The sequence below is a fragment of the Hirundo rustica genome, chromosome 4 (assembly GCF_015227805.2).
Source record: "Hirundo rustica isolate bHirRus1 chromosome 4, bHirRus1.pri.v3, whole genome shotgun sequence".
NCBI classification, from domain to species: domain Eukaryota; kingdom Metazoa; phylum Chordata; class Aves; order Passeriformes; family Hirundinidae; genus Hirundo; species Hirundo rustica.
The window spans coordinates 585,455-817,059 of record NC_053453.1 but is presented as its reverse complement, the minus strand read 5'-3'; the positions used below and the strand labels follow the sequence as shown (position 1 = coordinate 817,059).

The 231,605-nt window shown below is 51.7% G+C and overlaps 8 protein-coding genes across 12 annotated transcripts; 4 read left to right on the top strand and 4 right to left on the bottom strand.

Moving 5' to 3' along the window:
- Positions 1-3,241: 3,241 nt before the first annotated feature.
- Positions 3,242-11,363, bottom strand: LOC120751953 (carboxypeptidase A2-like). The gene is made up of 11 exons (XM_040062516.1): positions 11,299-11,363; positions 9,867-9,948; positions 8,868-9,002; positions 8,324-8,419; positions 7,734-7,832; positions 7,503-7,604; positions 6,573-6,683; positions 6,147-6,237; positions 5,489-5,688; positions 4,701-4,785; positions 3,242-3,429 (listed from the first exon to the last, which is right to left on the bottom strand). Exons 1-11 carry the CDS (start codon positions 11,361-11,363, stop codon positions 3,242-3,244), a joined length of 1,254 nt encoding a protein of 417 aa, XP_039918450.1.
- Positions 11,364-15,729: 4,366 nt separating this feature from the next.
- Positions 15,730-27,500, top strand: TMEM209 (transmembrane protein 209). The gene is made up of 15 exons (XM_040063408.2): positions 15,730-15,838; positions 16,555-16,694; positions 16,800-16,858; positions 17,478-17,609; positions 18,101-18,339; positions 18,448-18,652; positions 19,746-19,921; positions 20,130-20,201; positions 20,637-20,733; positions 23,889-24,014; positions 24,634-24,731; positions 25,609-25,723; positions 25,814-25,911; positions 26,159-26,232; positions 26,364-27,500. The coding sequence occupies exons 2-15, from the start codon at positions 16,558-16,560 to the stop codon at positions 26,416-26,418; spliced, it is 1,683 nt and encodes a 560-aa protein (XP_039919342.1). The 5' UTR covers positions 15,730-15,838; positions 16,555-16,557; the 3' UTR covers positions 26,419-27,500.
- A 3,561-nt stretch (positions 27,501-31,061) lies between these two features.
- Positions 31,062-36,488, top strand: LOC120751837 (uncharacterized). The gene is made up of 20 exons (XM_040062277.1): positions 31,062-31,192; positions 31,473-31,619; positions 31,695-31,816; positions 31,927-32,035; positions 32,100-32,216; positions 32,358-32,425; positions 32,503-32,616; positions 32,740-32,925; positions 33,016-33,118; positions 33,205-33,346; positions 33,424-33,607; positions 33,714-33,813; positions 33,898-34,016; positions 34,156-34,193; positions 34,362-34,474; positions 34,559-34,707; positions 34,817-34,911; positions 35,159-35,237; positions 35,501-35,609; positions 35,938-36,488. The coding sequence occupies exons 1-20, from the start codon at positions 31,138-31,140 to the stop codon at positions 36,009-36,011; spliced, it is 2,223 nt and encodes a 740-aa protein (XP_039918211.1). The 5' UTR covers positions 31,062-31,137; the 3' UTR covers positions 36,012-36,488.
- A 2,537-nt stretch (positions 36,489-39,025) lies between these two features.
- On the bottom strand, positions 39,026-61,321 carry KLHDC10 (kelch domain containing 10). The gene is made up of 9 exons (XM_040062804.2): positions 61,192-61,321; positions 51,443-51,664; positions 47,570-47,724; positions 45,676-45,824; positions 44,573-44,657; positions 43,902-43,968; positions 43,380-43,427; positions 41,604-41,743; positions 39,026-40,562 (listed from the first exon to the last, which is right to left on the bottom strand). The coding sequence occupies exons 1-9, from the start codon at positions 61,319-61,321 to the stop codon at positions 40,353-40,355; spliced, it is 1,206 nt and encodes a 401-aa protein (XP_039918738.1). The 3' UTR covers positions 39,026-40,352.
- A 421-nt stretch (positions 61,322-61,742) lies between these two features.
- On the top strand, positions 61,743-76,507 carry ZC3HC1 (zinc finger C3HC-type containing 1). Its single transcript, XM_058420453.1, has 10 exons — positions 61,743-61,879; positions 63,047-63,158; positions 64,627-64,777; positions 69,639-69,722; positions 70,431-70,558; positions 71,442-71,602; positions 72,979-73,189; positions 73,687-73,893; positions 74,972-75,181; positions 76,192-76,507. Exons 1-10 carry the CDS (start codon positions 61,743-61,745, stop codon positions 76,261-76,263), a joined length of 1,473 nt encoding a protein of 490 aa, XP_058276436.1. The 3' UTR covers positions 76,264-76,507.
- A 2,574-nt stretch (positions 76,508-79,081) lies between these two features.
- UBE2H (ubiquitin conjugating enzyme E2 H) lies at positions 79,082-127,209 on the top strand. Its single transcript, XM_040062508.2, has 7 exons — positions 79,082-79,190; positions 105,495-105,571; positions 106,126-106,200; positions 117,586-117,625; positions 118,004-118,056; positions 121,097-121,225; positions 124,434-127,209. The coding sequence occupies exons 1-7, from the start codon at positions 79,138-79,140 to the stop codon at positions 124,556-124,558; spliced, it is 552 nt and encodes a 183-aa protein (XP_039918442.1). The 5' UTR covers positions 79,082-79,137; the 3' UTR covers positions 124,559-127,209.
- A 21,496-nt stretch (positions 127,210-148,705) lies between these two features.
- On the bottom strand, positions 148,706-209,070 carry NRF1 (nuclear respiratory factor 1). 2 transcript variants are annotated; one of them, XM_040063406.2, is made up of 12 exons: positions 208,982-209,070; positions 192,952-193,183; positions 190,391-190,505; positions 187,748-187,874; positions 186,482-186,622; positions 181,760-181,918; positions 180,921-181,115; positions 178,724-178,825; positions 176,900-177,057; positions 174,131-174,255; positions 157,926-157,976; positions 148,706-149,444 (listed from the first exon to the last, which is right to left on the bottom strand). In XM_040063406.2, the coding sequence occupies exons 2-12, from the start codon at positions 193,172-193,174 to the stop codon at positions 149,281-149,283; spliced, it is 1,560 nt and encodes a 519-aa protein (XP_039919340.1). In that variant the 5' UTR covers positions 193,175-193,183; positions 208,982-209,070; the 3' UTR covers positions 148,706-149,280. The 2 variants fall into 2 exon arrangements, with proteins under 2 accessions (XP_039919340.1, XP_058276442.1); XM_058420459.1 differs by lacking the exon at positions 157,926-157,976 and having other exon boundaries at positions 208,982-209,066.
- An 18,028-nt stretch (positions 209,071-227,098) lies between these two features.
- On the bottom strand, positions 227,099-231,537 carry SMKR1 (small lysine rich protein 1). 4 transcript variants are annotated; one of them, XM_040063001.1, is made up of 3 exons: positions 231,510-231,537; positions 228,960-229,018; positions 227,099-227,372 (listed from the first exon to the last, which is right to left on the bottom strand). In XM_040063001.1, the coding sequence occupies exons 2-3, from the start codon at positions 228,960-228,962 to the stop codon at positions 227,169-227,171; spliced, it is 207 nt and encodes a 68-aa protein (XP_039918935.1). In that variant the 5' UTR covers positions 228,963-229,018; positions 231,510-231,537; the 3' UTR covers positions 227,099-227,168. The 4 variants fall into 4 exon arrangements, 3 of the variants coding, with proteins under 3 accessions (XP_039918935.1, XP_039918934.1, XP_039918936.1); XM_040063000.2 differs by lacking the exon at positions 231,510-231,537 and adding an exon at positions 229,618-229,681; XM_040063002.1 differs by lacking the exon at positions 231,510-231,537 and adding an exon at positions 229,162-229,446.
- Between the last annotated feature and the right edge of the window lie 68 nt (positions 231,538-231,605).

The window sequence follows — 231,605 nt, the reverse complement described above, 5'->3', positions numbered from 1 at the left end:
TGGCGTGTTATTCCCAGAAATCCTTGGCTATTCCCAGCAATCCTTGGGTTTTATTCCCGACAACCCTCGGATGGCTCCACAGCCGTCGTGTTTGAGCCACGCACATCATCCCTGGATCCTCTGGGATTCTACACCCCGGCAAAGCTCGGAGCGACGCCCTCAGGGTTCGGCATTCCCTAATTTCCACCTGCTGCACGCTCCAAACCTCCCTCCAAACCTGTGCCGAGACCAGATCTTTCCTAAGCTGGGAAAAAACAAAACCCCTGTCGGATTTCCATCCTTCGGGATGTCACCCTTCCGGCCGACCCCGAAGTGGTGGGGATGAGCCTCTCTCACCTGGATCCCCATCCCAGCCGTGGTGTCCCACCGCCCCCTGCTCCGGCAGGACTCACCCCACGAAGAGCTGCTCGGTGCTGGTGACCCCCAGGACGGCGAGGAAAACCAGGAAGCTCTCCATGATGGGTGGGAGAAGGACCACGGACCCCGAGGACGGACAGAACCCCTCCCGGAGCTCCTCAGCGGGGCCGCATCCGCCGTCCCCGCGGCGTCGGCGGTGACAAACAGAGCAGGCAGGAAGGGCTCCCGCGAGCCCAAATGTTTGCTTTATTTGGCAAAGTCAACACGAGAGCAGCCAAATTAGGGAGGATCTGATAACGTCTCCCTCGGTGAGCGCGTCCTGGGTGAAGCGTCCGTGCTCCCAGCTCGGAGCTGCCCTGGGCACGGGCGGCTCCCAACCCACGGGCGTGGGGATGCGGTCACAGGAGCCCCAAAACCACGAGGCAACAGCTCTTTGTTTCCGTGAATTTCTTCACGACGCCTTGCAATGAGTAAGTCAATCATAATTACGATTAGTAATGCCTGTGCAAGGGCAAGCCACCACGAAGTTAACTCGCAGAAAAAGCGAGCATTTAAGCGTGGGCTTATTCGTGATCAATCCGTTTATGCACGCACACACAGATATATTTAAAAAAAATGTAAAACACGTTATTCAAATTGTTCATCAGGCCATTCCCAGGAGCGGGGCCGCTTGGTGGATGAAATGAAATCCCGCTTCAAAGCCGATGGAAGTCGTGGAGCTCGGAGGCGCACAGGGACGTTCACCGGGGGCAATGCTCAGATAGAAAGGCTCATTTTTGGGTAGAAAATGAATTATTTTCATGTTTTCGGTGTAAGCAGTGGCTCTGGAGCAGCTGTCACCGACTGGGGCTATCCCAGGAGGTCAGTTTGTCAGAGGTGCCTTTGTTCCCCAGTTAAAGCAGCGCCTTTGTTCCGCAGGTTACAGCAGGGCCTTTGTTGGGCCTTATCTGCGCTGCCCCCGAGCTCCCACCGCGCTCGTCAGGGATGCTCCGAGTTCCTGGGCCGTGTTCCCAGGCTGGCAGGCACCTCCCAGGGCAGGTCTGTACAGCCGACGTCCTCTGTCTGCATTTTTCTCCATTAAATCCAGGGGATTCTGGCGGCACCAAGGGCAGGAGGTGCCGTGAGGAAGGTGCCGGGCTCTGCGGCGCAGAACGGTCGGTGAGGTGGTTCCAGGATCCTCCTCGAGGTGGGAAGGGACCGCGGGAGGTCTGTAGCGTGGTCAGCTCTGGGGACCCACCAGGTCCCTCCTCGTTGGATCTTGGAGTCCTCCAGAGGTGGAGGCTGCACGGCCCCACCAACACCAGGTCCTGCTGCTTCTCCTCCTGGTGAAAAGCATCTCCTGATGTCTCTCCTTGCTCTCCCTCCTCCCAGCTCTCGCTGTCTCTCCCATCACTCTCGTGGCTCTGTTCCCTCAGTAATCTCCTTCCTCGGGATGGGAAGGTCCCTGTTAGGTCACCCCACCCCACACCTGGTGATCTCCATCCCACGGCACACACCCTCTGTTCCTCTGGGTGATATCCATTGCTCCAGCTCCAGATCCCTCTGCAGTCGGGGTTCCAGACCCAGATGAGCTCTCCTCACACCAGGCACTTAAAGAGGAGGGGACAGGCGGCCTCAAGCCCTGGATGGCTGGAACGAGCCTCCAAGCCAGGAACAAGGCCACAGTTCCACATCCCCAGCCCAGGCTCCTCAGGCTCTGCAGTTCCTGCTCTGGAGACAAGAGCTCATCCAGGTCCAGCTGTGTGTCCTGTCCCTGGGATTTGCCATCAGTGGTTTTTAATCACTGGGCACGGGATGGGATTTTGGAAGGCTGGGTCGGTTTGGGAAGCAGATGCCACTGGATAAGGCTGTGAGCAGAGGGGCCAGGGCCACGCGGCTGCCCCAAACGTGGGTTTGCTCTCCAAAACAGCTGCTTTTAACCCAAATCCAGCCCCCTGGGGTACTTCCAGCTGCCTTCCCTGTTCCCTTCCAACAGCTCCGGGGTTTTATCGGCCGCAGCAGCGCTGTTTGCTCTCCTGCCAGGCTCCCGAGGGTGAGTAACTCACCAGCTGCTGGGGGGGTCACAAGACACCAAGATAAACCTGTCAGACTCGATAATCACCACAGCAGCAGCAGCAACCACCGCTAATCGCTGATCCTTCAGGGCCTCCTGAGCTCCCCGCTCTTAATCCCCAAGAAATCCGCAGGATGAACGAGGGAACGAGGGGCTGGGTGCTGTTCCAGGGGAGGTGTCCTCCCATCTCCATCTTCCATTCCAACCACATCCACTGGGAAGGTGTGGGAGGGAGCAGCCAAATATGCAGGGGTGTAGATTTGAGGACAGTGGTCAGGGGCCTGGAAGGGTCCTGAGGCTCGTTAAGGGAAATGAAATTCTTTTAATCTGTTCCATAACCTGGATTATGTTGGTTAACACCAGGCCCTCCGCACCAGCCCCTTCACCCTGGAGAGGAAGAGGCTCCAGGGAGAGCTTCCAGAACATTCCAGGGCCTGAAGGGGCTCCAGGAGAGCTGCAGAGGGGCTGGGGACAAGGCCTGGAGGGACAGGACACAGGGAATGGCTTCAGATTGGAAAAGGGGAGATTTGGGTGGGATCTTGGGAAGGAATTCCTGCCTGGGCCGGAATTGCCAGAGAATCCCTGGAATGTCCAAGGCCAGGTTGGACACTGGGGCTTGGAACACCCTGGGGTAGTGGGAGGTGTCCACCCAGGACAGGGTGTGTGGGCAGGGAGGGCTGTGTCCCCACATCTCCTCAGGGATGTGTCACACACAAGGAGCAGGACACGGATCAAACACCGCAGGGGGTTTTATTCAGCCATTTTCATCATTCCAGCCATCACAGCACACGGAGCGTTGGAGAGCTGCTGAGCTGACTCCCAGCCCAGCTCTCAGGCAGACTTGTCCCTCACGTGCTCCATGATTTTCTTCAGGCCCAGCCAGGTCTCCTTGGCAGCAGGGATGATCTGGTTGGCGGGCAGCAGGAAGCCGTAGCGCCCGGTGTCCCTCAGCTCGAAGGCGAAGGAATATTTGATCCCGTTGTCGTAGCTCCAGTCAATGCTGCCTCCACTGGCTTGGTCTGCAAGGGAAAGGGAGATGATCCAGAGGGGGGAGCAGAGGAATGGTGGAGTTGTGTTGTCCTGCCATTTGTATTTTTGGGGAGCAGAGGAATGGTGGAGTTGTGTTGTCCTGCCATTTGTATTTTTGGGGAGCAGAGGAATGGTGGAGTTGTGTCGTCCTGCCATTTGTATTTTTGGGGAGCAGAGGAATGGTGGAGTTGTGTCATCCTGCTGTATTTTGGGGAGCAGAGGAATGGTGGAGTTGTGTTTTCCTGCTGTTTGTATTTTGGGAAGAAGAGGAATGAGGAATGGTGGAGTTGTGTTGTCCTGCCATTTGTATTTTTGGGGAGCAGAGGAATGGTGGAGTTGTGTTGTCCTGCCGTTTGTATTTTTGGGGAGCAGAGGAATGGTGGAGTTGTGTTGTCCTGCCGTTTGTATTTTGGGAAGAAGAGGAATGGTGGAGTTGTGTCATCCTGCCATTTGTATTTTTGGGGAGCAGAGGAATGGTGGAGTTGTGTCATCCTGCCGTTTGTATTTTTGGGGAGTAGAGGAATGGTGGAGTTGTGTTGTCCTGCTGTTTGTATTTTTGGGGAGCAGAGGAATGGTGGAGTTGTGTTTTCCTGCTGTATTTTGGGGAGCAGAGGAATGGTGGAGTTGTGTTGTCCTGCTGTTTGTATTTTTGGGGAGCAGAGGAATGGTGGAGTTGTGTCATCCTGCCATTTGTATTTTTGGGGAGCAGAGGAATGGTGGAGTTGTGTCGTCCTGCTGTTTGTATTTTGGGAAGAAGAGGAATGGTGGAGTTGTGTTGTCCTGCCGTTTGTATTTTTGGGGAGCAGAGGAATGGTGGAGTTGTGTCGTCCTGCCATTTGTATTTTTGGGGAGCAGAGGAATGGTGGAGTTGTGTCGTCCTGCCATTTGTATTTCTGGGGAGCAGAGGAATGGTGGAGTTGTGTTGTCCTGCCATTTGTATTTTGGTGGAGTTGTCTTGTCCTGCTGTATTTTGGGGAGCAGAGGAATGGTTGAGTTGTGTCATCCTGCTCTTTGTATTTTGGTGGAGTTGTGTCATCCTGCTCTTTGTATTTTGGTGAGCAGAGTAACGGTGGAGTGCTGTTGTCCTGCCGTTTGTATTTTGGGGGACAAGGACAAGGTTTGGCTGGGAATGTTCCAGTGCAATGTGTGACCGGTGGTGTCACTGCACAGGGAGCAGCTTCCACGAGGGACAGACCCCGTGGGGAGGACAGGGATTGGTGTCCTGGGGCTAAAAAAGCTCTGAGAGCGGCCAAATACTCACAGATGGTTTTGCAAATGGTGCCCACTTGAAAGGTGGTGCCGTAGAGGGAGCGGATGGAACTGGCGGCAGCTCTTCCCAGAGATTCCTGGAGGGGAGAAGATGAAGGCAAAGTCAGCAAGCAGCCGCACTTCCTGAGATTAAACACCGGGATTTCACCAGAAATCTCCAAACTGCTTCGGGGATGATTCACACCAACGGCAGCCGCAGCTTCCACAGCATTTGTGGGAGGTGCCACTGCAGGTGAGTCAACCTCCAGCAGGGTCTGTAAGGGTTCGGCCAGTGTTTCTCTCACTGGCTCCTCAAGGGAAGGCTCAAGAGATACCAGGAATTCCCAAAGCAGCTGGGATCTTCCAATACTCCAAGGTCAACTCCGTGCTCACTTCAGCTGCGTAATGGGGGTCGGAGGGAAAACAGAGCTGGGTTCTTTGGGAATGAGGGGAAAAAGGCAACAAACTGCCACGGGGGAACTGCACTTAGGTATTAGGACAAAACAAAACCCCCATGAGATGTGGGAAACTTTGGGATGAGCTTGAAAAAGCTGTGGAATCCTTCTTTGGAAATATCAAAACTATTAATCCAAGCTCAGACTGAAAGTGGCTCCGACTCCAAAGCCCTTTCAGCACAGGGTTAGAGTAGAGGCTTTTCCCATTGGAATTATGGTTCTGAGATCCACATTGCCCCAGAGATTTTATTCCAGCTGCGATGCTGTGGTTAAGGAAGAGCATGGAAAGTACAGAAAGGCAGCTGGACGGAAGAGAAGAAGGTAAAGCCAAGTCCTTCTGTCTCACCAGCTCGGCATAATCGTCTGGCCTGGTGCACTTGTATCCATAGGGGTACATCAGGAGCTGGGAATAACTGTGGAGGGTCAGGAAGGCCTTGAAGTTTCCGTGATTCTTGATGAAGTCCACAACAGATTTCACTTCCACCTCGGAGTTGGCGCTGGGCCCGTGGTAGGAGTCGGAGCAGGGGTTTTTACTGGCTCCAGGACCTGGTGGTGCAAGGAGGGAACAAACCTGTGAGGAGTGGAATTCCTGGGAGGTCAGGGCAGACCCACACAAAGCTGAGCTTTCCTGAGGACAGGGCTGCAGCCAAAGCAAGGCCTTAAATGCTGATAAAAGCTCAAACAGCAGCGACAGAGTGTGAACGTTCAAGGGATGTACTTTCAGATGATGCAACCCGTTCCAGGTTGACCAGAAACGCAGGAATCCACATTCCTGGGGGTATTCTGTGGTTGGATGGGGCTTGGAACAACCTGGGATAGCACAAGGTGTCCTTGCCCGTGGCAGAGGGTGGAACTAAATAATATTTTGGGTCCTTCCAACCCAAGCCACTCTGTGATTCCATGACGCTGCCACATCCTGTGCTCCAGGTGATGAATCCCCTTTATAAAGGCAGCTGCTGGTTCTGTGTAACAGGATCCAAAACCCAGGAGCTTGATATCCCTACCTCCAAAACCTGCATCCCAGTTCCTGTTGGGATCAACTCCCACGCAGATGCTGCCGGGAATCCTGGAGCGGGTTTTCCTCCACATGCGATTCTGCAACAGAGAAGCTCCTCAAAAGGGGGCACATCTGGGTGCTGGCACCAAAACTGCTCCCAGGAAGAGCTGCCACCCACGAGGGATCGATCCTAGGCACGATCCCAAGAGTATTTCGGGCTGGCAGGATGGGCCAAGGGTCGAAAATCAAATGTATTTCCTAAAGCCGGGGTATTTACAGGGGGTTAGGATGGGTTAGACGAGCAATGAGGATTTTTGCCCAACTCTTTGGTAACTCCTCTCGCAGCATTGAGACTTTCAGAGCCCACTTCCCTCATGTTGATTACTTCCTTGGGAGAGCCAGGAATCTCACTGAGCTCAGAGAGCTGACCCACCGAGGTGTGAGTGTACACAAATCCATCGGGGTTGGCGACCGGCAGCAGGAAAAGATCCATCTTGTTCAGCAGGGAGGTGATGGAATCATCGGTCCCGTAGTCAGAGGCAATCTAGGCAGAGACATTTGTTACTTTTACTACAACGATGACTTAGCAGAGCAATTCCTTCCCAAATGTTCATTTCCCTCATTGTTTGGGACAGAGGAAAGGCTGGATTTTGGGGCAGGGAAATAAGGAACATCCAATATCTGCTGGCTGTAACTGTTCCTTGTTGTACACGGAGTGAGCAGTGAATCTCTTCTATTATTTTATTCTGAAGACAGGAGGTCTTTAGAATAAAATAGAAGAGGACAACAAATTTTTCTCCTCCCTGTCCCAGAAGACAGACCAAGGCTGGCACTGAGACCGAGGTGGAATATCCAGGTTGGGAATTCTCAGCTGAGCTGCACTGACAGAGCCCAAGGAGCTTTTGGACAACACACTCAAGCTCTCAGGGATGGATCTGCGCAGGGCCAGGAGCTGGACTCCATGATCCTCTGGGTCCCTTCCAGCTCAGCTTACTCTGTGATCCTGAGACTTCTCTGGTGGCTCAGTCATTTCCAGCAGGATTTAAATCATCATTTAGGGACAGCTATGAAGATCTGGGCATTTTGTGGAAGGAAACCAACCCCCCCCCCCCCCCCCCCCCGCAATTTTTCTGGGTGAGCAGAGCAAAGCAGCAAATAGTATTTCATTATTTGTGTAACAATTTCAGGCAAACCACGACATTTCGTCTGCCTGAACTCAGCCGTTCCAACAGAACAGAGTTTTCCAACTCCAGGTCGGGGCAGCCGCCACAACCTCAGGGAGCCAGCTGCTTTTGGGAGGTGAATCAACAGAACACACAGAGGGGCGTCATCCTCCGAAACGCCAGGAAAAAGCTGCAGGAACCTTGTTGGCGATCCACAGGGCGCTGGCCTGCGTGACCCACTCGCGGGAATGGATGCCGGCGTCGAGCCAGATGGCCGGGCGGTTGGAGCCTCCGGTGCTGAACTGGGAAATCAAACAGGAGCAGCTCAGACCCTGACACCTTCTCAGTCAAGGGCATCCCAGAACAGATTGGGGCGCTCTGGGCTGCGTTTTGACTCCCCGGGGGCACATTCCGTGATTTTTCTGTCGTACCTTCAGGACGTACATAGGACGCTTCTCGTAGGATTCCCCGATCTGGATCTTTTCCACAAAGCTGTACTCAGATGCAAGATGGTCCAGCTCTTTGTTGATCTGGAATGAAAGGTGGTGAGGACATTAGCATCATATTTGAGGACATTCATATCGTATTTATGTGCCCTACCATTCCTCCCAGAGAATCATGGGCTGATTCAGGTTGGAAAATCCATCCCGTTCCACCCCCCTGCCACAGGCAGGGACAACTTCCACTACCCCAGGTCGCTCCAGCCTGGCCTTGGACATTCCCAAAGATGGGGAAGCCACAGCTTTTCTGGGAAAAGAAAGTTCTTTATTTCCCAATTTCAAGATCCTTTTATTTCTCTTTCTTTTGAAGGATGGCTTTTGACAGAGTCTGCAGGAGAGTTTAAGTCGGGGACAGCGCTGGTGGATCGATCTGAGCACAGAATTAATGCTGCAAAAAACCAAACCCACGTGCCAGAAAAAGCTGCATGGACATCTTAGATCCTAATAGAGGATGTTGAACTGAAGACAGCGTGCAAAAAACCTGAAAAAAAATCAGAATACCCTTCCCCTGAGGTACTCACGTCATCCAGAGTGTGGTAAGCACCAAAGTCGAAGCTGCTGCTGCGCTGCCTTTGGGCGCTCTCGGCCATGTCTTGCTTTTCTTTATCCAGAATATCCTAAAATGACATTCAAATGGTGAGAAGTGTCTGCTTCACTTGCTAGAAGATAAATAAATGGAAAGGCAGTGAGCCAGCGATGGTTCAGGTGCCCTTTGGGGATTACTGCCCACGAGGAAATGTCAGATTAGTGCCCAGATGGGTGATTTTCATCCGTAACCGCTCTCAGCAGAGTTTAGTGAATGATGATTCCCAAATGTCCGGGGGCAAAAGTCCACGTGGAATTCCTCAGGGGTCATCAGAAGAGCCCTGTGGAGTTTACTGATGTCACTACTCAGGAGAAGACCGACAGCGATCCGTGGATTGTCTTTGAGGAATAACCCCCAACCCACCAAAACAAGGGGAGGATCCCGCGGAAAACAGAGCGTGGAAAAGCGGGAGCGAGGCCAAACCGCGAATCCGCGTCTCCAAAAGGCGTTAAGAAATAAGTGCCAGCGGCATTGCCCACCTGCAGGTCTTCGATCAGGATGGAATACTCAATCCCCTGGGATTCCAGGAAGGCTTTCACCGACTGGACACTGGCAGCAGGAATTCTCACATCCACGGGGAGGGCAGGGGCAGAGGGGTTGATCCAGAAATCCAGCTGGAGAGAAGAAAGGAGCACGGATTCGGGTTGGGGAAGGCGTCCTGCAAAGAGCTCTTGCGGAGTTTTAGAAACGCAGATTTCTCCCGAACGCAGCTGGAATGCTCCGTCCTCTGCGGCCTCACCGCAACCTTGTGTCGCTTCTTGTGATAAACTCGATAAAATAACAAACACCAAGGGGCCTGAGTCAGCTTTTTTCATTGATTTCTAGGCTTTGCTCACAAGAACACGAGGAGATTTTAGTTGTCTCTGATGGTTATTTTATTATTCTCACTTTTACTAGAAATAATTTCGGGAAAGCCTCCATATCCCAGTCTTAGGTTACAGGAAACCCATTGTTTTTGTTTCTCCTTTTAGCTCTCCTTTGGCAGGACTTTTCTAAATTTTAATTTCTAAATTGTTCTTATAATATTTTTTAAGCCAGTGATTTCAGAAAACGATGTTAACCATTCTCACCAGTAATAACCTGAAATTTTACAGCATGTTCTCCAGTTTCAATACAGCATAAACCAACTAATAAATTCCTCCCCTAACTCTGGGAGACAAAACATTGCCATTCCCACTGGAAAAACAAGTTTTTCAACACCGAGATCAAGATCTAAGAATTCAAAGATGATGTAAACCCAGCAAGGGGGGAAAAAAAAAAAAATCAATTCTGGCCCCCCTGAACACTGAGCTGGTACTCGAACTTGCAGGTCAAATTTGAAGCGTTTAGAGAGTAAATTTATTTACGGCAGCCGCCTCAGGGTGATGGGGACCTTCCAGAGGAGATGCAGATCCACAGCCTGAGCTGTCGTGAGCGAGGTGCAAATCCTGCCCCGTGCGAAATGCTCCAAAAACGCCCCTGTGGCCGTCACCACCCACCTCCAGGTGTTCCAGCGATTCCAAAAGCTGCAGCTGCTTGACCTCCTCCTCATTTTTGGTCTTGATCCGGAGCACCTGGTGCCTGCAATAAATCAGAACCAGTCCCAGAAGGTGCCGGGTGAACTGGTTCGTTCCTGGGCTCGCTAATTCCGTGTTAATTGCGCCTTAATGGTTCCTTTAATCGCTCGATTTGGTGTCACACCAGAGCTCGAGCAACAAAACCCGCACCTCCCTCCTGACCCTGACAACGCGGGTGAGTTTTAAACCACAAGGATCAACCCTGCATCCCTCGGTTACCTTTTGGCAGCAACTTGTGGGGGAAAAAAAAACCCCAAAATTTAAAAAGGTTGAGTTGGGGAAGCGAATGCTAAAGATGGGATTTCGTTTCAGCTTCCTGCGGTTCTGTCAGCGGCTGCTGACACCCTGCCGGTGTTGTCAGAGGCTGACAGGGCTCGCACCATTCCAGGAGGGATGAATCAGCCTCTGGAAGCGCTGCTGAGACTCGTTGAAACCGGGTTTACACCGGGTTTACACCGGGTTTACACCGGGTTTACACCAGGATCCTCTCCCCGGCCAGCGGGAGGGGAGGATTTTGTTGAACCGAGTTAAATCAGCTCTGAAGGCATTTTTCCACGTTAATAAATTATTCGCGCCTTCTCCATCGCCGTAAGCTTTAACTCAGGGTTGGATCCTGCCGTGAATTAACCACAGCTGCCGAGGAATGGGGTGGCAAGAATTCAGTTCAGGATCAAACGGTCAAAACAGCCCCTCGTGGCTTTACAAATCCCTGAGTTTTGGGACTTTTTTTTATGGTTTTGGGGTTTTTTTTATTCTTAAACCTTCATACACAGATTTACTCGCTGGAATTTAGTGCTCACTTAGTGCAGCTCAGGATTTAGCCCGTAGGATTTTACAATCTTTAATTATTAAGGCTCTTCCACGGTCAGTGAGGCTGGTGAGGAAATACCCCGCGGGATAATATCGGAATGCAACATAAAGACAGACCTTTGGAATGTAATGGCTGGAAATCAGGGTTTGAAACGCTTTGAAAGGCGGAAAGAAGAGGAAGAAAGAGAAATAAGAAACTTGGGGGGGAGAAAAAGGGAAAGTGGTGAACTTTCTGATCCGAGGGCAGGTCCTGGTCTTTCAGCTCTGCTTTCGCAGTGAGGTTCAGCTCAAGCTGAAATCAAGCCTTAGATGAACAGGAATTGAGGATCTCAACTCCACAGCCAGAGCCTTTTCCTTAGAAAAACCGAACAGAAGTAAAGAAAGGCTCCCTCGAACGCCAGAGCAGCGAAGCAACAAGAACAATCAGTCACGAAAAACCAAATTACGTGAAGAATCACAAAACCCAAGCGGATTTTGTGAAGCTGAGAAACAACGAGCGGAAGCCAGCCCTTAATGAAAGGTTTTGCACGGAAGCGTCACTCACCCAACAAAGGTTTCCAGGCACAGGGAAGCCCCGATGAGGGCGCCGAAAATCAAAATCAGCTTCATGGCTGCTGCAAGTTAGGCAGGGCAAAGCTGGCGAGGGGGGAATTTATAGAGAGCTTTATTTTTCAGATAAAACGCACCTGATAGAAGCTATCACTCCATGTGATGGAGTTCTCACGTTTATCAGAGCCTTCAAGGCAACCGGCAGGCAGGAGGCCGATTTCACCTCCAAAATTATATTTTCCACTGACACATCCAAACCGGGGAGGGGAGGAGTCGCTCCCAAAGCTCTGACCACAAAAATGTGCGCGTCCTTTCGCGCGTTTTCCAGGGCAGAGGAAAACAGGGACAGGCTGAACTCATCCCAGCTCTGGCTGGGGGGTCAGGAGCTCTGCCAGCCCACTCCTGGTGGCGGGGATTTCGAGTCGTCCCAAAGGATGTTTGGGGAGTTGTTATCCACGTGGGAAGGCAGGCTCCTGCCTGAGCTTTGGGAATAATCTCCCGTGGGAACACCCAGCTGTGGCTGTCCCACAGTTGCAGGTAGGGCCGCGGAGCTGCTGGATAAACTTTTATTTACTTTTTTTTTTTTTTTTAAATTTGTTTATCCAAATACAAAGGTTTCTGATGGACAGCCGGGAACTGAACCTGCTGTCACAGCTGGGGAGAAGTTCAGCTGCTCAGTTCGCCTCAGGAGAGGAAAGGAATTCCCTGACAATTCCCTGAAGAAACCTTTAATAAAGACCTCAGTTGTGTCACTCAGCACTTGTCAGCACCTCCCTGAGGTGTCTCCTCTCACCTCCATTCCCACCCTACTCCTCCACAGGTGACCTGTTGTGTTCTCACTTCCAAGGAAATCCTTTGTCTCATGGTTTTTGGGAACAAAGGGAGCCCCGGGCAGGGATTAATCCCGGGTTTGTTCTGTAGGATTGAGTCATTCTGTAACTGCTGTGTCTTGGGGGCACCAGGAGAACGTGCTCTGGCCTCTAAGGTTTTACCAAACCCACACCCTCAACTTAAACCGGATAACAGAAATGTATCCCAAGAGACAGGAACCATCACGGGAATTTCCTGCTCCTGGAATTCCGGTGGAAGTCAGATCCCACCTGCAGCTTCCGGACTCCAACATTTCATAAGGAACCAGCTGACTGTCCACACCACCTACCACGGGTCACTCTTTGAAAACAGGAAGGAGGGATTTAATCTAGGGCAAAATCACATCTCCCTTCATTACTCATGCTCCATCCCACATGGATTTAAGGGCTGCCAGGAGACCCTGCCAAACCTGACTTCAGGATCCAAAGTATCCCAACGAGCTCTGAGTGCCCGGATCAGCATCCTCTGGGGCCTCCACCCACTGCATTTCAGGAGCTGCACCTAAATCCAAACCTTGGGCTCGCTCCTCATCCCCTGGAGGGGCAGCAGTGACCTCCTGCTGGAGCCATGAGGTCCCGAAGGCTCTGGAGATAAGCCCTGAGCCACGGGCATCCATGGAATCGGAGAGAATCCAGAGGAGCCCCCAGAGCTGCTCCAGGGCTGGAGCCTCTCTGCTCTGGAGCTAGGCTGGGAGAGCTGGGAATGTTCTCCTGGAGAAGGGAAGGACGCAGGGAGAGCTTCCAGAACATTCCAGGGCTTGATAGGGGCTCCAGGAGAGCTGCAGAGGGGCTGGGGACAAGGCCTGGAGGGACAGGACACAGGGAATGGACTGGGATTGGAGAAGGGGAGATTGGGGTGGGATCTTGGGAAGGAATTCCTGCCTGGGCTGGAACTGCCAGAGCAGCTGTGGATCATTCCCTGGATCTCTGGAATGCCCAAGGCCACATTGGACATTGGGGCTTGGAGCAGCCTGGGATCATGGAATTATTCCTGGAAAGAGCTCTGAGCTCCCTTCCCACCCAAACCGCTTCAGGATTCTGGGATTTGGGACACTCAGAATCCATCCCGAGGGATTTTTCTGGAAAATGGGGAGAGGAAAGAGAGGGGAAGGGAAGGGAGACCCTTGATGGTGTCCTGAGATTCCAAGTGCAGCCCCTGGATGCATCAATTCCTTGGAGAGGAGATGGATCCAACCTCAGGCTCTGGAGCCGGTCTGGAAGAGCTGGGAATGTTCTGGAAAAGGGAAGGATCCGGGGAGAGCTTCCAGAACATTCCAGGGCCTGAAGGGGCTCCAGGAGAGCTGCAGAGGGGCTGGGGACAAGGCCTGGAGGGACAGGACACAGGGAATGGCTCCCAGTGCCAGAGGGCAGCGCTGGATGGGATCTTGGGAAGGAATTCCTGCCTGGGTTGGAACTGCCAGAGCAGCTGTGGATCATTCCCTGGATCCCTGGAAATGTCCAAGGAAGGATTGGAGCAGCCCGGGACAGCAGAAGGTTGGAACTGGGTGGGCTTTGAGGTCCCTTCCCACCCAAACCGTCCTGGGATTTTAAGAGGCCGGAAACATCCTCAGCGCTGATCCCAGGGTCCGAAAGAGGAGCAGCAGGAAGGCAGAGGTGACACAGCGAGGCAAAGGTGGGAGAAGGGACCTCACCACGAGCAGCAGAGCCCCACGGGATCCAGCCAAGAGGAGCAGAGCAGGTCTGGTGGCACCGACCAGGTTCCAGGTCCTCAGACAGCTCCCGGGGCAGCTCCGGAGCACCGAGCACAGCTCCAAGTCCCCCAAGGCTCAAACAAACGCCGCAAGGCCCGGGCTCGGCGGAATGCGGCTCGGGCAGCCCGGGGCGGGCGGAGGGTGTGTGGGTGAGCCCGGGGCGGGCAGGGCCGTCCTGGAGAGGCCGTGGTGTCACTGCGGGAGTCAGGAACACCCCGGTGACACCCACAGAGTGACAGCATAGACCAATCTCAGCCGAGCAAAGCCCTCTCCTCGCCTAAAACCGCTGTGCTGGGACAGATTTTCCCTGTGCTGTCGCTGAGAGAGGTCGGAACGGATACAACCCCCCCCAGCAACAACTAGAAAAGCCTCAAAAATCATTACATTTCAGTGGAGTCAGTCCGTTTTTGTAAAATCCAGACCCTTTGTTGTCGGTGCCTCAAAGGATGCAAAGCGAGATCCAGTGTTGTAGCCCCTCCTGTCATTTTTAGGAAAAAAAACAAACAAAAAACCCAGAAACTTTTCACCTTTGGAGAGAAATATTTCACTGACACGGCAAAGGGCTCCGCTGGCAACTCATTTCTTGGATAATCAGAGTTAATTGGCTATAACGCCGACCTATTTTGGATTACTGATGAGGGAATTATTATTTCTGTAAATAATGGACTGCCTCCCTGTCCCTAATCCACCTTGGAAATGCCCAGGATGAAGGATGAGCAGGGATTTCAGTATGTAGTCAACCACTTGTACACTCAGAATTAATTTTGGTCTTTTTCTTTATTATTACTTTTAGTTTGGGCTTTGGTTCGCACTTTTTACACCTGGCAGGTACAACATGTTAGCAGTAGGGTTTTTATTACACGTTTACGGAATGTTATTTTAACTAAGCAGACAGCCTAATTATAAGCACAACTATATACTAGTTACCTTAATATCGTTTTTAAGTTCTGCTAAAAAAACCCGTTACATTCATACAGTAATTTTAACATTACACACATAGCACTTATCGTAATATTTGAGAAAAGGCGATAACATAATAAGCATTTATAACAACAATAATTAAACAATTTAACTATAAAGACAAGTAAAAAAAAAAGAAGCCCCAAAACAAACTGTGAAAAGTGCATATTATATGGCTCTACGCTAGATATTTACTATATGTATCATGTTGTATTAATTGTTAATGTTGTATTAATAGTTTAATAGTATAGTAAATGTAGTTTTGTAGTTAAAATGTAGTTTTTAGGTACCAACCACAGGAAAACGTAAATCTTTCAGAGAAAAAGAATTTACTACTTCCTTATCAGAAGAGACCAGCTCCTCCTGCCTCGCTCGGCCTTGTGGATGCCATAGAGATTAAAGGAAAAAAGTGACACTAACCAGAGAGAATTCTTTGTTTGAATAGAATTTATGCATCATGTGTGAAATGTATAAATATTCAACAAGCTATTGCTTTTAAGAGATAATCCTTTGTTAACAAAGGTCCTTCTTCGGAGCTTTTTTGCTCAGAGAGGCACCCAGACGTCTGTAACTTTGTTTTTTATTGTCTCGTATTGTCCTAACTCTAATTGTTCAATTTTTTACTCTAATTCTATTTTTATAACCAACTTATTTACTATTCAACTTTTAAAATTTTAAAAACAAGTGATTGGCGTTTTTCACACAAACAAACAAACAAAAAAAAGACACAACGGAACGAAACGCGTCCCCGTGAAGGCTCCTTCGCCCCCCCCAACATGGCGGCGCCCTCACGCTCTTCCCGCCAAAACCCGCCCGCGAGCGCGCGCCCCCCTTCGCCCCGCCCCCCGGCGCTGCCCGTGACGCGGCGCGAGCGCCCGCGCAGGCGCAGGAAGCGCGAGGCCGCGGCGGCCTGAGGGGAGCCGGGAGCCCCGGCGGGAAAAGGGGAAAAAACCTGCCCGGCCTGAGGGGGAGAGCGGCACAGATCTGGGCAGAGGTGAGGGGAAATCTGCGGAGAGGGGGAGAGAGCCGAGATTTGGGAGGAGGGCGGTGAGGTTTGGGGAGGGGGAGCGGTGAAATTTGGGGAGGGAGGTTGTGGGGGGAGAAGGGGAACCGGAGAGGTTTGGGGAGAGGTTGGAGGAGGAGGACGGTGAGGTCTGGAGAGATGAAATGTGAGGAGGGGGAGAAGGGAGGTTTGCGGATTGGCAGGGGCAGAGGTTTGGGGTGGGGAAAGAGGGGAAGTTTGAGAAGCGGGAGAGGTTAAATTCGGGGAGGGGGATCAGAGGGGTTTGTAGTGAGGACCGAAGAGGCTTGCGGTAAGGGAGAGGAGAGGTTTGGCGTCGGGGAAAGGTGAGGTTTGGAGGAGGGGAGAGAAATTTGGGGAAGGAATTGAGGTCTGGGCGAAGATCTGAGGGCTGCCTGCCTGTGACAGTTATTTTCTTCACGTAGGTTATTACTGGCCATAAAGGTGGAAATAAAATCTGTGGGTTTCATATCACGGAAAGTACTCTGTTACCTACCGAAAGAAGCGAGAATTTTGGGTAAAAACACTGGGCTTGCCTCGAGGAGGCAGGAGCTTTCCCTCCTCCTTTTGAAGGACATTGTTATTCAAAAACGAGGGAGAAGATGGACACTGTTCCTCAGTAACCTGGCTGAGAATCTTCCTGCCGAGTTAAAATTCACAGGTTTTGCCTTTTCCCTGCGTCCTCACAGACAATGACGCCGAATAAGAGTCCGGACACTTCCCTCATCGACCTGGCTGTGAAGATGAGGAAACAGGCTGAGACCAGGAAGGTGGTGCTGGCCTGGGGACTCCTCAACATATCGGTAGCAGGCATGATCTACACCGAAATGTGAGTTAATTGTTCCTTCTGATTCAAATTCCACTGTGTGGAGCCCTGAATATCTCCCAGGAATGGAATTTCTGCTAAATTCTCCCTTCTTGTTTCGCTTTTCAGGACCGGGAAGCTCCTAAGCACATACTACAACATCAGCTGCTTTCCACTCTGGTACATTGGTGAGTTGTTGTAGCATTGAAGTCAAATTTCAGGATTTTTTTTTTTTCTTTAAGTTTTAAACCAAAACTTTGCCTTCTTCGATCTCCCTTGAAACCGCTGGAATTCTGTCTTTTTAGCGGCAGATAAAGGAGCGTTAACAGCTTTTTATCTGTGATAAAAGGGCAGGAAGGACTTACTCAATGCACGAAATCTTTTTTAATGTGTGGATTAAGGCTTTAGAGAGCCTTAGCTTTATTTTCCTGCTGTGTTGTGCTCTGGGTGTGGGTGGTCTTTTACAACAATTCGAGTTGGCTTCGGAGGAGGAGACTCTCAGCTCTATCAAACAGGTTGGAAAGAAGCAAAAATCGTGAGATTTCCTTCTTGGGAAATAAAAACCCCATTTTAATAATGGAATTCTAAACTGTATAAAATAATTTCAGCAGAGAGGTTAATTACCTCCAATGGTTCTTACCTAAGAAAGTGAAAAAATCTCAGGTACTTCCCCAAAACCGGCAGCACTAACAATGACCTTTTTTTAACAGACATAGCCTGGTTTTGCTATAATGTGATTTATAAATTTATTTATAAATGATGTGATTTTCGCTCAAACCGTGACAGAAGCTCGTGTGTTCCTTGCAGAATTTGCCCTGGCGGCCCTGTTCAGCCTCAATGCCCTGTTTGATTTCTGGAGGTACTTCACCTACACAGCAGCACCGACCAGCCTGGTCAGCAGTCCCAGCCAGCAGATCATGGGCTGGCTGCGCAAGGCAGGTGGGGAATAAACCCTCTTTTTAATCTTTCTCGTGGGGTTTTGTTGTTGTTGTTTTTCCAGTTCTGGGTTCTTTATTCTGAATTAATCTCCTCTGGCAAGAGCTGTAAATTCAGCCGGGTGTTTGGGGTTGTCCCGTGAGTTGGGCTCGATGTTGTTGCTCTTGCTGTGCTTTAGTTTGTGGCCGTTTGAGGTGGGGCTAATTGCGTTTTAGCTAATTGGGGCACAAATTAGCGCGGTAAAGATGAGGACAGCGGGCAGGTGGAGGAGCTGACGGAACATTATCCAAGACACCCCCCCCCCCCTTAGGATTTATTCCCAGCTGGGATCAGGGGTCTCACTTTTATCTGATCTCTAGACAGACCAGGTTTTCAGCTCCCCTTTCACCACCTCTAAAACCACCTTAAAACACCGCAGACGTGCGCTTAGGGCGAAAAAACCAGCTCGAGGCCGCCTCATCCCCGCCTGTAACCCCTGTGTGCTTCCCTTGCAGCTGTCCAAATCACCCCTCCCCGGGAGGCGGCCGCCAAGCGGGTGCTGTCCCTGCCGCCGTCGCCGCCCATCCAGGGCCAGTGCGTGCTCAGCTACAGCCCCTCGCGCTCGCCCAGCGCCAGCCCCAAGTTCTCCGGGGGCTGCCTGAGCGGCTACAGCCCCCAGCTGCAGGCTCTGGCAGGGGCCAGCCCCTCTCACAGCCCCTCCGTCGCTTACTCACCCAGCAGCAGCTACAGCAAGGTAACCGCCGCGACGGTTACAGGCACGCCTTGGGCTTTGTACCAAAAGAAAATTTAAAAAAAAAGAAAATTAAAATTGTCGTTGTTTTCTCCTCCCACCCCCACCCAGGTTTCCAGCTTCGGCCACTCTCCCAATGGATCTCCCTACTCCATGAGCGTGGGGCCTGTGGAGGGCGGTGGGGTGAGGGCTCACTACCGCTTCTCCCCCATCCGCTACAATAACTCCACCTACAAAGACGACTGCATAACGGACGTCAGATCCCTGGACACCTTCCTGAGGAGCGAGGAGGAGAAACAGCACCGCGTCCAGTTAGGTAAACTGGGGGAGCTGCTGGGAGGAGCCTGGCAGGGAAGAGGGGGTTCTATCCAAAAATAGCTTTTGTGATGGGAGAAGTACCAGTAAAAACCATTCATGGATCACCTGTGAGCTTGGCAAAGGACTGCTCCTAGTGAGGAAGAGCCCCCTTGTTTCTCCCTCAGGCAATTTTCCTCCAGTTATTCCTTGGAACAGGATCTAAGCCTGGGAATGCTGGTGGATTATCCCTGTAGCAGATGTTGGCTCTAATGGACTGAGATAAGATCACCTTGATAAGAGGGGGGTTTTGTCCAGGTGATTTCAGATAAAGGGGATGAGTCCAGTAGGTTTTTCTCTTGGACTGGGACAATCAAGATGAGGATAAAGGGGCTAAATCCAGTAGATTTTTCTCCTGGATTGGGACAATCAAGATGAGGATAAAGGGGATGAGTCCAGTAGATTTTTCTCCTGGATTGGGACAATCAAGATAAGGATAAAGGGGCTAAATCCAGTAGATTTTTCTCTTGGATTGGGACAATCAAGATGAGGATAAAGGGGATGAGTCCAGTAGGTTTTTCTCCTGGATTGGGATAATCAAGGATAAAGAGAATGAATTGCACCCAGTAGATTTTTCTCTTGGATTGGGACAATCAAGATAAGGATAAAGGGGATGAGTCCAGTAGGTTTTTCTCTTGGATTGGGACAATCAAGATAAGGATAAAGGGGATGAATTACATCCAGTAGGTTTTTTCTCCTGATTGGGATAATCAAGGATAAAGGGGCTGAACCCAGTAGATTTTTCTCCTGGATTGGGACAATCAAGATAAGGATAAAGGGGATGAGTCCAGTAGATTTTTCTCTTGGATTGGGACAATCAAGATAAAGATAAAGAGCATGAATTACATCCAGTAGGTTTTTCTCCTGGATTGGGATAATCAAGGATAAAGAGGATGAATCACGCCCAGTAGGTTTTTCTCGTGGATTGGGACACTCAAGAAAAGGCTGAATCCAGTGTTTCTGCAGAGTCACTGACCTGTTGTCCCCGTGCTGTTTGTTCCAGAATTACTTGGCAATAATGGAATTCAACTTTTCCACGAATTCACCTTTTTCAGGCAGCTCGGATTCCAGCTCTCCCTCCAGCAGCCCAACGTTTTGGAACTACAGCCGCTCTATGGCAGACCACGCGCAGATCCTGAGGAAGTTCCAGTATCAGCTGGCCTGCAGGTCCCAGGCTCCTTCTGCACACAAGGATGAAGCTGATCTGAGCTCCAAACAGGCTGCAGAGGAGGTAAAATTCACAGAAAAAAAAAAAAATGCTCAAGAGGGAGAAACGGGAGTTTGAGCAAAGGTTTGGATTTGAGCCGGGTCAGGAGTGTGGGGGGAAAAAAAAATCCTCCAGCGTTCAGCCAACTCCTTTCTTTTGCAAGCAACAGGAATTGTCACAGACAAAACTAAAAACTCTGGGTTCTCTGTGGATTTAATAAACCTTTCCACAGGTTTGGGCACGGGTGACAATGAACCGGCAGCTCCTGGATCACATGGATTCCTGGACAGCGAAATTCAGGAATGTGAGTCCCTCTCTGAGGAATCCCAGGTGGAGTGGGAAAATCCCTCCATGCCTGAGGTGGGAGGGGTTGGGCTTGGTCTGTCACACACAAACCCCACGGATTTATCGTCTCCCTGATATCCTGGCACAAACAGGAGAGGGATTGGATCCATCCGTGCTTGGAGAGCTGTGGTTCATAACTCCCTCTCCTCACTGTCCGCAAAACCTGATCCCAGTGGGTTTTCCCAGCTCCTGTGCATTCAATTTTCTGCCTTTTCAGAAGCTGTTAAAGAATCACTTAAATACTGCCTGGCTCAATAATTAAACTGAATTATTTCCCTCCTTGATTGGCTTCGGTGTTTCTGTTAAACTGCTTTGTGGTGGGGATGGTTGTAGGGTTTATTAAACATTCCTGATGCTTCTGAGCTCGAATTTTCCCCTTTTCCCCTTTTCCCAGTGGATCAATGACACCATCCTGGTGCCGCTGGTGGAAGAGATGGAATCTGTGAGCACTCAGCTGAGGAGGATGGGCTGTCCGGAGCTGCAGATTGGAGGTAGGAGCAGCAGCCTGGCAACTCCCTTGGAATGGGAATAAATTCGATCTGGGAAATCTTTTTGTTCCATTTGGTGTTGTCTTTGTTTCACCTCCTGCATTTCCTTAAGCTGGGAAGGTTTTCCGTAATATTTCTATAAATATCAATGCTTGGACACTTGGGGTAAATTCTTAAATGCCTCTTTTTTCCCTCCATAAATTTAATTTTACAGCTCAAATTATCACTAATAATCAAGTTCATTAATCAGTCAGAAAGCATTTCAAGGACAGATGAGCTGTAAATTCTCAGCATCTCCCAAAAGCCTCAGTGTCTCACAAATCACCCACTTCCTGAAAGAACTGGGTCTTTAAAATTCTGTCAAACTTTAAAAAATCCTGACTGACTTGGGATTCTGTTTTCCATGTCAGGTTGGGATTCTGTTTTCCATGTCAGGTTCGGATTCTGTAGCAGCTGCTCCTCCAGTTGTTTCAAATCAACTGAGAAGCTGATTCGCTGTGCTGCATTTAATTTTTGCCTCGCTCTTAAGAGTGTTTCTCTTTGTTCCACCTCCTCCATTTCCTTAAGCTGGGAAGGTTTTTCATAATATTTCTATAAATATCAACGCTTGCACACTTGGGGTAAATCCTTAAATGCCTCTTTTGTCCCTCTATAAATTTAATTTTACAGCTCAAGTTATCATTAATAATAATAGTTTATTAATCGGTCAGAAAGCATTTCAAGGACAGATGAGCTGTAAATTCTCAGCATCTCCCAAAAGCCTGAGTGTCTCACAAATCACCCACTTCCTGAAAGAACTGGGTCTTTAAAATTCTGTCAAACTTTAAAAAATCCTGACTGACTTGGGATTCTGTTTTCCATGTCAGGTTGGGATTCTGTTTTCCATGTCACGTTCAGATTCTGTAGCAGCTGCTCCTCCACTTGTTTCAGATTAACTGAGAAGCTGATCCGCTGTGCTGCATTTAATTTTTGCCTTGTTCTTAGAGTGTTTCTCTTTGTTCCACCTCTTGCATTTCCTTAATCTGGGAAGGTTTTCCATAATATTTCTATAAATATCAACGCTTGCACACTTGGGGTAAATCCTTAAATGCCTCTTTTTTCCTCCCATAAATTTAATTTTACGCTCAAATTATCACTAATAATCAAGTTTATTAATCGGTCAGAAAGCATTTCAAGGACAGATGAGCTGTAAATTCTCAGCGTCTCCCAAAAGCCTCAGTGTCTCACAAATCACCCACTTCCTCAAAGAACTGGGTCTTTAAAATTCTGTCAAACTTTAAAAAATCCTGACTGACTTGGGATTCTGTTTTCCATGTCAGGTTGGGATTCTGTTTTCCATGTCAGGTTGGGATTCTGTTTTCCATGTCAGGTTGGGATTCTGTTTTCCATGTCACGTTCAGATTCTGTAGCAGCTGCTCCTCCAGTTGTTTCAGATCAACTGAGAAGCTGATCCGCTGTGCTGCATTTAATTTTTGCCTTGTTCTTAGAGTGTTTCTCTTTGTTCCACCTCTTGCATTTCCTTAAGCTGGGAAGGTTTTCCATAATATTTCTATAAATATCAACGCTTGCACACTTGGGGTAAATTCTTAAATGCCTCTTTTTTCCCTCTATAAATTTAATTTTACAGCTCAAATTATCACTAATAATCAAGTTCATTAATCGGTCAGAAAGCATTTCAAGGACAGATGAGCTGTAAATTCTCAGCGTCTCCCAAAAGCCTCAGTGTCTCACAAAACATCCACTTCCTGAAAGAACTGGGTCTTGAAAATTCTGTCAAACTTTAAAAAATCCTGACTGACTTGGGATTCTGTTTTCCATGTCAGGTTCGGATTCTGTAGCAGCTGCTCCTCCAGTTGTTTCAAATCAACTGAGAAGCTGATTCGCTGTGCTGCATTTAATTTTTGCCTTGTTCTTAAGAGTGTTTTTCTTTGTTCCACCTCCTGCATTTCCTTAATCTGGGAAGGTTTTTCATAGTATTTCTATAAATATCAATTTTTGGACACTTGGGGTAAATCCTTAAATGCCTCTTTTTTCCCCTTCATAAATTTAATTTTACAGCTGAAATTATCATTAATAATAATAGTTTATTAATCGGTCAGAAAGCATTTCAAGGACAGATGAGCTGTAAATTCTCAGCGTCTCCCAAAAGCCTCAGTGTCTCACAAATCACCCACTTCCTGAAAGAACCGGGTCTTGAAAATTCTGTCAGAACTTTTTAAAATCCTGACTGACTTGGGATTCTGTTTTCCATGTCAGGTTGGGATTCTGTTTTCCATGTCAGGTTGGGATTCTGTTTTCCATGTCACGTTCAGATTCTGTAGCAGCTGCTCCTCCACTTGTTTCAGATTAACTGAGAAGCTGATCCGCTGTGCTGCATTTAATTTTTGCCTTGCTCTTAGAGTGTTTCTCTTTGTTCCACCTCCTGCATTTCCTTAATCTGGGAAGGTTTTCCATTGTATTTCTATAAATATCAACGCTTGGACACTTGGGGTAAATTCTTAAATGCCTCTTTTTTCCCTCTATAAATTTAATTTTACAGCTCAAATTATCACTAATAATCAAGTTTATTAATCGGTCAGAAAGCATTTCAAGGACAGATGAGCTGTAAATTCTCAGCGTCTCCCAAAAGCCTCAGTGTCTCACAAATCACCCACTTCCTGAAAGAACCGGGTCTTTAAAATTCTGTCAGAACTTTTTAAAATCCTGACTGACTTGGGATTCTGTTTTCCATGTCAGGTTGGGATTCTGTTTTCCATGTCAGGTTGGGATTCTGTTTTCCATGTCAGGTTGGGATTCTGTTTTCCATGTCAGGTTGGGATTCTGTTTTCCATGTCAGGTTCGGATTCTGTTTTCCATGTCAGGTTGGGATTCTGTTTTCCATGTCAGGTTGGGATTCTGTAGCAGCTGCTCCTCCAGTTGTTTCAGATTAACTGAGAAGCTGATTCGCTGTGCTGCATTTAATTTTTGCCTCGCTCTTAGAGTGTTTCCCCAAAAGCTGCCCTTGCGAGGTGCTTTAAAAACCAGGTGCTTTTACTCCCAGGCCGTTTCCCTCCCGCTGTAGCCGACGTGGGGGCGGTCTGTGCTCCTCTGTGGGGAGCCGGCCGCGTGCTGCGGCGCGGCGTTTCCATCCCGGCGCCGTTGCTCTCTCTGTGTTGCAGAAGCCAGCATCAGCAGCCTGAAGCAGGCGGCGCTGGTGAAAGCTCCGCTCATCCCCACGCTCAACGCTCTGGTGCAGTACTTGGATCTCACCCCGAACCAGGAGTACCTGGTGGAAAGGATCAGAGGTTCGTGCTGCTCCGATTGCTGTCGCCCTGCTTTCTCTGAGGTTTTTTTAAAGCTTTGTTCATGAGATGGAGTCAGTTTCTTTAGTTTCTGTGTGATAATAGGAGCGGTTTCTCACGCGTGGGAAACGTAAACCTTTTGTTTTCATTCCCTGTCCTTTGTTTACATATTTCTACCCTGAAAGTAATTGTAACAGAGCTGCTCTGGCCACTGGGGCGAGAGGTAGTAACCCCAGAAGCCAACCCACAACCAGAGCCACAAATGTGTAAAAATGTAAGAAATAAGCAGGCTGGGCTCTCTCGGAGAGCAACTCTGCAAATCTCTTTGACTTCCCAAAGCCTCCGTGCGATCGCTTTGTGTGCTGCCGTCGCAGATCTCCAGTGAGCTCGGTGGCTCTGGATCCCAGAGAACCCTTCGGTTTCCCTCCAATCCAAGCCATCCCAGAATTTCCTCCTTCCCGCTCAGGATCGAACCGTTTCCCACGAACAAAAACCCTCCTGTAACTTCACTCCTTCTATCCACCTCCTGAGCCCTTTCCCGTTCTCTGCACCGCGAACCCCCTCTGCTCAGCAGCACCTGCAGCCCTCAGGGGGTGAACGGCTGCTGCTGTTGTTGTTCCAGAACTTTCCCAGGGAGGATGCATGAGCTCCTTCCGATGGAACGGAGGAGGGGATTTCAAGGGCCGGAAATGGGACACGGATCTTCCCACCGACTCCTCGGTGAGTTCCCAGGGCTTCGAGCTGCTTGGATTTCGGGACAGGGAGCGGCCGAGGGAGTGTTTGGGGAACACGGGAAAAGGAGGAAACGGAGCTTTGCGGCTTTTTCTGCTGCGTAATTAAAGAGGTTCTGCCGCTGGAAGCAGAAAAATCGGCCTGGAAATAGGACTTGATTTTCCGGTTGGGAACGCGGTTAAATGTTTGGAATTTGTCCGGCCGTGGAGCAGCTCTGAGTGTCCTGATCAACGGGGACAGCTCAAAAGTGTTGGCTTTAAATAAAGAAGTTTTGATATTCCTTCAAGGCCATGAGCAAAAACCACCCCAAAGAGCCAATTTCACATTTTTGTTCATTGTGGGTAATACGATTCTCTCAGCTCCGGGGTGCATCTCCCAGCTTTTTTAAAGACTTGTGGCATTTTTTCCCAGCAAATCTCCCATTTTCCCTGTCCAACAGCTGCTGTTGGGCGTAAGGAGCACAGGAAGCACCAGCTCAGAGATCATCTGCTGATGTGACCCACGTGAAATACTGAGAACTCTCCAGAACAGGGCTGAAACAACCTCAGGCTGCCCCCTGCTCCTCTGGGGGCTCATCCTAAGATTTATTTCACAGCTCTGGAGTTCCTCCTAGGAGCTGTGGCCAGCTCAGACTTTTCCAGTGATTTCCCTGAGGGAAGGGGAGAAGTTTCCTTGCTGGGTTTGGGGTGGGCAGAGCTGTTTTGGATCTCCCACCAAACGTGAAATCGGTGATTTAGGCAGGAAGCTGCTCCTAAACCCGGGCTCAAGCCAGCATTGTAGGATATCCAAGACTGGGATTAACTCGTGGGGAGGAAGCTGCTGGGTTTTGGGGCCGTTCCGGTGAGATTTGGTTGTGTTTGCCCAGATCCTGATGCACGTGTTCTGCACTTACCTGGACTCCAGGCTCCCTCCTCACCCCAAATACCCCGACGGCAAAACCTTCACTTCCCAACACTTCATCCAGAGCCCGGATAAACCAGGTACGGGGCTGGCCTGGAGCTGCTCTTTTCCTCTGGGATCGCCTCTGAATTTGGTGGGGTTTTTTTTAAAAAAATTAATCTTTAATTCAGACACTTCAAACGAAAACGTCTTCTGCATCTACCAGAGCAGCATCAACCCCCCGCACTACGAGCTGATCTACGAGTGCAACGTCTACAGCTTGCCCAAGGTACCGGGGTTTGCTCTCCTCCTGCGCTCAGGAACCGTTCCCAGGGCTGAGCTGGGGTTTTATAAAATCCTGGACACTTTTTTTATCCGTTTACACAGAGCTTGGTCTCTGCCCTTGTGCTCTGTCACCTCCTGATGTCCCTCCAAACCCGAGGGGAAGTTCCAAACTAGGAAAATTCTGAGATTTTTTTTTTTTTAAAAATTGTTTTCGTTTCTAAATCCTTGTCTCTGTGTGTGGCTCGCTCCAGGGCAGGAACAACATGTTCCACACCTTGCTGATGTTCCTGTACATCATCAAGACGAAGGAATCTGGGATGCTGGGGTAGGTATCCCACGGGAACGGGGTGGGAACGGCATCAGGCCGCGGTGGGGGGATAATTAACGGCGTTAAAAACGAATTAACAGCAGCTTCTTAATGAAGATGGCTAATTCTGGTCCCTTTGGGGTTTGCAGGCGTGTAAATCTGGGTTTATCGGGAGTCAACGTCCTGTGGATCTTCGGGGAATAACGGGACACAGCTCCAGAGGGATGAGCTCTGGCTTAAACCCGGAATTGCTGCAAAAGCTGGGATTTAAGCCCAGCTTTGTGGACAGAGGGAGGAAGCGCCTGTGATTCCCGTACGGATTTTGTCGGCGCATCGCACAGAATATTTCACCGTGGAAACGCTCCCGTGGAATGAACTCCAGGCGGGAATTCCCTGCCCTGCCCCTCACCTCGACCTGTTTAAACTGAGCTTTACTGACCCCAGACTAAGCTGAGCCCAACCTCCTCCGAGGGTGCAGCTGGAGCAGCCTCCCTCCCCCAGGCTGAGCACAGCTGGCAGCGCCTGGAAGGACAAAACAACTCGGAAAACTTTCAGGACCCGAGGAATTCCAAATGCGGACGCCCAGATTCAGTTTGGCCTCGTTTTATTCCGCGTGATAAAAACCCGATCGATTTGACCCCGATCGTTGGCGTTGATTGTGATTTCTGACCCCTCGAGACGAAAAGGAAAGGACAAAACCACGTTTGTCTTGCCGAGTTCAGCAAATAAGAGCTTTACTTTTGTATTCCCCGTTTTTTATTTCCGTTGTCTTGTTCAGAACCAGCGCGGCCTCGCCCCTCGTGAGCTCTGAGCTCCCCGGGTTCCTTCACTGCCACCGACTCTCACCTTCCTTTGCTTTTAAATTTCATTTTCCCTCAGCTTTTTTTCACTGACCCCCACCGAGTTCGGGAGCTTTCTGCACCTTGGTGGGAAACCAGGCTCTGCACACGCCCAGGTTTTTAGGAATGAACCTTTTTGTTTTGGTAAAAAGCACTTGGATTTGCTTCAGATCAGTCAAAATTTGTCAGATTTCTCTGAAGGGGCGGGGGGATTTGTGGTAAATTGTGATTTTAGAAGCGTATTTAGATCATAAACTCACGGAATCCTTGTACTGTATTTTTTACTGAGGGGAGGGAAAGAGGGATTTTTTGGAATTTTGCTGGGTTTTTTTGGTGTGAACTGACTGGTTTTGGTGATTCTCTCTCTTCCCTGGGGGGAGCTGGGTTTGTAAGGAACCGCTTACAAAACGGCTCATTTGGTTCCTGCATTAAATTGGTTTTACCAAACGCTTTTTGGGGTTCTTCTTGCGCTCAGCGCCACCACATCCAGCCGTGTGTGCCAAAGAGGAATTTTCAAACCCCAGATTTACCCCAAAACTCGCCCTTCAAGGACAGCACAGCCCCAGGAGCTGAAATCTCTTCTTTCACCAGAAAGTGGGATCCTCAGGAAGAGCCCGTCCCACAGGGTGCCCCACCCTTGGGTGCCCCTGCAGGTTTTTGGGGTCCCCAGAACCCCGCGTCGCTCTGTGCTTCCAGGGTCCTGCACAGCCTCTTCCCACACGGCCCCCAGATGTGGAGCCTGGTGCACCCCAAATCGTCACACACCCCAAGAGATCACACATCGCAAATCATCACCCCAAGAGATCATAGACCCCAAATCATCACGCCCCAAATCATCACACCCCAAATCATCACCCCAAGAGATCATACACCCCAAATCATCACACCCCAAATCATCACACCCCAAATCATCACACCCCAAATCACACCCCCATAGATCACACATCGCAAATCATCGCACCCCAATTGATCACACACCCCAAATCATCACACCCCAAATCATCACCCCAATAGATCACACACCCCAAATCATCACCCCAAGAGATCACACATCCCAAATCATCGCGCCCCAATAGATCATACACCCCAAATCATCACCCCAAGAGATCACACACCCCAAATCATCACCCCAAGAGATCACACATCCCAAATCATCGCGCCCCAATAGATCATACACCCCAAATCATCACCCCAAGAGATCACACATCCCAAATCATCACACCCCAAATCATCACACCCCAAATCATCACCCCAAGAGATCACACATCGCAAATCATCACACCCCAATAGATCACACACCCCAAATCATCACACCCCAAATCATCACCCCAAGAGATCACACACCCCAAATCATCACACCCCAAATCATCACCCCAAGAGATCACACATCCCAAATCATCGCACCCCAAGAGATCACCCACCCCAAATCATCACACCCCAAATCATCACCCACCCCAAATCATCACTCCAAGAGATCACACATCGCAAATCATCGCACCCCAAATCATCACCCCAAGAGATCACACATCCCAAATCATCGCACCCCAATAGATCATACACCCCAAATCATCACACCCCAAATTATCACACCCCAAATCATCACCCCAAGAGATCACACATCCTAAGTCACACACCCCAAATCATCACACCCCAATTGATCACACACCCCAAATCATCACACCCCAACAGACCACACACCCTAAATCACACACCCCAATAGATCACACCCCGGTCACTCTGTACCCCAATAGATCACACACCCCAAATTATCACACCCCAATTGATCACACACCCTAAATCATCACACCCCAACAGATCACACACCCCAAATCATCACACACCAACAGATCACACACCCTAAATCATACACCCCAATAGATCACACCCCGGGCACTCTGTACCCCAATAGATCACACACCCCAAATCACACCCCAGTAGATCACACATCGCAAATCATCGCACCCCAATTGATCACACACCCCAATTGATCACACACCCCAACAGATCACACACCCCAACAGATCACACACCCCAATAGATCACACATCCCAAAGGATCACACCCCCAAATGATCACACCCCAGCCCCTCTGTACCCCAATAGATCACACACAAATCACACACCAACAGATCACACCCCAGTCACTCTGTACCCCAATAGATCACACCCCAGTCACTCTGTACCCCAATAGATCACACCCCCCAACTGATTACACATCCTAAATCACGCACCCCAAATCATCACATACCCCAAATCATCACACCCTAACAGATCACACCCCGGTCCCTCTGTACCCCAATAGATCACACCCCAAATCATCACACACCCCAAGAGATCACACCCCAGTCCCTCTGTACCCCAACAGATCACACATCCCAGACTTTGTGCACCCCAATGCATCACGCACCCCGATACCTCACACATCCCAGTCCCTGTGCACCCCAACACCCGGCACTCTCTGCTCCCTGTGCACCCCAATACATCACACCCCCCAGTCAGTCCCTGTGCACCCCAATACCCACTCCGTGCACCCCAATGCATCCCACAGCCCACTCAGTCCCTGTGCACCCCAATACATCACACACCCCACTCTCTGTGCACCCCAATACATCCCACCCCCCAGTCAGTCCCTGTGCACCCCAATACCCACTCCGTGCACCCCAATGCATCCCACACCCCGATAACTCACACACCCCAACACCTCACACATCCCAGTCCCTGTGTACCCCAATATATCACACCCCACTCTCTGTGCACCCCAATACATCCCACACCCCACTCTCTGTGCACCCCAATACATCCCACACCCCAGTCAGTCCCTGTGCACCCCAATACATCCCACACCCGATGCGCTCTGCACCCCACTGCCAGGACACACCCCAGGTTCCCATGTGCCCCAGTCCCGGTGCCCGTGTGCACCCCAGTTCATCGTGCACCCCATTTCTGCTCACGTTCTGCTCCCCATGCACCCCAACACTGTGCACCCCAACACTCCACACCCCATCGTGCACCCCCTTCCTGCTCACGTTCTGCACCGCAGACCCTGCTCACTGTGCACCCCAACACTCCACACCCCATCGTGCACCCCCTTCCTGCTCACGTTCTGCTCCCCGTGCACCCCAACAATCCACACCCCCCGCTGCCCGTGTACCCCGATATATCGCACACCCCTGTTCCTGCAGGCCCTAACTCTGCACCCCAATTCCCGTGCACCCCGATAACACGGGCACCCCACATCTTGTTCATCCCTATTCCTGTGTACACCCCATATCCCCGTGCCCCCTGGTCCCCGGGCACCCTCTCACCTGTGTATCCCCAAAACATCACGCACCCCGCTCTCTCTGCACCCCAAAAGTCCACGCACCCCGCTCTCTCTGCACCCCACTTTCTGCACCCTGCTCTCTCTGCACCCCAAAACACCGCGCACCCCGCTCTCTCTGCACCCCAAAACACCGCTCACCCCGTTCGTTCTGCATTCTAAAACACCGCGCACTTCGCCCTCTCTGCACCCCAAAACACCGCGCACCCCGCTCGTTCTGCACCCCAAAACACCGCGCACCCCGCTCGTTCTGCACCCCAAAACACCGCTCACCCCGTTCGTTCTGCACTCTAAAACATCGCGCACCCCGCTCTCTCTGCACCCCACTTTCTGCACCCTGCTCTCTCTGCACCCTAAAACACCGCGCACCCCTCTCTCTCTGCACCCCAAAACACCGCGCACCCCGCTCTCCCTCTGCACATAAACCACGCACCCCGCTCTTTCTGCACCCCGCTCTCTTTGCGCCCCGCTCTTTCTGCACCCCAAAACGCCCCGCACCGCGGTCCCCGCACCCCCCAATCTCAGCATCCTCACACCCGCGCACCCCGCACACGGCGCACCCCCATCCCCGCACCCCTATCCCCGCACCCCTATTCCCGCACCCCTATCCCCCCGCACCGTCCCCAGGTGCATCCCACCGGCGGCGGGGGCGGGATGGGGGCGGCTCCCGGGGGCGCGCATGTCCGGCCCCGCCCGTTAAATTCCGGCGGGCCGGACCGGACCGGACCGGACCGGGATCACCGCGCCCGGCCCCGCTGCTCTCGCCATGGCCACCGACAGCGAGCCCGGCCGCCGCCGCTGCTGCGGGCAGGACACGCCCGGTGAGCTCGGGGAGGGGTCACCGGGGCCGGGCGGGCACCGCCGGGGGTGTCCCCATCCCTGGGTCACCTCCCGAGCCGCGCAGCGGGCACCGAGCGGGGTTTTCCTGCCGTGCAGCGGGCATTGGTGGGGTCCCCGCATCTTGAGCATCCCCTGGGTGCCACCCCGGCAGCGCTGCGTCCTCCCCGCGGGGTTTGGGGACCAAGGCGAGGCCCCAGCGCGGCAGAGCCCGGGCGGGGTCCGGGGGATGTGGCCCCGGGGTGACTTCGGCGGCTCTCGCAGATGTCCCCAAGGTCCCGGATTCCTGCGGTGACAGCGACGGCGCCCGCCGGGGCTCCCTGTGCGAGCGGCACTGCGCTGCCATCAACAACGCGCAGGGCGACCTGGGGGACCTGGGCTGTCACCTGCACCGTCCCCGTGTCCCCCCAGGTAGGTTGAGGACGGGCCGGGTGGGGCCCTGGGGGGGTCCCACAGCCGCTGTGACCCCGTGTGCGTCGCCCACAGCCGCGTCCACCCCGTCCTGCTGCCAGCAGCACTCGGAGGAGGTGTGCGAGAGCTGCGTGGTGAAAACCACCCTGACGGCCGAGAACGCCGTGGAGGCCAACAAGCTCTCCAACAACTACAAGGTGCGTGGGGGCACCCGTGGGTGCTCCTGGAGGGCTGCGATGGGTTTTAATGTTCTGCCTCTTTGCTCATCCCAAAAAAAAAAAAAACCCCACCCCTCCTCTCTCTGCAGTTTGGCTTCAAGAAGTGGAAGAGCCACGTGACGGCGCGGCCCTGGGAGGACCGATCGGAGATTGTCAAGGAGCTCTACTCCGACCTCAACGTCATCCGAGGCTCTGGAGGTGGGTGGCCTTGGGGACGCCCCTGGGCGGTGGCGGCTGCAGGTGACAATGTCCCCTCCCGCAGGGTCCACGCTGACGTGTGGGAACGTCCTTTACCTGCTGCTCTTCGGCTGGTGGCTCTCGCTCCTCTACGTCCTCGTGGCTGCCGTGATGTTCGTCACCGTCATGGGGGCTCCTTACGGTGAGCTCCGAATCCGGGAGCCCCACGTGAGGGCTGGCTGAGCTCAGAGCTGCGCCCATGGGCGCTGTGGGGTCTCCCGGGTCCCTTCTCCGTGCAATGTCCCTGTAGCTGGAAGGGACACCGACGGCTGTGTCCCCACAGGGCAGCTCTGCTGGCACCTGGCCGGGTATTTCCTCTGGCCCTTCGGCAAAGTGATCCAGAAAGTGGAGGTAAGGGTGCCTCGGGAATGCCCTGGCGGGGTTTTTGGGGCGCCCTACGCGCACCCTGACGTCCCCTCTGTCCCCAGGTCCCCAAATCCCATCAGGCGTGCGAGGCCGGCGCCGGGGAGAGCTCAGCGCTGCTCGGGGGTCCCACGCCGCTCCGCTGGCGCCCGCGCTGCCGGGTGTGCGCCGGATACTGGGTGAGCCCCGCGCTGCACCCCGTGACGCCACCCCGGAGCCCCCGGCGCGGCGGGGAAGGCGCCCGCGGGCACCTTCCCTCCCTCGGGGTGGGCAGATCCCTGAAGGCGGCCTCCCGTTCACAGCGCGGCGCCCGCACCGCGGCCTGGCTGTGCCTGGGCTACCCGGTGCTGGCGCTGGCCCACGGGCTGGTGTGTGTCGCCGCGTGGCTCCTGGTCGTCCTCATCCCCGCGGCCAAGCTGAGCGCCCGCGCCGCCTCCCGCGTGCTGCTGCTGCCCCCCGAGCGGGTGCTCGTCCGGCGCCTGAGGATGGTGGGTGACTCCGGGCGGGGCGAGGGGGTCCGGCACGCCGCTCCGGGCGGGGTTTTTGGGCTGGGGGTGACGCTCGCGGTCCCTCCGCAGACGGAGGTGCCTCTGGAGGGAGAGGTGATCCTCTGCTGCTACCGCGCCGCCAACCCCTACTACTACAAATACGCCGTGGACGGCATCAACGTCTTTGCCGTCAGTATCCTTGTGGGGAGCCGGAGCGGGACGGGTGGGGAGGGACCCCAAATCCAGGCCCTCCGTTGCGTCCTTGACCCGGCGGCCCAGACCTGCTGCCGCTGGTGCTGGTGACGCTGGTGCTGGGCTACGTGGACAGCCCCAACCGCCTGACGGGCTCTGCCGTCAAGTTCACCCTGGCCCTGCTCTCCATCATGCCGCTCTCCTACTACATCGGCATGGCCATCGCCAGGTCAGCGGCGACGGGCGACGCTCGGGGGCGGAGCGGGGACGCCGCGGCCCCGCTGACGCCCTTCTCCTCCTCTCCAGCATCTCGGCCCAGAGCAACTTTGCGGTGGGGGCGGTGGTGAACGCCACGTTCGGCTCCATCACCGAGCTCACCTTCTACATCACCGCCCTCATCAAGGGCTCGCGTGAGGGCAACCGCTGCTACGCCGAGGTGGTCAAGTCGGCGTTGACGGGGACGCTGGTGGGCTGTGTCCTCTTCGTGCCGGTGAGACGGGCGGCGGCGAGAGCCGGGAGGGTGCTGTGAGCAAAGCACTGATGGATTTGGGTTTGCGTTTTTTTTCTTTTGGTGGGGTTTTTTCTCCGTCCCCAAGGGTCTGTGCATGGTGATCGGGGGCATCCGGCACCAGGAGCAGCGGTTCAACAGCCGCTCCGCGGGCGTCAGCTCGGCCCTGCTCTTCCTCTCTGTGGGAGGTGAGTTGGGGACGGCGGTGTCCCCGGGTTTGGGGGGTCCCCGCTCCGTGCGCGCTGTCCCCGCTCCGTGTGCTGTCCCCGCAGGTGTCTTTGCCCCAACGCTCTTCTCCAAGGTCTACGGGAAGCTGGTCTGCGGCGAGTGTCACAACGTCACCCAGAACCCGCTGGGCCACTACCTCTGCCACAACTGTCACTTTGACCTGGTGAGTGGGGACCTGGGCCCCCAGCAGGGGGAATTTGGGGTCGGGGGTGCTCCGAGCCCCCCTGGCTCTCGTGTTGGGTGGTGGCAGCAGGGCTGTCCCTTGTCCCCCGTACCCCTACTGACAGGTGCTCTCTCTGCAGATGGACAACAACGGCACCCTCTACTACAGCCACGTGCAGTGAGTGTCCGCCGCCGTGGGGACAGGGCTGTCCCCACACTGGGGTGGCACCTCCTGGCTTTGGTGGTGTTCCCTGCACCCCAGTGATCCATCACCCCGTTTCCTCTGTCCCCTGGGGTCTCCATGCCAGACCCTGGCGGCGCTGACGGCGTCACCTGTGTCCCACAGACCCCTGGTGTACACGGTGTCCATCCTGCTCCCTGCTGCCTACCTCATCGGGCTCTTCTTCACCCTCAAAACGCACACGCACATCTACGACATCCACGTCAGCGACTGTCACAGTGAGTGTCCGCGGCTGTCCCGGCTGCAGGGCCGGCTCTCGCCGCCGCTCCGGAGCGTCCCACGCGTCTCCGCTCTCTCCCCAGTGCCCGGCCACCACCACAGCGCCGTGGTCCACTGGTCCCGCTGGCGGGCCCTGGTCATCCTCCTGCTCTCCACGCTCTGCATGTCGGCCTGCGCCGACCTGGCCACGGAGCACATCAGCCCCATCCTCACCAACTCCACCATCTCACAGGTGAGCTGGGTCTGGGTGTCCCTCAGGACCAAGATGTGTCCCCCAGGGATGGGCCACCCGTCCTGGAGGTCCAAAAGCGGCCCAGGCTGATGTCACCTCTTCCCTGCAGTATTTCATCGGTGTCACCGTGCTGGCAATGGTGCCCGAGCTGCCGGAGATTGTCAACGGCATCCAGTTCGCCCTGCAGAACAACCTGAGCTTGAGGTGAGATGGCTCCAAGGATGAGTTTTGGGGTGGTTTCTGTGCGCTGTCCCAGTCCCATCACCGTGCCTCGGTGCCCACAATGGGCTGCCCAGCCACTGGTGGGTCAGGTTCTGTGTCACCTTGTCCTCAAGGAGACTTAACCACCCCCAAAAAAATGCTGTCAGAACTGGGCTGGGCTCTGCGGTTTGGGATTTTCTCACACAGGGTCCCGGTGCCTGCCAGCCCTTAAGTTGTCCTTCCTCCCCAGCATCGAGATCGGGAACTGCATTGCGGTGCAGGTCTGCATGCTCCAGATCCCCATCCTGGTGCTCTTCACCATCTTCTACGTGAGTAGGCCCAGGAGAGCCCTGGGGGGACCTCCTGCAGCAGGGCTGGAGGGGACACGGTGTCCGTGGGACGTGGAAAGGACACAGCCGCCCTTCCCAGTGTCTCCCCTCTGCTCAGGGCAGGGAAGTGGGGTGAGGCATCTCCTGGTGCTGTCCCCAGCTTGGGCACGTGTGGCAGAGGGGATTGAAGGGGTGGCACACAGGTCTCCAGGCAGAGTTCAGGGCCAGGGTTGGCCGTAAACCCCAAATCCTCTTCCTCGCAGCCGACCAACTTCACGCTCGTCTTCAGCGACCTCCACGTCTACGCCAGCATGTTCAGCGTGGTGCTCATGAACTACATCTTCATGGATGGCAAATGTGACTATTTCCAAGGTGACCGCCTCCCACGGGGCTGCTCTGGGATCTGGAGTACCCCCATATCCCCTGGGATGGGGGCTCGGGCTCCAACCCTGGGGTCACCTGCTTGGTGGGGCTCTCAGCCCGTGGCGACCTGAGCGCTCCTGGGGTCTTGGTTGACCACCTTGGAGCTGTCCCCACGCAGCAGCTCCAAGGGGGATCGCTCCCATTTCCCCCTTTAAAATGTTTTAAACTCCCTTTTAACGGACATTTCGTGGAGAATCCAGCCCACACCAAGTTTTAAAACCCGTGTCCCTCCTTGCTCCAGGGAGTAACTCCCTCCACCCCTCTCTGTCCGCCCCAGGCACGGTGCTGGTGATGGTTTACTTCATCCTCCTGGCTGTGTATTTCTTCGCCCCCTCGCCCAGCGGCTGCTGAGGTTGGGATTCTCCTTTCTCCAACCCCCTCGTTGGGATCAGCGCCCGTCAAGACCTTTTCCGGTGTCTCAGGGACTCGGCCGGGCTGGCTCCGGTCTGGAAGCGCCGTTTCCTGAAGCTCCTGCTGCTGCTGCTGGGTTCCCCCCCTGTGGGGCTTCAGGGATGGGAAGGGTGGTGGCAACAGAATCGCTCCCGAAAAATGAGGAGCCTCAAAGCCAGAGCACGTCACGGAGGAATCTCCAGCCCTCACTCTGGAAGGAAAACCGTCCTTAGTGGAGGGTGTGGAAGGGGATTTCTGCGTGTCTCGAGGTCAGAGCCCTCCCTGGGGATTGTGCTGCACTGAGGAGGTGCCTGACAAGTCCCTCATCCTCCCGGGCCTGGGAATTGCACACGGGATGTTTGAAGGCACCAGAAATTGCACCCAAAGGTATTTTCAGGTGTTTTGTCATTAAAGCAGTTTTGTACGAATCAGGAACAAGTTTGTTTCTCCTTTTGAATGAGCCTCAGGCGCCGGCCTGGGCCCCGCTGTGGCCACCATTCCCTGTCCTCTGTCACGGGGGCCTCCAGCTTGTGAGCCTCCCAAAATTCCAGCTCCTTTCCAGCCTGGTCCTGTCTGACTGTCCTCAGTCCTCCTGGCTTTGGGGTCTGCACCAGACTCCTGAGGGAAGGGTCAGGGATGCTCCTGGTGTTGTCCATAGGGTGGGACAGGCTGGAGACATCTCCCCCCACGCAGGGAAACGCTGGTGGATGTGGTGAGAGGACAGAGTTGGGGCTCGGATGGATTTCTTATCTTTAAAAACAAAAAAAGCCCAAAAGCAAAACCCTGACAGACCCATTAACACAGGCAAGGAGGCTCTGGTGCCTCTTCCCCCTCTCCTGCTCCATCAGAACCTGGGAGTCTGAAAGGATGGGCAGCCCTGAGCAAGGCAGGAAGCAGCCTGGGATTAATGAAGGCAGCAGCTCGTTAGGGATTAATGAAGCTGCTTTATGAAGCCTTTTTTGTGTCCCCAGTGAGGCATCAGCACAGACGATCCCGCTGTCCTCAGCCTGGGCCGTTTGGGAGCATTGCCCGGTGAGGACAGGGAGGGAGGGAAAAGGGAGGGGAGAGCAGAAGCTGTCGGAGCTCAGTGCCATCATCTTACTGAGGTTAAACAAAACGCCTCTCCTGGGGTGAGGGATGCTCGGGGACTCTGTTCTGAGCTGGATTTCCCTGTCTCCTTACAGCCTGTCCCCATCCCAGGCAGCACTGTGGATGCTCTCATCCAGCAGTTGCTGCAGGTGCTGGATCCTTTCCCTCTCCCTCAGGGAATTAGAATTAAAGCTTTGCCCCACAAGCAGTTCAAGCCCCCCTCAGCAGGAGCTGTGAGCTCAGTGCTTAAACAAAGCAATTTTTACAGGAAGAGCAGCTCCCAAGGGACCCTGTGTCCCTCATGCAGCAGCCAGTGGAGGTTATGGAATGGGAAAGAGCCCTGGAAATCCATCACTGGGTGAAGCTTGCATAGCTTTTATCAGCAAAAGGGGAAGTCCTTGGACCTTTGAGGTTTTCTCGGTGATGCTTTCCCAGCTCCTGTGGCCTGGAGGTGATCTGCAGGGATCCAATCCAACTGCTGGCCCTGCTCAGGACACCCCAACAATCCCACCCCGGCTCTGAGAGCGTCGTCCAAACGCTCCGGGAGCAGCAGCAGCCTTGGAGCGTTGCCGTATTATGGGAGCTTTTTGTGATGTTTACAGTCCTGTAGCTGAGATTCCTACGTTTGTACTGTAAACAATCAGTGTTTTCTACATTCCTTTCTGCTGAGGAACACTGACTGACTTCCAACCTGGCCAGTGGGATGGAGAGTGGTAACCTTGTTCTCCAACCCCTTGTTCAGGATCCGTGTAAGCGAGGTCTTGGTGAACAACAAACTCTTCTTTCCTTCAGCGTTCTTGGAGCCAGATTCTGTATCCATTCGTGTCCTCTAGCGACATTGGAGCTGTGCCTGTTCCCTGGGGAGCCTGGGCAGAGCAGGACAATGCCCTCCCTTGCTGCTGGCTGTCCCTGATGTCCCCAGGACAGAGATGTCCCTCCTGGCTCCAGGGCACTGCTGCCTTCCCACCACCCAGGACCCCCAGGTCTCTTCCCACAGCTGCTCCCCAGCCTGTCCTGGATGCACTTCGCTGAACATTTCCACCTCCTGGCTTCCCTGGATCATCCAGGTGGGTTGTGCTGTTCTAGCAGGAAATCTGGGTGGCCAAGCAGGAATTAATTCCCTCTCCTGGCTGTGATGTCCGTGTTGTTCACCGGAGGTTTTTTTTTCCCAATACTTCCCAGAATTATCTTTTCCAGGATTTTACCAGGCACTGAAGTGAGACTGACAGCCCTGTGGCTTCCAGGGTCGTCCCTTGAAAATTGGGACCAGCTCCCAGCCAGCTGAGCCCTCCCCAGAGTCCCAAGACTGCTCCAAAATCACTGAGAGAGGCTTCGTGACAACCTCAGAGAAAGCTCCAGAGTAAGGAAAACCCAAGAACCTCAGAGATCCAGCCTTGGATGGCTCCAGAATCACCTTGGGGATGAGGGGAGATGCTCTTGGAGGCGAGAGAAAATCCAGCACGGGGATGAGCAGGCTGCTCCAGCACTAAGATGGGGAAGGGCGGATATTCAGCCTCAGGGTTTGGGGTGGAAGAAGGAGCTGGAGAAATGGTCCTGCAGGTCACGGCAAGGTGGGGCAGGAGAGCAGCCCAGAGCTGCCAGGGAGGCTGGGAAGGCGCTGAAATGCGCAATTCCTGCGAAGGTGCAACGCAGGGAATGGAGGCACCAGAGCTCCAAGCAGCTCCCACCGCTTCCCGCGCTCCAAGCGCAGCCTCAGCCGTGAGGCCCAACCTTTGTTTTTCTGAGCCTTGAGGGGGAAAAAGGAAAACAGCAACTGAGGCTGGAGAAGGAGGAAAATCTATTCCCAAGGCCAGGGGAAGCTTAATTTTGGGACAAGAGGAGAGTTCCCTATGTGGGGGGCAGATGACTCCAGCAGAGGCAGCGCCTTTGGAGTAACAACATGAAGACAAAGCTATGGTTTATTTAAACACAAATGCAATCTCTTAAAAAGAAACTAAAACCCCAGAGTGTGACCTCTGCCTTTGATGAAGAGGAAAGCATCAAGGGAAAAGCTGATTTTTAAAAACAAAAGGCACTTAAAAATGGGCTCCAACTGAAAAGGATTTTGCACGAACCTCACGCCTGGAGCTGCTTAAAAGCTCAGTGGCCACTTAAATTCAGTGTAGAGAGCACAGGAGGACCAGAGCCACCCTTTCCTGTGCACAGACAATCCCTGCTCCCACCAGGAGGGAGAGATGTTCCCTCTCCTCTTTTTTGGACGCCGTATTTCCCGAGCTTGAGCGATCCACGAAGCCGCTCCCCCAACCCGGCTTTAAATCCCATCTCCCACCCTCAGGGGAACGCGAAACAAGAAGAAAAAGGCCAATTCGGGACGTGTGGGAGGAAGGCAAACCAAAAGCTGGGAGCTGCTGAGACCCAGGGCTTGGCTGAGCAGGTTCAAAGAGCTCTGAAATCTACGGGGAGGTGAGTTTTTACTGTCGCTCGTTCCGGGTGCAAAGCCAGCAGATAAAGGTTCAAAAAGCCTCACAGGCAAACCTCTTCCCTCCCCACCCCCAGCAAACAACACCGTAGCCCCCCCGCAAGTGGCAACTTTTTCCCGGTCTTCCAAGCAAACCTTTCAGGCAGGAAAAAGGGGAAGGAGAAAACACAGACACACAGCAGCAGGGAAAAAGCTGCAGGGCGACGTTCCAGCCGTCTCCGGAGGCTCGGGGATGGGGAGGCGCCCACGGAAACGCATGCAGGGCCGAAGGAAACGGGGCGGGTTTGGAGAGGGGGAGCTCAGCTGGGTGGCAGGGATGGGGTTCTCCAAAGCCAAAGAAGAGACCGGCGGCGGTTCCGCAGCGCACGGTTCCTCGCTGGATGCGGGGGTGGAAGCGGCGAGGAGGAGGCGGGCGTGTGTAAGCACAGGCTCGGACATTCGGCAGCTCCTTAAGCTCCCCAATTAATTTGCAAGCGTTGCGCTGACGGCTGGTTGGCTGCTTAGTCTCGGAAAACGCTTTTTTTTTGACTTAGAGCTCCATAAATAAAAAGGGGATTGTTGTGGGGTGGTTTTTTTTTTTTTTTCCTTTTTTTTTTTCCCCTCCAATGACTAAAAGTAACAACGTCTGGAAAGGCATCGATGTATTTTTGCTGAGTAAGGCCTTGAGCAGGTTCCTCCGTGTTCTTAGCGAGACCATCCGTGGAATCCATAAATAAGGGGGTGGGGAATTCTTCCAGGCGTGCCGAGTCTCGGACAGAAGCGGGAGGCGTTTCTCATTTTAGCCGCTCCACGAGTCCCTGCGTCAGTCCGAGGTGCAAAAGCTGGCATCTGGAGAGAGTTGCTAGGTGAGGGAAAGATTCCAGGAGCTTCTCCCAGCACAGTTCCAGCAGGCTGGGCACCACCAGCCACATTTTGAACAGGGAGCCAGTCCGTTTGTTTTCGTGGATGTTGACCACCCCTCCGTGGACGTACATGCAGCCAGCCTGGGTGGGGAAAGGGGGCACAGGAGTTACAGAGCTGGGAAAAGCAGCACTGGGCTGGCCCCAAATTCCACCTGACACCTTCAGCAGAGGTGGCACTGCCTCTGGGATCCTCTAACCAAGGCAGGAATCGCTGCTGGAGGGGCCCTGTCTCATCCCAAACCGCACATCCAGCACCTCAGCGTGCTGTGCTCCGAATTTTAGGGGATTTCTACCCCAAGAAATCCATTTTAGGAGCGTGGCAAACTGTTAATGAAAGCAGTACAGAGCCGTAGCCGTGTTTTCAGCTGCAAAGAATGTATTTTTAAACTACACCCACCTCACACAGACATCCTGCATTCCCCTGGCTCAGCACAACCCTGCTCCAGGGATGACAGGAACGCAGAGAGACGGGGAAAACTCAGCTGCTGAGTAGGATTTTTTTGGGTTTTTTTTTTTTTTTTTTCCAATAAGCTGGCAAAGAAAGGGCATTTCTGCTATCCAGGGAGTCACAGAGCTGCCTGGGAAACACCTTTATCAGGCTTCCCAGGAAAAGCTGCATTTGTAACGTTCCCCAAATGAAGTGACACCAAGGAATGTGATCTCTGCCCTGAGCAGCTGAAGGCACAGAAATTTCTTGCTGCCTGTTAATTATCAGTCCCAGCCTTCTACTTATGGCCAAAAGCTCTGGCAACACCAGCATTCCTCAGTGGTTTCCAAAGGATTGGAAACAGCTTCGTCTAATCTTTCACCTCAGGCTGCTCTCAGCAGGATAAAATCGCTTTACTCAGTGAGTATTTGTGCTTTTCCTTTTCCAAGCAGCAACTGCTGTTCCCACACAAAAGTTTAAAAGCTCAAAACTCTTTTATCGTTTCTTCCAGAAAGCAAAGCCCACGGCGTGGAGCCACTCTCTCAACCAGCAGCAGGAGGAAGAGCCTCCCAAAAGCTGCTGCATCCACTGGAGGTCACTTCCTTGGGAACATCAGCTCCATCCGCAGCCCACGCCAAGGCCGGAGCGCTTGGGTGGAGGATCCCAGCTCCAGAGGGACAAAAGGAGTCACTCACCGGCGTGACAGCGGCGCAGTGGAAGTACACGGGCTCCGGCATCGCAGCTGGGAGCTTGGCCCACTGGAAAGTTTGGAGATTCAGCTTCCAAACGTCTCCCAGAATCACCTCCCCGTTGTAGCCCCCGCACACGAACACATCTGCAAAGGGAGGAGAGCTGAGGAGGCGCCAGGAACCACGGGATCACCTTCCCCACACAGCTTTGGGGTCAGTAATTGTTTTACCTCAACAAACGCTCTCAGGATCAACCAAATCGGGCCCACCACGAGGTAGAGGTCACTTAAAGGTTCCCAGAGTGGTTTGGGAATTTTCCCAGAGTGGGAAAGGAATTTAAGGATCACCCAGTGGCACCCCTGACACCTCCCACTGGCCCAGGCTGCTCCAACGTTTCCTTGGACATTCCAGGGATCCAGGGAATGATCCACAGCTGCTCTGGCAATTCCAGCCCAGGCAGGAATTCCTTCCCAAGATCCCATCCAGCGCTGCCCTCTGGCACTGGGAGCCATTCCCCATGTCCTGTCCCTCCAGGCCTTGTCCCCAGCCCCTCTGCAGCTCTCCTGGAGCCCCTTCAGGCCCTGGAATGTTCTGGAAGCTCTCCCTGGATCCTTCCCTTCTCCAGGAGAACATTCCCAGCTCTCCCAGCCCGGCTCCAGAGCCTGAGGTTGGATCCATCTCCTCTCCAAGAAATTGATGCATCCAGGGGCTGCACTTGGAATCTCAGGACACCATCAAGGGTCTCCCTTCCCTTCCCCTCTCTTTCCTCTCCCCGTTTTCCAGAAAAATCCCTCGGGATGGATTCTGAGGGTCCCAAATCCCAGAATCCTGAAGCGGTTTGGGTGCGAAGGGATCTCAGGGCTCATTCCAGGGATAATTCCATGATCCCAGGCTGCTCCAATCCTTCCTTGGACATTCCAGGGATCCCGGGGCAGCCACAGCTGCTCTGGCAATCCCAGCCCAGGCAGGAATTCCTTCCCAAGATCCCATCCAGCGCTGCCCTCTGGCACTGGGAGCCATTCCCTGTGTCCTGTCCCTCCAGGCCTTGTCCCCAGCCCCTCTGCAGCTCTCCTGGAGCCCCTTTGGGCCCTGGAATGTGCTGGAAGCTCTCCCTGGAGCCTTCTCCTCTCCAGGTGAGCACCCCCAGCTCAGATCTCTGGGAACTGAGGGGCTCCAGCCCTGGAGCAGCTCCATAGCTGGGGTCTCACCTGAGAGGGGCAGAATTCCTCCCTGCCCACGATCCCAACCCCACCAGACTCAGGGCTCAACGCCCCTGGAAGCAGGAGAGCATTCCCTCTTTTCCTAACCAAGCTCAGTTCTCAGAACTCTGGGTTTGAGCAGATTCCAGGGATTTTAAACCCATAAGGAACAGCCCCAGCTCCCAGTTGTTGCTCCCAGCTTTGCCCAAACTCTCAACTCAGAGGCTGCCAAACCCTGCTGGTGGAACTGGAAGCAGCTCCCAGCTCCTGCTTTACTTTTTTTTTTTTTTCTTTTGGCACAATCAACACTCCTAGAAAATACAATCCAGCATTTCCCTCCACCCCTCAACAGAGAGCACTCAGCCACTGCCCTGAAGGGTTTGGAAAAGAGGGATCAAGATTGTGACAGGTTTTTTTCAGTGCAGAAGAAAAGAGTGGTGCCAGCTGGGCAGCTTAAATCCTGTTAGGGAGGAAAAGAAAAAAAAATCCTCTTCCAGAAAAGCCACGAGTTCCCTGCAGCTCCCTCCAGCTCTCCCCTGCTTGGTTGTACAAGATACATCCATTTTCCAGAGGTAAATCTTACCATTTTTTATCTGGACACAGCTGTGGCATCTTCTGGCTGCTGGGAAGCCTGGAGAGAATAAATTTACATTTATGGATCAGCAATAATTGTTCTAAAGTGTTTGTGCAAGCGGTGATTTTGTCTCAACATTTAATCACGGAGTTTAACCTTTAAGGGGTTCTGCTTTCCTGCTATCCCAGGTGTAAGAGGTATAATTTTAAGCCCAATTTTATAATTATGTTTGATTCCTAATTCCTCTCCAGGGAAGGAAGAAAACTGCTGGAATTTAGTTCCCCAGAGCCTCAAAGGGAGCAGGGATGATCTGGATCCTCTGGGAGCAGATCCAGGCACTGTCACCTTTCCCAAGCAAGGAGGGAGGGAAGCCAGGCTGCCAAATTCCCTTGGATGGGTTAATCCTCAGCGCTGAAGCACCAGAAGCATCTCAAACTCAGCGTTAAATCACACACTGAACAAGAAAACTTCCTTTTCAAGCACCTTGGCCGCTCTGGTTTCACAGGGAAAGAAGGGAAATTCCAAGCTCACCGACTTTCTCGTGAGGTTTTGTGGTGATCTCCTCCCAGGTGTTGGTTTCCAGGTTGTAGGCGTGGATCTGGAGGGGAAAAGAGGAGCCATGAGATGCTCCGGCAGCACCAGGGTGATGCAGCCACGGGCTCTGACCCATTAGAAAGAAATCCCATTTCTCCATTAAGAGTAAAGCCAAAAATAGCTGATCCCAGGCAGTGACTAAGCAGGTCTAAAAATCACCTTCCAAGCTCCATCCCAGCTCTGCTATTTCAGCCCTAGGGCTGAGGAAAAAAAAAAAAAAAAACCTGAAGAGAATATTTAATTGGTGCAGGTCTTTTTCAAAGAGCTGGACCAATTAAAATCCACACCCTCGAGTTCTCAGAAGGACTTAGAAATACTTTTCTCCTGCTGCACGTCGGGAGAAAAATGGGACAAGGGAGAGATAAAATGTCACATTAAGTGCTGCAGACTCCACTTTTTTGGAAGCAGAGCACTATTTAAAGTGACCACAGATTCATCACCAGGACATTCTGTGGCAAATCCAGGTTTTACAGAAACAGGAGAACAATCTGCTCCCAATTATCTTTTTTTTTAATCTTTTATTTATTTTTTTTTTAAACCAGGTTCTCCAGGCAAAGCCAGATGAAGAAGCGTGGAAAATCTCCTGTCCAGAGCTCCAAATGCCTCACCTTATCCAAGGAATAAGCTGTCCAGGAAGTTCCACCTCCCAGGATGTAAATCCGTTGACCATCGTGAGCAATTTCGTGTCTGTACCTGAAAGTGCAAAGCAGCACAATTAGCAACAACAACAACAACAAACCTTCTGGAACTCACCACCAAATTCCAGGGATTTGAGCAGAAACTCCCAAGCCTGGCTCTGCTCCATCACCCCCTCAGGCTGGGAGCATTCAGGAGATGTGGAAGTTTTCCTGAGCCCTCTAAGCAGCACCCCAGAAGTCTGAAAGGCGTTTTCTGATTGCAGGGCAATCATTAAATAATTAAGTGCAAAGGATTCTTGATTACCAGGACAACCATCAATATTCCAGCCCCTGGAAGTGTCCAAGGCCAGGCTGGACAGGGCTTGGAGCAACCTGGCATAGCGGAAAGCGTGGAATTGGGGAGGTGGAACTGGATTTATTTTAAGATTCCTGTGAATCCAAACCATTCAGGGATTCTTGTTTTGGACAACAAACCCTTCCTCCCAACACCACAACAACTCCCAGGCAAAGAAAGGCTGGGAAAGCCAACCAGAGCAAGGGATCCCGACGCTTCCCATTCTCCTGCCTCCCAAAAAAAAATCTCCCTGGGGCCGTGACTCCCCCTGTCTCTGGGCTGTCCTTATCTTTTATACTAATTGCTACGTATTCTTTATTTACTATTTATTACCAATGTCTATCACTATTACTAAAAAGGTCATCTTTACTCTGACCCAATCCTCACTAACTACTTTGTGCCAACGTCACTGCAGAAATGGAGTGAGGGAACAAGAAGGAAGAAGAAAGGGACAACGCCCCAAATTCTCCACCTTGCCCCATTCACTTCAATGCCAAGAATCCCAAACCCACTGTTTTTTCACCCTGTGATCTACTAAACTACCATTTTTCACACTCTTGTGGCCTGCAATGCTTCCTGCAGTGCAAGAAGCCTCTCCCATGGACTGAAATCAAATCCAGTGTCTCTCTGAGCTCTGGGCTCTGGGCTGGGGTCCCAGACCCCCCCTGCCCAGGTCCCTGACCCTCCAGGGCAACCAAAGGAATGCCCTGGACTCCAACAGGGCCGCCCAGGTGCTCACCTCTCCTCTGGCATGTCACAGGACATATTGTTCGGCTTCAGCTGGATCCATTCGCGGGTGTTGAGGTCCAGCTTGTGGAGGTCAGTGCTGTAAATGTACCCGGTCGTGCCCCCAAACACGTAGAGAGAGCCGTTGATGATGGCCATGGCCTGGCAGAGAAACCAGTTAGGAAGGAGCTGGGGGACACCCGGGGCTGGAAAAGAGGGAATTCCCGCTCTTCCGAAGCAGAGGCGCGCCAGCAAAAGAGGGTGTCCTAGGGTAACTTTATGGTGTTTGTATCCCCAATCGTCTGTTCTGTTTGTGCTGTATATTGAGTCCTGTGCCTTTAAGACTGGTTCTAAGAGCAAGGAGAAGCGCGGAGTTTGTTTTGAGAAAACTGCCTGACTCCTCCACATTCTGCTGCGGACGGAGTGTTCGGCGGAGGCTTGGAGAGACTGCAGGACAGATTTTTTTCCTTTGCTTTTAGTTAGTTTCAGCTAGCTAGGGCAGAGAAGTCCCCTGGACTGTTTTTTTCCCTTTTTCTTGGAACTGTTTAAACCTGCTCTGGACTGAAAACCCAGGGGAGCACTGGGGGCTGCACCTGCGGCCCACCGGGGCCTGGACCTTGGCATTTTCCAGCAGCGCCGGAGGGACTGGGACTGAGGAGACGCTGAGAGAGAGCCGAGCTCCACCCACGGCAAGGACCTTCTCAATTTGCCATCTCACTTCAGAAGGAGAGGTTTTATTGTTTCATATTATTCATTCTTTATACTTGTATGCACTTCATTTGTTTAGTAAAATAGTTTTTTCCACTTTTCTCCAAAGAGGGTTTTGGTTTTTTTTTCCGGACCGGTTGGAGGGAGGGGCCACGTGGGTTTGCTTCCTTAGAGGGATCCTATACAGGGGTTTTCTCCCAAATTTGTCCCAAACCAAGACAGAGGGTCAGTCCTGCTGTGAGGGTGAATCCATCTCTTTGTCCACCCTGTTCATCCATTTCATGGAAAATCTTGAAAGGTGTAATTCTAATATAAAGGAACCCCATTTTATTTTAGAGTTTTAGGTTTTGACAGCTTCGGCTACGAACCACTCCTTAAATCACTTCTTTTCACTTTCATTTAGAGTTTTAGGTTTTGAAAGTTTTGGCTATGAAACACTCCTTAAATCACTTCTTTTCACTTTCATTTAGAGTTTTAGGTTTTGAAAGTTTCGGCTACGAACCACTCCTTAAATCACTTTTTTTCACTTTTGTTACCTTGGTTTTTCTAAGTTTTTTGTAGCCTTTTGGTTTGCACAAATGGAGTCAGATTTTTGGTTGCTGCACGATATTAAGAGCAGTTTTCTACCTTTTCCCACAGATGTAACATAAACAAATCCTTTGTTTTTCGTTCTCTGCCCTTTGTTTGCGTATTTCTAACCTGAAAACAATTGTAACTAACAATCGGTCTGCCCACTGAGGCTGAGGGGTGGAAACCCCAAAAAGCCAATCTTCGGCCAGACCCACAAATGTATAAAAAGTAAGAAATAAACAAAGAGGCTCTCTCCGCCCTGAACTCAGCTTTGAGTCGGGACTGAGGAAGCTCTGCCTGGAAAAAAATCTTTCTCCGTGTGACTGCTTTTGGTGTCTCGCTGAAACACGTTCATTTAGAGTTTTGGGTTTCGAAAGCTTTTCGGGCTACTCCTTACGTCAGATGGTTTTTTTTTCCCCGTTCAGCTGCGCCAGGCGTTTAGCGAACAAATCCTGACCTTCCCAACCAGGAGAAAACCTCCTCCCCTCCGAAACCTCCAAGAACCGAGGCCGCTTTGTCTCTTTACGGAGGACGCCCGCTTTTCCTCGCGCTTCGACGCTGGGACAACAACCCTGGTGAGGGGCAGGGGAGAGCTTTTGGTGCTCTCGGGGCGCCCTCGTGCTCCCTACCTGGCCGTAGATGCGGTTGGGTTTCTTGCCGCGGCAGCTGAGCAGAGCCCATCTCTTGTACTTGACGTTGCACACGTGGACGTCGTTCCCGTTGCTCTCTCCAAAGGGGATCCCGGTGCCCCCAAAAACCAGGAGGTTGTTGCCGTGTAAAACGACTGGGAGAGAGAAAGAGAGAGGGAGAAGAGGGATGCTCTGAGGGCAGCGGAACAGAATGGTCTTTCCAGGTTGGACTGGGCTTGGAGCAAGCTGCTCTAGGTGTCCACGGCATGGAATTGGATGATCTTCAAGATCCCTTCCAACCCAAACCATTCCACGTTTCCTTGCTCTGGAGACACCAAACCATTCCGTGTTTCCCTGCTCTGGAGACACCAAACCATTCCGTGTTTCCTTACTCTGGAGACACCAAACCATTCCACCTTTATATGCTCTGGAGACACCAAACCATTCCACCTTTATATGCTCTGGAGACACCAAACCATTCCACCTTTATATGCTCTGGAGACACCAAACCATTCCGTGTTTCCCTGCTCTGGAGACACCAAACCATTCCGTGTTTCCCTGCTCTGGAGACACCAAACCATTCCATATTTCCCTGCTCTGGAGACACCAAACCATTCTGTGTTTCCTTACTCTGGAGACACCAAACCATTCCGTGTTTCCCTGCTCTGGAGACACCAAACCATTCCACGTTTCCTTGCTCTGGAGACACCAAACCATTCCGTGTTTCCCTGCTCTGGAGACACCAAACCATTCCGTGTTTCCCTGCTCTGGAGACACCAAACCATTCCGTGTTTCCCTGCTCTGGAGACATCAAACCATTCCACCTTTCCCTGCTCTGGAGACACCAAACCATTCCGTGTTTCCTTACTCTGGAGACACCAAACCATTCTGTGTTTCCCTGCTCTGGAGACACCAAACCATTCCGTGTTTCCCTGCTCTGGAGACACCAAACCATTCCGTGTTTCCTTGCTCTGGAGACACCAAACCATTCCGTGTTTCCATGCTCTGGAGACACCAAACCATTCCACCTTTCCCTGCTCTGGAGACACCAAACCATTCCGTGTTTCCTTGCTCTGGAGACACCAAACCATTCCGTGTTTCCATGCTCTGGAGACACCAAACCATTCCACCTTTCCCTGCTCTGGAGACACCAAACCATTCCACCTTTCCCTGCTCTGGAGACACCAAACCATTCCACCTTTCCCTGCTCTGGAGACACCAAACCATTCCATGTTTCCTTATTCTGGAGACACCAAACCATTCTGTGTTTCCTTGCTCTGGAGACACCAAACCATTCCGTGTTTCCTTACTCTGGAGACACCAAACCATTCCACGTTTCCCTGCTCTGGAGACACCAAACCATTCCACCTTTCCCTGCTCTGGAGACACCAAACCATTCCACCTTTATATGCTCTGGAGACACCAAACCATTCCACCTTTCCCTGCTCTGGAGACACCAAACCATTCCGTGTTTCCTTGCTCTGGAGACACCAAACCATTCCGTGTTTCCTTACTCTGGAGACACCAAACCATTCTGTGTTTCCATGCTCTGGAGACACCAAACCATTCCACCTTTCCCTGCTCTGGAGACACCAAACCATTCCGTGTTTCCTTGCTCTGGAGACACCAAACCATTCCACGTTTCCTTACTCTGGAGACACCAAACCATTCCGTGTTTCCTTACTCTGGAGACACCAAACCATTCCGTGTTTCCATGCTCTGTAGACACCAAACCATTCCACCTTTCCCTGCTCTGGAGACACCAAACCATTCCGTGTTTCCATGCTCTGGAGACACCAAACCATTCCACCTTTCCCTGCTCTGGAGACACCAAACCATTCCGTGTTTCCTTGCTCTGGAGACACCAAACCATTCCGTGTTTCCATGCTCTGGAGACACCAAACCATTCCACCTTTCCCTGCTCTGGAGACACCAAACCATTCCATGTTTCCTTATTCTGGAGACACCAAACCATTCTGTGTTTCCTTGCTCTGGAGACACCAAACCATTCCGTGTTTCCTTACTCTGGAGACACCAAACCATTCCACGTTTCCCTGCTCTGGAGACACCAAACCATTCCACGTTTCCCTGCTCTGGAGACACCAAACCATTCCACCTTTCCCTGCTCTGGAGACACCAAACCATTCCACGTTTCCCTGCTCTGGAGACACCAAACCATTCCACCTTTCCCTGCTCTGGAGACACCAAACCATTCCACCTTTCCCTGCTCTGGAGACACCAAACCATTCCGTGTTTCCTTACTCTGGAGACACCAAACCATTCCCTGTTTCCTTACTCTGGAGACACCAAACCATTCCGTGTTTCCCTGCTCTGGAGACACCAAACCATTCCACGTTTCCTTGCTCTGGAGACACCAAACCATTCCGTGTTTCCCTGCTCTGGAGACACCAAACCATTCCACCTTTCCCTGCTCTGGAGACACCAAACCATTCCACCTTTATATGCTCTGGAGACACCAAACCATTCCATATTTCCCTGCTCTGGAGACACCAAACCATTCTGTGTTTCCCTGCTCTGGAGACACCAAACCATTCCACGTTTCCTTACTCTGGAGACACCAAACCATTCCGTGTTTCCCTGCTCTGGAGACACCAAACCATTCCGTGTTTCCTTGCTCTAGAGACACCAAACCATTCCACGTTTATATGCTCTGGAGACACCAAACCATTCCATGTTTCCTTACTCTGGAGACACCAAACCATTCCATGTTTCCCTGCTCTGGAGACACCAAACCATTCCGTGTTTCCCTGTTCTGAAGACACCAAACCATTCCGTGTTTCCCTGCTCTGGAGACACCAAACCATTCCGTGTTTCCCTGCTCTGGAGACACCAAACCATTCCGTGTTTTCTTGCTCTGGAGACACCAAACCATTCCATATTTCCCTGCTCTGGAGACACCAAACCATTCCGTGTTTCCTTGCTCTGGAGACACCAAACCATTCCGTGTTTCCTTACTCTGGAGACACCAAACCATTCCGTGTTTCCCTCCTCTGGAGACACCAAACCATTCCGTGTTTCCCTCCTCTGGAGACACCAAACCATTCCGTGTTTCCCTGCTCTGGAGACACCAAACCATTCCATATTTCCTTGCTCTGGAGACACCAAACCATTCCGTGTTTCCTTACTCTGGAGACACCAAACCATTCCGTGTTTCCTTGCTCTGGAGACACCAAACCATTCCGTGTTTCCCTGCTCTGGAGACACCAAACCATTCCGTGTTTCCCTCCTCTGGAGACACCAAACCATTCCATATTTCCCTGCTCTGGAGACACCAAACCATTCCCTGCTTCCTTGCTCTGGAGACAACAAACCATTCCACCTTTCCCTGCTCTGGAGACACCAAACCATTCCACCTTTCCCTGTTCTGAAGACACCAAACCATTCCACGTTCCCATGCTCTGGAGACACCAAACCATTCCACGTTTCCATTCCACAGCAGCGCTCGGCGCTGTTCGCGTTCCCTACAATCCACCCCGTGCACTGACAGCTTTGGAGAGACTCTAAAAGAGAAAGGATCTCAACGAAAACCATGGTAACCGAAGGCCTGCTTTGAGAAGCGAACAAAACCAGCTATTTTTGGATGCTTCGAGATGTCTGCACGAAGCCCCTTCCTGCGGAGAGCACAGCGAGGTAAACACCTGGAAAACACCTCCCGCTTTCCCCGTCTTTTTTTTTTCCTTTCCTTTCACTCAACCGAGCGAGAAGGGAAAAGAAAACTCACAAGCCCAACCTAACCTCGGGGGCCTGCTTGGAAAAACAGAATTTCCTTGCTCTCTCTTGGATTAAAACAGCCAGGATTAAATAAAACGGCTCCGGGAGCAGGCGGACGAGGAGACGCGTCCCCATACGTACGTGACATGGAGGCCAGCTCCCGGGGCATGTAGCCTTCGGTGCCCATCTGGTGCCAGGTGTCTGTGGCGAAGTTGTACCTCCAGAGCTCCCTGAAGAGGGGGTAGTCCTCGTTCTCCGGCCCTCCGGACTCATCGTAGTCGGGGTTGTAGCCCCCAAAGACGTAGAGGTTGGAACTGTCGGCCACGCAGCGATGGCCGCTCCTGGCCGGGGGGCACCTGTGGCCTGCGAGGGGAGGAGAAAAAGCTCCACTGATGCAACCTTAGGTGAGGCCAGCGTGGAACCGGCCCCACCGTCACAGCCACCGTTTGGTTTTTAGTTAGGGAGGAACGTGGAGCGTTTGCGCCGTCAAGACGTTGGAATCGTTTTGGAAAGGACCTGCTCTGGAGGGCTCGTTTTGGATACTGGGGTCTGCTTTGGGAAGTGCTCGGATAAATCCTGATTTCGTTCAGGTTGGTCTTTTTCTTCTTAGCCAGGAAACATGGAGTGGGGATGTCCTGTCGGCCACCTGGGCCTGTCGCTCCCCTTCTTTGGGGGGAGCTGGCCCCGAGTTCCATCAGCTCCACAGAGGCTGCAGCTTAACTCCAACCACTTTCAAAACCTCCCCAGAGCCCTGGTAAAAGATCTCAGCCTTGGAGACAAAGAGGATTTTAAAAAGTGATTTGAAGCCCAGGGATTCATTTGAATCTGCAAATTAATCCCTGCAGTCATAGTCTTGCCAGGTAAAAGCCTGAATTCAGAGTCTCCAAAACAATCCCTGCAGTCACAGTCTAGACAGGTAAAAGCCTGAATTCAGAGTCTCCAAACTAATACTTACAGCCACAGTCTAGCTAGGTAAAACCCTGCAGTCAGAGTCTGCAAATTTACACCTGCAGTCACAGTCTGCAAACTAATCCCTTCAGTCAAGAGTTTAGCAGGAAATACCCAGCAGTCAGAGTCTGCAAATTAATCCCTGCAATCACAGTCTAGCTGGGTAAAAGCCTGAATTTGGAGTCTCCAAACTAACCCCTGCATAGTCTAGCCAGGTAAAAGCCTGAATTCAAAGTTTCCAATTTAACCCCTGCAGTCACGGTCTAGCCAGGTAAAAGCCTGAATTCAAAGTTTCCAATTTAATCCCTGCAGCCGTAGTCTAGCCGGGTAAAAACCTGAATTCAGAGTCTCCAAACTAATCCCTGCAGTCACAGTCTAGCCAGGTAAAAGCCTGAATTCAAAGTTTCCAATTTAATCCCTGCAGTCACAGTCTAGCTGGGTAAAAGCCTGAATTTGGAATCTCCAAACTAATCCCTGCATAGTCTAGCTAGGTAAAAGCCTGAATTCAAAGTTTCCAATTTAATCCCTGCAGCGGTAGTCTAGCTAGGTAAAAGCCTGAATTCAGAGTCTCTAAACTAATCCCCACAGTCATGGTCTAGCTGGGTAAAAGCCTGAATTCAAAGTTTCCAATTTAATCCCTGCAGTCACGGTCTAGCCAGGTAAAAGCCTGAATTCAGAGTCTCCAAACCAATCCCTGCAGTCACAGTCTAGCCAGGTAAAAGCCTGAATTCAAAGTTTCCAATTTAATCCCTGCAGCGGTAGTCTAGCCAGGTAAAAGCCTGAATTCAGAGTCTCTAAACTAATCCCCACAGTCATGGTCTAGCTGGGTAAAAGCCTGAATTCAAAGTTGCCAATTTAATCCCTGCAGTCACGGTCTAGCTGGGTAAAAGCCTGAATTCAAAGTTGCCAATTTAATCCCTGCAGTCACGGTCTAGCTGGGTAAAAGCCTGAATTTGGAATCTCCAAACTAATCCCTGCAGTCACAGTCTAGCCAGGTAAAAGCCTGAATTCAAAGTTTCCAATTTACTCCCTGCAGTCACAGTCAAGCCAGGTAAAAGCCTGAATTCAGAGTCTCCAAACTAATACTTACAGCCACGGTCTAGCTGGGTGTCCTAGGGTGACTTTATGATGCCTGTATCTCTGATTGTCTGTTCTGTCTGTGTTGGATTTGGGGTTTTTTTCCTCCCAAATTTGCCCCAAACCAAGACATTAGGTAAAAGCCTGCATTCAGAGTCTGTTCAATAATCCCTGCAGAGAGAGGCTGGAAGGGAAACCCACAGCAGGAGCTTGCTGCAGGCAGAGTCAAGGACTGGTTGGGGTCAGGGTGGCTGAGCTGCGAAGAGGAATAATCCAGGACCCTTCTCATGCTGTGATGAACGAGAAGTCTCATTTCTACCCTCTAACTGCTGGAGCACCACAAGAGAGGATTCCAAAGGGAATCCATAGGGAAGCGCCTCTGCGGCAGGAGGAAATGCTGGGAAAGGGACGAGCTGTGTCACCATCTCAAGCCTGGGCAGCGTGGCAATCCCTCCACAACAGCCGTTTCTGAGGTATTCGATAAAATCCCTCTTTTTTCATTCTGTTTGGTAAATTTCGCTCAGGGGAAAAAAAAAAAAAAAATAAAATCCCGAATGTTTGTATTTAAAGCTGGCCAATAGAGAGGAGAAAAAAAAAAAAAAAGAAGGATTTGCTTTCCCTCCTACAAAAGCCTCTCAGTGAGTTCCCCTTTTGTTCCTTGGATCTCAAGAAGATTTTGTCTTTAAGTCACTTTAAGTGACACAGGTCTGACAGAACAGGGAAAATCTGCTCCTAAATAAAGGTGTTTGCACTGAGCAGGAGCAGGGAATGCAGCTGGGGTCCTACAGGCAGATGCAGCCATTCCCAAAAGGAATCCCTCCGCCTGCCCACCCCAAAAACCCGATGGAAATAAAAGCAGGGAGGACAATTCCAGCTCAGGTCTCAACTGGAATAGACAAAATGATGGATTCAGCCAAGGAAAACCTAACCAGGAATATTCTTGGACAACAGAAATCAAAGTCTTGGCTGACAAGTGACCGAAGCAAACCCAAACAAATCTGTGACCTTCACCTCCCACCTGTTCCCACAGACTTTTTATGCATTTTGGGATGGAAAAGGAGCCAGGGGAACATCTAATTAGGACTCAGCACATTTTCTTCTCATTCCCAGCAGTGAATCTGACACTGCAAAAAAAAACCCCAAAAAACCCAAAACCAAAAAACCACCCCCGAGGTATGAAACGTTTTTCCTACAGGAAAAGTGAAAGAAATGATTTGCCCAGACCAAATAATGAGCTGAGCACAAGCAGCTTTGCTTAATCACGTCTAACTCTGGCCCCAAAATTAAGCTGCTCTCCAGGGTTCAGGCAAAGTTTTGACAGATTTGGGGTGTTTCCAGGAATAATTGTGTCTCGCAGCAAATCCCACTTAGAAAACGAATAAACCCTGGCTGAAAAAAAAGAGGGGAGGAAAGTTAAGGAATTAAAGGGAAAAATCTGTAGTGGGGACACAGATTGGGGCACAGGAGAGGGGGATTTCCCACGTCCTAATTTAAAAGGTGTTAAGGAATCCGGAGTTCCGATGTTGTATTAAATATAGATTTTATTTCCCTCTAGTTCTAACACTTGCTGTGAGAATTTTCCAGAGGGAAGAGAAGAGAATAAGGCTGAGTTTTATATAAAGCAAATAAATGAAAGATAAGAGGAGGAATTCCAAGAAAATAAATTAAAAAGCACCACCCAGGAGGCCTTCACTGCCATCCACTTCCCAAAATTAAACAGGGAAGGCACCCGACTCTGGCAGAAATCCCAATTTTCAACAGGAAAAGGGATCACACATCCCTGGAAGCGTCCAAGGCCAGGCTGGACAGGGCTTGGAGCACCCTGGGATAGTGGAAAGTGTCCCTGTTCATGGCAGGGGGTGGCACTGGATGATCTTCCAGAGCCTTTCCAACTCCTGCCCATCACCGTCTTCAAAGATTCCTCCAACTGTGTCTTTTTTAAGGAAAAGAGCCGTAAAAGCTGGATCTGTTCGAGGGTTAATCCCGACGAGTTCCTCCAGCGGCCGAATTCCACGGCCCCAGTAGAGAGCTGGGTTTCCATTTCATGAGGACTCACTGGATGATTCACAGCTCCTGCCGAAATTCGGGAGAGGTTTGCAGCTGGTCTTGCTCCGGCCACGAGCCCGTCCCACAGGTGTAACTTTTAGACGGGAAAATCCCGGGATTTGCTGAGCATCCGCTGCGTCGTGAGCAAAGGCCCCCCAAAACACCCAGAGCTCAGGGAAGCACAGCAAGGCCCCATCCCTGTGAAAAGCTGGAATTCACCGGGTCCTGCCGTGAGTTCTTTGATGCTGGACATGGAAAGCAGCAGGATGTACGAGGTTTGTGCGGAAGAAGTTGTAAAGTTATGGGAAAATGGCTTTAAAATGGAGGGATGGATGGATATAATCCGGGAAGCAGCTGTTTTCCCAGATTAACACCCCAGAGAGAAGCAGGAAGGAGGGATGGGAAGGTGCATTTCCAAGGAGGCTCCTTCTCCTTAGTCCTGAGGGCAAAAATGGCAGCAGTAAAATGTTCAAGGAAGAAGTTCCACAATCAGAATGAAATTTAACAACAGGATGAGAGGGAACGGCCACAGGCTGGGCCAGGGGAGGCTCAGGTCGGGCATCAGCGGGAATTTCCTCATGGAAAGGGTTGTTAAACATTGGGAAGGGGCTGCTCAAGGAGGTTTGGAGTCCCCATCTCTGGAGGTGCCCAAGGAATTGCTGGATGTGGCACCCAGGGCTCTGGGCCGGGGACAAGGTGGGGATTGGTCACGGATTGGATGGGACTGGATGGTCTGGGAAGGTTTTTCCAACCCAGTGGATTCAGTGATTCCAGGCTGAAACAGCACCACGGGGACATAATTAAGGAAAGTCTTAATTAAGGGCTGAGCCATCAGACAGAAACTGGCTGGGCACTGACCTGCCAACACCCTGCGAAATTCCCTTGGAGCAGTGATTCACTCCACGAGCTCTGAGGAGCTGCTGGATTGACAATTCCAAGCTATTCCTGCCTGAACCCCTTTCCTGCAGGAGCTGTAATTAGGACAGGGGATGAAAACAAGGAGGTGTTTCCAGATGAGACACTGGAGAAAAGGGGGATCAGGGGGGAGCTGGTGGCTCTGCACGGTCCCTGACAGTAGGGGATAGCCGGGGGGGGTCGGGCTCTGCTCCCAAGGAACAGGGACAGGAGCAGAGGGAACGGCCAGGGGAGGTTTGGGTTGGATTTTAGGGAAAATTCCTCCATGGCAAAGGTTGGTCAGGCACTGGCAGAGCTGCCCAGGGAGGTTTGGAGTGCCCATCCCTGCAGGGATTTCCAAGTGGATGTGGCACCTGGGGACATGGGCGGCCTTGGCAGAGCTGGGGATGGTTGGACTCAGTGTCTGAGAGATCTTCTCCAACTGATTCCAGGAATATGAAGTTGTTTTGAGCCTACTGAAACCATCCTTTTTCTTCTGACTGCCAGAAACCCCCCAAAAATGCATTTATATCTCAAAGGTGGGTGTGGAGGGGAACGGGGCCGGCCTGCTCAGTGACAGGAGAAAGGACAACGGGCACAGACTGAAACACAGGGAATTCCAGCTGGACACGAGGAAAAACTTCTACTTTGAGAATGGTGGAGCACTGATCAGGCTTCCCAGAGCAGCTGTGGCTGCCCCTGGATCCCTGGAAGTGTCCAAGGCCAGGCTGGATGGGGTTGGAGCAGCTTGGGACAGCGGTGGCACTGGATGGGCTTTGAGACCCCTTCCCACCCAAACATTCCACATTCCTTTATCAGTTCCCTTTTTTTTTTTTTTTTTTTCCCCTTAAATTAATTTAATCCCAATATCCACCCCAGGATCATCTGCAGCACTTTGAGTATCTCAAAGTTCTTCCTGTCAGGATAACAGGAAAAGGAAGAGCACCAGCCAACAGCCTGAGCCGTTATCAGGGTGTCCCAAACAATGCCGCCTCTTTGTGAATGTCCCAGGGCTGTGTCCTTTTCTCTGCTCTTTAAAACTTCCTAAAGATGGTTTTGGTATTGTTTTCCCTCCTGCCTGGTTTTTCAACATCCACAACAGCAGGATTCAACCTCTCCCTTTCCATTTCTGATCCCTGCAGGAATCCTGAAGGATGTTTAGGCTGAACCAGAACAAGACAAGCCAATATTGACTTTGACTCCCATCTTCAAGGTTTTGTCTTTTCCACAACAGCCGGACAAAATACGTTTGGAACTCGTGTAATTGGAGCCCCCCCCCCTTAGGAATGTTTGGATAAGCAGGATCAGGAATGCATCGCTCAGAGCGAGGTTTAAAACGTATTTGTTCATCCAGCCTCTGCAGATCCCACACTTCCTTTCCTCTGCAGGCTGCCCACAGCCTGAGAAATTCCCAGGAGGAAAAATTCCCAACAGGAAAAATTCCCAGGTGTAGCTGGGTCCCTGAACAACAGCTCCCAGGGGCTGAGAGGGAAATGGGAGGAGCAGAGGATCCAGCCAAGGATGCCAAACACAAGCTGCAGCTCAGCCAAGGGATTTCCTGATGTTACTGAGACCTCCAGAGCGGCGTTTCCAGAACGGATCATCCTGGGAGAGCTCCTGGGTTTGCATCAATGTCTGGTTCTCCCAGGCTTTGTTTCCAAAATCTTTGGGGCGATCACATTTTCAAGGATTTTACACCGCTGAAACGGAGTGATCCCTGGGTGGTTTGTTTCCAAAAAAGCATGAAGGAAAAGAAAGGAATTCTGGGGAATGAAAAACCACAGAACTGGGAAGAACATCTGGTCCAGTGGGAAAAGGACCTGGGATGAGGCTGTTCAGCACCTAGAGCAGCCACATCTTGAAACCCTCCAGGGACTCCACCACATCCTGGGGGAGGCTGTTCCAAGGAATCTCACTGGAAAAAGGAGTTTTTTTCCATTGGGATGAACCTTCCCAGCACACCCTGTCCCTTCCACGTGAAGGGAAACCCTCCATCCTCTTCGTATCCACCCTTTAAGGACTGGAAAACCCCCAGGAGGTTCCAACCTGAGCCTCCTCTCTTCTCATGGAATCATGGAACGGAATCCCAGGATGGTTTGGGTTGGAAAGGACCTCAAGGATCATCCCATTCCAAGTCCTGCCACGGGCAGGGACATTTTCCCCTATCCCAGGGTGCTCCAACGTGGCCTTGGACACTTCCAGGGATCCAAGGGCAACCACAGCTTCTCTGGTTTTCCAAGGAGAAGAAACTTGAATCCTTCATCCCTTCCTTCTTTGGACCATCTCCTTTGGATCCTCTCCAATCTGGCTGTGAATTTCTCGACTTGTGGAGACCAGAAGAGGACACAGAACTCCAGGGGCACCGGGCAGAGCGGGATGATCCCACCTGTCCCTCCCAAGGTCCCTGTGGATGCAGCCCAGGCCCTGATTTGCCTTCCCTCAGTTCCCTCTCGGTGAAGCTGCTCCCAAACCTCACAGATCCCAGCCTGTGCTGGACTCTTGGGACATCATTCCAGCTGCTGCACTTGGAATTTTGTTGTTTTTCCACTTCACATTTGTTTGGAGACCCAATCCCCCAGCCTGAGCGAGTCCCTGGAACACTATCCCGTTAATTAAGGAATCACAGGAAGACAAAATTCCCCACGACACGAAGGGGTTTGGGATATTTATAATTCCTGCTCTTTTTTTAATATATATTAAAAACTGAACTTCTCCATAAAAAAAAAAGAATCCCAAACCCTTCTGTGACTGGGAAAATTACAGCTGAAGGCAAGAGGGGCAAAAATCCATTTAAGTGTCCAGATTGTTGCCATTCCCTTGATCCCTGATGAAATCACCGAAAAACGTGGACAGAAAAAAAAAGAACAAAGCACAAACCACCTGTACCTCACTTTTTTTTTTTTTTTCCCCCACCTTTCCAAACCTTACAAACACCAGGGCGTGGAATAACATGGGGAAAAAGGAGGAACGACCCCCGAAAACTCCGGAAGAGAATTGGGAGGAAAGAAAAGAAAACCTGAAAAGTTTGGAAGAAGAATTTAGGAGGTGACTGAAAGAGAAGAGAATTGGGAGGAAAGAAAACAAAACCTGGAAATTCTGCAGGAAAACTGGGAGGCGAGGAATGAAACCTGACGAACCTGGAGGAGAAGTGGGAGCTAAGAAAACCAACCTGGAAACTCTGGAAGAGAATTGGGAGCTGAGGAACAAATCCGCTTGGAGGAAATGGAACGAGGGGGGAAAAAAATTCCTCTCTCAGTGGTTATGTAAGCGCTGCTGCTGGAGCTCTATAAATAGAATTTTAACAGGTGTCAAAGCGGGAGAAAACTCCAGCAATCCGGGATTTTTCCATCCAGGAGGGCTGGCAGTTAGTTTGGGGTTTATTTAGGCTGGTTTAAGTGCCAAGGCTGAGCTGGACAGGGGTGGTTCACCCCCTGCAGGGCTGCAGCATCTGCTCCTGTGCAGGTCCAGGATCAGGAGGATGCAGTTCCAGCCAACAATTAAAATTTAGGGAGGGGAAGAGAAATCAGGGGCTGTGTTGCCAAGAAAAGGCTCTTCCACGGGAGGAAGGAAACGTGGCTGAGCATTTGCCCAAAAATAGAAGGTGTGGAGCCACTCAGCAAATTCCCAGCGCTCCTGGGAGAGGCTGGAAGGCTGATGCAGGACGTGGAAGGTTTCAGGGACGGGAACACGGATTGAAAACCCCTTCCCTGCTGCCCTTGGTGGGTGAGGGGCTTCATGTCCCACGTGAACTGAGGGATGTGAGCGGCAGGAGAGGATTCCTGCTCCTGGGATATCCAGCTCAAGGTCACGAGGAGCTACAGAGACGAGGAAAAAAAGGGATATTCCCACAGCAGGGCCATGGGTGTCCCATCAGCTCTCCCAATCCTGTGATCCCAGGGTGACCCAAACATCCAGAAACTGTGGAATAACCCTTGAGCACCCAGCCTTGCTAGGAGAGAGGTGAAAAAGGGCAAGAATCGCTTTTCCCAGGGAACGGGACTAAGCTGATGTCACATCCCAGCCCAGGATTGCGAGGATGTCCCAAAAAACCCCAATACACTGGGATTGCAGAGTGGGGGGGGATCACCAGGGGTACCCCAGGCTTTTCCAGGATGACTGAAAGGGGGCTGATCCCTTTGGGGTACCCCCATCCCCACATCCACGGGGATGAACAGCCCATGGGGGGCATCCCAGCACCTCCCAACACCTGGGAAACACTGGAATGGGGAAGGAAAGGCTTCCATCCTCCGGGCTGTAAGAGGGAGTGAGCCTAAATCCGTTTGTAAAAGGAGAAATCCTCATCCTCGATTCCAGGTTCCACATCCTGGGAACACTCCAGCTCTCCCCACACCATTCCCAGGCTTTGGGGACGGGGTGACCCCATTATTCCCGGCCTCTTGGGGTAGCCCAGTTCCCCGCAGGAATGTCCCAGAGCCAAGGACAACTGTCCCCTCAGAGCCTTGGGGACACGCGTGTCCCATTCCCAGACACCCGGGGCGTTGTGGATGGGGTGATCAGACCTCCCTGGAGCGTGGGGAAGGGGATGTCCGGATTAAGGACCCCCGGGAATGGGGGTGCCCCGGTGCCGAACACCGTGGGGACGGGTAATTCCCAATCAAACTCCTGAAGGCCTTGGGAATGGATCTGTCCCAGTCCCTGATCCTCCAGGATGAGGGTGCCCGCTTCAGGACCGCTCAGGGCCTCGGGGACGGCGGTGTCCCGGTCCCCGACCTCCCGAAGACGGGGGTGCCCCGACCCCGAATCCCTCAGGACCTTAGAAATGAGGGTGCCCCAATCCCGGTCCCCCTGGGATGGGGATGCTATGTTCCCAGACCCCTCGGATCCCTCAGGGTAGAGCAGCCCCGGTCCCGAACCCTTTCTAGGCCTTGGAGTCGGGGTCATCCCCGGCGTCGGCCGTCACTCACCCGCCACCCGCGGCCTGCCCGGCAGCTGCACGAAGCGGTTCAGGATCCCTCCCCCGCCGCCATCGCCGCCTCTCGCGGCGCCGCCCGCGCCCTCCCCGAGCCCGTCCCGGGCCGCGGCCGCCGCCGACATGGCCCGTCCGCTGCCTGAGGGACGCGGCGGCAACCGCCAATCAGCGCCGAGCTTCTTCGGGCGCGGCCTATCAGCTGCGGGCGTGTTGGCAGGTGGGGGGAGGCTGCGGCGAGAGCTCCGCTTCGAAGAGCCGAGGGATCGATCCAGGCCGGAGCAATAGAACTCCGAGAGCGGGGGAGCGGGGGACATTCCCGGGGACAGTCCCAGAGACTTTCACGGGGACATTCACGGGGACATTCCCGGGGACTTTCACGGGGGCACCGGCGCCCCTCCCGAGCCCTCCGCGAGGTTCCGGAGGCCGTGCGGGAGTTGCGCGAGCTCAGGAGCGACCCCCGCGGCGCGAGCGGAACGATCGTGCGAGGGAGCGGAACGTTCGTGCGGGCCCGAGTTTCCCTGGCCGCGACGGGAGGGAGGGACCAAAATGGCGGCGCCCAGCGCCGGGGGAGCGGCGGCGGCGGCGGCGGGAGGAAACCGAGGGCGGCCGCCTCCCGTCACCCCCCGGCAGATCCGCGCCCTCATCGACGGCGGCATCGCCACCGAGGGCCCCGGGCCCGGCGGGTGAGGGGGCAGCGGCCGGGAGGGGACTCGCTGGCACCGGCGTCGGGGGGAGGCCCAGCCTTGTGAGGGGAGCGGGGGGGGGCTGGGGAGTCTTGAGGGGATTGGAGATCCCTCGGTGTGATTTGGGGTCCTGTGTGGGGAGTTGGGGTCGGCGGGAGCGTGGCTGGAGGAGACTGGGATGTGCTGGGAGTTTTTATTGGGGAGGGATAGCGTGAGAAGAGCGAGGGTCTGGGCTGGGAGCGACTGGGAAGCACTGGGAGGGGTTAAGGGGCACAGAGGGAGGCTACTGGTGGGACTGGGAGGCACTGGGAATGCTGGAGAGACTCTGGGCACTGGGGATACTGGGAGGACAGGGAGGCAGCAGTGGGAACAGATCTTGGGACACTGGGAGAGTGCTGGGGGCAGTGGGAGGGCACTGGGAGGATTCTGAGGGGCACTGGGAGGGCACTGGGAGCACTGGCAGGGCACTGGGAGGGTTCAGGGGGCACTGGGCAGGCACTGGGGGCACTGGGAGGGTTCTGAGGGGCACTGGGGGCACTGGGAGGGCACTGGCAGCACTGGGAGGGTTCTGAGGGGACTTGGGAGGGTTCAAGGGGCACTGGGAGCACTGGGAGGGTTCTGAGGGGACTGGGAGGGTTCAGGGGGCACTGGCGGCACTGGGAGGGGACTGGGGGAGCACGGGGAGCACTGGGAGGGTTCAGGGGGCACTGGGAGCAATGGGGGCTGAGCTTTGGGGGTGTCTCAGGGGCTCCCTTGTCCCAGCCATCCCTAAATTTTGCCTCACAGAAGGGTGTTGGGAGGAGGCCAAAGGGGGCGGCCTTGGGATCGACATTCCAGCCCCAGATTCCGGTTTTGGGATCATCCCAAATCCTCAATCTGCCCTTGCTGGGCTCTGAACTAATCCCTGTTCCATCCTTGTCCCGTCAGATCCCAGCTGGCAATTGCTGGGGACACCCCTGGAATTTTATTCATTTATTGTTTCGTTAGGAATTAATGAAAAGTTGGAAATTGTGGGGGAGAAGTTGGGATCCTGTTGAGATCTGAAGAAGATCCTCGTCAGGACAAGCAGGAGGGATGGGGAGGCTTAGGAAGTGTTCCGTGCTTTTATTTCTTTTTACTTTCAATCAATGGAATCGTTCCAGGATTGCTGATTTTTTTTCCTTTTAGGAAAGACACATCCGACTGCTCGGAGCGAGCCAATGGACCTTCGCAAATGGAGGCTCTTTCCTTGGAGTCTGCCAGCAGGGAAGCTTATTTCAGCAGGGTGGAAACCTTCACCATATCCTTTGGGAGGCTGAAAATCCCATCTTGGGATTCTGGGGGAAGGATGCAGAGGATCCAATTGCACAGATATCCTGAAATTCCACCCTGGCCCTGAGTTGTGCAAACGCTCCTGGAGTTTTGGGGATGTGAGCATTCCTTAGGGAATGCTCAGTGCCTCAGCACCCTCTGGGGGAGGAGTCTTTTCCTGAAATCCAGCCTTTTCCTAAAATTCCACCTTGTCCTAAAATCCAAGTGTTTCCTGAAATCCTAACTTCATCCTAAAATCAAGCTTTTTCCTAAAATTCCACCTTGTCCTAAAATCAAAGTGTTTCCTGAAATCCAGCCTTTTCCTAAAATCCAGCCTTTTCCTAAAATTCCACCTTGTCCTAAAAGCCAAGTGTTTCCTAAAATCCAGCTTTTTCCTGAAATCCTAGCTTCATCCTAAAATCCGGCCTTTTCTTAAAATCCCTCCTTTTCCTGAAATCCAGCCTCTTCCTAAAATCCATCCTTTTCCTGAAATTCAACGTTTTCTTGAAATCCAACCTTTTCCTAAAATCCCGCCTTTCCCTAAAATTGCAGCTCTTCCTAAAATCCACCTTTTTCCTCACATCCAGGCGTTTCGTCAAATCCAGTTTTTTCCTAAAATCCAGCTTTTTCCTGAAATCCTGCCTCTTCCTTAAATCCCGACTTCTCCTGAAATCCAGCCTTTTCTTGAAATCCAGCTTTTTCCTAAAATTCTGCCTTTTCCTGCAATCCAGCCTTTTGCTAAAATCCAACCGTTTCCTAAAATCCAGCCTTTTCTTAATTTCAACCTCTTCCTGAAATCCAGCCTCTTCCTGAAATCCAATATCTTCTTAAAATCCAACCTTTTCCAAACATCCAGCCTCTTCCTAAAATCCTGCCTCTTCCTAAAATCCAGCCTCTTCCTAAAATCCAGCCTCTTCCTAAAATCCAGCCTCTTCCTAAAATCCAGCCTTTTCCTAAAATCCTGCCTCTTCCTAAAATCCAGCCTTTTCTTGAGTTCTGACCTATCCTAAGATCCAACCATTTCCTCAAATCCTGCCTCTTCCTAAAATCCAGCGTTTTCCTAAAATCCTGCCTCTTCCTAAAATCCAGCCTTTTCCTAAAATCCAGCCTCTTCCTAACATCCAGCCTCTTCCTAACATCCGGCCTTTTCCTAAAATCCTGCCTTTTCCTAAAATCCAGCCTTTTCTTCAATTCTGACCTATCCTAAGATCCAACCACTTCCTAAAATCCAGCCTCTTCCTAAAATCCCGCCTTTCCCTAGAATCCCCCTGGCACATCTCCAGCCGTTCCCCGTCCCTGCCCTGCTCCCTGTCCCTCTGCTCCCCCTCCTGATGAATCTGCAGCCCTCTCCCAGCTCTCCCTTCCTTGGAAAGTTTCCCCTCTCCCCAAAAACAAAAAAAACCAACCCCAAAGCCACAGCCCGGGGATCGTTGCCGTTCGCTCCTTGACGGGCTCACCCGCTGAAGTGGGCGGGCAAACCGCACTCGCTGTCGCCGCTGGTGTGCGCCAGGTTCGGCTGGATCAACGTGGAGTGCGACATGCTGAGGTGCTCCAGCTGCCAGGCCTACCTGTGCACCAGCCTGCAGCTCGCCTTCGACCTCAGCAACTGTGCGTAGGCGCGGCGCGGCCATGGGGAGGCGTTGGGGCTGGAAATGGGTCGCGGCCTGAGGGTTGTGAGTTCGATCCTCACACAGGGAGCCACTTATCAAGGCACTGGGGCTCAAAATCAGTCGTAATCTGAGGGTCGTGAGTTCGATCCTCACATAGGGCAGCACTTGTCAAGGTGTTGGGGCTCAAAATCAGTCGTAATCTGAAGGTCGTGAGTTCGATTCTCACACGGGGCAGCACTTGTCAAGGTGTTGGGGCTCAAAATCAGTCGTAATCTGAGGGTCGTGAGTTCGATCCTCACACGGGGCAGCACTTGTCAAGGCGCTGGGGCTCAAAATCAGTCGTAATCTGAGGGTCGTGAGTTCGATCCTCACACGGGGCAGCACTTGTCAAGGTGTTGGGGCTCAAAATCAGTCGTAATCTGAGGGTCGTGAGTTCGATCCTCACACGGGGCAGCACTTGTCAAGGTGTTGGGGTTCATAATTGGGCATAATCTGAAGGTCATGAATTCGATCCCCACACGGGGAGCCACTTATCAAGGTGTTGGGGCTTGTAATCTGAGGGTCATGAGTTCGATCCTCACATGGGGCAGCACTTGTCAAGGCGTTGGGGCTCGTAATCTGAAGGTTGTGAGTTCGATCCTCACATGGGACAGCGCTTGTCAAGGTGTTGGGGCTCGTAATCTGAAGGTTGTGAGTTCGATCCTCACATGGGACAGCGCTTGTCAAGGTGTTGGGGCTCGTAATCTGAAGGTTGTGAGTTCGATCCTCACATGGGACAGCGCTTGTCAAGGTGTTGGGGCTCGTAATCTGAAGGTCGTGAACTAAATCCTCACATTGGGCACCATTGGTCAAGTTTTTGGGGCTCATTATCAGTCATAATCTGAAGGTCGTGAGTTCGATCCTCACACAGAGTGCCACTTTTCAAGGTGTTGGGGCTCGTAATATGGAGGTCATGAGTTCAATCCTCACACGGGGCACCATTTGTCAGGTTTTTGGGGCTCACAGTCAGTTGTAATCTGAAGGTCGTGAGTTCAATCCTCACACAGGGCACCATTTGTCAGGTTTTTGGGGCTCACAGTCAGTTGTAATCTGAAGGTCGTGAGTTCAATCCTCACACAGGGCACCATTTGTCAGGTTTTTGGGGCTCACAGTCAGTTGTAATCTGAAGGTCGTGAGTTCGATCCTCACACAGGGCACCACTTTTGAAGTTTTTGGGGTGTCCTCACTGAAGGCAAAGGCGATGGGTAGCTGTATTTTCAGCAAGGCTCCGTTATTTTTGTCGTGACTGGGATTTAACTAACTTTGCAAAAGGCGATGTCACTGAACTTTAAACTGGGTGCTAGGTCTCGTTCTTAATTACTAACGCAGACTCTTAATTTTTAAGGCACTTAAAAATCCCCTGTTTATTTAGAACTTGCATTTCTACCTCGTGTCCGGGTGGATTGATGTGCCTTAGTTTCTCAGAAGGTTTTAACTCAGTTCTTGCATCTTTGGACACTCCTGGGCCTGTGTGAGTGGGGCCCGGGGGATTTGTACCCCAACACGTGGGATTTGGGGATTTTTGGGATACAGCAGCTTCCAGGGGCGGGTTGGGTGTTTGGGAGGGTTCAGAAGACGACTCGAGGCAAAGAAGCGGTGTTTATTTGGGGAGAAATGGGATGATCCATCCTGTTTTGTTGTTGGAGGTGGGTTGGGATAGGGGAATTCCAGCTGGGAGAGGTGGTGGAATCGTAGGGAATTTGGGTTGGGAGGGATCGGAAAGCTCGTCCCGTTCTGCAAGGAATGGTGGTTCCAAGGAGTGGTGGTTCCAAGGAGTGATGGTTCCAAGGAATGGTGGTTCCAAAGAAAGGTGATTCCAAGGAATGGTGGTTCCAAGGAATGGTGGTTCCAGGGAATGGTGGTTCCAAGGAATGGTGGTTCCAAGGAATGGTGATTCCAGGGAATGGTGGTTCTAGGGAATGGTGGTTCCAAGGAATGATGGTTCCAGGGAATGGTGGTTCCAGGGAATGGTGGTTCCAGGGAATGGTGATTCCAAGGAATGGTGGTTCCAGGGAATGGTGGTTCCAGGGAATTGTGGTTCTAGGGAATGGTGATTCCAGGGAATGGTGATTCCAAGGAATTATGGTTCCAGGAAATGGTGATTCCAGGGAATGGTGGTTCCAAGGAATGGTGGTTCCAGGGAATGGTGGTTCCAAGGAATTATGGTTCCAAGGAATGGTGGTTCCAGGGAATGGTGATTCCAAGGAATTATGGTTCCAGGGAATGGTGATTCCAAGGAATGGTGATTCCAAGGAATGGTGATTCCAAGGAATGGTGGTTCCAGGGAATGGTGGTTCTAGGGAATGGTGGTTCCAAGGAATGATGGTTCCAGGGAATGGTGATTCCAAGGAATTATGGTTCCAGGGAATGGTGATTCCGAGGAATGGTGGTTCCAGGGAATGGTGATTCCAAGGAATGGTGATTCCAAGGAATGATGGTTCCAGGGAATGATGGTTCCAAGGAATGGTGATTCCAAGGAATAACGGTCTCAGGGAATTAGGGTACCAAAGTGAAGGAATGATAATTCCAGGGAATGGTGGTTCCAGGGAATGGTGGTTCCAGGGAATGGTGATTCCAAGGAATTATGGTGCCAGGGAAAGGTGGTTTCAAGGAATGGTGATTCCAAGGAATGATGGTTCCAAGGAATGGTGATTCCAAGGAATGGTGGTTCCAAGGAATGGTGGTTCCAAGGAATGGTGATTCCAAGGAATGGTGGTTCCAAGGAATGGTGATTCCAAGGAATTATGGTTCCAGGGAATGGTGGTTCCAAGGAATGGTGATTCCAAGGAATTATGGTTCCAGGGAATGGTGATTCCAAGGAATAATGGTCTCAGAGAATTACGGTACCAAGGTGAAGGAATGATAATTTCAGGGAATGATGGTTCCAAGGAATGGTGATTCCAAGGAATGATGGCTCCAGGGAATGGTGATTCCAAGGAATAACAGTCTCAGAGAATTACGGTACCAAGGTGAAGGAATGATAATTTCAGGGAATGATGGTTTTAAGGCGTCGTGGTCCCAGGGAATAATGATTTCAGGGAATGATTTTTCCAAGGAATTATGGTTTCAGGGAACGATGATTCCAAGGAATAATGGTGTTTCCAAGGAATGGTGGTTCCAAGGAATAATGGTTTCAAGCAATGATTTTTCCAAGGAATGATGGTTTCAGGGAATGATGATCCCCGGGAATAATGGTACCAAGGAATGATGGTTCCAAGGTGAAGGAACGATAATTTCAGGGAATGATGGTACCAGGAATGATGTTCTCATGGAATGATGTTTCCAAGGAATGATATTTGCAGGGAACAATGGTCCTAAGGAATCATGGTGCCAGGGAATAATGATCTCAGGGAATGATTTTTCCAAGGAATTGTGGTTTCAGGGAACAGTGATTTCAGGGAATAATGGTCTCAGGGAATGGTGATTCCTCGGAATGATGGTCCCAGGAAATGATGATTCCAAGGAATTATGGTCTCAGGAAGTGATGGTCCCAGGGAATAACGATCTCAAGGAATGGTGATTCCAGGAAATGATGGAATCCTTGCTGTAAAAAAATGTCTTTTTTTATACTCTGCCAGCGCACCCTGTCCCCGCTGCTCCTCCCTCAAATCAGACCAAGGGAATTATCCCAAAACATCTGGAACACTTCCAGGCTTGGGGCACTGATCACCTCCTGGAATATTCCAGAGTTGGATCACCTTGGGAGGGAAATATTTCCTAATATTGAGCCTGAGCCTCCCCTGGTGCAGCTTTGAGCCATTCCCACGCTGGAATGCCGTGCCAGGATTCCAGAGAGAAGAGCTCAGCACTTCCCTCCTCCAGAGGGTGCAGAATTCACCCCTCATCCTCCTTTTCTCCAAACAATCCCAAGGCTCTCTGCCTTTTTCCAGGTTTTCCAGCCGTTTCTCCAGCCTCGTTGCCCTCTGGATGCATTTGAGGATCTGAAAATCCTTTTTTAAAAATTCCCCTTTGAAACTTTTCTTTCCCAATTCCTGGGTCTGCTTCCCTGATCCCCCAGTGACATTTTCCAGTGCAGTGGCTGCTGCTCACCGAGGCCATTCGGGCAGAAATGACACCGTGAGATTTAATTAATGAACTCCTCGTTATCCCAGAAGGAAGTGTCGTCCCCGCTCCTCGATTTCCCTGGCTGCAATTCCCCTGGAAGCGAGCAGGGAGCACGCTCCTGCTGCCTGCCAGGTGCCATGTGGCTTTTGGGAATACTGAGCCTTTCCTTTTGGGTCACTCCATATCAGCATTCCCTGTTTATTCAGATTATCTCCGTTAAATAAACCTTGGCCTAATTATTCCGCTTGGGAATCACACCGGGTTAGGAAAACCTAAAATAATCAAAGATCGGGGAGGAAGGCGTCGAAAAACAAATCGGAAAAGGACGGATTAGGTTCTGAAAGCGTAAGCAAAATTAAATGTCAGATCTTTGGGGTTTTGGGTATGGGTTTTTTAGGGGGGAAGTTTGATTTCCAGACAGGATTTGGCTCCTACAGCCGAGGTGAGGGGAGATCAGCTCAGCCAGGGATTGGCAGCATCCCAGGAGGAAAAACTGGCAGGATCCAGCAGGTTCTGTGCCCGTGGTTGGCTCGGGCTCTTTCTCCACAGCTTCCCCCTGCTCCTGGGAATGGGAACGGGGAGGAATTTTGGCCCTGGGCAGGTGGAACCGCTGAGGCCACATTTGCTGCTCCAGGGCCTCCTGAGGGTGCCTGGGATTCCTCTTGGAAACTCTCCCGTTCCGCTGGGTTCCTCTCCTGGCCATTCCCTGAGGAGGTGGCTCGGCAGGGAAGTATCCCAGAGTTTTTCCCCCGCAGACAAGGAGCGCTGTGAGGAGCTCAGGAAGGCCCTGAGCACCGCCCACGAGAAGTTCTGCTTCTGGCCAGACAGCCCCTGCCCAGGTGGGTGCCTCAGATTCCTGCACAATCCACTTTTATTTCCTCTTTTTTTTTTCCCCCCCTTTCCCACTGTTATTCCTGTCGTCACACTCTCCTTTTTCCCTGTGGGAATGATGAAATTCAATAGGAAAAGCCTCCAAATCCCTGAGCAGCCTCAACAAATAAAAGCCCCGGGGCTGTATCCAGCTTTTCCTGACTTTTGGGTGCCTCTGGAGCAGTTAAAATGTTTTTTGGGTTGTAACAGGGAGGGGACAGGGGAGGTTGGGTCTCCTGGAATGCTCAGAGAGGAGGGATAGATCCTGCCTTGGAAGCTGTTTGGGAATGCTGTGAAGGGAAAAAGCTTTTCCTTTAAAAGGCAGAAAAATCATCATGGAATCGTCAGGGTTGAAAGGGACCTTAAAGCCCACCCAAGGACACCTCCCGCTGTCCCAGGGTGCTCCAAACCCATCCAAACCCGGCCTTGGACACTTCCAGGGATCCAGGAGCAGCCACAGCTTCTCTGGGAATTCCATCCCAGCCCCTCCCCACCCTCCCAGCCGGGAATTCCCTCCCAATCTCCCACCTGAACTTTTCCTCCTTCACCTTCGGGTCGTTCCCTCTTACCCTGTCACTGCGTTTAACATGGGGACCCTGGCTGGGCTGGTGTCCCCCCTTTCCCTGTGGGACAAGGAGATGTGGGAATGCTGAGCACAGCTTTTTCCCTCTCACCAGATCGCTTTGCCCGGCTGCTGGTGGACGAGCCCAGAGTTCTTCTCCAGGATTTCCTGGATCGCTTCCGGAGCCTGTGTCAGCTGGAGCTGCAGCTGCCCTCCCTCAGACCAGAAGACCTGAAGAACATGGTGGGTTCCTTCCTGCTCCCAAATTCGGCAGCGTTCCGAGCTTCAGGGACGATCAGGAGCGATTTCCTGATCCAAAATCAGGAATTTCAGCCTGTGTGCGCGCGAAGGATCTGCTCCCACCTTGGGGTTTTTTGTTTTTTTTTCCCTTTGGACGTTCCCCGTGTGGTGGTTTCACCATGGAAACGTGTAAAGAGGAGTTTGGAACGGTTCCTCAGCTGGGAAACGTGTCTGGTTCCCACTCTGGACCTCGCCCAGTGTCCAGGCCGCTCGGTGGTGCGTGGGAGAGGGGATTTGGGATCCCGCAGCCTCCTCTGGCATCTCCAAGCGCTCCGTGAGGAGTGGCAGCTGGGAGACAGGAATTTGGGGTGCCAGGGGCTGCCCTGAACCTGAGGCGTGGGCAGAGACCTGGGAAGGTGAAGGAGGCTCCACAGGCAGGAGGGAAAAGCAGGAAAAGCCAGGAGCGAGCGTGGTAATCGTCCCGCTGTCGGAACCCGTCCTGGCTCGTCGGACACTGTGCCAGGGAGCAGATGGCTCTGGGCAGCCGGGAGCCGTGTGGGATCCAGGGAATCTTCATCCATTCAGCACAACCACTCAGGGCTGGTTTAGGGCTGGCCGAGCTGGGGAACCACCGGAGACTCCCAAAAAGCGCGGCGGGAACGGGCCCCGCTCCTCTGCTCGGGGGAGCGGGCGGTGCCTGCGCACATTTCACGGAATGGGGCGGCCAGAGGGGAGGAGGATTTGCTCTGAGCGACTTTTCCCTACTAACCAGAGCTGGGAGTGCTGGACAACGCAATTCCAGGGGGTGAAAAAGGGATCTTTCTGTCCGTGTGGGACAAGATTTGGGAGTAAAACCGACGCATTTTATCCTCCCTGTGCTCTGCAGTCCCTGACGGAGGAAAAGATCACTCGGCTCCTCCAGCTCATCGGGGAGGAGCTGGAGCACAAAGGAGCAGAGGGGGAGAAGCCTCCTGGGAAGTTTTCCACGGAAATCCTGCAGGTGCACGTTCCTGCCTGTATCCTGGCGCTGTGTGGCTGGACCTGCAGGTGGGCAGGGCTGCAGGGGTGGGCCTGGCATGTCCCTCATGCTCCGGGCTTGCCGTGGGAGCTCTTGGAGGGCTGGAGGGATGTGGAATGTTCCTCCTGTGGAACGTTCAGTATCTCTTAGTCACTGTTTTCCCATTTTCCCTCTTTTTTCACCGTGCTTCTGCCTACCTGGTTTTATTTTCCCGTTTTCCTCCTTTTTCACTACTCTCCTGCTTCCTTCGTGTCACTGTTTTCCTGTTTTCCCTCTTTTTCACTAGGATTCCCCTTCCCTTATTTAACTATTTTCACGCCATTGCCCTGCGTTCCCTCTTCCCTTATTTCACCACTTTTTTTCCTCACTTTTCCCCTCTGTTCCTGGCAAGGCAAAATGCAACTGAGCCAGTTTAAATCAGCGTCACAGATGGGATTTAATGCACTTATTTCCCTGATTTTTTCCAAGCCCTGGTTTATTCCTGACCACCTCTCCTGACTTTCCCCAAGGCTGGGTTGGACAGGGCTTGGAGCAACCTGGGAATAGTGGGAGGTGCCCTTGTCTGTGAGGGGTTGGGATGAGATGATCTTTAAGATCCCTCCTGTGATTCCATGGGGATTCTGTGAGGATTCCTTGGGGATTCCATGGGGATTCCATGAGGATTCCATGAGCATTCCATGGGGATTCTGTGAGGATTCCATGAGGATTCTATGGGGATTCCATGGGGATTCTGTGAGGATTCCATGGGGATTCCGTGAGGATTCCATGGGGATTCCGTGAGGATTCCATGGGAATTCTGTGAGGATTCCAGGGGGATTCTGTGAGGATTCCATGAGGATTCCATTGGGATTCTGTGAGGATTCCAGGGGGATTCTGTGAGGATTCCATGAGGATTCCATTGGGATTCCATGAGGATTCCTTGAGCATTCCATGAGGATTCCATTGGGATTCCGTGAGGATTCCCTGAGGATTCCATGGGAGTTCCATGATGATTCCATGGGAATTCCATGAGGATTCCCCCATTCCCTGAGGATTCCCTGAGGATTCCATGAGCATTCCATGGGAATTCCTTCCATGGGGATGCCATGAGGATTCCCTGAGGATTCCATGAGCATTCCATGAGGATTCCCTGAGGATTCCATGGGAATTCCATGAGGATTCCCTGAGGATTCCATGGGGATTCCATGGGGATGCCATGGAGATTCCCTGAGGATTCCATGAGGATTCCATGGGAATTCCATGGTGATTCCATGAGGATTCCCTGAGGATTCCATGGGAATTCCATGAGCATTCCCTGAAGATTCCCTGAGGATTCCATGGGAGTTCCATGAGCATTCCATGGGAATTCCATGGGAATTCCCCGAGCATTCCCCGAGCATCCCACGGCTCTCCTCTGTCCCCGCAGCGCCGCCTCGGGCTCCATGAACCTCTCCGTCATCACCTGCTCCCGCTGCATGAGGCGCGTGGGGCTCTGGGGCTTCCAGCAGCTGGAATCTCCGGAGCCGGATTCCTGCGGCTCCAGCAGCGCCGCCCCGGCCGCTCCCGAGCGCTTCCCGGCCCTCCCCGCGTCCCCCCGCAGGATGCTGACGCGGAGCCAGGATCCGGGATCCGAGCAGGTACGTCCTGGGACGCCTCGGCCGACCCCAGGCGCTCCAAGCCCACGTGCGACGCGTGGAGGAGCTCGTGTGGAATGGAGAAAGCTCCGTGAATTCCCTGGTTTTTCTGAGTTTTTCTGATTTTCTCAAACGGAGTCAGATCTTTCTAGTTATTGTACAATATTAAGAGCGGTTTTCTACCTTTCTCACGGATGTAACACAAACGAATCTTTTGTTTTTCGTTCTCTGCCCTTTGTTTGCGTATTTCTAACCTGAAAACAATTGTAACTGACAATCGCTCTGGCCACTGAGGCTGAGGGGTGGAAACCCCAAAAAGCCAATCTTCTGCTAGACCCACAAATGTATAAAAAGTAAAAAAATAAACAAAGGGGGCCCCTCTTCTCTCCGCTCTCTCAGCTGGGAGCTGGATCGGAAGAACCTCTGCGAAAATCTCTTGTCTGCGTGTGATTGCTTCGTGAGTCTCGGTGACACCTGGGTTTTTTTTCCCCCCGCAGCAGCACGAGAAGAGCCCGTCGCCGGCCGCGTCCCGCCCGCGGGGTTGGGATTCTCCCAGCTCCATGGACCGGGGCGAGTTGGACGGGAGCAGCCCCACTCTGAGGAGCCGCCCCGTGACGCGGAGCATGGGGCAGGGGGACAACATGGAAGTGCCGTCCAGTCCTGTCCGCAGGGCCAAGCGGGCGCGGCTCTGCTCCTCCGGCGGCTCGGTGAGCGATCCCGGCGGGCGTCTTGGTTTGGGGACAAATTTGGGAGAAAACTTTTGTATAGGATCCCTCTGGGAAGCAAACCTAAGTGGCTTCTCCTTCTAACGGGTCCGGTAAAAAAACTTCTTTGGAGAAAAGTGGAAGAAACTATTTTACTAAACAAATGAAGTGCATGCAAGTATAAAGAATGAATAACATGAAACAATAAAACTTCTTCTGAAGTGAGATGGCAAATTGAGAAAGTCCTTGCCGTGGGTGGAGCTCGGCTCTCTCTCAGTCTCTCCTCAGTCCCAGTCCCTCCGGTGCTGCTGGAAAATGCCGAGGTCCAGGCCCCGGTGGGCCGCAGGTGCAGCCCCCAGTGCTCCCCTGGGTTTTCAGTCCAGAGCAGGTTTAAACAGTTCCAAGAAAAAGGAAAAAAACAGTCCAGGGAACTTCTCTGCCCTAGCTAGCTGAAACTAACTAAAAGCAAAAACAAGATCTCTGTCCTGCAGTCTCTCCAAGCCTCCGCCGAACACCCCGTCCGGAGAAGAATGTGGAGGAGTCAGGCAGTTTTCTCAAAACAAACTCCGCGCTTCTCCTTGCTCTTAGAACCAGTCTTAAAGGCACAGGACTCAATATACAGCACAAACAGAGCAGATGGTTGGGGATACAAACATAAAGTTACCCTAGGACAGCGGGCCGTTCCTCACCCGAGGGGTTTGCTGGGGTCCCTGCAGCCGCCTCGGGGCACAAAGAGGGGTCCTTGGAAACTCCAAAGCGGTGCCCCGTTGTTGTGTCCCTCCTCTGTCACCTCCTCTGCTGCCGTATTCTTTTCAGCCTCCTGATTTATTTGCATTTCTGTAGCGGAGTTTCTCACGGGTTTTAACACAAACACGGCGATCGTTTTCGCATTTCTCTCTGAGGAGGGACAACTGATGGATTTCTGGTTTGACCAGTGGGGTGGAGAAGTGGCAACCTCATCCCCCAACCCCTGCTCGTTGTCCAGGATCCATATAAGTGAATAAACTTCCCTTCTTTTCGCTCTGAACTTCGCTGTGTAATTATTATTCTTTTTCCTCTAACAACCCTCCTCACTTCGCAGGACACGTCCTCGAGGAGCTTCTTTGACCCCAGCTCTCAGCACCGCGATTGGTGTCCCTGGGTCAGCCCCGGCGAGGCGGAGGAAAGCCTGGAAGATGCTGCATCCCAGACGGACAAGGAGCCCGGCAAGGCCGAGCCAGGCTGGGAAGTGGTGCTGAAGAGGCTCCTTGGCATCCGAAAATGTGACACGGTGCCCGAAACGGAGCCGGTGGTGAGCCCGGGGCGTCCCGAACCGGCCGCGCAGCAAAAATTGGGGATGGATGGGTTTTGTTCGGGATGAACACGATCCCAGGTTGAGAAGGATGGAGCTGTAGAGCCTGAGCTCTGGCGTTCCCACCCCAGGCTCCATCCAAGGCCGGGCTGTGCTGGAGCTGCTATAAATAACAGCCGTCCCCGAGCGCCTCGGCGCTGCCCGAGATCCGGTTTTATTCCGTGTCCCCACGGCTCCTCTCTGCAGCCATCCCAACTCCTGGCTCTTGGATTGCCAGCTTTGCAGGGCCAGGGGAGCAGAGCCGAGGCCACAGCTCCCTCCCCACGTGGCTGTGGAGCGGCTGCTGCCTCCCTGGATCTCGTTGTCCACTTGGGTTCCTCCTGCCAGCTCCTTCCTGCTTCAGCTTGGAGCTCAGGGGAGCGGCGGAGCATTCCTGCTTCGGGATTTCTCCTGGGAATTTCGTGTGATTTGTGTCCCCAGCAGGTCCCTTCTCGTGGAAGGTGTCCCTGCCCGCAGCGGGGGCTGGAACTGGGTGATCTCTAAGGTCCCTCCCAACCCAAACCATTCCGTGATTCCCTGATTGTGCCGTGTGCCAGGAAAGCTCTGGATGGTCCAGCGGGACCAGTCACAGGGCAGAGGCACCAGACCCAGCTGGAGCAGGGGATGGTTGGAGTCCTTTCCTGCTTTTGGGGGTCCCTTCTTGCTTTTTGGGGTCATTTCCTGCTTTTTGGGGTCACTTCCTGCTTTTTAGGGTCCTTTCCTGCCTTTTGGAGTCCCTTGCTGGTTTCTGGAGTCCCTTCCTTCTTCTTGCTTGTAGTTTCCTTGTTCCCCCTCCAGCTGGCAAATTGGGATGGTGAAAATAAGGAACAAACTGCTGTCCTGGCAGGCAGCTGGGATATTTTGGATATTTTTTTGCTTCACTTTCTCCTCGTGCCCTTTGCCAGTGGCGGTTGCAGCTCCTGCTCCGGTGCCTTGACCTCTGGCTGTCGCTTTGTTCCCGTCCCTTCCAGAGCCTCTCGGAGAAATCCTGCAAGGTGTTCCGCATTTTCCGCCAGTGGGAGAGCATGAACTCCTCCTCCTGAGCGGGACGTGCCTCTGGAAACCAGCACGGGGCGTCGGGAGGGATCCGAACCTCCGCGCGATTTCCTGCGGCGGCTCCGCGCCTCGGGAAGGGAACCCGAGAGGGCCCAACGGAGCCCCGGCCACGCTGGCATCCCCCTTCCCTCGCCGAAGCCTTCACGAACTGCTGCTGTCGCTTGCCCCTCGGCTCCCAGGGCTGGGCAGCCGTGCCCGGAGCTGGGACGTGCCACGGCCGCGTCCCCGGGGGCGACCGGGGGACGCCGTCGCCTTCCCGAGGCGTCCGGCCGCGTCCCGCCGCCGGCAGCGCACGGAAGCGACGCCAGGTGGGAATAAACATTTCGTTTTTGTTGGTTTTCTTCTTTTTTTTTTTTGGCCTTCCTGCTGGCGTGGTGTTTTTTTTACCCAGGGGAGGGGATGTAGCTCCTGGATCCCTTGGGATCAATGTTCCGGCTGCCTCCCTGTTTTCCCGCTCCGCGTTTTGTTGTCGCCTTTGCCGGTTCTGGGCATTTTTCCATCGCCTCGATCCTTGTGTCCCTCTGCTGATTGTTTGGGGTGATAAAGCCCTGGGTTGGAGGGTGGGATGCAGCCAAAACCTGGGAAGAGGTGAGTTTCCCAGCTTGGGCTGCTGGGAAGGGAGTGGTGTCATCTCCATCCTTGAGGATCTTGAGGAAAGGCTGAGATTCCACAGACAGCCTGGCACAGTTGGATCTCCTCCCTCCAGGGCTGGGGATGTGGGTGGGGGCACAGGGATATGTCATTCCTGGTTTTTTGGGGTTTGTTTTTTTTTTTGAGGAAAGGATCTCCTGCCTCCATTTCCCCAGCCCCAGCTCCGAGGTTTCCATCTGTCTCATCCCCTCGGATGGATTTTGGGATTCTGGCTGCCCCGTGCCTGTGCTGGCTTGGTCAGGGCTGATCCTGGCTCTCCCTGAACCCCAAAACTTGGGGGTGCTCCTGCCCACCTCAGGGCTTCTCCTGGGATCCATGGTTTTGGCATCCTGCCCTCTTGGGCAGGAATCCCACGGGGAGCAGCAGGGCCTCTTCCCTGGAATTTGGGTGGATTCCCTTCCTCTCCTAGGGGGGTTCTAATTACGGGGCTGCTTCACCCCATGGCCCCTCTGGGCTGGGATTTGGGGGGGAGATGGGGACGCCCCCCAATCCAGAGGGGCTGGGCAATGCCTGGGATGGGCATGGAAAGCTTTTCCTACAGCCCCCCGTGGTTTCCCCATTCCTCACATCTCCCTGGAGCTCTGTCTCCCCCATTTCCAGTGGTTTCCAGCAGTTCCCTACATTCCCTATCCATGGATTCTCCTGGCTCTCCCCCATTCCCGTTTTGCTCCGTGATCAGGGAACCACCCCACAGATCGTGGGATGCCCCCAATCCAGGGAGGGCGATATCCCCATGCCAGGGTGGGAAAGGCCAGCCACAACCCCTCCATCCCGATTTCCAGACCGAGGATCCCCAAAATTCCCTCAGCACCCGCATGCCAAGGTTTGGGTGCCGTAAGAGTGGCCTTAAGTTGTTCCAAAATGGAGCAGAGTGCTGCTGTAGTCCCTGATGTCCTGGGATAATCCCTGTTGCCACACTGGTGTTTCACAGATGGAATAGAAGCATTCCAAGAAATTACGGTGAAATCCTTCTTTTTCCCATGTCCCGTTCTCCCAGTTGCTTGGAACCAGTCAGAGAATATTGTGGCCTGGGAAATCCAGGATCCTCTATCCCAAGTTTTCCAGTTGCTCTGCTCAAATCTAACCCCGTTCCCCTGCCAAATTCCCTAAATTCCCTCTGGAATGTGGGGTGTGGATTTGAGGCCCCTCAGGTGGTGTCACCTGCCAGACTCAGGGCATTAAACGGAGGAGCTTTTTGGGATTCTTTGGCCGTGTCTCCTCCCCACGGGGGGAAGGAAGCACCGGGGGCAGATTTATGGGATGATGCCGGGGTCAGGAATGTGGGGCGTGGAGGTCCCACACCGGAATCCCGTCAGCTTGGGAGACACCCATGAATGCTGTCATCACCCCAGGTGGGTGAACTGAGGCACCGGGAAATGCTTCGCCGGTGTCACATCGGAAATCCGGAATGATGACTCCCGCTGTGGGGCCTGGCCAGCCGCCACATTCCCGCTTGGATTGAACGGGATTGCCGTGGGCAAACTCCAAATTCCGTGGGGTGGTTCCCTGACCCTGGTGGGAATGGGAAATAGGGGAATAACAGGGCGTCAGAATCCGTGGGGAACGAGGGGGGTTCTGGGAATAGAGGGAGCCGTGGGGAATTGTGGAAAAAACGTGGAAATGGGGGAGCCTTGGGGAATTGCAAGGCCCTGACAATAGGCGCACCCCATATTTTAAGAGGTGGCTTCCTGGCTATGGTGGGAACGGGAAAAATGGAAATGGGGGCGTAAGAGGAGTGTCAGAATCCGCGGGGAACGGGGGAGACCCAGGGAATACGGGGAACATTGGAAAGGGAGGAACCGGAGTTGGCGGCCGCAGCGGAGCCTCGAACCCGCGGCCCTGCCATTATTTCCCCTTCCACCTCCCCCCTCCCTCAGAACTACAACTCCCGTCGTGCCTCGGGGCCGGCGGAGCGTTGAGGTCGCGGCCAATGGTAGCGCCGCGGGGCGGTGACGTCACCGCGGGTGACGTCAGGGGTCCAGAGAGAGGCTGGGGCAGAGGCGGCCTGAGCGGCTGAGGGAGCGCGAGCGGCTCGGGGGGGGGGGCCCTGTCGGCGACAGGAGCGGCGACAGGAGCGGCGACAGCGACAGCAGCGGCTCCCAGCGCCTCGCGGCCCGGCGTTCCTCCGCTCCCTTCGGCGCCGGGCGGCCCCGGCCCGCGGCGGCGGCGCTGACAGCCCGCCCGGAGCCCCGGGGGCGGCCGCGGCCACCATGTCGTCCCCCAGCCCGGGCAAGAGGCGGATGGACACCGACGTGGTCAAGCTGTATCCTTGCCGTGCCTCCTCCCACCCTGGGCTCACGGGGGACGAGGATTCCAAACCCCCCCAACCCCCCCCCCCCGCCACGGCCGGGCCTGCAGAGGGGTGGGAGGGCGGGGGGCACGGGGGAGCCCCGCCGGGGTCGCCCCCAAATCCCTCCATCCGCACCCCTTGGGCCTCTCCCCGGAGCTGGGGGTTGGGTCTGCCCCCCCTCTCCTCACCAGGGGAGGCCTAGCCCCCCCTTTCTGCCGTATTTTGGGGGGTTTATCCCCCTTTGTGGCTTGACAGGCCGCCTGGGGGTGTCTCTGCAGAGCCCCCCTTGATGGGGGTGATGCCCCCCCCAATCTGGGTGCCTCGCACCCCCCCCCTTGCCTTGCCCTGGGGAGGGCAGTTCCAGCAGCCACAGCCCAAAGAAAGGCTTTTTGTGGGGTTTATTATTATTATTTATTCCCCCATTTCACCCCTCGGTTCACGAAGCTTCTGGTGCCGGCTTAGGGATTGGATTTTTTGGGGAGGAAGCGGGGGGGTCCCTCGGGGTCTGGCTCAGCAGACCCAGGGGTGGGTGAAGGGCATCGGGGCCCCAGCCCGTCTCCCAAGAGGTTTATGTAACCCTCCAGGTTTGGTTAGGCTTTATTACTTTTTATTTTTCCCCTTCTTCCTTCGTGGATCTGTTTATATTCCCCCCGCCCTCCCCCCCTTGTTTTTATTCCCGGCCCTTTACGGGGCGGCGAATCCCTTTTTCTCTCTGTCTGGAGAGTGGGTGGCGTTGAAAAATACCCTTGGGAATTCGGTTCTTAGGATTGTTTTATTAATAGTTTTTGTTTACAAGGTGGCGGTGTGAGCCGGGGAAGGGTAGGAATGACGAGAGTGGATGAAATGTTTCTCGGATCTGTCGCCTGAACGCGCCCGACCTCCCTCAGCAGGACTCGGGGCCGGTGGCTTTGCGTCGAGGGGGTCGAGGAACGGGTCTGATTTAGTTGCCCAGAGGGAGATAAACAAACTTATCTGGATTCGGTGGTGTTTTTTTGGAAAGGGAGGGGAGCGGGGGGAGGGAGGGAGGAGCAGCAGCAGCAGCGCTCCTGTTTGTGGCTTATCGAAGGAAACTTGTGTCTGACGTTCGCCCGAGCGCCTCTCTCCCCACAAAGCCGCTCTCGGTGTGTGTGTTGTTTTTTGAGGTTTTTTTTTCGCCCTGTTTTGAAGCAAATAGGAAGTGAGTCCTGATGGTGCTCGAATCGGAGCTATTTTTATCCGGGGGTTTAAAGTTACACACATGTCAGACTCCGCCAATTGCGATCGATGTTTAATCGCACCGGGAGGAGGGGTCGGGAATTCCAGCTGTTTGGTGAGGGAGGGGGGGGAAAACCTTTCTTAGGGATACCCTGGAAAGAGCTCTGGGCCGGAGCGGGGCCGAGGCCCAACCTGATCGGCTGCTGCTGTGTTTCCCTTTCCCCTCCCCCTCTCTTTTCCTTTTTTTCTTTTTTTTTTTTTTTTTTTTTCTTTTTTCCCCTCTTTTTGTTCGGTTCCTTGCCGGCGTCTCCAGCGGTCGCAGCATTTTTTGGAGGACAAAGAGCAGGTTTTTCCCTGCGAAGTGGCTTTGCCCTGTGTTTCTAGGAGCTGGGTAGGTAGAAAGCCCCGAATTATCTGGGATTCCTCTCGGCGCTCGGGATGGGGAGGGGAGTTTCTGCTCCTGACAAAAGGAACCCCCGGTGGCTTTTCCCGAAAGCGAAGCCCTTGTTTGTCGGCTCCGCTCTCCTCGTTTTCCAAGGGGGTGAGGGTTAGAGCAGTCGGTCTCCTGCGGACAACAAACTTAGGAAGTTGGATGTGTCAGATGACTCCTCACCACTCCTCCCTCCCTCCCTCCCTCCCTCCCTCCCTCCCTTCCCCAGCCTTTTTTGTTTGTCTGCCCGACTCGCCCGGGGTGAGCTGCTCGCTAGGCCCCGGCTCCCGAGACGCTTCCCTGGGGAATTTTCCCCCTCTGGAAGCCGATGTGAAATCAGCGTTTCCTTTTGAGACATGGCAGCGAGGAGGGGCTCGGTGGTGGCCACAGGAGAAGGGTCTCGTCTGAAGGAATGTGCTTGGAGGCAGCTCCTCCTGGGGCTCTCAGGGTTTTGTTGCCGTGCAGGGTTTTTGTTTGGGGGTTGTTGGTTTTTTTTTTTTTGCTGCCTTTTTCGTTACAGTTTTCCCTTTTCATCCCCCTTTCCACGTCTCCGACGGTGAATAATAGCACGGATTTATGGCCTGCCAAGGGCTGCCTTTCCCTGTGGGGAGGGGGCACCGAGCAGGGTGAGCACCGCTCCTGCCTTCTCCTGCTCTGACAGGTTTCAGGTTTAGGAGCCGAGCGAGGTCTTTTGACGATCCCCATTTTCAATCCTGACACGTCCGTGGTCCTTTTGTGGACGCCTCTTTGTCAGGAGGCGAGGGGAGAGCCGCCTGCTCTCCGTGGGGCTGCAGGAAGGGCAGAGCTCTGCGGGAATGCGTGGAGCTGATGTTTAATATAATCTCCTGGACGAGGATGTGCTCCAACTCCCCCGTCGCTCATTGTCTCCCTCCGGACAGGGTTTGTGCTGCTGAGGCTGGGAAAAGAGAGCCAGAATCCCTCCTCCTCCCTTTTTTGGGGGGGGCTCCAGCCAAAGTTCCCTGGGTAATCCGCGACCCTTCAGAGTCGGGGTTTTGCAGGGAGCCTCCGTGCTCCCCAGAACACCTCCGGACCCGCTCGCCAGCGGCCTGGAAGCGCAGGGTTATCCCGCTGGGAAGCCCCCAGGCTCCAGGCCAGGCCTCTCCGGGTAGCTCCCACCCCGAGGACGGCAGAACCGGGGCTCCCCTTTGTGATTCCTCCCCACCCAGTTTTGGGGCGAGTGCCAACCTCGGGGCCGTGTTTGCAGGGAGAAAGGCCTCGAGCTCTCGCTGCTCCTCGGATTGGCTGCTCTGTTACTACCCGGAAACCGGGCCCGGGGCGGAGCGAGGCTGCAGCTGATGGGGTGCCCCTGGCAGGGTGTTTACACCCATGGGGGGGTACCCACCCTGGCACCCCATCCCTCCCCAAACCGCGGGGCCGTTCCCCCTTCCAACCCCCGGGGTTTATTGTTCCGTGGCCGCTCCTCTTCCCCTCGGCCGGGAGTTGATTTAGCGCCGCTTTATTTTCCTCCTTTTGTGGGGAAATGCTGCTGCCTGGCTCGTAGGTCTCCGAGCTGTTATTTTTTTTTTTAAGCGTCGGAGCTGGGAGAAGGGAAGCGTTCACCCCGTTTCGTGCCTGAAAGGAATTACAAATAAGCGGCCAGCTTTGTTTGGAGCTCCCTGCGCTGCCCGGTTTGCGGAGCTGGGGGTTCGGGAGCGTTCGTTCGCGGAACCTTGCGCTCCCCGCTAATTTTAGGCTCGTCCTGAGCCAAGGAGAATAAAAGCCCAAAAGCTCCTCAGTTTACCTGCGGGTTTTGTAACCTCAAAACTCCCCCCCCCCCCCAACCCCAAAACGTGTTTGCTCCGTCGAGGCAAAGGGTAGGCCAGAGTTTACATTTGGGATAAATTCCTTTTTCTGCTCGTTCTGGGCTTAACACGGCACTTATCATCCCGCTTGAACACCTTCCAAGAGCGGCGTTGAGCAATCGCTGGGGGGGTCACGTGGCTTTGTTCTCTTTGGCCTGTCCCCAGGGAAGAGCGTGTGCGCTGGAATGTCTTGTTTTGGTAGGGTTTTGGTGGGGCTTTGTTGTTTCGTTGGGGTTTTCTTTTTTTGTTGTGTTTTTTTTTTTTTTTTTTTTTTCCCGTGTGGTTTTTGTTTTAAAGGATGGATCTTTCTGTACGTTTTTCGAGCTGTCACGCTGGGCTGCTTTCTGCTCCGCTTCTGGGGCCGCGTTTTAATGAGGCCTCCGGGGATGAGGGGGGATCGTGTGGCGATGGCTTCCGAACGCACAAAGACGTGGCAGCAGCCCCTTCCCAGGAGTGGGAGAGCCTTCCCTTTCTCCTCAAAAACACTGTCACAGGTGGTGCTTCAGAAATCAGATCAGGTAAACGTGGCTTGGGAGGTGGTGCCTGTCTTTAGGAGAACTCGAAATCCATAAATCTCCGCCCAAACCCGCTGGAGGAAAATAAATAATCTTTGTTGCCTGAATGACAGCTTCCAAGGGGATCGTCTTGCTGCTTTTAGAGCAGAATTCGGCGTTTTTGCTGGCGTCTGGATGGGTTTTTTTTCCCCAAAATACTGGCTGGAGCTGGAAGTTCACTCTCCTTTTGTTGCTTTGTCAGTTGGATTGGGGAGGATTTGGGAGCTGGGCCTCCTCGAGCAGACCCGAAAGCCAAATGCACCTGTTTGATCATGGAGTTCAAACTGGGAAATAGGGATTTGGTTCAGGGCTGCTTGGAGCAGAGTGCCTGTTGGAGCCTGACATCCCAGCCCTGCTAAAATAATAAAAATAATTTGAATTATTTCCCCATCTCATTTCCTAGACTTGGAGCACCGAGTAGTCTGGCGGGATGACGCTTCCCAGATTCCCAGTTCTGAAGTGGAATTAGGGCACGAAATGCTGATCAAACAAATTCTAGGGGCCTTTTCTTTGTCCTAACAATTTAAAAACCCCAAAAGCCAACGCTGGGATTTCAGGAAAACAAAACATTCCCTATAAAATGGTGGCCTCGCTCTCCCCTCCACCGGCTCCAGGAGGTTGTGCCAGCTGTTTTTCCTGGCTTTCCTAGGGGAGCTGTGCTTGGATTTGTAGTAGGGGATTGTTTTCAAGTGTCATCACGACTATTTTACGATCCCGGCGAGCTTTTGGAAACATCTCCTGGAGTGACTCCCACGTGCTCGGCATTTTCTCGGCAGCAGGAGCCGATAACGGGAGCTCGGAGCTGAGCTCCCAACCCTGTCCACTTTGTCCAGGTCCCAATATTTTGGATAAAGCAGGAGATGCCTCTCAATGAGGCCCTGCATTGTTTCATTTGCCAGGGGGTAAAAAAAAAATTTACATTTAATCTCGATAAGAGCGTTTTGTCCTGCTTCTGGTCGTCGTCGTGCGCTGGCGTTAAACGGTGGTTGGGTTTTTTTAATGTTTTGGTTTTTTTTTTTTAATGAATTTCTCCTTCAAAGTCACCTTTAATTCCTGTCCTACCCCGTTCCTGGAGCAGGAGGAGCAGAGAGTGTGGAAGCTGAGGGAGTAAATCCTGGAACACCCAGATGGCTGCAGGAGATCGTTCCTTGGAGGCTCCGGGTTTGCTGCCTCCGTGGGGATGCCAGCACAGGGGGAAATACCTGAGGATGTGATTCCCAAAGGGAATCTTGGAATCAAGGAATCTTGGGCAGGATCCCTGCCCTGTGTCCTGGGGGAAGCAAAAGCAAAGGAGTGCTTAAACTGGAAGTTTTGATGGGATTTTTTTCCTTGGAATTTTTCTTCCCGAACTGAAAGTCTTGATCGGCTTTTTCCCTCTTCATTTTCTTTTTTTCCCTTAAATTTGAAGTCTTGATAGACTTTTTCCCTCTTCATTTTCTTTTTTTCCCCTAAATTTGAAGTCTTGATAGACTTTTTCCCTCTTCATTTTCTTTTTTTCCCTTAAATTTGAAGTCTTGGTAGACTTTTCCCATCTTTGTTTCCTTGGGTTTTATTCCTATATTGAAAGCCGTGATAGGCTTTTCTCCTCTTTGTTTCCTTGGGTTTTATTCCTGAACTGAAAGCCTTGATAGACTTTTTCCCTCTTTGTCTTCTTTTTTTTTTTTCCTAAATTTCAAATCTTGATAGACTTTTCCCTTCTTCATTTTCTTCTCTTTTTTTCCCACTAAATTTGAGGTCTTGATAGACTTTTTCCCTCTTCATTTTCTTTTTTTCCCCTAAATTTGAAGTCTCGGTAGACTTTTCCCCCTCTTTATTTCCTTGGTTTTTATTCCTAGACTGAAAGCCTTGATAAACTTTTCCCCTGTTTATTTTCTTGGGATATTTTTTTTTTCCCCTTCCATCGAGGCAGGGCAGCAGGAATGGGGCTGTTGGGAAGCACCCAGAGCTGGGTGCAGTGTCCCTGAACATCCCCAGCACCTGTTGGTGCCTGGTGCCCTCCTTAAACCGTGATTTAATCGGAGCCATTCCCGGGATAAACACAGGTTGTTGTTAAGGAAAGAGAGAGCCCACAGTTTAAAGTGACAAGCTCCCATATGGAGCAGATTCCCAGCCAAATTCCTCCTGGTTTCGCTGTCAGAGGTGATCCCACGCCGAGGCAGAAATGCCTGAATTTTCCTGCTGTCCCGGGCTTTTATTCCTGCAGCAAAAATGCTGAATAACAATTTTTTTTTTTTTAAAAAAAATACAAAACGTGAATTATAGATGTGGGGGCGCGCGCGTGTGCGTGTCAGAGCTCAGCGCCTCATTGTGTGTCTTGCTGTGTGCATTCAGCTTCCCTCCTTTTCACTCCCTTCCATTTCCCTGTGGATTTTGTCCGTGTATTTCTGGAATAATGAGCGCAGAGCCCCGCTCTTTGTTTTTCCTCACCAGAATAGAGCTCGCGTGACTGAAGGATCATCCGACCTTGTCGGCTCTGCTTTCCGCTGGCTCGTGCAGCCCGTGTGGGTTCCGGCAGGAGCCTCTGGATGGGATGGAGCCCCCAGCACATCCCAGGGAAATGGCCTGACTTGGTTTTGTCGCTGGTCTCAGTTTCTCTTTTTTTTTTTCCCTGCCTTTTTTTTTTTTTTAATTCCCTTTTTTTTTTTTTTTTTTCCTTCCCACCTCTTTGGGATGCTCGGAGCTGTTTTGTGCCTCGGTGTGGATACACCTGGAACGCTGCTTGTTGGAGAGGAGTGCGAGGATTCGCTCTCCCATCGCCAAGGCAGTCTCTTCCCAGGCTTTTCCATCCTCTATTCCCCCTCATCCCATCGCCTTTATGACCCCTCACCTCCAACTGCTGCCTCCTCATCTTCACCCTCCATCTTCTCCCAGCTCCTCACCCTCCCTAAGGATCTGTCCGAGGCTGAGGGTGGATTTAATCTCTTGGAAAACAATCATTTTGCTGCTTCTTGGGTGTCCAGTAATGACTGGCTGGGTTCTGCGTTCAGGACTTGGCCGCTGTTTTATTTCCATCCTCTCATCTTAAATCACTGATTCCCTGGAGCAGATTGATTCAGCCTTCCAGGAGAAGCCCAAATCGCTCCCAAATCACTCGGAACGAGGTGCTGCCGATTGGTGGAGGGCTCGGATTCCTCGTGGATCGTTTGTCCTTTAAACTGGGAATTACAGAGCAGGGCTGGATTTCCTGCGTGATCCACATCCAGGAGGTGATGGAGGCTCCCAGATATTTGTGACTCAGCGTGAGGAGGGGGTAGAACCATCTTGGATTGGGGTTTTTGCGAGGGTCAGGTGCCGCTTTCCCGAAATCGCCGCGTTTCCCCGCGCCTGCTCTCCTTGGAATCGCTGCAAGAAAACAGCATTTAAAAAAAAAAATATTTTTTTTTTTTTTTAGGGATTGTACAAATAGAGGGTCAGGGTGGATTATTCTGAAAAAGGTTTTGCAGTCTCTGGTTTTAGTTGTTTGGGTTGTTTTTTTTTTTTGGTGTTATTTCCTTAAAAAAGTGAGTGGTTTGAGTTTGTTAATGTTTTCTTTGGGAAAAAAAATCTACATTTTTGACAGCGTTCACCCCGGAGGCTTTGTGTCATTCCCTGTGAGAGGCCGAGGTTAAAAGCTGACGGTTGATTATTAAATAAATCTTGCATTCTTGACCAAATTCCCGGGGGGCTTTTACCTGGCTTCGAGCGGTTTGAGGGGAGGGATTTGGGGTGGAGATGAGAGCTGTGCAGCTCCTTGCTGCCTTCTCGCTGTCACTGGCTTCTGGATATTTCCTAAAGCCTGGCTTGGGACAAGCTGTGGCAATGAGGGAAGGAGAGGTTGGTGCCCTGCATAATGAAAGAATGGCACTGAAACGTTCAGCTTAAGGATTTTTACACCAGGGATGGTGTAAAAATGTAATGTGTAAAATGGGGGATTTTGATAAAACAAAATCAGCTATTCACACAATTTACCGAAAACAGATTTTTGGGGTGGGATCAGCTATTTACACAATTTACCGAGCGTCACCCCTGAAAGACTCAAAACCAGCACGTGATCCTGAGCCTGAGCGTCCCAGATTAACCTCCACCGTGGTAGATTAATGGATGCAAAGTTGAAAAGATTGATAAATTATTAACTTAACCACGCTGGCAATTTTTTTTTTTTTTCCCTTCCTGTGGGCCGTGGTGCTTTGTTTTGTCTCGGTGCTGGCAGGTCTGGGCCTGCTCCGAGGCTGTGTCCGAGGAGACACCCGATTTGTGCAGCGGGAAAGCTGCACGAGAGCACAACCCTGGCTTGTCTGAGCAGAGACTGAGAATCATTTTGCTCTTAAAAGGAGTTTTCCAAATCAAAATGCTGTTTTAAAACTGGGCCCCGGAGCTCTTGGATCGTCAGCGTGGCCACGGTTGGAGAGTTAAGATTCCTCTTGGTTTTATGGAATGAAGCTGCTGCTTTAAGCCTTGCTCAGCGGAGTGTGAGTGGTGTGGAGCCACGTCTTAATTTTGAGTTGGAAAAGGACCGGGTTTAGCTTTCAAATGCGTTTGGGGAGGGGAGTTGTTGGCTTTTTAAAACGTAATATCGGGAGATCTGCACGGAGAGGAACCTGGAGGAGCAGAACGTGGAATCGGGAGGTGTTCGGGTGGGAAGGACCTTAAAGATCATCCAGTTCCCACCCAAACCATGGGCACCTTCCACCATCCCTGGGTGTTCCAAGCCCTGTCCAGCCTTGGCTTGGACAATTTTAGGGATGGGAAACCCGCACTTGCCTGGACAGCAAGAACACGACGCGGAATTGCTGAGGCACGAAACCCAAAACTTGCCTTTGGCTCCTGGCAGTCCCCAAACGGATCCATTCAGGAAAAATCCTTTCTAATCTATCATTTTTTTTAAATTATCATTTTATTTCCCTGGTCTTTCTTGCTTTTTGAGAACAGGGAGAGGTTTCTCCCTGCTGCTAAATTGGGTGGAAGCTGCTGCATCGGGGGAACCACGGCTCCGTCACCCTCTCCTTTCTGCTGAAGGCACCCGCATCCCCCTTCGGACAAATTTTAGGAACTCTCTAAAACAAAAAAATGAGGTTTAGAAACCAGCAAGGGCTTTGTTTGGATGAGAAGGCACTCCAAGGGCTGATTCCCAGGAGTTTTGGGTATGGCCTTGCTTGGGAATCCTCAATCCCAAAGTCAAGGGGGATGAAATAAAGGAAGGATCCTTCCAGGAGTGCAGCGGTTATCCCGGGAATGTCACATCTCAGCGTGCTTACACTCATTTATCCCTTGCTGCTCCTGAAGGCTTCTCCTGCTTTTTATTTCCCACTGGTTTTTTGGGTTTTTTTGGTGTTTTTTTTTTTGTTTTTTTTTTTTTTTTGGGTTTTTTTTTGGTTTTTTTTTTTTTTTGGGGCTGTGTCAGTGTTGAATTGAGGGAGGCAGTGGAAATACAGAAGCCAAACGATCAGCGCTTTGTTTAACATCGTTGGTAACTCAATACTCCTGGCTCAGGGGAGGAATCCGTGCCTGGAGATTGGAGGAAGCTCAGATCCCACCAGGAGAATGCGCTTGGAGAACGAGGAGGGGGGGAACGCAGGGCTGGCTTGGAAAGTTGGGATGTCAGAAATCAGATCCCAGTGAGCCAGAGCCCGTGTTCCTTGAAAGGGAAGGTATGTGAGGAGGTGTTAACTCCCGCTGGAGCTGCTCCACGCTTTTTTAAACTCCCGTGCCTCCTGGAAAGCTCCAGGGTCTTGGATTCAAGCAGATTTTTGTCACGCTCACCGCTGCAGAGGGAGCTGCACGTTCCTCAGAATCCGCTGGTTTTGTGACTTGGTGGTTTCTGCCGTGCTTTGTTTGGTGCTGCCGTGAGAAGATAATTTGAATTATTCGCCTAATTTGGAGCGAAACCGCCCCAGAAAGCAACCACGTCCTGCAAACCGGGCAGGAGATAAAACCAACGTGCTTTACACGTGGAAAAAACCCAAACAGCAGCGACAGGGGTGGGGAGCGCCTCAAACTCCAGTTTGGCAGGACTGGAGAAATATTCCCGCGTGCTTTTAGCAAATCAGTTTAACTGTGAACCCTGCTTGAGTCACTGGTCACTGCTAGGAGTAAAACCGAGGCTCCAGCCTTGCCAGATGAAACAAAAGCTCCCCTAAAAGTGAGCTGGTGAGAATTAACCGCCTCAATGGATCCCTTTCATCTCTGGCAAGAGATTTTGCGTTTCAGGGTTTGCCACGAACTTTGCTTTTGCTCTGAAATCAAGGACCCAAAGCCCTGGTGCTAAACTCAGTTTTACACCTTTAGGGAGTAGGTTTTGGAGGAGAGGGATGTGTTTGGCTCTTGTGGTTCGTCCCAGGTCCTGGTGTTGGGATTTGGAGCTGCTCTCCCTGACCTGCGTCACAATTCCTGTGCTCACACCTTGGTTTGTGCAGCGGTCCCAAACTGCGGGAGCTTTTAAAATGGGAGAAAAAATCAGAAGTTTTCCTCGCTTCAGCAGGATTTCTTGGAAAAGACTGAGGAGTGAGCAAAGATTTGCTTGTCACACATCTTTAAATGTAGAAAAAATGAGGTTTTTTGGGGGGCTTGTGCAGGGATTCTGTTGTGGAAAAAGTGCCCAGGCGCTGCTGGTGCCTCTTCTCAACGTTGTGCATGTGGCTTTGGGGTTGTTCTGGGGTTTTTTTTTTCTTTTTTCCATTAATTTTTCTCTGGAGTTGGTTGGATAAGTTGGAATTGTGTGTGAGAAGAGTTTATGTTACAGCACAACAAACCTGGTCTGGGGCAGGTGTGGGGATCAGATGATCTTTGAGGTCCCTCCACCTCAAAATTCCGTAAGAACCGGCCGCTTTGAGTCTGAACCGACATCTCTGTCGTGTTGGAGGCAAATTTTAGTCCCGTGCTGACGAATGTTGAGTTTGCTGTAGTTTGCTTCCTTTTGGACTTCATTGTTTTTGCTCAGCTGGGATATAACAGGATTCTGCGGGCTCAGGAGATGCATTAACGGGGTTTTTTAACGAGTTTTGGAATTTTTTTTTTCAGCTCAGGAGCCACTGAACCCTTTAAATTGTCCTCCGTGGCTCTTGGTGGCTTCCAGAGTCACAGATTTCTCTGTTGCCACCTGAAGTTCGGTGTCATTAAGGCGTTTCAGGATATTCTGTCTGTGAGGTTCTCCAGACTTGGGAGGCACCAGAGGTGAAAACTGGGATAGGTGAACTCCACAATCCTCTGCAGGTTTTGTTTTATTTCCAAGGGCTTGGAATCTGCTGCTGGGCATCCCAGGAGAAGTTGGATGGGGCTGTGATGCTGAAGGCTTTGATATTCTTTCACAAGCTGCTTCAAACAGCCATAAAAACCCAAACCTGCAGGAGGATGGGGAGCGTTCCCCTAATTCCTCCAGGATACGGGATGGATCAGAAGCAGGAACCGCTTGGCTCAAGCAGATCCTTTGGGTCCAGGTGTGAAATAATGGCCACAATTCCCGTTTTGGGTCTCCTGAAGTCACCCAGGAGGCAGCAGGACTTTGCCACGTGCAAATCCCTCTCTCAGGAAGTGCCTGGAGCCGCCACAGAAACCCACATCAGCTGCTTTTTAGGTCATTACCAGCCTGGACTAAATTTAGCCTGTGAGCCAGAAGAGGGAGGTTTTGTATCCAAATTTCCTGCCCCATCCCTATTTTTGGAGCCATCTGGGCTGTGCCCTACAGCCAGCCCTGCCCCTGCTGAAATCCCTGATTCCTTTTAATCCCACAACGCCCGGCTTGGCTTGGGGAGTTCCTGGATGAGGGAACTGGAGGTGGAATCGCAGGGAAGAGTAACAGGACATGGAGCTTCTTCATGGATGAGGGGTTTGAGTCCCATCTAGGGCTGCCAGCGTGGCCAGGAGGAGAATCCTGTCCCGTTTTTGTGCATGGATCAGCTCCACACCCCAAAAAACCTGTGCCTTGCTAAACTCTGGAGATTTGTGGAGCTTTAGGGTGGGAACAGCTCGGGGTAAAGGGTGAAAAACCGCTTTTCTCGTCACCCTTTAAATTTATCTCAGGTAAAGAACGTTCCCACTTCTTTACTTATTTTATTTATTTTTTTTTTTTCCTCCCGAGCCCCACATCTCTGCTAAAATTGTCCCATGGCAGAGATGAGTAAAGGGGAGGAAAGGAAGTGACTGTGGCAGCACGAGGGAAAATTGCTGGGAGCGGTGTTGCCGGTTCTTTAATTCCAAGCTGTCTTTATTTTAACTTCCTTGATTGTTTCAGGATCCACACTGGTTAATTGGGGTTTGGTTTTTTTTTTTTTTTTTTTTTTTTTTTTTGGGTTTTTTTTTTGTTCTGTGGGTTAGTAATATTGTCCTCCAAAACGGCTTCAAGTGTGTCAAGGCTGCTTAATTCTGATTTATTAAAGCAGGCTGTGATAAATGTGTGTCTTTGAAAGCCTGGCTGGCTCTGCCCGAGGTCACCTGGAATTCAGAGCATCTGGCAGAGGTCGGCTCCAGGCTTTTTGTTCATCCGGGGAAAACTCGGGGGGTTTTTATCAGCTCCCCTCTGAAGGAGGAGCCGCTTCGAACTTGGCGACAAAAATCCCACTTTTCAGGCAGCTGCACCTGCTAACGACCAAACTGTTAATTAGTTTCTAGTGCGGTTGCAGCGGTGTTCCTTTGTCTCTTCTATAACGGCGATTCAGGGAGGTGATGTCAAGGAATCTTCTGTTCCAGCCGAGTTTTGACTAATTATGAGAAAGCTCTGCCTTCACTCCAGAACTCCCCAACGCAGCCTAAAAGCTGGGAATTGCAGTGTCCTCGCAACACCATTTATCCTGGCACTGTGGGCTGTTTTCCAGGCCTGAACCCAACTTCAATTTTAAATTGATTGCTGGCATATTTTTTTTTCTTTTTGTCTGCTGGCATTTTTTTTTTTTCTTTTTGTCTGCTGGTATTTTTCTCTTTTTGATCCACGTGACGAACCCCAGGTCTTGTTATTCCTGCAGGAGTCCAGGTGAGGATTTTCCTCCCTCGGCTCTCCGAAATTTGAGGATGTAAATTTTGGGATGGCTGATTTATAGAATTCCCCTGGGCTCTGAGTGCTGAGCCCCTCGTTAGGGAGTAGAGAGGGAAATGGGATAATTAAGCCTGAGCAGATGTGGCTCAGGAGCTGCTCCTGATTCCAGCAGATCCAAACTCACCCCTCTGTCCTGCTTTCCCTCTCCAAGTGGATTTGGTGTTTTCTGTGTAGGGAACTTTAGATCCAGGAGCTTCCAGCAGTGGGAGCGCCTTCCAAACTCTCCCAGGGAAATTATCCCAATCTTCCTGCAGCCCTCCCACCTCTGCACCTCGGAGGTTGTGCTGTGTTTTACCAACACCCTCTGCTCTTCTGCTGCTCCTGTTATTAAAAAAAAAATAATAATAATTCCCTTTTCCCTTTCCTCTGGTTGTGGTGGTGTCACCTGTGCCAGAGTGGCTTTAATAAACCCGGGTTTAGGTGGGATCTTGGGAAGGAATTCCTGCCTGGGCTGGAATTCCCGGAGAAGCTGTGGCTGCCCCGGGATCCCTGGAAATGTCCAAGGCCAGGCTGGACAGCGCTTGGAGCACCCTGGGACGGTGGGAGGTGTCAGGAGGTGGATGTGGATGATCTTTAAGGTCCCTTCCCACCCAAAACCATTCCACGATTTTAATCCCTGCCTTGCTGGGAAATGCTGACATCAGGGGCTTCCCACGATCGGAGAAATCCCCCGTGCTTGAGAACAGCCTGGACCTCTTCCTTCTGCTTCTGAGCTAAGGAAGATCTCCAGAATTTTAAAAACAGGTGTTTTCCACGCCTGCCTTCAGCACCACGGCTCTCCTGGGATTTCGGCACCCTCCCCTCCTGGCTCTGGTGTTGCCCCAGCTCTTCTTGGCCGTGGTTTTTGTCGGTGCTGGCGAGCTCAGGGCTTCCCAGACATTCCCAAATCCAAACAAAGCTCCGGAGGCTTTGCTGGCTCCTCGCTTGGCCGCAGCCCCCGCGCACGGCGGCTCCCGTGGGGATCCTTGTTCATCCCGAGCCCGGCTCTCTCTTGTCTCCCTCTGGAACACAGTGTGTCTTTAAACCTTCAACTTGCAGGAAAATCCTGTGGAATTAATCCCTCGGGAAAGACCAGAACCCCTCGGAAGCGCTCGAGACTTCAAATCTCTATTTTATTTTATATTTTTTTTTTTGCCTGCGAGCGTTGTTCTCGGTGCAAAGGGTGATGGTGGGAGCTGGCTGCGGGAGGAATTGCTGGGGTTAAAGGAAGCACCAGCCTGATTTCCTGAACTTCCAAGGCTGATAAATGAACTTTTTGCGGGCGGTTTGCCGCCGAAATGAACTTTTTGCGCGTTGTTTGGTGATAAATTGAACTTCTTGGAGGCGGTTTGGTGATGAGCTGCCCTCCTCCATGTCAGTCTTTTTAATTTATTGGCCAGGCTGGGTTGAACTTGGAGCGACCTGGAGCAGTGCAAGGTGTCCCTGCAGGTGGGACTGGATGGTTTGGAGATCCATTCCGACCCAAAGCAGGCTGTGATTCCGCTTTTCCAGAGTTAATTTTCCAGAGTTAAGACTCTTTTTTCCAGAGTCTTGATGGGTGGGAATTACCGACCCAACCGTGGAAATCGTGTATTTGTATTTTCTCAGGACTGATCCGTGCAGTAGAATCCCCCCTGACTCGGCAGAAAACTCAGATTTCTTAATGAACCCTCTTGAGCAGGAACGAGCACGCGCCCTGGACAAAAACCGGGGCCAAACCCGCTCGTGCAGCTCGGCTGTGGGATGTCGGATGTGTTTTTGTGGGGCAGCCACAGCGCCTCGTTGCCCTCGTTCCATCGGCAGGATGAAGGGGATAATTGATTTAATAGCTGTGACAGCGGCACGTTGGGTTGCCGGAGGAATTTTTTGGTACAAAAACCCTGGCGGTGCAGGAAGCTGCCCGCGCCTTTTCCCGTAGCAACGCCTGGCTGCAGTTTGCTGCTGTGTGGGTTTGTGGTGGTTTGGTTTTTTTTATTTTTAATGCTGCAGGTGACCTGGAAAGAAGGAGAATTTTATAATAATATATATATAATAATAGCTGTGTGTAACCGGGGTGCTCGTTCCTAAATCACTTGGGGTTTCTCTGCTTTGGTGTGAGAGAAAACGGGGAAATCGTGGTGGTTGTAACTTCACCAGGCCTGTGATTCAGGGTTGGAATTTCTGTTGAAAACCCAAGGAAATCGTGTGTAAATCCTGCCTGAGCTGCTCCTTTAAAAGCCTTTGAACAAAGCCAAGGAGAAGGGGGGAAGCAAATCTGATCCCTCTGGAAATTCTGGCAGGGAGATGAGGGAACAAATCCCATCCTCCGGGGAATGGGAAAGGCACAGCACCCTCAGGTCCCCAAATCTGAAATATTTCCATGTAGGATTGGAAGGACCTCTGCAAAATGACCCCAGTGTGGAGATAACTCCGTTTTCCTTGGTGTTAGAGGTGCTTGGGAAGCAGGAAAGGAAAAATCCCCCTGGATTCTGTTCCTGGCAGGCCAGGGAGTGCTGTTGTAAACATCCCCCCGATGCCAAAGGAGCAGGATCCTGACCAGGACTGCAGGTGGGTTTCAAATGAGCCTTTCCAAGGTTTGGGTGTTGCCTCAGCACTTAGGCAAGAATTTTTGAGTGCCTCTTCCACAGGCTTGATGTTCATCCCGATTTTCCACTGCTCTGTGCCTCTTCTGCTGCACCTGAGAGCCAGAAGGGCAGAATTTTACTTAAAAAAGCTGTATTTTTAATAGTGTTTTTAAAAGGAACAACAACAAAAAAAATCCCCAGGTGCCTCAGGAATGCTCCACCCTGAAAAAAAACCCACCTGTAACTGCTGGAGCTTTGTGTGTTCCTTCAGATTTGGGCGGTGGGAAATGGGTGCCGAAGCCAAACCAGGATTTTCCTCGGCGTTGTTTTAGGTTGAAGGAATTGCACTAATCTCAAGCCTAACTTCCACATTCAGTTGGCTTTTTATTCCCTCCACTCATGCTGGAGAAATCCCAGTGGGTTTAGAGATTTTGTTTCAAAGCTCTTTTCTTCGAGGATTGGCAGATGAGAACCGGGAAGGCTGAGAACTGCTGGAGCTTCTGGCTCGAGTAGCAAAGAGTTCTGGAGCAAACAACTGGGGGAACGGCCTAAAACTGGAGAGGGTAAGTTTAGATTAAACCTTAGGGAGAAATTCTTCCCTCTGAGGGTGGTGAAACCTTGGCACAGCTTGGCTGGGGCTGCCCCTGGATCCCTGGAACTGTTCAAGATTGGGGCTTGGAGCACCCTTGGGACAGTGGAAGTTGCCCCTGGATGAGTTTGAGATCCCTTCCCACCCAAATTTTATGATTTTATGGGATATCAGTTGTTCTCTTTTCTTCAGGGGGGGACAAATCACCCCTGAAATATCTTTGGGAAACCTTACTGCTGCTGTTGTTGGAGCAGAAAACACCTGGGTGGGAGGCAGTTCCCTGCTGGGAGTTTGGATTTGGAGCACAAAAGCCAATTATTGAGGAATTAAAGCGGAAGCAGCTTTGTGAGCACAGAGCTGCCTCCTTTCCACTGGCACTGTCCGTTTCTGTGGGCTCTGGGTCTGCTTTAGAGTTCAAGCCCAGCTTGCCCAGGCTGGAATTTCAAACGCTTGGTGCTGCCTCAGCTCTGAAAACCGTGAGTTAAAAACCCTGGTGCAAGCGAATTGCATCCCTGAGTGTTTCTGGTGGGCTTGGAAGGAGCTCTGCCAACCAACCCCACGCTGGAGGGAACTCTCTTTTCCTTGGTGTTGGAAAAGCTGGGGGAGCAGGACAGCAAAACCCCGCCGGATTCTGCTCCTGGCGGGATCCTGAGCAGGACTTGGGAAGTGTTTCCTCCCCCTTGAGATGTTTCAGCGGTTCAAAGTTCAGTTTGTTTGTGGGGAGCCTCTCCCAGGCCTGATTTTTCTTGATGCATCCCAGCTTGGGGTGTTGATTACAGCAGTTCTCAGGATTCCCTGGGTTCACGCTTCCTTAAGTCAGGCTTAGGCTGGAGTTTGAGCTGAGGATCAGCATCTTCGTCCTCAGTCTCCGTGGCCCGATTCAGCATCTTCTGCAGGCAAGGAAAGATCCTGGCAGCAGAGAGGATGTGGAATCTGCCTCCAGAATTTAAGCTTAAATTATTTCAACCTTAAAATATTTCCTTTGACATTTTCTCCTTCCTGCCACGGAACCCTTTTTATCTTGTTTAAAATCAAGACCTTGACATAATTCTAGATTTTTTATTTCTTTTCCCCCCTAAATAAGCCCTTGCCGAAGCTCAGCTCTTGGCCTCCCCTGGATCTGCTTTGAGTGCAAACATCTCATCCCGAGGGTTTTCCAGCAGCAGGAGATGGATGTTTGTCCCTCTGGGGCTTCGTGTCACCGTTGCTGAGGTGCTTTGAGGCAGTTTCTGAATGACTGTGGAGGTTTCTGCGAGTGAGAAAGCACCTCAGTAAAACCTACAAAAAACCCAAACTCCCCTCGAGGGAAAAGGCCACATCTTAAAATATTTTTTTTTTTCTTCCCCTTGAAGACTAAATTGGAGAAGTATTTGAATATGTCAAAGCAATCTGCTTTTTAACAGACCTGCAGCATTCTTGTAAATCACGTGATGGGGCCCAGCCCCAAAATGAACTTAAATCTTGGGCTTGGTGTCAGGTCTAGCGCGGGTTTAGGCTCACGCTCGCTCCTGCGGTTTCACGACCGCGGTTTCTCTTTCACAAGGGTTTTCAGCACTTGTTGAATCCTCCCAAAGAGGAAATGAACCCTTGGCAGCACACCTGGGGGGAAAAAAAAAAGCAAAGATTGTGTTTTCCCCTTGTGCTGTTTGTCTGAAAACACACTTGAAATTTCTGGCTGCTGGGAGAAGTTGATTATTTGGTACACGAAACCCTCGATTCCACCAGTGTGTCCCATCCCCATGGAAACCAACATCTCTGAGAGCTTGGAGCGAGGCAAATATTAAATTTGGAGCTTCAGCTCAGATGTGTGGCCACCAAAACTGCTCCAGTTCCATCCTCGGTGCTCCTGGATCCAGCTCTGGCTTTTCCCTGAGCTGAAACACAGAGTAGTGAGTTCTTCTGGTTCCTGATTGTTTCCGGCTCTCGGAATTCTCTTGGGAAGCTCAGGCATCGGGTCAGAGTCCAATCCTGGGGATGTTTTTTTGCCTCTCCAGTTATCCCAGAGAAATTCTCAGTTCCTTCCCTGTAGGATCCGTTTTAGGAGTTTGCTCATTGACGGTTGCTTCTAATTAGGTGTTAATTGCACCTCTTGGATCCCTGGTTGGCTTTTCCCCGAGATTTAAGGAGATCTTGTGCTTGTGGAGGTGGCTCTGTCACTGTGCTCACACGCAGGGACATCACTTGAGCTTTATTGATCCCAGCTTCATTCCAGCTCCCTTCCATCAGCTCCAAATCCCCTTTTAAGTTCCTGTGCCAGCTTCTTCTCACCTTGGCTAACGCATCTCCCTGCCAGGAGGTCACGGTTCAGAGGCAATTCCTGGTGCCACCCCTGCAGTTCAGTATTGGCCCATCCCCTGGAAGCTGGACACGGTCCTGGACAAGTCTGTTCCAATCTCTTCTTTCTAATGCAGAAATAAAACACAGGATCATGGAATCGTTTTAGTTGGGAAAGTCCTCTGAGATCTTCGAGTCCAACCTTTCCCAGCACTGCACTCGTGTCCCCAAGTGCCACATCCACAGGGCTTTGAAATCCCTGCGGGGATGGGCGCTCCAAACCTCCCTGAGCAGCTCGTTCCAATGCTTGACAACCTTTTCCAGGAAGGAATTTTCCCTAAAATCCACCCTGAGTCCATTCCCTGTGCTCCTGTCCCTGTTCCCTGGGAGCAGAGCCTGACCCCCCCGGCTGTCCCCTCCTGTCAGGGACTTGTGCAGAGCCACAAGGTCCCTCCTGATCCCCCTTTTCTCCAGGCTCAGCCCCTTCCCAGCTCCCCCCTGATCCCCCTTTTCTCCAGGCTGAACCCCTTCCCAGCTCCCCCCTGATCCCCCTTTTCTCCAGGCTCAGCCCCTTCCCAGCTCCCCCCTGATCCCCCTTTTCTCCAGGCTGAACCCCTTCCCAGCTCCCCCCTGATCCCCCTTTTCTCCAGGCTCAGCCCCTTCCCAGCTCCTCCCTGATCCCCCTTTTCTCCAGGCTGAACCCCTTCCCAGCTCCTCCTGATCCCCCTTTTCTCCAGGCTCAGCCCCTTCCCAGCTCCCCCTGATCCCCCTTTTCTCCAGGCTGAACCCCTTCCCAGCTCCTCCTGATCCCCCTTTTCTCCAGGCTCAGCCCCTTCCCAGCTCCTCCTGATCCCCCTTTTCTCCAGGCTCAGCCCCTTCCCAGCTCCCCCCTGATCCCCCTTTTCTCCAGGCTCAGCCCCTTCCCAGCTCCTCCTGATCCCCCTTTTCTCCAGGCTCAGCCCCTTCCCAGCTCCTCCTGATCCCCCTTTTCTCCAGGCTCAGCCCCTTCCCCAGCTCCCTCAGCTTTTCCTGGGGCTCCAGCCCCTTCCCCAGCTCCTTTCCGTTGCACGGATAAAAGATCCAATATCTCCCCGCCTTCTGGTTTTTTCCTCAAAGCTGAAACTTTTTAAGGGAACAGCAGAGAGCTTGGGGAGGGCAGCGGATGAATTTATTTCCCTAAGGAAAGGGCAGCGCTGCTCCATCCGGCGTGGAATGGGATGCACCTTGTCTTCCTGTGGTGCTCCTGCTGAAGGAGAAGCAGCTTTGGAGCCTGGATTGGAGCAGAACGCTGATTTAGTTCGTGCCGGCTTCAGGGCAGCCAGCTCCTCTGCAAAGCGTCTCCAGGGAAAAAGCTGACTTCTCCTTCCACCTTTTCCTCCTTACTCCGCTCTCTTGGCGCAAAGACGGGTGGAAATCAGCCAGGTGTGAATCACCAGGAGCTCCAGAGAAAGCAAGGCAGGCTGGAGGCTTTGCTGGAGCAGCATTTCCTGCTCCCCAAATCCCTGTTTGCATCCCGCAGGTGTTTTTTCGGTTCCCTGGAAAGCGCCTCTTGGTGGGGTCGGTGGTGACCAAGGGCTTGGTGTGGAGGAAATTTGCCGTCCTTATGTGAAATCGGGAGGGGTGCCTGTGGAAATAATTGAAGAATTTTTTTGGGGTGTGCGTGATTTCTTCCCTCAGGCAGGTAAAAACTGGTAGAGAAATGCCCAGGAAGGTTTTTTTTTTTGCTTGGGTTTGTTTTTTGTTTTTTTTTCCCCCAAAATGAAGCCGCGTTTCCAACAAGGAAACTCTTAGGTGCAGTAAAATGAAAACTCAGCAGGCAGGCACAGGTTCAGTTAGTAATTCACAATTCCTGTCCTTCCAGGGCGTTTTTGGCAGCAGACAGAGCTGGTGTTGTCTTACAAGGAGTGAAACCTCCTCTGTGCTCAGCTGTCCCTGCTTCACTTGTCACAGGGCTCAGGAGAGCCAAGGGGAGGCTGTTTGTCCTCTGAGCTCTCCAGGAGTGCTCCGCTGTCCTTTTTTTTTTATTGTATTCCGTAGGATTAAAATCAGTTTTGTGGCTTTCAGAGCTCTGGGATTCCTGGAAAAGTCCAGTTTCAAGAGTCACGGAATCCCAGAGTGGTTTGGATTGGAAGGGGCCTTAAAGATCACGGGCAGTGACACCTCCCGCTGTCCCAGGGTGTTCCAAGCTCCGGTGTCCAACTCGGCCTTGGACATTCCAGGAACTGCAGCCCAGGCAGGAATTCCTTCCCAAGATCCCATCCAAATCTCCCCTTTTCCAATCCCAGTCCATTCCCTGTGTCCTGTCCCTCTGCAGCTCTCCTGGAGCCCCTTCAGGCCCTGGAATGTTCTGGAAGCTCTTCCTAGATCCAGGAGAACATTCCCAGCTCTCCCAGCCTGGCTCCAGAGCAGAGAGGAGCCTTTGGAGCAGCTCTGTGGTCTCCTCCAGCAGCTCCAGGTTCTTCTGCTGTTGACTCCAGCTCTGCACCTGGGGCCTCATGAGGGCAGAGGGAAAATCCAGAGGAAGGAAAGTTGGGATTTGCCCCAGGAGTGTGAGGATAAAACCCCAGGTCGCCTCAGGAATTGTTCAGCAGAACCTCTTTGGCAAATAACAAACCCGGGGTCGGTGCTAGAAAAACCCCGTTTTTATAAAAAGGGAGAAAATTCGAGGCTGCCCTGTAGCAGGGAGAATTCCTAGCCTGAGGAAAACCCGTGGATTTGAATATTGGAATAATTTTAGCCTGGAGTTCTCAAGAACTTCGCAACAAATCAGGTGCTAAAAGTCCACCTCTTTGTGGCCTTTATAACCTTTTTGACTTCCAAAAGTCCTTTTTTTTTGTCCCTCGGGGGAGTCTGAGGGAAGTTAAACTCGAGGAACGGGCAGGGAAAACCAGGGATAAAGGGAGAACAGGGACAAAATATTCCCCAGGGACTTCGGAGGAGGTAGAGCAGCTTCCAGATGGGGGCTTGGGAGGCAGGGAGGGACTGAGCTGAACTTGCCCTTTGCTGCCCACGTAAATCCTGGGTGCCTTTGTGAGAAAATAAACACCAATAACCATCAGTCGCGCTAATGGAGGTGGCTGGTGTCGAAAAACGCCCCGGCTCGAGAATATTCCAGAGGAATTCGCCCCTCTGCCACCTCGAGGTTCCACAGGACAGGTGGTGTGAAGCTCTGGACAGCGTGGGGGAAAAAAAATAATCAGCTGGTTGAGTGTTAATCTCATTGTAAAATCGCCTTTTTTATCACAAAATGCCGTGATTTTTGTGCTCGAAGGCAGGTTCTCTGCTTAGGTGACATGGCTGGATGATTTTTTATTATTATTATTATTATTATTAGTTTTTTTAATCCATTCAGGTGTGGTGTTTAGTTTTCCTTCAAACTCAGGGTGATTTCTCTGGTGACGTTCTTCACCTGCAGACAAGTATCTAAATAAATCCTTTAAATCCTTAAAAAGGATTTAATTCCTCTTCGCGACCCATCTCCCGCTCGCGGGGATCGAAATCCACAACTTTATTTTTCCACGGGACGTTTCCTCTTTCTGCTCCTCTTCGGCTCAGGGCTGCTCGTGGCCATCGCTGGATATTTTTAGCTGGAAAACTCATTTTCCCAAGCTTGTGACTAACGTTAATTTTAAAGAAACTTCACGAAATGATTGGGGTTTTTGTTTTTCTTTTCTTTTTTTTTTTTGGAGTTAAATGTTTGCCAGGAAAAAGCCACTCCAGCCTGTGAACAGACAGAGACCATCTGTAGGCCATGATGTTCATCTGGGATTTGGGGAGATCTTGGTGTGAAGTCAAATCCTAACAATTTTTATTTTGGGGGGGGTTGTTTGTTGTTTTTTGTGGGGGTTTTTTTGGTTTTTTTTTTTGATTGCTGCAGGGGAAATCCAGCCCTGCAGCGGTGGGTGGCCTTGCATGAGGATGAGGAAATGGGAATTTCACCCTGGAACGGGCAAATCCCCGGTGGTCACTTTTTCCTGACTGACTCTTCACGCTCCGGATTCGAAAGGTTTTTGTGGGCATTTTGTCCCGATGTAGAAGAACCAAAACGCTTTAAATTGCTTTTTTATTCGGGACCGAGGAAATCATTTCCTCCGAGTTCAGGCCTGAAAGCAGAGCCATGATCCCGACACGGAGCTGGGGTGTTCCTGCTCAAATCCGTCGGCTTTGGAGCTCCCCGGCACGTTTCAGGCGCTGGATCGGGAGCCTGAAGAATTCCCTTGGCTCTGATATTTGAAAAGAAGCTTCCATAGCATCATCTCAATATTCCCAACATTTCCTGGTGTTAAAATCCTCTTCATAGTCCTGGGGCTAAGATAATTTACCTTCAGGTCCTCAGGACTCGCCTCTCATTTCTGTGGATTTTGAACTTAGAATTCTGGACTCGTATCCAGATTTTTCTCTTTTTCCCTTGTCTTTTCCGCTGTCCAGTTGGCATCCTGAGGTGATGAGGAGATAAAAGCAGCAAGGCCAAAAGCCTTGGGAGGGATTTGGGTGATGGTTTTTAAACGTTTGAGGGCGTGGGATTGTAGCTGTGAGCTTGGCTCTGCTGTGGGGACAAGGGTTCCTTCCAGGATAAACCCCTGGAATCAGGGAAGTTAAAAGCCTTTAGCCATTAATGGCTTGGATTTTTTTGTGAATTTGACTGATGAGAAGAGCACTGAAGGGAGAATGTGGGCGCGGAGAGATTGGCCTGGACAAGGGTGGACTGAAAGCTCCATAAAACGGTCTTCCCAAAAAAAAACACCACTGGATGAAGTCCTGAGGGCTTTCTGCACGGATTTACACCAGTATCCAATGAAAAGGGGTGGCTGGGAATTCTGGACGCAGACATCCCAGGAGAAACGTGTGGAGAACACCTTCAGCTGTGAGAATCTTGCTCCAAGTTCTTGGTGCTCCTTTCCTGGCGTTTCCCGAAGCTGCTTTGCTGAAGACCTGGAGCGTTTCTCCTTCCTGGGATTTCCTTGGAATCGCTGCGGGATCCGTCAGGCCGGAACCTGGATGCAGGAGAGGACATTCCATGTTCCTTCAGCACCTGGATTGCTCCTGGATCCGAGCCTGCTGATTAATTCCTGGCCCGTTTGGGACGGAATTCCTCTGGGATTCGCTTGTGAGGCTTTGGCTTCACGGGAAAAAAATTCGGCGTGAGCTGAGAGAAGAGTTGGATCAGAGCCTGTGCTCCTCACCCCGGTTATGGTGGAGATTTCTCTGGGAATGTGGCCTGGACACTGCTCCAAATGTGTCCAGTCCCTCCTGATGTTCCCCCGTGCTTATTCCTTGTGCTGCTGCGACAGTTTGCAGGATGCCTCCGATTCCTGGATTTCCCAGAGCCCCAGACTTCTGCAATGACGGTTTCCTTCCCTGAAGAATTTCTGGAGGTGGAACAAAGCTGGTAGGGTGGAAATGTTCTCTCTGTAACAGCTCCGTGCAGCTCTCCCAGGAGTGCTCTCAGCTGTTTTCCTTAGCGGGGTTCCAAGATTCCGCGTTCCTGGGCGTCTTTTCCATGCCGGAGAAGGGAGAGGGCAGATGTTCCACCCCAGCTGTGCTGGTGACTGTGGGCTCAGCTGGAATTCACCCCAGTGCAAGGAAAAAGGGTTTTCCCAGCTTCATTCCTGCTGATGCACTCCCGGAGATTCCCCCTGCTGTGTTGCTGAAATCCACTTTATTTTCGGTCTGTCCTCAGTTACGGAGGCAGGGAATGGTTTGGGTGGGAAGGGACCTTAAAGATTACCCAGTTCCAACCCAAAACAGGGACAGGGACACCTTCTGCTGGCCTTGGACACGTCCAGGGATCCAGGGATCGACCACAGCTTCTCTGGGAATTTGTGCCAGGGTCTCAGCACCCTCACAGGGAAGAATTTCTGGTCACCGTGTCAATTAAACAACCTCTTGTTCCCAAGGTTTTGTTCCCAAACCTTTCATCCCAATGTTTCTCCCTTTCATGAACCTAATTCACTGACTGATTTTTTTTTTTTGGTAGGAATTTTTGCACTTTGCCACAACGGGGACAGTGTTCAGATGTGGCCCATAAATATTTCTTTGGAATTTGGCAACACCGAGGGTTGAGCCCGAGCGTGGAGAACTCAGCTTTAATTTACAGCTGGCATTAAGTCAGGGAGCTGAGGAGCATCCAGGCTGGAGCTGCTCAGGATCAGGCTGGGAGAAGTGGTTTTTATTAAGCAGGACTCGGTTTAGTCCAAAGTAAAACCATTTGTGTTCAGGCTGATCCGTGAAGTGTGAAAATCCTCCAGTACTGAACATTTTCCAGGCCATCGCCGCACGCAGCAGGACCGTGCAAGAATTTGGGAACCTGGAATAGTTATCCAGGGATACATTTCCTAAGGAATGAAGGAAATAAATTCCTGAGGAATTAAACTTCAGAAAAACCTCCCTGCCGTGGTGACACGAGAAGATCTGGTGACAAACATCCCTCAGCGTCAGGACTGGAAGCAGCCGCGGCGCTTCCTCGGGAGGCTCCTCACCACAAACCCGGAGCGATTTCCAGGAGATCCCCCTTGGATTTTAGCAGGAAAATCGCTCGCACTGAGGGCGTTTCCATTTCCAGCTCTCCTTTGTGAGCTGCTCCTGGATGTGGAATTTTAGAGCAGAGCCGAGAAAACCCCGCAGCCAAAACAAACTTTTCTCTCTCCCCTTGAGGAACGAGGTTGTTGTGTCCAAATCTTTTTTTGGAGCTGACGCTGTGGGAAAAATCTTTCTGGGAGTTATTGTGCTTGAGGGATTGAAATAAATCCCCCCACAGATGGGACTTGGGTCTCCCCACAAGAACTGCCGCTGTGGGGGTGCAAGAGCTCTGTGAAATCCAGCGGATTTCACAGGTTGTCCTTGAAGATCTGGGGTCTGAGGTGGGAATTCTTTGTTCCTGCTGGGTTGGGAATATTTCGGCGTCGTCAAGGTGCGAGGGGGATCCGTGGAATTCCTGCAATCCGGGGGCAAACTCGGTGCCGTGGAAGCAGGAAAACTTTTCCGTCCGAGGAGGGGGGAAAAAAGGGAAATCTGCCTTTAATTCCCTGGAGCTGGAACATCCCTGCCGAGCTCCTGCTGGGATGTGAAGGATCTCGGATGAACCATTCCATGCTCAAATGGGAGCAGCCTCGGTGCTGCAGAGCCCAAGTTCAGGTGGGATCAAACCTTTGATTTTCTCCCTCTTCCCTCGCGATTCTTACCCAGACCGTTGATGAAAGGTAGTGGCTGTAGGATATTATTCCCAATCCATTAATTATTCCCAATCCATTAACCCTGATTTGCAGGCGAATTCCTCATCAAGCTCCAGCGCTGAAACGCCACCGCTAAATGTTTTAACGGAGCCTTGCTCGGAACAAAGATTTCCTGCCTTTCCTTTTGTATCCCCTTCTTCCCACCTGCCTTTCCCTTTGTATTCCCTGCTTCCTGAAGCGCTTTGATTCTTCCAGTTGTTCTTTTCACGCCGTCCCTCCCAAGATTTGGGAGGTTTTTTCCGGTCTTGCAAGTCAAGTTAACGTGAGATTGCCGCGATCTGCGTGGCAGCGGTGGGAGGGGAGAACGGAATTCCTCGGGGCAGCCTCAGCGTATTTATTTCAAATGCGTCCCAGTGCTCTCCCAAATCCGAGTTTAGGCCATGTAGGAGGGGCCGGAAAACTCGGAGGATTCATCCCAAGGTCCCTCAGGGCAGGGGAGGGTGAGGAATTGGCTTTTGCCGACGTCGTTGTGGCGCTGTGGTCGCTTAGGTGTGTCAGGACGCTGCAATTGCACGTGGGGCTCGGGATGTTTGGGATATTTGGGTCAGCAGGCTTTGGGCGAATTCCTCGGGCGTGAGCAGATGGGTTTTTGTTTCCCGGATTCAGATGTTTTCCCTTGACTTGCCGCCATCAGGATCGAGAGCAAACACGAGGTCACGATCTTAGGAGGACTCAACGAGTTTGTCGTGAAGTTTTACGGACCACAAGGAAGTAAGTTCGTGACCCTGCCCTGCCGGAAAAACGAGGCGGTGGTTTGTGGTGGGAATGAGGAAATGACATTCCAGAGGGGAAGAGATGAGCAAATCTCAGGGGGATTCAGAGAAATCCGGGGAAGCCACTTCCTGGAGGGAGGGGAGGATCCAGTTGTGAGCATGGAACAATCCCTTGGAGCCGGATGCTGCCTCTGGAAAACTCCTTCAGCATCCCTGAGCTTTCCTAAACCTGGCAAAACTTCCATCGCTCCTGGCAGTTTCCGTGGAGCTTGCCATTAAAATGGCTTTTCCACCTTCATTTAGCACCACCTCCGAAGGTGTGGAGACGATCCCAAAGTCCCTGGTTTTAATCAGGCTTCGGTGTCTTCGTGCTGAGATCTTTTCCAGGACTGGTGGCAGACAGAGCAGGAAAAAAGCTTTTCCCATGGGAGCTTTGCTCTGAAATCTCAGCCCCAGTGGAGCTGTGGGTCATTCCAGAGGTGGATTTCCCTTCGTGCTCTGGTTCCGTTTATCGCTGTGCAGTGTCTAATTCCCGCTTTTCCTCCCTTGCAGCACCGTATGAAGGTGGAGTATGGAAAGTTAGAGTCGACCTTCCTGACAAATACCCCTTCAAATCCCCATCCATAGGTAACAAACACTCATTTTCCATCCCAATCCTGTGGTTTGTGCCTAAGGTTTGCAAGGTGGAGTGGGACCTGGACTTTCTGAAGTCTGCAGAGTGTTTTTATCAGGTTGCAGAGAGGGATTTTGGGCTGTGGAAGGAGGAGGAGCTGGGCTTTGGGATGCATATTTGTGTGTTGATCAATTAAATCTCTAGTCCATATGAGGTTTTTTTTTTTTAAATAATAACTCCCCTTACTGTGTGGAGCAAAGATCACCGTTCTCGATGTTGGGGAGAACGCAACTTTTGGGATCTTCTGTCCAGAAGTTCTTCCACTGAAGCCTCCATCCTAACGGAGCAGGGAGTATTTATATGGAGGAACTAAAAAGCAGGGATTTATCACCAGAAAGAAAATGCTGCCTTGGCTGGTCAGGCTTGTTTCACCTTGGAGAGCAGTAGGAGAATCGATCAGGAAATGATTTTTTAGCTCAGATCCATCCTTGGGGAGCAGAAAACCACCTCGGATCTCTTCAGGTGCCCGACTTCATTCCAGTTGCTGAAACCCTTTCCGACATCAGCATCCTCCTTCGGAGCTGACAGATCTTGGCTGCTTCCTTCAAATCCCCCCTTAGGCTCAGTTTTTATTTGGGAGCTCTGTGGGATGAGAAATCATCTGTTCCAAGTGGGATTTGTGCTTTTTGGGAGAGGGGGGTGCTGTTCATTCACCATGCTTGACATTTTTGCTTTAATTCGGGCTTTCAACCTTCCTTGAACCCCAGAAATGTGCGAACAGAGGAAGAACACAGGAATCTGCAGCTCTGAGGAGCTTTTTCTTCCTCCTCAACCAGCTCTGGAACTTCCTCTTGGAGAGGCACATTCCAAGTGGGAATTCCAGTCCTTTGTCCTTCCCCACTTTAAACCAGTGCAGGTTTAAATCTTGGAATGGTTCGGGTTGGAAAAGGATCTTAAACCTCATCCGGTTCCTACCCAGGGTGTCCCAACCCCAGTCCAGGCCTTGGAGCAGGGTGAGGTGCAGCGAGCTGTTTGCTGCTCAAACCTCTGACTCCTTTTGGCCCTTCTGATGTGGATTTTGCCACTTTTCTCTCAGTTTTCCGTCCCTCGCTCATTTGAATCCGTTTTGTTTCCGCTGGTTTATCCCAGACCTCATGAGGAGCTTCCCTCACCCTAAGGGTGTCTGTTCAAGTGGCTGGAAAATTCTCTTTTTTTCCTTCCCCAAATCTTCCTCGTGCTGAAAAACCCCTTTTTTCTCCTCAAGATCTTGATGAAACCTCCTTTTCTTCCCAGAAACCTGACTCTTGCTGAAAAATCCCTTTTTTCCCTTCCCAAAATATTCCTCTTGCTGAAAAATCCCTTTTTTCCCTTCCCAAAATATTCCTCTTGCTGAAAATCCCTTTTTTCCTTCCCGAAATCTTCCTCTTCCTGAAAAACACTTTTTTCTCATCAAGATCTTGCTGAAACCTCCTTTTCTTCCCCGAAACGTGACTCTTGCTGAAAAATCCCTTTTTTTCTTTCCCAAAATCTGCCTCTTGCTGAAAAACTCCCTTTTTTCCCCTCAAGCTCTTGCTGAAAATCCCTTTTTTTCCTTCCCCCAAAAAAACCTACCTCTGGCTGGAAAATCCCTTTTTTCCTTCCCAAAATCTTCCTCTTCCTGAAAAACCCCTTTTTCCTCCTCAAGATCTTGCTGAAAATGAAAATCCCTTTTTCTCCTTCCCCAAAATCTTCCTCTTGCTGAAAAACCCCTTTTTTCCTTCCCAAAATCTTCCTCTCCCTGAAAACCCATTATTTCCCCTCAAGCTCTTGCTGAAAATCCCTTTTTTTCCTTCCCAGAATCTTCCTCTTCCTGAAAAACGCTTTTTTTCTCCTCCAGATCTTGCTGAAAATCCCATTTTTTCCTTCTCAAAATCTTCCTCTTCCTGAAAACCCATTTTTTTTTTTCCCCCTCAAGCTCTTGCTGAAAACCCCCATTTTTCTCCCTAAAAATCTGCCTTTTGCTGGAAACAAGAGGTGGCTTGGATAAAATCCTTGCTACACCTGAGCTGGCTCTGGAAAACCCGAGAATCTCCAAGGAAAAGTGTTGGAGCTCGGGAAAGATCTCCCAAGAGGCTGCAGGGAAGTGTTTTTTTGTTGGTTTTTTTTTGTTTGTTTGTTTGTTTTCCCTTTTTTTTCCCATTTTTGCCGTCCCAGCCCAGCTTATCTGGGACAGCCAGGCGTGGCCGAAACCTCCTGGGCCATCCCGATAATCTGTGCTTCGGAGATTTTCCTGATCAAAACTTCATCGCAGCTGAACTGGGAGCGCTGGAAATGATGGAAAGGAGCCAATTCCTAACCCAGCCTGAGCTCGGCAGGAATTCCCCAGGGGGCCAATTCCCAGCGGAAATCTCTGATTTTTACATTAAAAAAAGCGAAATATTTCGGGGATCGTGGAGCTCATCGATGGTCAGAGGAGGTCCTGGGCTTGTTTCTGCTCTCGGCAGAGTTCCAATTATCCGTTTGAGTCCCTCCTTGGAGAAAAGTTGGAATCCAGCAGCTTTTCCTTGAGTCAATTCCACCTTAATCCCAAAGCTTAAAATCACCATCCCTGCAGCTTCCTTTGTTATTCCAGGGCTGGAGGCTGAAATATTCCTTCCATCCTAAAAAAACCCCAAACTTTAATCCCGACATGGGATTTTTTAATATGATTATTTTGAGCATTATTTTGGCTTTTTTGTTTGTTTTACCGTGGAATTTATTTATTTTTGGGAATACCCAAACCTTTTTTTTTTTTTTGGAGCATGTCCAAAATTTTTTTTGGTGGAAAAAAAAATAGGAAAAAAATGATGGCTGAGAGTTCCCCTTCTAAGCTGCTCCAGTTGCTTTTATCCCAGCCCGGCTCCAAGGATGAGACCCAGGGAATCCTGGTGTTCTCTCCCAAATTAACCTGAGCAAAAAAAGGTTTTCCAGTGGGTTCCAAAGCTGTCCTTGGAACAGCTGTGGAAGTTCTGGGAATCCCTCGAGGAGCGGGGATCTTTTTGGTCTCCAGGAGAAGCTTTTTTGGGATTTTTTTTCCGCTCCCACCCACAGCTCTTTCCTCAAATCTCCCCGGCATGGGAGATATCCCCAGAAGGGAAATGCACGTCCCAGAAAAGCAGGAATTGGAGCAGAGCCTGCTGCAGGGCTCCAGCTCGGCTCTGGGTTTGAGTGCTGCCACCAGGAGAAATAAATCCCTAAATATCCCGATTTTGGGGGTTGAGCTGGAGCAGTTGCTCCGAACAAAAGCAACTCCTGACGCTGCTGCTCCTGCTGCTTCAGCAAGTTATTGGCTCTTTTTCCTTTTTCTCCTCCTTTTTCTCCTCCCTTTTCTCCTCCTTTTCTCCTCCTTTTCTCCTCCTTTTTCTCCTCCTTTTTCTCCTCCTTTTCTCCCCTTTTCTCCTCCTTTTCTCCTCCTTTTCTCCTCCTTTTCTCCCCCTTTTTCCCCCGCCTTTTCCCCCCCTTTTCTCCCCTTTGTCTACCTCTCTCTCTCCGACCCTAGTCGTCCCCCTTCGGAACATTTTCTCCTCCTTTTTCCCCCTTTTCCCCCTTTTCCCCTTTTTCCCCCGCTTTTTCCCACCCCTTTTTCCCGTTTTCCAAGGGGAAAAAAAACCCCTTTTCCTTTTCCCCCCCTGTTTCGTTTTTTCGGGGGAAATAAGGGGGAAAAGGGGCAAAGGGGGAAAAAAAGGGAGAAACAGGGGGCGAAAAAGGGGAGAGGGGGAGAAGGGGGAAAAGGGGAGAAAAGGGAGCAAGGGGAGAAGAGGGGAGAGGAAAATGGGGGAGGGGGGAGGGGGGAAAAGGGGGACTTGGGGAAGGGGGTGATTGTGAAGGAAGGGAAGTGAAGGGGAATTTTGGTCTGAATGCCTGTACGTCCTTTAGGTGCACCTTGCCCATTCCATGTCCTTTCCTTTTATTTCCTTTCTTCCTTTCCTTTCCTTTCCTTTCCTTTCCTTTCCTTTCCTTTCCTTTCCTTTCCTTTCCTTTCCTTTCCTTTCCTTTCCTTTCCTTTCCTTTCCTTTCCTATGATACTACCTAACATTTACACTACAAAATATTTAAAATAAACATTCCATTATACTATCAATATATTACCAATTCCCTGCTCCGTGCCCGGATCCCAATTCCCAAGGTTTCAATTTCCCTGGCTCTGCTTCTCTCCTTTTCCCTGAGGATTTAAAATCTTCAGGGGAGCTTCCCTGCTTTTCCAGAGTGGAATTATCCTTGGAGCTCCCAGATCAGGACAAAACTCGGCGTGAATTTGGTGTTTTTAATCGCTCCCTGCTCCTGCCAAGAGCTGGGGATTAATTCCCATAAATGCCACAAACAGGAGGAAATTCAGATATCCTGCCTTGCTTGGAGCAGCAGAAACAACCTGGGAGCCTGGAATTAATTGGCTATTTAATTCCTTTTCCTTTAAAAATCTGCAGGAATTTTAGGCCAGCGTGGGGTTTGTTAATAATCAAATTTACACTCAAAACTCCCTGAGCCTCAGTTTCTCAGATAAATTCTGTATGTGCTACGTATTTTTTTATAAAATTTCTCTCTATAGTTATAAAAATTATCTCTATATTTATAAAAATTTTCTCTATAAATTCTCCCTTTATAAATGATATATATTTATAAATTTCTCTCTACATTTATAAATTCTCCATATAAATTTTCTCTACATTTATAAATTCTCTCTATAAATTCTCTCTAGATTTATAAAGTCTCTCTAGATTTATAAGTTCTCTCTAGATTTATAAGTTCTCTCTAGATTTATAAATCTATCTCTAGATTTATAAATCCATACCTATAAATTCTATATCTTTATATTATATCACCTGCATTATTATATTTTCTGTATCTTCATACCCAGCTCTCATTTTCCTCCATCTCTGTCCCGGTTACCTGCAGGTGCAGATGTTTCTATTTTCCCTTGCATTTCTATTTTCCCTTTATTTTTCCAAGTGTTTTCCCAAACAAAACACCAGGTGTGTGCACAGAACATATGGAATATATGTAAATATATATATATATAAAAAATCAGGCATTGTGGCAGCTGGTACAGGAATGCAGCTGAATTTAATTTAATTTTTTTTTTTCCCCGATTTCATTGAATTCCAGCCAGGATCTCACAGATTTCTCCTGGCTCGTCGTTGGTTTCTCGTTTTGGGATTCGAGGGATTAAAAACTCCTCGTGTTAGCGAGGGCTCCTCACTTCTAAATTCCATCAAAAATCGATTTGTGCCTTTGCCAAGGAGGGCTCCTTGCCCTGACAGGGAGCGAAGCTCCGAGCTGGGAACACCCCTGGAAAAATGGGAACATCCACAGGCTGGGACTGGGACACAGGATTTATTCCCGTGTCCTCTCCTACCCCAGGTCCTCAATCTTCCCCCGGTGGTTCCACGGCAAGGGAATCCCTGAAACTGGCGTGAAACGCGTGTGAAAATTCAAAATGTAAAGATGAAAACCCAATTCCCTTGCGGGCCCTTGGGTGTTTCGGGAGTGGGAAGCGTCCAGCCGGCCTCAATCCGTGAGCAAATCCATCTGGGGGGGGTTTGGGATGGTGGAGTTCGGCAGGATAGGAACCTGCTCCATCCCTGCAATCCTCTGGAATTTGTCATCCCAAGCTACAACGGGGATTTCGTTTCTCGTGGATGTTTATGGGCGGTTTGTAAATTTTATTTGTCAAGCACGGAGCAGCGTTGCCGGGCTCCCCTGCGCAAGGCTGGATTCTTCCGAGGCTTTTCCCTCTTCCCTCTCATCTCCCAGGCTTTCAGTTCTGCCTGGGTGGTGCAGAAACAACCAGGAAAACGTGGAAAATGTTCCCGGGGCAGGGGGTGGAACTGGATGAGCTTCAGGATCCCTTTCAACCCAAAACATTCTGGGATTCTGTGGGGATCTTCCACATTTCCTGAGTTATCCAGATATTAGGATGGGAATCTTCCATATTTCTATCCAGGTATTAGGGTGGGAATCTTCCACATTCCCAAATTTTCCAGGTATTAGGGTGGGGATCTTCCACATTTCCTGAGTTATCCAGATATTAGGATGGGAATCTTCCATATTTCTATCCAGGTATTAGGGTGGGAATCTTCCACATTCCCAAATTTTCCAGGTATTAGGGTGGGAATCTTCCACATTTCCAAATTATCCAGGTATTAGGGTGGAAATCTTGCACATTCCCAAATTTCCCAGGTATTAGAGTGGGAATCTTCCACATTCCCGAGTTTTCCAGGTATTAGAGTGGGAATCTTTCACATTCCCAAGTTCTCCAGGTATTAGGATGGGAGTCTTCCACATTCCCAAATTATCCAGGTATTAGAGTGGGAATCTTCCACATTTCCCAGGTTTTCCAGGTATTAGAGTGGGAATCTTCCACATTGCCGAGTTTTCCAGGTATTAGAGTGGGAATCTTCCACATTCCCGAGTTTTCCAGGTATTAGGATGGGAATCTTCCACATTCCCGAGTTTTCCAGGTATTAGGATGGGAATCTTCCACATTTCCAAATTATCCAGGTATTAGGGTGGGAATCTTCCACATTCCCGAGTTTTCCAGGTATTAGGGTGGGAATCTTCCACATTCCCAAGTTTTCCAGGTATTAGGATGGGAATCTTCCACATTTCCTAAGTTATCCAGATATTGGGGTGGAATCTTCCACGTTCCCAGGTTTTCCAGGTATTAGAGTGGGAATCTTCCACGTTTCCAAATTATCCAGGTATTAGGATGGGAATCTTCCATATTCCCGAGTTTTCCAGGTATTAGAGTGGGAATTTTCCACATTTCCTAAGTTATCCAGATATTGGGGTGGAATCTTCCACATTCCCAAATTATCCAGGTATTAGGGTGAGAATCTTCCTCACTCCCAAATTATCCAAGTATTAGAGTAGGAATCTTCCATTGTTCCTAAGTTATCCAGGTATTAGGATGGGAATCTTCCACATTTCCTAAATTATCCAGATATTGGGGTGGAATCTTCCACATTTCCGAGTTTTCCAGGTATTAGAGTGGGAATTTTCCACATTTCCTAAGTTATCCAGATATTGGGGTGGAATCTTCCACATTCCCAAGTTTTCCAAGTATTAGGGTGAGAATCTTCTACATTCCCATATTATCCAGATATTAGGGTGGGAATCTTCCACATTCCCACATTTTCTAGGTATTAGGGTGGGAATCTTCCACATTCCCACATTTTCTAGGTATTAGAGTGGGAATCTTCCACATTCCCAAATTATCCAGGTATTAGAACGGGAATCTTCCACATTCCTGAGTTTTCCAGGTATTAGAATGGGAATCTTCCACATTCCCGAGTTTTCCAGGTATTGGAGTGGGAATCTTCCACATTCCCGTGTTCTCCAGGTATTAGGGTGGGAATCTTCCACATTCCAAAGTTCTCCAGGTATTAGGGTGGAAATCTTCCACATTCCCGAGTTCTCCAGGTGTTTGGGATCTGCCTTTTGGAGGACCTGCTGGCAGAGCAGCTCACAGCAGCAGCTCCTTGGTTCTTGTCATTCCTCTTGGCCGTTTCCCGGGAGATCCGGTTGCGCGGGATCTTAGGGCTGGATGGGATCTTGGGAAGGAATTCCTGCCTGGGCTGGAATTCCCGAAGGATCCCTGGAATGTGCAAGGCCAGGCTGGAAGTGCTTGGATCATCCCGGCACAGCGGGAGGTGTCGCTGCCGTGGCAGGGCTGGCTCTGGATGGGATTTAAGGTCCCTTGTCACCCAAACGATCCTGGAATTCTGGGATCTTCCAGCCCATCCACAACCAGAGGACCTCATTCCGTGCTGGAATACATCCAGCTGCTGGAGCATTCCCGTGTTTCCGGCACCGAGGAGCCGACAGCCTTGGGGTGGGCTGAGATGGAAATTTAACAGCGCCCGTCTCCACGAGGAATTTCGGCAATCCAAGGAATTCTCCCTCCTGTTGATGGAACACCGGCGGTTGCCGGGGTGGGAGCAGCTGCATCCCTTCCTGGTGTGGAATTCCTTCAGGATGTCCACGGGGTTTTCTGCTCTCACCCAAAGGTTTTTTTATCCACGTGGATTTTATGATTTTATTCCAAAGGCAATCCCGGACTTCAGTGTCTCCGTATGGAAAAAAGGGTGGATCGTGCTGCTCCGCGTTCTTCCCGAGCATTGGCTTTTCCAGGAGCTCAGTGGGAATTTTGGTTTAAAAATATGAAATTCAATGTTCACCACCAGTCCAGCACCTGGAATCACAGGCTGTGACCTCGGCTCCACGCCCCGTGGCACGGAAAGAACCCCGAAATCCCAATCCTGTCCCGATGGAATTCTGTACGGTGCAGGAATTGGGATGTGCTGTGTGCCAATAAACCCACCCCAGTGCAGGGAATTGGTTTTTTTCCTCCCTCCTGGCTTCCTGCTGAACTTGGAATTTCAGTTTTTACCTGGATGTTCCCGGGCTCTGTGTCCTTTTTATCCCTAAAAATAAATACGGAGCCGGTCGGGTTTATCAGAGGAGAATTCACGTTTCAAATAAAGGAGGAGAGAATTGTGCTTCTTCCTGGATCAGAAACAACAACAAAAAGATGGAATTCCATGGAGCTGCTCTTGACCTTGGGCAATTTGTGCCCATGGAATGAGGCACGAGGAGAACGAATTTGGGGAACAAATGCAGGGAGAGGATGAGGATGTTGCCGCTCTTCCCTGGAGAACAACTCTTCCATCTGGGAACGTGGAAGATTCCAAGCACAATGTGAAGGAAGGGATAATTTTTTTTCTCCCCCCCGAAGAACCAAGCACGGATTTAGGACGGGGATCGGCGCTCGCCGCGGCTCAGCTCGGGCAGAACGGATCCGTGCCCCGATTTAAACTCGTGGGAGCCGCGGGACGTAAATATTTGATGGAGCCACAGCTTCCCTTTTAAAATCTGCTTCGTTTCTTCCAGCCGAACTCTTCCAGGCCCTTCCTGAAATTCTCTCGGGAGCGTGGAGATGTTTATGGAGCTCTCCCTTCTCCTCGCGGAGATTGTCCCGGCCCCGGGTTGGAATCGTGCAAAACCCCTCGGCCCGAGCGAGGCTGGAGTTGTGTTTGTGTCAGAATGGGTGGGAGGGGAGGGATTTCAGTCCCAGATCCGTCACTCAGAGCGGGATTGCTCCTCCTTTGGGCAGGGATGAAATTCCAGTGCCTCACCCGAAGCGGTTGGATGAAGGTCGGGAGCTTTTTAAAACTCTAAATACAGATTTTTTTTAATTTTTTTTTTTTTAAAAATTATTATTTTTGGGGCTGCTCTGGAAAGAAAACTCCCGTGGGTTTTTTTTGAATCCTGGAAGGAGCTTTTTTTTTTTTTTTTGGCCGTGGATTGAGTCAACATCCCAAACCTGAATTTCCTCCCTGCTTTTATCCTTGTCACAGGCAATAGCTGCCGCTGGTTTGAAAGGATTCCTGCAGAATTCCCACCTGGGCCCTGTTTGTTGGGATTTTTGGGCTGGAGGATGGTGGCACAACAGGAAAAAAGGAGGATTTATTTCAAATAATCACTAAAAAAAGGTGCCAGGACAGGGAAAAGGAAGATTTATTTCAAATAATCACTAAAAAAAAGGTGCCACAACAGGAAAAGGGAAGATTTATTTCAAATTCTCAATTGAAAAAAGGTGCCACAACAGGAAAAAGGAGGATTTACTTCAAATTCTCAGTTCAAAAAAGGTGCCACAACAGGGAAAAGGAGGATTTTTTCCAAATTCGTCACAACAGGAAAAAGGAGGATTTATTTCAAATAATCACTAAAAAAGGTGCCACAACAGGAAAAAGGAGGATTTACTTCAAATTCTCAATTCAAAAATGTGGCACAACCGGGAAAAGGAGGATTTTTTTCAAATTCTCTCCAAAAAAAGATGCCACAAGAGGAAAAAGGAGGATTTATTTCAAATTCTCAAATTCAAAAAGGTGCCACAACAGGGAAAAGGAGGATTTATTTCAAATTCTCACTAAAAAACAGTGGCACAAGAGGGAAAAGGAGGATTTATTTCAAATTCTCACTGAAAAAATGTGGCACAGCAGGGAAAAGGAGGATTTATTTCAAATTCTCAATTCAAAAAGGTGGCACAACCGGGAAAAGGAGGATTTTTTTCAAATTCTCACTGAAAAAATGGTGCCAGGACAGGGAAAAGGAGGATTTATTTCAAATTCTCACTAAAAAATGGTGCCACAATAGGGAAAAGGAGGATTTATTTCAAAAAATCACTAAAAAAAAGGTGGCACAACAGGAAAAAGGAAGATTTATTTCAAATTCTCACTAAAAAAAGGTGCCACAATAGGGAAAAAGAGGTTTTATTTCAAATATTCACTAAAAAAAGGTGCCACAACAGGGAAAAGGAAGATTTATCTCAAATTCTCACTAAAAAAAGGTGCCAGGACAGGGAAAAGGAGGATTTATTTCAAATTCTCAATTGAAAAAAGCAACTCCAAAGGATTTATCCAAGGCAGAGATGCAGGAATTAATCCCATCCCCGTTCCACGGTGAATTTGTGCCCACATCCCGATATTTGTGAAGAGTTTGGGATCCTGGATTCTGCATCCGCTCTCAGCCATCGCTGGAAACGTTTTTTTGGATTTGCTTTTCTCCCGCACAGGCTGAGGACGCTGCGTAAATTCCCTTAATGTACTTTATTTTATCATTATTTGTGGGATTTAAAAAAAAAAAAAGTGTTTGGAGCTCCCCAGCTGTCTCGAAGTTGGCAGCTGGAAAAGAAAATTCATCTTTTGATTCAGGTGTGGGGCTTGGAACCACGGGGGTTTAAATGTCACGATTTAATTTGCGACTCAGAACAACAACAACAACAAAAAAAGAACAACAACAACAAAAATCCCTCTGAAACCCAGAAATCTGAAATGTGGACAAAGCCACATCGAGCTCCTTCTTCTGAACCTCACCTGAGCTGCTTTTTTAGGAGACCAGAGGCGCCAGCAGGAGAATTAATTGCTGGAAAATCGATGGAAAATTTCAATTACGACCTCCCCGGCTCGCAGTTGTAGTTAAATACCGAGCTCGTAGAAAATCTCTGTTAGGAAAAAATAGATTTAAAAAAAAAAAATCAAACGTTGGGCATAAATTTGCGTCCGGTGTTTATTTTTTGCGCTCCTGAGCTCACTCCATCAGGTGAGGGCTGAGCTGATGGGAAGGAATTTTCAGCATCCCACAAAAGCTTCGGGGTGGCACGGCAGAATTTTCCCGAATTTCCTGGATTTTGAGGGAGCGGACCCCGGAGTGGGAACGCTGCCTGGTTATTTTTTAGGTTGCCCAGATATTTTATGGCTTGGAGTCCTCATTCCATGAATTCCAGACTTCTCACGTTAAAAAAAAAAAAAAACACCAAAAAACCCCCCATTTATTTATATTTTTTTTCCCCTGCTAATTTCTCTCCGTGCGTCTCCTTGCAGGATTCATGAATAAAATCTTCCATCCCAACATCGACGAAGCGTAAGTAAAATCCTTTCTTCGTGTCCCCCTTCAATCCTCCAAAATCTCAGATGTTTTCCCACAGTTTTGTTTTTGTTTCGGCCACGTGGAGCTTGGCAGTAAAACTCCTCGATTGATTTTTCTCTTGGAAGGTTGATTAAATTTATTCCTGTTTATTTCTGCGGAAATAGGAATAAATCGGGGTTCATCCCAAACCCTTAGGGAAGGGGTTGGGGAGGATTATTATTATTTTTATTTTAATTTTAATTTTAATTTTAATTTTTATTTTTATTTTTATTTTTATTTTTATTTTTATTTTTATTTTTATTTTTATTTTTTTTCCTCAGTTCCCAGAGTGTTTTCCAGGGTTAATTCCATTTTTTTTCCCCTGTGTTCCAGGTCAGGAACTGTATGTCTAGATGTAATCAATCAGACTTGGACAGCTCTCTACGGTGAGTTGGGTATTTATTTTCCTCTGCGCTGTGCTGACAAATTATTTCAGGCCACTTTATTTTTTTTGTTCCTTTGATTTTGGGGTTTTTTTACTGAATTTGAAACTCCTCCCTGAGCCAAGATCTCGAGAAAAAAAAACCCAGATTTTTTTGCAGGTTAGGAGGTGGTGTTGCCTCTGATGCTGCAGGGTGGTTTCCACGAGGTCATTTCTGGTTAAAAATCCGCTTTTTGGAGATAAACAGATCAATTGAAACCAGCATTTAGAGAAAGCTGGAGCCGTTAGAAGGAGCACAGCCGAGCCTCTGTTTAAAAATGGGAGTTTCAGATATTCCGGTAAACCTTTGTGGAACAAACTCAGGGGAACGTGGACCTCAAATCCTTCAGGTTCTTCCCTGGAGAACGGAATTGAGCTGAAATCCCGCGCTGGGATGCTGGAATTCCCAGCGTGGCGGAAGGGAGGAGGATCACGGCGTGGATTTGTTGGGGGAGATCGGCTTTTCCACTTTTCCCCGTAAAAAGGACAAAAAGAAATAATTCCGGTGGTTTGGGCATTCCGGGTCCTGCCTTGGAGCTGCGGGGGGACACTGGGATGGCTGAAAAATTCCCAATGAATTCACCAGTCCAAGATTCCAGCAGCTCCTCCTCCCTTCCAGGGCTTTGCTCCCCTCCCTGGCGCAAGGAAATGGGAAAAAAGGGGAAATAATTCCTTGGGGTTTTTTTTTTGGAGTGTCGCCCCTTCCAGAGCAGAGCTGGCAGAAGGATCTGGCTCAGATCATTCCGGCGAGCGACCCAGGTGGGAGAAACCTGGAATATCCACCAAAAAAAAAAAATCCCGAGGATCTCGGGGTTGAGTTCCTGCTCATTCCTTCGGGAAGCAGCGGCTCCTCGGTGCCGTGCTTGGGATCCCTGAACGTGTTCCCAGCTCTTCCCGTACATCTGGGGGGTTGGGAGAAGGTTCCTTCAAGAAAAAAATCCTTGGGTGTCCTGTGATTCCAGGAGGGAATTCCAGGGCTCTGCTCCCTCATCCTCTCCAAGACCCAGCCTAAATTCGCACGAATTAAAATCGACTTCTTGCTGCCACTGCCCGGATCCAATCCTGGGGAATTCCAACTTCCAAGAGCAAGCCCCTGCCGTGGCAGGGAATTCCCGCACAGAGCATTCCTGCTGTTTCCTGGGATCTCCTTTTTGGGATTAAAACACTTTTTTGGGATCCTGGGATCCCTTTTTGGGATTAAAACACTTTTTTCCAGCTGTGCTCCATCCCAGGGCCGCTCCGTGTTCCAGCCGGGCACCGCGCCTCGGCGCTGGAATTCTGTTCCTGCATCCCAGAGCTGGAGCAGCTCTTGCACAGGGAGAGCACCTGGAGATCTCCTTTTTGGGATTAAAATCCTTTTTTGGGATCCTGGGATCCCTTTTTGGGATTAAAACACTTTTTTCCAGTTGTGCTCCATCCCAGGGCCGCTCCGTGTTCCAGCCGGGCACCACACCTCGGCGCTGGAATTCTGTTCCTGCATCCCAGAGCTGGAGCAGCTCTTGCACAGGCAGAGCACCTGGAGATCTCCTTTTTGGGATTAAAATCCTTTTTTCCAGCTGTGCTCCATCGCAGGGCCGCTCCGTGTTCCAGCCGGGCACCGCGCCTCAGCGCTGGAATTCTCTTCCTGCATCCCAGAGCTGGAGCAGCTCTTGCACAGGGAGAGCACCTGGAGATCTCCTTTTTGGGATTAAAATCCTTTTTTGGGATCCTGGGATCCCTTTTTGGGATTAAAATCCTTTTCTCCAGGTGCTCCATCCCAGGGCCGCTCCGTGTTCCAGCCGGGCACCGCGCCTCGGCGCTGGAATTCTGTTCCTGCATCCCAGAGCTGGAGCAGCTCTTGCACAGGGAGAGCACCTGGAGATCTCCTTCCCTTTCCTTGGTGGATTTCTTGGGGGGAAGTTGAGATGACTCAGGAATGGGATTCAGCTTTTTGTTATTCTCCAGGGAAAGGTTGAGGCGTCCACACTGTGGTGGTGGATCCCGGGCAGCGACGGGATTCCTTGAGTCTGATCCGTGACGCTCATCCACAGGCGGGATTCCCCTGCCAGCAGGAGAAAGATAAATCTTTTCCAATCCAAAGATAAAAAAAATCTTTCATCTTTGGATAAAAAAAAGATTTCTAGAACATTCCCCAGGAGGAATGATGGCACCCAGGGCTGGTTCCTGACCCTTGCCACCTCTGGGACAGGGAGTTTGTATCCACGGTCGCTCCTGAGCACCAGGAGGAGGTGTTGGTGGGAGCTCTGCACATTCCATGAATTGTTTGGAGTTGGAGGAGAAGCTCTGGAAGAGCTTTGTGCTGTCCACGGAGTCATGGAATGGTTGGGGTCGGAAGGATCTCAAAGACTGAGCTCCGACCCCGCTCCATGGATGGAGAACCTTCCATTAAATTCGAGGTTGGAAGAGGTGGAGAATTCAGGCAAGGGCAAAGCACAGCGCTGCTTGTTCGGAGTTTTTTTTCCTCATTTTCCAAGCCAGGATTTTTAAAAAAAAAAAAATCAGGAAAATTCCATCCCCTTCCTTGCTCAACCCGTGGATATCAGCGTTTATGTGTAGGGGTGAGGAGTCTGTGAGGAGCTGCAGCAGCTCCTCCATCCATTTTTATTTTTATTTTATTTCTTATTTCTTATTTCTTATTTCTTATTTCTTATTTCTTATTTTTATTTATTTTTTTATTTATTCTTTATTATTCTTATTTTTATTGTTTATTTATTTATTTATTTATTATGCTTATCATAATATTTTATTTTTGACGTTTCACTTATTATTTCAATTTTAATTTTCGTTTTCGTTCTCGTTCTCGTTCTTACTTTTTTTTTTTTTTAAATTTATATTTACATTTTTACTTTCGGTTTCCGATTTCCAATTCCGCGATTTCGCTCCCCCGATTCCGCCTCCTTCCCGCGTTCTCGGCGCGCTTCCCCCTGGAGTTTGGGCCGCTCCGGGATGGATTTTTGGGACGGCTCACGGACACCCCCCCGAACGCTGTCTTTTGCCTTTTGCAGATCTCACCAATATATTTGAGTCGTTCCTGCCCCAGCTGCTGGCTTATCCCAATCCTATAGATCCTCTAAATGGCGACGCTGCGGCCATGTACCTCCACCGACCAGAAGAGTACAAACAGAAAATTAAAGGTGAGGCCTAATTAACCCAATTACTGGCATTCCAGCCCGAGGGAATGATGGAATTTTTTTGCTGCAGATCTCGGGAGTCAGTTCCTGGGGGGGTTTTTTTTTCACCCCTCTTTTCAGATGGGATGATGGGAAGGAAGGAAGGAAGGGTGAGGCGCTGCTGGGGTTGGAAATCATCAGCAGAGCTTAAATTAAATTAAACAGGGGAGGAAGCCGGGGTTAGGATTCAGTGGGATTTGGGGAGATGGGAGGGATTATTTGGGGGAAGAAAAAAAAATAAAAATCACTGGAATGCCTGAATTCCTCGTGTAACACAGGATCACAGCGTGGATTTGTCGTGGGAGATCAGCTTTGCCACCTTTCCACAAAGATGACCTAAGGAGATTATTCCTTTGGTGGATTTTTTCTTAGGATTTTTTTTTAGGATGTTGTGACTGGGAAAAAAAAAAAAAAAAAAAAGCAGGAAAAGTTCCAGTCTTAAACGCCCGATGGGATAAAATGATAAATGATGGATAAAACCCGGTTTGTTGGAAAGCTCTTGAGAGCAGCAATCGAGGAGTCGCTGATGAGGTGGTTTTGCGCTTCGCCAGAGCAGGAATTCGTGGAAAATTCCAAATAATCCCTCCTTGCTGCTTCCTGGCCCAGCCAAGGCCTCCTAGATCCGTTCCTGGAAGCTGCTGTCAGAAAATGCAGAGAAATTAATAAAGACTGGGAAGAAATTTAAACTAAAGGAGCTTTGGCAGGTCGAAAATGCCTTCAGAAGGAAAGGGAAAGGTTTTCCCTGGAAGCAGAGGTCAGAACCTCCTTGGGATCAGGGAGAGCTCCCAGTAAGGACTCCCAAAATACTTTGGATAAATACTTTGGATAAATACTTTGGATAAATACTTCGGATAAATACTTCAGATAAATACTTTGGATAAATACTTCAGATAAATACTTTGGATAAATACTTTGGATAAATAAGGACTGTCCAAGCAATCTGGTGAGTGAGACGTGAACCCACTTAGTCTTGGCAATCGTAAGAAACGAGATAAAAATGAGGAATTGTGCCGTAGATTTTCCTTCCCTAAAATCAGCAGCGCTCCCTTTTCCTGCTGTGCCAAGCCTCTGGCAAAGCCCTGGAATTTATCTCTCCTCCGACCCAGCGAACACGACCGAGGTTTCGTCTCCCGGTGGGAAATTTCCATTTGAACGGAGTTTTGTTACCGGATAACCAAGAGATTGTTTATCCCCGGAGAAAATCTGCAGCCGTGGGGTGGGATGGGATCCTCCAGGAGCAGCAGGGATCGGGAAAGCTCGGCTCCCAAAACGTGGGATCGGCTCTGCCGCACCACCCGCGAGTGGAGTCACTCTCCTGGTGTGAAATGCCCGATATTTTTGAGGGCGGAGCTCTCAAAAATTCGATTGAAATCGTGGATTATTCGGCCTCGCTTGGCCGATTCCTCTTGACAGGATTGTGGGAGCTTCCCTGCAGATCCCGAAATCCGTTCCCTGCTTTTTCATAACCAGGGAGCTTCCAGGCAAAAAAAAAAAAACAAAAAAAAATTTGTCAGATAAAATCTCCGGTGCCAGCACTGAGAGTCCTCTGGGCTTTCACGGAAACAATCTAAAACCCAAAAATATCCTTGGGAAAAAAGCCAGAAAAACCCAATTTCAGCCCAAAGGAAGCTCTGAGGACATCCCTTGGGATAAAGGGATGCTCCTCGTTCCCACCCTTCGAGCCAGCTGCAGATGATCTGGAAGGAGCTGGAAGCGCTCGGAACGCGTTCCGTAAAATCCCCAGGATTGCGTGACGAGGATTCAGGAATAAAATCTTCCATCCCAACAAAAACTCTGCCGTCCCCGGGTTTCAAAAAGAACCTTGGACACGTTAAAATCGCCGCAGAGGATCCTGGCAGCCCTGGGAAACTCGGGAGTGCCAATCCAGGATTTATTCCTTGCCGCTGCTCCCGGCGTTCTTGTCGTTGGGAGCGCGGGGAAGGTGGAAGAGGAATTTGCGATTCCCGTTCTCCTCCGCTTCCTCTGTGGGAGATTTCTGGTGGAATCCTGCTTTGGGAAGATGAGGAACTCCAGGAGGATCTCCAGGCTGAGTCTTTGCTGCTCAGGACGTCTCTGGGATCGCTTCTCCCACCCCACGTGTCTGAAATTCCGGAGGAACACCAAGGGTGTAACCACAGCTCGTTCCTCTTGCTCCGGGCTCTGCGAACAGATGATTCCAGTGGCGTTTTCCTGGCAGGAATTGGTGCCGTGGAGTGTTCCCCTTCCTGAACACCCTTCTGTGCGAGATGCTTTGTCAGTTTTTAAATAGTCTGGGTTGGTTTTTTTTTCCCCTTGATGGACTGAAAACCCCAATGCGAATCCCAATCGACGCGACATCCACCGTGGAAACTCCTTGGAAATTTCACTTGCCCTGGGTTAAACCTTCCCCCCAAAAAAAACCCCAAAAAACCAAACAGCACGGAGCTTTCCCGGATAAAAAGCGGCATTTGAAGCTTGAAGGGCTTCAGATTCTAGCTTAAGACTCGAGGAGGCTTTTTCCAGCAGCGGCTTCCATGTGGGAACGTCCCTTGGAAGCAGCCAGTGAGGAGGTGCTGGGGGCTGGAAATTCCCAAATTTCCAGAGTTTAGGTGGATTTGGAATAATCCCAGAGGGAATCCCTGAGGTTTCGCCGTCCAAACTCCTGCAGCTGCAGCACCGGGGTTGCCTCTGGCGGAATGTGCGAGGAGCGTAACAGCTCCCTTGGGTTTTTCCCGTTTTTCCAGAGGGAGATCAGTTCTTGGAGAGCTCTGGGAAGGGAGCAGCCGCCTCAAGGATGTGTCACAGAACTTTGGGATGCTTTGGGTCGAAAGGGACCTTAAAGACCGATTCCAGCCCCTGCTGTGGGCAGGGAATCTTCCGCTCTCCCAGGGAACGTCCAAGCTGTTCTGGAACGTTCCCAAGGACGAGGCAGCCAGCAGCTTCTCTGGGCAATGGGATAACCTGTCATTTCTATATTTATATTAATTGTTGTGGTAATTTATAATGTGACGCTTTCAGTTCTTTTTACTCCTAATTACGTTTTACGTTACGACCGATTTTTACGATCCGATTTATCAAACGCGCTGTGACCCAGCCTCTCCCAACCGAGCGTTCATCGCTTATCCCTAAATATCCTAATTTTTTTAATATATATATATATATTTTTTTTTTTTTTTCTCTCTCTCCCATCCAGAATACATCCAGAAATATGCAACAGAAGAAGCACTAAAAGAACAGGAAGAAGGCACCGGGGACAGCTCATCCGAGAGCTCCATGTCCGACTTCTCGGAAGATGAGGCTCAGGATATGGAATTGTAGTAGAGGAGGCCACCTGCTTTTCAGAGAGACTCTAATTTCCTAACCACGAGAAGCAGACTATAATATTCATATTTAAACAAAGCAATTTTTTTTATTACTAAACAAGGTTTTTATGAATTATAGCATTGATATATATATATAGATATATATATCTCTCTTTCTCTCTCTCTCTCTCTCTCTCTCTCTCTCTTCTCACCCTTTAGATCTTGATTTTTCTCGGTCGTTTTCCCGATTCCCGAGGTGCCGTTAGCGTTTTAATTCCCAACATTCCATTCTGGTAGCAATATGCAGCCCGGATGCATGCATTGAGATTTTTTTTTTTTTTCTTTATTTTTTTCTTTATTTTTTTCTTTTCTTTATTTTTTTTCCCCCCCATTTGGCCGAGGTCAACTTCGGTGTGCTACCAGACAGCTGCCCTGGGAGGGAGGGAATTAGCCAAAAAAAAAAAAAAAAAACCCAAACAAAACAAAAAACAACAAAAATAAATCCGAACAACTACAAAAAGAAAGAAAAAAAAAAAAAAGGATTTGCTGTCCGATCGAGTTTTTTCACCTGGGACCTTGGCGTTTCCTCTGAGTCTTAAAAACCTTGGGAGCGGCAGAGCTGCGGAGGCGCCGAAGGAGCTCCTCCAGGTCGTGTTTCGAAACAGGAAAAAAAAAGGGGGATTTCACTAAAAAAAAACCCCAAAAACCCGAAACAAACCGCGATCCGAACGCTCCTCGGAGCGCTGAGGCCGGAAAACGACTCGGAATTTCGGTCCTGCCGTGGACTCCTCCCGAACTTCAGGGACTGACGGCCGCTGGCCGATTCCCTTTGGAGAAGACTTTGGAGAAGCTCTGGATGCCGCTCCCTCGCTCGGTGTGGATCAGGAGCCTCGCTTTCGCTTCCGCTGCGATGGGAAGAAGCATCCGGAACCCCCCACGGACGATTCCCTTGGAGCCGGGATCGACCCCCCCCCCGGAGCGCGTGGAAATTCCAACTCTTCCTTCTGGCCCGGTTTGGAGAACCTGCTGCCCTTGAAGGGCTTGGAGTTGGCTTCTTTATTATTGTTATAATTATAATTATAGTAATTATTACGATGATGATGGTGGGTTTTTTTTTTCCTTTCTTTTCTTTCCCGCTCCCTCTTTTGCCGGAAGTCTGGTTCAGGCGCGTGCCAAACGCTCGCTCGTGTCCTGGGAATTCCTCTGACCGGATGGATTGGCTTTGCCAGAGCTTCACATCCACGGAATTTTCCCGTCGGCCCAAGTCCACGAATCCGTCGGCGCCGATTCTGATTTTCCTTTTATTTTTTTTTTTTTTAATTTTATTTTTGCTGTTTTTTTAATCTTTCGTTCCTCCCCCTTCTGCACCAGCTTGGTTCCCATCTGCTTTGTGTGGGTACAACAGGATAAAAATTCCTTGAGAGTTGACAGAGAAAATTACCTAGGGGGAAAAAAAAAAAAGAACAAAACACCAAAACCACAAAATTTGAGCTGAATAATAATAATAAAAAAAAGCACCAATTGAGGAAGCAAACGGATTCACTCTTTGGGGTTTTTTTGTTGTTGTTGGTTGGTTTGGTTTTTTTGGTTGGTTTGGATTTTTTTTTTTAATTTAATCTTTATTTCCACGACGTTTGGGAATTGGAATGTTGGATTTCTCCTGGTGTCTTGCAGCAAGCTGAGAGATTTTTTTTTTTTTTTTTAGGGTTTTTTTTGGATTTTTTTTTTTTTTTTATTTTTGCTGTTGTTCCTAGAATTCTGCTAAGTAAACGTCTCCTTGGGATGCCGGGGTACTTGAATTGGGAGAATTGTGCATCGGAGATTCGAGCTGAGATGGATTTTTTTTTTTTTTTAAAAAAAAAAAAACCCGAACGTTCCCCGCCGTTTTCTTTCGGGGATTTTTTTTTTTTTTTCCCGGAGGGGGTTTGGACGAGATCTTTTCAGTCTGTGACGTGACCTGCGAGGAATAAAAAAAGAAAAAAAAAAAAATCAACCCACCCTGAGCGACTCTGGAGCAGAGTTTTGAATGTCAGACTTGGCACGTTCGTCGTTTCTCCCAGAATTATTGGGGTTCGTTTCCTTTTCCTTTCCAGACGCCGCCGAGTTGGGGCTGGGAGATTCCCCCGCCCCCGTCTCTGATTTCACGAAGCACAATCAGTTCTTTTCTCTTTCTGTTGCTTTTTGGGGTTTGGTTTTTGTTTTTGGTTTTTTTTTTGAGTCGGGGGGAGGGGGGAGAAAACGAAAACTCCATCGAGTCCCACTTGGCTTTGGCATGAATTTCCTTAATAAAAAAAAAACCTACCGTGAATTTCCTTTCTGGTTAATTTCCGTTCGTTGGGTTTTTTTTTCCCCCGTCCTCTCCCAGCCGTGGTGTGAGTGCTGTGCTCGAGTTTCTCTGTCTGGCATTCGTGGCTTGTCGGAGGGTGACATTAATTATTTAACGCGCTAATGATGTAATTAACTCTTTATCTAGCACGCTGATTAATTCGGGGAGGGAGGGGCCGCCTTTAACTCTGCTTTTTCCCCCCGCTGCCCTGGCAGTTTTGCTTGTTGCTATAAAACTTCGACTCGTGGCCGCTGCTTTGGGGTAGGATCAAGTGCTGGGCGGCGATTTCGGGTTGAAAAAGCTTCGAGGAAAAACAACAAAACAAAACAAAACCGCCAAAAAAAAACCCCAAAAGAATGACAAAAAAGGCAACCAAAAAAAAAAAATCACAATAAAAATTTGTATTTTTTCAATATTGTATAAAAACAGTGTTCTAATTCCCTCGCCCCCTTTCCCTCGGAGGGTTTTTGGGGGTTTTTTTTTTCGTCTCCCATCACTCCCCTCACGTGGATTTAAGGCGTCCGACTGCTGGATGGGGAAACAGCTTAAGCTGGGATTCCCCCCCCAAAAAAAAAAACCCACCGAAAATTAAAAATTTGGGAGGGCGCTGCCGGCCGCGTGCGACGCAGCGGGACGGATTCCTGGAGGCTCAACCTCCAAAAAAAATTCCTGTTCCCAGAACTTCCGTGAAAAATCCCGGGAATTCGCCAGAACTCTGCTTGGAGAAGCGTCCTGGGTGAAGGTACTCCGGGAGTGGGGTCTGCTCCTGTCCCACCCCCTCAGACCCCGCGGCTTCTTCTCCTCCTGCGGTTCCCACCTCTCGTTTTGCACCCCAAATCTCCCTTTTTCTCCCAAAATAATCCTTCCCCTCCCCAGAAATGTGTCTGTGAAACCTCGCCAGCCTCATCCGGGTGCAAAGGTGGAGCCGTGATGGAAGCAAGAGAGATTTTGGTGACCATCTCCAGCTTCTGGTGACCTTGTCCAGCTTCTGGTGACCTTCTCCAGCTCCTGGTGACTACATTCAGGTTTTGGTGATCACCTTCAGCTCCTGGTGACCATCTCCAGCTTTTGGTGACCATCTCCAGCTTCTGGTGACCAACTCCAGCTTTTGGTGACCATCTCCAGCTTCTGGTGACCACCTTCAGCTTCTGGTGACCACCTTCAGCTCCTGGTGACCATCTCCAGCTTTTGGTGATCATCTCCAGCTTTTGGTGACCAACTCCAGCTTTTGGTGGCCATCTCCAGCTTTTGGTGACCATCTCCAGCTTTTGATGACCACCTTCAGCTCCTGGTGACCATCTCCAGCTTTTGGTGATCATCTCCAGCTTTTGGTGGCCATCTCCAGCTTTTGGTGACCAACTCCAGCTTTTGGTGGCCATCTCCAGCTTTTGGTGACCACCTTCAGCTTTTGATGACCACCTTCAGCTTTTGGTGACCATCTCCAGCTTTTGGTGACCATCTCCAGCTTTTGGTGACCATCTCCAGCTTTTGGTGACCACCTTCAGCTTCTGGTGACCATCTCCAGCTTTTGGTGACTACCTTCAGCTTTTGGTGATCACCTTCAGCTCCTGGTGACCATCTCCAGCTTTTGGTGACCATCTCCAGCTTTTGGTGACCATCTCCAGCTTCTGGTGACCACCTTCAGCTTCTGGTGACCACCTTCAGCTCCTGGTGACCATCTCCAGCTTTTGGTGATCATCTCCAGCTTTTGGTGACCACCTTCAGCTTTTGATGACCACCTTCAGCTTTTGGTGACCATCTCCAGCTTTTGGTGACCATCTCCAGCTTTTGGTGACCATCTCCAGCTTTTGGTGACCACCTTCAGCTCCTGGTGACCATCTCCAGCTTCTGGTGACCATCTTCAGCTCCTGGTGACCATCTCCAGCTTTTGGTGACCATCTCCAGCTTTTGGTGACCACCTTCAGCTTTTGGTGATCATCTCCAGCTTCTGGTGGCCATCTCCAGCTTCTGGTGACCACCTTCAGCTTCTGGTGGCCATCTCCAGCTTTTGGTGACCACCTTCAGCTTCTGGTGGCCATCTCCAGCTTTTGGTGACCACCTTCAGGTTTTGGTGACCACCTTCAGCTTTTGGTGATCATCTCCAGCTTTTGGTGACCACCTTCAGCTTTTGGTGATCATCTCCAGCTTTTGGTGACCATCTCCAGCTTTTGGTGATCACCTTCAGCTTTTGGTGATCATCTCCAGCTTTTGGTGATAATCTCCAGCTTTTGGTGACCATCTCCAGCTTCTGGTGACCACCTTGAGCTTCTGGTGATCATCTCCAGCTTTTGGTGACCCCCTTCAGCTTTTGGTGATCATCTCCAGCTTTTGGTGATCACCTTCAGCTTTTGGTGATCATCTCCAGCTTTTTTTGGTCATCTTCAGGGTGGCTTTGACCATCTTCAGGGTGGTTTTGATAATTTTCAGCTTTTGTTGATCATCTCCAGCTTTTTTTGATCATTTTAATTTTTTTTTTGCCATCTTCAGAGTGGTTTTGTTCATCTTCAGGGTGGTTTTGTTGTTCATCTTCAGGGTGGTTTTGTTGATCATCTCCAGCTTTTTTTGGTCATTTTCATCTTTTTTTTACCATCTTCAGGTTGGTTTTGGTCACCTTCAGGTTGTTTTTGGTCATCTTCAGGGTGTTTTTGGTCATCTTCAGGGTGTTTTTACCATCTTCAGGGTGGTTTTGATCATCTCCAGCTTTTTTTGATAATTTTAATCTTTTTTTTACCATCTTCAGGGTGTTTCTGGTCACCTTCAGAGTGGTTTTGTTCATCTTCAGGGTGGTTTTGTTGTTCATCTTCAGGGTGGTTTTGATAATCTCCAGATGCTTTTGGTCATTTCAATCTTTTTTTGATCATCTTCAGGGTGGTTTTGTTGATCATCTCCAGTTTTTTTGGTCATTTTCATCTTTTTTTGATAATTTTCATCTTTTTTTTTACCATCTTCAGGTTGGTTTTGGTCACCTTCAGGGTGTTTTTGACCATCTTCAGGGTGTTTTTTTCATCTTCAAGGTGGTTTTGATAATCTCCAGCTTGTTTTTGACCATCTTCAGGTTGTTTTTGGTCATCTTCAGGGTGGTTTTGATCATCTCCAGCTTTTTTTGATCATTTTAATTTTTTTTTTTGCCATCTTCAGGGTGTTTCTGCTCACCTTCAGGGAGTTTTTGACCATCTTCAGGGTGGTTTTGATCATCTCCAGCTTTTTTTGATCATTTTAATCTTTTTTTTGACCATCTTCAGGGTGTTTCTGGTCACCTTCAGAGTGGTTTTGTTCATCTTCAGGGTGGTTTTGTTAATCATCTCCAGCTTTTTTTGATCATTTTCATCTTTTTTTGATAATTTTCATCTTTTTTTGATCATCTTCAGGTTGGTTTTGGTCATCTTCAGGGTGTTTTTACCATCTTCAGGGTGTTTTTGTTCATCTTCAGGGTGGTTTTGATAATCTCCAGATGCTTTTGGTCATTTTAATCTTTTTTTTGATCATCTTCAGGGTGGTTTTGTTGATCACCTCCAGCTTTTTTTGATAATTTTCATCTTTTTTTGATAATTTTCATCTTTTTTTGATCATCTTCAGGGTGTTTTTGTTCATCTTCAGGGTGGTTTTGATAATCTCCAGATGCTTTTGGTCATTTTAATCTTTTTTTGGTCATCTTCAGGGTGGTTTTGTTCATCTTCAGGGTGGTTTTGTTAATCATCTCCAGCTTTTTTTGATAATTTTATTTTTTTGACCATCTTCAGGGCGTTTCTGGTCACCTTCAGGGTGGTTTGTCACCTTCAGGGTGTTTTTGTCATCTTCAGAGTGTTTTTGATCACCTTCAGGGTGTTTTTGACCATCTTCAGGCTGTTTTTTTCATCTTCAGGGTGTTTTTGACCATCTTCAGGGTGTTTCTGGTCAACTTCAGGCTGGTTTTGATCACCTTCAGGGTGTTTTTGATCACCTTCAGGGTGTTTTTGATCCCTTTCAGGGTGTTTTTGGTCACCTTCAGGCTGTTTTTGATCACTTTCAGGCTGTTTTTGTCACCTTCAGGCTGTTTTTGATCACTTTCAGGCTGTTTTTGATCACTTTCAGGCTGTTTTTGTCACCTTCAGGCTGTTTTTGACCACCTTCAGGCTGTTTTTGATCACTTTCAGGCTGTTTTTGTCACCTTCAGGCTGTTTTTGATCACTTTCAGGCTGTTTTTGTCACCTTCAGGCTGTTTTTCACCAACCGGTGCTGGTGTCACCTCGGGCTTCACCCGTGCCGCGCCCCGGGACGAAGCCTCCCGCTGCCGACCTTCGCCGCAGCCCTTGGAGCTGCTTCGGGAGCAGCTTTTCCCTTCGGCCGCTGTCGCTGCTCCAGGTTTTTCCCTCCAGGTTCTCCACGGGAGGAGCAGCGGCCGCGTCCCCTCGCCCCTGGGGCTTTGGGATGGATGCCAAAGGACGCTGGCACCGGGAGCAGAGCTCTGCCACCGCGTCCCTCAGCCCCCAGGAGCTCCTCTTCCCTCCTCCCTCCCTCCCTCCGCGGGAAGGCTGAAAAAAATTTGACAATTTTAATTTTTTTTTTCTCATTTTTTCCCTTTTTCCCCCCACCTCCACGTCCTGCTGCCGCTTTGCCACAGCCACGATTCCCCCGGGTCGAGTGAGACCGGAGGAGATCTCGGGGTGGTTTCGCCCTTTTTGGTTGAGGTTTTTGGGTTTTTTTTCCTCTCGTTATTTTTCCTTTTGCTATTTTTCCTTTTTTTTGTCATTTTTCGTTTTCCTTTTGTTATTTTTTTTCCTTTTTTCCCCTTTGTTATTTTTTTTCCCTTTTCCCCTTTGTTATTTTCCCTTTTTCCCTTCTTTTTCCCTCGCGTTGTCGGTAGGGTGGCGCAGCTGCCTCTCCTCTGCGTATAACCTCAATCAACAACTGTAAACTTTTTTTTTTTCCCTTTCTTTTTCTTTTTTTTTTCCTTTTTTCCCCTTTTTTTTCTTTTTTTCTTTTTTCTTTTTTCCCTTTTAAAATTTTTTTTCTTTTTTCCCTTTTTCTATTTTTTTTTTTCTTTCTTTTTCCCCCTCCTTTTTTTCCTTTTTCTTTATTTTTTTTTTTTTTCTTTTAAAATAAAATCTGTACACCCCTCGAAGCCCGGCTGGTGCTCGGGCTCGCAGGGAAGAGCCTGGGCCGTGTGCTCCATCCCACCAGGACCAGCCGAGCTCCGCAGGGATCAGCTCCCAAACCCATCCTCGGGCGTTTCTCCCCCTGCAGCTGGAGCTGCTGGTGGGAAGGTTGAAGATCCTCGAGGTCTTCTCCGACCTCCGCAGTTCCTTCTCCAGCTCTTTGGGTGATGTCCTTCCGCTCCCCGTGACCACAACCGCGGACCCCCAGCTGATTTTTAGGATTTTGGGGCTGGCAGCGAAGGACCGCGAGGAATCCACCGCTCCCTCCCCGGATCCTGTGGGTCCCGAGAGCTGGAGAAGTCCCCGGTGAAGCTGCCCGGGGTTCCACGAGGGCGGTGTAATTAACGGATGGTAATTAGGCAGCGTGGCTCTTTTCTGGATAAATCACTCCCGGGGAAGGATGGGGATAACGGGAGCAGCTCAGGGACCCCCGGCGTGGCCCTGGGTGGGACAAGGGGAGGTGACGGCGTGGCTTTGTCCCCTCTCCTCCTGCTTTCGCCTCCCGGCAGCTGCCGCCCCAAAGCTGAGCCTGACCTTCCTCTCCATCCTCCTCCTCCTCCTCCTCCTGCAGCTCGGGGCTGTTCCTCACCGCCTCGGGGACGCGCTGGCGGCTCCGTGTGGCTCCAGTGCCAACGCCCGGAGCACCCCGGGGTGGGGGGTCCCTGTCCCCGGGCCACCTCCGGGGCCACCGGCGCTGCCTGGGGGAGCCGGGCAGGGGGCGCGGCCGCTCGCCCCCCTGGCCGTGTCCCCTCCGCCGGGGTGGCACTGTCCCCTCTGCCCAGCAGGTGTCCCCCGTGCCCCGCCAGCGGCCTCCCAGCCCGGGGGGAGCTGGGCGCCCTCCCTGCGCCCCGGCAGCGCGCTCAGGGCCGCGCTGTCGCCGCGGTCCCCTGGGTGCCACCCGCTGTCCGCCCTCGGGGGCTGGCTGTGGTTTGGGGGGGGTCGCAGTTAGGGTGACGTGAGGGGTGGGGACACAGAGCTGGAGTGCCCCGAGGTGTCACCCTGTCCTGGGAGTGCCCGGAGGTGTCACCCTGTCCTGGGAGCACCCGGAGGTGTCACCCTGTCCTGGGGGCACCCGGAGGTGTCACCCTGTCCTGGGGACACCCGGAGGTGTCACCCTGTCCTGGGAGTGCCCGGAGGTGTCACCCTGTCCTGGGGACACCCGGAGGTGTCACCCTGTGCTGGGGGCACCTGGGGGTGTCACCCTGTCCTGGGGGCACCTGGGGGTGTCACCCTGTCCTGGGGGCACCTGGGGGTGTCACCCTGTCCTGGGAGTGCCCGGAGGTGTCACCCTGTCCTGGGAGTGCCCGGAGGTGTCACCCTGTCCTGGGGACACCCGGAGGTGTCACCCTGTTCTGGGGACACCCAGAGGTGTCACCCAGCCAGGTGTGTGATGGTGTCAAAGGGCAGAGCCCTGAGGCTCCCTGGGATGGTGACACCTCAGGGAGCTGTGGGTGACGTTGCCATGGGACTGTGGGTGACATTCCCATGGCACTCAGGGTGACATTGCCTTGGGACCCTGGGTGACATTGCCTTGGGACCCTGGGTGACATTGTCATGGGGCTCAGGGTGACATTCCCATGGGGCTCTGGGTGACATTTCCATGGCACCCTGGGTGACATTTCCATGGGGCTGTGGGTGACATTCCTGTGGCACTCAGGGTGACATTCCCATGGGGCTGTAGGTGACATTCCCATGGCACCCTGGGTGACATTGCCATAGGGCTCAGGGTGACATTTCCATGGGGCTGTGGGTGACATTCCTGTGGCACTCAGGGTGACATTCCCACGGCTCTCTGGCTTTAACCACCGCCGGGCTTTGGCTGTTGTCCCCAAGGAGCTCCGGGTGCCATTCCCACAGGACTTTTGGTGTCACTCCATTGGGCTCTGGGTGCCATTTCCGTTGGGTGCCATCCCGAAGGGTGCCAAACCCCATGGGGTTCTGGGTGCCATCCCAAAACATCCCCGTGGGTCTCTGGGTGACCAGGCTTTGGGTGACCTCCCCATGGAATTCTGAGGGCTCTCTGGAGATCTGGGTGCCCTCCCTGCGCTGCTTTGGGTGTCACCCCTAAGGGGTTTGGGTGCCATTTCCACTGGGCTCTGGCTCTGCTTGGTGCCATCCCTGTGGGGACCTGGGTGCCACCCCGTGAAGATCTGGGTTCCACCCCCGTGAAGATCTGGGTGCCGTCACCATCAGGCTTTGGTTGGTGCCACTTTCAAGGGTCCCTGGGTGCCACCCCTGTCTGGTCGTGCTTGGTGCCACCCCCGGGGGTCCCTGGGTGCCACCCCTGTCAGATTCTGCTTGGTGTCACCCCCAGAGGTCCCTGAATGTCACCCCTAAAGGATCCCTGGGTGCCACCCCTGTCTGGTTGTGCTTGGTGCCACCCCCGGGGGTCTCTGGGTGACACCCCTGTCAGATTCTGCTTGGTGTCACCCCCAGGGATCTTCTGGGTGCCACCTCTGTCGGATTCTGCTTGGTGTCACCCCTAAAGGATCCCTGGGTGTCACCCCTAAAGGATCTCTGGGTGCCACCCCTGTCAGATTCTGCTCGATGTCACCCCCAGAGGTCCCTGGGTGCCACCCCGGTTAGGTCCTGCTTGGTGCCACGCCCAGGGACCTTCTGGGTGCCACCCCTGCCAGGCCCTGCTTGGTGTCACCCCCAGTGGTCCCTGGGTGTCACCCCTAAAGGATCCCTGGGTGCCACCCCTGTCAGATTCTGCTTGGTGCCACCCCTGCCAGGCCCTGCTTGGTGCCACCCCCGGGCCCCCCAGCCGTGTGACACACGGGGACAATCAGCCTCTCAGGGCTCTGGGGTCGCTCCTGGTGGGAGCGGGGCCATTCCCAGATCCCGAGGGTCTCCTCAGATCCTGCACCCACCCAGACGCACCCCGAACCCCGAGAGGACACCGAGACCAGCCGAGCCCCTTGCGGTGACCCCGATGTCCCTCGTGGGGGACACCTGAGCCTCTCCTCCTGCCCCGCTCCGGCTCCGGTTACGGCCCGGATTGTTCCTCGCCGCTGGAAGAAATGCCGTCAGCGCCGGCGGATCGGTGGCCATTACTAATGCATGACATTCCCGAGGGACACGGCCCCGTCCCACCCCCCACGGCGGCACCGGGACCCCCCCCGAGCCGGCTGCACCCCCCGGGGAAGGGCAGGAGGGGCAGGGAAGGTTCTGGGGAAGGCTTTGGTTCCATCTTCCCTCTTCCAAACCCTGAATTCCGGCTCAGGATGTCCAAGGCCGAGGAGCACGTGGCGTTCCCGGCTGGAACGGTTGGGATGGGGCTGGAATGGACCTTCCCAGACGGATCCCACCGCCCCTGTCCCACCCCAGGAGAGCCAGGGGTGCTCGTGCAGAGCGCGCTCCCAGCTCAGGGCGCCTTCGGTGACGAATATCCCCGTTTTCCCCGTAAGCGGTGATTCTGAGCCTGTTGGAGCCGGGGGTTTCTCCCTCGCTGCTTTGCTCCTTCCCGATTTTCAGCTCCTTCCCGATTTTCCGCTCTTTTTCCCCCAACCCCTCCCTCCATCCACGATTTTCCTCTCCCCACGGCAGCGCGGCGAGGCCAAATCCAAGAGCTTCAGACCCCAATCCCCCAACCCACTGGAAGGGGAAGCTCATCCCTGCACACCCCAGCTCGGGGTGACCCTGGGGTGACGTCGTGAACGACTCTCCCTATCCCCGACTTTCCACGCCGTTTTTGGGCCGGGATCTCACGGAACGGGGAGGATTTTGCCGCAGAACGCGCCGGGAGAGCTCCCTGGGCTGCGCTCCCTCATCCCCGCGCGTCGATATTGCACCATCCTTCCGTCCCCCTCGGAGCCCGACCCCCTCCGCCTTTCCAGAGCCTCTTCCAGGTCCCTCCGCGTTCAATATTCGGCGCAGGAACAAAAGGCGGCGCCGTAAATTTTTAACCGGGGCCGTTGGCTCCGCTCGGGTTACGCGGGACGAGGCCGCGGCGGGGAATTTCGGCCGCGCCTCGGCGGAGCCGAAATGTCGATGGATGACGCCGGGAGAGGGACGGGGCTGGAGCTTGGGTTGGCACCATGCAGGACACGAGGATTTCCCAGCTTTGGGGTCATCCCTTGGCACGGGCGCTGCCTGCTTTGGGGTCATCCCTTGGCACGGGCGCTCCCTGCTTTGGGGACCGTCCCACGCTCTTGGGGACCATCCAAGGTCCCTCCTTGGCTGGGGCCGTCCTGGGAACTCAGGCACCATCCCAGGATCATTCCAGGATCCTGGGAAGGGAATCATCCTGGTTTGGGGATCAGTCCAGGATCTTGGGAAGGGATTCATCCTGGTTTGGGGATCATTCCAGAAACTTGGGGAAGATTCATCCTGGTTTGGGGATCATTCCAGAAACTTGGGGAAGATTCATTCTGGTTTGAGGATCAGTCCATGATCTTGGAAAGGGAATCATCCTGGTTTGGGGATCATTCCAGAAACTTGGGGAGGATTCATCCTGGTTTCTGGGGATCATTCCAGAAACTTGGGGAGGATTCATCCTGGTTTCTGGGGATCGTCTGAGATGTTTTCCACCTTGGGGACAATTCTGGAGTCTCAGGAACCATCCTGAGGTCTCAGGGACCATCCCATGCTCTTGGGGGTCATTCCAGGAACTTGGAGAGGATTCATCCTGGTTTGGGGATCATTCCAGGATCTTGGAGAGGATTCATCCTGGTTTGGGGATCATTCCAGGATTTTGGGGAGGATTCATCCTGGTTTGGGGATCATCTGGGATGTTTTCCACCCTGGGGACAGTTCTGGAGTGTCAGGAACCATCCTGGGGTCTCAGGGACCATCCCATGCTCTTGGGGATCAGTCCAGGATCTTGGAGAGGATTCATCCTGGTTTCTGGGGATCATCTGGGATGTTTTCCACCTTGGGGATAATTCTGGAGTCTCAGGAACCATCCTGGGGTCTCAGGGACCATCCCATGCTCTTGGGGATCATTCCAGGATTTTGGGGAGGATTCATCCTGGTTTGGGGATCATTCCAGGATCTTGGGGAGGATTCATCCTGGTTTCTGGGGATCGTCTGAGATGTTTTCCACCTTGGGGACAGTTCTGGAGTCTCAGGAACCATCCTGAGGTCTCAGGGACCATCCCAGGCTCTTGGGGGTCATTCCAGGAACTTGGGGAGGATTTATCTTTGTTTCTGGGATGTTTTCCACCTTGGGGACAGTTCTGGAACCATCCTGGGGTCGCCGGGACCATCCCAGGCTCTTTGACACCATCCTGGAGTCTTGAGGATCATCCTGACTCCCAGACACCATCCGGGGTTCTTCTTTTCTTGGGGATAATCTTGGAGGCTCCAGAAGTGTCTCGAGGACCCTCTTGGGGCCCATCCCAGCCGCTCCCCCCTTGAGGACCCTCCTGGAATCCTGGGAAGTATCTGATGGGATGCGGGTGCCATCCCAGGCGCTTCCCTGCTTGGCGACCATCCTTGGGGACCACCCCAGGCTCGTGGGGACCTGGGGACCCCCAGAGTTGCCCCCCCACTCTTCAGGAGCACCCCAGGACCCTCCTTTCTCCAGCACCACCCCAGGGAGCAGCATCCCCATCCCAGGACCCATCCTCCTCCTCCCTTCGTCCTTCCCTCCCCTCTCCCCGTGTCTTTTTTTGGGGGGCTACCCCAAAAACACCCCCACCAAAAAAAAAAACCCAACCAAACACCCCAAAACCCCCGGGAAGCACCGATGGCTTCTCCCACCCTCCATCCCGGCCCGCGGCAACCCGATCCCGGTCCCAGCGGGCAGCCTGGCCCCAAACTGGTCGGGCTGGTTTGAGGCTGGAGCCCAGCGCCGCACACGCACCTTGGGGGCGCGGCACTGACGTCCCCCCCCCACAGCCCGAGACACTTCCATTCTTGCATATTTCTATTTTTTGTATATGTGTATTTTTAATATTAATATATTGTGTATATGTGTAATTAAAATATTTTAATCTTTTAAATGATTTTAATATTTTTAATATTATTAACGTTTTTTAATAGTCTTAATATTTCCGATATTTTCAAATATTTGCAATATTTTAAAATACTATTTATATTTTTAGATCTTTTATATTTTTTTATATGTTTCCTTTTTTTTTTTTGCACGTTTATATTTTCATATATACGCGGTTTTTGCGCTGGGGGCAGTTTGTGTGCGATTTGGGAGAAGGGTGGGGGGGTTTAATCTGGGGACAAACCCCGGAATTTTGGGGGGTGGGTGTGGGAGCGGGATATAATTTTATCAGGACGGAGGTGCTGGGGGGAGGATTCTGACCATCCCTGTAGCTGCAGAGACGCTGGGACAAGAAAGAGACCCCCCCCTCCAGGAACCCCGGGAAGCGATTCCCACCCCCCGATCTCCACCGCAGCAGCCGCTTCCCCCCCCCCGCAGCCATCCCCGGGGGTCGCGGGCCCCGCTCGCCCCCCGCCCATCCCCGTCCCCTCGGCAGCTGCGGCTCTCGAGTTGCGGTGCGAGGGGTGCGGGGGGGGGCTCGGGATCGTTTTCCTTCCATCCCCCCCCCCCCGGCCCCGAGCGGGGGGAGTTTAGGGAACGGGAAACCGGATCGGCGGCGGCGGGGCGGCTCAGGTGCGCGGCTCCGGTGTCCGACAGCCGGTGAGCGGCCCCGACGGCGGCTCCGGGGCGGGACGGCACCGCTTATAAAAATGCCCCCCCCCCGAGGGGAAGGACCCGCCGCTCCCGGGGCTCGGCCATGCCCGGGCCCTGCCCGCCGCTCCCGGGGCCGCGGGGACGGGCGGGCGCCGCCTCCCGCCCCACGGAGCGCCGCCGGGGATGGAGCCGGGTTCTTTTTTTTTTTTTCTCCGCTCGTTCAGGAGCACCCCCCCCCACACCCCGGCTCCGTCCTCAGCTCTCGGGGTGCGTGGGGAGGGGGGTCCCGCCGTCACCCCCTCGGAGCGGGAGCGGGGGGCTCGGAGCGCGGCGCTGGACCCGGCGGGGCGGCCCCGGGGGTGGGTGCGTGGGAGGGGGGGGGGGGGGTGGCCCAAGGTGAGCCCGTCCCCCCCCGGCCCATCCCCGCCCCGGGCCCGGCTCCACCTTCCGGGGCACCTGGGCCAATTGGGAGCCGCAGGGGGGGTCCCCCGGCCGGGCTAAGGCCGCCGCCGCCGCCGCTCCTCGCCACTTGGGCGAGCGCCGGGGCGGCGGGCGGCGGCGGGGACCCCCCCGGGGGGATGCGGGGTGACGGGGAAGGGGGGGGGGGGTCCCGTGTCCGTCCGTCCCCCCCTCTCAGCCCCACGGTGACCCCCACGTCGGGTGCCCGGTGTGGCCGCCCGGAGCCGAGGCAGCGCCCGGAGCTGAGGTAAGTGCGGCCCTCGGCCCCGGGAGGGGGGGGTCGGGTCTTGCCGGGACCCCCCCGGGGCTCGGGGACCCCCTTTGAACCCTCCCTTCCCCCCGCGCCCGCTCCCGCCAGGACCCGACCCCGGCGCGCTGCGTTCTCCCCTCTCCCCGCTTTCCCCCGACGTTCAGGGTCCCCCAAACCCCTTCGGGCTGAGCCCCCCCCCGTGCCGAGCCCCCCTCCCCGAGCCCCCTCCCGTGCTGCCCGGGGGTCCCCCCAAAGCTCTGCCGTCGGGGCGGTGTCGCGGCGCCGGCGTCCCCGCCGGGGCGATGCGAGCGACAACGAAACCGCGGCGCTGCCCCATCGCCCGCAGCCGCCGCTGCCCCCCCGGCCCTGGGGGGCTCTTTGGGGGTCCGCGGGTGCCTCCTCCGCCCCCCCGGCCGCGGTCCGCGGCCGCTCTGCAGCCCCGATGGCACCGAAGAGCGCCGCTAACGAAAGCCCGGCTGGGGGGGACCCCGTAAGGCGGGGGGGCTGCCCGAACCCCCCAAGCCCCGGGGTGCGCACCCCCTGCCCCGCCCGGCGCTGCGGGGGCTCGGGCGTGTCCCCAGCCCTGCTCGGGGACGCCGAACCTCGGTCGGGGGTGGCAGGGTGGGGTTCTGCCCGGGGGCACGGCCGGTGTCCGGGGCACTGCGGCACAAATCCGCCCGGCTTAAGCCCGAAATGGAGCCCCCGGCTGCACACGGCAGCTCCGCCTGCGTCCCTGTCCTCGTGTCTGTCCCCATCCCATGACACATCCCCATCCTCGTCTCTGTCCCTGACCAAATTTCTGTCTCTGTCTCTCTCCCGTTTCCATCCCCATCTTTATCCCTGTCCCCGTCCCCATCCCTGGCCCTTTCTCCTCCTTCTCCTTCTCCTTCTCCTTCTCCTTCTCCTTCTCCTTCTCCTTCTCCTCATCCCCGTTTCCATCCCAGTCCCCATTCCCATCCCCACCTCTGTCCCCATCCCCATCTCTTCTCCTCCTTGTCCTTGTCCTTGTCCTTGTCCCCATCCCCACCTGGCGATTCCCATCGATGGCCACCTGCAGCCACACGTGTCAGGGCGTCGATGGCGGCCATGGCAGGGGTGACACCGGCCGTGGCCGCCTCCAGGAGCCACCACGTCCCCGTCCCTGGCCGCGGCAGCTCGTGGCACCGTCTCGGCGCCGTCGGTGCCGCGAGCATCCGCAGGTGACTCCGGCGGCCTTTGGGGTTTGGGGACGACGTTTTGCCTCGTTGGCCCCCAAAACGCAGCTCAGGGACCCGAGGACCCCGATGTCCCCGCGCCGAAGGTCTCGGGCCTTGCGGCAGAACCCTCCGGAGCCCTGGGAGGGGGCTGCGGGGCCGGGGGGGGCCCCGGGGGGGCAACATCCGCAATGCGGCAGCTCCCAACGTCACGAGCCGGGGTGCGGCGGCTCCGCAGAGGGGCCGGCTCAGCCCCGGGCCCGGGCTGCCGCAGTGGCCTTGGGCGGAGGCGAGGGACGGGGGACAAAGGGGACACCCCAAATCCGCGCCCACCCCGGGTCGGGGCGAGGCCGGGTCCCTCCTGGCACCGCGCCGGGGCCACGCGAGCGACGGCGGCGCGGATTAAGGCGAAGCCGTCGCCCTCAAAGTCGCGCCAAGGATGGCGACGGGCTCGGCCTCGCCCGCGTCCCCCCGGGAGCGCCGTCCCCAAGCCGCCGCGGCGCCGGGGCGGTGTCCCCCAGGTGAGGACGGCGCTGCGCTCACGGGGGGCTTCTCTTCCTTTCGGGGTTGCTTGGCTGAGCGCCGCGGGGTTTTGGGGGCTCCTCCAGGATTTCTGGGTGCTTCCCTGGGGTTGTTGCTGTTGGAGCCCCAGAGGTGGGTGCAGCTTGGGGACGGCTCTGTCCCTGCTGGCGCTGGCCCCTCCACGAGCGACGCTTCCCCGAAGCACGGCCGTAGCCGAGCCCGGCGAGCGCCGCTGCTCGTCTTCGTCCCCAAATTCGAGGCCGGGCGGGGTGTGAGGGGCTGGGGGCTGTGTCCTCCACAGGGGTCAGCTCCCAGCGCCGCATCCGGAGCACCCCGAGCTCATCCCGGGCCCGCTCGGCTCGTTGAGGCCTTGGCTTCGCCCACACAAAGGAGACTTTGTGCCTTCCTCCTCCTCCTCCTCCTCCTTCGCCACCGCGGCGGCCGCTGGGGACGGCGACCCTGCCAGCTGGGGGTCCGCAGCCATCCGGGGGGGCTCTGCCACCATCTGAGGGGGTTGCAGGTTTTGGGGGTGGTCTGCGGCCATCCAGGGGGTCTCAACCGCTTGAGGGGATCCTCATGCTCTTGGGTGGGCTCATGCTTCTGCAGGATCTTCAGCAGCGAAGGGCGTTTGCAAGTTTGGGGGGGTCTGCAGCCGTCTGGGGGGGGTGGTTCAGCATTTCGGGGGGCTTGCAGCCATCTGGGGCTCTGCAGCCATCCAGGAGGTCAGCGTCCTTTTTGGGGTGTCGCAGTTTTGGAGGGTCCGGAGCCATCAAGAGTCTTCTCAAATGTTTTGGTGGGGTTCTGCCGTTCAGGGGGGTTTGTTACCTTTTAGGGGGGTTGCGGTGGGTTTGGTTTTTGGGGGGGAGGAGAAATTCAAATTATTTGGATGCTTCAAAAGCATCCAGGGGAAGTTAAAACATTTTGGGGGTGCCTGTGACCACCCAGGGGGTTTTCAACCTTCTGGGGGTTTGCAGCCATCCAGAGGAGTTGCAAATTTTGGGGGGCTTTCAGTCATCCAAGGGCGTTGCAACCTTTTGGGGGGTTGATACATTTTAGGGGGGCTGCAGCTGTCTGGATAGTTGGGAATTAACCGGAGGGATTGGGGCGTTCTGGGGGGCGTGGAACCATCCAGAGGCTTTGCAGCATTTTGAGATCTGGGACCGTTTTTGGGGGGCTCGTGGCCGTCTGGGGGAGGCTGCAACATTTTGGGGATCTGGGGCTGTTTTAGGGGGGGGATTTGCAGCCATCCTTGGAGCTGGGGTTCCTGGATATTCCTGAAATGGCGTCCAGCATCCCCATCCCAAAAAGATCCAGCAGCCGAGCTGGGGACCGGATCCTCCCCACCCTCCCCGGAGAGGCGGCGCCGGGCTGAGCATCTCCCCTCACTCGGCCGTTCCCGAATCATTTTACCAAATCGATAATAATCCATTCCCATTTTTTTTTCCCGTCGCCGTTCCGAGGCCGGGCCGGGGCGCGTTGGGCTCCTGCTGGAGGAGGATTTGGGTGGAAATCCAGGGAGTGGGGGGAATAAAAAAAAAAGGGCAGGAGCGAGCTCGCTACTCCTGTTCTGTGTATGGCACTGGTAGAATTCACTGTGCAACCCCGCGGTCAGTGAATTACCATAGGGCCATAAACAGAGCAGAGAAAGACCCGCGAGCCCCGTGGGGCCGTCGCCGACGCCGCCCTGGCCCCTTTTGGCACTAGCACATTTTTGCTTTGATTTGTAGCTTTTGAGCAATTATGTGTAGTGCCAATATGGGAGAGGGCGGAGAGAGCAGCGCCGGGGCGGGCACGGAGCAGCAGCGGGGTTTGGGATGTTGGGGCGGGGTGGTGGAAACCCCTCTGGAATTGCTGGGGTCGGGAAGGGGGATGGCCATCACACCCAAGCCGTGGTGACATTGAGGTGGTGTCCAGCCCATGGGGACACCTCGGCCAGGTCACACCCAAGCCGTGGTGACACTGAGGTTGTGTCCATCCCAACGCGGTGTCTGGGCTGGGGACACCTCGGCCAGGCCATGTCCATCACACCCAAGCCATGGTGACACTGAGGTGGTGTCCAGCCCATGGGGACACCTCGGCCAGGCCATGTCCATCACACCCAAGCTGTGGTGACACTGAGGTGGTGTCCAGCCCATGGGGACACCTCGGCCAGGTCACACCCAAGCCGTGGTGACACTGAGGTGGTGTCCAGCCCATGGGGACACCTCAGCCAGGCCATGTCCATCACACCCAAGCCATGGTGACATTGAGGTGGTGTCCAGCCCATGGGGACACCTCGGCCAGGTCACACCCAAGCCGTGGTGACATTCAGGTGGTGTCCAGCCCATGGGGACACCTCGGCCAGGTGGTGTCCATCACACTCAAGCCGTGGTGACACTGAGGTGGTGTCCATCCCAATGCGGTATCCGGGCTGGGGACACCTTGGCCAGGCCGTGTCCATCACACCCAAGCCGTGGTGACATTCAGGTGGTGTCCCAGCCCATGGGGACACCTCGGCCAGGTCATGTCCATCACACCCAAGTCGTGGTGACATTCAGGTGGTGTCCAGCCCATTGGGACACCTCGGCCAGGCCGTGTCCATCACACCCAAGCCGTGGTGACATTGAGCTGCTGTCCATCCCAACGCGGTGTCTGGGCTGGGGACACCTCGGCCAGGTCATGTCCATCACACCCAAGCCGTGGTGACATTGAGCTGCTGTCCGTCCCAACGTGGTGTCCCAGCCCCTGGGGACACCTCAGCCAGGCCGTGTCCTCACGGTGGCCATCACCAGCAGGATGGACCCCACATTTCCTGTCCCCTGCTGGACACGGTGCTGGTGACTCTCTGGTCTTGAGCCGAGCGTCCCCACGGGGGACCTGGAGCCGCCTGTGGGGTTTTCTCTCTGGATGGGTGAAATCACGTAATTTTCCCTATTTTTTTTGCAGCTTTCCAGGCCCGGCACCGCGTGTCCCTCGTTGTCCCAGGCTGGGCCTGGCTGCCGAGACGCTGCCGGCGGTGCCCGGCCCCGGGGCCGCCTTTGGCAATGGTAGAACTCACACTGGTGCGGTAGCAGGATCCGGTGGTTCTAGACTTGCCAACTACGGCCCCGGGGCACCGCCGCGGACACGAGCCCCCGGCACCCCCCGGCACCCCCCGGCACCCCCCAGGGCTCCGCTGCCAGGCTGGGAGGGTCCCGTGGGGTCCGGGGAGGGTCCCATGGGGTCTGGGGGGGTCTCGCTCCATCCGGTGTGGATTTGGGGTGCCCTGCAGCTGTGATGTGGGGGGAATGGAGATGCTGAGCCGGCCCCCAGCACGAGAAAGGGGGGTCTGGCATCCCAGCCCGTCTCCATTGGCACGGGGGAAAACGGGGATCTGCGTGATACCGGTCATCGGAGCAGCGTGACCGCGTGTCCCCGCGTGACTCCGGGCGTCAAGGGCTGATCCGGCCCCGCGGTCCGGGCAGGGCCCCGCGGGGATGGGATCAGGCCTCCAGCCCCGGATCCAGCCCCGGATCCAACCCCCACTCCCGGATCTGAGCCCTGTCCCTGGATCCCCGTGCAGGGAGGAAACCGAGGCACGTGGGCAGCGGCTGGCGGTGGCAGCTGCCGCGTGTCCCCTGCCTGTCCCCAGGAGCAGGGGCAGGGGTGGTGCCGGATTTTAGGGGACAGGAACCGTCCCGGGAGGGGCGGCTCGGGGCTGGGGGGCCGCGCACGCCCCCTTCCCCCCACAGCGGGCCCGGGGGTGGCCGGGATGTGCCGGGATATGTAGGGCAGCGCCGGGTGATTACGGAGCTTTCGGCATAAGCCCGCGGAGATTGGATCACGCTGGATTAGGCTGCACGCTCCAATCATCCTCCCTGCACCCGGGGGGGGCGGGGAGGGACGGACAGACGGACGGATGGGGGGTCCCCATCTCCCTCCTGGGACAGGCGGGGGCTGCGGGGTGTCCGTGCGTCTGTCCGGTCGTTGGTCCGTCTGCTCGTCCAGGTAACAAACACCCAACGTCTGTGCATCCCTGCAGCCGCGGCCATTGGCTGTACGGACGCCCGTCCCCTGTCTGTCTGTCTGTCCAGCCGAGGAATCATCCATCCATCCATCCATGGATCCATCATCCATCCATCTGTCTGTCCATCCATCCATCTGTCCATCCGTCCATCCTCCATCCGTCCATCCATGGATCCATCATCCATCCACCCATCCATCCTCCTGTCCATCCATCCATCCATCATCCATCCATCCATGGATCCATCGTCCATCCGTCTGTCTGTCCATCCATCTGTCTGTCCATCCATCATCCATGGATCCATCCATCCATGGATCCATCATCCATCTGTCTGTCAGTCCATCCATCCATCCTCCTGTCCATCCATCCATCCATCCATCCATCCATTTTCCATCCATCCATCCATCCATCCATCCATCCATCCATCCATCCATCCCTCCCTCCCTCCCTCCACCAGCCTTTCCATCCATCCATCCATCCATCCATCCGTCCATCCGTCCGTTCCCCCGACCCCTCCCCCAGTGCTGGATTTAGCCCCACCCCCACCCTGCAGTGGGGGGATGGGAGGTCAGGGGTGGAGCATCCCCAGCCCCACCCACCCCCTGACCACACCCCCAGGAGCTCCACCCCTCCCCAAAGGCTCCACCCCTCCCAAAGCGACATTCCCGGGATCGGACCCCCGGGACCCCCCCCCCTCCATCCGGGCCCTTCCCAGCTGCCCCCCCCAGGCTCACCCTCAGCCTCCCCCTGCATTTTTTGGGGTCAAATGCTGCAATTTGGGGCCCTCGGTGGGGACAGCAGGGCCGGGATGGGGAGGAGGGAGAAAATCCACACAGAGAGACCCCCGGTGCCCGGGGACCCCTTGGAGAGCCCAGACTGGGAGAGAGAATCCAGCACTCCCAGTCTGGCCCAGTATGAGATGGGAGTTACTGGTGCAGGGTCCAATCCCCCCAGTCTCTCCCAGTACAAGCTGGAGGTTACTGGTGCAGGGTCCAGTCTCTCCCAGTACAAGCTGGAGGTTACTGGTGCAGGGTCCAGTCCCTCCCAGTCCCTCCCAGTCTCTCCCAGTACAAGTTGGAGGTTACTGGTGCAGGGTCCAGTCCCTCCCAGTCTCTCCCAGTACAAGTTGGAGGTTACTGGTGCAGGGTCCAGTCCCTCCCAGTCTCTCCCAGTCTCTCCCAGTACAAGCTGGAGGTTACTGGTGCAGGGTCCAGTCCCTCCCAGTCTCTCCCAGTATGAGATGGGAGTTACTGGTGCAGGGTCCAGTCCCTCCCAGTCTCTCCCAGTACAAGTTGGAGGTTACTGGTGCAGTGTCCAGTCTCTCCCAGTATGAGATGGGAGTTACTGGTGCAGTGTCCAGTCTCTCCCAGTATGAGATGGGAGTTACTGGTGCAGTGTCCAGTCTCTCCCAGTATGAGATGGGAGTTACTGGTGCAGGGTCCAGTCCCTCCCAGTCTCTCCCAGCATGAGATGGGAGTTACTGGTGCAGGGTCCAGTCCCTCCCAGTCTCTCCCAGTACAAGCTGGAGGTTGTTGGCGCTCGGGGGCTGCAGGAGCCGCCCCAGCAGGAGGCCCCGACCCGCTTATTAAAGGCCGATTAACGAAGATTAAAACCTCCCAGCAGCGTCTGCCAGGCCCAGCCGCCTCCCCCGGCCCTGCTGCCGCTCCGGGGCCCCTTTGGGAGCCCCAGCCCGGCCGTGGGGGTCCCCAAAGCCCCCAAAGCCCCAGCTCGCCCTCCCGGCACCTTGGAGGGCCGAGGGATCCGCTCCAGCTCGAGGGGATACCCCGCGTGCCCCCATTCCTCCTCTCCCTCCTCTTTGTCCTTCCAGCTTTTTCCTCTTCCTCTCACCGCAGGGATTCCCTGGATCCGGCAAACCGTGGTTCCAATAAAGCTGCTGAAACACAACCCCTGCGTCTCCCGGCTCCTCCTTGGGTTCGCAGTCCCCCCCACCAAAAAATCCCATCATCCGTGGGGTAGGAAGGGGCTGAAAACGGAGGAATTCACCCCAAAAACCAGCTCGGCCCCGGGGTGGGGGGGGGGGGAATGATCCAGCACTCCCAAGGTCGATGCTGGAAGATGAAAATGAGATAAATTGCACCAAAATCAAAAGGATTAAACACCAAAAACCATCCCGGTGATGCTCAGCTCCTCCTCTCCGGCCCCAACATGAGAGGGACCAAAGCCCAAAACACCAACCGGGGATGGCAAATATCCCCAAAAGTGCCCCGAAACAGGAGAGGTGGACACTGGGTAGACACATTTGTAACAATTTATTGAATGAGGCAATAATAGACACTGGGAAAACAAAGTTGGGGGGGGGGGGTCCATGCTCTGCTATTTGCCTGGTTTTTGTCCTTTTTTTGGGAGGGGTGGGGGACTAAAAAAACCTCATTTCATCGCCAAAGAAACACTGACTTGGAAAGCCACCGACATCTTCACAACGACGATAAAAAATAAAATGATCATTAGGAAAAATAAAATTAAAAAACCCCCCAGAAGTTCATAAATCAGAGAACCAGGACTGTTTCTACGGAAAGATCTCCCTCCCCTCGGAAAAAGGACTGCATACAAAGAACATCTGATAGATTTTTGTGGGTTTTTTGTTGGTTTTTTTTTTTTCCACCCCCCCCCCCCAATATAAAACAAGTAAATACAAGAATCTGAAAACTCCCTCGAAGGCGGAGCGAAGACGTGGAGGACTCGAACGGCCCACTTGGAAATCGTCGTATTTTTAAAAAAAAACCAAAAAAACACCAAAATTACCCCCAAAAATGAAATCCCGTGGGAAGTGCTCGGGCTGGGGCGGGGTCTGGATGGGCACCAGGGTTTGGCCCATGGGGGACACTGAGTAAAAATCTGCCCCCCTCCCCAAAAAAAACCCCCCACCCCACTGCAAAGGTTTATTTTTTTAACCCTCTTGGGAAGGATTTTTGGGGTTAAAACGGCGCTGGGAGAGGCACAGGGCAGGACCAGGATGGGGCAGAGGCTTGGGGCGAAGAGGGGACCCCAAAGGGAAGGGTCTCGCTCGCATCCCCCCCCCGCTTCCAGGAGAAGGAATTCCTGTGGGAATTGCAGGAGGAGAGGTCGGGGGTGGCAGCAGGGAATGGGATGAGCCCGAGGCGGCTCCTCGCTGAGGGAAATCCCGGGAAATGCGGTGGGGGAAAAAAAATTGGGAGTTGGGGGTGGTGGTGGGGGGGACACGCAGCCAGAGCCCCTTTAGAGGCGCTTCAGCTCCGGTCTAGAGCCACGAAATAATAATAATAACGACAACGACGACGACAATAATAATAATAATAAAGGAAAAAAAAAAAAAAACCAAAAATCCAACCAAAAAAAAAAAGAAAAAGAGGAACGACCCCGAGGATGTAAAACGGCAGGTAGGAGAGCAGAGAAGTAGGAACAGGTCTCCAGTGTGCACCAAGGGGAGCCGGGCGGGGCGCGGATCCTCCGGCTGGCTCCTGGAAGAGAAGAGCATCATCCCTCGGGGAGGTCTCCATCCACCCCCCTGCAGTCACACATGCGTTTTATTTTTATTTATTTTTTTTAATTTTTTTTTCCTTTTTTATTTTTTTTTTTTTTTCTTTTCTTTTCTTCTTCTTCTTCCCAGGAGAGGAGTCTTTTTTTTTTTTTCCCCCCAAACTTTTTTTTTTGGTGTGTTTTTTTCTCTTTTGTGGTTTATTGGGGTTTTTTTCGTTGTTCTGTGTTTTCTTCCGGGGCGGGTTTTTCTGTTTTTTTGGAATATAAAAGTCCATTTTAAAATCTTTCGATACCTAATTTGCTGTCGAGGTCGGTGCTGGCCGAGGGTGTCCGTGCTGCCACACCCCATCCTCTTCCTGCTCCATCCCACAAGGGGGGGAAAACGGGGCACAAAGGGTGGCTTTATTTTTTTTTTTTTTTTTTTTTTTTAATATAATTATTTTCTTTTCAACCTCCTCGGAATCAAAAGTCCCGTCACAATTTGGCTTCTGGCTCCTCCGAGAGCAGAGCGGCGCTGGAAAAATGCACTTCACACGCATCCTCCGCCAGGATTTCTTCCGTTTCGCGTTGTGCTTTCCATTTCCCTCGTTTCACCAAAAAAAAAGAAAGAAAAAAAAAAAAAAAATTGACAAAACCTTTTCCGTTTCCAAAGCCCGGGAGAAGACTCGAGTGCCACCTGATTGCATCTCTGGAGAGGCATTTAAAAAAAAAACCAAAAAAAAAAACCAACCAAAACGAACAATAATTAAAAAAGAAAATAACGACGAGGAGGAGGAGGAGGAGGAGCGCCGGGACGCCGTCACTGATCCAGGGTGACCACCTCCACCGCCTGCCCGTCCATGGTGACGGCCGTGTCCGCTATCCTGGTGGTCACCGGCGCCATCGCCACCTGCACGGGGCCGTTGCCTTGGGCCAGGCTGGTCACCACCGTCTGGTACATGCTCACCGGGATCTGCACGAGGCCTGCGGGAACACCGGGGACACGGCGTGAGGGAGGGGCGGCAATCAGGTGTCCTCAACGCGGGGTTTCTTTTTTTTATGGGGAGGGGGATGCAACTCCGTGAGGAGCTGGAGGTGCTGGAGCAAATCCAGAGGAGGACCCGGAGCCGCTCTCTGCTCTGGAGGCAGGTTGGGAGAGCTGGGAATGTTCCCCTGGAGAAGGGAAGGATCCAGGGAGAGCTTCCAGAACATTCCAGGGCCCGAAGGGGCTCCAGGAGAGCTGCAGAGGGGCTGGGGACAAGGCCTGGAGGGACAGGACACAGGGAATGGCTCCCAGTGCCAGAGGGCAGGGCTGGATGGGATCTTGGGAAGGAATTCCTGCCTGGGCTGGAATTGTCAGAGGATCCCTGGAATGTCCAAGGCTGGACAGGGCTTGGAGCAATCTGGGACAGTGGGAGGTGTCCCTGCCCACGGCCTGGGTTAGAACTGGAAAGTTCCTTCCCACCCAATCACCCTTCCAAGGATTCTCTCCATGAAAACCAGCGGTCAGGAAGGACGGTGGCTCCCACCCAGCTGTGATCGGCGCCTCGTGGCCTGGCTGGGCTGGATCTGCTCTCCGTGAGAGCCAACGGGATGGGAACGGGGATGGGATGGGATGGGATGGGATGGGATGGGATGGGATGGGATGGGATGGGATGGGATGGGAATGGGATGGGATGGGATGGGATGGGATGGGATGGGATGGGATGGGATGGGATGGGATGGGATGGGATGGGAATGGGATGGGATGGGATGGGATGGGATGGGATGGGATGGGATGGGATGGGATGGGATGGGATGGGATGGGACAGGAATGGGATGGGAACTGGGATGGGATGGGATGGGATGGGAACTGGGATAGGATGGGAACTGGGATGGGATGGGGCTGAGATGGGTGGCAGCACCTTGGGGCCCACACCTCCGGGGCTGTGCGGCTGCAGGGAGGGAATAAGGATGAGGAGGAAAGAAAGAGCATCGTTTCTGGAGGAGGAACCCAACCCAGCCACGTTTTGGGATGGTCCAGCAGGGACCCGCTCAGCCAAAACCGAGTTTTCCTGTAGGCAGGGATTGCTCCCACCCTCCCCAGAGCCCATCAGGGATCACCCACTGAGGAGGAACACACTCCTTACAGGCCTTTTCCACCTGCTATGCCCCGAACTGGGAACCGTGGGGCCGAGGAAGGGATGAACTCGGCCTCTCCCATCCCCTGTAACTCCGCAGGTCACTCGAACAACTCCCCACCGGCGGCACCCGAGAGGATCCCATTGCTGTGCATCCCTTACGGCCCCCATCCAACACAATTCCCTTCCTCCTGCTCCCTCTCCAGCCCAGCCAGGTCCTTCTCCCCTCACGGGGAAAGGGCACCGTGGGACCTACAAAAAATTGGCCAAGCCAAACTCGCTCCAGGCACTGGCCCCAGGCTCTCCCACGTAAAACAGAGAAAGGAAAGCAATCCCCCTTTCCCAGCCCTTCCCCAGTCATGGATGGGTCCAGCAAAGCAGAAAGAGCTTTTCCCAAGGCTGATCCAGCTGCAGGGATGGATCGGACGGCTCCAGGCTGAGGATGGAGCTGGCAAAGCTTCGGGCCGGGAGGAAAACGCCTCAGTGCCAAAGGCGAGTCCTGGTGAGCCAGGAAACAGCAGCCAAGGTGACAACAAAGCCAGGAGGCCCCTGAGCGTCACCATGGTGTGGACGGCGGGAAGAGGTGGGAAAAAACCAGCGAGGAGCGCTCGACAGAGCTGGGCAGGGGAGGGGAACGGCAAATCCTGCAGGCTGGGAGGAGAAACTCCATCGTTTACTCCGGTATTATCCCAGTGCCCACCTCCACCTTCGGCTTGGCCAAGGGGCATTCGGATAAGCGAGGTCATGTAGACGTTTCAGAAGCTACCCACACCTCTGCTGGGGGAAAAAACCCTCAGTTTTTTGAGGTCAACAAATCCTCCCAGCAGCAGCAGCACGGGATGGATGGCCAGCCCCACCACGACACCAGGCTCCTCTTTCCCGAAAAAGCAGCGCAATCCCTTGGGGTCGAGGAGCAGGGAGCGGAGCTCTGCCCCGCCAAGGGCGCTCGTTTGATAACGGAGGCGGCTCCGTGTCCTCGGATAACTCTCCGTGCAGACAGGAAAGCTTAGGAGCTAATCGTGCCGAGCAGGTGGGTGACCCCGGCGCTCCTCCAGCGTCCCATCCCCAAAGCGCTCCGCGGGCTGGGAAGTTTCCTGATCCATCCCCAGCCTGAGGGGTCGCATTCCCCAAGCCCAGCCGAGGAATGGGTTCCCTGGTCGGTTGTTGGGCACGGGCTGCCAGGAAGGGAGCCAGGAGGAGGCTCCCAGCTCCCAGGGCGCTCTCTGGTCAGTGGGAATTTCAGCGCAGGGAATAAACGAGGAAGGAGAGCTCAGGCTCAGCCCTGCTGTAGGAAATCTCCGAGCACACCCCTCGGGAGAGCACAGCACATCCCAGTTTAGGCCAGAGCTCCAGCTCTGGCCTGGGATGCACCCCAAATCACCGCTCCAGACCAAGAAGACAACTAAAGCCCTTTGGGTTGTTAACCCAGAGGAGATCAAACGACACACGGACAGCCCGAGGAGCGGAGCCGCCACCACCACCACGCTCAAGCCACAACCCAAACGTGCCAAAACCGGGCGCCGGTGAGCCCTGGCCGCCCAAAAAGGGGGGTAATTTGGGAAGGGCGAATTGATTCAGACAAGGCTCGGCCGCCTCCGGGAGCGCGGGGAAGCGTCCGTGAGAGACGGCGCCGCGCGGATCCCGTTCCGCGCGGGATTAAGGAAAATCGCCTCAGCAGATGACGTGGCGGCCCTTCCTGCCAGGGGTGGTAACAAACCAGAGGAGGAGAGGGCTGGAAAGCCTGCTGTGCATTAGAGCAGAGCGGATCGCCCTTGGGAGGGAGACGATTAAACCACTGAGATGCTGTAATCAGGTCTGGGATTGGCCCCGCGCTGCATCTGCTCAGACCTGCGCCCTGATTAGCCCTAATCTAGCTGGCATATGTTAATCTAAAGCATGGATTTCAGACCCTTTCAATTGTATTAAAAACAGGAAATCCATTAGACAAAAAAAAAAAAAAAAAGAAACCGAACCAAGCCCAAACCGACTTCTTGAGTCTTCGGGATTTTTTTTTTTTTTTACATTTTCTGCAAAGAAAGTGGAGCGGGGCCAGGGAGCACTGTGAGGAACGGGGCAGGCAGGGAAATGGGATCCCACTGGAATCTGTGCTCACACCAGCTCCTGCCACATCCCAGAGAAAGATGTTTTTTGGTGGAGGACTGTTGGAATTCTGGAAACTTGGATTTTGGGGTTTTAGTGTATAGTAATACATGTGAGTTAAGATGGAGAACTCTGGGCATTGTCTGAGTCTTCCTCCTTCACCTTCTTCTTCCTTCTTCTTCCTTCTTCTTCCTTCTTCTTCCTTCTTCTTCACGGGTTCGGGTGGCTTTCTGTAATTGGTTGATGGAGTCCGCATTGCAGACTTCAAGCAATTATTGGGTTCAAAATAGAAATAATTTAGGTGGCGTTTCATAACGGGACAGATTGCCTTTGAAAAGACCTGGCAGAGATAGAGAAGTGCTCCATTTTACCTCGTTTCACTAACTTGCTAGCTAGAGCTCGAGGCTGGTGAGTCTGTAAATAGGCAAGAAACAATTAAACACCCAAGTCCGAACTCGAAACCTACGTTTCCCGTGTATTATTCATCCCGACCTCGGCAAGGAGAAAAAGAAGCCAGAACTGCTACAGAGGATCAGCTGGCTTTGGGAGGAAGGAGGGTCTGGCACGGCCGGTGACGCCACGGGGGGAATGGGCAGGACACGAGGGTGGCCGAGGAAGGAGAAGACCCACGGAAGGCTTTGGGGGTGGAATCAAAGGATCGGAGTCGATCTACTCCGAGGCTGGACTCCGATGCCGGGTCAGACGATGTTTGCAGCTGCATTTCAGACTGCGAGGGGCCAGAGGAGAGAATGAAACTCCAGCTGCTTCAGCAGAGAAGAGGTTTCAGCATAAGGAAGAGCAAGGGTAAGTCAGGATCTACCTGAGAGCAGAGAGACGCAGGACTCAGAGGTGAAAATTCATGGGATGTCTGATAAAGAAATCTCACCTGGCATGGAGCATAAGAGCACAAGAACACCTGTTTTGATCCTACATTGCAGGTGATTCCATTAAACCACCCCAAAAGGCTTTAGGGGAGAAGTTTGGGTGGGTGGGACATTGATGTCCAGCTCATCCAGAGGACTTTGTTTCTATCAGCACAGGGGAAAGCGGAGCGAGCTGTGCTGAGCACCATCCTGCCAAAGCCTTTGGTGGTAGATACTCCTGCACCTTCTCCTTCCCCTCCTCCAGAGGTGATGCCTGAAGTTTTATCTTCCGTGTTTTTCAGGTTCTGTGCTGCCCAGGGTGCAGCTCTGAGCTCACATTCAGCGTCACTCAGCTCTCTGCAGACAGCAGCGACACAAAACAAATCCTGTTCCTGCTGCACACCAAGGACAACTTTCAGCCCCAAAGCACAAACAAGGGTGGCTGGAGGGAGGAACAAGAAGGATGGGACCTCACAGCCTGGAGCTGGAATTGGACAATTAAACTCCAATGTGCAAATGGACCAAAATTTATAAAAATGTGAGAACTTGTGACCATTCATCCATTTTGTGACCATTTTGGGTCCACCTTGGGTGTGTCCCTGGTCAGGCACTTGTCCTGCCCAAGGTGGATCCTAAAGACCTTTCAATAAATCCCTACTTTATCCTCCAGCTCTGTCCAGTCTCTGTTCCAGGTCAGCCTTCCCAAGGCATCAGGGGCTGAGGAATCCGGTGGGAACTCCTGTGCTCAGGAATGCACTGCAGGGCCCCAGCACACAGGGCAGCAGACACCATCTCATCACCACAGCTCCTGTCAGAGCCAAGGGCGACTTCTGAAGGCTGTGATGGAAGAATTGTCGTCAATGGTTCAGAATGAGTAGATTTTAATACACCCAAAAAAAAAAAAAAAAAAATCGAGCCAGAAGGCTTCCAAAAAATGAAATGTTTGCCCTCTGTGGGCAGCACAAGGAAAGGGCACTGGGTGTGCTTTGGTCTGCATTCCCAGGTGTAAATGCATCAAGGTTGAAGCAGGTAAGTAGGGAATAATCACCTTTTCTGATTGTCTTTCCCCCCGGTAAGACATGAGCTTGAAGTGCAGCATGGAAACCCGCACTTAGGAGGCGGGAAAAAAATCCCAGATGACGGCTAAACATAAGGTTGGTGAAGCTCTGGAGCAAAGTCTCTGTCACTGGAGGTGTTTTGGAGGAGGTAAGACCAAGGCTGGCTCAGGAAAGGGGCTGGTCCTTCAGAATCCTGGAGCAAAGATCATTCCTGTCCTCACCAACTGCAGTTCTGGACACCAGCGGAAGTGTTACTCAGCACAGACACCAAATTGTCCCACAATCGATTTTCATTAGACGTTTCCTTTGACTGGGATCTTGGTATGGTGAAGATTTGAAGAGAACATCCTCCTGACCGCCTCCCTTCTGACTGAAGAGGCCCTCAAAGGTGCAGCAAGAGGACACTCAGTGGGCACGAGGGTGTGTTTTCAGCTCTCTACCGAGGTCCGGCCACAGCAGCTGGAACGGGAGCTCCCAAAGCCAGGTGTCACCCTGCCAAACCCTGAACTGCAGAACCAAACGTGTCCCTCAAGGCACGAGGCGCTGACACGACACCGTGGAAGGGATTCCAGCCGAAGGCAGCCTCAGAAATCAAAGCTTTTCAGGAATGCCACCACACTCAGCAGGGACAGAGGAGCAGAAGACATCTCTCAACACGGACACTTGGTTAAAGGTAAGACGAACTGAAGGCTCAGCCCTCCGTCTTTTGCCACCTCAACTGCAAGAGCATCAGTGATTAACATTGTCAATTAGCATTAATTGACGCCTTTCAGGATGATAATTGGAAGGATTTTTCCCCCGTCAGAAATGGCTCAGTGCCCCATCCCTGGAGGTGTCCAAGGTCAGGCTGGATGGGGCTTGGAGCAACCTGGGATGGTGGAAGGTGTGGCTGGAACAGGATGATCTTTGGTCCCTTCCAGCCCCAGCTGGTCTGGATTCTGTGCTATTGACAAATCACAAAACCCCCAGGAAGTGATTTAAGCTCTGAGAACTTTCCAGGCTCACAAGTCACAGCTCTTCCCTGCAGAACCTCGGTGCCAGTCAGGTCAGAACATGAAGGTTTTCCCACCAAATTATCTGCAAAGAGCTGCGGTCCTCATTGAAGATCCGCCATCATCTGTCTTTCCAGGAGCTACTCAGGTCAAAACCCCAATAAAGAACAATTTAATGAGGCACCTGAAGCTTTGATATCAAAGTTGAGCCAATTAAGTTACATAATAGCCCTGACTTTTCCTGAGAAGAGGAGATCCAACATTCCCATCCACAGCTGCACGGGATGCAACCCTGCCTCCTTCCCTGCATCCACCACACCTCCATGGTCACATCTTGTCTCTCAGGCTTGTCCCTGGGGGTCACTTGCCTGCTTAACCTTGTCATTGACTCGTTCTTTCCCGAGCTTTTCAAGGAATGCCCGGACGTGGCACTCGGGGCTCCGGGACAAAGTGGGGATGGGGCACAGCTTGGACTCGATGACCTTGGAGATCTTCTCCAGCCTAACTGATCCAGCGTGGGGTTCTTTGGTTCCTCTGCATCTCCTGCAAGGAGTTTTCCTTCTCTGCTCATTCAGGGCACCAGGAGCTGCTGTCTCAGTGACCCACGAAGCCGCTGGTTGATCCAGGACCTCCCGTCGGAGCCGACTGGTAAGGAAGCAACTCCACATTTACACGGCTCCTTCTTCCTCCCACTCGCTCAGCCCCGGCACAATGTTGGCAATTTGTGACAAGGCGTTGTTTTAAATAAAATCTGAACATCCAAACCTGAGGTTTATCTCCAAATCTCGGTCGGGCACCAACCTTCCTTCCCTAGCTGGGAGCACCATCACCTTTGGGATATTCCTCCCAAAATTTCTTCCTCCCTGTGAGGAGGGAAGGGCCACGGCCTGGCCAAGACCTGAAACATCTTTGCCTTAATCTCCCTTATTGCTTCCAGATCTTTTGTGGGGGCTTTGAGGTTCGTTTTTAGGGAGTTTTTGGACTTCTTCTAAGGTTGCAGCACTTTGAGACAAAAACCACAGGGCTGGAACTCCTGATTTACAGGAATGATCTCCTCTGGAGCCTCAGCACTTCCATGGAAAGAGGAAGATCCCAGTGAGCCAACCCGCTGCCCAGACTCTTCGCCCGCACAGCAAAGACCCACAATCTGTAGAAGAGGTGACAAGCGTGCCCTTCACTGCCATGGACCTCTGTCTTTGCAGCGAGGACAATCCCAGAAGGGGAAAAAAAGCAAAACCTTGCAATGATGTTTAACATTGGAAACAATCTGAAATGCCAGGTTTTTCCGTTTCTTTGATGGAAAAACTCCCAAGAAAAGGGCGCTTGGGAAAAGCAGAACGGCAGTTTGGCCTCCTGGGGCAGTTTGGCCGCGCACCTTTTGCTTTGGGTTACCTGAGCTCCCCACCTTTCCCCTCCATGGGGCAAATTCAGAGCTGGAGAACAGGCCCTGGGCACCACCTGAGGCAGAATTAAGCTGTCCCCGCTTAAGCTCAGTCCTCACCTAGACCTGCCCCTCTAGTGCTGGCTCTCCGGGGCGTGGCACCTTAAACCGGAGTCGATTTGTCACTCAGGAGAGGTGACAGAGCGCAGGGAATGTGTCCGCCTGTGGGAAGGAAGGTTTTTTCCTCCCAGCTTAGAGAATAACCTGTTTAAGCCTCGGTGATGAGCTGGCTTTGGCGTGGACACACCTGAGAAGATTAGGAGTCTATCGTGGTCAATCATCTCCACAGGAAACACAGATAAAAATAGAGAAAAACCCCGAAGGCGTGCCCCAGCTGGGCTCTGCTTTCCCCAGGGTCCGCTGGGCGTTGACAGAAAACGCGGGGCAGGCAGGGGTTATCTGTGCCAAGCTTCTCAGGAAGCGGGGAGAGGAAACACCTCAGGATAAATCAGCCTCGTTCCTCTTCTCAGGAGTCAGGTGTCAAACCCAGGAACGAGGTTCTGGACAATCACCAAAAAGGGATCCCCACTAGGTTTTGCCATAAATGTTTTGCTAATATTCCCAGGGGCTCTCCCAGAGGAAGAACTGAGACTGATTCTTATCCTGCTTTTTTTTTAAAACAGCTTTTAAGTGTCCCGTATTTTCCACAGGTTTTAATTAATGGCTATTGCATAAAGCATGGCGGGGCACCACCTAAAATTTACAAGAACGTTTTGCTACCTGAGTGATATCCCCGCATCCCAAAGGCATTTCAACCCCAAACCGTGTCCAGGCACAGAAAACCAGACAGACACAGCCCCTTTAACCCCGGGAAACACCAAGAGGGACCTAAAAGCCCAAAAACCGGCTAAACCCCAGCATTCCAAACTGCCACCACAAAAATCCACTCACCTGAGGAACCCTCTGCCAAGCTCCACTTGCAATAGTCTGCTGCTAGGACGCCTGACAATGAAATGCAAGTGTAAAAGGCTGAGAAAAGGGGAAACACTGCAGCTGGAGAGGGGGGGGTTTAGTGGGGGTGATTAATGTATTCACAGGAAATGCATCCTTTGGTTAACAGGGTGAGTGCAAAGATTCAGTGCCCACACAGGAGTAGCACCCCAGTATTAGGCAGAGCAACTAAAATATTTCTAATTCCGCACAGAACGCCGTGTGTGCAAGTGGGAGGTAAAGCGGGAGGTAAGGAAGAGGCACTTCCAGATACTTTACAAACGTTTAGATGGATGGCTTAATTGGCCCCGAGAGGCCCAAGGAGGAAAGTCTGCACCGAAGCAGTGAAATCCATCACCGAGAAGCTCAGGCCACCTCCGACAAAGCTCTCCACGATCCCCGGCGAAGAGGGATGAGGAGCAGAAACGGCTGCCAAGGCGGAATTTCTACATCTCCCACGAGCACGAGGCTGGGAAGTTCACAGTATCCTGGCGCTCTCCATGAAATCCAGGCGCTCCTTGGGGCCTGGGAAGAGCTCCGTGCGATTTTAAGGCTCTGAGGGCCTGGCCGGTTTCAGCAGGGCCGGTGCCGACGGATCCCACGCGAGCACGGACACGGGCACATCCTACGGAGCGCTGAGCACATGGAGACATAAAGCAGCCATTGTGCTGGCAGAAAGGCAGGCTGTAACCAGATAGGCCCTGGCTCCATCTAAAAGCCGTTTTCCCAGCATTTTCGCCCGTTTTCTCCACAGGAACCTTCCCTGCCACAACAGGGCGCGCATTCACGGCCAAGCGGCGGGTCCAACGCCACGGGTTCTCTCCCCCCCGTGCCCCATCAGTGCCTCTGTGCCAGGGAATTCTGTGCTCTTAACCCAACAGAGGTGGCAGGAGCCCCCCAGCAGAGCCTTTGGAGGAGGATAATTCCTTGGGAAGGTGTTTAAAGCTTTGCCTCGATGTGGGAAGCTGCAGCGATCTGCTGGAGCCTCGCCTCGCACTAGGTCCTGCCCAGCTACCAGGAGGTAAGTTTGGCTTTTTTCCTCAGGGGAGAAGGGGCTGGAAACGCACCTGAAGGCTCCATTTTTTATTTTTTTTCCCCCCCTTTTCCTCAAAGCACAGCCTCCAAATGCAGCTAGAAAAGCATCCCTGCTCCAAACCAGCACAACCCCTCCTGCAGCAGTGTCCTGGGCTTTGGTGTCCACAGCCTGTCCTCCACAGCACAAGGGACACGTTTGGCACAGCCTCCTCCCCCGGGTGGGACCCGGCCCATCCTCAGCCAGGTCAGCAATAAATCACAGCGAACGCACGACTCAGACGTGGAACTTTTCATGTAAAAAGAGCAAGTTCTTACAGTCCGCATTCCTCCTTTTTTTTTTTTTTTCTCCGTACGCCATCGTCTCCCGCTGCCCGGCAGGTGGGATGGGTTCCCACCTCGCTCTGCTCTCCCGAGAGTATTTATCCTTGGAATGCTGTTGCCTCTGGCAGATTCCTCCCTTTTAAACCCTGCACATCTGTTGCTCCAAACACAAAGTTTGGGCTCTGGCCTGGCGACTGAAGGAACAGAACTTTTGCGCCCCAACCATCCAGGCCTGGGGCTTGGAAGCGTCCTTCGCACACCAAGAGAAAGCAACGACAGGCGCAGGGAGAGGGGATGAGTTTCTTTTCCCAAAAAAGGAGATTTCCAGCTGTTTTGTCCCTGTGGGTCTCACCCTGGGTGTGCAAAGCAGAGATTCGCGGCTCCTGGACCCGCACAGACAAAATTTGTGAGGAGAACGGAGCAGTGCAAGAGCCTGTCCTGTCCCTTCCCAGGCGGACAGAACAGGCTGGAAAACCTGAGAGCTGTGGTGGCTGGAGAATTCTTCCTGGATTTTATTTGCTGACTGCTCTGGCTGGGATGGGAGGCCCACAGGTGAGGAAGCACATCTCTAACAGCAGCGCACACACAGAGAAACCCTAAAACCCAGCCCAAGTCTTCATTTTCTGCTGGACTTCGAACTTCATACGCAATTCCTCTTTGGAAGTGCAACTCGAGCTTCTCTCTTTTTTTTCGCATGGAAAACCTTGGAACCTCTGAGAAGGACATCCTAACTCATCCATGGGTCAGAGCAAGGGGAAACAACCAGGGACCAAACTCACTGCTGGCGCTGATCGAACAGGAACGCCCCTGGCTGCTGATCCCTGCGACTTCAAAGGAGCTGAACATCCCCTATTCAGGCCAGCGATAAAATTCCACTTCCATTAGCTCCGTGTCCACCACTTAAACGCAGCAGTCCCAATTTACACACCAATTAGAGCCCCCCTCTAATGCCTGAGAGTACAAAGCTTGGGGGTTTTTGTGTTTTTTTTTCTTTCTCTGATGGGAAGAGGTGGAAGGGAAGAGATCAGGAGGCTCAGGGGAATAGCAGAGAGCCTTTCACTGCCAGGGCTCCTGCTCAAATCTGTCCTAGGCCAGAGGAACAGATGGTCCCTCCCGAGGGCTGGGCTGTGGCTTACACGAAATAAGGGATTGTCTCAGGCCACTGGTGGAAAATTCATTGCAGCCTCAACTGTTCCTGCTGGAGAAACCCAGGGATTCCAGGGCTACGAAGCAAGTAGGCACCTCATTCCTGCAGGGAACCGAGGGGAATTGCTGCCTGTGAGGCACAGGGACCCGGATCTGGGGCTAAAACCACCTGCTCTAGCTGTCACCGGCTCCAGAACACACTCACTGAACTTCCCCTGGGAGGTCTGGAAGGTTAAAACCACGGGGAAAAGGGAGATGGGGAAGTTCAGGGACCTGCGGCAACAAGGGGGCAAAGCCACAGGGAAAGGAAGTTTGGTACAGTCTGTAAGCCGGGGATGGGAATAATAAACCCGTGATTAATTTGAACCCAGTGCCAAGGTAGTGCTCCCTCAGTCTGTGACTTCTCCAGGGCAGAACTGAACTTCCCACAGGCAGAAATCCCATTGAGCAACCCAGGAGCAGGAGAGGGTCCACGTGAGCCATCGGGAAGTGTCACCCAGAGAGAGGAGTTTGCACAGCCGTGAGGGAATAAATGATGCCAAAAAGATTCGGAGGGTGGGAGACAGAAGTCAAATTCAGGCTCGAAAATGCCACTTGTGGTTTTGGAAAAGATTCGGAGGGAACCACCAGAGGAGCAACGGCTTTTTGAAAAAAATCCTTGGAAGCTGTTCTGCAGCTCCACGAGGACTGCCAGGAGGAATCTTGGAAAGTGAGTGCTCCTGATCTGGTTTTTCAGGGATGGCTCCAGAGACACCCAGTGAGGAGGGACCTGTGTAGCCTCTCCTGTCCCGGTGTGCCGGCCGGGGAGCGCGGAGCAGGGAAAATAGGGCGATTCCCCGGAATCTTCCCACACAGCTGTTTACCCGCTGCGGATTACTGCTGTCACATGAGCTGCTTTACAGCAAAGCCAAGCTGTCTCCACGAGCTGAGAAGGTCACTGGGACCTGCAGGGACAGACACATCGCCCTGCTCCGCCTGCCCCAAGGGACACCGGGGAAAAAGCGTTCCCCGTGGTCAGAGGGCAAAGGGAAGGTGGTTTTACCTCCACGCCTCTTGGAACCCTGGGCGCTGAGAATTCCAGGATTTTCTGTGCTGACCCCCAAGCAAACGCTGCGTTGACCTGAGGCCGTGGAAAAGGCTCCAAAATGAAATCCCAGTGCTGGGATTGTGGCTGTGGAGTTCAACAGGAGTGTGTGACAGCACAGGGTGCAAAACTCCGAGCTGGAGGGTTTGGAACACAGCAATGGAGAGAAAGCAAGGTGGAGGATTTAGGGCAGAGGCTGAGTTCTTCTTTTCCACCTCCTTCTCCTCCAGGGCTCTGGCTGGGATTTTGGAATTGGGCAGAAAAATCCGCATTGCGGGCCAGGGGTGGTTGGTTACTGGGTTAAAAGTGAAAATAATTCAGGTGTCACATCTTAATTAGAGACTTTATCCTTAAAAGGCCTTGTAGAGAGAAAGACAGAGCTCAATTTTTAGTTTGTTAGCTAGAAGTGCTGTAGACCTCACGGCTTGTGAAACTGTAACATAGATAAAAATTAATAAACATCTGAGTCCGAACAAGAAGCACCCTCTGGGGCATTTAATCCCGACTCTGGCAAAAAAAGAAGATAAAACTTAACCCGCGCTCTCTGCTCAGCCACCACATCACAGGAGGGAGATGCCAGTGCTGAGCCCGCTGCTGGCCATTGACCAGGCTCCAATCGAATTGCTGGAGGCTGGAAGAGTCCTTGGGGTGACAAATTCCCCTCCTCTTCCTCGGGCGCCCACCAATGTTTCGGACAAAGCCACCCAAGGGACACCGAGGTGCAGCTGCATCTCCTCAGGCTCCTGTGCAAGCTGCTGATGCCTCAAACAACACTCCAGAGCAAATAACAATCCCCGAGCAGGAAAAGTCCTCCTCAACCCCAAATCTAACGGCTGAACGTCAAGGAAGAGGAAAGAGTTTCACCCGGGAAAACAGAAATCTCAAAGTTCAGCGCAGCCACTTGGGAGAATTCACTAAAATTTCTCGAGCTCCTCGCTCTGCCAGGGCAGGGCTGGTGCACGAGGAAAACCTTTCTGCAGGACAGGGCTCTTCACTATGCCCCAGAGGCACAAGACAGATGGGGCTGTGCTTTTAGGCTTGAAAACCAGACCCTGCTCCCAAGATCCAGCGAGGAGATAAATCCAGGCACCCAGCGATCCTCTGGAAAAAAGCGATGGGGGAACTCGGGAGGTCGGACCCTGCTGAGGAAGCAGCTGAGGCTCTCAGAAAAGAAGGGGCCCGAACACTTTTCAAGGCAAAGAAAACCACCAGCCACCTCGAGTTTGGAGGAGTTCCGTCCGGGAAGCGGGGAACGCGCATTCCAAAGAGGAGCAGGGAGCGAGGGAGAGCAGAAACCACAAACCGCCCGCAGGGAGGAAACTTTGGAGTAAAACAAGAGGCCAGGAGCTCGGTAAAGGAAGAGCCAGCAAACCCCAGAGCAGGGAGCAGCCCCAAGTTGCAATGCAGGGCATTTCTCCTTCCCCGGGGCTCACAAAGCCCATCTCATTTCCTAAAGATGCCTCCCGCAGCAATGACAGCTTGCTGGGATTTCAGCCAGCTTCCCATTTGGATCAGATTGCACCCTACACCCGCCGAGAGCCATTAAGGGCCCCGCGGCTAACAAAGCGCCCCTGGGGTCAGAGGAGCCTCCATCCCTCCCAAACGCAGCCACGTTTTCGTTCTGGGCTCTGCAGTGCAGAGGGTGGCCAGGGCACCTGCCAGGGACGGCAGGAGCTGTGCCCTGCTGTCATCTGCTGGAACCCTGGAGGCGGAGAATTTTTGGGCTAAAAGGCACCAACCCTCAAGCGAGCACCACATTTGACCTGAGGATGTGGAACAGATTTCCGAAATTGAGTTGTGGGTGTGTGGTTTGAATGGAACTGTGTGATCTCACAAGGTGAAAAACTCAAGAGTTTAAGGTTTTAGCATGTAGTAATAAAATGGGGCAATGTGGAGGATTTGAGGCTGAGTCCTTCTTCTTCACCTTCTTCACCTTCTTCTTGGTTTCGGGTGGGTTTTTTTCTTACTGTGTGAAAAGGTCTCCACTTCTGGCCTTGGGTGGTCAATTATTGGGTTAAAAGTATAAATAATATAAGTGTCACCTCATTATTGGGTAATTAGCGCTTAATTAACCATGGAAAGAGTTAGAGACGTCTCCATTTTCTGCCTTGCTAGTGAGAGCTCACGGCTGGTGAGGCTGTGATATAGATAAGAATTAATAAACACTGAAGATAATAAAAACTGCGACTCCTGTGTGTTAATCCCGGCTCTTAACACGAAGAAAAGAAGATAAGAAACCCAGAGTCATCAACCAGCAGATTGCAGCCCGGTTCTGCCATGGGGGTGCAGGGGCATGAGGGACCCCCTCTGCACCTGCCCTGCCGCAGGGGATTAATCACAGGTAATTAATTCCTTGGGTGGCACAGGCAGAAAGAGCAGTGACATCCCCAGCTGTGCCGCACTGTCCCTTCCCACCACGGACGGGGACGAGGCAGGAGGCCTTGTGAGCCCAAACCTGCCAAGAAATCTGCCAAAATCTGCCCTGGGAGATGCTCCAGCTGCTGCACAGCTGGCGGGATCACTGCCCATCCTGGGCGGTGAAGGGTCAGCTGGGATCAGCTGAAGGAACTCCAGGCACAAATTTAGGGAAGCAGCTCACAAGGAGGGAGAGCTGGGACCTCTCTTTGGGGTTTCCTGGAGGAGCAGGGTGAGCAGAGGTGGTGCCAGCAGCGTGAAACCGTCCTGGGATCTCCGCTGTCGAGCTGGAAGATCTGCCAGAGATGGACTCCAAAAGCTGCCACCCCCTCCAGGTAGTTTGGAACGAGTTGTTCCTACAGGGAGAATCCATCACAAGGGAATTCTATCCTGGGAGAAAGGAGCAGCAGAGCAGAGCTGCTTTCGATTTTTGGGCTCATCTGCGTGCACCCAGCTCCACTCCGGTGGGTTTGAACGTTCAGCTGCACACCCAGCACGGATGTGAACAGCAGAAATGGCACGAAGCTGCTTTCCCTGGGCTGGTGGTGCCTCCCAGGAGCACCACAACCCCTGAAGAAGCTCTGCTGGTCAAGCTCTGCTGTCCAAACTCTGCTGGTCAAGCTCCCCTGGCCAAGCTCTGCTGTCCAAACTCTGCTGGTCAAGCTCTCCTGGCCAAGTTCTCCTGGCCAAGCTCTGCTGGTCAAGCTCTCCTGGCCAAGCTCTCCTGGTCAAGCTCTCCTGGTCAAGCTCTCCTGGTCAAGCTCCCCTGGTCAAGCTCTGCTGGTCAAGCTCTCCTGGTCAAACTCTGCTGGTCAAGCTCTCCTGGTCAAGCTCTGCTGGTCAAGCTCTGCTGGTCAAGCTCTGCTGGTCAAGCTCTCCTGGTCAAGCTCTGCTGGTCAAGCTCTCCTGGCCAAGCTCTCCTGGTCAAGCTCTCCTGGTCAAGCTCTCCTGGTCAAGCTCCCCTGGTCAAGCTCTGCTGGTCAAGCTCTCCTGGTCAAACTCTGCTGGTCAAGCTCTCCTGGTCAAGCTCTGCTGGTCAAGCTCTGCTGGTCAAGCTCTGCTGGTCAAGCTCCCCTGGTCAAGCTCCCCTGGCCAATCTCCCCTGGTCAAGCTCCCCTGGTCAAGCTCTCCTGGCCAATCTCCCCTGGTCAAGCTCTCCTGGTCAAGCTCTCCTGGTCAGGCTCTCCTGGTCAAGCTCCCCTGGTCAAGCTCCCCTGGTCAAGCTCTCCTGGTCAAGCTCCCCTGGTCAAGCTCCCCTGGTCAAGCTCTGCTGGTCAAGCTCTGCTGGTCAAGCTCTCCTGGTCAAGCTCTCCTGGTCAGGCTCTCCTGGTCAGGCTCTCCTGGTCAAGCTCTGCTGGTCAAGCTCTCCTGGTCAGGCTCTCCTGGTCAAGCTCTGCTGGTCAAGCTCTGCTGGTCAAGCTCTCCTGGTCAAGCTCTGCTGGTCAAGCTCTCCTGGTCAAGCTCTCCTGGTCAAGCTCTCCTGGTCAAGCTCCCCTGGTCAAGCTCTCCTGGTCAAGCTCTGCTGGTCAAGCTCTCCTGGTCAAGCTCCCCTGGTCAAGCTCCCCTGGTCAAGCTCTCCTGGCCAATCTGCCCTGGTCAAGCTCCCCTGGTCAAGCTCTGCTGGTCAAGCTCCCCTGGTCAGGCTCTCCTAGCCAATCTCCCCTGGTCAAGCTCTGCTGGTCAAGCTCCCCTGGTCAGGCTCTCCTGGTCAAGCTCCCCTGGTCAAGCTCCCCTGGTCAAGCTCTCCTGGCCAATCTGCCCTGGTCAAGCTCCCCTGGTCAAGCTCTGCTGGTCAAGCTCTGCTGGTCAAGCTCCCCTGGTCAAGCTCTCCTGGCCAATCTCCCCTGGTCAAGCTCTCCTGGTCAAGCTCTGCTGGTCAAGCTCTCCTGGTCAGGCTCTCCTGGTCAGGCTCTCCTGGTCAGGCTCTCCTGGTCAAGCTCTGCTGGTCAAGCTCCCCTGGTCAAGCTCTGCTGGCCAAGCTCTCCTGGTCAAGCTCTCCTGGCCAATCTCCCCTGGTCAAGCTCCCCTGGTCAAGCTCTGCCAGGGCTCTGATCTGGGTTAGGTTAAGTGTGGAGGAGGAGGAAGAGGAGAAGACGTGGGCAGAGGACAGAGCAGCATCTCTGACGGGTCAGGAGAGATGCAGGGCTGGATTTCTGACCCCACCTGCGCCCTTCTCCCTAAGCCAAGGTGTATCAGTAACACAGCACCAGGCTGGAGATGTGCAGCTTGTCAGGAGAGCAATTCCCAACCCCAGCCCGGAGCCAAAGATCCCAGAGGGCGGCGCTGCCGAGATCTGCTCGCAGACACCTTCCAAAAACACCTCCATCCTTCCCATCCCCGTTCCCGGATCAGAGGCAAACAAGGGAACGTTTGTCTGTCCAGCTCTGTGTTTCCAGATGTGCTCAGGACAAGATGCCAACTCCCCCGGCTGCCATTCCTTTCCTGCCTGGATTCATCCACATCTCTTTTAGACAGGAGCTTGTCCAAGGATTACAATTCCCATCTGCTGCAGAGACCCCCCCCAAAATTTGCTGTGACTGCAGATGAGATCCCTGAGACCCCCAGATGGGCGCCCTGAGATCCCCAGACACCAGAGAAAGGAAAGCTCAGGATGTGGCTCCCAAATCCAAGTTGTTGGGGATTTCATCTCCATAAACTGAAAAAACCCCCTGGAATTTACTGCGAATATTGGTGGTGGTAAAGTCAAGTGAAAAGTCATTAAGAGATTTTTTTTTTCCCCAGCCTGGCTTTGGACATTCCAGGGATCCAGGGGCAGCCACAGCTGCTCTGGCAATCCCAGCCCAGGCAGGAATTCCTGATTCCCAAGCTCCCATCCAGCGCTGCCCTCTGGCACTGGGAGCCATTCCCTGTGTCCTGTCCCTCCAGGCCTTGTCCCCAGCCCCTCTGCAGCTCTCCTGGAGCCCCTTCAGGCCCTGGAATGTTCTGGAAGCTCTCCCTGGAGCTTTGGTTTCTTGAGGACAGAGAAAAGCAGGATGCAGGGATTACAAATACATCCCTTCACCTGCCAAGGCCTCTTTTCAGCACCCATCCTGCACTGAGCAGCTCCTTCTGGAGCCACCTGAATTCCTGAGGGGCTGGGAGGTGAAGGAGCAAAATCCACCAAAAAACGGGCTTCAAATCCAACCCAAACCCACAACAAATCCCAGCCCAGCATCACAATCACAGGGTTCCCAGCCAGACTGACCAATTCCTGGCTTTGGGGCAAAAAATCGCCACGTAAATGATGGGATTTAACAAAAAAAACAACTGGGGTCCATCAAACTGGAAACTTCCCAACGCGACAGCGTCGGATCACCTGAATTTTCCAAGGGAAATTCAGGACCAGCCGAAAGGACTTCAGCTTCCTGTTAGCACGGCAAAGACGGGAACTGCTTCAGGTAGCCAGACCCTCTTTAAATTCTTGCACCAGCCCAACAAACAGGCAGCTCCTCTTTCAAAATTTATGGCCGAAGAGGAAATCCTGCCCAGCCTGGAGTGGCTCCCAGCCCCGCTCCCTTCCCTCTCGCAGCCCGGAACAAAAGGGAACATATTGCAACTGTGCTGAGAGAGGAGGGCTGCTGTCTGTTCCTTTAGATGTAACGTTAATGCCCTGTAATCAGCTTTAATTTTTAAACAGACCCAGCCCTCCTGTCCATTTCCCCCTAATTCGGGACACGTGGAAGGTAAATGGGCTGCGCTTAAACCGGGCCAGGCCGGGCTGTGACAGCTGGGGAGCCTGCGAGGCTCGAGCGCCTGATCACAGGAACGGACAGAGGCAGAGCTCGCCAGGCGAGGGAGGGGAAACGGGGAGGGCAAGGGAGGTGCTGGAGATGCTGTGAGGTCACGGAGAAGCAGGAGACGAGGCCAGACGGGGCACGGCTCGTTTGGTTTTTTTTTGGGGGGGGTGGGAGCTCCCCGAGACCCGCAGGGATTGGGAGAAATGACGGAATTTTTCGGAGGTGGCTCCCTGCCCCGGGGGAAGGGGTTTCCTTCTGGGATGTATTGGGAATTCCGTCGTGGGCACGCTGAGAAGGAACACGGTGGCTTTTAGGGACAGCATCAGGAACTGAGCCACTGCTGGTGTCTCCTCCCTCTGAGCTCTCAGGGTTTGGAGCTGAGGAGCAGCCTGGAGACTTCACGGGAGACCCGGATGCAGAGCAGGGGCACAAAACCACCCGGGAGGCTCCTCGTGCTCCTCAGGCAGCGCTGCCCTTGCGAAGAGGAGAGAGCCCTCGGAACAGCCCGAGCGCTCATCACATCAAAGTATTTTTCCCTGAGAATCACCGAACAGTTTGGGCTGGAAGGGATCTTAAAGATCCAGCTCCAACCCCTTGCCATGGGCAGGGAAACCTTCCACTGTCCCAGAGCGCTCCAAAACTCCGTCCGACTTGACCTTGGAGGCTTCCAGGGATGCAGGGGCAGCCCCAGCTTCTCTGGGCACACTGTGCCAGGGCCTCCCCACTCTCCTAACCAGGATTTCTTCCCAAAATTCCATCCATTGACAGTGGGAAGCCATTCCTGTAAGCCTCATTCCTGGAAGTCCCCATTCCACACCGGAAGGCTGCCGTGAGCTCTCCCTGGAGCCTTCTCTTCTCCAGGCTAAATAAAGACAATAAAATGAGGTTTTTCTACCCCAAAAAGCCAAACTGTCCCCAGAAATGACCGCTCTGTGTTCCCATCCAGGAAGCCCGAAGGAATCCACCTCCAGCCCGTGCTGGGCTGGTTCCATCCCACACCCGGACCGGGACCCAGGGAAGCTCCGGCCAGGGATGTGGGGACAGGAGGGATTATTTTTAACCCAGGTCGGTGGGAAGACAAATCCTGATCGTCAGCAGGGCCAGGATGTCAGAGCAAAGCCGTGACGGCCCCGCGTCACCGGGACAGCGCGGGATTAGCGCCGGGAACGGCAAACGCCAGCGGCTGGCCCCGAAGGGCAGGGCAAGGTGTGCCAGGGCTCGCTGCAAGCAGCAGCTCCTCTGGCTCTGCTTCGTGCTGGGAAGGAGCTGGGAGCTGGTGTCCCAAAATCCCGACTGGGAATCGCTGGTCACATAAAGCAGAGAGCCAGAGGCTGGCAGGGAACGGGGGTGGATGCAGTCAGGAACCTCCTCGGTACAGGAGTGAGTGTGCTTGGAATTGTGGAATTACTGAGGTTGGAGAACAGCTCCCAGATCGAGTCCCAGCATGCCCCAGCACTGCTGTCCTGTGTCCCCAAGTGCCACATCCACAGGGCTGTTAAATCCCCGCAGGGGTGGGGACTCCAAACCTCCCTGGGCAGCTCTGCCAGGGCTGGACAAACCTTTCCAGGAAGGAATTTTCCCTAAAATCCAACCTAAACCTCCCCTGGGCCAGGCTGAGGCCGTTCCCTCTGCTCCTGTCCGTGTTCCCTGGGAGCAGAACCCGGTGTCCCCAAGTGCCACAGGCTCTGAAATCCCCCTGGGGATGCAAACTCCACCCCAGCCCTGTTCCAATGCCTGACAAGTGAGGAATTTCAGTGCCATCCAGTGAGGAATTTTTTCCTAACATCCTCAACATCCCCTGATGCAATTTGAGGCCGTTTCCCTGGTCCTGTCACCTTTTCCTTGGGAGAAGAGACCCCGACCCGACACAGATTCAGCTCCTTTTTACCCGAGCTTTACGCCAAGCTGTTTCACACAGAGCCCAACAGCTCCGTTGCTGATAATTATTCATTGATATCTAGCAATTTGTCCTCTAGGAAACTCCTCTCCCTGTTCCTGGAGCTGCTCAGCAAACCCAGGAATTCACTTTTCTGCTCTCCTTGCTGGCTGCCACTGCCATCTCTTCTACCCTCTGTAAAAATGATTTTCCTCACCTTTCCTTCAGATTGGGATTGAATCCTACCTGTGTCAGGGTAAACCTTCATTAAAAAATTCTGTTCCCACCAGGGAGGCCCTACAAAAAGCTTGACTCTTTCCTTCCTGTCCTCCTGGATGCAAACATGCTGATCTGCACTTTGCCAAGCTGCTAGCGACTCATTTGGCTCCACCTTCCCTAAAAAAGGAGATCCAACAGGAAAAACACAAAATACTGCTTTTTAGAAAGTGACATTTTGCAGCCCCCCCCCCCCCCAAGCCTTTCCCCTCCCTGGGAAATGTAGGAATATTTTTCTCATGTGAAAAAGCCACCAGCTCCCGGTGGCTCGGTGTCGCGCCTCCCCAAAATCCCGAGGAATCCCAAAGCGAGGGGATCCCAAACCCGCGCCGGGTTTTCCCAGCCTTTCCAGCCGCGTTTGTGCTCTCTGGGAGTCACACACAGAGCCCAGGGAACAGGATCCCAATCCTGCCTTTCCCTCCTGGAGGTGTTTCCAGCTGCAAGCAGCCGGCTGGGACTGGCAGGCACCTTCCCATTTCCCATCTGCACCGGCTGAGGGTGGGGACAGCTTCCCACCTGTTCGCTCGGTGTGGGGAAGCTCGCCCAGAACCGAAGCTCTGCCAGCATTTAAACCTCTTCCCACAGCGAAATCAGCGGCTGGAGCAGCAGTTCCGCGTGGCACTGTCACCCCAGACGCCGCTGGAGGTGCTGACGCCTCCTCCTCGGGGCTTGCGAAAGCAGGGAGCTCGCTAATCCCCCCCTTGCCCACGTCAGACCCTAATGCTCTCCCCGGGCTCCCATCACAGATCCTGGCTCAGCCCAGCCCTGAGCACGGCCCCCTCTGCCTGGATGGAGAGCAGGGAGCGGATTTTGGGGATGGCTGGGGGCATCTGGGGGCATTTGAGATGGAGGAGGGCAGGGCTCGGTGTGGGCTCCTCTCAGGGTCCCGCTTTGTGCCCCCAGGAGCATCTCCAGCGGCACGGGGAGGAGATCCGGCGGGAAAACCTACTCTGGGGATAGGAAAAGAGGAGAAGGGCAGCCAAGGGGGACAAGCAGGATCCACTGGATCTCTGGCTGGGTCTGTGAAATCAATTCCCTGCTTACGGCTTGATCCCACAAACTCTTCCTTCCCGACTCTTTCCACGGCCCGCTTCGAATCCCAGCTGGAGCCGGCGCGTTCCGCCGCTCTCACCTTCCCGAACAAGCCCCGGATTCGTGGCTGTCGAGGCTCCTCTGGGCAGGGAGCTGCTCTGCCCCTCCCGGGCAGCCCTGCGCAGGCACGGCCCCGCCAGCAGCCTCATCAATATTTCAGGATGCAGCCGGGAAGCCCTGGCAGCTCTCAGGGCCCCCACGGATCGATGGCAAGCAAAAAGCTGCAGGAGGAGAACGCTCCAAGCACCGGCACCGCTCCTTCCCATCGCTCACCGAGCTTCCCTCACCCCAAAAAGCAGCTCTGGGGCGCAGAGTTTCCTCTTGGCAGAGCATTTCCCAGCATTTTTGGGGACTGGCGCTGCCACGCTCCGCTCCGCTCGCTCCCTGTATTCCTCTGTTCAATACCAAGCACTTAAGAACAAAAGCAGCTGAGCCTCCAAGTGTGGGGTCACCAGTTCCTGCATCCGCGCCCGGAGCAGATGCTCCAGGGCAGCAGAAAAACCATAAATGCACTTAGGTGGTTTGACACTGCATGGGAGCAGGAGATCTTGTTTCCTTTCAGCTGGGAAGGGAACAGATCACAAGATTATCCTCAGCCTTTTTCGAGGTGCAGCCACGTTTCCGGGCTCCCTAGAGCCCTAGATTCCCACATATCCACGAGTTTACAGAGGTTTCCTCTTTTTTACCCATCTTGGCCGTCTTGTAGTGTTGTTATTATTGAGGTAATTCCAGAGAACGGATGGGGAAAGTGCCGTAGTGAGAGAGAAACAAAGAAACCAACCGAAAAAAAGAAAAGAGAGAGTAATCGCACTGAATGGCTAAAATCAGGTATGAAACACCCTGCCTGGCCTCCAGGAATTTGCAGAGAAATCATGGAATGGTTTGGGTTGGGAGTGAGTTAAAGATCATCTCGTTCCTGCCACGGGGACACCTTCCACTATCCCAGCTTGGTCCAAACCCGTCCAACCGGGCCTTGGACGCTCCCAGGGATGGGGAGGTGTCCAACGATCTCCTTTACCTTATCGATAAGATGGAGATGAATTTCTATCCTACCCTTCCAGATGGGTTTTTTTCCCCCCTCGGAAAAGTCCCGCAGAAGTTTAAGAGCGTTCCCAGAGAGAAGCGTTTATTGGGGATATCAGCAAATTAAGACTTTGCAAGCAACAGCAAGAAGGGGGAATTTACTGGTGAGGACCATTCCAGCTCTGGCAGTTGTTTTCCCTAAATCACTCCCAATTCCACCTCCTCTGGACAGAAAGGGCACAGAGCGGATTTTTTTTTTCCCCCCCTGCTTTTTTTTTTTTACCCCATCCATCAGTGTCCAGGAGGACGCTCCCGACTCACGCCCCGGCTACGGAGATAAATCCTTGCCGGCAGCGAAATCCATCTGCTCTCCCTCCCCAGACAGAGCCAGCAGCAATGGATACCAACATCTCCTGCATCCCTGAGGGAGATATATTAGCTGGTTACGTAAGGAACCGACAGCATGGAGCTTCCAAGGACTCCAAAGCCCTTCCCCTTAATACCACCGGAGATTAGAGCAAATCGAAGGAGAGTGGAAGCCAGGCGAGGGGCTGTGGGCGAGGTTTTGCTCACAGGAAGATGCTGCAGTCTCTCCCCTTAATGCACTTTAAATCCCATCTGATTTCCAACTCGGCTGCTAGGGGAAAAAAAAATTTAAAAAGAAAAAAAAAGGGGGAAAAAAAAAGCCCAGCCTGTTTTTAAAATGATGTCAATGCCGGGAGAGTGAGGTGGAGTGACTCAGGGAGGGCGTGGAGAAAGGGGAGTTTTATGGGAAGCATCCAGAGGAATCCAGACCGTGAAAGCACTCGGGAAGCAGAGCAAAAGGAGCCAGAGGTGCGGATCTGCTTTTCCAAATCTGATTAGTCTGCTGGTTTTGAGCATCCAGGGCCAGATCCCGCCTCTGACGAACACCGAGCGCTTATCGCCCTCACCACGCCAGGCACGACAAACGCGATCCTGCTCTTCCCTGGTGCCAGATGCACGCCCAGCTCCGGGGACAGGGGTTTCCTCTCCTTTCTGCTCCCTCTTCAGGCTGGCTGACTCCACAGCAAGGGAACCAAACCAGCTCCGAGTCAAATCCCTCTTCCCTCTGCCGCGAGCCGCGAGCTAAACATCGGCGTCGCGCGCTCCCGGCAGGGCGAGGATCCTGATGGAAACCTGAGCGGGTTTCTGCTTCCATGCAAAGTTCCTGGCAGTCCTGCCACCCAGCCACACGTGCTCGGCCCCTCCTTGACAATTTGTGTCCAAACAGCCCCGCTCTCGAGGGTTCTTTACAACTTCACCCTTCTGCGCCCTTTTCCGGATGATTTTGACAGGCCTCCCTCCACCTAACCCAAAAAACCAGCGGGGTTCTGGGGTAATTCCACAATAACCAGCCTGAGCTTGGGAATTATCCCGGAGTCAGGGCTGGGAAAGACCTTTGGGATCACTGAATCCAACCTACAACCCGACAGCAAGGCCTTCAGGTGTTCCTTGAACACCTCAGGGTCAGGCAGGAGCACAGAGCGACCGCGGAGGAACATTTGGACATCCCATCCACCCCTTGAGGTGATATCTGTGGATTCCGAGTTTCTTTTCTGGTTTGAAGAGCTGCAAAAGCCACCAGGCTTGGACAGGTGAGAAATGCTGCAGAGGATCCCCCGGAATCGAGAGATCCACCGCGGTGGGAAGACGGAAAACGGAGCGGGAGGAAAACGACGCGAGGCTGACTCAGGAGCAGCCACACCAAGCACGGGGGGAGAAAAAAAAAAAAAAAGCCTTGAGAAGGGCAGGAAATAAGAGATAAAATGATGGTTTAAGAGCTCTGGAGATGAGTTTAGTACGGCACCAACTAATTGTGTTAATTGATCGAGGCTGACCCTTCCTGCGCTGGGCGCAGACACGCACCACGGAGCAGTTTTTCCCCCCCAAAAATTAAGGATACAGAGCCAGCTGGCAGAGGAGGGAAAGAGCAGAGCGAACAAGGAGTTAAAAACCTCTACATGCTCCCATTCCACCCTGAGATTACAAACTCACGACCGGTCAGTGAAGTGAGGGAGGAGGATTTTACCACCCAAACCGCGACATTTCGATAAAAAGAGAGGAAAAGGCCGTTTTTAAGAGCCTAAAAAAAAAGAGAAAATTTTTAAAAAAATATATAAAACCTTTGCAGAGGCCTTACCATTGGCATCCTGGACTCCAGTGAGTGCCCCGACTGCTGCTGCAGTTTCCCCAGACAGGACAATCTGTCCCCCTCCTTGAAGGGTGGCCTCGGCCAGCGTGGCTACGGCGTGGGCAGCGGCTTCACTGCAGAGGGGAGAGAAGGGGTCAGGAACACCAGAGAAACAAATAAAGCAGCAAACACAGGCCAAGAGAACGATCCAGAGCAGGGGCATTCGTGCCTGGCCCGGATAAAGCGATGCAGAGCACGAAATCGACGCTGGAGGAGGAAGGGACGGGGAGAAGCTGCTTCTGGTGGGTTTTTTTTTTTTCCCCAGGTCTCTTAGAGCACCCCTGTGTTCTCTCTTTCACCTGGGGCTTCGAGAAAACTTCGGGCCAATCCAAGCAGTTATTCCACGTGGCTCCTTCCTGCCTCTGGGTTCAGATTTTTGGCACTGGCGCGTCCTGGGGCTCTGCAGGTTTCAGGGTTCTCCCTTCACCTCTGCCCTGCCGCCCTGAACCAGCACCACCAGCTCTGCCTCCAGCTCCTCCCCAGCCTGGTGGTTTAAAAATTCCTTTCAACCAGCACTGTTCTCAGCAGAGGGCTGTTAGGTTCCTTCACAAGAATGAGGCCAGGCCCAAAAGCCCTGCCAAGGTGCCCCAAGTTGTTCCAGAACGGGGATGGAGCGAGGGAAGAAGGAAAAAGAAGCTGGGACTGTCCCCACAAAGGTGGGAAGGTGTCAAAGGACCTCAAACCCAACCAGATCCAGGGGCAGGGACGCCTCTCACCAACCCAGCTGCCTTTGAAAGATTCCCTGCAGCTCTCAGGAGGTAAAACTGGCTCCTGAAAACCCTCAGAGCAGCTGCAGAGCGCTTCAGGGGCAGCCCAGGCTGCTGCAGTCAGGGTCTGAGATGGGAGCGGGGTCTGCGGCCAGCAAAGCTGCTCTGCGCTGTCTGGCAGCAGCGAGATTTTGGAGATATTTAGGGAGGGATGCGCAGGGTTCTTCCCTTCCTGCACCCTCCCAGGTGCCCAGAGATTGCACCTGGACCATGAGCTCTGATCTGTCTCTAATCCCCTTCGCTTCCCCAGCATCCTGGAGCAGAGTTCCACCTTCAATTAGAAGGGAAATTTGCGTTTCGGCGCTTCAAAAACTCCTGGCTGGGCCGTCCTTTGGTCTGATACTGGGAGAAACAGGAAACAGAACTTTTCCTCATTTGTTTTCCTCGTGATTTCACACATTTCCAGCCATCTCCTTCCCACAGCCCACTGGGGTCCATGGATCGCTCCTGGGGTCTGATCACTCTTGTCCTCTCCAGACTTTTGCTATTTTGAGCGGTGAGCACTTCCCACTTTGTCCAAGATGTGAATGCACCATCAGTTATTCCAGAGGCCAGATCCCGGCTTTCCCCTTTCCTTCAAATTCCTAATACTGGACTTTTTTTTTTCTTTTTTGGACAATATCTGCTCAGCAGTGCTAAAACATTCCCGAAGTCAAATTTCCAACCAATTCCCACCTCCATTAAGCAAAAACAAGCGGGGATTTCCTTTAGCTCCCCCATGGACGCTCTCCCTCTGCTCACTCTCTGCTCGAGCAATCGACTCAAATATTTTCCAACTATTTGCCCATCTTTTCCTTCCCTTCCCGCATCTCCTGCTGAGATGCCAAACACTTTCCTACTGCATCCACTCAGGGTGGATTTTCAGCTCCAAACAGCCCCGCTGTGTCTCAGAGCAGCCCTTCAACGCTCGTAGAAAAACTGGAATATTTTCTTGCCCAGTTTCTCCACTGCCCTTGGCACATCCTTCTCCTGAGCCTGGAGCTCTGGGAATGCATTTTTTATCTGCAGGAAGGACAAGGGCAGCTCAGCAAACCTGGCATCAGGTGTAACCTCACGTCCAGCCTTCCCACTTCTAAATAAAAATAAAATAAAAAAATCCACGCGGGGAAATGTGGAACCCTGGAAATGCGCAGGATAAAAATCCTGCAAAGCTGGATTTGGGGAGGTGGGGTTTTTTTATCCTGTAACTCCAGTGTCCTGAAAAGATCATTGGCTTTTAAAAGTGAATTTTACAGGGAAATTATTAGATAAAAAACCCCTATTTGACCAACCTCACGTAGCAGAGAAGAAATATCTCCAGGACCCGTATATGGACCACAGAGAGCAGAAACCAGTTCTAGCTGTGTTTGGGATTCAATCCCAACAGAGATTTGGGAGCAAAACGGGATCAGAGCCATTCCTTCAGCAATTTTTGGATGGAACAAGGTCTTGGAGCTTTATTCCAACCACCAGCGCTGTGGTCTTGTGCCCTGCCCCATCCCCATCCAGGAGCCTCTCACCAGGATCCTGCTGTGGGCGAGGGAAATTCCTGCCCACACCTCAGCAGTGGGAAACCTCCTTCACTGCTGTGCTGAGGTTTCCTGTCCCTCAGGGAGCGCCACAGCCATCTCCAGGTTTTAGGAACGGCAGGACAAGTTCAAGCAGCCCAGCAGAGCTGAGCAAAGTTATTATCTCCTGCCGGATGGACCCGTGGGGCTGCACCTCAGACCCGAGCCCATCCAACAAACCCCCAGCAGCTCCTTCAGAAAAAAAAATCGGAGGTGGGGGGGAAAAAAAAAAATAAAGAACAAAACCAAAAGACAGCGGCCTGTGGAGGAAACTCCGCTTCTGAACAGAGCAGGAATCGGGAACCAACCACAGGAATTCTCTGAGGTGGGGGGGTGGAAAAAAAACCAAACCCCCAACTCCGGACCGTGCAGGGCGGAGGCCGCCGCGCCCTCGCTGCGGGTACCTGTTGAGCGCCATGGTGACGGTGGCTCCCTGCTGCATCTCCTGCGACGCCGCCACCGCCGCCTCCGCCAAGGAGGCCACCGCCTGCGTGGCCTCCGAGGCCTGCGTCGTCTGGATGGTCATCTCCCCGCCCTGTAGCGTGGCCCAGTTCTGCTCCACCTGCCAGGGGAACACAGGGAGAGGCTGGGGGACGGGGCGTCAGCCCGCTTCCAGGGGCGGACGATCCCCAGAAAAGGAGAACGGACGGGTTCCGGCGGAGCCGCGGCGGCCCCGGGGGAGGAGGGAGGGAGAGGTTGGGATCCGTCAGGTCGAGGAAAGTCCTCGAAAAGCCCAGAAATCCCTCTTGTGCTGGTAAATCCCCAACAAAACAGGGCAGAGCTGTTGTTGCTGTAGTAGCGGGGGGGGGGGGGGGGGGGGGGGTGTTCGTTAATTAGCTGTGCTTAATGGCCGTCAATTAAAACCAATTAAAACCAACGAAAACGCAACAATTCCGCCTCGGCGCGAGGAAGAAGTTCCTTCCACAGCACGTCCCTCAGGGAACTGGGCCGTGTTTTCCTCCCCTGTTTCTATTTGCACGTTTTGGGGGGTTCTTCCCATCCAGGATTTCTCGGGGCAGCACCTGGGATGGGATTGAGCCAACATTGCTTAACAAAAGCTGGAAATGTTCGTTTATCCCGGGTATTTAAAATCCCCTAACTCCAGATCTCCCCACAGGTAATTTTCATGTGATCTGAAGTTCACCCAGTTGCTCATTTTCCCCCTTATTTTCACGCGGAGCTTCACAAAGATAATGACGAGATAACGATCACACGGCCAAAAAATCCACCAGGGTGAGAACTAAAAACCCACTTTGGACCAAAAAAAAAAAAAAAAAAAAGGCAGAAAATCTGCAGAGAAATCCTACTGGCTGCTTTGCAAGGTGAAGATCTCCCTCCACCATCAACATTTTAGGACACTTCCCAACTTCTGAGGCACAAATAAAAACGCTGTTAGGAGGTGGTGATGGAAAAAAAAAACCCAAAAAAAAAAACCCACCAAACCACCTCAATTTGTTGGGATGGAAGTGGTTAAAAAAAAAAAACCAACCCTAAAAGCAGGAGGCTCAAGGTAAAATTTTGCTGCGTTTGGGCGAAGTTTAATCCCAGCACAGGATGGAGAGGGAGGGGGAAGGAGAATTTGGAAATGCGGGTGGGAAAACCCTCGGAGCAAAAAAAATAACCGCTTCAGGGTCAGCCCAGGCAGCTCAGGGGCTGAGATGGGAGCCAGCAAAGCTGTTCCGTGCTGCCACCTCTCGTGACAGCCCAGCGAGGCAGAGCAGGGCAGGGGAGGGACACGAAGGGACCTGCAGCCTCGTTTGAAGGTGGTCTTTGAAGCCAAGAAGGCAAAAAAAAAAAAAAAAAAATTAAACGTTAAAATTTTAAGGGAACGTTTCTTAAACCTACGGGGAAAAAAAATGATTATTTTTTGAACGAATTGTTTGGTTTTTAAAAAAAAAAGGGAGAGAGGGGGTTAAAAATAAAAGCTCGCGAGCGCGAGCGTTCGGATTTAGGCGCGGAAATGCCTAAAAGACGAAAAAAAAAAAAAATCAACCCAAAATAAATACCCTGCAGGAGGCATATTCAAAAGAAAAAAAAAAAAGCACGAAATTCAGAGCCAAGCCTTCCGCCGAGTCGCAACGGCGACGCAGCGCCTTCTGAGAGAAAATTAAAAAAAAATAAAAAATCAATCAAAAATAAATCGAATTTCTGTTCAGGTGTGCCAGGGCCTGATCTCTGCAGGCCGGCTGTTCGCTGGGAGGGCACTGAGATGCTCCTGGCGCTCTCACCTCTCCGTCAGCCACCGCGGAGTAGTTGACCTGCGCGACGGTGACCGTGGTGGGCAGCTCGGAGGCGTCGGCCAGCGTGGCCACCGTGGCACCGGTGCCAACCTGTGTGGGGAGCAGAACGATGCGTCTGTTACCGCAGGAAAATGCACGCAGGGGACGGGGAAAACTCGGTTCTCGTCGCTTTTTGATCTTTTTTTTTTTTTTTTTCCCGTCGGAGTCGGGATTAAACGCTCGGGAGACGGATTGTTGATTTTTATCTCCGGCACGGTCTCGCAGGTTGTGAGTTCTGGTTAACAACGTGAAAAATGGCCTCATCTCTCTCTCTCTCTCTACAAGGTCTTTTAAGCACAAACTGTCCAATTATGCAATGACACCTGAATTATTTTCACTTTTAGCCCAATAACCAACCACCCCTGGCCCGCAATGCGGATTTTTCTGCCCAATTCCAAAATCCCAGCCAGAGCCCTGGAGGAGAAGGAGGTGAAAAAGAAGAACTCAGCCTCTGCCCTAAATCCACCACCTTGCTTTCTCTCCATTGCCGTGTTCCAAACCCTCCAGCTCGGAGTTTTGCACCCTGTGCTGTCACACACTCCTGTTGAACTCCACAGCCACAATCCCAGCGCTGGGATTTCATTTTGGTGCCTTTTCCACGGCCTCAGGTCAACGCGGCGTTTGCTTGGGGGTCAGCAGAGAAAATCCTGGAATTCTCAGTGCCCAGGGTTCCACCAGGGCTCTGACACGCTCTCAGGCGAAAAAGAATAAAGGAATTTCCTGTGAGGGTGGTAAGATGCTGGAAGAGGTCCCATCCCTGGCAGTGTCCAAGGCCAGGCTGGACAGGGTTTGGAGCAAGCTGAGGTGGTGGAACGAGAGGATCTTTAAGGTCCATCCCAACCCATTCAAAATTCCACCATTCTGTGGGTAATTGTAATTGCAGAGCTCACAGAAATCCCGGAGCTGTCCCCAGGGGAGAGGAAATCCCAAGCTGGAGCCACCTTAACCCACGGCAGCTTCCAGCTTTGCACATCCCTCGTGCTGTCCCCGTGTCCACGAAGGCCTCAGCACCCTGCCAGCCACAGGAAAAGCAGCTCAAATCCCTCCTCCCACCCACCCAGCACCGGCTCAGAATTCCCTGCACGCCCTCCTCGCTCCCCATTCCCTGGGTCTCCTCTCCAGGCACCCCGCAAACACGGAGCACGTCCTCAACACCCCTCTGGAAACGATCTTTCCCCCATTTAACAGCTGGGAAGGGACAAAGGCAGCGAGATGGGCAGCTTTGTCTGTGAGGAGAGTGAAATATAAATGCCAGGAAGCCAGAGGGATCTCGGGTGTCCAGCAGCTGAAAGGACACCAGTCATAAAGGGAGATTGTGCGGAGAGGTGAGCAAAGAGAACCAGCCTGGCAGGTCTGCTGGGCCTTGGTGGGGGACAGAAAACTCCAACAGCCACTGAAAAGCTTCATTTGGGGGGGGGGAAAAACCCTACTCATACACCCAGGTTTTATCTTCATTACGTTTGTCTGGCTAAAAATGCGACGCCCAAGAGGGACAAAGCGCTGGGCCCGGTGAGGAACCACCAGCAGCGGTGGTTTGGAGGCACAGGGGGAGCTGAGATTCAAATCTCACTCCCACAAGGAGTTTGTGGGAAGTTTCAAGAGGAAAAACTGAATTTTCTTTCGACACCCCGAGCTGCCAGAAGCTGCCTTGCCGCACAGGGAACTGGGGGGGAAGCGGCAGCGGCACCGAGCTAAGAACAGCGCGAGAGGAATCCTCATTCCGTGAGGACAAACACGTACTCGGTGTTCGTAATAAATGCACTTCAGGTGTCAGATGGAGACCAGGGGGCACAGAAATACCCCATCTGCTGATGAAATTCATTTCAAACTGCAGTTTATGCCATGAAAGGAGGGCAGTCCCGCCACCTCTCCTCCCATCGCCACCACAGGCGTTCCGTGTGGTGCCGCCTGGATTTGCTCCCTAAACTCAGCTCAAATCCCTGAACTCTTTGAGCACATGGCAGAAATCCTCACAACTGGAGAACACGAGGCGGGAGCTGGGAAGAGAAGAGGACGAGGATGGATCTTTCTTGCGGGGCAAGGCACGATGAAGACAAAATCCCTGAGGGACACGTTTAGCTCCCGAGTTTCCTATCACCGCCTCCCTGCGCTGCAGATGGAACCTCCCCGGGGGGGCTCCTCTCACCTGGATGAGGGACACGGTGCCGTCGGGGTTGCTGAAGGTTTGTACCACGGTCTGGGAGGGCACCAGGTGGGCGATGCTGTGCGTGGTCGTGGTCTGCGGCGTCTGCTGGTCCTCGAAGGCGTAGAGCAGGTCCTCGCGCCCGTGCTGCTTGTAGCAGTTCTTGACGATGGTCCGCAGGGCCTGGGTCCAGGACACCTTCCAGCAGCAGAGCACAGGGAAAGGGTTCAGGCTCAGGCCAGGGAAGGGTTCGGGGCCGGCACGGCGCCGGGGGTCGGGCGTTTGCCTCGTTCGGTGGGCGGCTCGCGAGGGACAACCCCGGTATCGGAACTCCCCGCGCTCGTCCCCTCCCTTCCCCAAGGAGCTCACCCTGAGGCAGTGAGGAGGTCCCTGCTCAGAGCAGGGGTTGGATGAGAGGACCTTTAAAAGGGCCCTTCCAACCCAAAGCGTTCGGTGACTCCAAGCAGAAACCCGCGGTGATTGGGGAAAGCACCAGAACGCTGCCAACGGCAGCACGTGGCACTCCCCACCCAAGCGGCCCCGAAGGAGCCTGCACAGCTCCTGCTGCCGCCACACCTTTGATCATCTCTGTGGCAGGCCTGGTAGAAACTTCACTCCAGCCTTTTGCACCCACTTCTCTCATTTTCCCTGGCTCCGCCGCACGCCCGCGACCCTTCTAAGCACAAATCTCCCTGCTGCTCAGGAGGGCACAGCATCCCTTCCCTCCTTCAGGAGGCCACGTCACAGACTCTTCCTTGCGTCCCTCAAGGCAAAAACCCCCTCCCAAAACCCAGCCCGCAGCCCCCCGTGCTGCTTTCGGGGGCAGGCAGGGAGACACCCACCCGCTGCTTCTGCTCCTCGGTGCGGACGTCGCTGCGGACGTTGGCCCACGGGATGTCCTCGGGCCACCAGATGGGCTTGCAGCTCTCCTTGCCCCAGCCCGGCTTCCCACGACCCGTGGAATACTTGAGCATCTCGGGGATGAAGGCTCTCAGCTGTGCCTGGAAGGAAGGAAAGGTCGAGAGGCGTCCGGGGATTCGCGCCTCCGGTAGCTTTGAGGCCGTACGGAATTAATCGTGCCCAACTCCCACAACCTGTCGGAGCCATCAGCTGGAAGAGGCCTGAACGCCCAAGGAAGGTGGGAAATACTCTGCCAGCTTCTCCCAAGCCTCAGCCTGGCAGCAGGTGGAAGGGAAGGAAGAAAATTAAATCGGCCAAAGCAAAATTCCGAGGGCGAGGCGCGAGCGCCCGTTGTATCGACGCTCGGCAGTTCGAACGCTGCCGGGGAAGGGAACGAGCCAAGCTGAAATGGAACTAAAAAAAAAAAATAGAAATAAATCACAATAACCCATTAAAAACCCCGCACTCCATGTCCCTGCAGTGGCTGGAACCAAGGCACGAGCTGAGGTATCTTTTACAGAGATGCTGAGAGGGGATGGAGCTTCAGTGCCTGCTGAAACCACAAACTCACGCTTCTCCAGCGCTGCCAAAATAAACACAGAACTCACTCAGGGCTCTGTGACAAGCTTGGTTTTGTACCAGGGACTCCTTGGAGCACCAGGAAAAGGTTGGTTCAGCTGCAGGGCTCAGCAGGAAGGGGAGAGCTCTCCTCATGTCAGAGGAAATCACATTTAGACCTCAAAACCTGCATTCAGGAGCTGCTCCCTGCAGGTCCCTTCAGAGCTTTTAGAGTCAATTGTTTCACGGAATCGTGGAGTCGCTCTGGTTGGAAAAGACCTTAAAGCTCCCCAGCACTGCCAAGGCCACCCCAGGTCCCCAAGTGCCACATCCACGGGCCTTGGAAATCTCTCCAGGGATGGGCACTCCAAACAGCCCTTTCCAGGAAGGAATTTTCCCTAAAAGCACATTTTTCCCAGCCTGCCCACGATCCACCTTCCACTGGAGGGGCCAAAACCCACCCCGACATGTCCCAGGTTCCCTGGATGAAGCCTGGTGAAGGGAGAAGAAACAATTCCTTCACTGAGCAGTTTCTTTAAAAAGGTATTGTTCACATTTCAAGGGGGAGAAGGATTTGTTCTTCAGAAACCCTGCAATAAACACAGTTTATTGGGAGAAGGAGCGAAAACCAGAATGGAGCCGTGAAAGGCAGGGAGCTCACTCCCAAGGATTATTATTTAGCAGGAACTCTGCCCAAAAAATTTTAACATGAACTGCCCAATGATGTCCTGAACGGCATAAAAAGCAAAAAAAAAAAGGCTTTGTTCTAAAAGCCAAGGAGAAGCAGCAGCAGCCAACATTCCCAAATGTTTCCAGAGCAGGGAATTTCAGGTGGAGTCTCCAGGGCAGCCCCATCGGCTCTGCTGTGGAAGGGAGCTCACTCCCAAGGATTTATTATCAACGGTAACTCTGCCCAAAAATTTATTCAAATAAACCCGGTAGAGCAGCAGGTTTTGGTTGTTTTTTTTTTTATTATTTGAGCGCAAAAGCAGTTAAAAGCTCCTTCCCTGCACCGCCACCAGCCGTGCTCCTTGTTTCCAGCTGGATCAATTACTGCTCCATGGAAGCTGAGGGCTTAAGCTGCTCACGGTTCTTGTTAAGGAGGGTTTGTCTCTAATCCACGGGGGACACAATCAGCCGTCAGGAGGGAGGACTTGGCTAATTAGCGCCCTAACGAGGCCCTGCCGCAGGTAATGACCCCCACGCAGAGCCCCCACATCCCTCAGGGCACAGGTGGGAACATTCACCTGGCAGGTTCAGCCTGGGAAGCACCCCAAAAAATCAAACATCTGCAAAAAGAAAAAAAAATCCCTTGGAACCCTTGGCAGCTTGGAGAGGGCTCAGGTAATGCCCAGGATGAAGGATTTGGGAGAAATTTGGGAGAAATCTGGGAGAAATGTGTGTTTGCCACCGTTTTCAAGCAGGCTTTTAACTTTTAACATCAAATTCAAGAATTAACGGTACTGAGCTATCGCGATCCCAAATGCAACAGCCCGAAGCGCAGCCAGCCGTATTCCAACTGCTCTCCAGAGCTGGAAACAACAGGGAAAGTGGTTTTTAGAACAGATAAAAAGCCATGGCTGGGAATTTTCTAGGCATTCCCACAGCTCGGCCGCTTTTTTTTTTTGGGAAAAGCAAACTCGAGTCCATGCAGGAACCTCGGCTGGGAGTGGGAGAAGGAAAACCAGCAACTGCACAGGAGCTGGAAGTGAGCACTCATCCCTGAATCCATCCCTGCTGCGCTTCCCAGAGCTGGAAAAACGTAAAACCACCCAGGTTATTGCTCAGCTGCAATTCCAGCAAGGATTCTGCCACGTGCCAAGGAGCAGCGGGGAGAGCAGGAACTCAGCTGCCGAGGGGGTGAACGGGCACCACCAGGAGTTTTGAGAGGCCCAGGAAAACTCTCACTGGCTCCTTACAAGTAGGTTATAAATCCTGGGGGCTTCCAAAAAAAAAAACAAAAAAAACCCCAAAAATTCAGATTAAAGGACAAATCGCCCGTTCGTAAAAGAGCGAGAGCCCAGCGAAGCGCCGATCTCAGCTTGGTTAAGCTCAGATTATCCAATTTTACTCCTCGGCCACATCGATGAGCAACTGAGAACAAGCTGAGGGGTGAACTCAGCTGCCAGCCAAGTCCAGAAAGCAGCAAGATCCCCCTGTGTGAAGGCTGAAAATCCCCCTGCGACACAGGATTTTCCAGCCCAGCCCCAGGCGGGTGACGCTCTCCATTCCCAAGGTTAGAGAAACGTCTTTGCCCGGGCAAATGAAGGTTTCATTTCCCTCCAGAGCACTGGGGGAAGCAGAGCAATTAAAAGGAGTTATTTTCACCTCCCCACTGATGACACCTCCACACCTGCCTGCTGGCACCTGCTGAAAGCAGAGGCCTCATTTTTCCAGCCATCCTAATTACACTTACGTTTATTTTCTTGTTGCCGTTCCAGTTTTCCATAGGGTTTTGCGCAACTTAGTTGCAAAAAAAAAAAAAAAAAAAAAAAAAAAGCCGATTTTTTTTTTTACCAGAAAATACAAATAATTACAGCGGGAGCTCCGGGAATCAAGATTCCCACAATAAATGGCGGCGCCTCCGTGCACAGCTCAGGAGAAAGCTTTGCACAGAGCTCTCCTGAGCTCCCTCACGGAATGATGATGGAATGATGAAGGCCATTCCTAAAAACATCCTCGTTCCTCTACGACAAAGCAGCAGGAGAGGATTTGAAGCAAGAGGTTCTGCCTCAGCACTTTGGGCTGCCTGAGCAAAGGCGCTGCAGGACAAGGAGGAGGAATTTCCATGTGGAATTGCTGGTACACAACTAAAGAACAGCTCCTTTCACAGGAGTTTAAAAACCCAAGAAATTAACTTTTGTCTTATTCGTCAGGGATTGGGAAAATGATCTGCACCGAGGCAAAGCACACAGGAAGCCGGATAAAATTTTATTCCGAGCGTGAGCTTGTCTGATTCCACACCAAGAAATGGAAATGGTGTCTTGAGCAGGGTGTGGCCCGTGCAGAGCACAGAAAAACCTGCACATCTCTGCCCTGCTCTGACACCTCTTTGTGTGCTGCCCTTTCCATCTCTCTTTTTGCCTTTTTTCTCTTTTTTTTTCTTTTTTTTCTCAGGGGGGAAAAAAAAAAAATTAAAAAATTGCCTTTTCAGCCTTTAAAATCTGTTGCGGTGCCTCGGGCTGGGCGTACCCAGAGCATCCTGCAGGACACACCTGCCTGAATTCAGGTCCTGCATCCCTTGGGGAAGGAGATTTCCCTCCAGATGAAGCTTTTCCTGGAGGTTTCTTCCACTTTCTGCCAGCAGTGAGGTCAGCAAGGGGCTGGAGCTGGAGAGAAAGGTTCCCCAGTGCTCTGGAGGGAAATGAAACCTTTATTTGCCTGGGCAAAGATGTTTCTCGGGATTTGGGGAGGGAAAATCCTCTCCTGCTGCTTTGCTGTAAAACAAGGATGTTTTTAGGAACGGCCCTCATCGTTCCAGCGGGGTGAGGGAGCTCAGGAGAGCTCTGTGCAAAGCTTTCTCCTGAGCTGTGCACGGAGGTGCCGCCATTTATTGTGGGAATCTTGATTCCCGGAGCTCCTACTATAATTATTTGTAATTCCTAGTAAAAAAAAATCCGCTTTTCCACACGCCCAGGGCTGTGGAAGAAGCCTCCAACAAAAAACATCTCGCTCAGGGTCTGATCTGGGGTTAAACCTTTGGCGAACTCCCCTCTGCTCCGACCCACAGCGAGAGACAGAGGAGGGAAGGAACCACAGGACGCAGAAAGGCGTCCACGAGCCACCTCCCCAACCCCGGCGCCTGGAAACCGTGCCAAAAGCGTGGCACAAACCTCCAGGGGAGTGCCAAAACCACCTCCAAAGGGAACGCTGCCAGCAGCCCGAGCGTTTCTTTTTTTGTTTTGTTTTGTTTTTCTTTTTTTTTCCCAGGGAGAAAATCAGCTACCAAAGCTCCACAGCCAACCACGAGCTGAGCTGTTCCAGCCCCGAGGGGGGAAAGAGGAGATCAGCGCCGTTCCCAGGAGCAAACAAACCGCACAAAAACAACAGGATGGGACTCCGAGGTGCCAAACTCCCTCCCCTCTTCCCCTCTAGCTCTCTCTCACCTGGGTCATCTTGTCCACGGAGACCGGGATGCCGTCGATGGTGAGGGGAGGCAGCTCCGAGTTGACCTCCTGAGGGGCCGGAGCGTGCTCGGCCAGCGCCGACTCCAGGTCCTCCAGGATGGTGCTCTTGTACTTTCGGACCTGTGGGGAGCCGTGAGGAAGGCGTAAACAAGGCGAGCAGCGCCAGGAGAGGAGCGGGATGAAGGCCCAGGCGCTTTCCCCAAGGCGCCGCAGAGCAGGAGGAGCAAACGGAGGCACAGCTGGCAGGAGAGCACCCAGAGGACACCCCGAGATGGAAGAGCTGCTGATGAAACTTGGGAGTAACAAGGGAAGGGTTTGAAGGGGTGAAAGGAGAAGTTTTGAAGTCGGGAGCTGTCGTGGGCAGGGGGGGCAGAAAGGTGCAGGGATGGAGAGCGGAGCTGAGCTCAAACGTGTCGTTGTTTGGGGTTGTTCAGCCTGGAGAAAAGGGGGATCAGGAGGAGCTGGGGAAGGGGTTCAGCCTGGAGAAAAGGGGGATCAGGGGGGAGCTGGGAAGGGGTTCAGCCTGGAGAAAAGGGGGATCAGGAGGAGCTGGGAAGGGGTTCAGCCTGGAGAAAAGGGGGATCAGGGGGGAGATGGGAAGGGGCTGAGCCTGGAGAAAAGGGGGATCAGGAGGAGCTGGGAAGGGGCTAAGCCTGGAGAAAAGGGGGATCATGGGGGAGCTGGTGGCTCTGCACAAGTCCCTGACAGGAGGGGACAGCTGGGGGGGTCGGGCTGTGCTCCCAGGGAACAGGGACAGGAGCAGAGGGAATGGCCTCAGCCTGGGCCAGGGGAGCTCAGGGTGGACAGCAGCAGGAATTTCCCCATGGAAAGGGAGCTCAAGGCTTGGAACTACCCAGGGAGGTTTGGAGTCTGATCCCTGGGGGTGTCCAAGGAATTCCTGGATGTGGCACTCAGTGCTCTGGGCTGGGGACAAGGTGGGGTCAGTCACAGCTTGGAGTCAATGATCCTGGAGGTCTTTTCCAACCTCAGGGATTCAGGGATTCCGTGATCACGACCTGTTCCCTCTGATTTTTAATCCAGGATACTCCCCAGCCCTGGTGAGATGTGCCAAGCAGCGATTCTTGCAGAGAAGAGAGGGAATCACAGGAACATTAAGGCTGGAAAAGCTCTCTGAAATCACTGACTCCACCAAATCAAGCACAACGTTCCATAAAACCCAAACTCTTCTCTTTTTTTGTCCACCAGGGTTTTCAACACGACCTTCAGATCCCTTCCCACACCTACCACGTTCTCCAAGGGTGCGGCACCGAACACTTTGAAGACGGGGTTGGGTTTGGAGGGTGAGATGCACAGGACGATGGCCTGCTGCCCCACTCTGGTGGTGTACTCATCCAGCGTGGCCCGGAGCTTCCTGAAAACACGGAGGGGGTGGAAAAAACCAGGAATGGGCATCAAGCTGAAAGCCCTGCAGAAACACAACCCCTCTCTGCCTGCCGGCTCCCCTTCGCGGGGCAGGTGAGAAACACGGCCCCAGCTGCTCGGTTTGGCCACGTGTTGAGTTTCCTCCTCGCTCCACGGGCCTGCTGCGCCTCCCTGCAGTCACCCAGCAGCTCAAATGTCAATTCTTCACCCCCGTCTCCTTTTCCTCATCGATGTAAAAAGAGAAATCACCCAGAGCAGCAAAGCCGGGGCAGCGAGAGCCCGGCGCTTCCGCTCTGTCTCAGCAACACGAAACTGGGGGTTTTTGTCGTAGCACCTGAATGATTCATCAAAAGAGGCCTGCAGACAGAGGGTGTTTTACACCCAGAGCACAAGCAGCGCAATTCTCCGGCACCAAAGCCCTGCTCAGACCAGATCTGTGGCAATTCGAGCCGCAGGAGAGGCAAGAAGGGGAAATATTGCGACAGCTCGGCACAGGAACCCCAGGTGTCCCCCAACACCTGCCCCATCAGCAGCTCCCTTCGGAACTGAAAAGTTCCACTGGATATTTCCTGCCTCTCATTCCCTTTTGAGCAGCGCAAGAGTCAGAAATGGTGGCAGAAACTCCAAAAGGAAGCGAAAAGCAGCGTTTTGCTCAGAAAACCTCCACGAGGTGACAGCTCAGTCCCTGTCCTGGCCGTTTCAGAAGCTGCTGTTGGCCAAAAAAGCACCAGCAGCTACACACAGATCCCACAGTCAGGGGTTGGAAACGATCACCAATTCCCAGTGGTGTGAAAATCAAGCACAAAACGTGTGTCCAACTGGTCAGACTGGGAAAAAAAAATGATGTTTGGTCGTTACCTTAACGTAGTAAAAGAAGAAGAAATAATTCCTTCACTGAGCAGTTTCTTTAAAAAGGTATTGTTCACATTTCAAGAGAGAAAAGGATCTGTTCTTCAGAAACGCTGCAATAAACACAGCTGAGCTGGGAGAAGGAGCGAAAACCAGAATGGAGCTGTGAAAGGCAGGGAGCTCACTCCCAAGGATTATTATTTACCAGTAACTCAGCCCAAAAAATTTAACATGAACTGCCCAACGAGATCCCGAACGGCATAAAAAGCAAAAAAAAAAAAAAAAAAATTGCTTTGTTCCAACAGCCAGGGAGCAGCAGCAGCTAATATTCAAATGCTCAAATATTCAAAATTCAAATATTCCAATGTTCGGATATGCAAATATTCCAAACAAATGTTTCCAGAGCGGGGAATTCCGGGTGGAGTCTCCAGGGCTGCACAGCCCCATCGGCTCTGCTGTGGCTCGGGGGCCATCAGGTGGGCAAAGAGCCTCAGAGCACCTGGAATGCAACACCTGCAGGGCTCTGGAGGGCTGCTGTGTCCACAGGAAGCGTCTAAAGCCAAAAAAAAAAAATGTTTCTACTCAGGCAGGAATCTCCCCTTGGTTATTCTTCCTAAAACTGCGCTCTGAGCCTTTACCCCTGGCTTCAAGGCGTGGTTTTGCCCAATGGCAAAGGAAATTTGGATTTATTACACGGAATTTATTCCCAGAATGGTTTGATCAAGCAGAAAAGGGGTTTTGGGTTTTTTTTTTTTTTGGTGAGGCAGATAAATCCTCTGCAGAACTGGGATATGGATGGAGCTCCAGCTCCTGCTGAAGCCGCTCTGGATATTTTGCAATGTCGCTGTGACCGACTCAGCTGGCGACCAGTCGGGGTTAAAATGGATCCACCAGAGTGTCAGTCCTGGAGATCATAAAACCTAAAATCACCTCAGAGATGAGCAGAGCTGCGTTTTAACCCTTTAATGCAAACTGAACCACAGCTCCTGGGCTCCAGAAAGAGGCTCCCCCAAAAAACCAAACCCCCGAGCCGGGTGATCTCTGGGCAGAACTGGGTGTGGGCGCACACAGAGCTGGCTTGTGAAAAGTGCATTATTATACGGGTCCACACAAGATATTTACTATCTGTGTTACGCTGTATTGATCAGTAAAGTTGTGTTAATGCTTTGATAGCATGGTGAATGCAGTCTCGTGGTTAAAAAGTAGTTTTTGATACACCAGCCATAGGAAAACCTAAATCTTTCAGAGAAAAAGAATTTATTACTTCCTTATCAGAACAACTTCTGCCTCGCTCAGCCCTGAAGATGCCGTAGGAAAAAAGTGACACTGACCAGAGAATTCTTTGTTTGAATGGAATTTATGCACCACGTATGAAATGTGAATATTTACCAGGCTATTTATTGCTTTTAAGAGATAATCCTCTGTTAACGGGGTCCTTTTCCAGAGCTTTTTGCCCAGAAAGGCGCCCAGACCTCTGTAACTTTGTTTTCATTCTCTCGCATTGCCCCTAACCCTAAAACCGCTCCACTCTTCTTAATTCCTCCAATTCTATTTTTATAACCGCTTTTGTCGCTTTCACCACTTTCAAACAAGCGACTGGAATTTTTTTTTTCCCCCAGGCTGGAGGACACCGAGCGAGGACAGGCGAGCGCCCACCTGAGCAAACGCGTCTGCTGCCTCTTCCGGATGGAGGGGTTGGACTCAAAAACGTGAGGTCGCTTCCGCTTCTTGCCCGTCGCCACGGCGGCGGCGGCCGCCATCCCCACAGGGCCTGGAAGTGGAAGCACAGAGGGTGAAACCGGCGGCCAGCAGCTCAGGAGCTGCCCAGCAGGGAACATTTGTCACCGCTCAGGGTGTCCCCCAGCGGAGCCAAGCGACACGAATCCCCTCCATGAGCTCTCCTGGAGGTGCTCCAGGCTGGCAAATCCCGGCTCGGCGCCGGGTGAAAGTCGCGTTCTTCAGCCTCAAGTTTTCCTTAAGCTCACGGAATTCTCCATTTCACCTTGCAAACAGACTGAAAAAACTCCCAAGGTTTTGAACAACTGACTGATCTGAGGGAGAGGAAAGCAGGTACAGCTCCACGAATCCTGCCTGGACGCCTCGACTACGGCGCCGTTGAATCCCGAGGGATTCAGGACCTGCTCTAACGGGAAAGAAATGAAAAACCCAGAGTTCCCAGCAGCATCCTACCACAGCCTTCTGAGGACCACTCCAGGCATGAAGATCCTGTGTGCTAGAAGGGAAGGGGAAAGAAACAACTCCTGCACGATGGGATGCTCCGGGGGTGGTGGAACCTCACCGAAGGTTTGGTTTAAAGTCTGATGCGGAGTCAGGCCAGACTCCCGGTGCTTAATTATCACCCCGTTTTTCCTGCTAATGAAGACCCACTGCAAGGCCAACCTGGAGGACATTTGGCTCCACTGGGAGGAATCTGTGATCCTGAAGTATCTTCCCAGCCCAGATACGTCAGGATCTTCCGTGGATCTGCCCGGGAGAGGCCTAAAACACGAGCTCCGACTCAGCAAGGCTGCGCCGCACTCCTGGAGTTTTGGTTTATTTTTGGTGTTTATGTGAGGCCTGAAATAATCTTTGCTCTCTGCCACATTTGGTGTTTTAATTTCGCTACTTGAGGCAGTGTTTTAGCAGGGATCTCTGTACGGACCAGCAGTTCCCAGCACCTCAGTGATCCCCACAGAAAGGCCGGCAGAGCTCGAGGAAAGAAATTTCCTGTGGAATTTTCCTCTGGGTGGGATGGACCAGTGATGCCTTAGGATTTAGCTTTTATATTTTTCACATCCTCTGCTGCTTTAGTGTCTGACTCTGAAACTCCACAGCCTGCCAGCTGCTATTCTCCCATTTTATCCAGACAAAACAATTCCTGAAACTCAAGGACACCTCACTGTCTCAGGCCCCGGGAGATGTAAATAACAGTGAAGTGAGAGGGAAAAACTTGGAGTAAATGACTTCATTACCTGAAGGTGTAATTGGAGGATGAATCCCTGATATGTAAATGGAACAAACTCAGAATTGTCTGAAAATCTCGTGACCACCTTGGGTGTAGCCTCTGGAAGGATTCTGGCTGCCCAAGGTGTGCCAATTTGTGCTGGGTTTGCATTGCCTGAAGAAAGCTGCGGCAAAAACCGATTAGTGACTAACTTTGAGTGCTGACAGCCTGATTAACCAATTAAAGGTTTTGAAGGTTTCGTTCTGATTCTTATCAATTTTTTTCTCTCTTGCAGTTTTGTTAATAAACCTGTCTTTGTACCCTTTCAAGCTTTGAGCCTGCTTTGCTTTTCTCCCCATCCTATCTCGCAGCAGGAAAAAAAGAGTAAATCATTCTAGTGAGCACTCAAACCACTACACTATTGAAGGCCTTCAATAAACACCCATTTTTATTCTCTTAATTCTGTCTAGCCTCTGTTTTAGGCAGAATCTCAGAGGCATCAGCAGGAGGTGGTGATGATGATGATGATGATGATGATGATGATTGTCTTGGGTTGCAATGCAGGTTGTAACCAGGGGTGTGTATTCTATTATCATCTGCTGATGAAATGATGAAACTGTGTGGGGAGATATTAACGGGCCAGCTGTTAAAAACAGCTGGGGCAGTGTTTTTATCTCTTCCAGGACTCATCCTCCCTGCAGGGGAATCTGCTGTTGATGGGCCATCGAGGCTCGGTGCGTGCCTGAGACAATTCCATCAGCCCAGGGGAGGAGCCCGGCATTCCCAGCTGGATAAAAGCTGGGATTGGGAACAGCAGCACAGCCTGTGTGCACTGCATTGCCAGAGGAGAACCCGACCCAGCTCAGCACCACTGGAGCTCCAGAGGGAAACTTCACCCTGCTCCAGGATCACTGCTCCGACAGAGCCACACCTGGTGCTGCAGGAGGAGTTATTGGGGCTGCTCCCAACACCCTGGGTGTCAGGTTCTGTTCCGACTCTGTCAGTGTCTTTAGGATTTATATTTGTTTCCTTGTTCTTTTTTGCACTGCTACACTTGCATTTTTAATACTCCTAGCAAAGAGCCGTTACTCCCACCCCCATATCTCTGCCTGAAAGCCCCCCCTTACTTGCAAAACCACAACAATTCGGAGGGAAGGGGTTTTACACCCTCCACCCCAAGGGAAGCTCCGGCTTTCCCCGGCAGACACCCACAATTCCAAACCAAAACGAGGATAACAGCGATGATGGAGAAGCCCCCCACCCCCGGCTTTACCTGCAGCCGCCAGGTGAGCGGTGACCTCGTCGGCAGCCGTGGAGTTGAGGATGTCGGAGTCGTCGTAGGAGGTGTCCTCGGGCGAGGAGGGCGAGTCCTCGTCGGCGCTCAGCATGCTGTGCTCCGTGTAGGTGGCCACGTGCACCTGCTGCACCTGCTGGGCCACGGCGTGGGCCTCGATGGTAGCCATGTGCTCTGCCTGCGTCACTCCGTGTTCTTCCATCAAGAGTTGCTGGCGGGGAGGGGGGGGGACACAAAAAGCACGGGCCGTGAGCACGAGGGGCAGAGATCAGCTCCCCCAGGGACGGTGGGTATCTGCCAGAGGGAAATAACACTGCCAGGAGCAGCCAGGAAGAGGAGCTGGAGGTTAAAGAGTTTGGAAAAATCCACGCTTCCAAAGGAGAGCACGGAACCCAGACGCCGTTCTCTCTGCTGGAGGAAAGGTCCCCAAGGATCCTGCAGCCCCGAGATTCCCTCACCCGCACGTTAAGGGGTTAAAGCTGGGACTTGGTTTTGCCACATCTTGCAGGGAACAGGCCTGAGGGTGACACAAAGTCTCCTCTGACCTCAATAGCTCAGGACACACATGAGGATGCCAGTACAGAATCCCAGGATCATCGAGGATGGAAAAGACCTCTGAGACCATTGAGTCCAACTTATGCTCCCTCCTCAGCCCAGAGCACTGAGTGCCTCATCCAGCCCTTCCTCGGACACCCCCAGGGACAGTGAGCCCACCATCTCCTTGGGGAGCCCCTGCCAAGCCCTGAGCACCCTTTCCATGGGGAAATTCCTGCTGCTGTCCACCCTGAGCTCCCCTGGCCCACCCTGGGGCCGTTCCCTCTGCTCCTGTCCCTGTTCCCTGGGAGCAGAGCCCGACCCCCCTTGGCTGTCCCCTCCTGTCAGGGACTTGTGCAGAGCCCCAGCTCCCCCCTGATCCCCCTCTTCTCCAGGCTCAGCCCCTTTCCTAGCTCCCTCAGCTTTTCCTGCTTCTCCAGCCCCTTCCCAGCTCCATTCCTTTCTCTGGACACGCTCCAGCCCCTCCAGATCTTTCTGGCCAGGAAGGGCCCAGACCTGGACTCAGAGCTCAGCAACAGGCAAAGCCGTCACAACGCGAGCACAAATATCACAGAGAAGTGATTTATTGAAGGCGTCCAGCGGTAAAGCACTGAGCAAAGCAGCAGCTGACAGAGTCAGCAGGGCCCTGGGCCGCACACCGGGAACACAGATCCGTGCAGAAGGCCCAGGACGGGAGGTGCAGGGGTATTTTCAGCCCGTGCCTGCTGTAGGTTTTGCGGAAAAGAAAACGGCGCATCCCTAAAGGCGTTTTCAAACAGGAGAATTAGAACCAGGACCCTCAAAAAACAGATTCCCCAAATGGAATCTGTTCCCGCTCAGGGCAAAGAGCAGGGAGAGGTGAGCAGCTGCAGGGAGTAAGATAATAAACAAAAAAAGATCCTGACGTGGACAGACGGACATGGAATTACAGCTCCTGACTGACACCAGGTCATGGAATGCCATGGAGGGGTCGGTGAGACGGGGGAACTGAAAGCATTTTGTCAAGAGGGTTATTCTGACCAAACAAAAAGGAGGTTGCAGCCAGGTGAGGGTTGGTCTCTTCTCCCAAGGCACAGGACAAGAGGAAACGGGTTCAAGTTGTGCTGGGGAGGTTTAAATGGGATTTTAGGAAACATTTCTTCTCCAAAAGGGTCATCAGTGGAACAGGGAAGTGCTGGAGTCCCCATCCCTGAAGGCATTTAACAGACACTGAGGGATTGGCAGTGGGGAATATTCCAGCCAGAGGGACGGCAGAATTGTTGTAGTGAGACTGTCACAAACCTCCTGAGGCTACAGCTAAAGCCAAACCAGCTTCAGACTCCCAAACCTCCCTAAAAAACTGCTGCTGCCCAACCCTGTTTACAACTTGGGTTGTAATATTAGAACCATCCAAAAATAGCAGGAGCTCAAACAGTGCCAGCGAGGACGGGACTGAGGTGCTGAGGTACACTGAGACAAACTGAAAATTTCAGGTGGAGAAACCATCTGCCCTAACCTCCTTCCAAGGAACTCATTCTGCCATTGCCGGAGAGAAACGGGTGGGGAAAAAAAATAAAAATATTTCAAGTAAATCCTTACGGAGCAGCTTAACAGATTTCCCAAGACACCGAGCTTTTCCTGAAAGGGGACACTGCTGCTTTTCTTACTGGAGCAATGCAATGTCGGGTATTTCTACTGAAAATTTTAAAAATCCATGGGAAAACGTGATCAGAACACGATCCACAGAGCACAGCGACTTCCAAGTCCACCGGGAGACAAGACCCCAAGGCAAGGGATGATGCCCCTGGAAGAAAACCTCCCACCCAAAGGCAACAAACACCACAAACACTGAAACCTTGGGAAGCCATTCCCATATTCAAATCATTCCCAAAGGATTCCTGCCTTTGCCAGGCTTTGTAGGCCTGACAGGTGAAGGCGTCACCAACCTGGCCCAGCAAAACATCCCCGTGACGCATGGATCTGAGCAGGGATCCGGGCCCAGGGATGAAAGGAACGCTGCTCCTGGTTGGCTTTAGGGATGAGCATTCACCACTCCAGAAAAGGAACGCTGATCAGTGTTTTCCTCCCGAAACCAGAGCGGTTTCAGGCGCAGGGAAAGCCTAAGGACACGGCGGTGACATTTCCTGGTGGCTGTGGCTTGTTCCAGAAGGACTGGATGACAGCCAGAAGTGGTTTTAAAGTCATTTTAAGCGCTTTTAAAAAATATGAGGATAAGGTGCCGCTGGTCACACAGCGCAGCTGCTTCACGAGTGTGTCAGGGGCTCCTCTGATGTCCTGTCAGCCCTGACCAGGGGCTGTTGAGGAACACCAGATTGCAGGAGGAAGCAGCAGAGCTGCACCACTCAAACCAACCAGAAAACATCAGGAACTGGTCGTAAACCCCACCAATTCTACACCGAATTTAAGCCCACGTGGACTGAAATGAGCTTCTCCCATTTATTTTAAGATCTGTTTGTGGCTGCACCTCTTCCTCCTCCTCCTCCCTGCCACAGCAGCACCGGCACCGCTGGCAGCTCGTGGTGGGATCAAAAGCACCTTTGATGATCTGGGCTGACGTGATGTGAAGGAGCTTTTTCAGTCAACTGGGTCACACTCGGTGGATTCAATCAGATTAAAAAGCGCTTCCTCCGCACTTAGGGCTCAGGAACGCGTCCTTTAAAAAGCCCTTCCCAACTTCCGGCTGCGCGTCGCCAAAAACTCCAATTTCCCTGCAGAGGCGGCCTGGGATAATTCGTGAGTGAAAACCCATCTCGGCAAGAAATCGATCACTGGCCATTTACTAATAAAACCAAATCCTGTCTGGGTGGAATTGTACCTTTGACATTGTCCAGTCCCGCTTTCGCCGTTCTGGCACAAGACCCTCCACGCGGTTTTCCAGGAGAGCGGGCACATCCCGGTTCGTCACCCGCAGATCCCGCACCCACCGCGTCCCGATGGTCACAACCACAGAGAGCCAACCCCGTCCGGGAACAAACACAAAGCCAGGGATGGCTTTCCATCCGCCAATTCCACGATTTCCATCCATTCCACGATTTTCACCGGTGGTGTCTGCCACACCTCGTTAGTCCTGAGAGATCTGTGTCTTCCCTCGGATGAGAACGGCCAGAAAGGAGCCGGTTTTGGTGGTTTGGGGATGGTCTGGGCTCCAGGAGCTGCTGCCAGCTGAGGGGAGGATTAGAGGGGCAACCTTTAAAAAACAGGAATGGCCAATCCTGGAGTTGTCCTGGCTCTGTTTCTCCTCAGTCTGGGCCAACCTGGTACCTGGAACTCATCCAGCTCCCAGCCAGGAGCTCCCTCACAGCATTTCCTGACAAGGCTGGCTGAGAAACCACTCCCAGGAGAAATCAGAGCTGCCAGGAGCTCTGTGCCAGCCAATTCCAAGGGAAATTCTGGGAAAACCCAGGGGAATTTTGGGAAAGCCCAGGGAAAAGCTCCCACTCCCATCACTCGGCCGGTCCGAGCCGGTCCCAGACCTTCTCCTGGTGTTTTCTCCACGAGGACAGGAGAAGGAGGATGCTCAGGTGATCCCAGAACATCCCTAGCAGGTGATTCCAGGCTCCCAAGCACAGGGATGCAGCTCTTTCCACGATTCCCACCTCGCACTGGCATCTCTCGCCGGGTAAATCTCATTAATTTGTATTCAGGGTGAATTTGATAACACTCCCGTATAAAACCGAGCCCAGAGGGAATCACCCCTGCGGGTTTGATAAGCAAACGACACCGCTCACCAGGATTAAGCTTGATTCATATCTCACTTATCACCACAACTCATTGAAAAATGCACACTTAAACACCAAAAATCCCCATTTTCCACGGGGAAGAAAAAAAAAAAAAAAAAAAATAAAAATGTTCCCTTGTTCACGGGGAGAATTTTGAGGCCTACACCTCAACCTGATAAAAAACAGTTGGGGTTTTGGTATTTTTTTAAATTATTTTTCCTGGTGGAGCACCTTTGGAAGCTCTGGAAGCGAGGTTTTGGGTGGGAAAGGCTTTTCCAGGACGGGAGACACGGACTCCTGTCAGCAGCACAACTGATAGCGGGCACCAAGCGAGATAAGGCTCTCTAATTTATCCCCCTCCTATCAAGATCCAAGTGAACATCTTATTTACGGGGTTGGCACAGATGCGGCGACTCAAGCACAACAGCTCTTGTTCCACAGCGTCCTCCTGTGGCATAACATCAGTAAAACGATCTTTTTAATTAGCACGGGGAACAAAAGAAAAAAATAAAAACAAGGGAAAAAAAAATCCCAACGCTCGCGTGAAAAGCCCCGAAGTGAAGTGGATTCTAGCAAACAAAACCAAAATTCCTTCTGTTAACGAGCTCTCTTTGTCACGATCTCACATCAAAAAAAAGCAAAGCAATCCCCCCTGCAGGAAAAACTTCACCGTGTGGCTGGAAAAGAAACAAACGGGATTTCACAGGTATTTATTAGGATAAATCCTCCTACTTTGCTGCCCATTGGGCAATGTGACAGGACACATCAGGGATAATGTGATTTGCAATTTGGTCCTTTCTGCAGCTAAATTTCGTGTATTTAGCACCGAGCAGCAGCAGGAAGCAAGGATGAGGTGGACTCCTGGATTCCTCTGGAAGACTCAAGTTTTGGCACCCAGAAATAATATCGCGGTGGGATCAGCCCTCCCCAGGAAAAACAAATGGCACATTTCACATCTGGGGAAGGGCATCACCACATCCCAGCCGGTGCCAGCCGTGTGTAACCCAAAACTGGCAGCGAAACCGCAGCCCAGAACCCTAAACCACGGGATGGAATTCTCATTTCGCATTCCCGGCCTTGCCCCAGGCTCTGCAGGTTCCACAGGAAGCAATTCAAGGTGAACCCCCCGCCCTTGAACAGTATCCACCTTTTATCCTAAAACGTTTTTTTGCAGGATCTGCCACGAGCTGAGGAAGCAGAACACGACAAATGCCATTCTCTGAGGCAACACTCCGTCGCCTTACACGCGCTCCTGCGTTTTGTTTCAAGAGCCACGCAGAAATCCCGATTTTGACCCATTTTCCCCAGACCTGCGGAGCCCAGGAGTCGTTTTTAACAGCGTGGAGCGAGTTGCTCATCTTTAGCCCATCCTGCTTTTCTTAATTAACAGGCAAAAGGGGTCTTTTAAGGATTTTAAGGGACCCAATAAGCACAGGCTGCTGTTTGCTGAAGCATTCCTGGCTGGGCACAGAGGCGCAGCCATCGGGATTCCTGCTGGGAAAAGACGGAGCGCGGCCCTGGCTGCTGTAAGGTGCAAATGTTCCCGGTTTTAATCCTCTTTTATGGAGAGAGAGGATTAGCGGTTATGCTGGACTACCAGAGGAAAAGAGAATGGGAAGGGGGTAACACACAAAGGTTTGAGCAAGAGGGTGCTGACAGAAAAGCTCGTCCCCACGAGGATCCTGTGAAGGATCACCGTGTGTCCAGCATGGACAAACTCTGTCCAGCCCCGGCTACGTCTGGGAATATCCTCAGTTGGAAAGGATCCATGGGATCACCAATCCAGCTCCTGGCCTTGCACAGACCCCCCAGCAAATCCCACTCCGTCCCTGAGAGAGCTGTCCAAACGCTCCCGGAGCTCGAGGCTGCGACCATTCCCGGGGAATCAGCGTGCCAGCGCCTCTGGGAAAGAACCTTGTCCTGATATCCAACCTGACATCCGAGCTGCCCCTGCCCTGGCACCGTCTCACGCCGTTCCTGTCGTGGTCACACAGAGCAGAGATCAGAGCAGCCCCCAGTGAGTCTCTGCTCCAGGCTGGACAAACCCAAATCCCCTCAGCTGCTCCTCCCGCGGCCCCTCCAGCCCTTTCCCCATCCCTGTGTCCCTCCTTTGGACACTCTCCAGTACCTTTGCTCCTTTTTTCTGTTGTGGTGCCCAAAATTACGATGGATCACCTCAAGGACTCGGTGCTCACGTGGCATTAACAAGATCAGCACGTGGTAAGAACAGACAGCACAGTTCTGAGCACGTTCAATCACCAAACCTCCACCCAAAACGACAGCCTGGCCACCCTTTCACAGTTCTCAGCACGTTTAGTCACCAAACTTCCACCCAAAACGACAGCCTGGCCACCCTTTCTCAGTTCTGGACACGGTTAATCACCAAACTTCCACCCAAAACGACAGCCTGGCCACCCTTTCACAGTTCTGGACACGGTTAATCACCAAACTTCCACCCAAAATGACAGCCTGGCCACCCTTTCACAGTTCTGAGCACGTTTAGTCACCAAACTTCCACCCAAAATGACAGCCTGGCCACCCTTTCACAGTTCTGGACACGTTTAGTCACCAAACTTCCACCCAAAATGACAGCCTGGCCACCCTTTCACAGTTCTGGACACGGTTAATCACCAAACTTCCACCCAAAACGACAGCCTGGCCACCCTTTCACAGTTCTGGACACGGTTAATCACCAAACTTCCACCCAAAACGACAGCCTGGCCACCCTTTCACAGTTCTCAGCACGTTTAATCACCAAACTTCCACCCAAAACGACAGCCTGGCCACCCTTTCACAGTTCTCAGCACGTTTAGTCACCAAACTTCCACCCAAAACGACAGCCTGGCCACCCTTTCACAGTTCTGGACATGGTTAATCACCAAACTTCCAACCAAAACGACAGCCTGGCCACCCTTTCACAGTTCTGGACATGGTTAATCACCAAACTTCCAACCAAAACGACAGCCTGGCCACCCTTTCACAGTTCTCAGCACTTTTAATCACCAAACTTCCACCCAAAACGACAGCCTGGCCACCCTTTCACAGTTCTGGACATGGTTAATCACCAAACTTCCACCCAAAATACAGCCTGGCCACCCTTTCACAGTTCTGGACACGGTTAATCACCAAACTTCCAACCAAAACGACAGCCTGGCCACCCTTTCACAGTTCTCAGCACGTTTAGTCACCAAACTTCCACCCAAAACGACAGCCTGGCCACCCTTTCTCAAGTTCTAGTGGTTCAAGAACGTGTTTGCTTGGCTGCCCTGCAAAATATGCACTTGAGGAGGAAAAATTCCCCGGAAAATTCACTGGGAACTGATGAACGTAAGGACCTGGAGCTGCTGGAGTGATTCCAGAGGAGCTTCAAGGGCTGGAGCCAGGCTGGGAGAGCTGGGGGTGCTCACCTGGAGAGGAGAAGGCTCCAGGGAGAGCTTCCAGAACATTCCAGGGCCTGAAGGGGCTCCAGGAGAGCTGCAGAGGGGCTGGGGACAAGGCCTGGAGGGACAGGACACAGGGAATGGCTCCCAGTGCCAGAGGGCAGCGCTGGATGGGATCTTGGGAAGGAATTCCTGCCTGGGCTGGGATTGCCAGAGCAGCTGTGGCTGCCCCTGGATCCCTGGAATGTCCAAGGAAGGACTGGAGCAGCCTGGGACAGTGGGAGGTGTCCCTGCCATGGACTGGATGACCTTGAACGGTCTCTTCCCACCCAAAACCATCCCACGGCTCTGTGATCCCTTCATGACTTTACCACCACCAGCATTCACGTTAAATTCCAGGGTTTTTTTTCAGTTTATGTGGATTAAATCCCCAACAGCTTGGCTTTGAGAGCCACGTCCTGAGCTTTCCTTTCTCTGGTGTCTGGGGATCTCAGGGCACGTGGCTCTTTGGCCACAGCCAAAGTTTTGGGAATTCCCAGAGCAGCTGTGGCTGCCCCTGGATCCCTGGGAGTGTCCAAGGACAGCCTGGGACAGTGGGAGGTGTCTCTGCCCATGGCACCACGGAGCTTTAAGGTCCTCCCAACCCAAACCGTTCCACAATCCTGGGATGACTCCACGACCCTGAGAAGGGAAAAGGAACCCCGAGCAAACAACCCAGCAGGGACGTGAGAAACTCCCATCCACATTCCACACCAGCAAAATTTGTGTCTTCTGAAGGGAAAAAAAAAAAAAAAGCGCATTTCCAGCCCAACCGCACCGGGGAGGTTTTGCCTGCGAGTCTCTCAGGCCTAAAGCATGGGTTTAAAGGAGGATCCCACACTTCCCTCTCCACACTGACGGAGCCTGTCGAACAGGCCGGGCGCTCCCCGCGTCCCCTCCCGCCTCCCACACGGGCACGGGGGGACTCTGAGACTGATCCAGAACCGATCCACCCTGGAATTGCAGCCCCGAGCCATCCCAGCTCGCTGCTTCTCCCGCTTTGAGCACGGCACGCGAATCCCGCGGGAATTCCGAGCTCCCACAGCTCCTGCGCCCGACCCCGCGCTCCGATCCGCCGCAAATGGATTTTTTAATTCGCTGCTAGGTTTTGTTCTTCACGTGTCTTCCACGTCCCTCCACCACCTCCATCCACACGTGCCTCTGACCATCAGGGCTGAAGTATTCCAGCCATTCCCAGGGAAATTCACCGTTTCCTTCTGGAGCGAGGGACCGAGCTCACCGATTCGCCCCCAAATCCATGGGAAGGCTCAAGATGCAGAATTGATAAGCCTGAAAATAACCCAAACTTTCAACCCAAAGCAACCACGAGGAGAGCTCTGAACCCACCAGCTCCTCCTGGGGACGGAAGGGAGCAGCGCTATTTAAATCCCATTCCCCTTCCAAAGGGAAATCGGGAGTTAAAGGATTTTCCCGGCGCCCAAGGAGGCGGCTGCAGAAGCAGCAGGAGCCTCCAATGGCCGGCACCAAAAATAAACCTCTTCATTTACACAGCACAAATAAAACACGGCCACTCAGGGGCTGTGGTTTTGCAAGTATTTTTGACCCAGACTATGGGGAAGTTTTCCAAGCCGTCCCTGTTTGATTCCTTTAATTAGATGCTTATGTAATCAACAGTGGGAGGGACTCGGTTACTTCTGGGTCGGCTTCCTCACGCTGATTTACAAGCAAACGTGGCCTGCGAGTGAAAATAACACTTTGATGGGGTTTTTTTTCCCTTCTGCGTTGGAGGTCAGGTGAATTTCGCAGGGCTGAGAAAGTTGAGTTTCCCTCCGAGGTCAGCATTTATGATTTATAGGCACCACAGGCAGCACACGAGATAATTCACGGGTGAGATATTCACGGGTGAGATATTCACGGGTGAGATAATTCACACATCTGCCGAACGGAAATAACAACGAAAATAACGCTCTCAGCCCAGCAGAGACCCGCTTCCATCCTCCAGCACCAACCCGGGCTCCGCTCCCCGGCAAAAGCAGCACGGTCCCCGAGAAAGGGTGGAAAACAGGAAGGAAACGTTGGAATTCCCAGTCCTGAGATGGAATTCACCTGCCAGCCTGAGCCTCCTAAGGGGTTTTTGTCCGGCTACATCCTTTTTTCCAAGAGGGAAAAAAAAAACCAAGACGGGATTTCACCGGCATCGGAACGCCAGCGCGGATCGGGACGAGCTGCGAGCTCCGCCAAACGCGGCCGGCAGCTCCCCGGGCTCCACCTGGCAGGGGGAAGGATTCCATCCCGGACTTCTTCTGGGATTCCTTCTCGGGGTCTGGCAAGCGACTCCCCCACGGCAAACCCAGGGCGGCCTGGGAGTCCTTCCCGAAAAAAATTGGAAATGCCCTGAGCTGCAAATCAAAGCCTCTCACGCTCCTGGTGAAACGCTCCTGCTCGTAGCTGCGATATTCCCGAAGGATAACGGGCTCCGAGGTTCCCCACAACGTGGACAAACCCCAACCAGCCCTCCCTGTCCACCTGGCAACTGCATCAGCACCACCAGTTTTTGGGGGGGAAAAAAAAAAAAAAGAAAAAAAAAATCAGAAGTAGAAGGACCGGAATTGGAGAAGACACAAATATCGAAATTGCTGCAGTGGTTTGCAGAACAAACCTCAATTTCCCCAAAGCTGGAAGGTGCTGGATGGTCCAGGTTTAGCCTGGATCAGGTGAGAGCTTCCTCCAGCCCTGGCACAAAGCCTTGCACAGCTCTGGACCTTCAAACTTCCCTCACATTCCACTGCAGCCTTTAGGCTGGGAAGCCGTGAGAGTTTCTGGTGGAAGTTTGAAGAGATAAAAAGACACCAATGATGTTCTGAGTTTTATAGTTTGCAACATCAGCAAAAACCAGAGGGGGTTTTGCCAGGATTTATTTAATTCACCCGGTTTGGATTTCGGACAAAACGAGCTGATAGGAGCGATCCACGAGAGCAGACACAGAAATTCAATCACCAAAATAAACGATAACTGGATCAAGGGCAGGGGCGTGGACCTGCAGCCGACAGCGGGAATGTGGGAAAGCATCAAAATGACAAAAAAGCTGAATTCCAAACCCTAAGAGGACGGATTCCCTCTAAACCCACACGAGGACAGGTCCCAATTCATCCAAGGGAATGGCTGGAGCCGTGCCAGGGGGTTTAGGCCGGATTTTGGGAAAAGGTTCTTCCCCCAGAGGGTAGTGGGGCACTCAACGGCACAAATAAAACCCCCACTGTGCAGCAGGAGTTATTTTAAAACCCCCCAAAAAGTGGTTTAAAATAATTTTATTAAGCGTCTCGGGCACTGGGTAACACAAAATATCCGAACTGCAGTTGTTGGGTTTTTTTTTTTTCCTTTCCCACGGATCAACTTCAGGAGCAGCCCGAGGAAGATAAAAGTCCAAGGCTGAATTTCGCAGAACTCCCTGCACCGAAAATCATCAACACAGCCCCACCACTCCTACTTGAGGGCACGAAACGTTCTTCTGTGGAAAAGGCCGGATTAAATTTCCTTGGTAAAAGGATTTAGGAGCGCAGCAGAGCTCACTGTGCCCTGCTGCCTTCCTGGATGACGCTTTCCCAGATCAGAGAAGGGTAATGCATAAAAAAATAAAAATACCAATCCCCAAACCCTCCCAGAGAGAGAAACTGCATAGAAATCTCCCTCCTTTGGAAAAGCAATGGAAATATTCCCAGGGTTTGTGCATGCACTGGGCAGAAGTTGGAGGTGACCAGCCTAAAAGGGAGATGGGCACCCAGAGCCATCCCAGTGCTCCCAGTTTGGGCTCCTCCACTCTCCTGGTGCTCCTTGGTTCCCCCTACAAAGCCGAAATATTCCAGGCCAGAAGTTAAATCGCCTGGTTCAAGGCTGAAAAAAAGGAGATCCGGGCTCCTGAGACACGGAAAAGTGACGAAATCCCAACACGTGAAGAATTCCTCAAACCAAGGCACCTGGTGTGAGCTTCTGTCCTGGGAATTCCACACAATGAACTGGCACAGGAGATTCTGTCCTGGGAATTCCACACAATAAACTGGCACAGGAGCTTCTGTCCTGGGAATTCCACACAATGAACTGGCACAGGAGCTTCTGTCCAGGGAATTCCAGACAATGAACTGGCACAGGAGCTTCTGTCCTGGGAATTCCAGAACTGGCACAGGAGCTTCTGTCCTGGGAATTCCAGACAATAAACTGGCACAGGAGCTTCTGTCCTGGGAATTCCAGAACTGGCACAGGAGCTTCTGTCCTGGGAATTCCACACAATGAACTGGCACAGGAGCTTCTGTCCTGGGAATTCCAGACAATGAACTGGCACAGGGGCTTCTGTCCTGGGAATTCCAGACAATAAACTGGCACAGGAGCTTCTGTCCCGGGAATTCCAGAACTGGCACAGGGGCTTCTGTCCCGGGAATTCCAGAACTGGCACAGGGGCTTCTGTCCTGGGAATTCCAGAACTGGCACAGGAGCTTCTGGGCTGGGAATTCCACACAATAAACTGGCACAGGAGATTCTGTCCAGGGAATTCCAGACAATAAACTGGCACAGGAGCTTCTGTCCTGGGAATTCCACACAATAAACTGGCACAGGAGCTTCTGTCCTGGGAATTCCACACAATAAACCGGCACAGGAGCTTCTGTCCTGGGAATTCCACACAATAAACTGGCACAGGAGCTTCTGTCCAGGGAATTCCAGACAATAAGCTGGCACAGGAGATTCTGTCCAGGGAATTCCAGACAATAAACTGGCACAGGAGCTTCTGTCCTGGGAATTCCAGACAATAAACTGGCACAGGAGCTTCTGTCCAGGGAATTCCAGAACTGGCACAGGAGCTTCTGTCCTGGGAATTCCAGACAATAAACTGGCACAGGAGCTTCTGTCCTGGGAATTCCAGAACTGGCACAGGGGCCTCTGTCCTGGGAATTCCACACAATGAACTGGCACAGGAGCTTCTGTCCTGGGAATTCCACACAATAAACTGGCACAGGAGATTCTGTCCTGGGAATTCCAGACAATAAACTGGCACAGGAGATTCTGCCCAGGGAATTCCAGACAATAAACTGGCACAGGAGATTCTGTCCTGGGAATTCCAGACAATAAACTGGCACAGGAGCTTCTGTCCTGGGAATTCCACACAATAAACTGGCACAGGAGCTTCTGTCCAGGGAATTCCAGACAATAAACTGGCACAGGAGCTTCTGTCCTGGGAATTCCACACAATAAACTGGCAGGAAAAACCCCATGAGGCCAAGCTCTCCTGGGAGCAAAGCGGCCTTTGCTCATGGAATCATGGAATTGGCAAAGTTGGGAAAGCCCTGCGAGAGCATCGAGCTCCAACCAAGGCCTTGGGTGCCACATCCACGGGATCTGGAAAATATCGACCACTCTGGAAAATATCCACCATTTTCCTGGTGGAGGTGAGACCTCCGATCCACACCAAGCTGGGTTTGCCAGGATGGTTTAACTTGAAGTTAACTTCTGGAATGGGGTTTTTGTTTTGTCCTGGCCAAGCCAGCTCCGTCGCATCACTCGTTTCCTAAATCCTAAAACATCCCAGGAGCAGCAGAAAACCCGCAGGGGAAGAGGCCGTGGGCTCCAGGCTCATAAAACCTGACAGAAACGACGTGAGGCTCATGGAAAAACCACCAGAACGCAACAAAACCCCGTGAAAACCAACGGAGACGCTCTGCAAAACACCGAACGCGCGGAGAAACGACGGAGGAGCGCTGTGATTCCTGAGTCACGGAATGGTTCGGGTTGGGAGGGACCGTAAATCCCACCCCATCACACCTCCCAAGCCCCATCCAAGCCAAGCTTGGACTTTTCCAGGGGTGGATAGGCAAGATTAAAACCGTGAAAAATCAGTAAAATGCTCAGCTTTCCGCAGGTACCATCATCATCAAACATTTCCTCTTTCACCTTTGACAGGAGGGGGAAAAAAAAGAATCATCGCTCCCAGTTTTGCCACCGGCACGGAAAATTTCAGTTAAAAATATGACCAGTTCTCCCACCTATTCCCTCGGTGTTTGGGAATTTAAAGTTGATTGCGAGAGGATTTGGAAAGGAGCAATTGGGAGGTGGAGGAAGGAGAGGAGAGGCTGAAGTGAGGATGAGCTGACGCTGGGAATCCTCTCAGGATGTGGGAAGAGGGTCGAAAACCAGAGACCAGCAAGGCTTGGAAACAAAACCAACAACAAACCAGCCCTGCCCAATGGATTAAAAATCCCAAATTCTGGAAATAACAGTACGGCGAAGCAGGGAAAAAAAATATATCAAAAATAAAAACATAAAGCAGAGTTCCCGAACTTGAGCAGAGAAAACATCACCCCACGCGACGAAAATCATCTGTAGCGGCAAGAAAGCTCCGACTTGGTAACCTCAAATGAAGGAAGAGTCTTGAGGTGAATTATTTCCGTCCCTTAATTATTATTTACACTAAAAAAGGTCCTGAGCACCTCAGGTCTGTCCTGAGCCAGATGTTTTAGAGCCCTTTTTTTTTGGGGGGGGAGTATTTTAATACATAGCCAGTCACACCCCTTTTTTTGGGAATATTAAACGGAGGGGAGGTGAGCAATTAACACGTTTCAACTCGCTCCCAACCTCCTGTACAGAGGGAGGAAAATTATACATGTAAAAAACGTAAAGAAAAATATAGGGAAGGAGGGGAAAAAGGGGAAAAAAGAAGGATGACAGGGAAAAAAAATGGGGGGGAAAAGGGAGAACGAAGGGGAATTTCATCAAAGAGCTCAGAGGTCTTTTCCAACCTAAGTGGTTCTGTGATTATGGGGGGAAAAAAAATAGGAAGGGGAAAAAAAACCTCTAAGGATGAAGGGGGGGTAAAAAAGGGGGCACGAAGAGAAATTTCACCAAGGTTGGACTTTCTTATCTCTGAGGCCTTTTACAACCTAATTGATTATGGGGGGGCGGGAAGGGGACATGAAGGGGAAAAAAAACAGGGGGGTGAAGGGAAAAAAATAAGGGGGTGAAGGGGGAGAAAATGAGGGGGTGAAGGGGGAAAAAGGGGGTTGTGAAGAATAAAAAAATGGGGTGTGAAGAGTGAAAAAATGGGGGTGAAGAGTTAAAAAATGGGGTGAAGGGAAAAAAAATAAGGGGGTGAAGGGAAAAAAATAAGGGGGTGAAGGGGGAAAAAATAAGGGGGTGAAGGGAGAAAAAATAAGGGGGTGAAGGAAAAAAATAAGGGGGTGAAGGGGAGAAATAAAGAGGTGAAGGGGAAAAAATAAGGAGGTGAAGGGGAAAAAACAAGGGGGTGAAGGGGAAAAAACAAGGGGGTGAAGGGGGAAAAATAAGGGGGTGAAGGGGGGAAAAAGGGGGTTGTGAAGAATAAAAAAATGGGATGCGAAGAGTGAAAAAATGGGGGTGAAGAGAAAAAAAAGAGGGGTGTGAAGAGAAAAAAAGAGGGGTGTGAAGAGTTAAAAAATGGAGGTGAAGGGAAAAAAATGAGGGGGTGAAGGGGGAAAAAATGAGGGGGTGAAGGGGGAAAAAATGAGGGGGTGAAGGGGGAAAAAATAAGGGGGTGAAGGGGGAAAAAATAAGGGGGTGAAGGGGAAAAACTAAGGGGGTGAAGGGGGAAAAAGGGGGTTGTGAAGAGTAAAAAAATGGGATGTGAAGAGTTAAAAAATGGGGGTGAAGAGAAAAAAAGAGGGGTGTGAAGAGTTAAAAAATGGGGGTGAAGGGAAAAAAAATAAGGGGGTGAAGGGAAAAAAATAAGGGGGTGAAGGGGGGAAAAAATAAGGGTGTGAAGGAAAAAAATAAGGGGGTGAAGGGGAGAAATAAGGAGGTGAAGGGGAAAAAATAAGGAGGTAAAGGGGAAAAAACAAGGGGGTGAAGGGGGAAAAATAAGGGGGTGAAGGGGGGAAAAAGGGGGTTGTGAAGAATAAAAAAATTGGATGTGAAGAGTTAAAAAATGGGGGTGAAGAGAAAAAAAAGAGGGGTGTGAAGAGTAAAAAAACAGGATGTGAAGAGTTAAAAAATGGAGGTGAAGGGAAAAAAATGAGGGGGTGAAGGGGGAAAAAATGAGGGGGTGAAGGGGGAAAAAATAAGGGGGTGAAGGGGGAAAAAATAAGGGGGTGAAGGGGGAAAAAGAGGGTTGTGAAGAGTTAAAAAATGGGGGTGAAGGGAAAAAAAGGGAGTGTGAAGAATAAAAAAATTGAGGTGAAAACAAAAAAAAAAACGTGGGTGAAGGCAAAACAAGGAGGGGTGAAGGAAAAAAAAAAAGGAGTGGATGAAAGGGGACAAAAAAAAAAAAAAAAAAGGAGGGATAATGGGGATAATAATTTTTTTTTTTTTTAAAAAGGGTGGTGAGGGCTAAAAGCAGGAAAGAAGGGGCTCGGAGAATACCAGGAAAAAAAGGGCGAAGCAAAAGCCCCGCCAATGTCTGCGGCCGCGGCCCAACTTCCCCCGCCCGGCCGGGCCGGGCCGGAGCTCCGAGGCCGCCCCGCACCCGCTCTCCCCCCGGCCCCAGCTCCCCCCGGCCGCTCTCCCCCGCCGCCCGTCCCGGTCCCCCCCGAGCTGCCGCGGCCTCGGGGCGGCCCCGCGGGCCCGGCTCGGCCGGGCGGTGGCGGCCGCCGGGGGAGCGGGTGCGGGCGGCGGGGGCCCCGCGTTGGTGCGGCTGCGCCGGGGCTGGAGGAGATTGCGCGGTAGGACGCTCACCTCAGAGCGGCTGCGCTGCGGCGGGCCCGCGCCGCGGGGCCGCGGCGGGCGGAGGGCGGGCGGCGGGCGAGCGGGGCGGCGGCGCGAGTCGCCCTCGGCCGCCGCGGTGGCGAGCGCGGGAGGCGGGGACCGGCGGCGGCGGCGGCGGCGGAGGAGGCCGGGGACAGCGAGAGGGGGGGAGCGGGACGTATGGCGTCATAGCGCCGCGCCGCCGCCATCTTGGGGAGGGCGAGGGCGGAGGGGGCGGCCATGTTGGGGAGGTCGGGGCGGGGAGGCGGGGGGTGTGGCCGCCATGTTGGGGAGGTCGCGGCCGTTCTCGCCTCAGGGGCGCTGAGGGACGCGGGGGAGTGGCCGAGGGGGGAAAAAAAACCACAGTTTGGAGTGGAAATTGAGGGAAAAGAGGTTTAAAATAGCTTTTTTTTCCCTGTATTTTTAGTGGAAAAATCTGTTTAAAATAGGTGTGGGGTTTTTTTTTTTAATTGTTTGTTTGTGGGGTTTTTTTGTTTGTTTGTTTGTTTGTTTGTTTTCCCCCCCCCATATTTTTGGTGACAAAATCCAGTTTAAAATGGAAGTTCCAGGAAACTCAGCTTAAAATAGATTTTTTTCCCCCCCATGTTTTTGGTGACAAAATCCACTTTAAAATAGATATTTTTTTTTACATTCGTAGTAGAAAAAGCCAGTCTGAAATGAAAGTTGCGGGAAAATCAGTTTGAAATAGATTTCCCCCCCCCCCCCCCCCCCCCGCGTATTTTTGGTGAGAAAATCCAGTTTAAAATGGAAGTTCCAGGAAACTCAGTTTAAAATAGTTTTATTTTTTTCATATTTTTAGTGGAAAAATCCAGTTTAAAATGAAAGTTCTGGAAAAATCAGTTTACGGGGTGGGGGGGGGGTTGGCCATATTTTTGGTGAGAAAATCCAGTTTAAAAAATACATTTTTACATATTTTTAGAGGAAAAATCCAGATGGAAATGGAAGTTGGGGAAAAATCAGTTTAAAATAAATCTTCTTGGTGGGTTTTTTTTGCCATATTTTTGGTGAGAAAATCCAATTTTAAATTGAAGTTGCAGGAAAATTAAAATAGATTTTTTTGGCCATATTTTTGATGAGAGAATCCAGTTTAAACTGTAAATTCCTGGAAAATGTTTTTTAAAATAGATTTTTTTGGGGAAAAAAACACAAACAAACAAACAAACAAAACCCCAACAAATGCTTTAAAATAATTTCTGTGGGATTTTTTTTTCCTTTTTTTTTGTGTGTGGAAAAGAAAAGTCATATTTAGAATGGATTTTCCTTTCTTTGTTTTGGCGGAAAAATCCATTTTAAGGTGGAAATTGTGTTAAAAAGCCAGTTCAAAATGGAAAAGCTTCCCTGACATTTTTGCTGGAAAAAATACAGTTTGAAACAGAATTTTAATTTTTTAAATATTTTTTCTAAGATACAGTACAAAAGGGAAATTTCCCTCCTTTTTTCTTTATTTTGTGGCAGAACCAGGTTTAAAATCTACTTTTTTCCCCTCATTTTTGTGGAAAAATTTGTTTTAATTTTTTTCCCGTTTTCTGTGGAAAAAATCCATTTGAAATTTTAATTTTCTCCCGTTTTCTGTGGGAAAAAAAAAAAAATCCAGTTAAAAATACAAATTGTCTTAGTGGAATTCACGATTCACCTCTGTCCAAGGCTGTCATTGGTGGGACTTAATGATACAAAAAGCCTTTTCCAATGTCAACAATTCCACGTTTTAGGGAGCTGAAAAACAAAGGAGGAGGGGGAAAAAAGAGGGGAGAGGAGCTGAGGGAAATAATAAGAAAAAATAAATCAATCTCGGGAGGGGGTTCATGTCTTGAGGTGGAATTTGATACCCGATTCCACAAATTTGGTTTTCCTTAGGAATGACGTGGGAAACGCAACAGGCGCAAGGAGAAGAGTTGTCAGAAGTTGTTTAAGAGGATCCTGAAAAGCAAATTCCCTGAATTCTCCTGGAAATCCAGGCTGTGCTGGGATTTCTCTTTGGAGAACCCAGCAGCAGCAGCAGCTCCCTGAATTCTCCTGGAAATCCAGGCTGTGCTGGGATTTCTCTTTGGAAAACTCAGCACCAGCTCCCTGAATTCTCCTGGAAATCCAGGCTGTGCTGGGTTTTCTCTTCGGAAAACTCAGCACCAGCTCCCTGAATTCTCCTGGAAATCCAGACTGTGCTGGGATTTCTCTTTGGAGAACAGCACCAGCTCCCTGAATTCTCCTGGAAATCCAGACTGTGCTGGGATTTCTCTGTGGAAAACTCAGCACCAGCTCCCTGAATTCTCCTGGAAATCCAGACTGTGCTGGGATTTCTCTGTGGAAAACTCAGCACCAGCTCCCTGAATTCTCCTGGAAATCCAGGCTGTGCTGGGATTTCTCTTTGGAGAACAGCACCAGCACCAGCTCCCTGAATTCTCCTGGAAATCCAGGCTGTGCTGGGATTTCTCTTTGGAGAACAGCACCAGCTCCCTGAATTCTCCTGGAAATCCAGGCTGTGCTGGGATTTCTCTTTGGAAAACTCAGCACCAGCTCCCTGAATTCTCCTGGAAATCCAGGCTGTGCTGGGATTTCTCTTTGGAGAACAGCACCAGCTCCCTGAATTCTCCTGGAAATCCAGGCTGTGCTGGGATTTTTCTCTGGAAAACTCAGCACCAGCTCCCTGAATTCTCCTGGAAATCCAGGCTGTGCTGGGATTTCTCTTTGGAAAACTCAGCACCGGCACCAGCTCCCTGAATTCTCCTGGAAATCCAGGCTGTGCTGGGATTTCTCTTTGGAGAACTCAGCACCAGCTCCCTGAATTCTCCTGGAAATCCAGGCTGTGCTGGGATTTCTCTATGGAAAACTCAGCACCAGCTCCCTGAATTCTCCTGGAAATCCAGGCTGTGCTGGGATTTCTCTTTGGAGAACAGCACCAGCTCCCTGAATTCTCCTGGAAATCCAGGCTGTGCTGGGATTTCTCTTTGGAAAACTCAGCACCAGCTCCCTGAATTCTCCTGGAAATCCAGGCTGTGCTGGGATTTCTCTGTGGAAAACTCAGCACCAGCACCAGCTCCCTGAATTCTCCTGGAAATCCAGGCTGTGCTGGGATTTCTCTGTGGAAAACTCAGCACCAGCTCCCTGAATTCTCCTGGAAATCCAGGCTGTGCTGGGATTTCTCTGGAAAACTCAGCACCAGCTCCCTGAATTCTCCTGGAAATCCAGGCTGTGCTAGGATTTCTCTTTGGAGAACAGCACCAGCACCAGCTCCCTGAATTCTCCTGGAAATCCAGGCTGTGCTGGGATTTCTCTTTGGAGAACTCAGCACCAGCTCCCTGAATTCTCCTGGAAATCCAGGCTGTGCTGGGATTTCTCTTTGGAAAACTCAGCACCAGCTCCCTGAATTCTCCTGGAAATCCAGACTGTGCTGGGATTTCTCTTTGGAAAACTCAGCACCAGCACCAGCTCCCTGAATTCTCCTGGAAATCCAGGCTGTGCTGGGATTTCTCTGTGGAAAACTCAGCACCAGCTCCCTGAATTCTCCTGGAAATCCAGGCTGTGCTGGGATTTCTCTTTGGAGAACAGCACCAGCTCCCTGAATTCTCCTGGAAATCCAGGCTGTGCTGGGATTTCTCTTCAGAAAACTCAGCACCAGCACCAGCTCCCTGAATTCTCCTGGAAATCCAGGCTGTGCTGGGATTTCTCTTCAGAAAACTCAGCACCAACACCAGCTCCCTGAATTCTCCTGGAAATCCAGGCTGTGCTGGGATTTCTCTTTGGAGAACAGCACCAGCACCAGCTCCCTGAATTCTCCTGGAAATCTAGGCTGTGCTGGGATTTCTCTTTGGAAAACTCAGCACCAGCTCCCTGAATTCTCCTGGAAATCCAGGCTGTGCTGGGTTTTCTCTTCGGAAAACTCAGCACCAGCTCCCTGAATTCTCCTGGAAATCCAGACTGTGCTGGGATTTCTCTTTGGAGAACAGCACCAGCTCCCTGAATTCTCCTGGAAATCCAGACTGTGCTGGGATTTCTCTGTGGAAAACTCAGCACCAGCTCCCTGAATTCTCCTGGAAATCCAGACTGTGCTGGGATTTCTCTGTGGAAAACTCAGCACCAGCTCCCTGAATTCTCCTGGAAATCCAGGCTGTGCTGGGATTTCTCTTTGGAGAACAGCACCAGCACCAGCTCCCTGAATTCTCCTGGAAATCCAGGCTGTGCTGGGATTTCTCTTTGGAGAACAGCACCAGCTCCCTGAATTCTCCTGGAAATCCAGGCTGTGCTGGGATTTCTCTTTGGAAAACTCAGCACCAGCTCCCTGAATTCTCCTGGAAATCCAGGCTGTGCTGGGATTTCTCTTTGGAGAACAGCACCAGCTCCCTGAATTCTCCTGGAAATCCAGGCTGTGCTGGGATTTCTCTGTGGAAAACTCAGCACCAGCACCAGCTCCCTGAATTCTCCTGGAAATCCAGGCTGTGCTGGGATTTCTCTTTGGAAAACTCAGCACCGGCACCAGCTCCCTGAATTCTCCTGGAAATCCAGGCTGTGCTGGGATTTCTCTTTGGAGAACTCAGCACCAGCTCCCTGAATTCTCCTGGAAATCCAGGCTGTGCTGGGATTTCTCTTTGGAAAACTCAGCACCAGCTCCCTGAATTCTCCTGGAAATCCAGGCTGTGCTGGGATTTCTCTTTGGAGAACAGCACCAGCTCCCTGAATTCTCCTGGAAATCCAGGCTGTGCTGGGATTTCTCTTTGGAAAACTCAGCACCAGCTCCCTGAATTCTCCTGGAAATCCAGGCTGTGCTGGGATTTCTCTGTGGAAAACTCAGCACCAGCACCAGCTCCCTGAATTCTCCTGGAAATCCAGGCTGTGCTGGGATTTCTCTGTGGAAAACTCAGCACCAGCTCCCTGAATTCTCCTGGAAATCCAGGCTGCGCTGGGATTTCTCTGGAAAACTCAGCACCAGCTCCCTGAATTCTCCTGGAAATCCAGGCTGTGCTAGGATTTCTCTTTGGAGAACAGCACCAGCACCAGCTCCCTGAATTCTCCTGGAAATCCAGGCTGTGCTGGGATTTCTCTTTGGAGAACTCAGCACCAGCTCCCTGAATTCTCCTGGAAATCCAGGCTGTGCTGGGATTTCTCTTTGGAAAACTCAGCACCAGCTCCCTGAATTCTCCTGGAAATCCAGACTGTGCTGGGATTTCTCTTTGGAAAACTCAGCACCAGCTCCCTGAATTCTCCTGGAAATCCAGGCTGTGCTGGGATTTCTCTTTGGAAAACTCAGCACCAGCACCCTGGATTCTCCTGGAAATCCAGGCTGTGCTGGGATTTCTCTTTGGAAAACTCAGCACCAGCACCCTGAATTCTCCTGGAAATCCAGGCTGTGCTGGGATTTCTCTGTGGAAAACTCAGCACCAGCTCCCTGAATTCTCCTGGAAATCCAGGCTGTGCTGGGATTCTCTTTGGAAAACTCAGCACCAGCTCCCTGAATTCTCCTGGAAATCCGGGCTGTGCTGGGATTTCTCTTTGGAGAACAGCACCAGCTCCCTGAATTCTCCTGGAAATCCATGCTGTGCTGGGATTTCTCTGTGGAAAACTCAGCACCAGCTCCCTGAATTCTCCTGGAAATCCAGGCTGTGCTGGGATTTCTCTTTGGAGAACAGCACCAGCACCAGCTCCCTGAATTCTCCTGGAAATCCAGGCTGTGCTGGGATTTCTCTTTGGAGAACTCAGCACCAGCTCCGTGCATTCTCCTGGAAATCCAGGCTGTGCTGGGATTTCTCTTTGGAAAACTCTGCACCAGCACCAGCTCCCTGAATTCTCCTGGAAATCCAGGCTGTGCTGGGATTTCTCTTTGGAGAACAGCACCAGCTCCCTGAATTCTCCTGGAAATCCAGGCTGTGCTGGGATTTCTCTTTGGAGAACAGCACCAGCACCAGCTCCCTGAATTCTCCTGGAAATCCAGGCTGTGCTGGGATTTCTCTTTGGAGAACTCAGCACCGGCACCAGCTCCCTGAATTCTCCTGGAAATCCAGGCTGTGCTGGGATTTCTCTTTGGAAAACTCAGCACCAACACCAGCTCCCTGAATTCTCCTGGAAATCCAGGCTGTGCTGGGATTTCTCTTTGGAAAACTCAGCACCAGCTCCCTGAATTCTCCTGGAAATCCAGGCTGTGCTGGGATTTCTCTGGAAAACTCAGCACCAGCACCAGCTCCCTGAATTCTCCTGGAAATCCAGGCTGTGCTGGGATTTCTCTTTGGAAAACTCAACACCAACATGTGCCTCCTTGAATTCTCCTGGAAATCCAGGCTGTGCTGGGATTTCTCTTCGGAGAACTCAGCACCAGCTCCCTGAATTCTCCTGGAAATCCAGGCTGTGCTGGGCCATAATCCTAGGTGGAAGTGTTGGGAAAAGATTTAAGCGGGAATGCAGATGTGGCTGTGGCCAGCAGAAAGAAGGGAGCTGTAGGAATGCTGGAGGCTGGTCAGGAGATGCCAAATGCAGCGTTCAGGGAAAGGTTTAAATGTCCCCATTCCTGGGTCTGGGAGGGGAAAGACAGAAAAATCACAGAGTCGTGGAATGGGGCTTGCTTGGAAGGGAATTCAAGGATTATCCAGTTCCAACACCTTCCATTGCCCCAGATTCCTCCAGCCTGGCCTCGGACACTTCCAGGGATGTGGAGTCCACAACCTCTCGGGAAACCTGTGAAAGAAAAACCCCCTGACTCTGAGAGACCGCAAACAGCATTTTTCAAACACTCATGGGAAGGGGGAAGAACACTGCTGCAGCTCCTCGGCCTTTTCCTTTTCTCCCCCTCTTTTCCAGCTGGAAAAGAAAACGGCATCCACCGCTTTCCTTGACGTGAAGGAACCTGCCCTGAGCTGTCTTTGCACGGCCCGTCAAGAGCCAGGATGGTTTTCCCTTCATCCAGGGAGGATTTTGGTGGTGCAGTGGGTTTGTTTTAAGTGGCTTTAGCCAGGCTCTGCCTTCCACAGCTTCTCTGGAGCCGACCAAAAACCGAGGCTGAATTTGGGGATGATCCCTGCGGTGAAAAGCTGAGATTGTAGTCCCCAGAATCTGTAATTGTTGGATCCCTGCAGCATCTCCCAGCACCTGTCAGGGCTCTGCAAAATGCACTTTTCTGGTCTTTGATGTGAATATTCCCTCTCTCCAATTTAGATCCTTGCATGTGGCTCTCCCCCCTTCGCCGACATTTTCACTCCTTATTTTCAAATGTAATAGGGACATTAATGGAGATAAAATTTGGCTCACCACAGAGTGGTTTGGGTGAGGAGGGAACTCAAAGCATCTCCCTGTGCAATTAATGGGGAGACAAAGATGGGAGTGAAGAAAGGAGAAATGAGGCGGGAATTCGTTGGCAGGAAGGTGCCCTCCCATCCCCCCGGGGAGGATTTTTTTGGATTGTTTTTGAGGACATTTCCGTGCCTGCTGAAAATCCCAGTCCTCGAGTTGGGGACAGAGCTGAAGAAAATGGAAGTATATTTTTAATTTGTATCATTTTTAGGTCTGAGTTAATTTTCTTAATGTTAAGTTCTATTAGGATTCACTTCCGTCAAATTTATTGTTTAGTTTAAGTTTAGATTAAGTTTAAGTATTGATCAGTTTAAATTATGTTAAGTTTGGGCCCTGTTAAGTTTAGGCTAAATTTCAGCTTAAGTTTCGTAAAGTTTAAGTGATATTAGAGCTACATCCCATTAATTTAAAGTTCTCTTACACGTAAGTTTTATGAAGTTAACACAATTGAATATTCATTTGCTAAAATTTATTCACATCGAGTTTAAGTTTTGTTTAATTTGTTTTGTTTCCCTTTAGACATCGAGAATATCCCACTTTTACCCTCATCATCCGACGCACCGGAGTCACGGAGTTTTTCCACTTTTCTCACCTCCTTTCTATGGCCTTTAGCCCAAATTCCTGAGGGTGGAGCCGTGGCCAGAAATTTCCCAAGTGAGGAAATTTCTGCCAGATTTTAATTTGCTTTCTCAGCAAAAATCTTATAAATCCGAGATTGAGCTCACCAGTGTTCCTTGTTATAAAATATGTGTTATTATTGGCTTTTCACACTATAAATACATATTCTATTATTGGCTTTTAGCAAATATTTAAATAAATATGTATAATGTTGGATCTCACCAATGTTCCTTGTTATAAATACATATTATTATTGGCTTTTCACACTGTAAATACATATTGTATTATTGGCTTTTAGCAAATATTAAAATAAGTACTATAGGTATAATGTTAGATCTCACCAATGTTCCTTGTTATAAAATATATGTTATAATTGGTTTTTTAGCAAATATTAAAATAAATACTATAGGTATAATGTTAGATCTCACCAGTGTTCCTTGTTATAAATACATATTATTATTGGCTTTTCACACTATAAATACATATTGTATTACTAGCTTTTAGCAAATATGAAAATAAATACTATATGTATAATGTTAGATCTCACCAATGTTCCTCGTTATAAAATATATGTTATTATTGGCTTTTCACAATATAAATACATATTGTATTACTGGCTTTTAGCAAATATTAAAATAAATACTATATGTATAATGTTAGATCTCACCAATGTTCCTTGTTATAAAATATATGTTATTATTGGTTTTTTAGCAAATATTAAAATAAATACTATAGGTATAATGTTAGATCTCACCAGTGTTCCTTGTTATAAATACATATTATTATTGGCTTTTCACACTATAAATACATATTGTATTACTGGCTTTTAGCAAATATTAAAATAAATACTATATGTATAATGTTGGATCTCACCAATGTTCCTCATTATAAATACATATTATTATTGGTTTTCACAATATAAATACATATTCTATTATTGGCTTTTAGCAAATATTAAAATAAATACTATAGGTATAATGTTAGATCTCACCAATGTTCCTTGTTATAAAATATATGTTATTATTGGTTTTTTAGAAAATATTAAAATAAATACTATAGGTATAATGTTGGATCTCACCAATGTTCCTTGTTATAAAATATATGCTGTTATTGGCTTTTCACAATATAAATACATATTGTATTACTGGCTTTTAGCAAATATTAAAATAAATACTATAGGTATAATGTTGGATCTCACCAGTGTTCCTTGTTATAAAATATATGTTATTATTGGCTTTTCACAATAAAAAATACATATTATATTACTGGCTTTTAGCAAATATTAAAATAAATACTATAGGTATAATGTTAGATCTCACCAATGTTCCTCGTTATAAAATATATGTTATTATTGGCTTTTCACAATATAAATACATATTCTATTACTGGCTTTTAGCAAATATTAAAATAAATACTATAGGTATAATGTTGGATCTCACCAGTGTTCCTTGTTATAAAATATATGTTATTATTGGTTTTTCAGCAAATATTAAAATAAATACTATAGGTATAATGTTGGATCTCACCAATGTTCCTTGTTATAAAATATATGATATAATTGGTTTTTTAGCAAATATTAAAATAAATACTATAGGTATAATGTTAGATCTCACCAGTGTTCCTTGTTATAAAATATATGCTGTTATTGGCTTTTCACAATATAAATACATATTGTATTATTGGCTCCTCACAAATATTAAAAAAAAATAAATACCATAAGGTTAGAATAACTTTATAACTATCATTTTTATTTCTGCTGTTAACAAAACTTAAAAATAGTAATAAAATAGCTAATATATAGTTATGCTTATAATCACACTGTTTTCTTAGTTAAAATAACATCCAGTGAATGCATAACGAAGACCCTCCTACAAATATGTTGACCATCAGCACCTGCCATCTGTTAAAAGTATTAAAAAAATCCAAACTAAAAGTAATAATAAAAGAATAAATCCACAGCCCAAAACCCACACGTACTCTAAAGGAGCAGGCCCAAAGAAAAGCCACACAAAATAGTTCCTAAAATATACAAACTAAGTCACAAAAAAAGTTGAAGTATGCATAATAGTCTAGAAACACGCAACGAGCTGATACAATAAAAAAAGTATTTAAAAAGTACCTCCAAAAATAATAAGTGTGCTCTTAACTAAATACCATTTAACCTGTTACTCTATCTCCCATTATCTTTTTATTAAACTGTTTAATTTTTACTAAGAAAGTAAAATTTTCCCATTCCTGCACCTAACTAAGATGCTCTACGCCCCTGCGCACGTTTAATCGCAGGAATCCCATCCCGAGCTGCTCTCGGCGCATTAATTGAGATCGTTAAGATCCGGAGAAAATCAATCCCGCCAATCCCACGCTCAGCAAGGCGGGAGGAGGAGAAGCTTGGAGGTGTTTTAATTGTCACCTCGTGCCGATGGAACGGCAGCAGCGTGGGGAAGGGAGGAAAGCAACGGGAATAACGAGGTTTAAAAGACGTACCGGGGTTAGAGCGGCGCTTTGTTACCCCGAGGAGCCGAAAGGAGGGATTTTAAGGGAGCAGGGAGATGAAACGACACTCACTCCGTGGAAGGTCAGGATTAGCACGGCTCTGCCACGTGGATTCCACGGGAATTGGAACAGTCCTGGAGCCACCTGAGAGCTGGAGGAGCCTGGGATGTGCCAAGGGACACCGGGGATGTCACCAGCGTGAGTCCCACGGACAGCTCCTTCCATCTCCTGTCCTGAAGAACCTTGGAGAAGGGAACTTCTAAGACCTGCTGAAGCATTGTGAGAGACCCCAGCCGTGGTTCTAGGGGAGAAAAGCAGAGTATCAGCTGCCAGTGGAAGAGCTGGAAGTGTTTCCTGCTCTGCTCTCTGCTCTTCTGGTGATGGGACAGAAATTGTGTGAAGCATGTGAGAATGGAAAAGGACGAGAAATTGATAAAAACGAGCAGATTTCTAAGAAAACAGAGCTCCTCCTGGGACACTTCCCAAAGGGCAAGCTATAATTATGAGGTACTCCCTCAAATGTTGTATCTGATTTCAGGAAGTTCTTCCCAAGTATCTCAGGAGCCAAACAGGTGGCAGAAGCTTTCAAGGACCCGTCTCGGGCTGTGTCATTTGAGAGGAGCTGGAGCCCATGCCAAACTCGATGCTTACAGCTGGAAGTAAGACCAGGAGCTTGGAAAGCTGCAGCATAACCCAGCAGAAGACACCTGTTTTTTCCCTGGGTGTTCCCTGCCTCGATGGAATCAGCGGACAACCCCATCAAACCCCCTGCAGACAGGAAATCATCGTCCTCACCAGGCCCCTGCCCTTCTCTGGAGAAAATAATTCCATTTTATACAAGCAAAGCTCTCCAGGTTGCTCCTCCAGCGAGGGATACCTCAAACCCAGGGTGGGAAACTCGCAGGGCCGTCACCAGCAAAGGTCACAGAGCAGAAATTCCCAGTGGACAGAAATGTTACAGCTCCAGCAAGGTCGGTCTGGCTCTGTAACACTTTGAACTACCAGAAGAAACCTTTAGGAACTGTCCCAGACCAGGTTTTGTGTAAATTCCAAAGGAGCTGGAGCATTCCTGCTGTCCCCTGGGCCATCCAAGCTGTTGTCACCGTTGTCACTGTGCCTTTGACGCAGAGAGCGGCGTCATGCACGGTGGGAGCAATCCAGCCGATCCCACGAGCACGCAGGGGCAGATTTATTCTACAAATCTCCCCAGGATAAATCAAAAAAAAAAAGTCTTACAAAGCAAATTATTCTTTTCGGGAATCACATCATTGAAGGAACGAGCGTTTTGCCACAAAAGAGACATCAGAGTTTTTTGGAAGTGGCCGTAATTCACGTGGCTGTTTCCCCATCTCCTTTTCATCCCTCGGGAGATCCCAGCATGAGCAGCTCAGCACCCACAGCTGCGCTGCAAAAAGTGCAAAGCAGGGTGAGATAATCCACATTTAAAGCCTCTTTCAGGTGTGTTGGTTTCTCAGCGCCGAGAAAACTCCAGGAAACCCCAAGGGCGGTAATTATTGTGACATAATTGCTCCACGGACACAACTTCGACTCAAACATCGGTGTTGTAACTTGGGATTTAACATCTCAGTCTGCACAGAAAACCCTTACTCCAGGCTGATTGTGTCCATCACTCACAGAACAGGCACTTCCTATTAAATGATGTGGGGGAAAAGTGCCCCCAAGAGTTGCATAACCTACTTGAATCATCCTGAGAGAGAGAGAAGAAAAAAAAAAATAAATTCTGAAGTTCAGTGTAATTTTCAGCTTGTACCAAACAGCTTTAAGCATTTTTGCTTTCCTCAGTTATCCGTGTGCTGCTGCCTCCCTGCTGACATTTCCTGCAGGATTGTGGGAGCACTTGGCCTATCCTTGTATTTCCAGCTATTAAAAATACTCCAACATTCAGCAGTAAATGCAGGGGAACTTTTGAACATTTTGGGTCAAGAATTTCCATCTCCTCGTGGCGCAGGGATTCCCAGGAATCCACTGCAGCCAGGGGTTCCATTCAATATTTCCCTTAATTTTCTTGCACATTTCTCTCTTTTAGTGCCAGCTACAGCTCAAAGACAAACGATTACACTTTTTGTTTTTGCATAAAGAAGATTTCACACTTGGTTTACTTTAGCTTAGTTGTGAATGAATCAGACTTTAAATTTAAACATTCCTTTTAATTGTTTCTCCTGAAATCACGTGGCAATAGCCTAAAAGGAACACAACAATTTTAAAGGCCTCTGTTTTGTTTTGGCTTTGTTTTTTTGTCTTTTGGGTTTTTTTTTTAAGCAATTAAATATTTTTAAATGAAATTATGTGGAGCCTAAACAAACAAATCAAAAAAGAGAGAAAAAAAAAATTAAAAAATCAAGGAACAAGGTGTTTTCTCCCCAGGATCCTTTTATGGTCTGAGGCTGTTGAGGTGGGAAGGCCCTAAAAAGTTCCTCTAAGGGGACCCCAAAAGAAGCAGGACTCCTGAATTCCCTGAACACCCCCAGAAAATCACTGGATAATTGAACAGTGGATAACACACCAGGATGTAACAAACCCACCCCAGCGTTCCATCTGGGAGACTTCGGTACCTGCCTAAGAGCCATTCCTTCGAGTCCTAAAATTTCCTTCCTTTTGCTCCTTTGTGCGACAGTTACAAAAGCAAAAGAGAGAAAATAAAAACCAGCTTGTGTCATTAAAAAAAAAAAAAAAAAAAAAAGTTGCGAAACGGAGCCTTATAAAAAGAGAGTAAAGCTGAGGTTTTTGTGTTCTTGAAACGGCACCAGGAGAGGAGAGTGAAAAATGAGCGAAGGGGAGAGGAGTTAACCCACTGAAAACTTTATCTGATTTCCCTCTGTTTAGTGCCAACACTTAAAAAGCCTCTTGCAAGGAAGTTTTCCTTTAAAAATTCTCCGTGGGAGCCTCTTTGTTATGGAGATACCTTTCATGAGGAAAAGAGTCCTCAGCTCTCCATCCTCCCCTGGAGCTGGGAGGTAACAGCCAGGGCAGCTCTTCAAAGGAGAACTGGGACAAAAGGATCCCTGCCCCTTCTCAAACCTTTCTGACACATCCAAAGATCCACTGCGCTTTTCCTTAGGTGAAATAACATGGAAGGAGAAACTCGACAATCCAGAAATGCTGGCTGGAGGGAAGAGGGGACAAAAGGACAGGACGCTGCTCACATACAGCTCGAAACACCCTCATTCCAAATGTGCATAATACCTTTTATAAAACCATTTATATCTATATCTGTATCTATATCTAAATCTATCTATATCTATCTATATATCTAATCTAAATCTATCTATATTTGTATCTGTAATCGTATTTATATTTAAAATTGTATTTATATTACATATCTATATTTTTATATCTATATATTTATAGATATATTTATGCTTATATTTCTATTTCGTTATAATTGTATATTTATATTTCTACCACTCCCATCACAGAACACTGCTGTGACTCTCCCCACCCACCAACATCTCCTGTATTTTTAACAGCGGGGCTCTGCTACACAACTTCCTGCAGGAAACAGCGAGGCAACAGCGGTGGCAGAGCACAGGAAACCCCAGCACCAAAAAAAATTAACTCCCTGCGAGGCCTGACACCACCAAGTTCCCTGGGCCATAAAAAAGGCACCTCCACCTCGCAGATTCCCCTCACAAAAGCCTCGGTGGGTTTGGGCAGAGCAGGATTTATTATTTGCAATAAACTCAGCTAAAAGCCTGCGCCCCAGAAAAGCCGGTCTGAGAAGCAAACTCAAAGCCAAGCTCAGGAAGAGCTGCAGCTGTCCCCCGGCAGCTGTGGGCTCACATCCACACACGTCACAGCACAGCCTGCAGCGCTTTCAAACAAATCCAGCCATTTGAAGTCCAGGTTTTATCCTTTAGAGATGTTTCTTGGTCTTTATGATCCAGCAGGGAGCTGGAATTACGTGCAAAATTCAGCTGAGAGGTAAAAGGAGGGGGAGAAAAAAAAGTGTTTCGTTTCTCGGTTTGGGGTTCTTGGGAGGGTTTTTCCATCTGCTGTCAAAGAAGTGAATGGCAACTTTTCAGATCCTCTGGAAAGCACGGCGTGTTCAGTGGCATCATGCTGAAATCAGAATTTTCGTTAAAGAGGGAACAAATAATAATATGCATTACTATTTAATAAATATTCCAGTAAATTTTGGATGCTGGAACTCAGAGCTTTGAAACCATTGTAGCTCCAGTTTACCACAGATGTAAAAATGGCCTTGCTCCCTTCTAACCATCCTTAGCCACGCTGTGTTTCCCACTTCAGTGCTCGGAAACATCTGTCCCTAAAAGCCCTGTGTGGTAAATACATCACACAAAAATCTAATATTTTGGGGTTTTAATCGATTTCTTAGCTGGAGAGGCTGAACACAGAGCTTGCAGGAGATCTCTGGCTTTCGAAGGCTGATGAGTGGAGGAAATAGCTGCGAGCTGCTGTGACCAGAGACTTCCTGGGGAGGCGAGAACTCGAGAGAGAGAAGGCTGAGGAGGAGACGGAGGTGCTCAGCTCAGAACAAACTGGTGCTGCAAACCACATCCCTGCGTCATCAGAGCGGCGAAGCGGCAGGAAATGCAGGAAATGCAGGAAATGCAGCGGCCCCGTGTCCCTCCTGAGGACAAGGTTACTGCTCAGCACCCTGCTGGGTGGGTGGCTGGACTTGGTGATCTTTTCCATCCTTAACCATCCTGTGATTATCTTCTTGGCACGCTGTGAGTGGTTAAGACATTGCTGAAATCATCGAAGGGTTTTTGGCCGAGGTAGCAAAGAGCGAAGGAGCTGCTGTCCATCTGTGACCACCACTCCCCAAACACCCCCAGCTGGAATGTTGGGGTTTAAACCTGGGCTGGAACTTTTGTCCAGTTATCCCAGGTGTGGGGAGAAGAATGGATCCACAAGGGTGTTGTTGTGATGCTGTCAGCTCAAACATTCAGGGACGATTTAGGATGTGCAAGGGAGCCCAGCCCAGCTCAGACTGATAAGGGACCCTTTATCAGCTCTGAACAGGGCACTGCCTCTCATCCCTGCTCAGCTGGGGTAACAGCCCTGCCCTGGGACATTCACAGGTAGCCCCAAGGTGTTCACCTCGGCCATAAAGGGCCCGTGACTCCCAACATTCCATCATCCAGGGTGGAACTCCCCACTCCAGGGGTCCCACCTGAGCCTGAGCGAACAGAAACCCAACAGGTTTTGTGTTCTGTGCATTTCTCCCACCGCTTCTTTGGGATTTCCCCTCATCACCCGGTGGATCCACTCTGGGACCATCAGTTGGACCAAGAGACACCAAATCGCATCACCAGAGCTGTGGGTGGTGAGATCTTTCTCCTTTTATCTTTCCCCTCTTATCTTTCCCCTCTCTTTCTTTTCCTTACATCACAATTCCTTTAGTGTTATTTTTATGCTTTCATATTGTCATATTACCATAGATAATAACAGCCATGGCTGTTTTCCTCTGCAACCAAATTGCTCTAAAATAAACCCCTCATATAAATATACACATCTATTTTTTTCCCCCAAATACCAACTTTACCCTTGCCTTTCTAGGGTGGGTTGTACTAAACAGAGGTGAAACAAACCCAGTGGAGTTTGCAGCAAGCTACAAATGGCAGCAGCTGGCTGACAAGCAATGCCACCAGTTATGATTTTCTCTGGTCAAAACCTCCTCAGAGATGGAATGTTTTAGGCTGGAGAAACAGCACCAGGGTTTCCAGGCCTTTACTGGCTTGGGTTGATGATAATTGACTGTTACCTGGAACAGAAAGGCACCTGGAAGTCAGAGGGGTGGAAAAGCCTGGCAGAGATCACAGCTCCTCTCAACGTGGTGCCTCATGATTTCCCCAGGGCTGTGTTGAACATTCATGGAGGAAAATCAGCGAAAGGGCTCTGGATGTGACACAGAGCCAGGCCTGTGTTCTCCAGCCTGGATGTTCAGCCTGAGAATGGTCACAGTGAGTGACAGCCTGGGGGTGGGGGCTCATCACCACCTCTGCTGGGTCTAACAGAATCCCTGACAAGGCCTAAGTGACATTCCCAGGATCATCTGGGATGGAAAAGACCTCCAAGATTGCCCAGTCCAACTTGTGACTGACCCCACCTTGTCCCCAGTCCAGAGTTCTGAGCGCCACATCCAGGAATTCCTTGGACACCTCCAGGGATCAGACTCCAAACCTCCCTGGGTAGTTCCAAGCCCTGAGCTCCCTTTCCATGAGGAAATTCCTGCTGCTGTCCACCCTGAGCTCCCCTAGCCCAGGCTGAGGCCATTCCCTCTGCTCCTGTCCCTGTTCCCTGGGAGCACAGCCCGACACCCCCCGGCTGTCCCCTCCTGTCAGGGACTTGTACAGACTCCCAGCTCCCCCCTGATCCCCCTTTTCTCCAGGCTCAGCCCCTTCCCAGCTCCCTCAGCTTTTCCTGCTTCTCCAGCCCCTTCCCTTCCCTGGACTCACTCCAGCCCCTCCAGGCCTCTCCTGTTGGGAGCTGTCCCCAGGATTCCAGGCTGTCCCTCAGGGCCCACTGCACTCTTGCCCAGCTGGGCACAAGGGTTTGGTTTTAGCCAAACTCAACCCCATGGAACTCGTGCCAGAAGAGCAGGGACAGCACAAATCCCTCCAGGACAGCCAGGTAAGGAATCACCCATCGCACACGAGATCACGGAGTCCAATCATTCCAGCGCTGCCAAGGCCACCACTGCCCGTGTCCCCAGGTGCCACGTGCACATGGATTTGAAATCCCTGCAGGAATGGGGGCTCCCCCCCTGCCAGGGCAGCTCATTCCAATGCTTTAAAACCTTTTCCACTGAGGAATTTTCCCTAAAATCCACCCTGGGGCCGTTCCCTCTGCTCCTGTCCCTGTTCCCTGGGAGCAGAGCCCGACCCCCCCGGCTGTCCCCTCCTGTCAGGGACTTGTGCAGAGCCACCAGCTCCTCCCTGATCCCCCTTTTCTCCAGGCTGAACCCCTTCCCCAGCTCCCCCCTGATCCCCCTTTTCTCCAGGCTCAACCCTTTTCCCAGCTCCTCCCTGATCCCCCTTTTCTCCAGGCTCAACCCTTTTCCCAGCTCCCCCCTGATCCCCCTTTTCTCCAGGCTCAACCCTTTTCCCAGCTCCCCCCTGATCCCCCTTTTCTCCAGGCTGAACCCCTTCCCAGCTCCCCCCTGATCCCCCTTTTCTCCAGGCTCAACCCTTTTCCCAGCTCCCCCAGCCTCTCCTCACACCACTGACTCTGTCAATCCTTCCTGAGCTCCAGGAGGTCACAGGCACTCGTCCCATCCGTGAGGAGTGGCAGCAGGGTGGGTAAAGTGGCTGAAGTGACAATGGCACAGTGTCCCCTTGTCATCTGTCACGGTGCACGAGCTGCAACAACAGCGCCTTTGTACCCACACAGCAGAGTCCAAGGAAAACATTTGAGCTGACCACTGCAGAGGTCAGGGAGGGTTTAACCACAGCAGAGCCTTCACCGGGGACTTTGGTTTTCACTTCTTTTTCTTCCCCTTCTTTTTGAGAGAGCCAGGCCAGGGATAGCCTCGGAATTCCAGGAAAGCAGCAGCGTTGTGAGAGATGTAGTAAGCGTTGAGCATGGCAGCTGGGCTGAAGAGATTCACTTCCTTCTTGATGGTCCCTGCACCCTTTTTGGAGCGTTTGCCTTTGCCGCCCTTGGGGTTTTTGTCTTTGCCTGCCTGCAGAGAGAAAACGACCACAAAGCCACTCAGTTCTGGGACTTTGTTGTCTCACTTTTGGGTAGAGGATTCCAGGCTGAGAGACCAAGAGGGCTGGGGGTGTTCAGCTTGGGGAAGGCTCCAGGGAGAGCTTCCAGAACATTCCAGGACCTAAAGGGGCTCCAGGAGAGCTGCAGAGGGACTGGGGACAAGGCCTGGAGGGACGGGACACAGGGAATGGCTCCCAGTGCCAGAGGGCAGCGCTGGATGGGATCTTGGGAAGGAATTCCTGCCTGGGCTGGGATTGCCAGAGCAGCCCCTGGATCCCTGGAATGTCCAAAGCCAGGTTGGATGGGGCTGGGAGCAGCCTGGGATGGTGGAATTAAGGTCCTTCCAGCCCAAACCATTCCATGATTCCAAGACACCCCAGAGCAGCTGTTTTGCTCCATCTGAGGCCTGGCTGGCAGCATTAGCTCGGAGCCCCTCACCCCGAGCCCAGCACTTTGTGGTGGGATTATGTAAGGACTCACAACCATTAATGCAACTTTCACCCAATCCCTGTTTGCCCTGCAGGCTGTCAGAACCCCTAAAGCCACCAGAATGAGCTGATCACCATCCCCTCGTGATTCCTTCTGGCTAAAAAATGGTTTGTGCACAATGGAAGTCAAACATTCTTTCCCACTGACTGTTTTTTTTTTTTTAATTCCTACATGAGGATGCAATCCTGAAGTAACTTGGCCTGTGTTCATCCATTCCTGTGCTTGCTTGTGAGTCTGGATCTCAACCCAGGAAAGCAGGACTCCCTCCTACAGCTTCCAGGGATCTGGGATGGAGCTGCTCTCCCACCACTGCTGGTTACACAAATCCAAACCCACGGGGCGCATTTTCCATGTGAGGATTTCTAAAATCTCCTTTCACTGCTCAGTGCAAAAGAGACAAACATTTGTGCTCTGAGGTGTGAGAACAGAGCCAAGGGCACAATGAGCTCAGAATCAGCTGGTGTGAAAAGAATATGAACAGGTGAAGAAAAATTTAAAAAATAAAATTTTCTATATAAAACACACAGACCCTCTATTACAGGAGCAAAAAAGAGAGGAAGCAAGAGTGTAAACTGCAGCTGATGGCAGATTATTTGCAGAGTGAAACGACTTGAGCTCAGACATATGTTTGAGATGGCTACGAGCCTCTTTCACAGACTTTAATTGGACAGAATTTGTGGAATACTTCACATGCTGGAATGTGAAGGGACATGCCTGTGCCAGATTTTGCAGCCAGCCAGTCACCGGAGTCCCATTCCTGGTTTGCTCGGGGTCTCCGGTGGATTTTGTGAGCACTTGTAGGTTCCTGGTAGGAATTCAGCCTACAGCTGATCTTTCCAAATGTAAAAGATGCTCACGGGCTTTCTATGCTGTGTATAAAATTTTACAGCCTGCAGCCGAGAATAAAAAAAAAAATAGCTAAAAATCAGAATTAGGCTTATATTTGCAAGCAAAGTGAATTTGGGCAGGTCAATTCTGTCCTGCAGCTGCGGGAAGGAACCTTTAGGATATTAACCCTTTTCCTTAGAAAAGCGTTATCAACACTTCTGAAGGATCAAAGGTGTTTTACCATGGCTGAGTCTTTTCACAGAGTGGCTGGGACTCCATATCAAGCCCTGCAGATGGATCCTGCAACACAAAATTACATGGTTAGTGTAAAGCACCTGGGTCTGTGCCGTTCCCCACTAAACTTTGAAGGGAAAACGGGAAAAAATGCTTAGTCCCTTGCAAAAACAGGCGGGGGCGGGTCATCCCTAAAAGCTGATACTCACCTGTGAAATCAGCTGCTAATTGTCAAATTCCAGGACTCTGAGCATTTCAGCGAAGCCCTCGGGGTTTACAATCACAGAGCCCTGGACAAGATCAAGTCCAACCTTTCCCCAGCACTGCCAGGGCCACCAGTGACCCCAAGTGCCACATCCAGAGGGCTTTGAAATCCCTGCAGGGATGGGGACTTCATCCAACACTGCACCTGCGCGAGGGCTGGACAACTCTTTTAAGGAAGGAATTTTCCCGATGTCCAGTCTAAACCTCTGTCAACTTCAGGCTGTTTTCTTTTGTTCTGTCCCTGTTCCCTGGGAGCAGAGCCCGACACCCGCTTGGCTTCTGTCAGGGAGTTGTAGCGAGCGAGCAGGTCCCTCCTGCACCTCCTTTTCTCCCCGGCTGCCCCAGCCCCACCTCCCTCCTTCCCTCCCTCACCGCCCCGTGTAGAAATGGCAGAACCTCACCTTCCTGTCCCATCACTGAGGCCCTGAAGCGGCCCCGGCCCCTCTTCCCCTCAGGGCCGCCATGACCTCCCCCCCTTCCCCTCAGCGTCGCGTTGTCATAACGACCCCAGGGAGGCGGAGTTCGATGTTGATTGACAGCCGTCTGACCAATCAGCTGCCGAGTTGCCCGCCAATCACCCAATCAGCTACGGGAGGCGGTGCCCGCCCGCCCTCCCCGCCGCTGCGGTGGTCACGGGGAAAAGGGCGGGAAAAAGCTGTGAGGGGGATGAGGGGCGTGAGGGGAGCGGCCACCGCCATCCCCGCCCTGTGCCCGTCCCTGGCCCACCCACAGCCAAAAACCCCCGGGAAATGTCACAAGGAGGCGAGAAAAACCCCACCACAACTCCGAGATGATAGGAGGAAGGGAGCAAACCGCGCTTTCAAAATCTTGAGAAGATTAGCGTTTGGTCGTCTATTAGTGGGATATTCACGCTGTTGCTGCGTGACACGGGGGAGTCTCTGTTTAAATACCTGACTCACCCTCCTTCACCACAAAAATATTTTAAAAACCACCCTTGCTTTGCCTCCTTGCAGAGCCACAGCTCCGGACAGCAGGCCCTGAAAATGACATGCGCTGGAGCTTGGATATTTCCAATAAATCCTCATAAACAGAGGCCTGAGACACAGGGAATTGGTGGAGGCGGAGTGGTCTGAGGGAGGGATAGGGACATGAAGGGTTGATTTTATTCTCTGCACCTTTTTTTAGACACAACGATTTTATCCCAGGGCAGTAATGCTTCTAAAGGTGCGGTGATTTTTAAATTTGGGAAAAAATATGGGAGAGAAGAGTCTCTCCTGAACCCCCTAGCACCAGATTTTCACTTGCAAAACACTAAAAAAAAAAAAAAAAAATAAGCACAAGTGAAAAGTATTAGTAGGAGCCAAATTCCCTCATAGGAAAAAAAAATAAAAAAAAATCATAATTGCAGTATTGCCAAACTTCAACAAGCACAACAGCGAGTCTGCCTAGATCCTGGGTTTGTTTTTACTTATAACATAAACCTCTCTAAATGTTCTCTCTGCTGCATAAGAAAACTTCCTTCTTCCCTAATAAAAATACTCGGTAATGTGGCTCAGGAAAAAAGTCTGCAGATTCGGGAGTAAAATTCTCTTGAATGAGACTTGGATAATGAAAGAAAAATTGAAAAAAAAAAAAAAAGATTTCCACTCTCTTCGGGGAAATTTTGTGTCGTTTGTATTAACAAACCACGGGGCACAAAAGAAACAATCGCAAAGACAACACTCAGGAGGCCACATCGTCGTTATTGAGGCAAAAAGGAGCAGAGCACTGAAATGTTCACTCAAGGAGACATAAAAAAAATCATCCTGCGCACTCAAACGTTGTGTTTTGTGACGGCGCTTGGACCTGGCTGCAGAACAAGCCGCTGTTTACACATGCAAGGCTTTGATAAATAATTAAGGGAAGCTTCTCAAACTCCAGAGTATAATAAGCCTGACCTCATACAGTCACTTCTGTGGTTACAAGCGGATAAACACACAGTCAGCCAGGACATCTCCGTGTTGTTATTTTTATGGAAATAGTCACAGGAGAAAAAGGAGAGGTATTTTTTTTTTTTTTAACACTGCCAAACTGAACGGATAAAAGATAAATTCCCCCTTTTTTGAGGGGGGATCACTCTCTCCTTTCACAACTCTGAAAGGAACTTTGTATCTTTGTAGCCTTTTACCCTTCACTGAAATTCGCGTTAAATTCACCAACCGGCTGGAAAATTGCTCCGAGAAGGCTGAGAAGTTAATAACTCAATTCCATATGCTTTACATCCCTAGGACACAGGAAGAATCGACAGGAAAACAGAAGAATCTGTGCTGAGGTGCTGGAGAAAAGGACTCACCCACGGCAAAACTCCCAGCAACCACCTGTAGGGTGAAAACCACAACAAAAAGTTCTTTATTGCAGTTAGAACAGGAACTGGGAGCACTGGAGGGTT

What these genes read in the sequence shown, in the direction of transcription:
- LOC120751953 (XM_040062516.1), bottom strand. Translation starts at nt 11,363, where the DNA reads ATGAAGCTGATTTTGATTTTCGGCGCCCTCATCGGGGCTTCCCTGTGC. An exon ending in AATCGCTGGAACACCTGGAG is followed by an intron (nt 9,003 to 9,866) that starts GTGGGTGGTGAC and finishes TCTTCTCTCCAG; the next exon opens with CTGGATTTCTGGATCAACCC. An exon ending in CTGGGATGCAGGTTTTGGAG is followed by an intron (nt 5,689 to 6,146) that starts GTAGGGATATCA and finishes TTGCACCACCAG; the next exon opens with GTCCTGGAGCCAGTAAAAAC.
- TMEM209 (XM_040063408.2), top strand. Translation starts at nt 16,558, where the DNA reads ATGACGCCGAATAAGAGTCCGGACACTTCCCTCATCGACCTGGCTGTG. An exon ending in GGCATGATCTACACCGAAAT is followed by an intron (nt 16,695 to 16,799) that starts GTGAGTTAATTG and finishes TTCGCTTTTCAG; the next exon opens with GACCGGGAAGCTCCTAAGCA. An exon ending in GGGCTGGCTGCGCAAGGCAG is followed by an intron (nt 17,610 to 18,100) that starts GTGGGGAATAAA and finishes CTTCCCTTGCAG; the next exon opens with CTGTCCAAATCACCCCTCCC.
- LOC120751837 (XM_040062277.1), top strand. Translation starts at nt 31,138, where the DNA reads ATGGCCACCGACAGCGAGCCCGGCCGCCGCCGCTGCTGCGGGCAGGAC. An exon ending in AGCTCTCCAACAACTACAAG is followed by an intron (nt 31,817 to 31,926) that starts GTGCGTGGGGGC and finishes CTCTCTCTGCAG; the next exon opens with TTTGGCTTCAAGAAGTGGAA. An exon ending in ACAACTGTCACTTTGACCTG is followed by an intron (nt 34,017 to 34,155) that starts GTGAGTGGGGAC and finishes CTCTCTCTGCAG; the next exon opens with ATGGACAACAACGGCACCCT.
- KLHDC10 (XM_040062804.2), bottom strand. Translation starts at nt 61,321, where the DNA reads ATGTCGGCGGCGGCCGCGGCCCGGGACGGGCTCGGGGAGGGCGCGGGC. An exon ending in GGGCAGGCCGCGGGTGGCGG is followed by an intron (nt 51,665 to 61,191) that starts GTGAGTGACGGC and finishes CTCCCCTCGCAG; the next exon opens with GCCACAGGTGCCCCCCGGCC. An exon ending in CCAACCGCATCTACGGCCAG is followed by an intron (nt 45,825 to 47,569) that starts GTAGGGAGCACG and finishes TTTCTCTGCCAG; the next exon opens with GCCATGGCCATCATCAACGG.
- ZC3HC1 (XM_058420453.1), top strand. Translation starts at nt 61,743, where the DNA reads ATGGCGGCGCCCAGCGCCGGGGGAGCGGCGGCGGCGGCGGCGGGAGGA. An exon ending in GAGGGCCCCGGGCCCGGCGG is followed by an intron (nt 61,880 to 63,046) that starts GTGAGGGGGCAG and finishes TTTTCCTTTTAG; the next exon opens with GAAAGACACATCCGACTGCT. An exon ending in TCTGCTCCTCCGGCGGCTCG is followed by an intron (nt 73,894 to 74,971) that starts GTGAGCGATCCC and finishes CTCACTTCGCAG; the next exon opens with GACACGTCCTCGAGGAGCTT.
- UBE2H (XM_040062508.2), top strand. Translation starts at nt 79,138, where the DNA reads ATGTCGTCCCCCAGCCCGGGCAAGAGGCGGATGGACACCGACGTGGTC. An exon ending in GTTTTACGGACCACAAGGAA is followed by an intron (nt 105,572 to 106,125) that starts GTAAGTTCGTGA and finishes CCTCCCTTGCAG; the next exon opens with CACCGTATGAAGGTGGAGTA. An exon ending in CTTCAAATCCCCATCCATAG is followed by an intron (nt 106,201 to 117,585) that starts GTAACAAACACT and finishes GTCTCCTTGCAG; the next exon opens with GATTCATGAATAAAATCTTC.
- NRF1 (XM_040063406.2), bottom strand. Translation starts at nt 193,174, where the DNA reads ATGGAAGAACACGGAGTGACGCAGGCAGAGCACATGGCTACCATCGAG. An exon ending in CGCTCACCTGGCGGCTGCAG is followed by an intron (nt 190,506 to 192,951) that starts GTAAAGCCGGGG and finishes TTCCACTTCCAG; the next exon opens with GCCCTGTGGGGATGGCGGCC. An exon ending in CCGCACCCTTGGAGAACGTG is followed by an intron (nt 186,623 to 187,747) that starts GTAGGTGTGGGA and finishes GGCTCCCCACAG; the next exon opens with GTCCGAAAGTACAAGAGCAC.